At 32.0% G+C, this 288,358-nt stretch overlaps 4 protein-coding genes and 5 long non-coding RNA genes across 14 annotated transcripts in view; 1 reads left to right on the top strand and 8 right to left on the bottom strand.

Moving 5' to 3' along the window:
- Nucleotides 1–7,800, bottom strand: part of LOC143067248 (uncharacterized) — a 7,960-nt gene extending 160 nt beyond the window's left edge. The window contains exons 1-3 of one of the 2 annotated variants that reach the window (XR_012975893.1): nucleotides 7,393–7,800; nucleotides 6,711–6,807; nucleotides 2,315–2,333 (exon numbers count right to left, since the gene is read on the bottom strand). This is a non-coding gene — a long non-coding RNA (uncharacterized LOC143067248). The other variant, XR_012975892.1, reaches the window with a different exon arrangement.
- Nucleotides 7,801–14,709: 6,909 nt separating this feature from the next.
- Nucleotides 14,710–46,053, bottom strand: LOC143067247 (uncharacterized). Its single transcript, XM_076240355.1, has 12 exons — nucleotides 46,020–46,053; nucleotides 43,536–43,554; nucleotides 29,005–29,076; nucleotides 27,708–27,764; nucleotides 26,664–26,720; nucleotides 22,963–23,019; nucleotides 22,220–22,249; nucleotides 21,118–21,208; nucleotides 20,029–20,079; nucleotides 18,238–18,573; nucleotides 16,664–16,972; nucleotides 14,710–15,881 (listed from the first exon to the last, which is right to left on the bottom strand). The coding sequence occupies exons 6-12, from the start codon at nucleotides 22,981–22,983 to the stop codon at nucleotides 15,634–15,636; spliced, it is 1,086 nt and encodes a 361-aa protein (XP_076096470.1). The 5' UTR covers nucleotides 22,984–23,019; nucleotides 26,664–26,720; nucleotides 27,708–27,764; nucleotides 29,005–29,076; nucleotides 43,536–43,554; nucleotides 46,020–46,053; the 3' UTR covers nucleotides 14,710–15,633.
- A 9,060-nt stretch (nucleotides 46,054–55,113) lies between these two features.
- Nucleotides 55,114–117,066, bottom strand: LOC143066215 (uncharacterized). The gene is made up of 9 exons (XM_076239214.1): nucleotides 116,713–117,066; nucleotides 112,829–113,058; nucleotides 100,665–100,831; nucleotides 99,994–100,006; nucleotides 95,311–95,461; nucleotides 61,959–62,057; nucleotides 60,988–61,323; nucleotides 60,265–60,573; nucleotides 55,114–55,352 (listed from the first exon to the last, which is right to left on the bottom strand). The coding sequence occupies exons 1-9, from the start codon at nucleotides 116,924–116,926 to the stop codon at nucleotides 55,114–55,116; spliced, it is 1,758 nt and encodes a 585-aa protein (XP_076095329.1). The 5' UTR covers nucleotides 116,927–117,066.
- Nucleotides 117,067–127,090: 10,024 nt separating this feature from the next.
- LOC143067246 (uncharacterized) lies at nucleotides 127,091–142,110 on the bottom strand. The gene is made up of 2 exons (XR_012975891.1): nucleotides 141,802–142,110; nucleotides 127,091–128,547 (listed from the first exon to the last, which is right to left on the bottom strand). It is a non-coding gene; the product is annotated as an uncharacterized LOC143067246 (long non-coding RNA).
- LOC143067241 (uncharacterized) lies at nucleotides 134,178–136,524 on the top strand. The gene is made up of 3 exons (XR_012975889.1): nucleotides 134,178–134,717; nucleotides 135,469–135,537; nucleotides 136,301–136,524. It is a non-coding gene; the product is annotated as an uncharacterized LOC143067241 (long non-coding RNA).
- Nucleotides 142,111–142,210: 100 nt separating the features above from the next.
- On the bottom strand, nucleotides 142,211–158,672 carry LOC143066214 (uncharacterized). Its single transcript, XM_076239213.1, has 7 exons — nucleotides 158,634–158,672; nucleotides 157,155–157,235; nucleotides 151,697–151,714; nucleotides 145,868–145,958; nucleotides 144,772–144,822; nucleotides 143,787–144,122; nucleotides 142,211–142,323 (listed from the first exon to the last, which is right to left on the bottom strand). The coding sequence occupies exons 1-7, from the start codon at nucleotides 158,670–158,672 to the stop codon at nucleotides 142,211–142,213; spliced, it is 729 nt and encodes a 242-aa protein (XP_076095328.1).
- Nucleotides 158,673–161,367: 2,695 nt separating this feature from the next.
- Nucleotides 161,368–163,449, bottom strand: LOC143066330 (uncharacterized). The gene is made up of 3 exons (XR_012975557.1): nucleotides 163,316–163,449; nucleotides 162,570–162,668; nucleotides 161,368–161,437 (listed from the first exon to the last, which is right to left on the bottom strand). It is a non-coding gene; the product is annotated as an uncharacterized LOC143066330 (long non-coding RNA).
- A 78,542-nt stretch (nucleotides 163,450–241,991) lies between these two features.
- On the bottom strand, nucleotides 241,992–247,685 carry LOC143067245 (uncharacterized). The gene is made up of 3 exons (XR_012975890.1): nucleotides 247,349–247,685; nucleotides 244,534–244,842; nucleotides 241,992–244,020 (listed from the first exon to the last, which is right to left on the bottom strand). It is a non-coding gene; the product is annotated as an uncharacterized LOC143067245 (long non-coding RNA).
- A 6,170-nt stretch (nucleotides 247,686–253,855) lies between these two features.
- Nucleotides 253,856–280,955, bottom strand: LOC143067244 (uncharacterized). 5 transcript variants are annotated; one of them, XM_076240349.1, is made up of 14 exons: nucleotides 280,815–280,943; nucleotides 279,203–279,343; nucleotides 269,200–269,296; nucleotides 266,667–266,685; nucleotides 264,925–265,045; nucleotides 263,534–263,632; nucleotides 262,472–262,540; nucleotides 261,263–261,325; nucleotides 260,609–260,689; nucleotides 259,653–259,718; nucleotides 259,327–259,404; nucleotides 257,001–257,069; nucleotides 255,504–255,521; nucleotides 253,857–254,008 (listed from the first exon to the last, which is right to left on the bottom strand). In XM_076240349.1, exons 3-14 carry the CDS (start codon nucleotides 269,210–269,212, stop codon nucleotides 253,910–253,912), a joined length of 795 nt encoding a protein of 264 aa, XP_076096464.1. In that variant the 5' UTR covers nucleotides 269,213–269,296; nucleotides 279,203–279,343; nucleotides 280,815–280,943; the 3' UTR covers nucleotides 253,857–253,909. The 5 variants fall into 5 exon arrangements, with proteins under 5 accessions (XP_076096467.1, XP_076096468.1, XP_076096466.1 ...); XM_076240350.1 differs by having other exon boundaries at nucleotides 279,203–279,297; nucleotides 280,815–280,921; XM_076240352.1 differs by lacking the exon at nucleotides 279,203–279,343 and having other exon boundaries at nucleotides 253,856–254,008; nucleotides 280,815–280,955.
- Nucleotides 280,956–288,358: the final 7,403 nt, after the last annotated feature.

Below are 288,358 nucleotides of genomic sequence, written 5' to 3'. Positions count from 1 at the left end.
TGCAAAATAAAATGAAAATCATTTAAATATTATATTATATTTGTTCTAGGAAGTCAGAAAAATGTTATAACCAGTAAAATTTGATCTTACTTTTTTTGTTTTTAAATTGCTCTAGTGTATTGATACTTAAAAAATTACCTTGCGGATAATTCAAAAAGGAAAGTCACTAATCAAATAACAAAAATAAAAGATAAAAACACACCAAACGAACAGTACAGGACTGGGTTGCACAAAGGTCTTTTAAATTTAAACGTGGTTTAAAGTTAAACAGTACTTAAAATTAGAATTCTCAATTAGTTAAAGAAGACTTTAAAAACCGTTGCACAAAGCGTATTTAGTCCCACGTTTAACTAAATGTAAATTAAAATGATAATTCGTACTTAAACTATGTTTCATATGTAAAAAATGGTGGATTTAACCTGGTTTTATAGCTAGATACACCTCTCAATTGTATGACAGTAGTATACAATTCCAATATATTGACCATAATGAGTGAACAAAACAAACAAACATAAAAGGTAAAAATGTCAAAAATAAGGATACAGCTGTCAACGTTGTGTTATCATCACATGCAAGAAAAAAATACAAAAGGCACACGGACAAATAAACAAAGGCAAAAACGAAAGACAAGAATACAGAAATATCATAGAAAAATAGCACAATTACGGGATGTATAAGTACAGAGGCAAGTCATATGTAACAAGAAACATAAATAGGTATACAGGAAAATCATATTATCAACAATAAAAGACAAGAATAAAAAAAAAAAAAAACTAAAAAGTAATATTCATAAAGACAAATAAAAGAAAAATATAACACGCTATTTATATGATAAACAACGTCAGTGTACCTATAATCTGAACTTCAAGACCATAATTTATTATTTGTGAAGTTATACGGAATATTTATCAACAAGGTCTTAGTACTTCCGATGAACTTTTTGTTAGAAACTTCAGAGGTTCATCAACTTTCTGCTCAGACACTGGTGACGTTTACCAAAGTTTTATTGTTGCTGCATGCTCTTGAATAGTGAATAAGTTGAAAATTTATATCCCATATGCACGTGAAGTTGATATGTTGCTACTAAGGTGGTAAAATTGATGATTTCAAAATCGTCTCATTTGTCATAAATTTGGGCAATGAGATGAGCCTGTATGTCAAATTCGAGGTGTAAGTCTATTGTTTCTTTAATTTCTAGTTCTGGGGTATATATTGATGAAACTCTATCAGAGAAGTTTGTATTGTTAATTGAAAGAGCATCATCAATCTATATGTAGGACTCAAATCTATAGTGGGTTCCAAATCTATGGCAGATTCCTAATCTATGGCAGATTTTTTTACAATCCTAATCTATGGCACTTTGTGAAATAAACATTTCATAATGGTCAACCAAAATGAAATGTAAGTGATGAATTCATATACCTTGATTGGTTATCAAAGGTACCATGATTATAATTTAATACACAAGACGCGCGCAAGACTCGTCAGTGACGCTCAAATAAAAAAAGTTGTAAAGCCAAACAAATACAAAGTTGAAGAGCATTGAGGACCAAATACGGCTAAGTTAATCTATTCCTGGGATAAGAAAATCCTTAGTTTTTCGAAAAATTAAAATTTTTGTAACAGGAAATTTATTAAAATGACCATATAATTGATATTCATGACAACACCGAAATGCTGACTACTGGGCTGGTGATACCCATGAAACGTCCACCAGAAGTGGTATCGACCCAATGCAGACTTCAAGATTGAAATGATGTGCCCCGAAAACATCTTCCTTATTTATCGACGATTTACAACTTAATACCCGGTTATTACATTTTTCACTTTATAAACTTTGCCAGCAATAGTCATTACAATATTTTCTATAACTCCTTTCTCTAAATTTTTGGTCCTCAATGCTCTTCTTTTTTTGGCTTTTTAAAAAAATAATTTATTCGAGCGTCACTGATGAGTCTTCAAAAGACGAAACGCTCGTCTGGCGTAATATGAAATTTTAATCCTGGTATCTATGATGAGTTTATTTTGATAATACAAACGGCCCTTTGAAAGTCGATTGTAGGTTACTATATTCAACCGGACTTTTTATTGGACGTAGATTTTAGGAACGGAGGTCAATATGAGTTAAACAGTTTAAACAATAATAAAAAAAAATCACAACAGATTAACTTTTGTTACATACCACATCGACGTGATTAATGGTGATATTTTAATTATTTTCCTGAATCGCATGGACATTTCTTAAATATTCATTTCTAATTATACAAATTCTTAATTTCAATTAAACCTTGAAAAGAGATTTAGAATGACTTACGTTTGAGCATGGTTGACATCTGAAATGAATGAAAAATATTATCGTTGTTTTAAAAACACAAATTTATAGAAAATAGTGTTCATTGATTAAATTATAAAACAATATGTAAAGAGAACATCATTATTTGTACATTCAAAGATAATCGTTTCGTCACCAAAGTAGTATTAAAGTATAAATGTAAGAATTAAGTCCATATTCAGGTCAAATCTGTTTCCAGTTCAATGTTGCGTTGTTATGCCGTGTCATATTTGTTTATCTCAAAATTATTAAGCCAAAAAGTCACCGGGGAAAGATCTTTTGCTGTCCAAGACATCAATGCAAGCTATACTTTATTGTAGTGTAACATGGGTAGGCATAATAATCGTTATTAATTTTACCCGCGCGATAAAATGACACGAATATAATGCTTACTCACTTTAAAACTATAATAAAGTATAGCTTACATCAATTATTTAGATTCTGATTAGGACAATTAAGGTAATTTCTATGTCCGATGTTTATAAGTGTAGAGTGTATTTGTATGCTCCTCCATGAACCTTCTTTTTTTGTTTGTAAACAAGCAAACTGCTGGCAATGTTGTTTTTTTTAACGTGAGGAGTTTTGAACATGTCGTATCTAGGTCAAATATATCAATTTCGAATTGCAACACATTACAGTCATAATAAATGAATAAGAAACAATATGTGAAGTCTATAATAGTTTGGAAGTGTTTTAGGTTAAAGAAATATATTAAATGCATACGAATTTGATAAAATTCATAATTCTGCAGTAGTCAATATACGCATATTCAAAGAAATTTTATTGGATTTAGAGCATGGGTTTATTCACAAAGCGAAAGAAGCACGTCATATTAGAAAATGACTTTTGCATTAAAGTTAAATCGATGACGGTGACTGCAATTAACAGCCAATACTTAAAAAATTATGGAAATAGGAGCCTACATATTTCTTGCAATAAAAATAAATTGTGAAACAGAAATGTATACGTTTTATATTTCAGTCAGTAATTAGTCTTAATATCTATGTTTCAAACATTTACATCAAAGAAACAGTTTAGGAGTGAGATTATTCAACAAATAAAATATTCATAATATTTGAATATTGAATCATTACATAGTTTTTCAGAAACGATTTGAGGTTGTTCGTCAAATGAGTTACAAACCATTAAGGCTACATGTTTATATAGATTTAAGTTTTCTTATAATCGGGTCATTAGGTTTTTTGTCAATCCAAATTATTTTCTTGAGTTTTTTTTTGTTTTATATAACTTCAGCATAGTAGAATTAAGATTTGATATATTTAAAGGATCGAATAAACAAGAGGCCACACATTTGAGTGCATGGCAGCATAAAATACGGATGTGAATAAAGGACAAATATTTGAGGCTACACAAAGAGCATGATATGTGCGAGGGTCATAATATAACGATAGACAAATTTGGTGGAAGACACGGATTTGAGACTGAACATCAATTTAACGATGGACATAGAATTTTGGTTTGGTGACATAGATTTGAGACTTTAAAGAAACTTGAATTTTACATATGTATATAATTCCAACCATATGGAGAAAAGCCATCATATGTCCAATCTTGAAGGACCCGTTATCAGATCTCCGAGTACCAATGAACTACAGAGGTATAAGTCTATTGTCGTGCACTAGCAAATTGTATAGTTCTTTTATTAATCAACGGCTCGTCAGTCACCTTGATAATAATGATATTCTTGCCGACGAACAAAATGGGTTTAGAAAAAACAGATCGTGTGAAGACCATATATTTACTTTGAATAGTGTTATAAGAAATAATAAATCAGTATTTGTGGCATTCATCGATCTTAAGAAATGCTTTGATTTTATTGACAGGGATATGATGTTATACAAACTTTTGCTGAACAAAATTGATGGGAAGTTATACAACTCTGTCAAAAGTATATACCAAAGTTCTGAGTCCTGTGTTCGTATAAACGGTAAACTAACATCGTGGTTCTGCTGTAAAACTGGTGTGAAACAGGGAGATAATTTATCACCGACATTGTTCTCCATATTTATAAACGATCTTGTACAAGAGATTAATGACCTTAATCTTGGTGTAGACTTACTTGAAACGAAGTTATCATTATTATTGTATGCGGATGATATAGCGTTAGTTGCAAAGTCGGCTGAGGATCTTCAGTGTATGCTGAATACACTTCACCAATGGTGTAAACGTTGGAGGGTGTTAATCAATACAGATAAATCTAAGTGTATTCATTTCAGAAAACCAAGAACCAAAGAAACTAATTTCGAATTTACAATTGGTAAAAACAAACTGGAGAAGGTTGAAAATTACAAATATTTAGGGATTACATTCAGTCATAACGGAAATTTCAAAACCAATGTCGAAAATTTGTCGAAAGGCGGTGGAAGAGCACTAGGAACAATCATAGCTAAAATTCACAACAATAAAGACTTCGGATTCAATGCCTACGAAAAACTGTATTACTCGTGTGTAGTTCCAATCTTAGATTACGCCTCAAGTGTCTGGGGATACCGAAAATTTCAAACAATAGACAATATTCAAAACCGTACAATACGATATTTTCTTGGTGTTCACCGTTTTGCGCCTACTCTCGCCTTACATGGTGATGTTGGATGGATCCCTAGCCAGTTTCGAAGATGGACAAACATGGTGAGGTATTGGAACAGACTAGTCAAGTTTGAAGATGATCGCATAACGAAGATCGCTTTTAATGCAGACTATAACCGTTGCACCGACAATTGGTGTAGCGAATTGAAGGACATTTTCTGTAAACTTAATCTAGAACATTATTTTGATTCAAAAACAGCTGTTAATTTGAAAACTGTAGAAATGAACATTCAGCAACTTTATTCAAACATATGGAATGACAATATACAACAAGTACCAAAACTTCGTACCTATGTAACTTTCAAATCTGCCTTTAATCAGGAACTGTATATAAAACTAAACTTAACCAAAGTCGAACGCTCGCATTTAGCACAATTCAGGTGTGGAATATTACCTCTGAGGATAGAAACAGGACGATATATAGGTGAAAGACCAGAAGAAAGACTTTGCAAATTTTGCACTGCAGACGTGTCAGAAACTGAAACTCATTTTTTACTAGACTGTACATTCTATTCTGATATACGAGAACATGTTTTTGGTGAACTTTTGTTAACTACTTCCTTTGTTTCTATGAACATTAATGAAAAACTTATTTTTTTTAAATATTAGCCATACTCGAAAACTAGCCAAATACATTGTACAGGCATATTCTAATAGACGAAATTTTGTTTACAAATAGCTTAATATCTATATATTTTTATTTTAAAATTAATTAAAGGTTAACTTTCGTCAACAAAAAGATAATTTCATGAATAATTTGTTATTTTGAAGAACGTGATATATTGTTTTAAAATTACTTAATTTCATTTGAGGTGACTTATAGGTCCATTGGGCCGGGTGTATTAATATTTATCATATATTGTATATTTATAATCTGTACATATTTACACATGTCACTATAATAAATAATTTACTTACTATACAACCACAATTGATCCGATACGTACAATAACCAAAAGAATAATTGACACATTATCGACATGGACATTAATTTACTGATATTGCAATTCTACAATGGCATGGTTTTTTTCTGAAGTTATTAACGTTTTTTTACACTGAATAGATATTCGATTTTAGCTTTTGTATATGTTAGTCTTAAAAACATGATTTATTATACAAATATTGCTTTCGTGAAAAGTCAATATTCAAAATTATTAAATAAGGAAAAGTTATTTTCTTCAAGGTCGATAGGTCTGTCGTTTCTCTTAGATCTGTACTTAGTATTGTTATGCGTTTACTTTTCTACATTGGCTAGAGGTATAGGGGGAGGGTTGAGATCTCACAAACATGTTTAACCCCGCCGCATTTTTGCGCCTGTCCCAAGTCAGGAGCCTCTGGCCTTTGTTAGTCTTGTAATATTTTAGTTTTAGTTTCTTGTGTACAATTTGGAAATTAATATGGCGTTCATTATCACTGAACTAGTATATATTTGTTTAGGGGCCAGTTGAAGGACACCTCCGGGTGCGGGAATTTCTCGCTACATTGAAGACCTGTTGGTGACCTTCTGCTGTTGTTTTTTTCTATGGTCGGGTTGTTGTCTCTTTGGCACATTCCCCATTTCCATTCTCAATTTGATTAGTGTCTTTTGCGTTTTTTGTTAACGTTTCTAGGTGCCCTCTATCGATCTAATGAGTTGAGCACCTTGAAAATGAATTTTTATAGAGCTGTCTCATTGATAACCATACTTCCTCTTTTTATTTTGATATCTTACGTATATCTTTAAACTTTGTACCGATTATGTGTTTTTTTAAGAAGTGAATGGTGAAACTACCTGAAGACGCCATTTTTTCTCTAGATTTCAGTCGGTCTAGTACATAACGGCAGTCGTATCATATGTCTCATAGTGAAACAGAAGCTGACAAAATGACCTTAAACATAGAAAGAAAGATAATATGGTAAAATAAATACACATGAAAAGTCTTTAATATATCTCTTTTTAATTTCTGACATTATTTGTCTGATTTGAGAAACATACATAAATACGAAGCTTTAGACGCAAATTTACACACTACAGTCATTCAATTCACACAATAAAGTACTAATAATATAAAAGAATAATCCATTTATAGCTTGCTGTTCCGTGTAAGCCAAGGCACCGTGTTGAAGACTGTTCTTTAACCTATAATGGTTTTCCTTTTCAAATTGTGACTTCGATGAGGAGCTGTCTCATAGACATTCATACCACAGCTTCTTATATCAATAAATCACGTCAAATTAAATGGTACACCCTATCAAGTTGAAGGCCGTATGGAGACCTATAGTTGCTAATTTCTGTATCATTTGGTCCTTTGTATGAAAATTGTTCAATTGGAAATCACACCACATTTTCTTTTTTACATATAAATTATTCAAAGGGTTTTCTACGTCAAGTATATGTATACTTAATATAATTAAAATCCCGAAGTAATGAATGAACTATTGCAGTTTTTATAACCACTTGTTCAATATTTTACCCGCATACAGATTCTTCAATGTACAATTGAGCATTGAAAAAGGGAAAATGTCTACTAGCAGTTCCTGCCATGCCAGCTCCAGACTACATTTAAACTGATTGAAAACTGTTGTCTTCATCATATGAAAATCAAGCAAAATCTCACATTCATTACTTGAATCTGACATTGGTCTCCGGGAATATATAGATGGTATACAATCTTAGTTTTTGAAAAACTTTAAACTATCTCCCGTTATGACATGCAAGAAAACCTCAGTTTGAAATTGTATTATAGGGAAATCCTGGATTGCAGAAATTTATTTATATTCAATATACTCTATTTTGACTTTTGTAACTTTATTCTTAAAGTTGCATTGACGTCATGGAAATCCCCAACTTTTTCTTTATGTAAATAACAAAAGGAGATATTATTTATTTGTATCGCATTCAACCTAAGTAAATTAAATGCCATTGAATTGCGCATTTTTAAATAGGTAAAAAACGTGGTGGAAATCATTACCGATTCTAAATAAAATATCTTAGTGATTAAAAGCATAATTACAAAAATATATTAAACCTTCGACCAAATCGTACTTTATATTCCGAACTCAAATAAACTTCTTTGAGATAATCTAACACGCAGTACATAGGTTCACCTTTTTTGTTTGTTTGATCTATACTTTTTTTAAAGTATTGTTTTGATTATTATATAACATAACATTTGGCTGAACTTGTGAGTTATTTACAGCATTCACAATGGTATCAAAAATTTCAAACAATGAAATAATGTTTTCATGACCCCAATTTCACATGCAAAGCTATGATACTGTAAATTATTTTGTTTTTGAGATTTCTTGGGTATTGACAATCCCGAATTGGATTACAATGTCCATTTAATAAACAACATATTATCTGATATTTTAACAGAGAAAAAAATCCAACACTTGAAAAGTTATGTGCGTCTAAAGAGATTTTCTTGATATTCCTTGATCAGGAACGGCCTCAATCTTCAACATTCGAAAACACGGAATGTATATATACCAAGACAAGTTAAGAGGTAATGAAAATGATGGCCCGATTCATGTCAGCTAATAATACATGGGTTAAATGTATCCGTTTCTGTAGGCAAACAAATGAAAATATAAACTTTCAAAATAATGACTTGTAGGAAAGGGAAAGAGAAATAGTATTTTCATGATGATGAAAGAAATCTCGTCTGATAGACAAAACCAAATTTAAACAGTAATTACACCTATGTATGTATTTAACGGGTAAAAACTATAATCCTACCTTCATGAAACCTGCTCTAGTACTCTTATTCTAGGAAGTAATTAAAGCTATAATTACTCGGTGCAATTGGTCTTAAACTGTTCTAAGTAAAGTTTTGAAATATCATTTATTGTTTTAAATGAGCTATTATATAATTTTTTAACACATCATTTGTTCTTAGCCAGGTAAATTTATTTAAGAGATTATTATTTTATGCATTTCATATAGCGAACTAAATGTTCATTCCCATACAACTTTAAAATTAATAGAAAGATACCTTGGTTTGTAAAACAGCAATATTATTTCACTATATCAAGACGTTCTTATAATCCGAATATATTTCTATCCATTTTGGCTCACAACAAACAAGATTTGTATATATAATAAAGAGCATAGATTGAAATCTTTCAAAATTCAATAACCATTTTTTTCGAATAAAAATACGCTTTTTTTCTGATAACTATAAAATGAAATGTTATATTCATTTATCATTTACCATATGTTAAATCAAATACCATTGCATGTTTTTCAATGAGCATACTTTTACTTACATACTGTACTAGTGACCTAATACGGTATACATGGGGTCAGTAAATTCCATATGGGGTGAGAGCAAAGCTCGAATCCCCATATGAAATTTACTGACCCTATATATACCGTATTAAGTGACTAGTGCACTATGTAACGAATTTATCTTACCGACTATCTTAACATGTTGCATTAGTCTAGTGACCTACCATAGTGAGCAAGTCTTCAATACCGTTATCATTAAGAAACTATACTTCCATTGATCATTAAAAAACCAATGCCAACAATAACCACTTGTTAGCTTTAAATTTATTTCAATCATTCATTGTCTGTTGAAACTTTCAAGATTATTTTTCTCAGTACCGGTTTGCTTTTATAAAGGGACGTAACACCCCTACTAACCGTGTATTGGCTCATGAATATATTTGTTAATTAACGCAAATATATTTACTCAATGAAATTTGCTATCTAATAAAAAGTAAACTGCAAAAAATCTTATTATCATTCAAACGAATGTGTTTTGTACTATTTTATTTAACGATCAACGTGCAGTGAAAATGAATTTCTTGACCAATCATATCAATGTGTTCCATAATATGCAAATCATATAAGATTTATCACACATTCGACTTAATCGGTACTATATGCTCAGAACTCAATTAATCAAATTTTAAATCTTAACAATTCACAAGTACACTTTTGAATGATTAAGACTTTTGTATTCATTTTTCAGAACCTATAGATTACACACGGCTGTACTTATTTTTATTGCTGAACTTTCATTAGCCTTAACGATTGTATGAAAAGTTTAAAACTATGACACATTGCTGTCAATGTACATATCTCAAGCTATGCAATAGTAATTTTTTGCCGAGAAATAAGTATTCTCAAGTGATAACCAAGCAGTCGAGAAAGATACCAGAATTATCTATCATACTTGATGAGAGCACAGGATACGTGGGTCGATTTCTTTGACGTTCGAAATTAATCAATTAAAGTTACATCGCTGTTGAAGGAATCCTATGTATATACGCCCTATACACTTGATAGAATATTTTGATAAACTACTACGAAAAACAAATAGGAAAGTGAAATATTTTACGAAAGTTTTCTTCGTCATTTACATAGAATTTCATTAGTAATGTATCAATAAATATATAATTGACAGACAAAAGGAAAAGGATGTAAGCTAGAACAGGTCCCATTACAGCTCTCAATAATAATTAAAATTGTATGAATAACAACAACTGAATGACATTACCATTGATGTATGGTGTTATTTCATCTTCCATCATATTGCAATATCTTATAATAAAATTAAAAATGGAAATTGGGAATTTGCCAAAGAGACAATTACCTGAGCAATAGACAGGAAACAGCTAAAGGCCACCAATTGGTCTTCAATACAGCAAGAAAATCCCGCGCCCTTAGACGGGCATCAAATGTGTGATCTTAGCAATGTTTGGGACCAACATGTCACTTCAGACAGAAGCATGGCAAACAGGGACAGGAATATTCACACCATACGCAAAGAACAAGAAAAAATGCTGGAAACGCAACATTACAATCAACAAAGGTGTGTTGTTTTATTATAGACAGCCCAGTAGTCAGCATTTTTGTGTTATAAAATCATTCAGGGAATTTGATAGCTAAAATTTCGGTCTCTATTAAAACATTTTTTAAAATTAGGGGGCGATGTGGGTTTAAACTAGTTTAGTAGAAACCTGAACCGTAATCAAATATCTATCAGTGAATATCAGTTTTGGAAATTAATTCAGTCTAAATCTAATAAAAATCAAACAAGTAAAATTTCAAATTTACCGACTGCAAGTTCCATATCCTTCACTTCATGATATATGAGGATGCTTAAACTTTAATGTAAGTGGATCTACCTCGAAGAAGATTTCACACAGCGTAATTTCCAGAATTTGTTTTTTTGTTTTGCATCATTGTTCTTTGTACTACGATGGAAAGGTTTTCTATTAACATAAGATATTTATAAACATTTTATTGTGCAAGGTGTCAATGTAATAACAATAAGTATTGCCTCAAACTAAAAATAAGCATTATAAAGACAAATTACGAGATGAAATGATAGTAAATTTTTGACATTTTCGAACTATTTTTCACACAGCGTAATTTCCAGAATTTTGTTCTTGTTTTGCATCCTTGTTATTTGGAGATCTTTGTGATATGGTGGAAAGTTGTTTGTTTTTATTTACGTAAGGTATTCCAATACATTTTATCGTGCAAAGTGTCAATGAAATAACAAAGGATTATCTATGATTGCCTCAAACTAAAAATAAGCAAATTGATGTTCATCCCACAAATTACAAGATGAAACGATAGGAAGTTTTTGACATTTTTACCTATTATGTGTATTTGTTTTGTTCACACATCGTTATCAATACAATATAACTTGATGCGACTGTCATACAATGTTTAGCTACCTTTAAACCCAGGTTCAATGCACAAATGACTACATAAGGAAATGCTTGTACAAAGTCAGAAATATGACAGTTGTTATCTATTCGCTTGATGTATTTGAGCCTTTGATTTTACCATTTGATAAGGGACTTTCCTTTTTGAAATTTCCTTGGAGTTCAGTATCTTTGGGATTTTAATTTTTACTGCACTGCAATAAATTTATTAGATACCTTTTAAAGCAATAAGAGAAGATTAAGAAGATAATTCATAAACTTGTAAATTTAATAAATGTATCATTTAAATGTATCATATGACAGTTGTTGTCCATTCCATTTGATTAGGGACTTACCGTTTTCAATTTTCCTCGGAGTTCAGTATTTTTGTAATTTTACTTTTTCATTACTAATAGCACTTTTGTAAGTGTTTACAGGAAATTTGTGTGTATATACATACATTTGTAGTGATTATCAATAAGGGCTGTGTCGATTGTCTTTTTTTAAACTTCGCCATTAATAATAATCCTTTAAAGTAAACAAATCATACATGTGTATGCGTCGCTAGCTAATCTAAATTTCCAACAGTAAACTCACGTGTTACGTAATTCAAGATTCAAACACAGTTATCCCTGAAATGGCCTGTGACCTTTTTGCTGTCTAGATTATGTTGAAATTTTAATTATATTGGTGAATATTTCATTATCTGATTAACATTAAAAACACGTCTGTAGTATGACTTGACATAATGAATTTTCAAAAGATGTTTCGTTAACAATTGTTGCATGGTAAGAGATATCAACGCAACATATGTTGGTAATATTACCAGTGATACAATTAAAAGTATAACGTTTTTTTAGCTTTATTTTTCAGTCGATTTTTTTATTCATTCTAAGAAGTACAAAAATCACATTTAGCAAATAAGTTAATGCCGTCACCATCAGGAAGCGATTGAGTTAATTCTTCAATAAAAATAGTCTCTCAATTTTGATTTTTGACATTGTAAACGTGTTTAAATTCTATACTTTATCAGTTCGTTACAAAATAATGAATCTCGAATCTATCCATTGGTTGAAACTACACCATGCTACTTATTTGTTTAGTAATTAACGTTTTTTAGATAGGTCATCATGTCATAATTGCCGAATTTCTGTAAGATTAACCTTACTTCATTATCTAAATTACTTAGTATTCTATTAACGAAAAGGTTTGGAAACATTGTAACCCATATCCAAAAATCTAACTGAAAAAATTCAATTATTTGAACATGATAATCATTCAAATAAATATTAGCTGTAAAATATATGTTGAAAAAAATCCTTTTCTGTAGGAAATAAAAAAAAAAATTTGCGGCATTAAAAAGACAAAAACTCTTCGTCTGATCTTAGAAAAACAAACTTAAATAATAATTAAACTGAAGTATGTGTTCTTTGTGTAAAAAATAGAATCCTACCTTAATGAAATCCCCAAGTATTCTTATTCCCGGAAGTAATTAAAAGTCATAATCACTCGGTGCAATTGGTCTTTAACTATTCACTGTAGAGTTTTGTAAAAACATTTACTGTTTGAATTATCTATTCTTTAAATTTTTAATATAATTTTTTCTTAGCCAGAGAATTAAATTTTCATTCCAATGCCGCTTTAAATTTAATACCAAAATACTTTGATTTGCATAATGTGATAAAAGTCAAAAATGAAAAATATATTCGATATTAATTTACATATAGAAAAATAGAAATAAGCATTCTTTTTTATGTAAACAGATATAGGAAGATGTGATGTGAGTGCCAATGAGACAACTCTCCATCCAAATAACAATTTATAAAAGTAAACCATTATAGTTCAATGTACGGCCTTCAACACGGAGCCTTGGCTCACACCGAACAACAAGCTATAAAGGGCCCCAAAATTGAAAAACGTATACTTTAAAACTATTACGTTCACCTTAGCACATCAATTATCATATATTGATTTTGTAATTTCTTTCCCGATGGTAAAATTTCTTACACCGAATGCATCATAACGATCCACCAATGACTAGTGGAAACAAACATCGCTTTCTTTAATACTTTTTTATGCATGAATATGCGTGTAACGTCCAATGGCAAATATAACTATCATATCTACATATAACTCGTTGATGTAATGTGAATATGAATACGAGTGCTGTAGATTACACGTCGGAATGAATCTAATAATTAACAGGCAAAATAATAAAGTTTGAAGAAGAACATGTCAACGTATCGTACATGTTTTTTTTTGATAACGCACATTTGTTAAACTGTTTTAAGCAGATTCTTTAAAAAACATAATTATATACACACTTGTAAACAAAACATAGAATATAAAAGACATCCATAGATAGACATAAGGTCGTTCACAATATACGAGCTTCTGTTTAAAAAGCAGGAAAACAAACAATCCTAGTCAAGTAATATTTGTATCAGATTATTCAGAGGGCTATACATCTGAACACTAATGGTGATATAAGACATACGAAGGGCTAAAGGTTTGTTTGACTTGTCCAAAAATTGGTTGTTTCTCATCAGGTTATATGGCTTCCTAAAAAAGTGCCACGATATAACCAAGAGAACAAAAAGTGGCGTAAAGCACACACAATCATTAAACCGATTTTTTACTTCACGATGTATCTGCATTTAGATATTCTTCGATTATATGTTAGCGTCTGTAAAATAAGTAAAATATGTATGCATTTTGAATATTTATATTTTTAAGAGTTGTAGCAATCATTGCATATACTGGGAGACCCTCCGTTATCGTAGCTCCGCAGTGCATACTTCATTTCGGGATGTATTGAAATGTATCACTAACGTAGTTACAAAAGTATTTATAGGGACAATCCTCACCCAACACAAAGGGAGTTCTGTCTGTAACTGTCAATTTAAAAAAAAAAATGCAACAGTAGTATACCGCTGATCGAAACTCATAAATCGATTGGGAAAAAACAAATCTAGGTTATAAACAAAAACTGAAAGAAACGCATCAAATATAAGAGGAGAACAAAGACACAACAGAAACACAACATTAAAATGTACCGTACACAGAAACGAACTATAATATAACAATGGCCATTTTCCTGACTTGGTACAGGACCTTGTTTTGTGGCATGCCAAACCTCCCGCCTTTATGGCAATGTTAAATATAACATTAAAATGTCAACATTACATGACAGTACTTCAATACAAATAATTGCTGTATAGGTTTTAAAAATTTCAATAAAAACAACACATCAAGACCAAATGAGAGAAATGATTTGTACTCATGTATTATAGTCTATATGAATTGGCTAAATTCATTGACATTGTAAATAATTTTCTCTAATTCTTCTTCAATTTATCCCTTTCTGCAACCATTGTATAAAAAATTTTAATCAACGTGTGGTTCGTTTGATCTCAGTACTTCATTGGTTAAAATCCGATTATGACGTCGAATGTTCTTGCTTTCCTCTGAAATTCCTATTGTGACGGCATGAAAAAAAGGCGACCATGCCTGGTGACGTCACATAGAAATAACACATATTTTTGCAGATCATTCGAAAAGAAGGAATACATTTGCCTGCATAGTGTTAGAAAATCATTAGAGAAACAGATTTTACCACCAAATCTCGTGTAATACGATATTTATCAACTCTCGACAGTTATATTTTAAATATTTAAAACGCTCGGACAAGCCTCGCGTTTTAAATTTGAAAATTTAACTGTCTCGAGTGGATAAAAAATATAAAACAACACATTAAATAATTTATTGCGTCCGAAGCACTCGTATTACTCTCGATGCAGTGGTAGAATCTATATATATATAACTGTTGATTAAAAATACATTAAATAACAGTGTATTTTCAAGGCTTTTTAATCTACGTAAATGGTTTCCCAAAGCAATCATTGTTTAACGTCATTGGGGTAAATGAACCAACCCAAGGAAAATTGTTCAGCATTTCAGAACAATACAAAACTTTTAACCATTTCTAAAGTCTAATTGATCCGTATGACTTAAAGAATGGATATAGTTGTTTGTTTTATAGCGAACTACACAAGCGATGCTTTGGTGCATTTTTCGATGGCCAAAAGAGGTTTAAAGAATTTGTAAGTGTCCTTATTACAAATTTCATCATCAAAATGATCACAAGTGCACTTGCTAGGTGACCAGTATGTTGTTGATGCGCAGGTTTGAAAAACCAATTTTCCATTCGAACACTGATAAAACTTAGTACAGTCATTTTTGTCTGGAAAGTATGCTTCACTTTGTGGATCATCCGTGCAATCAGGAACACAATCTATAAAACAGAAAATGTGGATGTAATTGACTCTCTGTCTCTCTTCCTGTATAATACATGTATAGTATTACGTCGAAAATAAATGATCAATAGTTAATGACAATAACAATCAAAACCAAGGAGTAAACAAAGAGTCACAAATCCAAAGGACATTTACATCAACAGTTATAAATAATAATTAAGAAACAACACAAACTCCACTAAAAACCGGGGCTGAAATCAGGTGCTCCGGAAGAGTAAGCATTTCCTGCACCGTATACGGCACCCGTCGTGTTATTTCTTTGTTTAGTTCGGTAATGATGGCAGGTTATTATGACTGCGGAAGAATATCAGATATGATATTTGTCATAATGGCCAATCTTATTGTTGAATTAAACATGAAAAACAAAGACCGACTGTATCCCGAATCATTCATACTTCAAATCCAATGGTTTTGATTTTTTTTTATAGTTATCTTAATATATTACCCTGTGAAACAAATGAATGCATGAATCCGAGAGTTTATCTAAATTTGCATATTCTAATATTTTATCAGCTTAGCAAAGAAAATGCAAGAATGAGATCTAAAGGAGTTGTTTTGCATTTACTCTTAATCTTATTTTTGTCTCTAGAAAACTACATTATTTTTCCCTATATTTATAGTCCTTGGTGTGATCGCAGTCAACAACTGAAATTGAAAACTGATATGTTAAAACGGACCCACTGACATTTTTTTGTGTTAGGCAATTGCGGGTCCATAATTATCAGGTGTTGAAAATGGTCAATGTAATACCAGTACTTACCACCTTCACATACAGGTATACGGGTCGTAGATGTCAAGTTAGCAGCAAGTCCCTGATCCGTCATTAGTGGAACACAAGATATAGTCATATTTCCAGAAAACCAAGATGCAGGAATTATCGCGTCAGCTGAGACAGTGGTGCCACTTTCCTGATGATTGTCGCTACATACATTCATGTTAGGTATCATACGTGATGATCCCCCATCGTTCACAAACAAGGCCAAAGAGCTGGCCACGCAAGTTTTTATCATTTCACAATGAACATGAATACTGTCATTAATTCGTGTAACACTGTGCTGTAGCTGTGGATCTATTATAAAAATAAAGAAAATAAAAAGGCTTGCTTTCAACATTTTCAAGTGCTTATTTAAAGTAATTCATTATATTATTATTGCCCTGGGAACAGGAGGTCGTTGGTTGTATACGATTTTACTTTTTTCTGCGTCTATATATTTATTTTAACACATGGACTTTAGTTTAAGAGTTACAACAGAGTAATCGGCTAGGATTCAGACTAATGTGTCTAAAATTGGTTTTACATCTGCAAATTTACCTTTTTGCGTTTTTTTGTCTTTGCGTAGTCAGTTTGTCTTTGACTTATGAGTTGAAATACCCATTTGGTATCTACCGCCCTATTTTGCCATGTTAACAAGCACGTAAACATCTGACTAGGTATGCCAGGCCAAATCAAAAAGCAAGGTTCATATTCACAACAAATTAATCTGTTATCGCCCAAATGTTCATGAAACTATTGCTGCAGGGCCTTTGACATCATCTTTATCCTTCTCATCATAGGATAATGAAGTATCACAACTTTACTAATCATAATACTCAGCTTACATACTGCAGTAAACTATCACATTTGCGTGTTCTAGCCATACAGTGTGTTGTGATTTTCGAAAGAGAAAATAAAGAGAGAAAATAATAGTATGAAGACATAACTAGAAATAGGACAGAACACTTTGTTTACATTGACAACTTTGTAATATCACATTTTAGGAGAAATTGTACCAGTAAATATCAAAGGTACCAGGATTATAATTTTCAAAGTTGTTTTCCGTTTGTTTGGTGTGTTTGAACTTTACATGTTCTTATTTGACAAATAACTTTCCGTTTTGAAATTTCTTGAGTGCGGTATTTGATGTGTTTGAACTTTAGAAGTTGCCATTTGATAAAGAACTTTCCGTTTGGAAATTTCCTTGAGAAAATGATGAGAAAAAACCCCAATGTGAAGACATAAATAGAAAGAGGACAGAAAACTTTGTAGCATAAAGTAAGAAACGATAACTTTGTTATATTTCAATTGCTGGTGATAACACCTTTTATAATAAATTGTACCATTTCAGAAACTTGAAAGTTGTTTTCCGTTCGTTTAATGTGTTTGAACCATATATGTTTCCATTTGATAAAAAATTTCCGCTTTGAAATTTCCTTGAGGTCGGTTTTATGAAATATTATATATTTTTGCCATGATTCCTGTACGACATCAGGAAAGAAGAAATAGTTCTAAAACCGTGTTATTTATTACAAATTATTTGTGTATCACTTTTCTTTTGTTTCTTCTTATGTGCATACCTTTTAATTTTATTTCAAATTCGCTAGACGAAACGTTTCCGTCATCATATTCTATCGTGATCTCGTAAATCCCAACACTATCACATGTAGCTTTTCCCTTCATGAAACGTAATTGTTGGTCAGTTCTTGAGGAGTTGAAGTTGATTATCCAACCCCCATTTTGTTGCTCAAACTCATCAGATGAAACATTGACTGAAAAACCTTGAAGTACACTCAAATATTGAGACGACAACTGTCTGACATGTATACCTGTCGGACTACTGGTAAATTTCTGTGTATAAGGAATACACATTTGTTCTCCTACCCTTGCAATAGAGATATCGTTTTCACATTTATCTAAAACGACAAAAAAGTTAAGTTTTAACAGGTTGATATAAACATCTTCTTCCCTCTAAACAAGGAAGAGAGAGAGAGAGAGAAAGAGAGAAAGTGAGGCATTCGTACAGCCTAAAACTCACCCATTGATCCTAAAAAGCAGATGCCAACAATAACAACTTGTTGGGTTTAAATGTGTTTTATCAATTTATTTCAATCTTAATAATCAATTTCTTCGTCTATTGAAACCTTTACGATTTTTTTCTCAGTGACGTTTTGTTTTTATAAAGGGACGTTACTCCACTACTAACCGTGTATGAAATAAGCCCCGCCGCCCTACTAACCTAATATGAAATATACAAGGTCTCCGCGAGGACGCTTTTAATTAATCACATTCCTAGAAATGTATAGGAGGTAAGATAAATAATGATACACATATTATTGAATACATGAATCTTGACAGCTACAATATAGATTATGAGACTATTTTCATAGTATTCAATCATATTTGATGAATAAACAGACACAACAAGAAGCGATTTAAAAAAAAAACAACACTTGTTGATACAATTTCTACATTACAAATTAGCATACTTCACTGTATTCGTAACTTCATACTATATTTAGAACAAGAACTTCATCTTAAAAACCTATTACTGTGGATTCGATATTATTCATTGAATACCAATTTTTCGAGGATTTCGTTGGTGCAGGTAAACCACGAAATGAAATGTTTAACGAATTACAATTTTTTTATTGGCTTGTATGAAAACTAAAGATAAACCACGAAAATAAATAAATCCACAGTAAACAGTTATAGGTAAAACCCAGCATTAAATAAAGATGGAACAGTAAAAAATCTCGAAAAAAGAAGAAAAGAATAAATATAGATTTTTTTTATGAATTACAACACTTCTATTTTGGAACCAAACCACAGACTCATTTAAATGACAGTACCAAGTCATGTTAATGACAGTTGTTATCCTTTCGTTTTATGAGTTTGAGTTTCATTGGATTTTTTGTTAATTCTTTTACTTTGAGAAATGCTTAGCTGACTTCTATATACTGTCCTGTAGTGCAAAAGTATTTCAAAGTGCATTTATAGTGTTGCCTAATAAATAAACTGCATCGATGCATTGTTTAACCGAATATCAAATCTATATGACAGAGGCTTTGTTTAATATATACTGTCGAATTTGTGTGAAGTATTTGACTCCAGAAGTTAGCCAAACCTCAACCAAACATTCCCTTACCTTTAATGCTTTAGCGCATACATATTTTGAAAAGGCGTATCGTTTTACATCTAATTTATTCATTTCCTTTATTTAAAAAATTGATAATTCATAAAAATCCTACTATAAATTAATGTTTATGTTTATTTAATAGTAGTTTACCGAAATTTATCTTAAAAAACTCACAATAATTTAATTTGTAAATCATCAAAAGTGTTTTGATGATCTATAAATAGTAACTTACCCGGAAAATCCGGAAGGTCAACTGTAATAACAGTTGGAGTATCTTTCGAACCTGGAATGAGACAGGAATTTGACACAAGTTTTATGGCATTTCTGCATATCTTACAAAAGATACTTTTTTCAATGAAATTAAAAAAGTAATAAAATACAACTAGCATTTTTGTAAGAGCGCGTTATGAATGTCACAAAAAAAGCCTTATACAAATCGTTAATATTGTCTTAACAATTTGAATGCGTAACTAGCACAGTTTCAGTAAAGAATAAGTAAAACACACAGTACACAAACTCTTTATTTAGGACTGTTCTTTGAAATTCTTATCCCAGAATAGTTTTAAAATTGCATGATGTCATTTTAAGGCAAGAAAGTAGAAGTTGTTTTCAAACACTTAAATATTAAAACTTTGCAGACAAATCCGGCAAGTAACTACGATGCAAATTTTGATTATTAGCAATCATTAAAAAACCAGTGTTCTGAATTTCTATCTCTCATATTTAAAAAGAGTTAAGAAATAAAAACAGTCCAAAAAAAACCCAACAAATCCCTGGTAAATCCATACAACGACGTTCACATATCAAAAGACATATCAACGCAGCATGTTTAAACACAAAACATACCTTCAACAAAAACACATGAATAATAGATTGTTGGTTTTGTTGAGGCGCAACAATGCACATCATCTCTTTGGTGTATACTTTTAGAATTTTGTAAATGATCACGGATAAATGTGAAAGGGATTACACAATGATGTGTTCATCTTCAACTCGTATGATTACAACAAAACCTGTAGGTCGTCGTAAAGATTCGATTAATTTGAAATCACATGCATAGCACAGAGTATGACAACATTCCTGACTAAGTTGGAACTATTGTTAGGTACTTTGCACATACATTAACTTGAATTATTTGAAATTCTAAGGATTTCTACCCAAAGAGAATAAATTACCTTACTTTTTCTGATAAAACCTTTCGCAATTTTTTGTACTTAATACTTTTCAACTTCGTGTTGTATTTTGGCTTTTAAATTTTAGAATCGAGCGTCTTTTTATAGACGACAAATACTTACAAAATATGGTTATTTTCTTTACATACCTAAGAAATATTTATTGTAGATGACCCATGCCACACCACCGGATATACAACCGATTACAATAATAAGAATCATTATTCTCAAAGGGCAGTTCTGAAATCAAAACAAAGCAAAAATATTAAAATAAGATTCGTTTGGAACGAGAAGGACAGCGATATACAGAGGTAGACTCGGATTGACAAATAATTTCTACGACGCAGACTAGTTATCATTTTTCTACTGTAAATTTTCATGAATGGTCAAAACATAATCGCAGTTCAAATGAAATTGCGATTTTCCTATAGCATGTTAATTGGCCTTTTTCAAAGCGGAAAATGAAATGAACCAACAATATCTTTTATATTTCCCCGCGATAATTGATTCTTAACTTAATATTAAGGTTAGTATTACCACTGCTTAATGCACTATAAGGCATTCCTGTTGTTTTTTTCTTTCCTTATAATGCTTTATCTTTTTATTTCTACGGTCAAGTATGAACCGGTGGCAAGTCTCATTCCTGAGAGCACATTTTAAGAATAGTCTCTCAACTGGTATGATACTATTATCTCATAAAAAAGGATTTCAAAGTCATATTCTTTTAAAGTTTTAATGAAGAAATAACTACTAAATAATGAAGGAGTTGATTGCAATATGTGATCGGATATTTTGTGTTTAAATGTCATCACATACTTGTGATATTTTGTTCCCTGTTGAACTGTCATCGAGTATAATTATATAATAAGGGTTCGGAAGGAGCGAAAGGGTCTATATGCTAAAATCATTCTAGCATCTCTCTTGTAATTTTAATATCCTATGAAAACACTCACTGCTACAACTACTCCACACTATCAATAACAGTATAACATTAATCAATTAGTGGTAAGATTGACCATTATAGAATAATTTTCTGCGGTCTAGATTTAGAAACTTCTTAATCTTTAATAGTAGATAAAATCTAAATGAAATTCCCAGGAGATCAAATAAATTTGGTTTGACTATGTGAGGAAATGTTCAGTTTTAATACTAAGAGCATATAATCATCTTCACTCACAACTAATAGTTTGCTTCATGATAATTTGAATATATAAATATACATCTACATGTATATTGAAACACAAAACATACCTTGCTACTCTTATGATAATTTTCAAAGTCCTAAAAAATAAAAAGACTTATTAACATTTCACTTTGATTGGCCTCTTAGACAACTATAAATCTGTTGTAGAGTTGTCACTGGTTCAGACGTACTTATATTAACAACTCGTCTAAACATCAGCCCAACAATATTTAGATCTGTAAATTTGCTTTCTCAAATTTTTTGTTCTTCCCTCGCTGGGATTCGAACTCATACCACTGAGATATCGTGACACCAAATCGCCTGCACTGTATCCCGCTAACATGTTTAATCCCTCCACATTCTGTATGTACGCACCTGTCTTAAGTCAGGATCCTGTAAATCAGTGGTTGTCGTTTGTTGCTGTGTTACAAATTTGTTTTCCGTATTTTTTTGTACATTGATCAGGTAGTTAGTTTTCTCGTTTAATTTTGATAAATAATTGATGCAAGCTATATACTTTTTTTTAGTTTTACATATGAAGGCATTATATTCGTGTTAATTTTTTTCCAAGGCGAAAGCGAGGTCTCAAATGCCACGAGTATAATGCCTACCAATGTTAAATTTACAATAAAGTATAAAATCGCTCGGACAAAAAGAAATGATTAAATGTAAGTAGAAATCGCAAATTTATCTGACCCCGGTTTCGGTATCTTCCGATCTCTTTTAGAATATTATTAATTAGAACGTAATGGCTGTCTCTTCCAGTAGACTAAATTTTCGGAAATAACCTATTGTCTGTAATATAACTTACATCCTCACTGTTATTACGCATGTTAATTCCAGTAGGAGGTCCAAAGACAGTTTCAGTCTGTAATGTAAAATGATCATTTTTCAACTGATTGTTATAGTTCGTTCTTATGTTATACCACTGTCCCAGTTTAGGGGGAGGGTTAAAATCCCGCAACATGTTTAGCCCCGCCATATTATCTATGTATGTGTCTGTCCCAAGCCTGTAATTCAGTGGTTGTCGTTTGTTTATGTGTTAAGGCCATTAGTTTTCTTGTTTGAATTGTTTTACATTGTCATTTCGGGTCCTATGACAGCTGACTATGCAGTATGGGCTTTGCCTATTGTTGAAGGCCGTACGGTGACCTATAGTTAATTTCTGTGTCATTTTGGTCTCTTGTGGAGAGTCGTCTCATTGGCAATCATACCACATCTTTTTTTATATTTAATCCATCAACATTTTGATGGGAATGAACATGAGCAGTATTACAATTTACCGCTATCCTAACCATGTTCATACAAAGAGAATCATACCCTGAATCATACCTCTATTCAAAGGTGGAAACAAATCAAACATTGTCAAAGTCTGATCCGAAATCATATTTAGGAATTTCTATTCTATGTAACATTTCAAAACTGTCTGAAAAGGCATTATATACTCGTTTACCACCGCTTCATCACAATTTCCCACGCCATTCACAAGTTGCCTACCAGAAGACATTATCTAGTACACATGCAAGTATTAACATGCAAGAAGTCGTACACCATAATTTGTAGCGTCATAGCAATATTATCGTCACACTTCTGGACAGCATGAAAGCATTTTAAACTCTATGGCACAAAGGACTATTAGTTAAGTTGTATATATATGGAGTTCGGGGAATAACTTGGCTGTTGATCTATGAAATGTACCATAACATGCGAAACTGTGTGCAATTTAAAGGGAAGTGTTCAAAACGGTTTAAACTCAAGAGAGGCGTAAGTTAAGGCGGGGTCCTGTCTGCTGTTTTTTATTTAGTGTTCATTAATGATCTTCTTAGACAGTTAGACACAAATCTTTATGGAAGTATGCTATTCAATCTGCTCGAAAGTTGTACCGTACAAGCGTACGATATTGCCCTTATATCTTATACTTCATAATGAGTGCTTCAGATTTTTATCAGCAAAAAGCGAAGTACAGAAACTGTTTTCTTCAAAATGTCTTACCAACAATCAACCATTGCAACTTTACGGAGCGGACAGTCCAGTCGAAACATCAACCAAACATGTTAGAATTATTTAATGCCGAATTTAAGAGCATACCCAGAACTTTAAATGCATGTCGAATTTTACGTGCAACTGCGTTATCTGTTATGAAATCCAGAATACACCCATCCTTCCTTAACCCCTTAACGTGCTCCAAAATAGTATTTCAGATGTGTTATCCAAGGGCAATGCTCGCTTGTGAGATTTGGTATGGTCTTTAAAATACTGAATTAACAATGTTAGAACGTTCTCATAAATATATATGTAAAACATCCAAGGGCTTCCTGTACGAACACGATCCGAGAAGTGCACAATCCTACTCGGTTGGCTTCCTGTGGAGTGCTATATTGACAAGTGTAAGTTACAATGTTTTGGAAGATTATGTAGGATGGACAATAACTTGCTACCAAAACGTATACTATTACTACGACTTTTAGAATTTAGAAACAAATATGCATAAAGCAAGATTGATTTGTACCAGATTTAATCAGAATAGCCGTGAAATATTGTAACGTTCCGGGGTTTTCTTGTCAGGATATACACCCGTAGTTACTTTTGTGGGCCTCCGGTGACGGAAGGTATAATAAAAATCATAATGGAAGTTCATTAATTGTATTATTTCTATTTAAACAATACATCAAATACAGCGGTTCAAGAATGAAAATACGTTAATAATTATATACAATAAGTAATACGGCAAGGTGCATTACTTGCACTAAGATTAATAAAACAATTCTTCAAGCGCTCGGTGCAAGAAGATTTACTCGGTGTACAGCATTCAAATACTCAGCGTACTCGGTGCAAGAAATCTACTTGGTGCACTGCATAATTAGAATACTTAGCGTACTCTGTGCAGCAAATCTATTTGGTGCACTGCATTACTTGGTGCAGGAAAATCTACTTGGTGCACTGCATTACTTGGTACAGGAAAATCTACTTGGTGCACAGCATTTAAATACTTTCACGTACCAAGCAACTTTACTTGGTGCTGCAAATCTACTTGGTGCACTGCATTATTACCAAGTGTTCCTACTTGGTGCAGCAAATCTACTTGGTGCACTGCATTTATATACTTTTACCAAGCAACTTTACTTGGTGCAGCAAATCTACTTGGTGCACTGCATTATCACCAAGTGCTCTTACTTGGTGCAGCAAATTCTAGAGAGACTGCTAACAGCATAGAGGTTTTTTGGAGAGAAACTCTCCGTAGAAATATGCGTTCCGTATTTTACACTACGTGTGACGTAATACACAAGTTCTTCGTTAACAAGAACACGTAACGTTACATTTGGCGCGTTATACTGAAACCAAGTATAAACAAATACAAAAGGAACAATTAATTACACATATAAATAAAGGCGATATACAGATTTAAAGAAGTCAGTATATAATATAAGGTCAAAATAAGCTATTTCTTCTGTAAAATACAAATCAGAACAAAACAACGGACATCTGCGTGTATCAAGTGTGGAACGGAGATCACAGCAAAAATGTCACCTTTCAAATCACCGGGGCGTAACAATATGATTTGTTTAAAATTTCACGAAAACAGGCAGCTTCCCATGTAAGGCTGTATGGAACAGATGTTTTTTTCACTTCCATATATAGCGAATTTTGAAAACAAGAGATGGCAACAAAGAATATAAGTTGACTTTGCAATTTTCCGTACAATTCACAAACAAAGCTTGCAAAGTAATTGCTAAAACTATTCCTAATTTCATAGAAGGAGCTAAATATAGTGTTCACCTATCTTCCGTCATCAGAACAGAAGAGTCGCCTCTCTTATGTGCTAAATGGGGACAGTTTTTCTGTAGCGTTATTGAACATATCATGTGTATGTGCGATCGTCAATCAGACTTAAGAGCGAAGCTTTGGGAGGAATTAATAATTATTAATCCGATTGTGTTCATTGTGTATCTAGATAATCTACGTAGTTCACATTCACAGCAACACTTTTGTCATGTTATACGAAATATGATCTGGATAACAGTATTAATTTTTCAAAAACTTGTATGACACATGTTCATCGAATGTGCAGCGTTTATTTTATAATAATTAACTTACCTTCAGAAATATTATCATGTACTTTAAAGTGACACCCAACTGATTCAATCACACTAATTAATATGTGACATTTAAATCATGCAACCACTCTTGTCTTGATCAATATGTAAATATAATTATTGTACAAAAATGGTTTAATACGTGCAAAATCTTCGATCAGAAGGAAATAAAGTTAATATATGAGTATAATAATAATGTATATATCCCAGACATAGACTACCTTTGGCACAACTTTTGTGAATTGTGGATCCTCAATGCACTTCAATTTTGAACTTGTTTGGCTTTATAATTTTTGATCTGACCGTCACTGATGAGTCTTTTGTAGAGGAAACGCGCGTCTGGCGTATTAGATTATAAGCCTGGTACCTTTGAAAACTATTTTTAGAAAAATAACCTTTAATCTGCAATATAACTTACATCCTCAATGCTGTCAAGTATGTCAATTCCACTAGGAGGTTCAATGACAGTTTCAGTCTGTAAAGTAAAATAAATATTCAACACAAGTTAGAGAAATGCCGAAGACGTAGGTTTTGTAAGGGCCGATTTTGGCTCCAAATTTCAGATTCTTCTGAGGAAAGATTTATCTATTCATCTAAAAGTTTTTTCAAATATAAGAAAACGCAAAAAAGGATAGAATAATTCCGATGAGGAGTTGCCGAATGATGTCAACCTTGTAACGTATTTGTAGATCACGTATTGCTTATCCTGAAATGTAATGTAAAATAAATATTCAATACAATTTAGAGAAATGACAAAGGAGTAGATCCGGTAAGGGCCGATTTGGCCTCAAATTTTAGGTTTAATTGAGGAAAGATTTTGGAAACTGTTTAAACACTTTAGTGCCTACTTCGCTGTTTCAATTAGGTTTATGTGAAAGATTTGAACGGATTTATTCATTTAAGATGCTCAAATTCAAGCTTAAATATGAAAAATCTATCAAACATGATATAATATGTCACTTTTCAGATAGTTTTTGTCAAAATGAAAGCAGCCGCATCCGTGTTCATTCTCAACTTTTATATATATTATGTATTATCATAAAATACAGCTTACATTTCAATATGAAGAATGAACAAAAATGCTGCCACTTTCATTTGAGACGGAAACCGTCTAAACTTTAACTCAAATGCTAAAATTGTGAAGATTTCGGTAATTTAGCAGAACTAGATAATGCTAGTACTCGATATATGTGCAATGTTTTGTCAAAAACAGCCCATATCTATGTAGCAGAAGTATTCTACTTTCCAATAAATAGCTAAAAAAATACATTTTATCAAATTTGTAAAACTGCTATATTTTGGGGTCAAAAATTGGTCTTACGATAAAAGTTTCAAATCATCGGAGCGTCAATGATGAGACCTATGTACACGAAACACGCGTCTGACGTATTTTAAAAAATTTAAGCCTTGTACCTTTGATAACTATTTTCGAAAATAACCCTTAATCTGAAATATAACTTACATCCTCTATGCTGTCAAGTATGGCAAATCCATTAGGAGGTTCAATGACAGTTTCAGTCTGTAAAGTAAAATAAATATTCAATTCAAGTTAGAGAAAAGCCCAAGGTGTAGGTCTGGTAAAGACCGATTTTGACCAAATTTCAGGTTCTTCTGAGGAAAGATTTATCTATTCATCTATAAAAGAGGGACGAATATACCAAAGGGACAGTCAAACTCATAAATCAAAAACAAACTGACAACGCCATGGCTAAAAATGAAAAAGACAAACAGAAAAACAATAGTACACATGGCACAACATAGAAAACTAAAGAATAAACAACACGAACCCCACCAAAAACTAGGGGTGATCTCAGGTGCTCCGGAATATAATGGTTTTTCAGATATAAGAAAACGCAAAAAGAAAAGGATAGAATTCGTTTTGAAGGAGAATAATTCCAATAAGGAGTTGTCAGATGATTTCAACCTTGTAACGTATTTGTAGATCATTTGTTGCTTATCCTTATTGCTTATTCAATTGTATGTCTATCTATTATAGTCTTTTTTAATATTAGACAAAGCCGGTAAATATGATAAAAACGACATTAGAGATAAAAAAACTCAAATAAGGAGTGAAATGATGATTTGGCTAGTAAACTTATTGGAAGATCTTGTCATGCTGCTCATTTTTGTTTATTGAAGTTAAATCGATGTATTATACATGTAGTTTTTCAGTTTTATGCAAAGAACACAAAAAATGATCTTAAAAGGACAGTAACTCCAATAAGTAGTCATACTACGATTTTTGATCTTTTCATTTTCTTTTCTTCTATAAATGTCTATCTATAATTTTCAAGATAATAGGCAAAAATGAAAATAAAATGAGCATAACTCCATAAGAAGCTAACTGACAATTTTGTCGTTATAAAATGTATGTAGATTTTATTTTGAACATGTCTGAAGATAAAACTACAATTTAACCCCTTTGTTAAATTTTTAGTCATGTCGGTTGCCAAGCAGGATCATTGAACACATTTGTAAAACACAAACTCTTATGATGATGGTTGCCAAGTTTGGTTACATAAGTCTCAGAGAAGAAGATGATCCTTGTTAAAGCTAACGGATGACAGACGACATACGACATATGATTGGAAAACCTCTTATGGCTTTTTCCTGCTAAGTAAAAACACAACCAAGTCTTAATGTATGTATTTTGTTTTATCTGAGCGTCACTGATGAGTCTTATGTAGACGAAACGCTCGTCTGGCGTATCACATTATGCGCCTGGTACATTTGAAAACTATTTGGTATAATTTACTCACCTCGACAACACTTAGACTATGATGAATCGGCGTCCATGGTCCACTATCTCGCCAAGGAATTGTGCATTCAGTCTATGGATGTAGCAAAGTAAAGATATATTTATTACGTTCGTCATTTATTGATATATAAATAAATTTAAATTATGAGTTTTATTTTTAATGTTGTCAATTTTTATGGAGACACGCCCACTCTGACGTTGTGTATTCATACGCCAACATGTGTGTACGTTTTCATTGTTAATATAAATAATATAAAAAGTTCTTTGAGCTTTATTTTTGATAGAAATTTATTTATAATGGATTATTCAATGTGAAGAGTCAAAAATTCATTTTATGGTTCAATAAATTCAAAATAAATAATAGCCATTCATTAAATAAAACATCAGAGATCAAGATATGTGTTAGTTTTATTGTCATGTATTGTAGATTAAAATAGGTCAATGAAAACAAATTACAACTATTTGTAAGCTGTGGTGGGGTTCGTGTTGCTAAGTCTTTAGTTTTAATATGTTGTGTCTTGTGTACTATTTATTTTCTATCTTTGAGTTTGACTGTCCCTCTGGTATCTTTTGCCTTCTTTTTTTAATCTTAACTGTGATTGTACTGCTTCTCGGGGCGACTTAATTGACAAATAAAAATAGTTGTTGTGGTCCTTAGTAAATGTCTGAGAAAAGAAAATATCAAAATCTTTAACTGTTAGAAAGGATGCAATAAGTGCAATGTCAATCATTTGATTAGTTACCTATATTATTGCATAGCAATATAATATTTCCCACAGAAAGTAACCAACAGTTAGCGTGCAATAAATTCTATTTTGCATAGCAATATAATATTTTCTACAGAAAGTAACCAAAAGTTAGCGTGCAATACATTTCAATATTGCACTAGTGCAATAAATCTTCAAAATTCATGACGTCATCAACGATAAAATCTTAGTTTAAACCAATGTTTACTTTCCAATATTATATTGCTATACAATAAAAGGGTTATTGCATGAATATTGGGGAATATTGTCCCTCGTAGAACATTTATTGCACTCGCAAGCTCATGCAATATAAAATTCTACTTGGGACAATATTTCCCAATATTCATGCAATAACCCTATAATATTGCACTAGTGCAATAAATCTTCAAAATTCATGACGTCATCAACGACAAAATCTTAGTTTAAACCGATTTTTACTTTCAAATATTATATTGTTATACAGTAAAAGGGTTATTGCATGAATATTGCGGAATATTGTCCCTCGTAGAACATATATTGCACTCGCAAGCTCGTTCAATATAAAATTCTACTCGGGACAATATTCCCCAATAGGTCCGAGACCACAATTGTCGTCCCATTTTCGTTGTAAACGAATATGGTCCCTAGTGTTGACAGTGGATTACTTGCCATTAATTTTTATACCCCTTCCAAATTTATTTCTCCATGTTTAATGCCTCAAATTGGAAGTAAGGGGGTGAAATTACACTATAAAAAAAATTGAGTCCAGAATTTTAAAGGAAACTAGTGATTTGGTCCAGCTGAAAAAGGTTAAAAATTAGCACTTCGGAAGCTGTCAAAAGATTTCAAGACGCCCTAAACATAAAATTGTCCATATTTTGAGTTAGAAATGATGAAGTTTTCTATAATTTTTCTATAATTTGTCCCAAAAGTAGTACAACACACTGTAAAAGTTTCTTTGAGGAAGCGCAGGTGGGATTTTTTTTATTTTCATTTATGTTCTAAAAGAAATGCACTACGAAATAATTGTGGTCTCGGACCAATATTCATGCAATAACCCTACATTACTACACTGTTTAAATATTCTGAAATTGAACTACAGAAAATCAAATATTTCTTTTATATAATTATTTTAACATGCTCGCGATACACACCTTTCGTGGTTTATACTGTAGTTCACCAATAGGAGTTGTGAATCTAGGTAGATTCTGAAATAATAATGTTTACACTATTCTATGTACAGAGGACAACTAAATATACATACATGGCTGCTTATGAGAATACATGATAAAGGCACATTTCGGTCCTATGTATTTAAAATATGAATAAAATGAAATGTATGTCCATCTTGAAACACACTTTGGATTCCCAGAAATAACGTCTATCAAATATCGATTTTCATAGTTTTTAAATGTTATTTTAAATATTGAAATCAAATGCTGTCTTTCTCTTACTGCGAAACTGCATAAACTGCCACATTTACTTAATCATTATTTAGATAGGAGCAAAGGACTAACACGAAAAGATATCTTTCTTCAAGACGGCTTATTCAAGAATTTGAATGTGGGTGAAATAACTTAATTGGCTTGACTTTTTTTTTTATATTGTAAGGTCTTGACTTATATATAGTTTTGGACAAAATATCTGTAGATGGTAATTTTAATTTAAATATATCCCTTTTTACAGATTTTTGATTGGTGTTAGAGGCTCCTTTCAGCATTTTTGTCTATATCTTGGCGGTCAGTTTGTATTGAGATAATGATGGAGGAAACCGTTGCTCTTGAGAAGAACCGTCGTTCTTCGGCAGGAAAAACATATTAGTGATGATAACATGTTGACATCAAAATTGTCAAAGTATATCAACCTATTTTTGAAACAACAAAACAAATATTACTTTAAAATTATATTCGAATATTATTTTCCAGCCAATAAATGGACAAGATAAAAATTCTCATACCTCTCCTTTAACATGATAGTTGTCATTGTGTTCTATGTATGATCACTTTCAAAACATTAATTTAAACTCATTTTCTGTGTTTCCTAGTATAATTTGACTTCATGAAATCTCATTAATAAAATCTATACTTCAACATAAGAATACGCATTTACTTTTGTATAATATTTTTTTTCCCGAGATGTTTGTAAATTAAAATACTAACATAAGGTAAATGTATAAAATTATTCCAATAGACAAGATAAGAGGAACGTTTAGAATTTAGTACAAACACAACTCATCATAGATACCAGGAATATTTTTTTACGCCTGCCGCACGTTTCTTCTACAAAAGACTCAAACTTAAGACGCGTTTGAAGTGCTTTATAAATCTTTGTTGGCTTAATTCATGTGACAAAATTCGAGGATAGGGTGTATCTTTGTATAAATTTTCCAAAAATATCTGTGAATCCTACAAATACTTCGAAACGGTCTTATGAATTGAATATCTCTTGGTTAACTGTCCCACTATATATAAATTTAACTAACATATTTGTCCTTAGGTACGTGTATATCAGGTCTCATTATATATGTCGTTGATGTTATGTCAGTGTCAGTGAAAATCTAAAAAAAAAAATGAATATGCAATTACACAGAAAGAAAAGTTTCCTTTACAAAATAAACAGGGATTAATTTTCAAATCTCTGTGTGATTGTTATTGTTCAACTCGTTTCGTAAAGTATATATATTTTCCCATTTCTCGCAAAAGCATTTTAATAAGACTTATTCCCTTCATTACACATTATCGTAGCCAAAGGTACCTTCTAGTACCATATTTCATATGCGATATATAGAACAGTATTTGTTTTCAAGTGTATTACCAAGTTTGCGCATTAAAACAACGTTAAAACGAGTTTGAGGATATAGAATTTTTGTGTTTGCAATTTAAAAAAATTATGAAATACCCATTGTTGTTTACTGTTAGAATTTGCAACACATTTGGTGAATTTTGTCAAATTTGAATATTAGTCGTTAAAATTAATTGCCTAGAGAAATCGGATTAGGTAAACAACAGTTTTAATTACCGAGTCAAAACTGTCCTCTGGAATTGCGTCAATCGATCCACTATCTGCACATCCATGATTATCGTGCCCTTTTTTCTCACGATTATTATCTTCAATTTCTCTTTTAGTCTATAAAGCAAAATATATATTATTTTTTTTGAATACTAGTACTTAAGGTCATGGGATAACTTACATGAGAGATAACATGAAATCCAAAAAGCGCCAAAGTTATTTTCATTAGAAAAAAATACGATAGGTACACCACTTGTTTCAGGAACAATTAGTTTTAAAAGTATAACAGTAAAACAATATAATAAGTTTGATAGCTATCTTCGAATAGAGCCTCAACAAAGAACCGAAAACGTTGACATTTGCCTGAAGAATTTTCAACCTCATCTTTGAAGGTAATCCTTAAGTGAAATATAAGACTATTAGCATACACAAATTTTATACTTAAATCACGTTCCCATTAAATCACTGTGATTGACAGTTTACCAGCAGCATCATAAATATAGTGGTTGTTCAAATATGTAACCACACGTGTTTCTCGAACAATTTTCATCAGTTACTCCTCAACCCAAAATGTTTTAAGGACAATAATTATGAAAGCAAGGAAGCATGAAACTCATACTGCCCTAATAAAGCAGTCAAACACGACTAAAGTCAACTTTGTCCGAGAGTGCTGTCGCCTCAGCATAAACATAATGACTTTTATGGTACAAACTTGAGTTCCGTATACAAAATATAGTATATGAGTCATGCCAATACATAAACACTAAGTATTATGCAGATGCCAACCTTGAAAACTAATTGTCCATCATCGGTTGTGCAAGCTCAGTAGTAGTAGTAGCGTATCATAAGCAATTGCCAATTGTTTTTGAATACATTCCAGCAGTTAGACATTACACAATAAAAAGAAAAAAAGTATTAACATTTGCAATCTTAAAATCAAAAGTCCAAAAAATAGTATGCAAAACCATTTAAAGTCTGAACATTTTAACTAAGTGCGACCAAATGCAGGCAATAGAAAGTAGTTTCAGCTTATGCAATTGTAACATATGTGTTAATTTTACTTGCGAAGAATAACATAAGATATCTTCAACAAAATCTACTCCCGTAAATCATATCAAACTTTGTCCATGTATACGCATTGCACATTCCACAAAACTATTATGTATTCAAAGATAATTTGTTTTAATTATTAGTAATACACACATTGACTGATAAGTCATAGCAACTACATGACAGGAGTTTGTCAAATTTTAGTATTTGTCGTAACATTTACTGCAGTTACAAATCGGTTTACAAAAATTTCATTTACCGAGTTTAAACTGTCCTCTTGAATGGATTGAAACGGTCCACTATCTGCAAAGCCTTGATTAACTTGTCCTCTTCCCTCATTATGAGTATTGGTAGGCACAATAGCTCGATTATTGGCTTCTTTTTCTTCTGTAGCCTATACAGAAAATATGTTTTAGTAAAAGCTAATTACACATGCACAGCAATTTTTCGGAATGAACGTGAAAAAGTTAAATTTGTTAGCTTAAAAAATAGATCAATAAAAACAATCTAAATTTAAGACAGCTCGAGCAAAAATTACATGTGAATAAAGTTTTTCAAAGAGGAAAATTGAATGAAAATATTCAATATGTTGATATCAAATATATTATTAAGGAGACTTGAGGGTACAAAAATTTCAGCAACATTTTTTTTCATCACAAATTTTATTTATTACACTAATATTTCTTACTTTATGATATGGTACAAAAACCAACAAAAAAAAAATCGTTTTGGCCCAAGATGACTGTTTATTTCATGGAAAAAAGCTCAAAATAATCTTCCTTTGGTGCAAAAATGGCATGTTTTTGCATCAAATATTGAAATATATTTTTTAACTCATCGGTGACCTATATTATTTTTATATTTTTTTCAATTAGCTGTTCTTAAACTTAAAAAAACTGAAAAAAATACCTTAACAAAAATGCATGGATTTTCAAAGGCAGATTGTGAGCTTAAATGTACTGTGACCTCATTTTTTATTTTATTTTTCTATTAAGTATGTGATATAGTTATCAAAGGTACCAGGATTATAATTTAATACGCCAGACGCGCGTTTCGTCTACATAAGACTCATCAGTGACGCTCATATCAAAACAGTTACAAAGCCAAACAAGTACAAAGTTGAAGAGCATTGAGGACCCAAAAATCAAAAAAGTTGTGCCAAATACGGCTAAGGTAATCTACTCCTGGGAAAAGAAAATCCTTAGTTTTTCGAAAAATTCAAAGTTTTGTAAACATGAAATTTATAAAAATGACGATATATAAAGGCAACAGTAGTATACCGCTGTTCAAAACTCATAAATCCATGGACAAAAAACAAAATCGGGGTAAGAAACCAAAACCGAGCGAAACGCATTAAATATAAGAGGAGAACAACGACACAACATCGAAACGCAACACACACAGAAACAGACCAATCATCAGACAAAACACCACGAGAATAACAAATGTAACATGAAAACCAAATACATGAATTTGGGATAGACAAGTACCGTGCCACGTCTTATCTCAATATCTCAAAAATAAGAGAAAACACAAACGACTCAACGTTAAAATGCAACACAAAGAGAAACGAACAATATATAACAATGACCATCTTCCTGACTTGGTACAGGACACTTTTAAAGGGGAATAAAAGTGGTGGGTTGAACCTGGTTTTAAGGCATGCCAAAACCTCGCACTTTAATGGCAAAGTTAAATATAACATTGAAATGACAACATAATATTACAGGGCTACAATACAAATAAATAGGAGAACATATTAGACACAGAAAAACATGATTAATAGATAACAAAAAGCATCAGGTTTAAAATTCAATACGCCAAAAACGCGCCTTGCCCACACAAGACTCACCAGTGACGCCCAGATATAAAAGATCGAAAGTGAAAAAAGTACAAAGTTGTACAGCACTGAAGATCAAAAGTTGAAAAGGTTTCGCAAAATACGGCATTGTTTTTATGCCCGGGATAAGAACATTCTTATTATATAGAACAATTCATGCTATTGCAAACAGTAAATTTTATCAAATGAATATGAAAGAGATATACACAAAGAAACTAAAGTATTAACTAATTACAGAAAACTAAACCTGAATACATAACGCCTAGATATAAAAGATCGAACGTGAAAAAGGTACAAAGTTGTACAGCACTGAAGATTAAAAGTTGAAAAGGTTTTGACAAATACGGCATTGTTTTTATGCACGGGATAAGAACATCCTTATTATATAGAATACTTAATGCTATTGCAAACAGTAAATGTTAACAAATGAATATGAAAGAGATATACATAATGAAACTGAAATATTAACTAATTACAGAAAACTAAACCCAAGTTTATCACAAAATAGACACACATCCGAATCAGTCCAAGCGTCAACGTAATTAAAAAAATTGTGACGTCACATACGATGGCGAAAAGGCAGAAACGTTATGCCACATTTGAATTTATGAAATTTAGAAACAGCATGACGTCACATATGAAAAACTATCATTCAAAAATGAGATAGAATTAGGATTGATTTAGAACTAAATACTGATAATTCATTTAAACAAAATGCATATTGCAATACTTATTAATAGCAATTAACTGTAATATATATATGTCCAGTTTGTTATGAATCCAACTTCAAACGTAAATAATCGTACAAAATTTAATATAATTAATAAAGAGGAGGTGGTTAATTTTTCTATACGTCATACCTAAATATATAATAAGAAGACGTCAACACATTTGACAAAATCTGATGAGAATTACAAATATAACATTAAACATGTAAATTAAATACATGAATTTGGGATAAATAAGTACAGAAACACGTCTTATAGTAATGCGAATTCACATTCAGCAAAACGGTCACAATCGGGAATAAGTCACGTTTGGTAATTAAAAGATTAGACGACATAATGACAAACCACAATCTACCATGTGGTAAAAATGTCCTTAGCTAGTTTGGTTAAAGAGACATAATTGATATTCATGTCAACACCGAAGTGCTGACTACTGGGCTGGTAATACCCTCGGGGACGAAACGTCCACCAGCAGTGGCATCGACCCAGTGGTGTAAAATATTTATCAAAGGTACCAGGATTACAATTTAATACGCCAGACGCGCGTTTCGTCTACATAAGACTCACCATTGACGCTCATATCAAAACAGTTACAAAGCCAAACAAGTACAAAGTTGAAGAGCATTGAGGACCCAAAATTCCAAAAAGTTGTGCCAAATACGGCTAAGGTAATCTACTCCTGGGAAAAAAAATCCTTAGTTTTTCGAAAAATTCAAATAGTTCATTTATATAAAAAAAATAAGCGAAATCCTGTATTTAAAAAAAATGATTTATAACTGCGTGCTTTCTTAACAAACTTAAACCTTACTTTTGATAAAACAGGATTCTCATATGGTCCACTATGATGACTAGCAGCTAAACGATTAATACGACTTTCTTCCTGCAATCATCGAAATGTCTATTGTAATACAAGTGTATTAGTTTAAAAATATGCTTCAGTGGTTACATCTTATATTTGAGGATGGAAATGATTCAGAAATACTGTCGTACACATATGGAAACCTACTATATCCATACCTTAATCTTAGAAATAAGAAGATGGGGTATGATTGCCAATGAGACAACTCTCCGTCCATGTCATAATGCGTAAGCAGTAAACTATTATAAGTCAAAGTAGGCCTTCAATACTTAGTTCTGGCTTAAACAGAGCAGCATGCTATAAAGGCCCCCACTTGGCATTAATCGAAAGTTGGCTTAGTGACTGTTTGTGTTTATTATAGCGATAAGAAGGTTTTTACCCTCGCAAATACAAATTCTGGATTGAAATGACTCATACTTTTTTCCGTTAATGCGTTTTGTAATGGAGCGCCAAATGTAACATGAGTGCAAGGTTTTCGTAAGGTTAACACTAGGATCGAGATAAAAATACTTTCATAGCCCAACTGATCAGTCCCGATTGTCATGTATCTACATCTCAGAAGAGCAACCCTTCACAATTAAATGACACTAATCTATCTTATAAAATTGCAAAAAGATATATATACTTTAATTTACACAATTTAATTTCAACTTTCTAAAACGTTGCTCTGGCAAAAAACATTTCCTTCACTATAAATAAACCATTGGGAAACAAGTTTTGCAACTTATATTAATCCCTTTTCACTTTGCGGGTGCGAGTGCTGCCTTGTACCGTCATTGGCCTGCTCGAAATCTACAAGAGTGTCTTTAACGTGCAAGAGATATGGCACCCTCTTAACACGGGTCAGCCATTTATCTTCCCCTTCCGACGGACTATCATCGTTTCCTCAAGACCATACTCGCAATAAAATTGGTATGCAGCTTAAAAAGTCTATGACAAGAATATATATATCGATTGAAGGAAGTTTATATACATATCTGATCTTTTTTGTATGCAATGATACATTTTCAAATAGTCCAAGTATAACACATATAAAAAATATATTTCATTTTAAGGAGAACGTTTCTTAATTTTATGTAGGGAAAATAGAAAAATATGCTACTACTATGTAGCTATTTCTTTAACAAATTATGTAACTTGAAGTGACATGTTTTATAAAGAGAAGTGAGAGGTTAAGCTAGTTATAACACCAGGTTTAATCCACAATTTGTTTTACAGAAAAACATGCTTGAACCAAGCCAGGAATATAAAAGTTGTTGTCCATTTGTTAGAGGCGTTTAAGCTTTTGATTTTACCCTTCGATTAGGGACTTCTCTTTTTAAATTTTCCTCGAAGCTCTGTATTTGTGTGATTTTACTTTTTAAGAGCTATAGAAATCATCATTTTGTCGAAAATTTGAAGTTACTCTGCAATTATAAAGTCCAAGCTAAATATGATAAAGTTGGATGCAAAATATATACCCGACCGACCAAGGATGTATTGTTAGCCATTAACGTCGTTTCAGATCTCAGGCTTTGTAATCCTGAGTTCAGTATTTTTGTGAATTTACTTTTTTATTGATTTTCACACTTCTCTTGACGAAAATGTGCATTAAAATGCCGTCATTCGGTTAAACGTGGACCGAATTTGAGGTTTCCATGTTTGGTTCAATTTTTGTTACTTCTCTATTTTTTCATGCAGAACTATTTTGTTATGTCAAATATTAACTTCATATCAGTATACTTCCTCTTTAATCAAAGGAAAGAATTCGTGCCTGATATAACCAGTTTTGTACAAGCATCTTTCGACAAAATCTCTATTAAAGTCTTCTATGCATTATCCGTTCAAATAAGTCACAAAGCAAGAAAAAAGTGTGCTGCACCCTAATATAACAAAGATTTCAATAAACAGGTCACACAAAAAAAGTTTTACTGAAGTTTGATACTGTACGCTCTAATGTTTTGTTAGTATGGGAATGGACCATTTAGTGAACGCACATATCATCATCCTCATTTTACACATTGAGAAATTAAATATTTGCTTAACTGAAACTTATAAAACTTATTTATAGTCTTCACCAGTTCATTGTCACATTATATTTCAATTGTTTTTTTTCTGGGCAGTAAGAGTTATCCTTCGTCCCACATATACAATGTTGGCAACACTGACTCTCCTCATAAAAAAATAAAAATACATTTGTGTCTGTATTTTTATCTGTATTTTATTTTTTCATTTACATGTTGTACTGTTAAATCAATCATCCTTAATCAGAACGATAGTTGTATGTGTGAGTGTATGCGAGTGGGAGAGAAAGGTTTTTATTTTTACTTTCTGTGATTACATGCTTGTTATGAGCCCTATGATTAGGAAATAAAATATCTTTATCTTTATCTTTATCTTATCTAGCTTAATGAATCAGATGTGGATACTTAAAAATTACAAAGATCTTTTAGAGTACATTCAATCTAACTCTCTTTCATCTTGTAATAGTATTAACAAATTTGACCTTTCGACTTTACACAAGTATTTCACATTCCAAACTTGAAAGAGTTGGTATTGCTTTGCTTCATAAAAAAGAATGGCCAACGTAGAAACAAGTGTCTTGTCTTAAGGAGGGATAAATCCTACTTTGTAAATAATCACTCTGATTCAAACAAAAATTCTCTGAAACTGACATTATCAAGATGCTTGATTTCTTGATTGACAACATATTTGTTACGTTCGGAGGACGTGTTTTTCAACAGACTGTCGGCATTCAAATGGAAACAAATTGTGCCCCTCTTCTTGCCGACTGGTTTCTTTATTATTATGAGGCTGACTTTTTTCAGGAACTTCTTAGGAAGAAAGATAAGAAGTTGGCAATATCCTTTACCTACTTTCCGCTATAAAGATGACGTTCCTTCACTAAATAATTCAAAATTTGGTGACTATGTTGAACGCATCTATCCCATCGAACTAGAGATAAAGGATACTACAGATATAGTTAAGTCGGCCTCATATCGTGACTTGAATCTAGAAATTGACAATGAGGGTCGGTTGAAACCAAACTTTACGACAAAAGAGATGATTTCAGCTTTTCAATTGTGAACTTTCCATTTCTAAGTAGCAACATTCCAGCAGCACCTGCATACGGGGTATATATATCCCAATTGATACCATATCCCCGTGCTTGCATTTCCTATCATGATTTTCTTGATAGAGGGTTGCTGCTCACGAGGAAGCTATAAAACCAAGAGTTACAAATGGTGAAGTTGAAATCATCCGTTCGTAAATGGTACGGACGCCATCACGATTTGGTTGACCGTTATGGAATACGGTTTCACAAATGATATCGGATATGTTCCTTACGTCGTAACTACAATTCCCTTCCTTTTCATGAATGTGACCTACCGAATTAGACTATTTACCGGATTTGTTATCACATAATCAACACGAAGGGTGCCACATGTGGAGCAGGATCTGCTTACCATTCCGGAGCACCTGAGATCACCCCTAGTTTTTGGTGGGGTTCAAATGGCTTATTCTTTAGTTATCTATGTTATGTCATGTGTACTTTTGTTTGTCTGTTTGTCTTTTTCATTTTTAGTCATGGCGTTGTCAGTTTATTTTCGATTTATGAGTTTGACTATCCCTCTGGTATCTTTCGTCCCTCTTTTAAGGAAATATAAGATGAAAAATGTACCAATAATTCACATTTGAAATGTATAAATTCTATAATTAATGAAATACTTGCATGACACTGACTGCAGCATTGACTGTCTGTACTTTTTATACTACTGTCATTTGAGCTTGATAACTTATCTTTTACTTTAACAGACTCAAAGCAAGTATACGGATCTGATCCCGTACTATCTTTACTGTCTGTACTATTTGTGCTTCTGTCATATCTTGCAAAACTAAAAGGAAATCAATGCTATATTATATTTTCGTTTCACATAATGCATACACCTATACAATTTGATAATAAAGATACATCTTTAATACATAATCCATTCAAACCACAGTTATGCAAGACAATAACAACTAAAATAACATGTAAAAACATGTTAATCTTCTGGGTATATTTTAAACATGGAATTACAGATTTTCACACATTTCGAAATTATGTTGATTGTCGAAAAACATTTCTAACAGTTTGAAACATTATCAAAATTGAAGTTGTTTATCAGACATTTGTTACAGTAACTATCCTTAAAAAACAATTCTTAGAGGATATAAAAAAAGAAGACAGTGAAATTTAAATTTATACAAAAAATATCTCACAAAAGTTTATCGTTTTAAATTATATATATACATATATATATGTTTCAAACCATATGAGTATTTAGACCGTACGCATACGTTCCGGACCATATGCGTATACTCGTACGGTCTAGTTCGAGCTGGACCATACACATATTTGGACCATATGGATTCTTTTTGAATAAACATTTACCCAAAAACTTTTATTTAGTATTACAAAGTGAATAAGTTAACATTAAATCAATTGAAATTAAATAATTCTGTATTTAATTTTCATTCTAACTCCTATTTTGCCATTAAAGCGGGAGGTTCGGCATTCCACAAAACTAGGTTCAACCCACCATTCTTTTAAAACAAATGTCCTGTACCAAGTCAGAAATATGGCCATTGTTATATTATAGTTTGTTTCTGTGTGTGTTAAATTTTAACGTTGTGTTTCTGTTGTGTCGTTTGTTTCCTCTTATATTTGAGTGTGAATTCACATTACTATAAGACTGTCACGGTACCTTTCTATCCCAAATTCATGTATTTAGTTTTGGTGTTATATTTATTATACTCATCGGATTTTGTCTAATGCTTAGTTTGTTTCTATGTGTGTTACATTTTAATGTTGTGTCGTTGTTTTCCTCTTTTATTTAATGCGTTTCCCTCAGTTTTAGTTTGTAACCCGGATTTGTTTGTTTCTACCGATTTATGAGTTTCGGACGCAAGAAATTATTAAGTATTGAGTTACTGAGCTTCATTCTGGTTTAAGTACTTTGTTCAAAATGAAATCTGATATTTATAAGATCACATAAAACATGTTTTAGTGTAAAAACATGTGAACATATTGCACTCATTATTATCTAAGACTCTTTCATCTTGCAATAGTATTAACACATTTGACTTTTCTACACTTTACAAAAGTATTCCCCATTCCAAACTAAAAGACACATTGAAAGAGTTGATATAACTTTGTTTCATAAAAAAAGAATGGCCAACATAGATACAAGTATCTTGTCTTAGGGAGGGATACATCCTACTTTGTAAAGGATCACTCTGATTCAACTAAAAAATCTCTGAAACTGACAATATCAAGGTTATTGATTTCTTGATTGACAACATATTTGTAACATTTGGAGGACGTGTTTTTCAACAGACTGTCGGCATTCCAATGGGAACCAACTGTATCCCTCTTCTTGTCGACTTGTTGTTTCATTATCGTTATGAGGCTGACCTCATACATGAACTTCTTAGAAAGAAAGATAAGAAATTTGCAATATCCCTAAACTCTACTTTCCGCTATATAGATGATGTTCTCTGACTAAAAAAATCAAACTCTAGTGACTATGTTGAACGCATCTATCCCATCGAACTAGAGATAAAGGATACACCAGATATAGTTAAGTCGGCCTCATATCTTCAATTACATCTAGAAAAATTGACAGTGAGGATCTGTTGAAACAAACTTTTACGACAACAGAGTTGACTTCAGCTTCCCAATTGTGATCTTTCCATTTCTAAATAGCAACATTCCAGCAGCGCCTGGATACGTAGCATATATCTCCCAATTGATACGATTACCTGTGCTTGTATATCCTATCATGATCGAGAGAGTTGCTCAACAAGAAAGCTATTAAACCAAGAGTTCCAAATGGTGAAGTTGAAATACTCCCTTCGTAAATTTTATGGACGCCATCACGATTTGGTTGACCGTTATAGAATAACCGTTTCACAGATTATATAAGATATGTTCCTGACATCGTAACTACCATCCCCTTCCCTTGTAATTAATGTGACCTACCGAATAAGACAATTCACTGGGTTTTTAATAACATGAGCAACACGACGGGTGCCATATGTGGAGCAGGATCTGCGTACCTTTACGGAGCACCTGAGATCACCCCCAGTTTTTGGTGGGATTCGCGTTGCTTAGTCTTCAGTTTTCTATGTTGTGTCATGTGTACTATTATTTTTCTATTTTTTTTAGCCATGGCGTTGTCAGTTTGTTTTGATCTATGCGTTTGACTGCCTTCTTGTATCTTTCGCACCTCTTTTATACTTATATTGTCTGCACATGTAAAAACTGCTTTAAACGGTTAATAATTAAGATTGGCTTACATTTGAGCATGGTTGACATCTGGAATGTATGAAAAACAAATTATCGTTGCAGTAAAAAATAACAATGTACATATTTTTGTTCAGTCATAAAATCACAGAACTATATGCAGGAAGAATATCATTATCTTAACATTCAAAGATGATCTCTCGAATGGTTTCGGTACCAAGGGAGTAGAAGAGTCAAGTCCATATCCAGCTTCAGATCTGTTTCCTGTTTAATGTTGCGTAAAAAACGTCACAAATGTATGTACTATATTTTTCTAAATTGGCTGTCCTTTTCAACAAGTCATGCCCTGCCATTTGTGTTGATCTCAAAGTTATTAAAAAACATCATCGAGGAAAGATTTTTGTTGTCGATGACATCAATAAGACTTTTGTATTCAAATTCAATCGATGACAGTGAATGAAATTGAAAGTCATTGCTTAATGAATTATGTACATAAGAGCTTACATTTTCTTGCAACAAAAGTAAATTGTAAAATAGAAAACATATACGTTTGATATTTCAATCAGTAACTAGCTTGGTTATCTATGTATTAAACATGTTCCCACCAAAGAATAAAATAAGGAGTGCGAGCGGTCAACATATAAAATATTCATTTTATCTGAATAATTAAACATTATATAGTTTTTCATAAACGATTTGGAGTTGTTCGTCTAATAAGTTACAAAACTTAAAGGCTGGACTTTTATATAGATTTTTTTTTATAATCGGTCAATTGTGTCTTTTGTGATCTTTATTCTTTAAATGGGGTTTTTGTTTATCATACTTTTCGGCCTGGTATTATTATGATTTGATATATTTAATTAAACTCATCATATATACCAGGATTAGATTATGTATTTACGCCAGACGCGCGTTTCGTCTACAAAAAGAATTAAAAATGAACAAAAGACCTCATATTCGGGCCAGATAAGAGTGTCATGACAAAACGAGAGACATATTTGATGGAAGACACGGATTTGAGACTGGACATCTCATCAACAATTAGGCATAGACTTAAAGCTTTCTAGATATTGATTAGAGACTTGAAATTTACTTGATTTTACACAATGTATACAACCGTAGTTGACCTAACACAATGCTCAAAAGGATATTTTGCCCACATTATCTTCATGGTATAAGAAGACATTGGTGCTCTGACATTAAAACAAACTGATATAAAATTTAGATACTACTATACGGTTTGATATGTGGTCCGAGACCACAATTATTTCGTAGTGCATTTCTTTTAGACAATAAATGAAAATTAAAAAAATCCCACCTGCGCTTTCTTAATAAAGTTTTTACAGTGTGTTGTACTACTTTTGGGACAAATTATATCAAAATTATAGAAAAATACATCGGCTCTAACTCAAAATATGCACAACTTTATGTTAAGGGGTCTTGAATTCTTTTGACAGCTTCCGAAGTGTTAATTTTTAACCTTTTTCAACTGGACCAAATCACTACTATACTTTAAAATTCATGACCCAAATTTTTTGACAGTGTCATTTCATCCCTTGACTTACTATTGGAGGCATAAAACATGGAGAAATACATTTGAAAGGGGTATAAAAAAATTGGCAAGTAACACACTGTCTACACTAGGGACTACATTTGTGGACAACGAAAATCAAGGGATGTCAATTGTGGTCTCGGACTATGTGACGGTTTTAAAACACACTTTTTCAACCATTTTAAGATGTTTATATATTACATATCGTTTGTTATTGTTGTGTCTAAAGTGACGTTTTGAATTTCAATTAAAAATTATCAAATGTTTTACTTCATTGTAATAAATAAACTGAGGTGTACTTTTAGAAGACTCATTTCATACGGGAAAGCAATTCCTATTTTTTCCAGTGAGGTTGTTTATCGAGGACGTAACTTTAGATACAATTCGGTTAAGCTTGTCGATCCTCTACGTAAACTAATTGTGAAAGATGAGTAATTCAACACCACAATAAGGCTTTTAAATATTGAGTATCGGTATCAATATTGATTTTATTTTAGTTAATCATAACATAACTGAGTATAATTGATAAAAACCTATGTACATTCACGGTTTTACAATCCGTTTGTTCCTATATTTTTGAATTGCAAAATGTCATGTTTTATCTCTGAAGTTATAAACGTCTTTTACACTAAACCAATTAGATGACGAATGTCTTTTGATTGACATGTTAGTCTTTTAAACATGACTTATTATACAATTATGACCTACGTGAAAAGTCTATATCATAAATTATTACATAGAGAAAAGGTTATTTTGCTTGAAGTCTGTAGGTTTGCATTTTCTCTAAGATCTGTACTTTGTGTCTTTGGTTTTGTTAGCATTACATGTGCTCTGTATAGATTTGATGAGTTTAACACCTTGAAACTGAATTTTGATAGAGTTGTTTCATTGTTAACCATACCTCTTCTTTTTATTTAATATCTTACGTATATTTTGAAACTTAATACATGTTATATTATTTTATAAATGGTTTAACAAAAAATACCTGTAGAAGCCATTTATTGCTTTAGTTTTCAGTCGGTCTAGTACACAATGGCAGTCGTATCATATGTATCATAGTGAAATCGAAGCTGACAAAAAGATCTTAAAAAAAGAAATGAAAGAGAAAATGATAAATAAAATACACAGGAATAATCTGTAATATATATTTTTTTAACTACTGACATTATTTGTTTGGTCTGAGAAACATGTAAAAATACGAAGCTTTAGACTTTCATTTACACACTTCAGTCATTCAATTCAAAAAAGAATGTACTTATTATATGTGAGAATAAGCCCTTTATAGGTTTCTGTTCGGTCTGAGCCAAGACTCCGTGTTGAAGACCATACTTTTACTTATAATAGTTTTTCTTTTACAAATTGTGCCATTGATTGAGAGTTGTCTCATTTGCACATAGGAATATCTACTACCCGTCGATAAACTTTATTGCCAAAACGTACATATATATCTAGAAGAAAATTTAAACTTCAATTATATCGTCACATTTCCAGTAAGTGTTTCTAGCAGAATATCCTTTTTCGTTACCGAAATAGGCTTTAAACTAGTTACAGCAAACAAATTTGCAATGAGATTTTTCAAAAGACCATTTTATTAGATATGAAAACTTTTTTCTTGATAAGATTGTGTAGATATAAAGTATAGAGAGTAGAAAAATCATAACTGTCAACAGTATTAAAAAGACCATCAAAAGCATGGTTTTTTTTTATCTTAACCTCTTAAGAATTTTTAACACTCCAGAAAATTTTTTACCATTATTTTCATGAGCTTTATACCAAAAGTTAATAGCAAGTTATTTGATTGAAGTAAGGGAGGTAGTTAGGAGCACTGATATATAAGTAGTAGAACACTTCCTAATTGCCCTTATACTCGTTATAGATAAACACCAAACGTGGTGAATAAACTATTCATAGATATACAGAAAGATGTGCCAATGAGACAACTCTCCGTCCAAGTCACAATTTTGTTAAAGAAAAACCATTGTAAGTCAAAATACAGTCTTCAACACGAAGCATTTGATCACACAAAACAGCAAGCTACTAAGAGCCTAAACAATGACTGATGATAGACCATTCAAACGGGAAAACATAGGTATAATCTATATAATGAACGAGAAAGGAGAAACATTTATAAACCACATCAACAAACGACAACTACTCGGTTTTATAACCACTTGCTAAATATTTTACCCGCATACAGATTTCAATTGATAATGGAAACGGAAAATATGTCAAAGAGACAACAGCCCGACCAAAGAAGAGATAACAGCCGAAAGACACCGATGCAGCGAGAAAATACCGCACCCGGAGTTAGGCCGTAGCTAGCCACTAAATACTAGTAATTTGTTTTACTAGTTTAGTGAAAATGGACGTCATACTTAACTCCAAAACATATTAATGAACTAAAATTAAAAAACCTACAAGATTCACGAAGGTTAGAGGCTCCTGACTTGGGACAGGTGCAACAATGCGGCGTGGTAAACCATATTTTGTGAGATCTCAACACTCCCTTATACCTCTAGCCAATGTTAAAGAAACACACACAGTATACACACAGAAAAACTCAGTTAAAAGAAGTCCGAGTCCGATGTCAGAAAAGGTAACAAAAAAATTTAACAATGACAATGATATATAAATTAACAAAGGACTACTGGCAGTTACAGACATGCCAGCTCCAGACCTCATTTACATTGATTGAAAAAATCTGTCTTCATTTGGAAATCAAGCACAATCCCACATTCATTTTAAGCATGCATTACAAGTGGGTAACTTGACATTGGCCTTCTTATAACTGTTCATTTGTCATTTTTTCTGATAGTAAAAACACCTTTATTCGGTAGTCAATTATATTTTGTATGTAAAGTGCTTGTAAGATGTCCATTTCCGTCTTTGGATGAATTCATCGAACCATGACCTCCTTTTTACAGATAATTAGTTGGGTTGTGTGATACCACTAGGAAGAACTTAATCATAATGGTACTTTCTCCCTAATACAATATGTTAATTTGTAAAGCAAGCACTATATGTTAGGGAATGCAATCTTAGTTTTTTTTAAAAACTAAAATCTATCTCCAATAATGACATGAAACGAAAGACGCAGTTTCATAGAGAATAATAGGGGAATCCTGGATTGAAGAAATTTATTTTTATTTATATTCAATATTATATAATATTAACTTTTGTAACTTTATTCTTAAAGTTTCATTGACGTCATGAAAATCCCCAACTTTTTCTTTATGTAAATAACAATAGGAACTATAATTCATTTGTATCGCATACAACCTAAGTAAATTAAGTACCATTGAATTGCGTAATTTTAAATATGTAAAAAAATGTTCACTACTATATCAAGCATTTAAAATCATAATGACAATCGATTTATATTATGTCTACGAATTGCTTGTGATCTTTTAACATATATCCTACCTATTTTAATTTAACGAGGATGTTGTGGCTATTTTACTCACTGAGTCAATTTCAAAACATGCAAAAACGTAGTTGAAACCATTAACGATTCTTAACACCTTCGACCACATCGTTTTGGTTTTATATTCAGAACAGAAATAAGCGTCTAAGAAATCGAAAACATAGTACAAATGTTCACTTTTGATTCGAGTCTTGTTTGATTTATACTTTAATAAAAAAATCATTTCACGAATAATAAATAAATAATAAATAACATTAGATATGACAAAACTTATGAATTGTTTAAAGCATTTACAATGGTATCAAAAATTTCAATCAATTTCACACGCAAAGCTATGACCCTGTTAATTATTTTGTTTTCGTGAGATTTCTTGGGCATTGTTAATCCCGAATTGTATCACAATGTTCATTTAAGAAACAACATGTTATCTGATATTTTGACCGAGAACAAATCCAACACTTTATTAATAATGTGCGTCCAAAGTGATTTTCTTGATTTTCCTTTACCAGAAAGCGCCTCAAACTTAAAGATTTGAAAACATGGAATGTAAATATATCAGGACAAGTTACGTGGTACTGAAAAAAATGGACGTATATTAATTGCTCGAGTCTTTACAGGTGAACCGTACCTTATTTCTTAATTTATTAACCATTTTTTGTTGAAAAATAATTACTCATATCCACGCTTTGTTTTGCAATTTTAAAACAGTCATCTAAACATGATAATAATTTAAAAAAATACTAGCTGAAAAATATATGGGTAAATGTAGCCTTTTCTGTAGGCAAATAATTGAAAATATGAAACTTATCGAAACTATGTGTCTTCAGGAAATATAAATAGTATTTCAGGATTAAGAAGATGAAAGAAATTTCGTCTGATAAACAAAACCAAACTTCAAAAATTAATTACACTGAGGAAAACATATAATCCTACCTTCATGAAACCTGTTGTAATGTGCCCTGATAATCTTATCCAGGAAGTAATAAAAAGTTCGACATGTTCAATGTGTGATCTTGGTTCTTAATAATTCTTAGTAAGGTTTTGAAATATCATTCACTGTTTAACTAGTCTTTTCAATAGATTTTTAACACATCATTTGTTCTTTAATGGATAAAATTAAAAATAATCAATGCATTTCATTGAGTGAATAACATGCTCATTTCAGTACAAAATTAAAACTGAAAAGAGATACCCTAATGTGTATTATGAATAATGTAAAAAAGCATAAATAATGAAGAAAAAAAAAAGACAACCGATATTGTTTAAGAAACAGAAGTGATACAATGTGTGTTTTACAAACGTATAAATTAAATTATTACGAACACTTTAACACACCTGTTATCATAAAATGTTCTTATCAATTCTTTTTCCGATGGTAAATTGCTTACAAGGAATACAGAAAAATGGAAACAAATATATCATTTTAGACTGTTTATAAATAACAATCTGATGTTCAGTATCTGTCGTTTGTTGAAGTGGTTACTCGTTTCTCTTTTGTTTTTACTATATAGATAAGGCAGCAACCATTTGATTTTCGGGGGGGGGGGGGGGGGGGCTATGGTTTTTTTTTCTGTACAAACAATCTATTTTTTTCGCGACAAGTCGAAAACAATATTTTTCTTTCAATTTTAGCATTACATATAGTGGCAGCTGGGGGTGAAACAAACAATTTTTTTTTTCTCACAGCATCAAAAACAAGTAATTTTTTTCTTCAAAAACTGGAAACAAACTTTTTTTTCCAAAAAAAACCATAGCCCCCCCAGAAAATCAAATGGTTGCTGCCTAAGACCGTTGGTTTTCACGTTTGAATGGTTTTACACTAGTGATTTTTGGGGAACTTTTTAGCTTGCTGTTCGGTTGAGCCAAGGCTCCGTGTTGAATACATACTTTGAACTATAATGGTTTACTTTTATAAATTGTTACTTGGATGGAGAGTTGTCTCATTGGCACTCATACAACATTTTTTTTTATATCTATTAATGTCCAATGGGCAATATAACTTTCATATCTAAACAGATCGTGATGATTTGATGTGGATATGAATACGAGCCCATCGTCTTATGTGACAGACTAGATATAATTCTCAACATGCTAATTCATAAGGTTTGTACAATAATATGTCAAGTTACCGGTCATGCTGTTTTGACCCCGAACATTTTTCTTACTCCTTAAGCTTCCATATCCAATACCAGCTTTAACTGAGCCTGACTCTAGAGTTTATATTCTACAATATAATTGTGATACAGGACGAGTCTCTCAGTTTTACAGATTGAATATTGTTGTTTAACGCCACTTTCAGCACTACTGGCTAATCAATAAATATTGGAGTCAAATATTTAGAGTGCTATACATCTAAACACTGATATTGTAATAAAGCATACGAATGGCTAACGATTTGTTTGACTTTCCCGAAGGACGATGTGTTTCTCTCCATGTACTTCGGCTTCCTAAAACAAAAAATGAGCTTGTCGTCACGATACAGCCAAGAGGACTGAAAGTGGCGTTAAGCACAAACACAATCATCTAATCAATGTTTTTTTACTATAAATATTCTTCGTTTATATGTTAGCGTCTGTAAAATCTGCTAGATGTAAGCTCTTTTTTTATTTATAGAGTTCGTTGCATATCCGCCAAAAACTTTGGTTTTAGTAAACGGCATTCGTACATTTAGGGCATCTCCACAGAGTATATTCGACAAATTTCATTCTTATACTTGATAATCAGCATGACTGTCATTCAAAACGAAAGAATGCTGCTCAAACGAGCGAATTGATTTGTTATCATATGATATGACCGGGTATGTAACTGAATTAACTAAACTCAATTACATAATAAATATATATTACCGTTGATTATGTATACATTAAATAACAGTGAATTGTTACAGCTCTTTGAACTACGTATTATTGTAAGTTTTAAGGTAGATTCATGGTATACCACCATCTTGGATTGTACAATCACAGTACAAAATCGTCTAGTTATTTGCCCAAATCAGCAAATTTGGAAACAGATTTGCAATTTAATGGTTAGACTGTTTATTTATATAAAGAAAACTTGCTAATTTATTGTATTATTCAAAATATTTTAACAAATATCAACCTCTTTGTTTTTAAAATCATTTTTTTTCAAATGAGCCATTTAAGGGGAGATAACTCTTTTAGCACAAAATTTATACTGGGCTAATAGGGAATTTTTTTATTTCTACTTGTGGCAAGAAAACAAGTTCGGTGACACCATGTTTTCTTTTTATTTTCTTAAAACATATTATAAAACCTATCTTCTCACAATTTTTTTCAAAATTCTATCTCATAGAATTTTTTTTATGCACTGTTATGTGTTTTTTCATGAACAAACTAACCAAATTTAGGCAATTTTCAACGACTCATAGCTTGAAAAATAGCACGGTGACCCATACTTTTTATTATATTTTTGAAAACAGCATAGGAAAATCTTCATTTTGTCAAATTATAAGAAAATTCTGTCTCAAAAAAAATTTACTTATGATCTACCTTAAACGACCTCGGTATACCAAAAAAAAAACGTAAGGAAAATTGTTCAGCAGTTCAGAACAAAATAAAACTTTGACACATTCTTTAAGTTTAAATGAACTTGAAATATTGGAGTTAAGTGTTGTATTATGCCCTCTTATGCAGTAATATTTCTAAAGAATGGAATAACGTATATATTTAACCAGGAAGTGTAGTTAGACAATTAAAAAAGATTTAAACCAATCACAATTATTGAAACATAAACTATATGTTGTATTCAAAACAGTAAAAAGGTTCGATTTTAGTAGATTCAATGAATAAAGTTGTCACAGTCCTATGGTGTTTATTTATTATTTGTTATATGTATTTCAATCGATCGTTTTGACATACTTCACAGTTCTGATTTTAATTAAAATCCAACAAGTATTACAAATGACTAATGTGACACAAATTTAGCGATAATTGGTTAGCCATACACATTACCGCGTAATACATGTTATACGTTACCACTGTGTGTATACTACCCCGTTAAAAATGTAGTTACTATATGATAAGTATGTCTAAACAAGTGACAATTCTACGACGGATCCATCTATTGCATCACCAGTGAAGTTGATACAGGGATGAAAACACATGTTTATAATTACTCCCAATATCAGCACAATTATCAAATGGATTGATCTGTCGTAGAGTTTTCACTTGGTAAGACGTTCTCATTTCTGTGACTGCATCTTACGATCCTTTACAATAAATAATTTAGCTAATCTGCAATCAATTCCATCTTGATGCATTACATATCATGAATTGTGTTACAAATCTAGATTCTACTGACGAGAAAAGGCAACAATAGGCCCATGAAGGCTAAATTTGTAATTCAGTCTAGGTGACCTAGTAATCTAGAGCGCTAGACACAATGAGCGTGTAACCCGGATAAGATTTCTCTCAATCAATTTATGACTTTTGAACACCGGTATACTACTGTTGCTCATTATATACAACATAAAGCCTGAATGAGCAAACAAAGTCAGGTGTCAGCGCATGTAAAATTGTCTGAACCCACCACTTTTTGTACCTTTAGATGACGTACATTATCACTGTACTAGTATCCATATTTTTTAGGTGCCAGCTGAAGGACATCTACGGGTGCGGGAATTCTCGCTACATTGAAGACCCATTGGGGGCCTTCGGCTGTTGTCTGCTCTATGGTCGGGTTGTTGTCGCTTTGACACATTCCCCATTTCCTTTCTCAATTTTATTTCTGACCAATGTGTTGTTCGTTGTGGTTTGTCTTTGTTTGAACACTTGTTTTTCCACAGAAAACGAACTCGAGTTTAGGTAAGTTATAATAATATAACCGTATAACTATAAATACAGCATTCATATAACAAGACAAATATTATCTTGCATGGTATGACTATCATACACTATACATATACCAATACAAATAGTATCTTTCACTGTATTACTATACATACAGCATTCATATAAACAATATTATCTTTCACAATGTAAATTTACACACAACATCTATATAACAAAACAATATTACTATACATATAGCATTCATTCAACAAAACAAATAGTTTTTGTCATAGTATAACATAAACAAATACATTAGTTATTCAAATCACAAAATTTTGAAGTAGAAATAATTTAAAAAAATATTTATGTAGTACTCAAATCTATGCCTGGTTCCAAATCTATGGCAGATTCCTAATCTATGGTAAATGTGACGTTACAAACGCCAAACAACTCAAATCTATGGCAGATTTTTGTTTACTCCAAATCTATGGCAGATCTTGTTGGAGAAAGGGTACCGTATAACGTCACAATTGAATATAATGCCATATTACATCTTCACCACCGCTAACGATGGCGGAACCCATAGATTTGAACACCATTCAAGATGAAGATATTTTCCTGACAATAATTTGCGGGTGGTTTAAAGGAAGATGTGACCTATTATCCCGAAGATGGACCAAATGTGCTATACTGGCCGAATCCCGCGATGAATTATGGCGCCGCTATTTTATGTACCGTATAATTTAGAAAAAGGATTTTTTTGGGGCCCTTTATAGCTTGCTGTTCGGTGTGAGCCAAGTCTCCGTGTTGAAGGCCGTACCTTGAACTATACTGATTTACTTTTATAAATTGTTACTTGGATGGAGAGTTGTCTCGTTGGCACATTCCACATCTTCCTATATCTAGTTAGTAGTATTTTACTGTCTACGGCTCGCAAAGTTTATAAAATGATATATAAAATTACCGGATACAAATTTTATTTAAATCGTCATCAAATAAAAAAGATGTATAAACGATATCGCTGAAATAAATATTATTTGAAAATTCAAAATGTTTATTTTTATTTGTTACTTTTTTAATTTATATAAAAAGCGGCCTTCTTGTTTGTTAAAGGTCTTAGTCCTGTTACCCCGATTTTGTTTTTTGTCCATGGATTTATGAGTTTGAACAGCGGTATACTACTGTTGACTTTACTTATTAGTTGTTTTAATGAATTGGTTAAACAGGTATCATACACATATTAAACAATGTTTATTTTTTACAGAGTACATCATTTTAATCTTGAAGTCTGTTTTAAGGCATATGAATTTATTATTAATTTTGTGATTTAGTTTTCTTGGTTGACCATTATGGAATGTATTTTTCACAAATGTTATAGACATGCTTCCGTTTTTCGTATTTTCCCATTTGCTTAAGACAAGTCATTGGTAGAAAATGTACTGCATTATTTTCCATTTGCACAAAATTTGCCATAAATTCGGAAACAACATAAATCCGCCATAGATTAGGACATTACAAAACTTGCAATAGATTTGGAATGGCATGCCGTCACATTTACCATAGATTAGAGTCCTACATATATAATGGTTGTTAGTCTGGATATGTGGTGAATATAATCGTCCTCTCACTGAAGTTAATTTACATATTTTGTAAAATATCTATATTTACTTGAAAACGTGGATTTTTATTTTAAGGTCCCACATACATAGAAAATCGACCCTTGGACTGTGGAGTTAAATATTTTCACTTATCTCCATGTGTCCAATGCAGGGACTCGAACATAATCATTATGGTAACCTAAGAAAATTGGTATTCATGAAAAAATGAAACCATGGTATTTGATACATTCTATTTCTTATAATGAATTACACAAGCGATGCATTGGTGCATTTTTCAATAGATAAAAGAGGACTGTTAGTGTCCTTATTACAAATTTCATCATTAAAATGAACACAAGTGCACTTGCTAGTTGACCAGTATGTTGATAGTGAACAGGATTGAGAAACCAGTTGTCCATTTGAACATTGGTAAAACTGAGTACAGTCATTTTTGTCTGGAAAGTATGCTTCACCTTGTGCATCATCCTTGCAATCAGGAACGCAATCTATAAAACAGAAAATGTGGATGTAATAGACAATTTGTCTTTCTAACTGTCTAAGACATGCATATTAATATATCGAAAATAAAGGATTAATATTGTAGAATTTAGCATGACAAACAAAAACTTACTTTATCCCGAATCATTCATACATCAAGCTAATTTGAATTATTAACTTTAATCTTATATTGCTCTGAGTCCGGCGGCTTTGTGAATAATTGTGCACATCCTGTTACAAGCATGAAATTTGGCATAGACCTTCCTCAACTATTACTCTTTTATTTCAGATAGGGAGGCATTTGAAAAAAATGTCTCACTTCCGGTAAAATCTAAAATGGCGGACGTCATACTTAAATCAGCCAAATATCGAAGGCTAGCGTGTATAAATGTGTTATTATCATGCTACTATTATAATATTTGGTACAGACCTTTGTTTTGTACTACTTTTGGATAAATTAAATAGATTAGATGTCTTCAGAAACCCCACTTCCGGCTAAAATCCAATATGGCGGACATTGTACTTAAATATGCTTATTTTTTAGGGAAGGTAATTGAAATGTGTTTTAACGTATTGATACTATAATTACATTGTGTATGATCCTTTCTTTGGTGTTTCTGATGGATACAATGTATAAGACATATGTCTTAAAACCCTTACTTCCGGAAGTATCCAAAATGGCGGACAGAGAAATATCAATTTTTTATTCAAATTTTCAACTTTTTTCAAAATGTAAAGAAAATGATTTTATTTTGTGCTGGTCATTAAACTTTTGGCTTTAAGTTATCCCCAAAACCACTTATTCTAGCATGTCGTAAATGCTAAGATACAAAGTTGACACTTCCGGTAAAAATATGACGTAAATTTCAAAGATGAGTCCTCAATCTATTTCTTCGATGTAGAGTTTTGGATAGATTGATTTAAACAAAATGAAATCACTATAGTACTAAAAAATATTTAAAATTACTACTATTTGGCCAAGAATACATGCTTATTCAGTCACCACCACATCCAAACAAGGCAGTGAACGGGAGACCCGATTTTATACATTAGAAATAACCGCGGCATCCTTTCTTACATCCATAATAAAATGATGAGGTCTCAGAAAGAGTTATTTTTAAAAGGGACCCTCTTTGTCCCTTCGCAATCCATTAGTGACAAGACTAGGTAGCATAAGAGTCAATCCTAAGCTCGTCTCACTAAACACCTGCATTATTATATTACACGTTTTACATGCTTGAAAAGACTAGAACAAGTCGTGGGAATAGCCTAACTTTAAATGAGTTTTCCCTTTTGTGCAAAAATTGACTTTCTTGCTTCATTAATCATGTTAGATCTGATAAGTTTGTGCGATCTTACAGTACAACCCCGGTGATTTAGGCTGATCAATCATCATTCTTTATGTTAAAGACACATCTTCAAATACCATCAATGTCTCCCACGCAGTCTTTTTTTCCATTTTCAAGCAAAGTGATCACTCATTGCCTAGTGCATTTGAAAGGCCATTGATAGATATTAATCCAAAGATTTTAGCCTCCCCAAATACAATCCATAGTTTGTCTGCCCCTATGTCCCGGAATATAGCGAAATAGTATTGACAGCATCATCAGTGACTGTTAATCATGACTCTTTTAAGTGCGTGTTTCACTGCATCAGACACATGCACCATGATTTACGTGTCAGTCTCTTTATGTGAACATGGTGCTTAAAATACATCACTTGGTTTATAAGATAGAATATCCTGAGCATTTGTTGCTACAACTACCATACTCATCAAAGATTCATCCACTCTTGTTACAGTCTCAAGGTATTCTATTAAGGTAAGGACATAATACCCAATCATCATACTCGTTAGAAAACACCTTGAAACTGTAACAACAGTGAATGTAGTGTTGGATGTGAACATAGACAATAATGGTGGAAGTTTGAAAGCTGCTTAAAGAAGCAAGGGCAACATTTAGGGGAAAGGGAATACACAGACGAACCCAGGATTAAAAACATCCTCAAAATTGGGAAAGTTTTCTGAGGGATGACGACAGAAAGAAAGAACTTTTAAGTTTTCATTCACAGAAGCTTGCTCAATACAATTTTGAGTACAAGGTAGTTGAAGCAACAAATGCTCTGGATGTTCAGTGTTATCCACCACTTGATGATGTTTCAAGTTTAGCACCATGTTTACACAAAGATACTGACACTATAGTCAAGATAGGTGTGTCTGATGCAGTGAAACATAGACTTAACTGAGTCATGACTCAAACAGTCGATACTGATGTCATGGCTGTTTCGCTATTCCGTGACATAGGGGCAGACAAACTTTGGTTTGCATTTTGAAGGGGAAAAGTATAAGATATATATCAATCAATGACCTTTCAAATGAACTAGGCATTAAAAGATAACACGTTTGCTGGAAAAGGAACTACGTTGGTGACATTAATGGAGTTTGAAGATGTGACTATAGCATTTAGAATGATGATTGACCAGCCAACATCACAATATGGATTTGATGTTAATGTCATTGAAAACGACACGTGGTTTTGTTGGAAGATCGACAAAAATAAGAAACAGATTTTATTTTATAGGTTAACAAGGCAAGAAAATATGTGTTTTTGCAGAATTCATGGATGTAAGAAACAATACCACAGTCTTTGTAAATGTTGGAAATCAGCTCTCCGATTGTGAATTACGGCCTACTGAGTATGCTGATTGGGTATTATGTCCTTACCTAAATCAAATACCTTGAAACTGAATTACGAGTGGATGAAGTCTTGGATGCGTATGGTAGTTAAAGCAACAAATGGTCAGGATATTCTATCTTATCCAACACGTAATGTATTTCAAGTTCAGCGTCAAGTTCACATTTAGAGGCAGACACAAATCATGGTGCATGTGTCTGATGCAGTGAAACACGCACTTGAACGAGTCATGATTCGAACAGTCGTTAATGATGATGCTGTCACTAAAAGAGGGACGAAAGATACCAAAGGGACAGTCAAACTCGTAAATCTAAACAAACAGACAACGCCATGGCTAAAAATTAAAAAAAACCAAACAGACAAACAATAGTACACATGACACAACATAGAAAACTAAAGAATAAACAACACGAACCCCACCAAAAACTAGTGGTGATCTCAGGTGCTCCGGAAGGGTAAGCAGATCCGCAGATCCTGCTCCACATGCGGCACTACTGTTTCGCTTTTACGTGACATAGGGGTAGACGAACTATGGATTGTGTTTGGGGGGGGGGGCAAAAGACTTTGGATTACTATCTATCAATGGCCTTCAAATGCACTAGGCAATGAGTGATCTGAGTGATCCGAAACACTTATTGTTATCCATGTCTTTACCTGTTGTGATATGGTTCTCTCTTTGCTTGAAAGGGGAAAAGACTATATGGGAGACATTGATAGCATTTGAAGAGGTGACTTTGACAAGAAGAATTATGATTAAGCAGACTAAATCACCGGGGTTTTACTGTAAGATCGCACAAACTTAACAGATGGGTATAACATGGTTAACGAAGCAAGAAAATAACTATTTGCGCAACAGGGACGGCTTTTTGAGGCTATTCCCTCAACTTGGTTTAGTTTATTCCAGCATGTAAATCATGCAATATACTTAGGTAGATGTTTAGGGAGACGAGCTTGGGATTGGCTCTTATGCTACCCACTCCAGGTGGGGACAAAGAGGATAACTTTTGAAAAACTCTTTTTGAGGCCTCATCATTTTGTCAAAAGCTTATACATTGTGGATGTAAGAAAGGATACCGCGGTCATATTTAATGTGGAAAATCGGGTATCCCGTGCACTGCGATGTGTGCATGTCATGGTGACTGTGATTAAACATGTATTCTTGGCCAAATAGTAATAATTCTAAATAATTTTTAGTACTATAGTGATTTCATTTTGTTTTAATCAATCTATCCAAAACTCTACATCGAAGAAATAGATTGAGGACTCATCTTTGAAATTTACGTCATATTTTTAACCGGAAGTGTCAATTTTATATCTAAATATTTACAACATGCTAGAATAAGTGGTTTTGAGGATAAATAAGCCAAAAGTTTAATGACCAGCACAAAATAAAATCATTTTCTTTAAATTTTGAAAAAAATGAAAATTTGAATAAAAAATTGATATTTCTATGTCCGCCATTTTGGATATTACCAGAAGTAAGGGTTTTAAGACATATGTCTTATGCATTGTATCCATCAGAAACACCAAAGAAGGGTTCATACACAATGTAATTATAGTAGCAATACGTTAAAACACATTTCAATTACCCTCCCTAAAAAATAAGCTTATTTAAGTACAATGTCAGCCATATTGGATTTCAACCGGAAATGGGGTTTCTGAAAACATCTAATCTATTAAATTTATCCAAAAGTAGTAAAAAAACAAAGGTCTGTACCAAATATTATGAGAGTAGCATGATAATAACACATTTTAACACGCTAGCCTTCGATATTGGGCTGATTTAAGTATGACGTCCGCCATTTTGGATTTTACCGGAAGTGAGACATTTTTTTCAAATGCCTCCCTATCTGAAATAAAAGAGTAATAGTTGAGGAAGGTCTATGCCAAATTTCATGCTTGTAACAGGATGTGCACAATTCGTCTGAAATATGCTTGTAGCCGCCGGACTAGAGTAACAAATGAAGCATATTCTGACATTTTGTCAGTTAATCGAGAAAAATGCAGGAATAAGACATAAAGGAATTGTTTTGGCCTTACTCTTCATCTTTTTTTGTCTGAAAAACTACATTATTTACTCCAAATTTAAAGTCCTAAGCGTGATCGATGTCAACAACTGAACTTGAAAACTAATTAGCTAAGAACGACCCTTTTAACATATTGTTGTGCAAGGTAATTGCGGGTACCTCATTTGAAGATGTTGAAAATAATCCAATGTAATACATACCACCTTCACATACAGGTATACCAGAAGTTGATGTCAGGTTTGCAGCAAGTTCCATATTCATCATCAGTGGAACACATGAGATCGTCTGATTTTCCGATAACTGCGATACATGAATGACCTCATCAGCTGAGACTGTGGTTCCACTGTTCTTATCAGTAAAGCTACATACATCTATGTCAGGTATCAAACGAGACGATCCTTTATCGTTTACGAACAAAGCTAAAGAGCTGGCCATGCAGGTTTTTTTCATTTCACAATGAACAAAAACTTTGTCATTCAGTCGAGTTACGCTTTGCTCTAGCTGTGGATCTGTAATGAAACATAAAATATAAAGATAATTCATAATGTCTTGCCTAACAGAATTCCAACACCACTTTTTTTTAAATTTCATATTAAAATCGTCGAGAGTGTTTAAGGTTTTAGGGCCATATTAAGTCCGCCTCCAGGTGTGGGATCTTCTCGCTGTGTTGAAGACCAATTGGTGATTTTGAGCTGTTTTTAACACTATGGTCGCGTTGTTGTCTCAAGATTGATATTCATTGTCAAGTCTTATAACCTTTTATCTGCAACAATTTTTGTATCCACCAATTTTTTTTTTATTAATTTAACAATCCACCAAATAAAAAACGCCAAAATTTTTCGAATACTTTGTTGCCCCTAAATCGGGAAATTTTACACCAACGAAATAACCCGCTATATGTTAATTACTGATTTTATGCATACCTTGGAAACGGATTTCAAATTCGAAGGATGTATCGTTTCCATCATCAGATTCTATAGTAATTTCGTAAATACCAATACTGTCACATGTTGCATTTTCCTTTATGAAACGCAATTGTTGGTCAGGTCTTGAAATGTTGAAGTTAACTATCCAATCTTCATTTTTTTGGGAAACGGTATCGGATGACACATTGATGGAAAAACTTGGAAGTGCACTGAAGTATTGTGATGACACCTGTTTCACCTGTATACCTGACGGGTTGCTAGTAAACTGTTGTGTATAAGGAATACATATTGGTTCCCCAACCGTTGCAGTAGATATATCATTTTCACATTTATCTAAAAAGGACAATGCTTTATTCATTATTCATTTTATTTATTGTTGTGATATAAATCAAGCTGTTTTTTTATACTCTGATCTATATATGACCTTTGACAACTTATGATACGGTATAGGGCTTGCTCATTGTTGAATTTAATGTTTGACGGTGACTTGTAATTGTTCCGATATTGGTCCATTGACCCATGTATAGTTGTATTATTGTCCAGCATGTCACATCTTTGTCATTTTAGATCATGAGACAACCCAAAACATAAGGAAGACTAGATCATAAATATATTGACCACATTCAGTTTTTAATCTGTTAAAGATAACCAAAAACAAAAGACACATTTCTGTAGGATGTTTCATAAAAATTTTCATATTGGGAGCATGACATTAAAATTTGTGCTCCTGGAACAAATCAGCAATTAACTAATGCATTACCTGAAATGTTTTTTAATTTCATGATTTAAATTTTTTTTTATATCCATGTTCCATTTTTCGTATACTTTTTGTGTTGATAATGTATGAGATTCAACAATTGTTTATCTTAACATGAGTTCTCTATTATATACAAAAATCAGAAAACCATCAAACTATTTTAAAGGAGCATAACGTTAGTTTTCTGTAAAACATGATAAACAAAACTTACCCACAAACAGAGATGGAGTAGGTGGATCATCTGGAGTCTCCTTTTTTGAACCTGCGACGTGAACAAATATTAAAAAAAGAGATAACATTTGCGAAATGGCTTTATAGATAAATAACATATGAAGAGAAAAGAAGAATGTATTGAGGACACGAATGCTCAAGCTAAAGCGGAAGGAGACCAATAAAAAAACAGTGGGCATACAAATACAAAAAAGTATTGCATAAGAACGATTGAAGTGATCGCAATGAAATATATCATGAAAATATAAGACGGCTAGACCATTTCAAAATGTATGACGTGATAATAAAATCAGGCGCATACTCAAGAAAACTAATGAAGGTGAACATAAAAGTGTTGTTAAACTGATTACAATAAGAGAAGCGATTTCCTAGGAAATGATGACCTTCAGTGCTTCAGCCAACATTTGAAACTAACAGAAAGCACAAACTCGATCTTTAAGTCATTTTAAAAATTTGCTGTAGATTTGCCTGTGTTTCCAAAAGTGCGAACAAGTACTATTCAATCAAACATTTTAGTCGAAAGGGTGGTCACAACGTTAAAGATTGATCAATCAGGACAAAGTCATTTATGTAACACAAGAAAAAACAATCAGATTTATCTCTGTTAGCATAACAAAAAAGTAATCTTGACTGATGTTCGGCTACACAATACATGTATGAGGGAGGGGTAACATAAACACTATTGAATATCTGTTGATCAGACCCTTACTTAACACTTCAGGTTTGTAAAAAGTTGCAATGTCTAGTTTAGTCTGCCAAATTGCTATTTTAATTCTGTATATAGAATCAATGAACCTTTTGAATACGAAAAGAAGCTATAAAATTTGACCTCTGTCGATTGTTTTGAATTCGGTCATGAAATGTCTACTTTATTTAAAAAGGATAGCGTAGGACATAAACTATAACCTATTGATACTGAATTATTTCTACTTATTACTTTATACTAATTTGTCTAATTTTATATCAAACTTACTAACATATCATTCGCTTTGTATTGACAATAAGACGACTTATTCTAAATGTATACATTTTATACTACATACCATATTCATTTTGGACAATCAATGCTGCTACAACGGATAAGCACGAACAAACAAAAATAATGATAAACCATTTCCTCCAATTGCATTTTTTCTAAAATAAAGAAAAGGAGCTTCGAAAATACCATAACAAAGACATTCATGCGAAATAATATATATAAGTATTTTCTTCGATTCTGAATTCGATGAATGTGTAAATAAAGATTTTGATGAGTACGCTTATCTTTCAAAGTGGAACACGTCATATAACGAACATGTATTCATGATTGGAAGATTATGTCCTTGCATTATAATGATATCGTACTGTGCTCCCATACGACCCAATTTACTACCTTATGAAAAACATTTCTCATATATGGTTTGTGTGAAGATAAAGGTAAACAGTTTTTTCTTTCCTTTGCAAGTATACCGATCATTTAAGGGGACCTTTTAGTTCTATCTCTTTTGAACGTTTAATAATCATGATATATGTGGAACGAAAAAGTAATCTAACAAAAATCAAATAGATTAATTAAACTATCCCAAACGAATACAATCTTTGTTCTACATGGTACTTCCTATTTTCGAATATATATTGTCTTTAGACAGTATAAAATATGACTTAGTAGAGAAATTGTTTTAAAAGATTTCATATCTTCAGGCAATAGACGTGACGTGTTTTTCAACAGACTACCGCCATTTCATTGGGAACCAATTGTGGCCAATTGTGTTCCAGAAGTGTATATATATCCCAATTGATACGATATTCCTGCGCTTGTTTTCCCTATCATGATTTCCTTGATAGAGGGTTGCTCGCAAGGAAGCTATTAAACGTAAAGATCCAAATGGTGAAGTTGAAATTATCCCTTCGAAAATTTTACGGACGCCATCACGAGTTGGTTGACATTATGATATCGGATATGTTTCTTACTTCGTAACTTCAATCCCCTACCCTTTTCATGAATATTACCTACCGATTTATACTATTTACCGGGTTTTGATAATATTAGCATCAAGATGGGTGCCACATGTGGAGCAGGATCTCCTTACCCTTCGGGAGCACCTGAGATCACCCCTAGTTTTTGGTGGGGTTCATGCTGGTCAGTCTTTACTTTTTTATGTTGTTTCTTTTGTACTGTTATTTGTGTGTTTGTCATTATTATAAGCCATGGTGCTGTCAATTTATTGTCGAATCTTTCGCCCCTCTTCAGGCAAGATGACGTTAGATGGCTTTGGGTATTCCTTTTAAGAATTTTTTTGACATATACCTTTTCAGGTATTTGAATTTATCTGCATCTTTTGACACTAAGTAGAATCCACTGTTAAAATATTTGATTGCTGAAGGTTATTTTTGAAGGATTTTACTATTCTTTTGAGTTCTCTTATTGTCGAACAAATCATCAAATGCGTTAAATATAAACACGCCTTTAACGTTTTAAATGTCAATACTCCGGATCAAAAACACCCTGGACGCACAAATTTTGACAGAAGATGGAAACAACTGGTCTTATCTATTTCTGAACTTAATAATACGTTATAGAATTTATCGAATATGCATATAATTTAATGTTTTGATTAGAAGAATGATATTGCATGTATTAAGAAACTGCTTTATCTGCAGCACCAGTGTTAGGTGTAGTTCACATTTCTATATTTGATATTCGGTTTTTACTTTGCAATGGTGTTTTCAGTTTGTTTCGACTTAAATGTTTCATCTGTATCATTGACTTATTTTTTAACTGATTTAATCATTTGAATGTAGGACATGAGTTTATTGAACCAAAAGCTCTCAAATCAAACCATTTAAATCTATGCAATTATAATCTTTAAATAAATTAAAAACCGAAAAACCAAAACAAAACTATGATCTTAAAAGGCAGGTTAGAAAAATTGTGAGGATTAAAATGTGCAGTTACTAGTGAAAAATGTTACCGAGTAAAATGAATCTGGTCTTATATAGTTTGAAGCTGATATAATTCTGATTGGTAATACATTAATTAGTTTGTTTGATTTATACTTATGTATATGACGTTACATGAACTTGTTATACTGACCTTACTTATAAATTTCTTAGAAAAGCAGTTATCTAATGATGACATATCTACTACGACGTTTATTGATTACAGACATTGAGTTACTCTTTACAGTGATACAATGGTATTATCTTCAAAATGGTGTTACTTTTGTTTTTAAAGTTTCGATCATAAAGTTTTATTTAACTTCTTTCGACAACGCATTATGAAAAATATTCCTTAACAATGTGCAACAAAACATACATTAGTAAACATCATATAAATTGTCAACTTCATTCAGAGAAACCAACTCGCGATAGCGTTCTATAAAATTTCAAATCTACATCTACATTGGTTCATACCCGTTAAAAATAACATACCTTTTTGCTTTCTAAATTCTGAAAAATAGATATATCATGTTATAATTGCGTTCGTCCCATTAATTTGTTCATTGAAAGTTTTGCAAATGCTTTTTCTCTCTCATCTTAATCGAATAGCGGTATTGACATATTTATGAAACACGTTTTGCCTATTAGTGAAGCGGCAAATGTTGAAAAAGTTGCTTAGTTAACGATTTAAAATTACCTAAATACCTCATGGAATTTTAAGGTCTTAAAATGTCTATCGATTATTCAGCTTTAGAAAAATGTTTGTCGTAAATATCAAATGTGGTAAAAATGACGTTAAAAATAGCCTTAACTGACGTTTCCCTATTTGCATCGAATACCCCACTACTGATTCGGTAGACAAATTGCATAAATAACCCGTTCTAAAAAATAATTTGTGAACGAAATTGGTAAATACAGTTATTCTTGAACTTCATACAATATAAGGGCATTTCCAAATAATCCTATACATATGTTAAGTACAATGCATCTGAAAATAGTTAAAAATAACACTGAAAAATCACCGTTCTTCACCTAGCATTATTTGCACGTGCAGTATAGGTGTATTTTAAAAGCACAACTGTAAAGCCGCCTTATGTTATTTTAATCGACCCGATTTACTTTTTGAAGTTAATTCGTAATAAGATAGAAAATTGGCTAAATATCTGCTTTTCATCAAGATTTCAAGTCCGAATATTTGTCACAGATTTATCGACATTGTTGTGGTTTCTAGTTATAGTTCCACATTCAGCGATTTAGTGAAGGTCATTGTAGTCATTTTCAAGCATATTTCTTGTTCGTTTTATAATTTCCGAAGCCTTGTGGTTAATTTATGTTGTTTGGTATTGTTGTTTATTCGTTTTTTGTTGAATTGAACTGGGAAGGTGAATATCATTGTTGGGTTTGTTTGGTTTTCCGGTGTGTTTGATTTGTTTTTTTATGCAATCAAATGGACAATTTAACCGTCTCTTTAAAAAAAGGAGAGTGGATGTTGGTGTTGACAAATTTATTATCTTTGATTCTGTTGTTGTAGAAATTTTAATAACACCAAAAGAATCTGGAAGAAAAAGTCTGATAAATGCTGCAGCAAAGAGACGTGATGATTTGTTCAGTTATTTGAATGAATTGTGCAATGAAACAGCAAGTGAAATACCCGTATTTAGGTATCATATGTTATGTTTAAAAGCTACATAAGTAAGCAGAATTTAAAATCAGGATCATGTTCCTTAGCTGAAAAAGAAACACCAGATATAAATTCCGATGTATCTATAATTCTTTGGTGCCTGAAATATTGATCACAATACATCAAAGTGTATTATTTGCAAAAAAAAATGTCTCATAAAAGGGTGAAAACATTACATACAATTTCTTCTGCTGAAAGGTTAGTCAATCTTAAAGATGCTGCTGTTAGAGCATGCGACGCTGAAATGATTAATCGAACAGAGCAATATAATTTGCTCAGTGTATCACGCAGCATGTCTGACCACATACTTGGCATATAAACCGAAACCCACTGATAAATCTGCGTATGATTTGGCATTTGAGAGAGTAGCTGAAATTATAGACAGAGACCTTATTCGTGACAAACAGTTTCTTGTATTGTCATCATTGTTAACAATGTACCAGTCTGTTTTACCTGATAAGTGACACGTTATTCCTCTAAGCTTAAGGCTTAACTTGAAAAGCACTACAGGGATGCCATTGTATTTTTTGCTCAATAAGGACACGATAGATCTAGCATTGTATGTTAGCGATATTTCCATTGGAGACGCTGTTAAAGCAGCGAATAAGATCTAAGCAGACTTTGAAATGCTTGAGATAAAAGCCTACTTAAGTACATGTAGCTCCACAAAAACTAACAAACAAACCGATATGCATGTACGTTATGAAGCAGCCTCAATATTAAGACAAAAAAATGAAAATGTTTCTATATCTTATTATTATCTTGCAAATGACGAAGTTTCGTTGAAAATTTCAGAAGCAATGGTGCCACCCTATTTGATAAGTTTTGTTACTTGGTTTATTGACAAAAAGTCTTTTGAAACATTTTCGTCATGCTCAATGGATAGTTCGTGATCTCGCAGAGTGCCTGGTGTAAAATTATAATAACATAACTACTCCACTTAGTCTGAATCTTGCAGTACAGTTGTATCATGAGTTCGGATCGGAGTCTGTAATTGAATATTTAAATGCACATGGTTTCGGTTTCAAGTATGACGAGGTTCGGAGGTTTTTGAAAAGTATAGCTGTAATAACAAAAATACAAGTTGGTTGTCATGTCCCATTCGGTATAGCTAACTGTGGTTCCTTATTCCAAGAAGGACAATATATAGATTAATACCGAAACGATTGAAGCTAAAAAATACATGTCTCTCGATGGCGCGTGCTATACTCCAAAATTTAGTTCTACATGGAACACTCGGATTTAGTATCAGACAACGGTTTAAACGGAAACAGGACAAATCATTAGCCTATGACGAAAACGTATCCTCGCTGATGCAGTGCCTTCCCTTTACAAAACCAAAAATATTATAAGAGGCGTCCGTCGCGACGCCAACATGCACTTAAACTTTTAAACACTTGCAAATATCCGATCGGCCAGACTCCAGATATGTTGTGGGTAATTCGTAGAATGATATGCAGAGAGGGATATGTCTTGCCAAATGAAGTGTCTAGTAATTGTACCGAACAACTTGTTCCATTTTGACAAATTTAGCCAACCAAAAATAATAATGGCTCCCAATGTGCTTTTGGTTGGAAAACGGTGCAAAATGACAAGTTAGAGCCAGATTTCTTTGAGGGACAAATGGCATCAGACTTTCTACAATTCTAATTCGTTCGTGTAAGGGGGAAAAGCATGCCAGGCAGCATGTGTTTGCAATAACCAGGGTCTTTCATGTTCTGATTTATGTTTTTGTCAAAATTTATGTAGTTGTAGCAATGTTCAGGCAGAATCAGTTGACATAGCTGATGACACAGATGAAATAACATGAAAATGTGGCTTGTTGTATTGTTAGGTAACTTTATTTTAATTTGCTATAATTTTTTCGACGATTCATTTGGTATGAAAATAATCTCATCATAGATACCAAAACGGTCATGTTGCAATGTTTGAATTGGTTCTACAACACGCTTGCACATATTGAGTAATATATCACTCCAATAACTATATTACATGAAAAAGTATATTGTATTGAGATAGTTTTTCGGATACTCTTTGGAAAACTTTTATCATAAAGTATTCAAGAAATGCTATTTGTCGAGGTCAAACATTAAGGTTATTCTATTACTGTTTTTATTACTGAGGCTTTATAATTTGTATACCGTGACTACTTTCAAAAAAGTTAAATAAAACGTTGTTCTGGCGTCATGTGCAAATATGAACAAGATTTTGTATGTACTAACGCATTTCAACATAAAACTATTCATATAATTTATTGAATAGATTATTAATTATGAAAAATATCAATGGTACTGTTTCTCCCGAAGAAAATAGGAATTTTTTAAGTTATGACCTTTGACCTTGGTTTTCGGTATAAATGTACCAGATTTTATATTTTATGACACATATTTTCAAAAACTTCACGATTTCAGCTTTCCAATGACCTATCAAAATCCCATGAGGTATTTAGGTAATTTAAATTTCTGAAATTGTCCTCTCCGCCGCTCCAATATATGGTGATATTGATTATTTCGATTAATGACTGAACTAACATAGCCTTGCTCAATATACCATATGAACTCGGTAGTATGTTTTCTGCCACAGGCGAAAATACAAACATTTTCCAAATTCCCCCTTGCTTTAATAGAAACCTGGACAAAACATATTTCTGTGGAATTATTACTTTATTATTCTGGTTTAACAACTAAAGTCAAATAGAATCATGACAAAATGCCAACGGAGATTGTTAATGTTATCCAATCCCCGTCATTTAAAACCAAATTTTTGAAATTTTGAAAGTCTTTTCGATTTAATCTCTGGAAAATATGATCTTTATATTGAAAATTTGCACACTGCAGTTATTCATAAATCATAAATAATCACAGCGCTTTTAAGATGATTTCTTCCACCTACCTTGGGTAAAAAAAGTTCAGACTAAAGCCGGGAAATAAAATTATTTTGTTTTCGTTATAGTGTCCTGTAGGGATCGTATATTTTTTTTTCGAGTGAATAACTTATTTGGTCTATAGTAATCAGATATATTTTCTAAAGGAACGAGACGAGAACGCTTGAAAATCTAAAGAACATGAACATCTGTGTAATTGCTATTGTATTACATTAACAGTTTTTGCCTCTGCACTTCAGAATAATATTGTTTTGATGGGAGATATACTATTGTACGGGTATTTATATTCTATAGTTTTCTCCATTTTTTTTTATAAAAGAGGACAGAGACACCTTAAAGACGTAATGGACAACTTGTCTATTTACCACATCTACATCAATATTACTTGACGATATAGTTATATAACTTCCTTGAAAAACTTAATTGAAGAATTTTGTCATACTTTTGTTTCAATGGAACAAACCAATATATCGTAATTTTGTGCAAAAACTAATATATAAAAATAAGGTTTTCATAAATGGTAAATTATTACTATAGAATTATAAATTTTGAGGTTCAAGACATAATCAAAAAGCAAAATTACTCACAGAACTGCTTTGAAAGGATACATTATCCGGAAATGGAGGCAAATACATATGGTCTGGAGAGTCAAATTCCTAAATAATAAAGTATCAAATGAAAACTAGCAGCTATCATATATAGAACAGCAAATTCGTACGTGCTATATGTGAATATTTATTTAGAAATAGTGCTACTAGGTACATATTACATTATTATAAACAAGGCGGAGAATACGTTGATGAAATTCGACTAATATGAAAAAAAAGAGATCGACAAGGAGAGACGCACAGTTCGTTTCCATAGGAATGACGACTGTTTGTTGAAAAAGTCTTTCTCTAAATTTGACAAAAGTATTGTTAATAAGAAAGTCCAGCTAACTGATAGCATGGTTGACCTTTTTGTTAACTTTAAAAGATAAGCCGTATGGTATCCCAAAGCAATAAATCTATATCATATGGTACCATTTTTATATTTATATTTACAACACTGTGATTAATTTCTTTTAGATGGAGTTTCTTTTAAACATTTGGAATTATTATACACATAGTTAAAACATCAAAAGTTTGGAAAGCATCAAGTATTCTTTTTTTGTTTTGAATCCACATGTGGCAACTACCACTAATTGTTGAAAATATTCCATACAAATAATAGTTTTTAGAAACTTTCCTTTATTAATAGACTTGTTCTATAAAACGAACCTGTTGCTGTTGAAAGAATTGCATATTACCCATAAGCATTCTGTTATTAAAATTAGGAGTATCCTAAAATAAGAAAAAAATAACCCATCAATCATTTCTAGTTTATAAAGAAAGTAATTCTTAATATAACTTAAAAAAAAACAGAACAGACGATCTCTGATGATATTTTTTTTATTGATTGTTATTTCAGAACGCTGAAACTATTGATGATGACATCAAACAATTAGTAATTCTTCTTTATTTGAAGGCACTGATGATTTCAATTGTACACGCTATTGTTGTTACAAAAAAACGCGATAAACATAATAAAGTAGGTTTTAAAGGAATATTGTACTATATCAACAGTTATATTCTTTTTTTAACCTCCTATACATTACTTGGAATGTCATTTGTTTAAAACAAACACATTGAGACCGCATTTATTTGGTCAGTGGCAGTGTTTTATTATAAGAAAAAGTTAGAAGTGGTGGTGTTACATCTCGTTCTTAAACAACATGACGTTTTAAGAAAAAAATAAAACGTTTCGCCCAGACAACCGATGACATGTTTAATTATAAAAGATTGAAAATGAATCATAAGCTAAAAAGATGCTATATATGGCTATTGGTTTCGTATGAAACAACAGAAACAGATATAAATATTGATGGTCGTTTTGATAGAACAATAGTCGGTAAAATAAATTCGATCAAAACAGATCCGATATGACTGATCTCGTATATTTTGTGTTTTGTCACTTGCGCACTGTGTTTGCTCGCATCCCACATGAACTTTACTGACCTGTACATATCGTTAATCTTATAATAAACTACAATTTGTTTATTATTCGAGACAACTACTTACCCCTAAATTTACGCTGTAACGGGTCATATACGAACGTTTAAAGTTTATTTAATGATATGGCTTAAAAATGGGAAATTAGTATTAACAAATAGATCGGCGAGACAAATAATGTACATTTATTATTGAATAATACAAGAATTCAGAAATAATATGTTTAAGCACTACCTTCTTCAGTCTGGACTCGAAATATTTACTATTTTTACATCGGTCAGAATTTCATATAGACACGGAATATACCATCGTGAAAAGACAATGCAAACCATTCTTAAGCATATGTAGTTTTTATTTCTTCCGTGGTTATTTGAGAATTATTTTTTCTCATTTCTTCAAGTAAATTCAAAATACATTTGACTGGTAATAATACACTCACTTTCATATTGGAAGGAACATGTATACCAGGCTGCAGCATAAACATGTTTGTTGTTGGGTCATCGTAATTCTAGAAGATATTGAACATGTTGAATATACACAAGTTTAATGATTTATTTTCTTATAAGTTATAAGTAACGATTTAAAACATATTCCTCCAGAGTCATATGGAATGGAAAATGTTATGGAATTGTTTACACATCACAAATATATATAGTTCATAATTGGATTAACATATTTATTGAAATGAACGAGTATAGCATAAAAGTTAATTCGGAGATGTTTCACACAGTGTAAGGGAGATAAACCAAGAGGAAATGTTCAACTTGGGTTTTATGTAATTTAATAACTCTCCTCTAGTTATTTTGTCAATCTTTTATACAAAAAATAAATAAAACAAAAATAGATTTGTTTCTTGAACGACGCGCTGTCTTTCAAAAAATGTCTATTTGTTTACATTTGTTCTCTTCGTTTATTCTCAGTATTGTTTGGATATTATTCAAATGGCAGGTTCATTCATGTTTAAAGTCTTCTCGGATTTTTTTTATCCTTGGTTAATATTATTTTGTGTAATTTATAGTTAAATGACTAAATGCTAGTAATGACGATATTCAACTACTTATTGTAGCATATATTAAAAATCTAAAATGAAAACCTGAAATTTCTAAATTTTATGAGTATAACAGACAATGAGTAGCAGAATGTTGCGAAATCTAATCCATTGACCGTCATTATCTGCAAAATTTCACAACATTAGATTTTATAAGTAAATAAACCATGTACATAGTTTTTTTTCCTGTACAACACACCTTCACTATGCATGTTTACTACTGTGTGCTTATTATTTATTTAATGATATTTTTTATTTGCAGTCTGACATCAAGAACTTTGACAACCTGAATATCTTATTAACGAGGGAGCGACATGATGCTTCTATTCGATAACAGTAATGGATATGATTTTTATTAATTACAGAAAATCAACGATTAATAATATACAAATAATATTCACTTTTTCGTGTAATACGTTCATCTTTTGACGGGTACGTGTTGCTAGGTCTTCAGTTTTCTATTTAGTTTTTGTCTTTTCGTTGTGTTTTGCCTTAGTCTTTAAATGAATTTAAAAGTTCACATGGTAATCTTAATTTTATGTTTACACGAATGAGTACTCACCAAGCTATTTTTAAAGACGGATAAATAGTACTGAAGTTGAGTCCTGTGTCTCTTAATTGAATGTATCTGTATTATTCATATCGTTATTGTCGTATTCTATTCAATTCAGTACTCGAAAAACACTCCTTTTTATTAAAAGGCGATTTTAAAGGACCAATATTGCTGGTAAACAATCAGTCTTTAACTAAAAAACCAAACTCATCGTTCTTTAACAATATGTATTTCTGGAACTAATCACAAACATGGTATATATATATATATATATATGCATGTGCTTTTTTTATTATTGAAAATAATAACCAATCGAACTCGTTTACTAATTCCTAAATTAGATTAAAGAAGCAAGTCGAATGTCGTTATCTGCTGTAACATTTGATGGACTATAATCACTATATAAGCTCCCCTAATTTCATTTATAACAGTTATAACTACCGAATTTATGCTGGTCGTCGGGGTATTCATGTCTGCATAAGATCCACTATTTCCCATAAAACCAGAATTTGTATGCACTTGATTTGATTCCTACAATGAAATATATATATTTTTTTATAATATTAACATTTGATCATGGTTATACTTTCCATTGAAGATAGAATTATTACGAACAAGCACATTAAAAAACAAAAAAGCAAATGTAAGAAATCACCCAATAAGCACTTAAGATAATTTCGCGGTGAATTTCATAAATTTTACTTCGCGTGGTACAAAACCTTTCCCACAAGAAGAATCACTACTGAACATTAAGCAAGAAACAATCAACTTATCATTTAAAACAAGAAGTCTTTTGATAATTCAAAATTCACAAACTGTTCCAGATAGATGCAAGATAGTAACTTAGACCGTTTTTTTTGTCGTCACTCTCCTATTAAATAGGAGTCTATTAGAACCAAAAATCCGAAACAATAGGTTAATGGGTGAGTTGACATATTAGTAAGAATTATATTTTTGTATGCTTTCTTTTGAGCAGCAAATATGTATTTAACACAAGTAATAGAACAAACAAGCTCTGAAATCTCGTATAAATAGGCGGTAATTACGTATTCCATACACAAGTAATACTTAATTGTTGGTGCTTAGAAATGTAGAAAGGTCTGTGGTCGCAGATGTAATAAAATAAAGTATCTTGTTCTAAAAACATCACGTGTATTAACTACATTAAGAATTAAATTAATGATACATCAAACACGCACACAAAATTACAAAAGAGTTATTCTACTAAAAATACACATTTAGTATACAATATATCCATATATCAAAGAAACCAAATTTGAAATACATGCACTTTTAACTCACCGAGAAAGATGCATAAGGCTCGCTGCTGGCATTACTAGTGTCACTTGAGCTTAAATTTGGATGGGTTTCTTCTCCCTCATATGCAGCGTTAGAATGTTCACCAATTTTACTTTTGAATAATCTTGCAAAAGAAAAATGAAAATATCAAATCAGATAAGTTTTTCTATTTGATTATGTAAAGCATTTTGCAGTTCCAATGTGAAATGTCTCCCTTTTTAATTAAATTTATCCAGTTTAAAGATAACGTACCTTACCGCCAAGTTCGAGCTTTTCATATTAAACTGCGGAATATCATCTTAAAACTGAGATATGTCAACTTTAAAAAGAGAAATTTTAACAAAATGATTTTGCTACTGGACCTGCGTATTTGAATACATTTAATGGCTATATATGTAATATGATATGGAACTACTTTTCCATAGGTGTTTCACAGTCAGTCAGTTAGAATACTTATCAATAACGAATTCACATACATAGATATAGGAAGATGGAAGGTGTGAGACAACTCTCCATCCAAATAACAATTTATAAAAGTAAACCATTATAAGTCAATGTACGGCCTTCAACACGGAGCCTTGGCTCACAGCGAACAAAAAGCTATAAAGGGTCCCAAAATTACTAGTGTAAAACCATTCAAACGGGAAAACCAACGGTCTTATCTATATAAAAAACGAGAAACGAGAAACACGTATAAATTACATAAACACACGACAACTACTGTACATCTGATTCCTGACTTAGGACAGGTGCAAACATGTCTGTTTCACTGTATAATTTGAAGTTTACAGTAAAGCAACTTATTGCTTGATAATTATATATAAATTTACTTTAAATGGGATTTACCCTGGTTCCTTCTTTTCATATGTTTTTTTTTCTGAATCTATAACATACTTATATTTATTTGACTCTTTAATCTGAATTGTGATTCGTATAAAACTACAATTTCACGAAGGATGTGTGAATAGGCAATACATTCTATTTGGACAAAAATTAAAACAAAACACTTCTAACTTTAGCATGACTCACCCGTCAACAAATTTATGATTCGTATGCATGTGTCCGGCACCATTTTCAGCCTACAAGAAAATAAATATATTTGATTATGGTTATACTTTCTTTTGATGATAAAATGAAACCCGAACAAGCACATTTTAGTTAACTATGAAACTATCTAATTTTCACTTTTAATAATTTCGCGAAGAATATAATCTTCCAAATAAGAACATTTGCCACAAGATATCAAAAAGCAATTAACCAATGATACAATCCAAAAAAGAAGAGCGTTATTCAAAGTTTCATTTTAAATGTGTTGGATGTATTCACATTAGATAAAAAATCCCCAAAAGTGGAAATTTATTTTAGTATGAAATGTACAAAACAGTCCATTTATTAAATTAATTTCTATAACTCGCTTGAATTAAAATCTATTAAAATAGGACTAGTATCATTCATTTGCACAAGACTGTTTTCTTTATGAAACGAAATAGCAATTGATTGGCCTCTAACCTCATGTTTTAAATGATATTTCATATATCTTCGCCCAAATAAGCTTTGTACAAAGTGAAGCGTCAAATAAAAACAAATGAATTTCCCCCAAAAGGATGCGTATGTCCATGTTTATTTGAAGACTTGAATCTCGATTTTATTTACCGGTAAGCGAATTTGTTCAGATTAAAAATGTAATATTTCTCATTTCCTTTTACCCTTTATTTGTAATACTTTATTTCAAACGTAATAAAATTAACGGTCAATTATCACGGATATATATGCATTTAATTGATCAAACCTAAATGAAATTTAAATGTTCAATTAGGATAATATTTAGATCTATTCTTTAAATATGCACACCACACCTTCCTATATCTATTGTTTTATGCTGGACCCCCTGAAAACGAAATATATATTTATTTCTTTACGCGTTATTACTTTTCTTTTAAGTGTTTCATTTAATCAAGGACTACTTCAAAAGTTAGGCTAGATGGTTTCGAATTATAGGTTCTAGTTGCTGAAGATGTGTATCTCTTTTATTGAATTATAATTTCATAGTTATTCTAATGTGTTATTTTGTCGTATGAATTTTGGTGTGACTTGTTATTTATACACCGAGCCATCGGGTTTTAGACTTTTCTATTTTGTTAATCTTTGTATTTATATCCAATTAATATTTTTCTTTGTCAAAAAAAAAATATATACTGTATCTGGTGTATACTATCAACGACAAAATCTAACTATCTACTACACTTTTTTTTTTTTTTTTTTTTTTTTTTTTTTTTTTATCTCTGTTAGATTCATTTGTATATGTGTTTGAATTCTTTAGTCTGCTGTGTTGCCTATCTGTAATGTATCCATATGTTAACAAAGCGTTGGCTAATGTATTCCTAATATCGTCGCATAAACCTCATAGAGTGTTTTTGCTGCTCACCAAACTTTGTCAATATATTGATACTATAAACAACAGTCAATCAAGTCGGGATTGTATTTGCTATAAAACCTACAGCTTTTACCATGTGTCAAGTAAGGAATATTGTAGTTGTTTTAATGCAGTTGTTTTTCACTAGTTTTTTTTTCTATGGATTTCTCCTTTTTGAATAAGCATAGGAGCTTGCTATTTTTGTTATACTTTTGTTTTTATCCTACTCTGAAATCATAAGTCCCCTTAATAACTTCATCTCTTTTTACATTTGATAGCTAGTGAAGATTAATATATTGTTGTCTGGATCCTTGCACTACCTAAACAAAGCTCATCCGTCTATAGAATGGATCGGAAAATTAAATTTGATGGTCGAACTAGAAAATCGATTTTGTTTTTGTATAGATGATGTTGTCCTTTTCTTATCTTTTTTATTTGTTTGTTTGCATTTGTTTTAAATTTTACTTTTCTTGTTTTACTTGTGAATTTAATATTATAAGTTTCTAAAAGGGCCAGACGCTACTTAATTTACCAAAGCACCTGAGATCAGCCAAGTTTTAACAGGGGTTGGTGTTGCTCAGTCTTGTTTTTTTTGTATCTTGTGGTTTGTGTACTGTTGTTTGTCTTTTTTGCAGCTATGGGAATGTCGGTTTATTTTCGACTTGTAAGTTTGATTGTCCCCCCGATTATTTTGTTGAAATAGAAATATTTGTATCGTTTATAGTTTGTAAAACCTTTTATCTTACCTCCTATACATTTCCAGGAATATGATTGGTTAAAAGCGTCCGCGTGCAAACCGTGTATATTTGATATTAGGTTAGTAGGGAGGCGGGGTTTATCTCATACACGGTTAGTAGTGGAGTTACGTCCCTTTATATTTCTTATTAGGTAAGAAGGGGGCGGGGCTTATTTAATACACGGTTAGTAATGGTGTTATGTCCCTTTGTAAAAAACAAAACGGTACTGAGAAAAAATCTTAAAAGTTCCAACAGACGAAGAAATTGATGATTCAGATTGAAACAAATTCATAAAACACATTTAAACCTTACAATCGTTATTGTTGGCATCTGTTTTTGTAGGATTAATGGAAGTATTTTCTTAGCGCTAACAGTATTGAAGACTTGCTCGTTTTGAGAATCACTAGTCTTAATTTCACACGTTAAGATAGTCGGTAAGATAAATTCGTTACATAGTGTGCTAGTGACGTAATACGGTATATATGGGGTCAGTAAATTCCATATGGGGATTCGAGCTTCGCTCTCACCCCATATGGAATTTACTGACCCCATATATACCGTATTAGGTCACTAGCACACTATGTAACTAATATTATCAGATTTTTATGAAGTTAATTTATAGCAGTAAAATGTCTTACACTGTCACTTTAAACAACGATTTTGTATACTTGGCTAGACTTTATTGTCCCTTATCCATCTGATTTTGCCCTTTTTCATCAAGAAAAAAATCATTTAAAATGCAGCTGTGACTTCATCGGCTATTTAATTGGTCAATGATTGTAACCAAATATATCGTGAAATAAATTTTGAACAGCTAATGTGTTTGAAAATTACGTTAATTAAAAAAAAAAAAAAAAAAAATTGCTTTGGAATTCATTAGACCAGTGTGTCGTCCTGATTATCCAACATTTTTGAAACTACAGGTAAAATGTAATGAAATTTTGGTTATTCCGATTGTCCCATTAAAAAAAATCAGAGTTCTGATTGTCCCATATGAAAAGTTCTGATATTTGTTTTTAGGAAGAAGATAATGAGCTGGTTCAAAAACCTTATACTAGTATTTTATCAGTAGAAAACCAAGTTTCCCATTTATACTAATTTTTTTTAAACTGATATTATTTCTTACAACATTAAAATTAATCTTTAAAATTGTTTATAGAAAACTAAGAAGATGGGGTATTATTGCCAATTAGGCAACTCTCCACAAGACAAGAAATAATAAAGACGTTAGAACAGCGTACGAGTTTATTGACCACATTTGTTTTTGATTAGAGATAGTATGAAAACATTCCGGAGTAACGAATAATTTCCGTTTAAAAACATTTCGTAGTAATAGATATTGTGAAATAGATATTATTATGAATTTAAATAAAATACTAAGTGTATAGTGGTAAAAACTGTTTGTAAGTTATTTATTTATTCCGACATTTGTGCTAATGTAATTTATAGTTAATTTTACTGTATATTCAGTGGTACATTTAACAGGGATACTTAATGGAATTCTCTACACCAAGTTTTATTGTTAAGGGGGTATGGGAGTCTAAAATAAAAATGATAGAATTTGTTCATATTTTGCCAAAACGTTGTATCTATTGATACATGTTGAAAAATATAATAAAAATGATAGGTCACCGCGCATTTTCTCAAGCTACAGGACGGGACAAAATGACACATTTTGTATGGACTATACAGGAAAAAACACCATTTTGTGATTAGAAACTAAACAAAATGATAGAATTGTTAAATACTTCAGGAAAAGATAGCTTTCAGACACTGCTTTGAGAATATCAAAAGAAAAGATAGGGTCACCGTACGTTTTTTCCGGCTAAAATACAAAATAGGAAAATTCCATACAGAATCCTTCAGAAAATGCACTTTTTTAGAGTTGCCTCCCCTTAAAATGCCAATTTAAAATAAAAATAAAAACAACCAAAAATAATTAACATTTGGAAAAATATCAATATTTAGAAGTTATATTCTTATAAATTGGTACTTTTAAATGAAAATTTACATTAAACATCTGGATTCCTGCATCAAATTTTGCTAACTTGATGGAAAATCTGGACCTTTGATTCTCTGTTTTTTACAATCCAAGATGGAGGAAGACACCCATACCACCTTAAACAGCAAAAGTTGCAATAAAGAATCAAATTTAAAAAAAAAATCATACCGCAAAGTCAGCTATAAAAGACCCCGAAATGTCTAATGTAAAACAATTCAAATGAGAAAACTAATGGCCTGATAAATGTACAAACTAATGAATGAAAAAACAAATATGATATACAGCAACGACAAACACTGAATTACAGGCTAATTACTTACAGAATGTGGCAAGGGTTAAATTAGTTTAGAGACACTAAGCCACCCCTAACCTAGAACAGTGGTGTATTAGTACAAACAAGAACAAACAATCAATATCAGTTGAAACGGTTAAACCTATTAGATGGATACAAAGCAAAAACACAGAGTGGATGTGGCAGGGTATTTATACATCCCAACAACAAAAAGTCACTCATTACAGATATGAAAGTTACGGACAGTTATTTAATAGCCAATTACAACCAATTAAACCAAACTTGCATCTAAGACATAAATGTCAATCAGTGAACCTCCAACAACCTATAACTTGTCTTAGATATTTGTATTCATAAAGATTGACCCTAGTTCGCATGAACTCAACATTTTAGTTTAAAGTTCAAAGATACAAAATGGAGATTCAAACTCATCAGTCGAAACAAACTCTCAAAAAAACGAAAAACGATGAAAAAGACAAACCACGGTACAAAAACTAAAGATTGAGCAACACGAATACTAGTTAATTAAAATAAAATTGATAATTGAAAAAAAGAATACTAGTATGTTAAAAAGACAAAAACCCGCCAAAAAATCCGTCAACAGCCGAAGGCCACAAATGGGTATTCAGCTGGCCCCTAAATAAAAAAGTGTACTAGTTCAATGAAAATGGAGGTCCCTCTAAACTCCAAACATATGAATAAACTAAAAATTTAAAATCCATACAAGACTAACACAGGCCATAAGGGCAGGTGCAAAAATGCGACGGGGTTAAACATGTTCTGTGATATCTCATTTCCCCCCTTTACCTCTAACTAATGTAGAATAAAGAAATACATAGCAATAGGCACAGTTAAACTCAGTTTAAAAGAAGTCCGAGTCCGATGTCAGAATAGGTAACAAAAGAAACTAAGCAAATGACGATACATAAATAAACAAAGGACTACTAGTAGTTTTTCCGCCTTCTCTGTCACTGTGTATTACAGTGGTAGGGTAAAATAGTATTAACATTTTTTTTAAAAACTCAAATGAGAAATTAAAAAATGGAGGAGTCCACACATCCAAACAAAATGAATAGTTTTACTGAATCAACCTTTGGTAAACTTGATTACAATATTCAAATCCTGTTCTGCATAACCACTTTCAATTATTTTAAAAGAATACTCCTTTTGTGAAGTTTCAACCTAATGCCTTGATTTGCTAACTTTTAAAATTACTTTCTGGTGTATGTTAATTGCTTTTAAGTTTTTTTTTTAGAAAGAAAGATTATTCTCCGCTCAATTTGTAATTGTTTTAAGAATATATTTTACTATAACAGGTATTTGTTACAATATTTTGCTCTCAAGGAATATTACAGATTTTGGTTTTGCTGTTTGATTAGGACTTTCCTATTTGAATATACGTCAAAGTTGTGTATGTTGTTTAATAAATTGACATTTGTCTCTCTCTGTCATTTTACGAATGATACTTTTACATTACTCGATTTTTTTTATAACTGTTTTACCTCTACGAAATATCCATTATAACACATAAAACACAGAGTTTAAATGTGTATGAAAGGTTTAAAAAATGGTTCCGAAATATGAGGAGATAATCGAATTCATACTCATATGCAATTACAAATAATTTAAGATGAGGACTTTTCAAATCATCTCACAATTCTGTTTGCGGATTTAGCAAATGTGGTTGTCGTTTGTTTATGTGTTACATATTTGTTTTTCGTTCATTTTTTTTTATATAAATAAGGCAGTTAGTTTTCTCGTTTGCATTGTTTTACGTTGTCTTATCAGGGCCTTTTATAGCTGACTATGCGGTATGGGCTTTGCTCATTGTTGAAGGCCGTACGGTGACCTATAGTTGTAAATGTCTGTGTCATGTTGGTCTCTTGTGGACAGTTGTCTCATTAGCAATCATACCACATCTTCTTTTTTTTTTTATACTATATTGATAATTTTAAAACTGTTCACAGTACAGTAAGTTTACATTTGTATGTTTTGTCAGATTTGAAAAAAAACCCCACTATTTAATTCATAAATATCCACTAAAGATCTTTCTAATAAGATTTTCAAAAATAATACGTATCTTCAATGTAAACAAATAAATACTCACGAAACGATGAATGATATATAAAAACTTACGTTATTAAGTTTCCTTTTCCTAGTCTTTGACTGTAGAAGAAACAAAAGTTACAATATATTAAAATCATTTTAAATAAGAAATATTTTCTTCATTTACAGTATAACATTTTAGTTTTTCTTCTCTTTTCCTACACTTTAGGATAAATTTAATACAAACGTTATCTGTGTTCAGTTGCAAATTATACCTCAGTGGGAATATGGATAAAACAAACCAGACTCTACTCACATAATCATCTTTAGTTTGGTCTATTAATATTTGTGTGTTTTCCCTCTCATCTTTACTCCGTCACCAGTTAAGTCTATAATCTAAAAATTGAACATACACACAGTATAAGATTAACATTAAAAATATCTGCATGGTCAACGGAAAAGTCTCTAAAATAACCTTCCTTGAAGCCATATGAACTTTGAATTATACAGTGCGGGACAAATTTGCCAATCCAAAACTGGAAAATCTGAATATGTTGTTTTACAAGAAATCAAAAGTGTTTTTGTCAAAGTAATATACAATTGGAAAGAAAATAATGTGTTCATATGTTCCAACATTTCACTGTTGTCACTACAGATATATAAAAGTACATTTTCAAAGGAAAATTTAAAGATCCAGTGTAAAAGTACTTTTCACATTGGAATTTCAAAGATACCACCAATAAACCATGGGAACATTGGTAAATAGTTTGTTTCCATGGGAAATCCTAAATTTCCCAAGGTAATATGATTTCCCAAGTGAATATCTATTGTTCCAATTGAAACATATTTTCCCTAGGGATCATGTGTCCTTCCCATGGGAACCATGTATTTTTCCTTTATCATTTCGAAATTTGTAAAAGAGCTATGAAATATCTTAACAAATTGACGGAATCATTTGACAAAAATTAATAAAATTACACTAAACTAAAGGTATATCTAATATTCTTAAACAATTTTTATCCGAGAGTTCGAACAACCAGATGTCAGTAACTTAACCGCAATATCCAACATAAAGACATCAGGGACCATTGTTTCTCTGGTCAGTAAAAACGGCAGCCAAACAGGAAATGATGAACAGTCTCAATATTGCAACCACAAACACCAGATGGGTTAGAAATTTAATTGATCCTGAACAAGTCATGGTTCAAGAAAAATTTGGAGCATCTTTATCAATTTAGAACAAGTACAGTTCTTATTATAATGCTATATTTTTTTTATGAAAAATAATATTCATAGAGTAAATATTAAGTATTTTTTTCTCGTTTTTTTTTTTTTTTTTTTTAATTTATTTACTTTACATATTATAGTTAATGCAAAAAAAAAACATAACAAAAAACAACAAAAAAAAAAACTCGAAAAATAATAACTATCATAACTTTACTATTTTAATGACAGTTTAGGTTTTAAAACTACGGAGATAAACCAAGAAGACTTTAAACTTAATATTATGAAGCCATTCGAATCAGATGTAGTTATGGCATCTTACACTGCCTAAACCACGACGAGTTTGTCAGCATAGGGATTGGGAAGGGTACCCAGTATATCACATAGTTCAACTTAACTATAGATGGCTGGTTAAACGTACAGATTCTCCAGGTTGGTAAGTATACTAGAGGTAGAGGTAATCAATTAAACATGACCTCTAAAATTGCATATAGCAATTATGCCCTGGAAACGTATGAGTTGGTCAACATAGAGTGGGGAGGGAACCCAGTTTGTCACATAGTTAAATTGACTATTCCGGGCAGGTCAAGCTAAGAGATTCTCCACATGGATAATTGTATCAGAGGTAGAGGAATAATCACTTATACCCTAGATCCGTATTAGTTTGTCAGCATAGAGTTCGGGTACATCTGTATGTCCCAAAGTCAAAAATAAGCATTGCCGGCTGAACAAAACTAAGAGATTCTCCACGTAGGAATCTAAACCTAAGAAAGAGGTAGACATTGCCTCTAAAATGGCATGTACTTATGTTCGAGACCCGCGCCTACCTCTATTTCTTGTATCATAGCCAACATGGATAATCGTATAGTTTGGCATGCCGGCAAAAAATTATTTCTAATTTGTGATTATTCACGGTACTCGTCTACATTTGTTGGGTTCTAGGAAATACGTGTTATTGGTCATATCAATGCCTACCTCTACCTCAGGTATGATGACACACATGGATAATCTCATAGTCTGGCCAGTCGCCATATATTTATTTAGACTTTGTGATATTCAAGTGTACCCCTCCCTTTTTAACAATTTGACGACAACCTCATACGTGTCGAGGTCATATGTGCTATGAACCATTTTTATAGGGTTATCCTAGCCCACGTGGAGAATTTCTTTGTTTGGCTAGCCGGCAATAGTTAATTTTGACATTTTGATATACCACGGAACTCGTCGTTCTCTGCTGAAAAATTCCTTAGGGTCTAGGGCATAAGTGCTATAAACCCGTTTAGAGGCAAGGTCTACCTTTGAATAGTAGTAGCAATAATCTGTGTGTGTTAAGGCTCTGATTGATTTCCATAGAAACGGAAAAATAAAGGTTTTTTTTCTTTCTTTAATTATTAAACGTTTTGTTTGTCTTGTTTTTTTAAAGTAGAAAATAAACGATAGCACTAACGATATGTAAAATTGAGAATGGAAATGGGGAATGTGTCAGAGAGAAAACAACCCGAACATAGAACAGCCGGAGGCCACCAATGGGTCGTTAATGCAGCAAGAATCTCCCGCGCCTGGAGGCGTTCTTCAGCTGGCCCCTGAAAAAATCTGTGTACTAGTTCAGTGATAATGGATGTCACCCTTAAGGTTAAAAGGAAGTAAATATAGATCGCTGGCGCCACCTAGATTTTACATCCAAGATAATAGGTAGAAGTAAATTTATTTTCTGCTGCCTTGGTAATTAGAAATTTAAATTGAAATAGTGAGAAATGAGTGTTGGCCATTGGTGTAGAAATAGCGAGAAATTTAGAGAAAACTCTCTAAGACTAGCAAGATTTTCTGTGCCAAATTAAGCAAGGGGTGTTCTTCATTCATGCTATTTCGAAAATTCCGGAACCGTTGAGTACCCTTAAAAAATGCCATTTTTCTATCAAAAAAGCTGCGGCACCATATGTGTTTGACCATTGCAATTACACCCAAAGGTGTTGATAATTCAGAATTCGAAATTTTTTTTAATGGATCTTTGATAGTGAAAAGGCAGGACCAAATAAGGCTACCATTGTCGCCTATGTAAATAATTACTTCCTTGTAACCTAAAGCAAAATGACGATTTCTGGCGCATCACTGTATTTTTCGAGATATTTTAGAAATTGGATCGGTAAATTAATAAGGTACTAAGTGATTAACTATATCAGAAGAAAATTGCTGATCGCCGTGAAACTATAGTCTATATCAAATTTTTACTGTTTTTTTGTTCTTCTGTCTCAGGGGTAGGGTTCATCGATCTACTGTAAAAACGAGAATTCTGTCAAGGACTCTGTCTTTAATAATTTCTCCTCATCCTCGATAACACTGAATGTATTTATGCATATCTAAAAAAAGGGGGGCTTATTTTTGCTCATATTAGCGATTTTTTTGTATTTTTAATGACTAAAATGTGCCAAAATGACCGTAAAATATTAAAAATTAGGTAAAAAATCAAAGGCTATACATGTTTCTCCTTAGTATCGTCGAATTGAATATTCTGAACACAATTCATATAAAACTCATAACAGCAATGATGAATTCTTAGTTTCAGCATTTTTATAGTCTATTTCATAAAATATCTTGACTCTTATGCAACGGTGTACATATATTCGCGATAAAGACGTATAATTTGGACACAGTTATTAAATCATCAGCCTAAAGTCTTTAATAGACCCCAATCGAACTTCATTAATCAAAAACCGCGTTTTAAATATAACCAAACAGTCAAAATAAGCTGGTCAATGGCCCCAAGTCTGTAAAAAGTAACGTTTTCTGTAAAGGGGGGTACCTGTAAAGAAAGTCATTTTAAATGGTGAATAATTGTCTCTTTAATCCAAAATTTTGAACTTAAGCAGCAGTAGTATATAGTAATCGACTAACGTAGAAGTTGTCCGATTTTATTTCAATATGTGTCAGTTTAACTCCGAATTATACACAAGAAACTTGAATTAAAAATGATACAAGACTAACGAAGAAGTATTTTTGAGATGGGACTACATTTGTAGACAACAAACAGATTATGGAATGTTCAATTTGCAATAATTTACTTTTAATTTTTTTTCAGTTTGCGTGCAATCTATTTTTGTTTAATACATGCATTTAAAAACTTCGAGAAGTTAGGGATATTCATAAGAACTGTTCTGTTTTATTTGTCACAGGGAATGTCCCGTTTTCAAAATGCACAATTTTGCATATTGCACCTTTTTCGTTCAATTTCTTTATAGTTATTTATAGTAACTGTCAAATTTCTATATTTAATCACCCTTTTCATTATTGTCGTTTTAGATTACACTATTTGGCACATAACAGAATTTTAAATTGATCAGGTTTTTGTTCTATATTGATGGAAGAATAATTAGTCATCAAAGGTACCAGGATTAGAGATTAATACGCAAGATGCGCGTTTCGTCTAACTTATTAGACTCATCAGTGACGCTCAGATCAAAGTAGTTAAGCCAGGCAAGTACAAAGTTGAAAAGCACAGAGGACCCAAACGTAGTTCAAAATACGGTTTTACTGTTATCTATTCCTGGGGTAAGATAAACCTTTTTTCTTTAACTACCTAAACACAGAACTTGAAGAAAACCCCATTGACCTGCCTGTGTTACGTGTATATAGAGATAACTTACTTTTGAATGTTACACGTCTTCCAAATGGCTGATAGTTTTTAGTTTATCAGCTAATAGACAGCATTTTGTCATGTGACCGGAACTTCATCAACGCTTTTGTCATGATTTACTACTTGGAAATGGAATTTAGAAATAATTTATAAGGAACAACTGTAATACATTTTCCGTTTATTTAAATATAACCTAAAATGTGTGGAACACTTTAGAATAACCAGTTGCGCTTGTTATTCATTTTGCACCAAAAATTCTAATGTAATTTTTCACTGATAGAAGTATAATACAGTGATTCCTTAGGGAGACGATTTTATAAGGAAGTTCAAAGCGTGGTCAGATGAAGTTTTACAATTCCGTAGGGAATTTAAATCAGGAATATTATATTTTTACTAGTTACATCCATATAAAGCATTACACATGCAAATACACGCAATTTCATTGCATTAGATATTTGGTTTCGAATATGCATAAAATATTTGCCACTAGACATTAAAAAAACTCTATATATTCTTTTCTTATTATAACTTCTGCAGTTGTTCTGCATTTTACCTTATATTATTATTTGAATTTATAATGGCATTAGCAAAGTTATGAAAAAAATGCTTTTATTTTGGTGGGTTAACACATTTATTAAAGTGAAAAAGTGCAAAAATAATAATTCACCTTTTAAAAACTAATTGTCTTTGATTTTGATAATTCCGATGGGAAATATCGATGATGAATTATTCTCATGCAAATGAGTAATTCTACCTTATTGAATCCGTATCCACACAACCTTCACTTTTACCCCATTAAAAGCTGGACATGGGCTATGCATGATTTATGACTATGTTGTGTCGTGTGTACTATTGTTTTTCTGTTTGTCTTTTTCATTTTTAGCCATGGCGTTGTCAGTTTGTTTTAGATTTATGAGTTTGACTGTCCCTTTGGTATCTTTCGTCCCTCTTTTAAGCTATTAAAAAGAAAAGAATGTCAACATTGAATATAAAACAAGGATAAATTCAAAATGCGTAGTTCTCTCTTTGCAAGGTTATAAGTTATATTTCCATACATCTAGTTTTTAATATTCCAAGATAGAAAACTCCATGTAAATGATACCGCAGTGACTCTAAAACAAATATTCTTATTACGAGAGATAGCACCGAACAATTTTAAAGTCCAAGGGAGAAAATTCTCATCAGAGTTATCGCACAACTTCGAAGAAAATTTTTCTATATCAACAGATCTACTAACAATCTCGGAAAATCTTTTGTCGATATACATGACAGTTTTAAAGGAGAAGAATGCACAATAAGTGACAAAAAAATTAAAATATTCACCTTGACCCCGTTTTCTTTTTGGTGGACACAAAATCTCAAATTGAAAGACCATGGCTCTCTATAATTTATGATTTATGAGTTATAATAATATTTCACTTATGTCAAATATATAAAGGGAAACAATTTCATATAGAATCTTCAGATGTTATCGATCAAAATAATTTTCATTAACCTGATTTTATATGAGCAATTTGTTAAAATAATTTTGTCGAATATCTTTTACGGGTGCGAAAAAAGCAGTGTGCACACGATAAACAGTTCTGTGAAAGATAACTCTTACAAAGTGAAGTGTTCCGTTAAACAGAAGTTATTTCTAATGTGTATACACTATTTTTTTTTTGTGTAGTATTGTTGTTTTCAAAAGACATTGATTAGATTTTTGGTATGTGATACTGAAAAAAATCATATTTTAAAAATCTAAGCGACATCTTTTGACACAACAATATCACACCAGAGAAAAAAAATTAGTTCTTTCCAGAAAAAACGATATGTTTTGATTTCAAATTATTAAATCATATCTAACACACACTTATTTGAAAAAAGGGATTTACTTTCTTACTTCTGGTTATAAAAAAGACACATTCAGTATAATATGATTGTTTACATAACATTTGATCCCAAAATTTATGGGTCTATTTAATTATTAATTGAATAAGTACCTAAACAAATCTTCTTCATGCTTACATAAGGAAACTACTGGTTAGCTATTGCATGGTCGTATGGTGGTTATAACTTGTAACCTCTGGTTAAGAAATTGTCAATTTCAATCTTTTACGCTAGCTTTAATTGGCTTAACCCTTTCCCTTTCAGTCATTTTAGACCTTTACTTATCGAAAAGACACTATCAAAGTTTCAATGTATACTGCATTCGCATCAATGATCATACACATGCCATGTTGAGCTCAAATGAAAGATAATTGGAAAATATTTCAAAACGTTAAGTTTGAAGATAATTCGTCCTTTTTTTGTCCACGTGGTATATTTCCAAAGGTCACGTGACTGTGGGAGAAAAAGTGAAAAAAATACGAAATCCTTGGGCAAAAAGGTCGTGCAGAGACATATTGTTGCGCTAACAGGGTCAGGTTTTGGTGGAAACACAATTCCCCGAGTCTGTTGAAGACATATAGGTAATTACATTGGTATAAAAAGACGCATAACGAGCTATAGGCCTTGAAATATCTATGTCCGTAACATTCAAAATGACTGATTTTAGACGCTCTTTTTGTCAAATTTCAAACTTGGACACACGTTATTTGGCTCATTCGTTTTCAATCAATCAGCAAGCTCAATTTTGTTTTTACAAGGGAAAATTCATTGAATTACCAATGCTAGATTGATCAAGGTCACCATATACCGAGCCCGATGGAGGAAATGGGGTAAAAAAAGGGGGAGCAATTTGGCACATACATTCTTTTAAAAACATTTCGTAGGTTTGCTTTTTTGAAATTGAAAGTAAATTTAAGTAAAGTTCGAACACTCAATCTTAGCGCCTTGTGACAGATCAGCATACCTTTGCGCCACTGGCATTGAAAAGAATTAATTGAAATTTGTTCGTTTTCTTTTAAAAATTATGTTTTAAGCTGATAAATTTTTGTTGCCAAATGCCTGATTTTTACGCATACATGTTCCTTTATTCAAATAGAAGTGTTTTCATCTTTATCATAGCACAACACTTACGAAACCATGTTTTGTGACATCTATTTCAACTTTGCCAAAAAAAATTCAGAATATTTTAGTGTTTTTTGTCTTTTTTCCCACAATTTCTTTAAGATTGCATTTCTGTAAATATTGACCATGCAATTTCCAATAGGAACTTCTTTTACGGCTAAATCTGTACCACTTCTACTATTAAGTTTTGAAAAAAATCTTATCCTAGAATTGAAAGATCATATGCACCACAATTTTTTTCAAAGGTCAAAATATAGGGCTGTGCGGCATATTTTCAACGTTTATATGCCCTGAACTTCTCAGAGTTTAAACAAACACTAATTTTCTTAAATGCCCCTACCTCGAATGAAAGGTTACCACAGATTTCAATGTTAACAATATGCACATGTTTATTTACTGGTAACATTCCCAAGTTATGTGTCTGTCAGATGGAACACAGAGAGCATAACTGGGAACCAGTATGTAAACAAAATTTATTTTCTATGAATATTCAAGATCTCCCCAAAAGAGGCGTGTTTTGAGAAACAGCTGTATTTACAAAGTGCAACCTTAAGAAATGACTTCGGATTTTTAGCGCACTTCAAGTTTGTGATTGCGCTGCGACATTAAAAATTACATTTTCAACTAGTGTACAAGTTAGAACTATAAGTTTAATACTATTCCTCAAAAACTCACTGCACAGTTATTGAAAAGAGCAGTTTTCCTTGCACTTATTTTTGAAATTTCCCTTAAAATTCGAAGAAAAATAAATGGTTTTTACAGAAAAATTACACATCAGTAAGGGGCGACTTCACAATAAACTAATAATAATAGAAGTTTGATGCACATTAAATCACATTGCTGGTTATCTGAGGATTAATTTGAGCCTATAACCACATCTGTACGTCAGAAAATGGCGATGGAACAAGTCTAAATGCCCCACAAAAATCTTGAAATTGGCCTTACCGGTAAGCTGTACCGGTGTGAAAGGGAAAGGGTTAATCACAATGATAACAAAAACATATGGTTTCCAGATAAATTTGCTTAAAACAATAGAGATGAACTTCCGGTTTAAAAAAATCACTTCCGGTACCATCTGATAGATTACTTCGCACTGATTCCAAAAATATTGTTTGAGGTCATTTTAAATTAAATCAGTGCAGGAAATGCCTACTTCCTGTTTTGAAAAAGTCACTGCCAACCGACTTTTTCAAGTTCATATATCTACGAACTGAATGGAAAAAAAACCCTAGATTTTTCATAATTAAACACAATATTAATACATAGATCAAAATCTTGGACATCAAATTTACCCCATGACCTTGACCTGAATGTCAAAACCATCAACCACGTACCTCAAATCAAAAGACTCTTGACCTTAACTATATATGGTTGATGATTTATATCATGATACAGCTAATTCTAATAACAAGTTTAAACTGAATTCACGAATAATATGATAATTAAATGTTCGTCTTCATTTTAATACGAGGCAGGCATTACCTGTGAAATGGGGACGAATCAAACATGTAAAAAGAGAAACGGAAATACCGTAACGTTTCCGATTTTGGTTCTGTTGTTAGGGATTTAGTTGTGACGTTATGACGTCATATTCAATGTAAACAAAGAACCGCTGTCATTAGGTAACGTCTTTTTTATAACAAACAATTTTGAAAAATGAATTTTTATTGAGTTCCTTTCTGAGACTGATAAATATACATTTTATTCAAAGTCTCATGCAAACAAGATCGCAAACGGAAGTAGATTTCTGCGCAGATCCGGTAATTCAAAAACGCAACATTCCGGATCCGACATATTTTTGAACGATTTTGAGTTCATTTGTACAATAAAAAAAATCGGGAAATTTTCCCGATTTTTTTTTTATTATTGAATTTTCTACTGTAATAGAAAACTCATTTCAAACGGGATAGCACATCCTCATTTTCACGGAAATGTTGTTAACCGTGGCCCGAAATTTAGAAATGATCCATGTAAACTTGTCGCTCCTTTAAATAAACTTATTCTAAAGGGTTACCTATTCAACACTGTAATAAGATCATTGAATATTGTTTTTATTGGTATAAATATTGATTTTGTTATCAGTAAATTAAAAGCTTACTAAATAAAATTAAAAGCTAACTAAATATTACTAGTATTTTATATGCATATACTTATTCATGGATCTACAATCTGTCGATATCTGTAACTTGGCATTGCACAAGGTCATGTTTTTCTCTGGCTGTTTTTGACGTCTTTACACTAAATTCAGTGGATGTTGGTTGTGTACGGATTGATAGTTTAGTCTTAGATGCATGATTTTTTTTTATTAGTTGTTAGTGGCTTTGAACTAGCTGTCAGATAACTGCGAGTACTCTCAGATCTGTTCATTGTGTCTTTTTGTGTCGGGATGTATAAGTACCGGTCCACGTCCACTTGTATTTTTGTCCATCTGATGAGTTAAGCCTTTTTCAACTGATTTTTATAGTTCGTTCTTATGTTGTACTGTTATACCACTGTCCCAGGTAAGGGGAGGGTTGGGATCCCGCTAACATGTTTAACCCCGCCACATTATTTATGTATGTGCCTGTCCCAAGTCAGAAGCCTGTAATTCAGTGGTTGTCGTTTGTTTATGTGTTACATATTTGTTTTTCGTTCATTTTTTATACATAAATAAGGCCGTTAGTTTTCTCGTTTAAATTGTTTTACATTGTCTTATCGGGGCCTTTTATAGCTGACTATGCGGTATGGGCTTTGCTCATTGTTGAAGGCCGTACGGTGACCTATAGTTGTTAATGTCTGTGTCATTTTGGTCTTTTGTGGATAGTTGTCTCATTGGCAATCATACCACATCTTCTTTGTTATATTTGTCCCTTTGATATTCAGTTTTAACTTTTTCCCAAATATGGTTACTGTATTTTTTTCAAGTGTGCAGCCAGTTAATAGTATGATATCTTCAATAAGTATATAATATGTGAATCATTTTTTTCCAAAATAAAATAGCACTTGAATTATATATCTGGTAATTCACATATCGTATGATAATCTTTTCATTGTTCATATTCTTATATTGCAGGATGCGTAAATCAATGCATATGGTTCGTTTGGTCATAAATTTAGTATTTTTTTCTAAAATCTAAATGCAATTAGATTTCAGAAATACCTTAAATAGCAGCAAAAAGGAATAAACGTTACTTACATCTGCGCCTGATTGACACCTGAAGTATAAATAAAAGAGATTATTTGTTGATTAATAAAAAAACCTGCTATAATGGAAAATGTTGTTCATAGTTGATAGCCGATGATCATCTTGCGAATTGTTATAATAAGCAATACGTATACGATAAACAGACAATATGAACACAAATACCTGTTTGTAAGTTTCGACTTCGGTTTACATTTCTAACTCAGTTGACAGTTTTGACTTTCCCACTCTTTATATGACAATCTTATCAAACCAAATTTTTCCTATCTTATCAAATTTCCGTTTGAAAAATCTTATTACACATTTCTTTGCTGCACTTCATATTAATATAAATATATAAAAGAAGATGTGGTGTAATTGCTAATATGATAACTCTTCACAAGAGATCAAATGACAAATAAACAACTTTAGGTACACGACCGTCAACAATGAGCAAAGCAAGAAAAGGTTTTGACAGATTGTAGATCAATGAATGTGCACATGTATATACCAGTGATATTTAGTTTGCTTTTAATAAATAAACACCAATAACATAATATTCAATAATCCAATTACAGTGTTGAACTTGAAACCGTTTGAATAAGTTTATTTAGAGGATGAGTTTATTTATTAACATCTCCGTAATCAAAATATTGAAGTGCTGAACATTGGATGACCGCAAGTTCTTGTTGCTGGTCAAAAGCATATGTCACAGCAAAACATCACATCTCTATACCTGAAACTGAGGTTAATGCACAGCGATATGTTTTTTTCGTGCGTGGATGATGAATACACGACAGAAAACTCAACATCACCGTCATAACTATTATAGTGTAGTGATACAAATCAATATACAATGGTTTGTTGTTATATTTTGTATGAATATAACAGTTACATGTATATATAATTTTGTATATCATTCTATTCTACTATTCTAACAAAAGTTCAGTGCAAGTGCATGGTGGACACTCTTCTTAAAAAATTTAATTTTTCTAAAAGATTGCATTTGGGTAGGACTTCCCCGCCAAAATAATTACAGAGTTACCGGCCCTTGCCGGGATTGTCACAACACCTTAGGTAGCACTCCACAGTTGGGGTTCGTGTTGTTTATTATTTAATTACAAAAAGGAGATAACTGGCTTCTTCGGGTAAGCAAAATTACACTCCAGGTTCATACGAAAGACAAATGAACACTATTTATGAAAATGTATATAATTTCTATGTATTTATACATGATATTAGTGGAAGCAAAATTTAAAATTTAGCACATGATCATGACTGTAGCTTGACTATCTTATTGACGGTGACAAAGGATCTCATATCAAAAGTCCTTATGTCTGTAGAAGTCTTATCATGTACCATACCATTCACGTCAAACACAAAAAAGAAGAGATATACCCCTAATTATAGGTGGCCTGACCGATTTAGTCCCAGTAAACAACTTATCTGGTGGAAGGCAAAATATGAAAAAAATCAAACGATATATGCAATGCTGTTAAAGGAGAAATGATAACAAGAAACAAAATTAAACACCCTTTCCAAATTAATGGAACAATAACTGGAACAAATATTGTTCCGTTTTAGACCAGTATTTTTATGGGCAAATTAAAACAGCAAATTTTTAATTCTTCTCTGTATAAATCTCTGTTTTGGCTCCGATTGATCGGTGATATTGACATATAGTTGGATTATACTGAAAAGAGAACCCAGTGTGTACATTTTACATGCAAACGACGACCAATCCTAAAAAATATTCAATAATAAAAATTTTCTAACTCTAGCTCTGACATCACATTTCTGGACACTGCTGCCCAATTAAAAGAGAGGGAAAAGATGCCAGCGGGAAATTCAAAGTAAATAAAGGAATCATATTTACAAATTGCACGCCCACAGACAAACTTATTTCACACATGAGAAAAGTAAACAAAAGAGTACCTTTGTCAATTTTAGTTTTTAGTGGGGTTCCTGTTGTTTATTCTTTAGTTTTATATGTTGTGTCATGTGTACTATTGTTTGTCTGTTTGTCCTTATCATTTTTAGCCATGCCGTTGTCAGTTTATTTTCGATTTATGAATTGGACTTTCCTTCTGGTGTCTTTCGTCCCTCTTTTTGTCCCGACTGATCATCCAAAGTTTGACAAATTATCAAACCTTATCCGCGAAAATTGAAAAAAAAATGAATCTCAACCTTAATTGCCAAATTTCTTCTCCGATGCACCCGTACCAACTTTTCATAGGTCCAAAAAATTTAAAGACATGCTGATGAGAGCTGATGATTTATCCACTACATCTGACTGCTAGTCAATCAGCTTTTACAAGGATGATGGGAACGAACAATGGACCTAGTCTTTCTACAGTCAGTCAACTTTACATATATCTATATACATATTTGTAGTCCAATTTATTGAAACTCTATCGTATACTAGTATATGAGTATTTATACCTCCATAGTTTGTTGTGTAGCCGTTCCATTATGTCTTCCAGTTCTCTTATCTCTCTCTCTGCTTTTTTGATTTGGATCGTAATTTCCTGATTTGACTGTTTCTTTATTTGACCACCCAATATGTCTAGAGCCTAAAAATATATGATAGGTTTTGTTTCAATGCATATATTCAAACATAATGAACGATAATAGCCTAAACTATTTATGCATATGTAGTTTTATTTCATAGTCTAACAAAACAGCCTTATTGAAAGAAAAAAACTCTACCTACTAAAGATATTGCCAAAAATGCTAAAAGTTAAAACAAAATCCTAGGTCAATTCCAATGCAGGTTAACGAGGCATTTTTATGAATCTTGTTTGGCTGATCTATTAAGTTTTTACAGATTCTGTCGAAATAGCTCATAATTAAAAAAAACACCTCCAAATTGTTATGTAAAGTCAATGACTCCATAAATAGAAAAAGAACATTTTGTACACAGGTTTTCCTTACCTTTTATAGTTTATAAGCTATACGATTTTATATATTTTATCTCTTAGTTCTATTTTTAGTCACAATGGTTTTTTTCCACAATAAATAAATAAATAAAATAAATAATCTTTATTTCAAGAGGATGATCCCATTAGTTAAAACTAATCTTCCTGAGAGTCCTCAAAATAATAATAACATATTTATAAGTACATAGAGTATTATAAAGTTATATTATACACAATATACAATTGTATTTAAATAATAATGAAAAAGCATATTAATTTGCACAATTGATGAAAAATTTGTAACATTTTGTTTTAAAACGTACAAGTGTATTACTCATTTTTATTTCATTTGGTAAACTGTTCCATATTTGAGAACCTGAATATGTAAATGTTTTCTTTAAAAAATTTGTTTTTGGTTTTGGAAGATTTAATACTTTTTCATCAGCTGAACGTAAGTTATAATTTTGATTATCAGTAAAATGAAAATTTTCTTGTAAATAGTTAGGAACCATACCATTTAATGATTTAAATACAAGTATTGCCTTTTGGTATTGAATGCGTTTTTCCACATTTAACAATCTACAAGAACTAAAAAGACACACGTTATACAAAACACTTCAAGTATTATTCACTTAAAATATTTACGACAATAACGTGTTGGAGGAATTCAGTGGACTACTGTTTCACTTACCGGTCGTTGCGCTCATTTCAATGTTATTTGATTAAAACCCGTGTACTATGGACACATTCCTGTTTAATTTATGTTCGTGTAATTTAATTTTATAAGTTACACGTTGCTGAGGTAATTTTGTTGATCGGCCTTATGGAAAGAAAATAACTCTACCTACTAAAGATATTGCGACAAATGCTAAAAGTTAAAACAAAATCCAAAGTTTATTCCAATGCAATTGACAAAGTTAAGTAAGCATTTTTATGAATCTTGTTTGGCTGATCTATTTAGTTTTTACAGATTCTGTCTAAAATAGCTCATAATTGTTTTAGAAAAAAAGTGTCCAAATTGTTATATAAGGTCAATGAACTATGTATTGGCTTCCGAAGCTACACAAAACACCTTACAAATATAGATTTATTTCGTCTTCAAGCCATTGTTCCACTACTAAATTGTCTTTTCTTCTTACCAGCACACTTGGTACAATTAAAAACCTGATAATAAATTGTTCAAATAAGGCCTTCGAAAATAGTGGAATTAATTACTTTTGGAGTTTCAAGAACTCGTTGGAAGTACTTGATAAATTGCATGCTTATATTGGTGATTTTGAATCTGTTCAGAGTTTTGATTTTTCTACCCAGTATACCACATTGCCTCAAATTCTCATTAAGAAAAAATTCATACACCTAATTAAATGGGCATTTAAAAAGTCAGAATGTGAATATATATGTTCAAACTCTTCTAGGTATTTTTTTAGTAGCAATAAACAAAAAAACTATGTCAATTGGACATGCTTTGATACTATATATGCCCTTGAATTTTTACTAGATAACATTTTTGTTCGCTTTGGGAATTCCATATATCGTCAGATTATCGGAATTCCAATGGGGACTAACTGTGCACCACTTATTGCGGACCTGTTTTTGTATTGCTATGAGTCACACTTTATGACAAAAATAAGCAAAGACCCATCGAAACAACATCTGATAAACAAATTTAATAATACTTTTAGATATTTGGATGATATTTTGGCTCTCAATAATGACGACTTCAGTATGTATATTAAAGAAATTTATCCTGTTGAAATTACTTTAAATAAAGCTAATACTAACAATGACCACTGCCCTTTCCTCGATCTTGATATCTATATCACTAACGGAAAGCTGAATACTAAAATTTATGATAAAAGAGATGATTTTTCATTTCCTATCGTTAATTATCCATTTGTAGATGGTGACGTTCCCTTGTCACCATCTTACGGTGTTTATATATCTCAATTCTTAGGAAGAAAGATGATGTTCTTTCACTAAATAATTCAAAATTTGGTGACTATGTGGAACGCATCTATCCAATCGAGCTAGAGATAAATTATACTACAGATACAGTTAAGTCGGCCTCATATCTTGACTTACATCTAGAAATTGACAATGAGGGTCGGTTGAAAACAAAACTTTACGACAAAAAAGATGATGTCAGCTTTCCAATTGTGAACTTTCCATTTCTAAGTAGCAACACTCCAGCAGCACCTGCATACGGGGTATATATCTCCTAATTGATACGATATTCCCGTGCTTGCATTTCCTATCATGATTTTCTTGATAGAGGGTTGCTGCTCACAAGGAAGCTATTAAACCAAGAGTTCCAAATGGTGAAGTTGAAATCATCCCTTCGTAAATTTTACGGACGCCATCACGAGTTGGTTGACCGTTATGGAATAACCGTATCACAAATGATATCGGATAACGATTCACCTCAAAAACTATCAAAACCTTTGAATAGACCTACTATATATAAAAAAGAAGATGTGATATGATTGCCAATGAAACAACCGTCCACAAGAGACCAAAATGACACAGAAATTACCAGCTATAGGTCACCGTACAGCCGTCAACAATGAGCAAAGCCAAAAACGCATAGTCAGCTATAAAAGGCCCCGAAATGACAATGTAAAACAATTCACACGAGAAAAAACTAACGGCCTTATTTATATAAAAAAAAAATGAACGAAAAACAAATATGTTACACATAGACAAAAAACAACCATTGAATTACACGCTCCTGGTGTTCCTTTGACTTATGGCGTGTTGTTGGATTGGTGTCCCTTTAACACCAATCTCACAGGATTGATCATATGAAAGCAGTTTATTAGAATGCTAAAATATCCAGTAAAGTTTAGTTGCTTACTAGTAGATTATTTTTACATAATTGTTTAGTTTTTCCTATTTCCCTTTTAAAAAAAATCTATTTTGATAAATTTTCTGTTTATACTATTAGGGTCTGCCTGTATGTACCAGAGAATGATGATAAATACACATATATTTTTGGCTGAAAAAAAATAAGCTTAAATAATAAAAATATGAACTAGCATGCAGCTTCTATTGATATAGGAAGATGAGACAACTCTCCATCCAAATAACAATTTATAAAAGTAAACCATTATAGGTCAATATACGGCCTTCAACACGGAGTTTTGGCTCACACCAAACAAAAAGCTATAAAAGGCCCCGAAATAACAAGTGTAAAACCATTCAAACGGTAAAACCAACGGTCTAATCTGTATAAAAGAACGAGAAACGAGAAACACGTATAAATAACACAAACAAACGACAACTACTGTACATCAGATTCCTGACTTAGGACAGGTGCAAACATTTGCAGCTGGATTAAACGTTTTACTGGTACCAAACCATATTCCTTTTTCTGAAATAATAGCATAACATCACAACATAGAAAAACACACGATAAAATATCAATTTGCAGGCTTAACTCAATCAAAAAACGTAAATTACCACACTATGAACGAATAAATTTGATCTGCGATATCTGAATGCAAATGCACAGTTAATAAAATATTAGGGACAAACATTCAAGGCCAAAAAGCAAATAAACAAGTCCAAACAAAGCCATGGCAAGACACCACCGCGAAATATTTAACCCTTCGAAAATAATCACTTTTGAAAAAAAAACGGTTCTAATAATGTATACAGGTTAATGAAAAATAATTATTTGTTTTAGGTATACTACTTATGTGTATAAAATACTTCCAATAATTAGGAATACCAAGAAAGTTCTGTCATATAAATACATAATTTAACACTAGATACAAATTGGGATGAATATCAACAATAAAACTATACAATTAGAGCTAGCTTAAACTTCCCTGTACAGATTAAGAAGAATAATCTTGAAGTTCGTACAAGTATAGTACGAAGAAGTGAAAATTAGTAGATATTCCAAATAATCAAAGCTGGTATAAAGACAAGATACACATTGATATAAAACAACAAAAAGCATTATAAACAGTATCAACAGGTCGAATTAACAAGAAAATACGATTTGAGAGTACTCGCAGTTACTGACAGCTAGATGAAAACCAAAAACAATTATTATTAAAAAATCCTTATGCATATATACTATATGATTGCAACTTCAAACAAAAGCATAATAGAAAAAAAAAAGACAAAAGCAAAAAACAAATTCACAAGAAAAAACAAATCTAAGGCAGCAATATACTTACTGACAAGCAATTCCTACAAAAGATTGAACAATTTAATATGTTAAAGTTGTATGATAAATTTCACAGTCAAAGAAACAACAAAGAAAAGCAAAAGATAGTATCGATCAGCCTGTACTTACAAACTATATCGTCACAGTGATACATGTACATGTGTTTCTAGGACCAGGACTATGCCTCTTACTTTTGTTTTGGTTTGTAATTTCTTATTATAAATGCAATATTTTGCCAGATCATTCTTGTCTCTTTCATAATGACGGGTAAATCATCTACTATTCTGATATTTGCATTTTGCATTATCACTTGTTTGTCTTTGTATAGCAGAAATCTCACAATTATAGCATCTGCTTTAAACTTTTCTATCCCCAAATCCTTCACAAATTATCACATCTTATCCGCGAAAATTTAAAAGGATTGAAACGCAACCTTAATTCCCAAATTTCTTCTCCGATGCACCCGTATAAATTTTTCATAGGTCCAAAAGCTTTAGCGACATGCTGATGAGAGCTGATCTATCCACTACAATCATGATGGGAACGAACGATGTTCGACGTGCAAGCAAATCCATAATACCTAGGATTTCTACAGTCACTCCACTTTATATATATCTATATACATATTTGTAGCCCATTTTTTTATAACTCTATTGTATACTAGTGTATGAGTTTTTATACCTCCGTACTTTGTTGAGCAACCGTTTTATTATGTCTTGTAGTTCTCTTATCTCTCTCTGTGATTGTTTGATCTCGTTCATTAGTTCCTGATTTGACTGATCTAAAATTTTCACTTTTAACTCTTGACATTCGTGTTTCATCCGTTGACCACCCAATCTACCTACAGCCTAAAAATATATGATAGGTTTTGTATTTATGCATATGTAGTTTTATTCCATAGTCTAACAAAACAACCTTATTGAAGGAAAACTAGAGGCTCTAAAGAGCCTGTGTCGCTCACCTTGGTCTATGTGAATATTAAAAAAAGGACATAGATGGATTCATGACAAAATTGTGTTTTGGTGATGGTGATGTGTTTGTAAGTCTTACTTTACTGAACATTCTTGCTGCTTACAATTATCTCTATCTATAATGATTTGCCCAGTATTTTCAGTGGAAAATGTTAGTAAAATTAACAAATTTTATGAAAATTGTTAAAAATTGACTATAAAGGACAATTACTCCTTAGGGGTCAATTGACCATTTCGGTCATGTTGACTTATTTGTAAATCTTACTTTGTTGAACATTATTGCTGTTTAAAGTTTATCTTTATCTATAATAATATTCAAGATAATAACCCAAAACAGCAAAATTTCCTTAAATTACCAATTCAGGGGCAGCAACCCAACAATAGGTTGTCCAATTCATCTGAAAATTTCAGGGCAGATAGATCATGACCTGATAAATAACTTTACACTTGTCAGATTTGCTCTAAATGCTTTGGTTTTTGAGTAACAGCCAAAAACTGCATTTGACCCCTATGTTCTACTTTTAGCCGTGGCGGCCATCTTGATTAGATGGCCAGGTCTCCGGCCACATTTTTTAAAACTAGATACCCCAAAGATGATTGTGACTATGTCTGGATTAATTTGGCCCTGTAGTTTCAGAGGAGAAGATTTTTGAACAGATTACTAAGATTTACGAAAAATGGTTAAAAATTGACAATAAAGGGCAATAACTCCTAAAGGGGTCAACTGACCATTTCAGTTATGTAACTTCTTTGTAAATCTTACTATGGTGAACATTATTGCTGTGGACAGTTTATCTCTATCTATAATAATATTCAAGATAATAACCAAAAACAGTAAAATTTCCTTAAAATTACCAATTTAGGGGCAGCAACCACACAACAGATTGTCTGATTCATCTGAAAATGTCAGGGCAGATAGATCATGACCTGATAAACAATTTTATCTCCTGTCAGATTTGCTCGAAATGCTTTGGTTTTTGAGTTATAAGCCAAAAACTGCATGTTACCCCTATGTTCTATTTTTAGCCGTGGCGGCCATCTTAGTTGGATGGCCAGGTCACCGGATACATTTTTTTAAACTAGATATCCCAAAGATAATTGTGGCCAAGTTTGGATTACTTTTACCAAGTAGTTTCAGAGGAGAAGATTTTTGTAACAGATTACTAAAATTTACGAAAAATGGTTAAAAATTTACTATAAAGGGAAATAACTCCTAAAGGGGTCAACTGACCATTTCGGTCATGTTGACTTATTTGTAAATCTTACTTTGCTGAACATTTTTGCTGTTTACAGTTTATCTCTATCTATAATAACGTTCAAGATAATAACCAAAAACAGTAAAATTTCCTTAAAATTACCAATTTAGGGGCAGCAACCCAACAACGGTTTATCTGATTCATCTGAAAATATCAGGGCAGATAGATCTTGACCTGATAAACAAATTTACCCAGTGTCAGATTTGCTATAATTGCTTTGGTTTTTTAGTTATAAGCCAAAAACTGCATTTTACCCCTATGTTCTATTTTTAGCCGTGGCGGCCATCTTAGTTGGATAGCCGGGTCACCGGACACATTTTTTAAACTAGATACCCCAAAGATGATTGTGACTATGTCTGGATTAATTTGGCCCTGTAGTTTCAGAGGAGAAGATTTTTGAACAGATTACTAAGATTTACGAAAAATGGTTAAAAATTGACAATAAAGGGCAATAACTCCTAAAGGGGTCAACTGACCATTTCAGTTATGTAACTTCTTTGTAAATCTTACTATGGTGAACATTATTGCTGTGGACAGTTTATCTCTATCTATAATAATATTCAAGATAATAACCAAAAACAGTAAAATTTCCTTAAAATTACCAATTTAGGGGCAGCAACCACACAACAGATTGTCTGATTCATCTGAAAATGTCAGGGCAGATAGATCATGACCTGATAAACAATTTTATCTCCTGTCAGATTTGCTCGAAATGCTTTGGTTTTTGAGTTATAAGCCAAAAACTGCATGTTACCCCTATGTTCTATTTTTAGCCGTGGCGGCCATCTTAGTTGGATGGCCAGGTCACCGGATACATTTTTTTAAACTAGATATCCCAAAGATAATTGTGGCCAAGTTTGGATTACTTTTACCAAGTAGTTTCAGAGGAGAAGATTTTTGTAACAGATTACTAAAATTTACGAAAAATGGTTAAAAATTTACTATAAAGGGAAATAACTCCTAAAGGGGTCAACTGACCATTTCGGTCATGTTGACTTATTTGTAAATCTTACTTTGCTGAACATTTTTGCTGTTTACAGTTTATCTCTATCTATAATAACGTTCAAGATAATAACCAAAAACAGTAAAATTTCCTTAAAATTACCAATTTAGGGGCAGCAACCCAACAACGGTTTATCTGATTCATCTGAAAATATCAGGGCAGATAGATCTTGACCTGATAAACAAATTTACCCAGTGTCAGATTTGCTATAATTGCTTTGGTTTTTTAGTTATAAGCCAAAAACTGCATTTTACCCCTATGTTCTATTTTTAGCCGTGGCGGCCATCTTAGTTGGATAGCCGGGTCACCGGACACATTTTTTAAACTAGATACCCCAAAGATGATTGTGACTATGTCTGGATTAATTTGGCCCTGTAGTTTCAGAGGAGAAGATTTTTGAACAGATTACTAAGATTTACGAAAAATGGTTAAAAATTGACAATAAAGGGCAATAACTCCTAAAGGGGTCAACTGACCATTTCAGTTATGTAACTTCTTTGTAAATCTTACTATGGTGAACATTATTGCTGTGGACAGTTTATCTCTATCTATAATAATATTCAAGATAATAACCAAAAACAGTAAAATTTCCTTAAAATTACCAATTTAGGGGCAGCAACCACACAACAGATTGTCTGATTCATCTGAAAATGTCAGGGCAGATAGATCATGACCTGATAAACAATTTTATCTCCTGTCAGATTTGCTCGAAATGCTTTGGTTTTTGAGTTATAAGCCAAAAACTGCATGTTACCCCTATGTTCTATTTTTAGCCGTGGCGGCCATCTTAGTTGGATGGCCAGGTCACCGGATACATTTTTTAAAACTAGATATCCCAAAGATAATTGTGGCCAAGTTTGGATTACTTTTACCAAGTAGTTTCAGAGGAGAAGATTTTTGTAACAGATTACTAAAATTTACGAAAAATGGTTAAAAATTTACTATAAAGGGAAATAACTCCTAAAGGGGTCAACTGACCATTTCGGTCATGTTGACTTATTTGTAAATCTTACTTTGCTGAACATTTTTGCTGTTTACAGTTTATCTCTATCTATAATAACGTTCAAGATAATAACCAAAAACAGTAAAATTTCCTTAAAATTACCAATTTAGGGGCAGCAACCCAACAACGGTTTATCTGATTCATCTGAAAATATCAGGGCAGATAGATCTTGACCTGATAAACAAATTTACCCAGTGTCAGATTTGCTATAATTGCTTTGGTTTTTTAGTTATAAGCCAAAAACTGCATTTTACCCCTATGTTCTATTTTTAGCCGTGGCGGCCATCTTAGTTGGATAGCCGGGTCACCGGACACATTTTTTAAACTAGATACCTCAATGATGATTTTGGCATAGGTTGGTTAAATTTGGCTAATTAGTTTCAGAGGAGAAGATTTTTGTAAAAGTTAACGACGCCGGACGCCGGACGCAAAGTGATTGGAAAAGCTGGTCAATTCCAATGCAAGTTAACTAGGCATTTTTATGAAACTTGTTTGGCTGATCTATTTAGTTTTTACAGATTCTGTCTAAATAACTCATAATTGTTTTAAAAAAACCTCCAAATTATTATGTAAAGTCAATGACTCCATAAAGAGAAAAAGAACATTTTGTACACAGGTGTTCTCTCTACCTTTTATAGTTTACAAGCTATACGATTTTATCTCTTTATTCTATTTTTAGTCACAATGGTTTTTTTTTTGCACAATCTACAAGAACAAAAAAGACACACGTTATACAAAACACTTCAAGGATCATTCACTTAAAATGTTAACGACACTAACGTGTTGGAGGAATTCAGTGAACTACTGTTTATCTTACCGGTCGTTGCGCTCATTTCAATGTTATTTGACTAAAATCCGTGTACTATGGACACATTCCTGTTTAATTTATTTTCGTGTAAGTTAAATTTTAAAGTTACACGTTGCTGAGGTAATTTTGTGGATCATCGCATCGCATAAATATAGTTTTGTCATGCGAATGTGACATCATCAACTATGTTCGTGATTTATTCCTTGGAATGGAATTTAGAAGCAACTTTAAAGGAATCATTCGTGGCTATATTTTTTTTGGTTTAATAACCGTCTATAAGCGTTGTTCAGTTTCCCTTTCATGAATGTGACCTATCGAATTAGACTATTTACCGGATTTGTTATCACATAAGCAACACGACGGGTGCCACATGTTGAGCTGGATCTGCTTACCCTTCCGGAGGACCTGAGATCACCCCTAGGTTTTGGTGGGGTTCGTGTTGTTTATTCTTTAGTTTTCTATGTTGTGTCATGTGTACTATTGTTTGTCTGTTTGTCTTTTTCATTTTTAGTCATGGCGTTGTCAGTTTGTTTTAGATTTATGAGTTTGACTGTCCCTTTGGTATCTTTTGTCCCTCTTTTGCACCACAATTTGTATGTTATTTCTTCATAGAAAAAGTATTACAATCATTCCTTAAATACTTTTATACATATAAACACTGCTGATCCGATGGAAAAAAAACCTGTCGTGGAGTTGTCACTGGTTCAGACACCTTTAATATAATTATTTCTGAGAATGAATCCTACTTTATTTTGTAAGATCCACGTGTAGTAGATATCTCCGGTGATCAGTAAATTCCATCTGCATGCCTTATATAACATGTACTATGTTACCATTCTAAATTAAATCTGACTAGGAAAGGTATAACCCGGCAATTTAAGGTTTTATTTTAGTAGAGCTTAGGTGGTCGAACGATCTAGCGCGTCAGGCATTCGGTACCCGAACATTTTAATTTCTTAATAAAATTTGTTAGAAAATTGCCTGTATCAGAATCTTATTGGATCGAAATAAAGGGAACAGTAGTATACCGCTGTTAAAATTTCCAGAATGACATATATATTATCCTAGAATAATTATTTTTCAAATTTACATATCTTGCCTGGTGAATGCAGTAAAACTTAATTTCAAAGTATTTCATAGAACTTTGTTTACTAATAAAAGTCAATCTGTCAAAAAGAGTACTTTTCTGATAATGACACATGTTCAATGTGTCCAAAATCTAGAGAAGATTCAGAACATATGTTTATTATTGTGTCAATCAGTCTCAATTTAGTAATTTCTGAAGTATTCGGAAAGAAATTATAAGTGTAATGTTGATGATATCTTTATAAATTTTGACCAAACGATGCTTATTGATTTTTTGAAGAGAATAACGGTCTTAATTTTTATGTTGCTAATTTTATCAAAAGAAAACTGGACGTCAAGAATTGACAAGGCGATTTGATGCCACGATATCTCAATAGCATGAGTTTAAATCCCGGCCAGGGAAGAACGAAAAGAATTTAACTAGTTGGGCTGACATTTAGACGTTTTATATATGTTAGCGTCAATAAGTGAAATCAGGCTTTATGATTAAATCCTAGGCAACAAGCTAACGCCTAGGCATTAGGTTAATGCCTAAAATTTTCAGGCATTAAGCTTATTTCCTGAAAGCTGATGATTATTATTCATCATATTGCCGAAGACAATTTAAGGCAATAAGTGAACTCCGGAATTCAGGCATATTCAGTGATTTAAGCTTCATTTAAAGTCGTTTTTATTATATAACTAATAATTACATGTATAAATATACATTCTCACATTTTCTTTGAATTTTGAAACTGATATAACTTGAAAAACAAACAGTATTATTTATTTACTCGCATGAAAAAAACCGGGATGTGGTATTCAGTACGTAGGAGAAACTGGACGATATTTATCTAAATGCACTCAAGAACATCTGTATCGTTTTAAAAGACCCAATAAATTTAAAAGTATCATACCAACACCTTAAGAAGCACAACCATCCTTTGAAATATTTAGCAGTTCAACCTTTAGAAGTAGTAAATAAGCAGCCTGGTGAATCTCATTCAAAGTTTATACGATCACGGAAAATAATTGAATTAATTTGGATTAAAAAATTACAGACAGTCTACCCTTTCGGTCTTTATGATAATATCATGGGAATTGGTAATATATCTAGAACCGATTCCGTTAACATTTTGGATATAGTTTCTAAAACTGTTCTTAAAAACCGTTCTCACGGTCGTAGAACAAATTGCAATCAAAGAAAATTTCGGACCAATCATACCAATATTTCGGACCTAATTTCTATTTTAAAAAACAACGGCAGACATTCATTATCTGTTAACAAAACTCTGTGCATTACCGGTTAATAAGTTCAATAAAATTTTGGAGGATTGCAACACAATTTCATGTAGCAGTCCTAAGTATGAAATTGTTCAAATTATTATGGCATATTGTTATTCTAAACTATTTCCCAAAATTGATACCCCTGAAGATCATAAAAACATTTTATTAAAATAAAGTATGTCAAAAAAGGTTTTGATTTTGTAAATATTGCCGGTATATTTAACGACCATTCTGTTAAAGAACAAATTCCTGGATATTTTGACAATACTGAGCTACCTCTTATTTGTTATATTTACAAGAAATCTACCCGGAAATTTGTGTTTAATTATAGTCAATTGTGTAAAGATGTTAATATCAGTGAAAATACACCTACTTCATGTAATTGTAGTACCTCCGAATATATTTATGGACCCATTTCCCATGTTATAACAGGAGATCTTAAATAAAGGCAACAGTAGTATACCGCTGTTCAAAACTCATAAATCCATGGACAAAAAACAAAATCGGGGTAACAAACTAAACCCGAGGGAAACATTGTTCAAGACCGAGAGTTAAAATCATTACTCAGTAAAGGACCTAAATATCGTCCCCCGTCAATTATTAATTGGAATGAGTGTCGTAATATCATCAACGACTCACTCCATACTTTCTGTATAAAATGGATAAAACGGAAAAAAGCTGACAAAAAAATCTTTGGACTCTTTTTTTAATTCAGTAATGAAGATAGTTGATTGACGTATTCAATATTTTAAAGAACATTTTACTATTAACAATAACCACAATAAACCTATTTCTCGTATCAAACATAAACTAAAAGAACTAGCCAAGAAATTTGTTTTTGTCCCGGCCGATAAAGCTGCTAATAATATTATTATTGTTTGACGTAAATTGCACATTGAGGTTCTGAAAACAGAAATCACCAATTCACCAACATTCCAACTGACTCCATTTTCAGAATACGACATCTGTAACAAACATAAACTTTTAGCTACCGCTTTACAAGCAGAGCCAAATACAATGAAAGTCCCAACTATGTATTGGCTTCCGAAGCTACACAAAACACCTTACAAATATAGATTTATTTCGTCTTCAAGCCATTGTTCCACTACTTAATTGTCTATTCTTCTTACCAGCACACTTGGTACAATTAAAAACCTGACACTAAATTGTTTAAATAAGGCCTTCGAAAATAGTGAAATTATATAATTTTGGAGTGTCAAGAACTCGTTGGAAGTACTTGATAAATTGCATGCTTATATTGGTGATTTTGAATCTGTTCAAAGTTTTTTTTTTTACCCTGTATACCACATTGCCTCACATTCTCATTAAGAAAAAATTCACACACCTAATTAAATGGGCATTTAAAAAGTCAAAATGTGAATATATATGTTCAAACTCTTTTAGGTCATTTTTTAGTAGCAATAAAAAAAACTATGTCAATTGGACATGCTTTGATACTATATATGCCCTTGAATTTTTACTAGATAACATTTTTGTTCGCTTTGGGGATTCCGTATATCGTCAGATTATCGGAATTCCAATGGGGACTAACTGTGCACCACTTATTGCGGACCTGTTTTTTTTTATTGCTATGAGTCACAATTTATGACAAAAATAAGCAAAGACCCATCGAAACAACATCTGATAAATTTATCCTGTTGAACTTACTTTAAAGAAAGCTAATACTAACAATGACCACTGCCCTTTCCCCGATCTTGATATCTATATCACTAACGGAAAGCTGAATGCTAAAATTTATGATAAAAGAGATGATTTTTCATTTCCTATCGTTAATTATCCATTTTTAGATGGTGACGTTTCCTTGTCACCATCTTACGGTGTTTATATATCTCAACTTGTACGATTCGCTCCTGTATGTAACAATGTTTTAGATTTTGACGAGAGAAATGTATGTATTACTGAAAAATTATTACACCAATGTTTTCGATATCACAAACAAGTCAAAACATTTACTAAATTTTGTCATCGGTATAAGGACATCATTCGTAAATATAGCTTAACATGCAGACTTTTTATACGTTCCGGTATTTCACAACCAATTTAATGGAAATATTCTTTTTAAAGCACAAAGGTGTCAGTATTCACCTCAAAAACTAACAAAACTAACAAACAAGTCAGGAGCCTCTGGCCTTTGTTAGTCTTGTATTATTTTAATTTTAGTTTCTTGTGTACAATTTGGAAATTAGTATGGCGTTCATTATCACTGAACTAGTATATATTTGTTTAGGGGCCAGCTGAGGGTTGTTGTCTCTTTGGCACATTCCCCATTTCCATTCTCAATTTTATTCATTTGACAGATCTTAAAATTTAGTAAGTTTATTTAGTTATTTTAGCAGTTAAGAAACAGAATTAGATCTTGCTTTAATCATGTTTTTGTGGTATAACATTATATATAAAAAAAGATTTAAAAAAAGTGATGGTATCCAATTTTATTTCTGGTCTCTTGTAGAGAGTTGTCTCAATTGCAATCATACCACATCTTCTTTTGATATTTAGGATGAAATTGTATTTTTGCAACTCTAATTTCTTCTGCTCATATTCACACGTATGTTATTTGCAGTAATAAAAATTATATTCGTACATAAATGTCTTAAATACACCAATAACAAAACTGAAATCTATTGAATTGATACATTATGTAATTATTCAAAATTAAATCAGAAACATACACTTAATTATAAAATAATGAACCTGTTCAAGGGAGACAATACCCACATTGATTTTTTTCCGAATCGGAACATAAAACAAAGGAATGTCACTCTTGCAAATAAATATAATTCTCTTAATTGTGTATTTGTGCTCCACCTTCAATGAAGATTCTGAATTATTAATATAACCGAAAGTTGTTAATCTATGGGATAGTGAAGACTAATGATAGCTAACCCATTGTAAAACACCTTTCTTTGGAATTGTTTTAAAACTTAATCAGAAAAATGCTCGAGCCACTTGACTTTCAATCATAGCTCAAAATTAAAGTTTTTACACAATATTTTAATAAAGTAGTTAAATACTATTTGCTTCTCAAACTGTTATACGCAATACAAATCGTATGCCTGCATCAACTTACCCAAATAAAGATTTGATTAAGTCCTGAACATTTCGACATTGCTTTGTTTATCTGTATCAATACCGGTTCCCAGTCAGGACTCTACTTCGTCAGAATTATCTCCCCATTACGCCAGTTCATTTTCACAATCGTAGAAATGGAAGCCAATGTAGGGATGACGCGCTACCAATTTTGCTAATTGAAACCGATAAATTTATCCACATTGCACCATTACGATCCTTATATGTCAGTTGTATTTTAAAAGACAAATGTATCAACTAGCTAATGAGCATCAGCTAATGATCTTGTCTGCATTGATTCAACTTAAAACTATTGTCTGATCGGTTGTCAGGTGTTTTTTTTCGAAAATTGATAAACATTTTAAAAAATTCTAATTAAAAATTTCGTTGAAGGGCAGACTAGATTTTTTTAGTGTATAAAGACTATAAACCCTAGTTTTCACACACAAAAAATTATATTTTTTCAAAGATATGCATTTTCATCATCCAACTTGAAAGACTGTCGGCAAGTACTTTCAGTAAAAAAATAGCTATTCGAACACATCTTCTCTGTTTTTGTGACTCATTAGATAAGTATGTCACTTGACCCATATATTTCATCTTTTAGTACTGTAACTTTTTTGTGTTATAAAGTCAATCTGTAGCTTTGATATAAAAAAATAATAGAATCTGAAGCGAGACGATGTATGAAATAATCTTACTTTGTACGATATCAAGACAAAATATTCAACTCAAACACGCCCTAACATAAAAAGGTGCACTCTATTTTCTCTTTTCGATATAATTGTTATCCATTTTTTGGAATTTTTTCTTAAGTCACATAATGGAAGGGCAGACACGAAAATTTTTGAACTAATAGGTTGATATGTTTTCCGTCCGTGTAAATTTTTTCAAAAAAATCGGAGGTTATGCATTTTCTTCATCCAACTTGAAAGATACCCATGTCGTCGACTTGAAATCTAATGGTTCTGCTTAACTATGTACTAGATAAATTGAAAACTTATGCAAATGGTGTTTTTAAAATAAAACACCTCGTAATTGAGAGGAAAATTGTAATTTTGTTTGTTTCTATTAACTTTTTAAAATTTTGTCACTATAGTAAACAATACAGTACACATTTATCGCCTTCTTTAACAAAGAGCTTCGGTTCTTTTGTTCTGTTTTAACCGGGTTTCCGACTGTTCCCACAAATCACACGTACATGTTAAGATCCGACTAAATACCTTTATCCCGATTTCGTGAGGTAAATACGCTAACTCAAGGATTTATACAATTTGTCATTCGTTGAACATTTAATTTCGTGTTTCAACTGTACCCACGAATTCCACGAATGTAGTTTACAACGAATAATAATGCAACTACAATAATAGGGAAAAATGTCAATAATAATGGTACAGTCAATATTGTGTTATAATCTCAATCTTCTCCGGAGCACTTGATATCACCCCCATTTTTTTGTAGGATTCATGTTGCTTAACTATGTTTCTATGTTGTGTCTTGTTTACTATTATTTGTCTCTTTGTCTTTTTCTTTTTAGTAATGCCATTGTCATTTTGTTTTCGATTTATGAGTTTGACTGTGTCTATGGTATCTTTCGCCCTTCTTTAATCACTATAAAAACACACAAAATAGGCATATAAACAAAAAACATTAGCAGATATTAAGGAAAAAATACAAAAAAATTGCCAAGGCATACTAACACAATGACAGGATGTATAAGTACAGAGCCACATCATTTATAACAAGAAACACAAAAAAGCATACAGGCAAAGCACATTAGCTAAACATAAAAAACAAGAATACATTTGTTTAAATATAGAACAATAACACAATGATGGGATGTATAAGTACAAAACACGTCAAATGAATATCAACAAAAGCAGACTAAACAATAAAAGCAATATTGATTAAGACACATAAAAGAATACTATAACATGTTATTAAGATGATGAACAACTAAAGCACCCAGAATCTAAACTGAAGCCCACCCCCGGGTACGGAATAATCAGTAAGATGATCCAGATCTTTGTTTTATAAAGGGGATGGGCACTGGCCATTAGAGGGGGCCCGATAGAGTGATGTTATATGTATAAATATACATAATGGATATAGGAAAGGTAAATTTATCTTGGTAAGTAGGTAAAACTATACGTTTATTAATGTATCAAAAGAATTAATCTCTGGTGTGAAACTTTCAGTAAACTTGCATTTGCAAGCGTTCGAAAGCGTTTTTTTTGGTGATTTACCTTCATTAAAAATGCTCAAAACATTAATATTGTAAAGCTTAGGATATATCAGACTTCAAAAGGGACCGATATCAAATAAGTAATATACTGATTTGTTTTAAAGGTTAAAGTAAACTCACCTCTGTTATCTCTCCCCATGCGGTATTGAAAAAAACAGTGTCTATTGTATCACTATTAAGATGAGCTAATATGTTCCGGTAACATTTTATCCTGGCTAAATCAGATTCCGGGGATGTCTCGGCCTGTGTCGGTAAACTGTCAAATCCAGTTAATGGAGGAGTAACGGGTGTCAAGTTTCTGATCAAACAGATCATCATAGTTACATCAAAATTGCTGGAATTAGTCAAGCCTGAAATATCAAAAGAAAATTATTATCTCAAACTTGAGTAATAAACGCTGAAAGAGAGAAAATTAGTAAACAAAACCCAAATAGGTTTTCTTTTTCTTTTTATATTTCATACTTACATTTATACTGTCCTAAGTTAGTCGTTTGCATGAATACTTTTGTACTAGAGTCAACTGCAAGATTATAACACAATATAAAGTAAAATTATGATATACATTATGTGTTAATTTTTTCACCATTCAAAAACAATTTTTCCAAAATTGTCAACAATTCCCTAACTTTGTATGTTGACTTTCTGTATCGAAACCATTAAAAGGGCTTTATGTTCACCGATTTGACTCAAATTCTCATATTTGATTTATAACAATGTAAAGCATTTATACAAATTATAAAAGTATAAAATAAATAATTTATAGGGCATGGGCTCGATGATATATACGTTAAGTGAGTATTTGAGTCTAGACGCGATCTAATTAACTATCGAGTTGACTTTCGAAGACCTTCGATGATTAAATAAGGGATATAAACATAAATATAGATATAAATATGAGAGCGAAATCGTGCAATTCGATTTTTCTAAGTCTGATTAATTTTAAGTTCGTATTATAGATAAAACTATATATTAATCGTTGTTTTAATTTGCATAAGAATGGTTTTTCTTGAATCGAATCAGTCATTTCTCGTGTTATATTTTTCATACCGTTAAACACAGATAAAAGATATACAGAATTGCTACAAGTGTATTCGCAGTTATTTACAGAGAGGTGGAATGTACCAAAAGAATATTTAAACGGTTAAGTCGATATCCAGTGACAAAAAAACATTGCAAAAAACGAAGATGACGAAAAGCAAACAAGTAAATGATACACTACATCTAAACTTAAGACTGAGAAAAACAAACATAAGGGGAGGTGGCTATGGATTTGTTCCAGACAAGTCAAAAACAATTTTTTTCTTTCAATTCTACCATTACATATAGTGGCAACTAAGGGTGAAACAAACAAATTTTTTTTCTCAGGGTCAAAAACAAATTATTTTTTCTCCAAAAACTGGAAACAAACTTTTTTTTCCAAAAAAAAACATAGCCCCCCCCCCCCCCCCAGAAAATCAAATGGTTGCTGCCTTATGGGATTCGTGTTTTTATGAAATTCTAAATATAACCATTACCTATAACCATAAACTGACAGAGATGTATATAATAACTTCAGTTGTTCAACCTGTTAGTCAAACGCGTTTTGTTAAAATATATTTTTTCACTCTTTTGGTGTTTTGGAAAATGTTATTTGTACTGTATTTAAACCCATCTACTACGAAATTTGTTACATGCACACGCATAGAAATTACGGTTATAATCCAATACAATCATAGGTTTGAAAGTTGTTTTCAATTTAGACTTGATATATATATATAATGACTGAATAAATAGTCAACGATAAATCTTACGGGGCGAGGGATCATATAATTATGATTCAGTACACTACAAAAATAATATATAACAAGTCTAAAAGGGTACAACATCACCCAAAAACACATTAAAACGAACAACATGTTCAAAATATTCCGGATAACAGATATCCTTCATCGGTAATAGCACGATCTCAAATGAATCATGTCGATTCAAATTAAGACTCTATCAAAATCTTGAAATTTATACAATTTAGCGAACGCTGGTACAATTTAAAATTTCCAAACACGGCGCAACGACTACAGAGATATGCCAAAATAGTTTTTTACGATGTGAACTGGCACAACTCTAAATTCCAAAGGTGGTGACAATTGAGATGCTAAACAACTGCGTGGAAATACAGTCCCAATAAACAGTCCTGACTGATCTAAGCTAGTATAGTATTTAAAATATGACAACGGTAGAGCAATTGCAACAGAGACTGCGTATTTAAACATCCCAAATATATAGTAATTAGATGATAAAAAATGAGTTATAAATTTGTACTTAAGTTAAGTAATAGAGTGGTGGCTGCGTATTTACACATCACTGCCAACTGTAATTAAAACTAGTATAATTCAAAAATTCCTGAAAAGTGTAACAGTCCAGTACGGAAGCCGGAGTTACTGGACACAAGTGATGGCAGGAAATTGGTGATGGTAGGGAAAATGAGTGACTCTTCTATGTTTTTTCATTAATGTCCTCTGGGGAAACTGTCCTGAGCTTTCTTATCCAAAAACTTTCCCGAGCAAGTCTGTCGGCCTTTGACCAATCCTCGTTGTGATCTATGATGGTGATGGCAAGTTTATTTTAGATCAGCTTGGGCGTGCCCACGTGATCTTAAATGACGACTTACGTGGAGGTCGGGCTTGCAGGTGTAGTCAGTACGATGACCATTCATGCGTTTGTTGAATGGCTGTTCTGTCTTGCCAACATACTGCATGCCAAATCGACACTGAAGAATGTATACAACATTCTAGGTTTTGCAAGTTACATTACAAAATATTGTGTACACAGACCCATTGGAGTGGCAAGTAAATGTTTGAGTATTCAGTATTTGTTGGCAAGTCAGACATCGTTTGTAACCACATGACTTGCACCATCCTGTAGTTGAACAGCTTTTATTAGAGGAGACAGTTGCTTTCAAAAATAAGTCTTTTAGACTTGCTGGACTTTGAAAAGCTAAGACAGGAGGATCGGGAAAGATTTTGGACAATTTTGGGTGATTGGCAATACTTTGCCAATTGGCACGGATCAAACGTGAAAGCTAAGTAAAGGCGGGATTGTATGTTAAAACAATTGGAACTATTTTGCTGCGCCTCTTCTTTTTGTACTGCAACAGGTCATTGCGACTGTTGTTGTTAGCACGCGCAAACCCCTTATCTATGTCCAATTTCTTATAACCTCGTTTGATTAAAAATCCGCGAAGTTCCTGTAACCGCTGAGTGGCAGCCTCCTCAGAGGAGCAAATTCGCTTTACTCTTAGAGCTTGACTGTACGGGATACTTTTTGTACAGAGTTTTGGTATATACGCCAGTCTTTTCCTCTACAAAAGACTCATCAGTGGTTTTCTAAATTGAACTACGTTCAAACCTATGATTGCGTTGGATGAAAACCGCAATTTTCATACGTGTGCATGTCAAAAACATTCATGGTAGGAGAGTCTAAATACATCATAAACAACATTTTCCAAAAGACCAATGATGTTCTTAAACCCTGCTGACTGCCATTGGCGATTGCCAAATAAATGGATCTTAATATTAATTTAATACTAAACAGAAAACAATAAACATGCGGCAAAGATGTTATACCACTAACATGAGGTGCACAAATGTGTACACCATATCCGGATTTCGACAATAAATGTCTCTTCAGTGATGTTAGGGATCGAAACTATATTTGGAAGGTCATATAATTTACCTCAATTAAGGATCAACTCTTAAATTTTAAAGAGTCAAAATAGGATGAACTGATCATATTAACTGGAGGAAAAATATGATACAAGCCAAAACGAAAAAAATATATACGAGTCTAAATTGAAAACTACATTTAAACCTATGATTGCGTTAGATAAAAACCGCTTGTTTTATACGTACGTGTGCATGTAAATATATATATATACATTTATAGTGTTATACCCTACGTCGTCTCGTATTGTTTGTCTGTTTAAAAACAAAACAAGAAACGTTCTGCAGTTAAAGAATAATACATACCATTTTTTGGAAACAAAAGATTCCATTGATAAGAGTTCAAGGTTTTCTTCAATCTTAAGTCATGTAGAATTGGTTTGTTCTTATTTAATGTTGAATGCAAGTTGGAAGGGTGAAATTCTTTGTCGAAGAAAGTACGTACTGCTCTCGGGGACACTCCAATTAATAATAAGGCTAATCGGATGTAGTTATTTTCTTCGTCAGAAAGGGGTGCCATTTTTGCAAACAGGTTTCTGCTTACAACAGTTAACTACACCAATCAACTTTTTGTCCATATCAGATCCACCCAAGTAAAATAATATTTCATCTTATATCATTCTCTCTTCGTGATCCAAGCCATCCAGTAAAAAATTACATGCCTGAAAAGATTATTTTATTAGATCTTAACAATGTCGAGATAGAGTTTTATGTGCATTTTGTTTTAACATGTAAAGTGTTTCTCGTGAAGTATTTTTCAAATGACAAAACATCATTCTAAAATGTTGAAAAAAAACAACTAATGATACTATGATTTACATACACTTCGTAAGAACTTTGGCGGAGAGTCGTCGCATTGACAATTATATCAAATCTCCTTATTATTTTTTAAGTTAATTTTGTATGCCAACCATACTTTTAAGACTCATCAGTTCCTTGCACAAATCAAAACTGCATTAAAACAAAGAAAAACATGTTGTTTAAAATCATACAACACAATTTTTACTGATGTTTAAACCTTAACAATTCTACAAGAAAAAAACAAAGAGATGATTAAAACCTGAGGTGGTTGTATGAATCAAAAATGGAAACATATCCGGTCATCAACAGTTTAGTAATATACTGTTATTTGTTGATAACTAATTTAAATAGACCAGACACATGTGAATGAATCATAACTTTTGAACAAAATGTTAGCCGTACATCTAGTGGTTTTTAAACAGACCCATGAGCTATTTATTTCCCCCTTTTTCATTGATTTTTAATCCTGGTTACACTCAATTCATTGCCACAAAAACATGTTTGGAACTTACCTTGAAAATTAGATTTAAAAATATGTTCAAAGTAATAGACTTTGTGAATGTATTTGTTTTACAACTTGCTTTTTGTTTTCCTGACCATGTCTTATGAAAGTGATCAGTTGAATTTAAATTTGTTAAAAACATAATTTCTTTTGAAACGACTTTTCCGTTTTAAATTTATTATCGCGTCTAGAAATATGACAATTAACAGTTTATATATTCAGCGTATCGATCTTATCAGGGAGAGGTGAAAGATACAAAAGAGATTTTGAAACACGAAACCAACCTGGGTTTGACAGTAGCTACTACAGAAGGGTAGGCATATCCTGATCCACATGTGGCATGAAAGAATTATTCCGCTTCTGTTATGAAAATGTATGACTTTTGCAATCCAAAGCAGACCTGAGGTCATCTCACTAGTTCTCAAAGTTACTTATAAGTTTTGGATTGCCAATCGACATCGGTTAATTTTCAACGTGGCATAACCCTACCACTAAGTTTTTTTTTTTTAAATAAAACGAAGAACCAGGGTCTGGTCCTAAACAAATTGCTCTCTTTATTTTTCTACCTATTACGGTTACTGTATTTGGAGTTAACATGTTTTATTCAAAAACAAGTACTAAAAAATCTTGACACTGTCATATTCACATTTTCAGGCTTACAAAACATCAACAAAATAAAGTGTTTCTATCATGAAATATAAAGTTTTTTTTTAATTTGATAAAAAAAGAAATGTTGTATGTCTGCTAATAAGACAACACTCCATAAAAGTCACAATATGAAAAAAGCAAATACACGCTCCATGAAGAAGAAACTGTTTTACCCACATTTTTTTTTATCCTTATCGACTTATATATCGACCTTTCTCATAAGCCTACTGATGAGGTGTGTAATATGAAATAAAGTAAGTAAGGAAAATGTCAATTGTTCATAAACAATGAAGAGGTATTTCCTTTTTTTTAAAAATGTAAAACAAATGTTTTCATAAGACTGGAATGCATAGAAAAGGGATAAAAAATGTAAACAGTTGACCTTGAAAATGCCACATGAGTTGATGATCATTTGTGAAGATCCTACTTGGCGACGATGTACCCTTACTAAGTTTAAGTGGCTAACTGAAATCGGTTAAATTTCAAAGGTACATAATCCTACCAATGAATTGTTGAATATTTTCGATCCAAATGCAACGAAGTACCAGGGTCGTGGTCCTGAACAATTTCAATCCTTTGTTTTTTTTTTACTTCCTATTACGGTTACAATGTTTGAATGCTTAAAAGGCTTTTAGATTTCCGTCATATAATTCTGTTTGAAGTAATATTATATTTTTTGTCTAAATATTCCTGATCTATGACTTAAATGTTAAATTACCAATGCTTTTAAATAAAAAATAATAAAAAAATTGTCTTTAAGTTATATTTCCAGATGGTACTAATGCTTCCGGTTGATTTAGACGTTTTGTTGTATTTCATTTTTGAATTTCTAATTTTACATAGAGTTCATTTAGGACATATAATAATTGTGTTTAAATTATTTAGAATATTTCACTGTTCATACCTTACATCGTGTACTTTTCAACAATAATTCCTATGTTTCTATGTTGCCAGTTTTACACAATGCAGTTTCCATTTGATATTTTCTTTTTTCGTATTCTACCTTCAGTATATAAATTATTGAGCATGCCTCCAGTGAACTTCTTTAAATAAATCTTTCAAATGTCATGTGTGAAATTGAAATATTATTATCTTAAAGGTTGCACTTTGTAAATACAACTGTGAAACCACGCGTCCTCATTTTTTATAGATATTTTGTTATGATTACGTACTGGTTCCCAGCTATGATGTCTATGTTTCATCTCATAGAGACATAACTTGGGAGTGTAACCAACCAGTATATATTCACATGATGCGGCGAATTTTTTATTCTGAGATATGCCTAAAGTAAAGGAAGGGGTTGACAGAATTTATGTATACCTTGAAGCGATAAGATGGTGGTCCAATTTCAATCGCCGATACCCTGCGTGATGACGTAGATTTCCCCTAGCAATAGTGAAGCTTTGCCTTTTCGATAATATTAATATTTTAAATATCAACACACTGTGATAACTCCTCAAAATATATGAATTACAAAAAAAAAAAAATTCAGGTAAAATGAATACTCATTCCAAAATCTATTTACTACACATTTACAACATTTACAATAATGATATGAAACACTACCATGTACGAACTTTAAAAATTATTTGTGCATATACAATGTACAAATGTACCAAATAATTTGGTTTGCTATTGTTTCGACAGATAAGCTTTATTGCTTGGTAGAGGTGCCTTTTTAATGATCTAAAACGACTCTCGAGTGTTTGTTTTTATGTCTGTGTCTCGTGAGGAATTCATAGCTTGGTGGTCAGATGATAATGCCGGTCTTCTTGTTTCAATTCTGTTTGTTAGAAGTCTTGTCAACTAAATATATGCCCAGCGGTACTTCAAATCTTTTTTTTAATTTTTTTTTATGTAATTATTTTATATTTGATGATGAAACATGTGAAATTACATACTACAGTATTCGATACAGATTATAAAAAATAAAGTAATACTTGATAGATCAATTTAGTCATAAGGATATGATAAGATATAAATATAGATATTACAAATGATTTGGTTGATTAATCAAATAATTTAAATAAAAGCTGCTTCTAACAAATGCCATTTCTGATCCATTTTACTTTTTGTACAGGGGTTAAGCAATCTAATTAAAACAAAATTTTTCATCGCTCCCGTTTTCCGATATGTGTCGTGGGAGATCCAACGAAACCCGCCAGAGGCTACATGTGAGTGATCTGGAAGTTGTGAATTTATAAGGATATTCAAATGGGTTGACGACCTATTAACAAGCCAATCAAAAAGTATATGAATTATTTGGACTGAAGATTTCTTCTTTATTAAAATGAGTAACATCCCTTTACCTCACGATAAACTTTCAAGATCGTCGAAGACTAGTTTTCATTGGTCGAAAAAGACACACCTACTAGGTCACACACATGTGACCTCAAAGCAGTTTTCGTTAGATCTCCCATGCAACACATCAGAAAACGGGAGCGATGAGAGATTGGTCTCCAACTAGATTGGGGGTTAAGAAACATACAGAGTATTTTTCTATATTAATCCGATATTTTAAATATTCTACCCCACCATATTTTGTGGGGATATGTTCTTACATCTACATTTGTATATATAATATTTGAGTAACAACAAAATAATATTAACTGTTTTAATGTTAACAAAATCCTCAGATACACATAAAATGACTTCTTTTGCACTGAAAGGCAGAAGAATGCCATAATTTTTAAAACAATCCATAACGGATAGCCAGAAGTTTTGTGATACATTACATCCCTAAAAAATGTGAAAAATATTTTCTTTGATCTCTGAACAAAAAGTACAAAGCTCAGTTACTTTTAATTTACATTTCAATAAAAAAAAAAAAAGAATAACATGGTAGAATCCTATGAACAATCTTAAATTGAAAGTTTTGCAAAAAAGAGTTTCTGATTATAATGAAGGGCATGGAATAAATAGCATTCTAATCCTGAATCTGCATATTCAAATCTCTTTCCCATTTTTCATGGGAAGATAAAGATATCACTTTATTATCCTCCAAAAATAATGGATAGAAAAATTTATAAGATTTTGGTTCCTTTTTAACTTTATCTATTAACTTATTTTCAATAATTTCCAGTTTTAACTATCTTCTATTATACTTTTCCCATATCTTTGGAATTGCAATTAAAATACCAAAACATTCTACAAAATTTGTATTGATATGATACTTTTTTTAAAATATTATTATCTCACATCAGATCATTATTGAAGAATATACTATTTTCAATATATTTGAACCTCAAAATCATCTTGCCATACATTTTGATGTTCGGATTCAGCCATATGGACTGGGTCAGAATTTCAGTATTGTTTTCAGCTTTAAGCTTATTTTTTTAACTTTGAAAAATTTACCAGGATTTCCAGCGCTACTCCAAAATCAGCCATCCATCATTCTGCATGTATGACGGATTCATCTTAGGTATGCAGCAAAATCCATGCACTGTCATTCATTGCATTTCGAATCACTACTGCAACTTGTAGTCAAGCTACATTTGATTAGCCACTGCTTCGCAAGTATCCATAGTTTGCGTTTAATTTGACGGTATATAACAGATCAGGATTGAGGGAATTCGACGGAAAAATATTTTCAAAATTAGCTAAGGATATTCCAAAAAGGCTACACTAATTTTGATATTGTATATGGAAATAAATTTTCAATTCTCTTGTGGTAGTTTTTCTCTCTGATAAAGCACCGATAACAACTCAATTACAGACAGAATATTTTGTAATAAAAGTGAGAGGTTTATCTAGCTGTAAAACAAGGTTCCATCTACCATTTTCTACATAAGAAAATGCCTGTACCAAATCAGGAATATGACAGTCGTTATCCATTCGATTGATGAGCTTTTGATTCTGCCATTTGAATAGGAACTTTCCTTTTCGAATTTTCCTAGGAGTTCAGTTTTTTTTATTTTATTTCACTTATCTCAACTTGGTACAGGTCATACAGGTCAATTACAATTGTATACCAGTTTCAACCTTCAGACAATATTAATTGTGTTCTAAAATATGTCAAAGTGTTATTTACAACATACGTTTTTTTGGAGAAACTGAGTGGTTATAAACCAAATAAAACAAATAGACATTTATGCTGAACATGAGTGGTTGATTGAAAAATATGTTAATAATTTTAATTAAAGACGTAAACAAACTATTGATATAGTAACGTCAAAATTACAGTTGAGGTAAATTCAAACATTTTCACAGACATAATTGATTGCATAAATTAATTTATATTCAAATACAACACAAACGTAAAAGTTAAAGCATTTAGTTTCAAGACGTCATAGAAATCCACAACTTTTTGTTCATACAAAAGAACACATTAACATATCAATTCTTATTCAATACACAAAATACAATCAAATACCGTGTCATATTTAAACACTAATAACACACTATATTAAATATATATATATTAGACATTTAAAGTAGTTAAAATTTTATCTGCAAATGACTCAATATCTTTTAGTTGAATCTTAAGAAACAGACATAATCTATTGCACAGAAAAATGGCTCTCATGTGTTATATCAGCATATCATATAAAAAGAAGATGTGGTATGATTACCAAAGACCAAATGTAACAGAAATTAACAACTATAGGTCACCGTACGGACATGAACAATCAGCAAAGCCCTTATCGCTTAGTCAGTTATAAAGGTCTACAAAATGACAACCGAAAACTATTCAAACGAGAGAAAACAGCCTATTTTATGAACAATACACTTAATTATTTTCGTGCGTTCCAAAGTACCTTGTAAATTTACATTTATCAAAACTAAATTTAACATTTGAATGCCAGTGATGTAAAAATACATATACTAGTCCGAATAACCAAAAATGGAACCAAATTGATTTTAAAAACTGCCTTATATATGAATGGACAATTTCGGAACGTTATTATTGATGTACACAAAGGAATGATACCCTTGATTAAAATAAAGCTGAATGATACATTGTAAATCATAGCCTCTGCAGAAAGATAATTGAAATTGTGTCAACATTAGACAAATGATAAAAAAAACTGATATATTGATATAGATATAAACCTACCTTATATAAAATAGTTGTCAAAGGTACCAGGATTATATTTTAATATAAAATACAGGAAGCAATCTTATTCCAGGAAGTATATTGATATCATGATCACTGTGTGCTATTGGTTTTTAATTGTCTATAATAAGTTTTTGCAATATCATTCATTACTTATATGATCTATTTTGGATTCGAACGTCACTGACAAATCTTTTGACGACAAAACGCGCGTCTAGCGCAATACAAAATTTGATGAATTCATCTATCATGTATTACATTTCTTACACATTGTTGTTCTTACCAAAACAATTTTAAATGACTATTTGTTTCCATTACTATCAATGCGTGTTTGTGTGCGTGTTTTTGATGATGTTGAATGTTCAACTCCGAGGAAAATTCAATCGGAAACCTTAATCACATAGCAAAATCTGTCATATTCCTGACTTGGTACAGGAATTTTCAAATGGTGGATTGAACCTGGTTTTATAGCGCTTAACTTCTTACTTTTACAACATTCCTATCAAATTCCGTTATATCCTCATGCCAACCGAAGATTAACATTTAATGCGTTTAAATATTTGATCTTGCATATGTGGATCGCAACTGAATCGAATATTAAGGAAACGATCGATAAGAAAAATGAGCAATTACTAATGAAAGCAAACTTGCTAATTGGAAAATTTGATTTTGAACAGTAGAACATTTTACATGTACACTTGTTCCTTAATTGTTTGACAATTTAGCGATCTTGCTTCCAACATTTGCAACACTATTTCATTTCACTGATTAACAGACTACAAAATGAATTTACTTTCTTTAACAAAGCTAGCTTTATGTAATAGGGAATCAGTTTGATCCTGCTTTTCTAAATCATGTGGCATTTCATCATGGATCGCTTGTTCAAATTAACTATCATTATCCAGATGCACTATACTTTTCAATTATTTTGTGTTATAGGACATATAGGCTAAATATGTAAACATAGGGAGGCGCACGTACATCTATTTACACCCCACCACCTTTTTGCCTGTAGTGAATCAGCCTTTATTTTGTTTTTAATCGCGGTTTGTACGCCTTACTTTTTGCAGGGGAGGAGTTATTGTGTTCTTTGTGGTGTGTTGAACTGTCAAGATTTTTATAGGTGATTCATATAATCCTGTTTATGTTGTATTTTTGATTTATAAACCTGTCTTGTATTACAAAATTTGGTTGGTAAAGTAAAGTGATCACTGTTTTCGAATTTACCAGAATATAAAAGTTGAGACAAAAATGGCAACATATAGCGCTGTGATTTGGTTTTAAACTGCTTTTAAATTGTCGCTTCTTTCTTTTCACATTTTATAAGCCAGGTACCTGTGATAACTCTTAACACCACTGGATCGATGCCACTGTTGTGGATGTTTCGTCCCCGATGATATCACCCGCCAAGTAGTCAGCACGTCGGTGTTGACATGCATATCAATTATATGGTCTTTTTTTTTTTTTTAAATTTACTGTTTGCAAAAGTTTGAATTATTCGAAATACTAAGGATTGTCTTATCCCAAGCATCAATTACCTTAGCCGTATTTGGCACAACTTTTTGAAGTTTTTGGTTCTCAATAATCTTCAATTTTATATTGTTTGGCTTTTTAACTATTTTGATCTGAGCGTCACTGATGAGTCTTATGTAGACGAAATGCGCTTGTAATGTAATAAATTATAAGCCTGGTACCTTTGATAACTATATTACTAGCAATTACGAATGCCTTACAGATTCTAAAATACCCTTATCATCAATTTCACTGTTTTGGTCATTATGACTAATTTGTACGTAACACGGCAATGTTAGTAATGACGTAAAAACAAACGATGTCTGTTTTATTTTTTTTAATACATATTTCCATGTCTCTCTTTAGAAATTTCTATGTTCAACTTGGTCGCACAAAACAAATATAGGAATCTGATGAACAGTAGAACGTCTGTTAATGTAGTTCATACGTGTTTCTCGTTTCTCGTTTTTATATAGATTGGACCGTGGGTTTCCTGTTTCAATGGTTTTACATCAGTAATGTTTTGGGCCCTTTATAGCTTGCTGTTTGGTGTGAACCAAGACTCCGTGTTGAAGGCTGTAACTTGACCTAAAATGGTTTACTTTCATTGATTGTAATTTGGATGGAGAGTTGTCTCATTGGCACTCATACCACATAATTAAATATCTATTTGGTAGGGATGTCAAAAGATCTAAAAATTAATATTCGGGCATGATACTTGCGAGAACTCGGGCATGATACTTGCGAGTACTCAGGCATGATACTCGCGATTACGCGAACGAATCTTTAAGTCTAGTTAAAAGTTTAGTTTTTTAATTGGATTTGGTTATTATCTTTCATAAACTTAATTATAATATGATGGCATCGCTTCACATCTTAACAAAAGACAAACGTATTGTTGCAGAACTCAATCATGTATCATTAAATACCATAATTTAGTTATGTGTATCGCTAGTCCCCTTTTTGTCAATAGAACAATGAATAACAGACCACTGTAAAATTAAGATCACCTTACTTAATAGCATTTATTGTTGTGTGTTCAGAAACCCAATCAGTAACCAAGGATACTAATAATTTAAGCCATCACTATGTTAATAAAGTCCAACTTGGTAGACAATATCTATCATCTGTTCTTGTGGAGTTCTTGTGGAGTTATATTTGGACCAATATCATTAGTTGTCAACAAAATATTGAACTTCAAATACTGATACGAAATGATATTTAATTAGTGTACAGCTTGTGAATAATAAATAAATGAGTGTGTCTCTAATAGTTTGCGGAAGGTTAACCTCAGGGCATTTTGATTTTGTTGAAATTCAGAAATATAATATGACCCACAATTTCAGGTTAAAATATGTTTTTAAATTGTGTTACAACAGGTCTTGAACATGAACAAATCCTCTCGGAAGGAACATGCTGGTACTGCTATAAAACACGTTTTGCGATTTAAGTTAAACCTTAGACTAAGATTTAACACATAGAAGTATTAGTATAAACGTATTTGCGTTGTGAATATACATATTTTTTTATTAGTATAACGAAGGATTTTGCAAAGGGAACTAAAGTGAATGGAAATGCAAAGGTTAAAAATATCATGATTTATAGGAACAAACGAGTTTTCGAGTACTAAAATTGTACTCGAGTACCATGCCTTCTGAACGAGTACTGGAGTACTCATTGTCATTCTTAATTTTAAGGCTTTAAAGCGAGTAACATATTTTTTTGTTTTGTTAAAATATGGCTCTTTGTGAATTAGATGTACAAATAACACAAATCAGATCAAAATAACAATGATAAACAAATTTATAAAATAGAAAATATACATGATATATATGAATAATCAATATTGCAGGGATTGTACCCAAACAATACACAAATTAAATGACTGGACTAATTCAAATATAAAGAAAAAAAGTAAGTTAATATCCCATACATCATTCAGTCAACAGAGTGAGTTGCACTTGAATAGGTTAGTTGGAAAGGGATGTAAAATTCTAAATAAAATGAATGCAATAATCCAAATTATAATATATTAAGTCAGCATTCATATACAACTTAACTTCCATCATTCAGATAAACCCTTGTGTATGTGCTATCTGCCTTAGTTATAGGAAAGGGTTCTAGCATACATAAATACCTAGCATCAAAACAAAAGAGTAAGACAAAGTGCATTGTTTTATGTTATTATAATAAATGATTTGAATGATGAGATTTCAATATGAAACTTCAGTTTGTCATATAAAACATCATGCAATAATGAATATTTATGGACCAGCATCCAATTTAAAAGTAGTATACTTTGAAAGTAAATGGTAGTTAATGTCTTGTGTAATATATCTTTACAACTACAAAGTTATATAAAGCATTAAATTATCATCTTATATCCGAATATGTCATCAAGGGGCAAATACATTAAACAAATGATATCATTCAAAGTATTACTATACATAAACTATTCATAAAACAAAACAAAAAAATTCTTTCTCAGTACTACTATACAGAGACTATTCATATAACAAAAACAGAATGAACAGCAGTCATTCAACAAAACAAATCGTATCATTCATAGTATTACTATACCAACACCATTTATGTAACAAACAAAATACATTAATAAGTTCATTTTAACACATTCTAGAATATAAATACTTTTAAGTATTTTTTGTATAATGGTTGTTAATTCGGAAATGTGGTGAATATAATCGTCTTTTCACGGAATTGTACATGTACAAATTTGGTTAAATATTCATATTTGCTTGAAAAAACTGCATTTAAATTGCAACATGCATAGAAAACCGATGCCCTAGGACTGTAGACTTTAATACTTTTACTTATCTCCACGTGTCCAATGCAGGGACTCGAACATAATCATTATGGTAAATTGATATTCACGAAAAATTAAAACCTATAGTATTGGATATATTTTTTTCTAATTGATTGAGTGATTGTTGGTTGCTTAACGTTCAGTGGTAAATATGTCATGCATATTCAGGGCGAGAACAAGTTAACAATAAAAACAATAGGTAGGTCTAGTCATAATAGAAGCCTTTCGGGATGGTGGTAGGGAAAATTTGGACTGCCACTAGAAAATGAGGGTATTTTGGATAGGGACAGAAATTTTGCCGTGCAACATGCCACCTACGAAAGCCTCAAAGAGTTGCTGCAAGGGTTTTTAACGTGCAAAGGGCGGCACTCATTTTACACGAGACATCGGATTTAACGTCCCCATTCTGACCGGACGTGACTGCGAATTTGATACATCCCGCACAACCAAATGGACGCCCCACTTCGGCAAGCGTTTTACTGTCGGTCGGGAGAAGACCAAGTGACCATATTTGGTTTCCTCAGTCATCCCTTTATCTAATAATTCACTACACAAGCGACGCATTGGTGCATTTTTCGATGGACAAAAGAGGACTTAAGAATCTGTTAGTGTCTCTATTACAAATTTCATCATCAAAATGAAGACACGTGCACTTTCTAGTTGACCAGTATGTTGATGGTGAGCAGGATTGAGTAACCAGTTGTCCATTCGAACATTGGTAAAACTGAGTACAGTCATTTTTGTCTGGAAAGTATGCTTCCCCTTGTGGATCATCCTTGCAATCAGGTACACAATCTATAAAACAGAAAATGTGGAGGTAATTGAAAATTGGTCCCTCTAACTGTCTAAAACTAATATATATATAAATATATATATATAAATGTCTAAGAACTTGAATATAACTTAAACACGCTAATTAATAAATTAAAAGTTCTATGAGATGTTAAATAGAAATACGCAATATTTAGCTTCATCAGACGTTTTCATCTCTCAAGGTGAAATCGGATGCATGACAAAAAAATATTTTTGTAGCTTAATCTATACAAGAGTTGAGAAAAAGTGTAACATATGTATTGATGTTGCATAAAATATGTTTGTAGCTACAACTACATGAAGTTGGAATAAAAGTTTAACACATTTATAGATGTTCGATTGATTGTATGTATTTCCATAAATCAATTTGTATGATTTCAAGATAATTATGGTTTTGATTTGCTTTTAAATTTTTTTTCGTCACTCTCATTGAGTCCATGAGGTTCAAGAGTTCGTAACTGGTGCATTCAAAATCTCTCCCTTTTTTGTCTTCCTTGTGTATCCCAATTTTGATTTTTCTCAATGATTTGAAATGTGACGTTTTGCTAAATCATGTCCTGCTCTTAAAAGGTGTCTTGTAATTGGGCAATTCCTTTCTTTCGTATAATAACAACATCAATCCATATGTTACACTTTTTCTCAACTCTTGTATGGATTAAGCTACAAAAATATTTTTTTGTCATGCATCCGATTTCACCTTGAGAGATTTATTATACCTGTGCATGTAAAACAAATTTCGTTGTAGAAAGGTCTAAAACCAGCACAAACAACATTTTCAAAAAGACCAAAAAAGTGAAAAAGTATATTTAAACAAAACGCATTTGACTAACAGGTCGAACAACTGATGTTCTTTAACCCTGCTGACTACCATTGGCGATTGCCAAATAAAATTGATCACAAGATGTAACAAAATGGATCTTGATGTGATAGTCGTGTTTTACGGGGGTTCCATAAACGACAAGTCTAGGGTTCTTTGACATCACTTTATTAAGTTAACATAGGAATAAATAAATAACCCTGCAATAACAATAGCATATAGTTATTACAATTATCAATATCACAGTCTTATCAAAGTCTTATACTATAAACATATAAATATTATACTGGCGTAATAACAATGTTACAAGATCGCATATAATATGTATAATATTCTATTCCGTATACAATAAACTATACTGAGTATCAAGAATGCGGTGACATTCACAATATGCAATACACTCGCAATTATATCTTTCTAAATACAAATGCGTACTTTTGATAAGTCGTATCAAATAGTATATCATTATAATCAACCAAGCGTATTATAAACAAGTCGAATGTACTGTACTTCATAAACGAGTGTCATTCATAAAACCTTTAACATACAAAGGTTATTATCTGTTCACTATAGTATTGTTTTAATTTCGTATGCACTACTGTAATGTATAATATCTATGTAGGTACAATATAATATAATATGACCCTTACCAATCTGTGGAACCAGGTTATAAATCTAACATCTACAGTACAACCAGTATGTTACAGGGACATCATAATCTATGTGTCCTGAAAATAATACACAATAGTAAATACTAGGATCTAGGAAAATAGTGATCCCTTATATAAAATACAACATATTAAAGACTGATATAATAAAATCAAGCTATTACACAGAATAACCATATATGACAATATGAATGCAATTGTCAATGTGACGTCATAGATCCATAACCGAAAGGTCAAGGTCACTTTCAAAATCATTCGTAAATCTCCCTTTCTACATTCAAACTACAGATTCAAATCATACATTCTCAGATTAATACATCAACTATCTTACTCCTATCATATCTAAGGTCTATGGGCATACTTACCTATAAACGGGCAGAATTGTATAGCATGCACTGCATACGCCTTTCATACACCACAAAGAACATAAAATCTACTTACCAGATATAAAGAATGTAATTTCCAATAACTACAGTTGTTCCAAAGTATGGAAACTTCAGTGAGTAATAACGAGCACTAAATATAATGTCTCTATATAAGTTTCATTACTATATACGGTTTAAGCAAGAAGTATATATTAAATTTGTATGTCTCCAATTTTCAAGAGTTAACCACCATTACTTCTTTTCCAAAATCTGAGGTGTGTCCAGAATGACCAATAAGAACTGACCATAAAGGTAAACAAGGTGTGACAATTAATTTACTAATAAGTTGGACAGGTAGATACTATTACAACTATGCCCAATGAAGTATGACTGACTAGAACTTTCATACATTTTAAAGTGTGAAGAGATAATGAACTATAAATCAAAAGATCAAATAATCAAAGTGAAGTAATCAAGTCTAATATCTGGCATATCATAAAATGTAAAATACTAATAAATGAAATGCGTAAAAATATACTCTGTCACATTGATATAAATTTAATACTAAACAGAAAAAAAATTTAACTTGTGGCCACGATGTTATGCCACAAACATACGATGTCAATATTTTTTAAGTACACCAGATCCGGATTTCGACAATAAATATATATATATATATATATATATATATATATATATATATACAGATGGGTGCGGTCCTAACCTTGACAAAAGTTAACTTAGAGTTAACTTGTTGACTGCTTTCTAAGTTAACTTGAGAATTTTTAAGCAGTCAAGCAAGTTAACTTCGTTGTTGGTGGACCAGACCTACGGTCTGCTTTTTTAGGACTGCTGCAGACCTATCGACAAGTCTGCTCCAGACCAGACCTGTGGACAAGTCTGCTTTTGACCAGTCCTGAGGACAGGTCTGCCCCAGACCAGACCTGTGGACAAGTCTGCTTTTGACCAGTCCTAAGGACAGGTCTGCCTCAGACCAGACCTGTGGACAGGTCTGCTCCTGACCAGACCTGAGGACAGGTCTGCTTTTGACCAGACCTGTGGACACGTCTGCTATTGACCAGACCTGAGGACAGGTCTGCTTATGACAGATTATCGTTATAAGAGTTTTCATATCAGACTTGAGCTTTCATTAAAATATGTAAACAACATTCGCATTGTTTTTCCACAGATATCATTTATTATTTACTCGCTAGACTCTACTAGATATTATACAAATGCTCTCTTTTATTTGATATACATGTATTTTTATATAAATAAAAAATGGCTATACGATCACACAGAGTTTTTTTTTTATTAGAAGGCGGATAGAAAGGTTATCCAACGCATCGGAACAATATTCTTATATCACGGGATATTGGCAACATTGTCTACGTTACTTCGTTCCCCGTTGTTTACCTGTCCCTTCCTAAATTTTACTTTATGCATAAATTTATACTTGTACATTTACGGTCCTACTAAAATGTGAACAGGAGCGCCAGGAGAAGACATTAAGGCCCTCGGTACAATGGTATGCGGGTATATAGATTTGCAAATAAAAGTGCACATATGATCAGTTTTGGTCAAATAGTTTTGTTTTCCAAGTCAGCATGAGGTATTAAAACTACTGAAATTTTGTTACGTATCAATATTTTGAATAAAAGGAGGACACACTGGTATCCTAAATTTATGCGAACAAAAATTTGTTGTTATTAAATTGCAATATTGCTGTCCATTGTCATGATTATATTATACAATGATTCCTGACATAAAAAATATGGCTGATTAATACTATGCGGGTACATCATGGTGTATATAGATTTACAAATTAAAGTGCACATATGGTCAGTTTTGGTAATGCGGTCAAATAATTTTGTTGTACAAGTCAGCTGGAGGTATCAAAACTACTGAAATTTTGTTACGTATCAATATTTTGAATCCTGACATCAAAAATGTGGCTGATTTACTATGCGGGTATATAGATTTACAAATTAAAGTGCACATATGGTCAGTTTTGAACTTTTGGTGGATGCGGTCAAATAATTTTGTTGTACAAGTCAACTGGAGGTATCAAAACTACTGAAATTTTGTTACGTATCAGTATTTTAAGTAAAAAGAGGACATGCTGGTACCCTTAATTTAGGCGAACAAAAATTTGTTGTTATTATATTGCAATATTGCTGTCCATTGTCATGATTGTATTATACATTGAATCCTGACATAAAAAATATGGCTGATTAACTATGCGGGTATATAGATTTACAATTTAAAGTTCACATATGGTCAGTTTTGGTAATGTGGTCAAATAATTTTGTTGTACAAGTCAGCTGGAGGTATCAAAACTACTGAAATTTTGTTACGTATCAATATTTTGAATAAAATGAGGACATGCTGGTATCCTAAATTTATGCGAACCAAAATTTTTTGTTATTATATTGCAATTTTGCTGTCCATTGTCATGATTGTATTATACATTGAATCCTGACATAAAAAATATGGCTGATTAACTATGCGGGTATATAGATTTACAAATTAAAGTGCACATATGGTCAGTTTTGGTGGATGCGGTCAAATAATTTTGTTGTACAAGTCAACTGGAGGTATCAAAACTACTGAAATTTTGTTACGTATCAATATTTTGAATAAAATGAGGACATGCTGGTATCCTAAATTTATGCGAACAAAAATTTGTTGTTATTATATTGCAATATTGCTGTCCATTGTCATGATTGTATTATACATTGAATCCTGACATAAAAAATATGGCTGATTTACTATGCGGGTATATAGATTTACAAATTAAAGTGTATTATACATTGAATCCTGACATAAAAAATATGGCTGATTTACTATGCGGGTATATAGATTTACAAATTAAAGTGTATTATACATTGAATCCTGACATAAAAAATATGGCTGATTTACTATGCGGGTATATAGATTTACAAATTAAAGTGCATATATGGTCAGTTTTGGTGGATGCAGTCAAATAATTTTGTTGTACAAGTCAACTGGAGGCATCAAAACTACTGAAATTTTGTTACGTATCAGTATTTTAAGTAAAAAGAGGACATGCTGGCACCCTTAATTTAGGCGAACAGAAATTTGTTGTTATTATATTGCAATATTGCTGTACATTGTCATGATTGTATTTTACATTGAATCCTGACATTAAAAATAAGGCTGATTTACTATGCTGGTATATAGATTTACAATTTAAAGTTCACATATGGTCAGTTTTGGTAATGTGGTCAAATAATTTTGTTGTACAAGTCAGCTGGAGGTATCAAAACTACTGAAATTTTGTTACGTATCAATATTTTGAATAAAATGAGGACATGCTGGTATCCTAAATTTATGCGAACCAAAATATTTTTGTTATTATATTGCAATTTTGCTGTCCATTGTCATGATTGTATTATACATTGAATCCTGACATAAAAAATATGGCTGATTAACTATGCGGGTATATAGATTTACAAATTAAAGTGCACATATGGTCAGTTTTGGTGGATGCGGTCAAATAATTTTGTTGTACAAGTCAACTGGAGGTATCAAAACTACTGAAATTTTGTTACGTATCAATATTTTGAATAAAATGAGGACATGCTGGTATCCTAAATTTATGCGAACAAAAATTTGTTGTTATTATATTGCAATATTGCTGTCCATTGTCATGATTGTATTATACATTGAATCCTGACATAAAAAATATGGCTGATTTACAATGCGGGTATATAGATTTACAAATTAAAGTGCATATATGGGACAACATCCCTAATGCGCCTTGAAATGAGGAACTCAAAAGTCACGTGTAAAGAAAAAATCTCTGTGTAGTGATATTGGACATGTTTCTATTTTTAACAAATGACTGAACTTAATTATTTGTGGTGATTAAGAAAGTAGAGGAACATAGAATAAATGTGTAAAAACTATGGAGCTATTGAATGTGTTCAAAGTATTAAATTTTCAAAGAACTTATTGTGTTAAAAAGGGGATATTTTACCACAAGGAGCCGCATCACAAAAGGATGTTCGGGGTTTGCTAATTTACGGAAAAAGTAATCTCACTTCGTACCCCGAAAATTTAACCACATATGTGAAAATGTCACAGCTTCGAAACGAGCTATCATACATATCCAAGTTTACGATATGGACTGAGCTACAGGAAAAAACGTTACCATTATCGCCTATGGAAAAACAATTAAAGATATTGAGCCAATTTACAAAAAGATAAATCAGACGTTTCCAGAGTGATCTATGGATGATTTCACCTTGTACACCCGGGAAAATTGTGAAAATGATGGTAAGTATTTTTTTATTTATACCTAGATATCCCAGATGATTTCAGATAACCATTATAGATAAATACCAGCAGATACTCAATGAATTTTTCGCTTTTAGAAAGCATTGCAGGCACGGGGCTGAACACTTTTTTTAGGCACAATTCTAACTTTGTTTACACCCCCGAGAGATCCGAAAGGAATTTGTTTATGAATTGAAAAAGGCATGAACTAACATAATAGTTTTATCTGTAAGTAAACATGACACAATACAGTCTTTGTTATGTAATTATCACTCCGGTTTACAGGAATAACTGATAATCAAGGGAGATAACACACTCCATACGAGTAAAGTGAAATACATCATCATCATGTGCTTTTATCCAATAATTTGACCCATGGTCAGTCAGTAGATATCATATGCAGTTAATAAACAGACAAACATGTACATGTATTAAAGAAATCATGAATTATTATTTGTAATGCACACTAGCAAATCACAAGATATTGTCTTTTCTCAGTGAAAAAGGGGGAGGGTCAACAAACCTTTCGAAAACAATATTGCTGCACCTTTTCAACTATTAAGCTAGTTAGCTACCACTCGTTGCTTCTAATATAAAAGATTTAAATGAAGGTTGATAAGCCACAAGGGAGAAGCATTTTTCTTTCTTTGCGATATAACGTTCAAGAATTTGAGTTTTGCTCTCTCAATAATACTTATGTATTTAAACCAAATAATAACACAGCCTGAGTAATTTTTTTGTCTTATTTCAGTTCCAGACATATCATTACTTTTTAACCTGAGATGACAAACTAGAGGTTTTAAAAGGTCCTGAATAACTGGTAAGCATTTTGTTTTATTTGGCAAGCTCTAAATTGTTTATTTATGGCATTTATGCAATTCAAATTACAGTCGGTATGTTAAAAATATACTGATATGAAAACTGTTGCTATGGTCTTGGCATTAAATGAAAATGCTTGGTTACTGATCTTTTCGACTCCATATTTCAAGTTAAACCTTGCGGCAACTGTTCCTCATGTAACACTGCAAACTATAATTAGCATAATTTTGATATGTCGTTATTTAATGACGCCATATTACGTGTGATGTCACAACGTTTCCTTTAAAACCTCATGCCGATATCTCACTGATAAAAGATTTTCACTGAAATACATGTAAAAAACATTTTTTCTCAAATACAATTATGTGAAAGAACAAGTTTTGAAAATTTGCACTTCATTGCACTCTAATTATATGATTCAAATGACTTTTACAGTAGTTTATAGTGGTTTCTACAGTATAAAATACCAGGTTTCCACTGGCTAGAATAATTAAGTATTTTGGTGTTTTTTTTATGAAATCTTCATTTTTGCATAATTTCTCTGTCAAAATGCACTTTTAGGCACCAGAAAATTTTATTGAATGCTTTAACAGGGTCTGTGTGTTGTAATTTAAGGTTACATTCAGATGTTTTGTCCTTCTTTTGACTAGTGAAGGTATACTGTAAGAAATTAATTATGCATACACTTTGTATTCAAAATAAATAAATATAGCGATAAAAGTGTCATTGCCTTATAGTGCTGAAACAACTTTATTTTTTTTCAGAAATGGACAAAAATACACAGATTTATTCAGAATGTCATACCGATGAAGATAACATAAAAATATTTGGAAAAATCAGAACTATGGATTGCAATATGGGACAACATCCCTAATGCGCCTTGAAATGAGGAACTCAAAAGTCACGTGTAAAGAAAAAATCTCTGTGTAGTGATATTGGACATGTTTCTATTTTTAACAAATGACTGAACTTAATTATTTGTGGTGATTAAGAAAGTAGAGGAACATAGAATAAATGTGTAAAAACTATGGAGCTATTGAATGTGTTCAAAGTATTAAATTTTCAAAGAACTTATTGTGTTAAAAAGGGGATATTTTACCACAAGGAGCTGCATCACAAAAGGATGTTCGGGGTTTGCTAATTTACGGAAAAAGTAATCTCACTTCGTACCCCGAAAATTTAACCACATATGTGAAAATGTCACAGCTTCGAAACGAGCTATCATACATATCCAAGTTTACGATATGGACTGAGCTACAGGAAAAAACGTTACCATTATCGCCTATGGAAAAACAATTAAAGATATTGAGCCATATGGTCAGTTTTGGTGGATGCGGTCAAATAATTTGGTTGTACAAGTCAACTGGAGGCATCAAAACTACTGAAATTTTGTTACGTATCAGTATTTTAAGTAAAAAGAGGACATGCTGGCACCCTTAATTTAGGCGAACAGAAATTTGTTGTTATTATATTGCAATATTGCTGTACATTGTCATGATTGTATTATATATACATTGAATCCTGACATTAAAAATAAGGCTGATTTACTATGCTGGTATATAGATTTACAATTTAAAGTTCACATATGGTCAGTTTTGGTAATGCGGTCAAATAATTTTGTTGTACAAGTCAGCTGGAGGTATCAAAACTACTGAAATTTTGTTACGTAGCAATATTTTGAATAAAATGAGGACATGCTGGTATCCTAAATTTATGCGAACCAAAATTTTTTGTTATTATATTGCAATTTTGCTGTCCATTGTCATGATTGTATTATACATTGAATCCTGACATAAAAAATATTGCTGATTTACTATGCGGGTATATAGATTTACAAATTACCCAAACAGAAAAATAAATGAACAAATTGCTTTCAAATCGTATTCAAATCTCTTTCAAATCGTGATTCTGCAATTTGTTAGTACCATTTGCTTGCGATTCATTAAACAAATCATAGACAAATCAGAATTTTCCAAATTCCCTAAATCTGATTTCTATGTGATTTCTTTCTTTGGTATGATTTGTAAGCCATCTGTTTCTGTTTTTGTGTGATTTCTTTATGATTTGTTTACTTAGAATATCGTATGAAATGATTTGAAAGAGATTTGTTAACTTTGTTAGCTAGAACGGTGTGATTTCGTTATGATTTGTTAACTTTGAATATCATATGAAATGATTTGAAAATGATTTGTTAACTTTCTTATATATATAGCTATCTTGGTGTGATTCATTAATGATTTGCTACAATGAATAAAATGTTAATGCATTCCAGGTTTCTTTGTTTATCTATCTCTCTGACTTCCGGTTGAGGTCAAATTCAAATTTCAAATACTGTTCTATATGAACAAAGAAAGTTGCAAGATGGGGAGTTTTATTCAGTCTATGAAAGATGACGGTGGTAAGGAATCTTTATATTTATAATTTCACATATTTAACTAATACTATTCAAATGTTAACCTTTACAATTCAGAAACTGTGCATTTCAGTATCTCGTTATAATCATGATAGTTTAGTGATGTTAGGATTAATTTAAAAAATAAAAATGTGTAAAAGATGTGTAAACAGATCAAATTATTTTAAGACTAGCTTCCCGCGACATCAGATAAAATTCACTGGAAAGCTTATAATGTTTTAATTGTTGTTTACTGACCAGGTCCCGGGCAAAATGGACAAAGCTATATATATATATTACAATGTAGCAGATTTGAACCAAGACTAAGACCCATCACGTATTCGACATGATTCTACTAAGTACACGTGGTTGCCTATGGTTTTTTTTTCAAATTTCGGGTAAAAAGTAAGAGAAACTTCACAAAGAACAATTTGTCCCTCATCGCAACCAAAGATAGTACTTCTTTTTACAATTAGTGGAGTAGCTATTAAAGGTAAAATGAAGACACTTGCGCTTCAAAGTTTTGGGGTTTCAGGGGCAGAACTTATTTTTGATCTGTATGTTAATGATATAATCTGTGAATTGATGATTGATGCCAATTTATTTACGATTTGCTTGTGATTTGCTTGAGGTAGGAATATGATTTACTTCTGATTTGTTAAATATTTGATAACAATTTCTTAACGATTTGAAAACAATTTGCTTTTGATTTGTAAATGATTTCAAAACAATTTCTTGGCAATTTGTTTATGATTTGTAAGCAATTTGTTCGTGATTTGTTATTGTGATTTGTTAGCTCATTTGCATGTGAAATTTTATCACTTTCAAATCACAAAGAAATCATACGATTTGTTTATCATTTGTTACCCTGATTTGCTTATGATTTGTAAGCAATTTGTTCGTGATTTGTTATTGTGATTTGTTAGCTCATTTGCATGTGAAATTTTATCACTTTCAAATCACAAAGAAATCATACGATTTGTTTATCATTTGTTACCATGATTTGTTCCTCAATTTTTTTTGTTTGGGTAAAGTGCATATATGGTCAGTTTTGGTGGATGCGGTCAAATAATTTTGTTGTACAAGTCAACTGGAGGCATCAAAACTACTGAAATTTTGTTACGTATCAGTATTTTGAGTAAAAAGAAGACATGCTGGCACCCTTAATTTAGGCGAACAAAAATTTGTAGTCATTATTTAAATGAATTAAACTATTGCTGATTGTGGCTGCATAGTTCAAGGATGTATAACTAACAAGGACGTATACACCTAACATCAAATATACTTCTTTTCAAAAATATACATAATATGATTGAATTTGATCTCGGAATATATATATATATATATATATATATTCAGTGCCTGTTATCATTGTAACCGAGATCGTTTTTATAATAGATAGATTGTCAGATCACAGATAAATTTGTGTTACGTTCTGTGCATACTTATTTTCAATTATTTGTGTTTAATCCTGTTCATAAAACGGAAGTATTAATTTTCAAATTACTTTATTTTCGATGTTTATACTACGAAACAAAGATATTAAAAATATTTTTTTTTTAAATCAACGAAGAGCGGTCCTGGTTACAAGTTAACTTAGTGTTGACCAGACCAGTCAAAAGTTAACTTGGGAACAGGTCTGGTTTTGATCGGATTTGTTCAAGCAGAAGTTAACTTTGTGGCAGGACCGGTTTCCAAGTTAACTTATGTTAACTTTATGACAGGACTGGTTCCGAAGTTAACTTATGTTAACTTATGACAGGACTGGTTCGAAGTTAACTTATATCAATATTTATTCCGAATCATTCATACTTCAAATCTAATGGTTTAGATTATTTACTTTAATTGTTTTGCTCTGAATAACAAAAAGTAAAATCACAAAAATACAGAACTCAGAGGAAAATCAAATCTGAAAGTCCATAATCACATGGCAAAATAAAGCGACCAAACACATCAAAAACGAATAGACAACAACCGTCAAATTCCTGACTTGGAACAGGCATTTTTAAATGTACAAAATGGTGGATTGAACCTGGTTATATAGTGCTAAATCTCTCATTTGTACGACAGTTGCATCTCATTTTATAATATTGACAATGATGCGTGAACAATACATACACACAATAGGTAACAATGTAAAATATAATGGTAAAACGTCTAATTCGGTAAGTCACATTCGTGAAAAGGAAACGGGATTGTAGTTACGACATAAGGAATATATCCGATATCATCTATATACCAGATATTCCATAACAATCAACCAACTCGTGAAGGCGTCTGTAAAATTTACGAAGTGATGATTTCAGCTTCCTAATGTTCCACTTGTTTCGCTTGTCTGACATCAGAAAATGTATACGTCACATATTTTTGTCGTTCAATGTTTATACAAACAATTTTAAAATTTCACATGGGCAATGTTAGCATACAGGGTTGTAAAAAATCAAAAGTATGTAAGAATTAATTTCAGAAATAGACCGAGTTTCGAATAGTCAAAAAGTTCAGAATCCACAAATGGTTCATTCCACTACGTGATTAAATAATTTTGACGTTTGTGGTTCCTCATGTTTACTAATTTGTAAAAGAAATATAACATAATTACATATTATAGAACCATAACATACTGACATGATCTTTTTCAGTACAAAGTCACGTTATAAGAACCAACGAAACACAAAAAGTCGCATATATAAAACACACCAGCAAAAATGAAAGATAATACAAACAAATTGACGGGATGTATAAGTACCGAGCCACCTCTAAAGAATATCACAGAAAATAATTCAACAGTATAAGTAATATTGATAATAGAACAGAGACAAATGAACAAACAATATAACACGTTGTTAAACAAATGTCATTTCGCAGAATCTATGCATCTATACATCAAGACCATCATGTATTATTTGTGAAGTTGATACGGTATATTATAAATTGCAAGGTCTTGGTACATTCCGATGAACTTTTTAAGAGAAAGAACGAGACGTTCTTTGACATACCCCTGAATCATCAACTTTCTGCTCAAACACTGATGACGTTTTACAAAGTCTGAGTAGGAGTTGCAAGCTCTTGAATATCGAATAAGTTAAGAAATGTATATCCCATATGCAGGTGAAGTTGGTATATTGCTCTTGAGGTGGGAAAAATTTATAATTTCAAAATTAAAAATGAATGCACGAACTCACGAGCTTATCTATATTTTCATATTCTGACAATTTGTCGGTTTAAGAAGAATAAGACCTAGAGGAATTGTTTTGACCCTACTCTTCATTTTTTTGTGTCTAACAAGATACATTATTTTCGCCAAATGTTATAGTGCGAGGTTTGGCATGCCACTTAACCAGGTTCAACACCATTTTTGCCTTTAAACTTGTCCTGTACCAAGTCAGGAATATGGCCATTGTTATATTATTGTTCGTTTCTGTGTGTTTTACATTTTAACGTTGCGTCGTTTTTCTCTCTCTTATTTTTGAGTGTAAATTCACATTGCGATAAGACGTGTCACGGTACTTGTCTATCCCAAATTCATGTATTTGGTTTTGATGTTATAGTTGTTATTTCCGTGGGATTTTGTCTATGCTTGGTCTGTTTCTGTGTGTGTTACATTTAAGTGTTGTTTCGTTGTTCTCCTCTTATATTTAATGCGTTTCCCTCGGTTTTAGTTTGTTACCCCGATTTGTTTTTTGTCCATGAATTTATGAGTTTTGAACAGCGGTATACTACTGTTGCCTTTATTCATAGACCTGAACGTGATCGATGTCAACCACTGAACTTGAAAACTGATCAGCTACAATCGACCCCGTTTACATATTTTTGTGCGAGGTAATTGTGGGTTCCTTATTAGAAAATGTTGAAAATGATCAATGTAATACATACCACCTTGACATACAGGTATTCCGGAAGTTGATGTCAGGTTTGCAGAAAGTTCCGTATTCGTCATGAGTGGAACACAAGAGATCGTTTGATTTTCCGATAACTGCGTAACATGAATGACCGCATCAGCTGAGACTGTGGTTCCACTGTTCTTACCGGTATAGCTACATACATCTATATCAGGTATCAAACGTGACGATCCCCCATCGTTTACAAACAAAGCTAATGAGCTTGCCATGCAGGTTTTAATCATTTCACAATGAACATGAATGTTGTCATTAATTCGTGTAACACTTTGCTTTAGTTGTGGGTCTATTATAAAAAAAGAAAATGTAAAGATAATTCATAATGTCTTACGTTAACAGAATTCCAATATGTTTTTTAAATTTCATATCCAAATCGACTTCAGTGTTTATGGTAATGGGTTCAATGATCCGCGATCGGTTGTAACAAATCTAAAATTGACATGTGCTGCTTCACCATGCAATATGCACGCAGCATTTAGAAGAACATTCTCTCCATCATCTTCAGAAAAAATGATAATCTGTATCACTATATCACATACCCTTGCCTTACATATTGGAGCAAACTTTATAATACTTAAGATTCACCATATAGAGTATTGAATTTTCCAATAGAGAGAATAAATAGAAAAGATACAAACAAAAAGATTAAAAACAAGGTTGCCAACCTATATTGCTGCAGCAAAAAATCAATAGCAACTCACATAAACCAACACTCAGTCATATCATCTAATTAGTCCAGTCATTCCAGCCAAAATATGACCAAACCTCAAACTAATTGCAACAGAATGTTCTACTAGTTTTCAAAGCTGGTTTAGGTGTACTGTTGAACATAAAAAAAAATCGAGAATATTTGGATGAAGGAATGTGTTAACCCCCTCCATTTAATAACTGAAGGGGGAAAAAGTCTATGTTATTTATTTAAATTTTAGTTCAATTATATGTTTTGGAGTTTAGTGCGACGTCCATTTTCAATGAGGTAGTCCATATATGTTTAGAAGCCAGCTTAAGCCAGCCACAATGTGCAGAATCTTCTCGCTGGTCGCGTTGTTGTCTCTTTGACACATTACTCACTTCCATTCACATTTGAAGATTAACTTCGAAACCAATCAAACTCTGACGTCTAATAAGTTAAAATCAAATTCAATGATAACTTTTTTTTTAGATTCCTGTGAAATATCAATTTAACACGAGGAAACGAACCTTAAAATTCTCTTCTGATTTCCAGACCGAAAACAAATTATCCGTTAAAACAACATTATATTACTGGGGATATGCCAAATGCTTCATAAACGTTTTGTCAGAACATCAAATTTCGACAGCAATTTTTACTGTGTGTTTAATTTTAAAGACAGCATACTGGTACAAAAAGATATAGAAATTAATTGCTCATTCATACTTCTAGCTTTTACGACGTTACTGTCGGTTGACTTATATTTATTTTCAAAAAAAAAAAGAAGAAAAAAGCTGTCATTGCATCTTTTTTAGATCTGATTTGGATTCTTATTTACTTTTAAAAGAAAACGAACTTATATCTTTGTGACATCTCAGTTGTTGCTTATCATTCACCTCGCGATATTAATAAGTACATTGTACATCAATTTCGTTAAAGTTCGTACCTATTCAATCGTAAAAATTAGGAGAATTTTGAATACCTGTTACTTATATCTTAATAAGCGGTATTCTGTTGATTACCTGACGCAGAATCTCATAAAAAAATATGAGGTCATGCCGGTAAACAAATTTAATTAACCATAACATTAGACACTTGTCTGTTAATCTTTCATCCTTTAAACTGCAACAATTTCATTATTCACCTGAATTTTCAATTGGGATTTAAGAATCCACCAACATAAAAACCGTCAAATCGTTTTGAATACTTTGTTACCCATAAATTGCAAAATTTTCCACCCGCAAAAAATAACCCCATTTACGGTAATTACTTTAGTCTAATTTTATGCATACCTCCAAAACTGATTTCAAATTCGAAGGATGTTACATTTCCATCGTCATATTCTATAGTAATTTCGTAAGTTCCAATACTATCACATGTTGCATTTTCCTTCATGAAACGCAATGGTTGGTCAGGTCTTGAAATGTTGTAGTTAATTATCCAATCTTTCCTTTTTTGGGAAACGGTATCGGATGACACATTAATGGAAAAACTTGGAAGTGCACTAAAGTATTGCGATGACACCTGTTTCACCTGTATACTTGACGGGTAACTAGTAAACTGCTGTGTGTAAGGAATACATACTGGTTCTCCAACTGTTTTAGTAGATATATCATTTTCACATTTATCTAAAAAAGACAATGCTTTATTCAATATTCATTTTATTTATTGTTGTGATATAAATAAAGCTGTTGTTTTTATACTTTGAACTATATATGACCTTTGACAACTTATGATACGGTATAGGGCTTGCTCATTGTTGAATTAAATGTTTGATGGTGACTTGTAATTGTTCCGATATTGGGCCATTGATCCATGTATAGTTGTATTATTGACCAGCATGCCACATCTTTGTCATTTTATATTATAAGACAACCCAAAACATAAGGGAGACAAGATCATTTAAGTACATTGAACACATTCAATCTTTAATCTGTTAAAGAAAACCTAAAACAAAAGACACATTTCTATAGGACGTTTCATTAAAATTGTCATATTCGGAGCATGACGTGTACTCTTAAAGTTAAGAAATATTTGCCCCTAAAACAAAACAGTAATTAATCAATGCATTACCTGAAATCCTTTTAATTTCATGATTTAAAAAAAAGTTATATCCATGTTTCATTTTTGTTATAATTTGGTTTTGATAATGTATGAGATTCAACAATTATTTATCTCAATATGAGTTCCCTATTATATACAAAAACAGAAAACAACTGAACTATTTTAAAGGAGCATAACGTTAGTTTTCTGTAAAAAATGATAAACAAAACTTACCCACAATCAGAGATGGAGTAGGTGGATCATCTGGAGTCTCCTTTTTCGAACCTGTGACGTGAACAAATACTAGTATTTAAAAAAAGAGATAACATTTGGGAAATTGCTTAATATATCAATAACATATAATGTGAAAAGAAAAATGTATTGAAGACACGAACACTCAAGCTAAAGCAGAAGGAGACCAATGAAAAAACAGTGGGCATACACATACAAAACAGTATTTCATGAGAACGATTGAAATGAAGCTAGGATAGCGATGAAATATATCATAAAAATACAAGACGGCTAGACCATTTCAAAATGTATGACGTGGTAATAAAATCAGGCGCATACTCAAAAAGACCAATGAAGGTGAAAATAAAAGTGTTGTTAAACTATGAGAAACAATTTCCTAGGAAATGATGACCTTCAGTGTTTCAGTCAACATTTTAAACTACAGAAAGCACAAACTCGATCTTTAAGTCATTTTGAAAATCTGCTTCTGCTTTAGATTTGCTTGTTTTTCCAAAAGTACTATTCAATCAAACATTTTAGACGAATTGATGGTCACACCGTTACACATTGATCAATCAGGACAAAAGCTAAAGTCTGTAAGTAATTTATGTAACACAAGAAAAAAAATCAGATTTATTTCTGTTAGCATAAAAAAAAAATCTTGACTGATGTTCGACTACACAATACGTGTATTAGGGAATAGTAACATAAACACTATTATTGAATACCTGTTGATAAGACCCTTACTAACACTTCAGGTTTGAAAAACATTGCACTGTCTAGTTTAGTCTGCCAAACTGCTATTTTAATTCTGTATATAGTATCAATGATGTGTTTATTAGTAAACCTCTTGAATGCAAAAAGAAGCTATAAAACTTGACTTCTGTCGATTGTTGTGAATTCGGTCATGATATGTCTACTTTATTTAAAAAGGATAGTATATGACATAAACTATGACCTTATGATACTGAATGATTTCTACTTATCATTTTATACTAATTTGTCTAATTCATTTTAAAACAAAATTACTAACATATCATTCGCTTTGTATTGACGATAAGACGACTAATTCTAAATGTATAAACGTTAAACTACATACCATATTCATTTTGGACAATCAATGCTGCTACAACGGATAAGCACGAACAAACAAAAATAATGATAATCCATTTCCTCCAATTGTATTTTTTCTGAAATAAAGAATACGAGCTGCGAAAATACTATAACAAAAACATTCATGCAAACAAAATTATGTAAGTATTTTCTTCTATACTGCATTCGATGAATGTGTAAATAAAGTTTTTGATGAGTACGTTTATCTTTTAAAGTGGAACACATAATATAACGAACATGTATTCATGATTTGAAGATAATGTTTTTGAATTATAATAATAACCACTGGGGTAAAGCTGATGACCGTAACTGCATTTACGGTCATCCCAAGATGTCGGATGAAAAATTAGGTCAGTTTCTGTATTGTCTGTTAGAGTGTTTCTATATCATTTTCTTTACAAATCATACATTGAAACGATGTAAACTTATAATAGAATCACTCGGAAATCACTAATTACTTCTGAGAAATGTGCATGAAACGGGAAATTCGATTTGAAAAAATCGCCAAGATGACCGTAAATCACAATCGAGATGACCGTAACAGAATCAGCGATTCATAACAAGGCTGACCGTAACTGCTTTTAAGATGACCGTAATTTGTAAATGATGACCGTAACTTTTAAAGGATGACCCTCAATTTTAAGAAATATTCGTATTTATATAACTATCTGTTTGTATCAAATGATTAATCGTGTTGGTATACACATATTAATATGAGAGTTTTATCCTATATAGGTAGAAGAAAATAAGACGTGCTTCAAATGCAAAGATTACCATATGTATCTTTTTTAACAGTAGAGGGTTTAATTTTAAAAATGAATTTGCCAAAAGACATGCAAATGAACAGGAAGGGAAAACATGCTACAAAAGCGCGATAAAATGACACCTTACAAGCATAATGAAAAAAATGCGGTGCACAGCCTTCAACTGCTCGACAGAAGATTTTTTTTTGTTTCTGGGATTCCTTTTAATGACATATAATAAATACACATTTTTAAAAATGCCAAAAAAACTGCATGTACACCCATTGATATTATATCGTCTTTCATTTTGTCGTGCAAATAAGATAACAGAAATATTTTGAAAATATCATTCGAATAAACTAGTGAAGGTGAGCTCCAGCAAAGTAGATCCTCAAAATAGTATTGTACGAAAAGCGTATCACAAGGCGGAACGTTGTCAATTTGTATATATACAGAAATGTTATTCATACAGTCAGGATTCTACTTCTTCAAAATTATCTCCCCATTACGCCAGTTCATGCTCACAAACGTAGAAATGGAAGCCATTGTATGGATGACGCTCTGCCAATTTTGCCCTTGAAAACTGATAAATTTATCCACATAGCACCATTACGATCGATCGTTATATGTCAGTTATATTTTAAAAGACAAATGTATCTACTAGCTCATGAGCATTAGTTAATGATCTTGTCTGCATTGATTCAACTTAAAAATATTGTCTGTTCGGATGTCAGATGGAATTTTTGAAAATTCTTAAGCATTTAAAAAAATTCTTATTAAATATTTCGTGGAAGGGCAGACTAAACATTTTCAGTGGTTGAAGATTATAAACCCTACAATGTAGTTATCACACACAAGAAAATCATATTTTTTCCTAATTAAAAGACTGTCGTCAAGTACTTTAAAAAAAACAGCTATTCGAACACACCTACTCTGTTTTTGTGATTCATTAGATAGGTGTCTCACTTGACCCATATATTTCATCTTTTCGTACTGTCATTTTTTTACGTTATAAAGTCAACCTGTAGCTTTGATATATAATAATGATAGAATCTGAAGCGAGATGCTATATAAATACTCTTGCTTTGTACGTTTTAAAGACAAAATATACACCCTAAACATGCCCTAACATAAAAAGGTGCACTCGATTTTTCTCTTTTCGATACAATCGTTACCTGTTTTGGGGAATTTTTTCTTGATTCACATAATGGAAGGGCAGACACGAAAATTTCTGAACTAAAAGATTGATATGTTCTCCGTCCGTGATAAAAAAAAATCGGAGGTTATGCATTTTCTACATCCAACTTATAGATACTATATATAAAAAAGAAGATGTGGTATTATTGCCAATGAGACAACTATCCAGAAAAGACCAAAATGACACAAACATTAACAACTATAGGTAACCTAAGGCCTTCAACAATGAGCAAAGCCCATACCGCATCTAGTCAGCTATAAAAGGCCCCGATAAGAACCATGTCGTCGACTTGATATCTTATTGTTTTGCATTACTATGCAATAGATACATTGAAAACTTATGCAAATGGTGTTTTTAAAATAAGAAAATTGTCGTTTTATTTGTTTCTATTAACTTTTTAAAATTGTGTTACTATATCAAACATTACAGTTAACATTTATCGCTTTCTCGATAAACACAGAGCTTCGATTCTTTTGTTCTATTTCAAAAGTGTTTCCGTGTGCATATATCAAGACAAATTAAGATTTTAATCTGCTTCCTCTGGAACCATACACATGGGCTCGATTACCAAATATTCGTATGTATTATTAATGTTTTTAATGCTCCATTTATTGGCATTATGTTTTTCTGGTCTGTGCGTACGTTCGTCCGTTCGTCTGTTTGTTTGTCCGTTTGTCCACCTTAAAGTTAAATAAAATTGAAATTTAGTACACATTTTCCCTATGGTATGATCTTTTTAATTCTAATGCCAAATTACAGTTTTATCCCATTTTCATAGTCCACTAAACATAGAAAATCATAGTGTAGATGAGGCATCCGTGTACTAGGGACACATTCATGTTTCTTCAAATTTTCGTCGTATCGTTGTCAATTTGTGTTAAAATTTTTACGTCGATATCAATAAATATTTCATTGTTTACGAGAAATATGCAATTTACTATCATTGTTATAAATCCTAAATATGGCCAATTATATTATAGTTTAAAAAAAGAAATTTATGAAACATATTTATATCCGCTAACCGAACCCTATTGAGATCGACAAACTCAACAAAAAACCTTAATACAATACGGATATTTCTTAGAATTGATGGTCATCCTATAAAAGTTACGGTCGTCCTATATAAATTACAGTCAGTCTTTACAAATTACGGTCATCCTTTACAAGTTACGGTCATCTTTTTACCAATCACGGTCATCCTTGTTTTATGTTACGGTCATCTTGAAAATATTTTGATTATGATTTACGGTCATCTTAACGATTTTTTCAAATCGAATTTCCCGTTTCATGCACATTTCTCGGAAGTAATTAGTGATTTTCGAGTGATTCTATTATAAATTTACATCGTTTCAATGTATGATTTGTAAAGAAAATGATATAGAAACACTTTAACAGACAATACAGAAACTGACCTAATTTTTCATCCGACATCTTGGGATGACCGTGAATGCAGTTACGGTCATCAGCTTTACCCCAGTGAATAACGTACTGTGCTCCCATACGCCCCAAATTTGCTTATATTTTTTTGTGAAGACAAAAGTACAGTATTTTTTATTTCCTTTGCAAGTATACCGATAAATAAATGCGACCCTTTAGTTCTATCTCTTTTGATCTTGAAGTGAATAATCATGATATGTGTGGAACGAAAATGTAAGCCATTAATCAAAAATCAAATGAATTCATTACACTATCCCAAACGAATACAATCTTTGTTATACATGGTACTTCCTATTTTCGAATATATATTGTCTTTGGGCATTTAAAATATGACTTAGAAGAGAAATTGTTTTAAAAGATTTCAAATCTCCAGGCAATAAATGTGACGGATTTTTCAACAGACTATCGGCATTCCATTGCGAACCAATTGTGCCCCTCTTCTTGCCGACTTGTTTCTTTATTATCATGAGGCTGACTTCATACAGGAGCTTCTTAGGATGAAACATAAGAAGTTAGCAATATGCTTTAACTTAAGTTTCAACAGTATAGATGATGTTCTCTTAAAAAATATTTTAAAGTGTAGTGACAATCTTGAACGCATCTATCACATTGAACTAGAGATAAAGGATACAACAGATACAATTGAGTCTGCCTCATATCTGGACTTACATCTAGAAGTTGACAATAAGGGTTGATTAAAAACAAAACTTTACGGCAAACAAAAGGATTTAAGCTTTCTAATTGCGAACTTTCCATGTCTATGTAGCCACATTCCAGCAGCGTATATATCTCCTTATCGATACGACATTACCGCGCTTGTATTTCCTATCATGATTTCCTTGATTGGAGGTTGCTCGCAAGAAAGTTATTAAACCAAGAGATCCAAATGGTGAAGTTGAAATCATCCCTTCGAAAATTTTACGGACGCCATTACGAGTTGGTTGACGTTATGATATCGGATATGTTCCTTACGTCGTAACTACAATCCCCTTCCCTTTTCATGAATATGACCTACCGATTTATACTATTTACCGGGTTAATAATGATATAAGCAGCAAGACGGGTGCCATATGTGGAATAGGATCTGCTCACCCTTCCGGAGCACCTGCGATCACACCAAGTTTTTTGTGGGGTTTGTGTTGCTCAGTCTTTAGTTTTTTTATGTTGTTTCTTTTGTACTGTGATTTGTGTGCTTGTCTTCATTTTAAGCCATTGTGCTATCAATTTTTTTTTCGATTTATGAGTTTGGCCAATCCTCTGATATCTTTCGCCCCTTGTCAGGTAGTTGATTGTTTTCTGCTTTAAACACTAAGTTATAATCCACAGTTGATATATTTGATTGCTGAAGGTTTTTTTTTTTTTTTTTTTTTCTACATTTGTAGGCTTTGCCTATTCTTTTGAGTTCTCTTATTGTTAAATAGATCATTAAATGCGTTAAATATGAACAAATCTTTGACGCTTTAAATGTCAATACTCCAGATCAAAAAACTCTCTGGACGCACAAATTTTGAAAGAAGATGTGAACAACGGGTTTTATCTCTTTTTGAACTAAATATTACGTTAAAGAATATGCATGTAATATTATGTTTTGATTAGATGAATGATATTGCATTTATTAAGAAACTGATTTATCTGCAGCACTGGTTTCAGATATAGTTCACATTTCTATGTGTAGGTTTGCTTACTGTTATATGCCTTTTGGGTTTTACTTTGCAATGGCGTGGTTAGTTTGTTTCGACTTAAATGTTGCATCTGTATTATTGACTGACTGAAACATTTGAATGCAGGACATATCTTACTGAATCAAAAGCTCTCAAAACAATCCATTTAAAACAATCGATTATAATCTTTAAATACATTGAAAACCGAAAAACCGGAAAAAGCTATGTTCTAACTAGGCGGTTAAGAAAAATAAAGTGGGATTGAAGAGTGCAGTTACTAGTGTATAATGTCACCGAGTAAAATGAATCTGGTCTCCTATAGTGTGAAGCTGATATAGTTCTAATTGTTAATACATTAATTAATTTCTTCGTTTTATACTTATGTATACGACGTTAAATGAATTCACTTATAAACTTCTTCTAATGATGACATATCTACTACGATGTTTATTGAATACAAACATTTATATGGCAAATTACACAAAGATAATATGATACATACTCATCTTGGCGAATATGATGAGTTACTTTAAACAGTGATGCAATGACATAATCTTTTAAATGGTGTATTTGTTTTATAATGTTTCGATCATATTTATTTTTAACTTCTTCTCGCAAACGCATTATGAAAAAAAACCTTCACAATGTGCAACAAAACATACATTCGTCTGAACATCATATAAATTGTCATCTTTAGAGTAAATAGTTCGCGATAGCGTTCTATAAAATTTCAAATCTACATCTACATAGGTTTATACCCGTAAAATATAACATACCTTTTTGCTTTTAAAATTCTGAAAAATAAATATATCATTCTATAATTGCGTTCGTCCCATCAATCTGTCCATTTAAAGTTTATATGTATATATTTATGTAACACGTTTTGCCTATGGTGATATTGATCGTTTCGATAAATGACCGAATCAACATAGCCTTGATCAATATTACCATAAGGAAATCAGTAGTATATGAGAAAATACTTACATTGTTTCAAATTACTACTTGCCGTAATGGAATGCTGAACAATCAGTTATGTGTGACATCAGTACTGTATCATTATGTTTTAACAACTCAAGTCAAAAAGAATCACGACAAAATTTAAACGGAGCTTATTCAATAATGTTATCTCATTTTGAAAGTCTTGTCGATACAATCTCTACAAAATATGAACCTCTGTTTTACCTCTGTCCTTGGTTAGCGGAGGGTTGGGATCCCGCTTACATACTTAACTACGCCACATTATTTTTATGTACGTGACTGTCCCATGTCAGGAGCCTGTAATTCAGATGTTGTTGTTCGTTTTAGCGTTACATATTTGTTCTTTTAACATAAAAAAAGGTTAGTTTTCTCGTTGGAATTGTTTTACATTGTGATTTTATGCCTTATATAGATGCATATGCGGTATGGGATTTGCTCATTGTTGAAAGCCGTACAGTGCATTATAGTTATTAATTCCTGTATCATATTGGTCTGTTGAGGAGGGTTGTCTTATTGCCAATCATACCACATCTTCTTTTTTCATATTCAAAGCTTATATTGTAAATATACACACTGCAGATATTCATAGATAAAAACTTCAAATTATTGTACATCCAATCATATCGCTCAAAACAAGACTTCCTTCACCTGTCTAGGAGTCAAACTTAAGCTGGCACAATGTCATAATATATTTTCGTTTAAGTGTCCTGCAGGGATCGTATATTTTGTTCAGTGAATTACTTTGGTCTAGAGTGATCAGATATTTTCTTAAAGGAATGAGAACGCTTGGAAGTCTTAAGAACATGGACATTTGCAACTCCTTGGAGGACATTTGTTTATTTGCTATTGTATTAAATGAACAGTTTCAGCTGCTGCACTGCTGCACTTCAGAACAATATTCTTTTGAAGATAAAACATTATCCGCGTATTTATATTTTACAGTTTTCTCCATTTTTAACAAACAAGGTCAGAGAAAACTATAAGACTTAATGGACGACTTGCCTATTAACCACATCTATTCAAATATTATTCGACGATATAATTATACATTTCGTTGAATAACTCTACTGAAGAATTTCAATTTTGTCATACTTTTGTTTCAATGAAACAAAAATATTCATAACCGATATATCGTAATTTTGGGCGAATGTAAACATATAAACATATGGTTTTGATAAATTATCACTAAAGAATATAAAATATGAAGTTCAAGACAAATTAAAAAAGAAATTACTCACATAACTGCTCTGAATGGATACAATTTTCGGAGGTGAAGGCAAATACACACGGTCTCCAAAATCCTAAATAATAAAGTATCAAACAAAAATTAGCAGCTATTATATATTCCCATTAAGGGGGTTCGCGGGTCAAATCATTAATATAGGACGTGTCTATATTTTTCTATAAATGAAATTTATCTTATAGAAAAATAAAATAAAAAAGTGGGGTCATCGTTCATTTGAGCTCACAATCTGCCTTCGAAAGAAGCATACATTTTTGTAAAGGTGTTTTTTCTTCTTCTGTTGAAGTAAAAGGAGAAATAAAGGTAATATCGAAATTAATTTTTTTTTACAATAATTTAGTTTAAGTACAGCTTATAAGGAAATTATATTAGAATATATAGGTCACCTATGAGTCCAAAAAAGATATTTCAATTTTAAAGCCAAAAAATGGCATTTTTCCACCTAAGGGAGATAATTTGGAACCTTTTTTCATGATGTATACAATTTAAAAGTCATCTGGGGTCAACACGAATTGATTGTTTTGAATAATTTTTGTACCATATGATAAAGTAACACCTACAAAAGGTAAGAAATAAAATTAATGAAAAACAAATGTTTAATTTTTTTCTGAAATTTTTATACCCTCGGTCTCCTTAAGTGACAACAGACTCGTACGTGCTATATATAGAGATTTATTCAGAAACCATTACGTCCTTATCGAAAGAAGGCGGAGGATACCAAGGGAGCATTTAAAAATCTCATGAGTCATAGAAAAACAAAACTGACAATGCAATAGATAAGAACCGAAAAACGCAGAAAAGACGAACAAATCCACCAAGACTACATAGAAAAAAATAACGACTTAACAATGTTTATTTTGCATATCTCGCACCAGTTATGTCGCACATGCTAGAACAAATACTGTGACGTGTTATCCGTGATGGTACGATCGAGAAAGAGGACGAAATTGTGAAAACGACAATCGGGTCATCTGTGCTATAAATATTCCATAACGGTCAACTAAATCGTGATGCGTCTGTTAAACTATCAGATTCATTGCCCATTATCAACACTTTAAAGGAGTTCTCGTACGCATTTTATCCCTATATCAATAATACATTATATGAAGCGTTTCAAATATATTGAAATTGTTTTTTTTTCATAGAACCTTGCATTTAAATGTTCGTAAATAATGGAAATCGAAATAAATATTTCATTCTTTTCCATTTATTTTCTTTCAAAATATTGATCCTGGTAACTATGATAGTCTTCAAAACAACTGGTCTTGTAGTCTGTATTCCTGGTACAGACGTTAATTCTTATCTTGATGATTGTTTTTGTTCTATGAAAAAATGTTTATATTCTTTTCTTTCATTTTTGCTGATGTACTTTGTCTTTATGCCTTTTTGTTTTTGTTTTTTTACATATGATAAAGCTCTGTTCTTATATATCCCGTCATTGTGATATCGTGCTTTTATGTCTGTTTGTTTTGTTCACACGTCGTTCTCCATCTAATATTATTGTATGCGACTGTCATTCAAGTGAGGGGTTTAGCTAGTTTTAAAACCAGATTTAGTCTACCATTTTCTTCAAGAAAATGCTTGAACTAAGTCAGAACTATGACAGTTGTTATCCCTTCGTTTGGTGTGTTTGAGCTTTTGTTGTAACCATTTGTGATTACGGACTTTCCGTTTTGATTTTACCGCGTAGTTCGGTATTTTTGTAATTTTACATTTTTTGAATATCATTATGAATTTTTCAAAATACTAAGAATTTAATCTTAAACCTCATATATGATTCAGAACAGACTGACATGCATATCCCGTAGCTAGTGACATTTAAATTTACATCAAATAACTACTCTATACAGACTAGATTTTGTTACGTGTATGCATCCTTACTTTACTCGATACAGTTATCGTTTAAATGTATAAATGCATGATCTTAATAGTTTTATTAATGGAGACAGGAGAAAGTATTACAGAATAATGCGTATTTATATGTCATTTACAATAGTAATACGTTTCTACACATTACAGATCATGATCAGAACTCCATGTTACATGTGATATAAAACAAAACAGGACATATTTTTTTATATAAGGAATAGAGAATGTTAAAAGCGCAAAAAAACACATTGTGTTTTAGACTGCATTGTACAGATCCGTCTTTGGCCTGATGATTGCAATATTTACTTTTTCAACTAAATTTAAGGAATATTGACTACATACAAATATCAAACTATTTAAATAAAACAAAGACTCTTATTTATTATAACAAAGAACTACCTCAATACGGTAACTTGGAAAAAGGACCTTTACAACTGAATAAATAAATCATAAATATGGTTTTACCTGATGTAGATTGCTTCCTTCTTCATTTTCGTCAAGGTGTCCGACAACGTTATCATCCAATACAGTAGTAGAACGTAAAATCTGAAATAGAAATTATAAATGGCTAAAAAGTAGAAGCTGACGGCACATCGAGATATTACAAAAAGCAATGCAATGCGTTGTGTATATCAAATTAAAAAATTCACTTGTAAAGTGAGCCATTTTTTTTTCTTAAATTCCAAGAATAATTTTTAAACGGTAAATGTCAAATTGATACAAAATGATAGTGAGATGAAACGAAAAGCTACACAAATATACTCACGTCGTCAAGCGTTGGGTGAACAAACGGTGGCCAATTTGTACTATCGTTCCTTGAACTATTTCCGGTCTGCAAAAAACAGTAAATTAAAATTTTAAACAATGGTAATTTCAAAACCACAGCAGTAAATTTACTTTTGTGTGACAAAACAAATGACACATATACTCATATCTATGAATTGATAAACGGAAGGCTTTATGAAGCCGGCATATCTCACCTGATCATAAATAGAGGCAACAGTAGTATACCGGTCTTCAAAAGTCATAAATCGATTGAGAGAAAACAAATCCAGGTTACAAACCAGAACCGAGGGAAACACATCAACTATACGAGAAAAACAAAGGAATAACAGGAACACCGAACATAACATTCACATTTATTTTACTAGTATCAGCAACAATGCCAACAAACACAATATGCCCTTTCAAGACACTAACCATCAAGAGAGTAGTTTTTTTTTGTATCACGTTATTTCGTTTAAATCTTGTTCAAGGTTCTATCAGTTTCTCTGTATCTACATAATTAACAAAATAGATAGAGAGAAAATGTGATATGAGTTCAAATGTCCATATTGTGTTACAACTTGACATTAAGAGGCAGTCAGTACTATAAAAATTCGTGCGAAACATATGTTTATGCTTACTTACTAATTGAGTGTCATTGCTGTTGACATGTCTCTATTTTTAGATTTATACATGTCATATTTGCATTTGTGATTTTCGTTAGAAAAAAAAATAAATGAGAAATTCTTGCAGAATATTTTAAAACTGAAAAATTTAAGAAAACAAATAGTGTCTAAGAAGGTTTTAATACAGTTTTTAAATATCAATGATAGCAATAACTACTGTAATTAATTGTGATTTCATTCCTGTTAATTTTTTTAAAATTACTTTTTTACTTGCTCTTTCAATTGTAGACGCCTGTAGTGTAACAATAACGACGAAATAGATAGGCATGCCATTTTTTTCAGCCAATCAAACGATTAACCCTGGTTTCGTTTTTAATGTTGACAATTAGTCTTTTACTAATCGAACACGCCTAGTTTATACGTAAACGATCTCTAACTAAGAATTTTAAGTGAAAGCATGAATACGGATTCAAGGAGGTCGAATGATTCACTTGCAAGTGAACAATCCATCAGCAATGTTTCTCAGCTTATTGAAACAGCATTGAAACAAACTGGCTTCTTAATAATATTTCGCAAATCTTAAAACAAAACTAAGGCCTGCTGTTTGCAATAATACATACTTTAATTCTATTTTAGAAGGAATATTGAATACTCCCAAATTAAAAAAAAAAACATAGTAAAGAGCTACCGCTAGACGGTAACTTGAAAAAAGACTTTAACAACCGAATCAAATATTAAAACCTATCGTTTTACCTGATCAGGACAACTTTCCTTTTCATCTTCGTTATTGAGTTCGCCATCATTACTTTCGAATGCAGAATAAAAACTAATAACCTTTATAAAAAGTATAAAATATAGTTAATGAACATAAACGATATATCATAATGTAAAATTTAATGATCTGGCTTCTATGACCTTCTGGTCCGAGAACACAATTGTCGTCCCTTGATTTTCGTTGTTCACAAATATAATCCCTCGTGTTGACAGTGGGTTACTTGCCATTAATTTAAAAACCCCTTCCAAATTTATTTCTCCATGTTTAATGCCTCAAATTGCAAGTAGTGGGGGGGGGGGGAATTACAGTGTAAAAAAAATGGGTCCAAAATTTTAAAGGAAAGTAGTGATTTGGTCCAGCTAAAAAAAATTTAGAATTAGCACTTCGGTTGCTGTCAAAAGATTTCAAGACGCCCTAAACATAAAATTGTCCATATTTTGAATTAAAGACGATGAAGTTTTCTATAATTTTGATATAATTTGTCCCAAAAGTCGTACAACACATTGTAAAAATTTCTTTGAGAAAGCGGAAGTGGGATTTTTTTTATTTTCATTTATGTTCTAAAAGAAATGCACTACGAAATAATTGTGGTCTCGGACCTTCTTGTTTTCATAACTGCCAGGACTGGGTTGCTCAAAACTATGGCCAAATTTAGCCATTGGTTAGCTTATCCAATTGACAATTATTTTATCCAGTAGTATACTATCCGTTGTCTAGTTTTCAATTGCTCAAAGGAAAAATTGAAATTTTGTTAGTTAGCCACTGTTTAATGTAGCGTAATCGGTGGTTAACAGCTACGTTTTACTCATCCCAAGTAAATAATTCTCAAAGCATTTGCCTAAATGAAAAATAATCTGTATATATTACAGAACCTGTCCTTTCAACTTGACATTGCAACTGCGAGTGTTTCACAATAGTGTTCCTTACTACAGGTACAAGGTGAGATTTTATTCAATATAAACATATAATGAACACCACAATATAAAGTTTGTGTAATTTGGCTATGTAATACACTAAAGAAAAAGCGCACCTTGTACCTTTGATCGTAACCAGTAACATGAACCTCCAGACAAAAAAGGTGCTATAAAGGAATGTCGATAAGTCTACCTTCATATTCCAAAATAGTAACTCTAACTCTGATATCTGTGTAGCATTGTTTACCTTTTTGTTCACTTTAAAATATAAGCCGCATGGTATCCTAAAGCAATGAATTTATAGCGTATGGCACCATTTGATATTAAAATGATTGCGAATAATTTCTTTGAGGAGTTTCAATGACACATGGGAAATAATGGTAAACATGGTTACAGATCATAAGTTTTGATTGCATTTACTTCAGAGAAACCTCGAGATTTAACTATTCTTTAGAATTGTAACGAATCTACATGTGGTAATTTACACAAAACTGTCATTTGTAAAAGCTTTTTTAATTTTCAGACTTGTTATTTTAAACTAACCTGGTGGTGTTGAAGGAATTGCATACTACCAATACGCATTCTCTTATTGAAATTAGGAGTATCCTAAAAAGACAAAGAATAACCCATCAATCATTACTGATTATGACGAAAAATAAGTGTACATGAAATTTAAATTGAGAAAGAACAGATGATATCTGCTGATATTATTGATTGATTGTTGGTTTCATAACACTGCTATTTTTGATAATGACATCAAGTAATCTGCGTTTAAGTAATTCCTCGTGATATAAAGGCGCGTATAACTTCCATTGCAAACGTTTATTGTTGTAACCAAAAACAAACCCGCGATAATTATTGATTATCGTTTATCATCTCAACGAGATTCATTTCTCGCTTGAGCCGGAACTTTGAGATGACCAATGATAATCTGTTAATCGTTAGTTTACATATGACGACAGATCAGATATGACGGATCTCGTATATTTTGTGATTGGTCACTAGCCCAACGTGTTTGCTCTCATCCCATATGTAATTTACTGACCTGTATATATCGTGCAGCGTGTAATTAATTTATAATTTGGTTCGTTATATAAGATTCTAGAAAACTACTAACCTCAAATTTACACAATAATGGTCGTATAAAAACGACGATGCTACCCAAACAAAAACAAAACATAAACGTTTAAACATCTATTCTATAATACTGATAGAAAAATAAGAAAATCGTATTGACAGATAGATCGGCGAAACAAATTATAAGACTTGTAGATGACCTTCTGTTGTTGTCTGTTCTATGGTTGGGTTGTTGTCTCTTTGACAAATTTTCCATTTTCATTCTCAATTTTATAATGTATATTTTTATTAAACAATAAAATGAGAGAAACACAAAGACTTCCAAAATAATCTCATTTTATCATAGTCTCTATTCGAAAGATTAACCACTTCTACATCGATCACAATTGAAAATAGATACGGATTATACCACTGTGGAAAGATAAGAAATTGAGTAATACAAAACATTCTTAGAAATGTCTAGTTTTTATTTCTACAGTAAAATTAAGAAAGGAGGATGGGGAATGTGTCAAAGACAACCCGACCATAGAACCAACAACGGCAGAAGGTCACCAACAGGTCTTCAATGTGGATATTTGGGAATTATTTTAAACTCATCCTAGTTAAAAAAAAAAATACATTAGACTAGTCATGATTAACTTACACTTTTGTTGTAAGGGACATGTCTACCAGGTTGCAGCATAAACTCCTTTGTTGTCGGGTCATCGTAATTCTGGAAATTATTGAATTTACCCAAATTAAATGTTTTATTTTTACTAATATTTTATTATTATTTGAATGCGAGTTAAAACATATTCCTCAAAAGTCATACGGAATGGAAATTGTTATAAAATAGGCTGCAATTTGGTATTGAATTTATAATTGTAGCATACATTTATAAAAAGGGAAAATCGAAAATGAGAACCTACCATTTAGGATGGCAGAATTTTGCGAAACCTAATCTAATTCATTGACTGTCATTATCTTCTTTTGTTAAGTCAAAATTCACAACATATATCATAAGATTTAATCAGTGTATAAACTGGGTAAATAGTTCATTCTGTACAACTCACCTTCACTATACATGTTTGCTACTGTGTGCTTATTATTTACATAATGATATTTTTTATTTGCAGTCTGACATCAAGAACTTCGACAACATGAATATCTCATTTGAAAAGGAGCGACACGATGCGACTTTTCGATTATAGTTATGTATATGATTTTTAAATAATTACAGAACATCAACAATTAATAATATACAATTAATATTCACGATTTTGTCTAAAAAGTTCATCTTTTTATAGGTACTTGTTGCTAGATCTACCATTTTCTTTGAAGTGTTTGTTTTTTCGTCGTCTTTTGCTTTGGTCTTTTCAATTTGATAGTTCACATGCTAATCTTAATTTTATCTTTACACGAATGAGTAATCTTCAACCTATTTTTAAAGACGGACAAATTGTACTGAAGTTATGTCCTTTGTCTCAAAATTGAATGTATTTGTATAATTTATGTCGTTTTGTAGTATTATATTCAATCCAGTATCCGAAAAAAACTCCTTTTAAAAAAAGACGATTTTGAAGGACCAATATTGCTGGTAAATAATTAGTCTTAAACCAAAAAAAACCAATCCCAAACATCATCTTTCTTTAACAATATGCACTTCTGGGAATAACCACAAACATGGCATATATGTCTATGCATGATTTTTTTTTTTTTTATTGAATATGATTTGTTTTATTATTATTTGCATACTATTCAAAGCATATTTCGAACTGGTTTACTCATTTTCAAATTAGATAAAAGAAGAAAGTCGAAAGTCGGTATCTGCTGTAACATTTGACTGACTATGATAACTACATAATCTCCCCTTATTTCATTCATAACAATAATAACTACCGAATGTATGCTGGTCGTCGGGGTATTCACGTCCGCATAAGATCCACTTTCTCCACTATCTCCGATAAAATTAGGATTGATATGCACTTGATTTGGTTCCTACAATGACAAATATTTTTTGGTTATAATATTTACATTTGATTATGGTTAAACTTTCCACTGAAAATAGAATTATTTCGAACAAGCACATTAAAAAAACCTAAATGCAAATGTAAGAAATCCTCCAATTAGCACTTAGATCAACAAAGTTATTGAATTACCCAAATTAAATGATTTGTTTTATTATTATTTGGTCTACATTAGACTAGTCAAGATTAACTCACACTTTTTTTGGAAGGGACATGTATATCAGGCTGCCGCATAACCTCCATTGTGTTCGGGTTATCGTAATTCTGAACGATGTCAAATACACCCAAATTAAATGATTTTATTTAATATAATTTGCATACCATTTAAAAAATATTCCTCAAAAGTTATATGGGATGGAAAATGTTATGGAAATGGTTACAATTTGGTAATCAATTTATAATTGTAGTATATATTTAAAATAGGGAAAATCTAAAATGAAAACCTAAAACTTCTAACTTTTGTGAGTTTTACGGACAATGAGTGCAGAATATGCCGAAATCTAATCTTATCTATACTGTCATTATTTTCTTTTGTTAAGTCAAAATTCTAAAGGTATATCATTAGATTTTTTCAGTTTATAAACTGGGTAAATAGTTCATTCTGTACAACTCAGCTTCACTATTCATGTTTGCTACTGTGTGCTTATTATTTACATAATGATATTTTTTATTTGCAGTCTGACATCAAGAACTTTGACAACATGAATATCTAATTTCAAAAGAGTGACACGATGCAACTTTTCGATTATAGTTATGTATATGATTTTTAAATGGTTACAGAACATCAACGATTAATAATATACAAATGAAATTAACTATTTTGTCTAAAACGTTCATCTTTTGACGGGTACGTGTTGCTAGATCTTCCATTTTCTTTGAAGTGCTTGTCTTTTCGTCTTTTGCTTTAGACCTTTTTTTTTTGAATTTGATAGTTCACATGATAATCTTAATTTTATGTTAACACGAATGGGTACTCGTCTATCCATTTTTAAAGACGGACAAATTGTACTGAAGTTATGTCCTTTGTCTCAAAATTGAATGTTTCTGTATAATTTATGTCGTTATTGTCGTATTCTGTTCAATTCAGTAGCCGAAAAATACTCCTTTTATAAAAAGACGATTTCAAAGGACTAATATTGCTGATAAATAATCAGTCTTAAACAAAAAACCAAACATCATCGTTCTTAACAATAGGTACTTCTGGAACTAATCACAAACATGGTATATATGTAAATGCATGTGCTTTTTTTATTGAATATAATAGCAGTCAAACTCGTTTAATAGTTGCTAAACTAGTAAAAAGAAGCAAGTCGAATGTCATTATCTGTTATAACATTTGATGGACTATAATTAGTATGTAATCTCCCCTTATTTTGTTCATGACAGTTATAACTACCGAATTCATGCTGGTCGTTGGGATATTCATGTCCGCATAAGATTCACTTTCTGCACTGTCTCTGATAAAATTAGGATTTGTATGCACTTGATTTGGTGCCTACAATGAAAAAATATTTTTTGGTTATAATATTTACATTTGATTGTGGTTAAAATTTCTATTGGAGATATAATTATTTCGAGCAAGCGCATTAAAAAAACCTAATGTAAGAAATCATCCAATTAGCACTAAGGATAATTTCGCGGTAAATTTCGTAATTTTGTCTAGTTCTTGTGGTACAAAAGCTTTCACACAAGAGAAATTCCTAGTGAGCGTGAAGCAAGAAACAATCAACTAATCATTTTAAACAAGGAGTTTTTTTAAAAATTCAATATTTGAAAAAAAACTGTTTTAGATAGATGCAAGATAGTAAATAAGAACGTTTTTTTGTCTTCAGTTTCACATTAAATAGGAACCAATTGGGACCCAAAATCCGAAACAAAAGATTATTGTGTGAGTTTACTTTTTAAAAAAATATATGTTTGTATGCTGTCTTTTGAGCAGCAAGTATGTTTGTAACACAAGTAACAGAACAAACAAGGTTTGGAATCTCGTATAAATATGTGGTTTTAAGAATTAAATTACTGATATACCAAACACACATCCAAAATTACAAAAGAGTTAACTTTGTAAAATACACATATGTATACAAAAATAATTCAAGTATCAAAGAAACCAAATTTGAAGTACATGCACTTTTAACTTACTTTGAAAGATGCATAAGACGCACTGCTGGTAGTACTATTGTCACTTGAGCATAAATGTCGATTTGTTTCTTCTCCTCCACATTTTGCGGTCGAGTGTTCACCCCTTTTACTTTTGAATGGTCTTGCAAAACAAAACTAGAAGTTATCAAATCAGATAAAATTTTCTATTTGATTATGTAAAGTTTTTTTGCAGTTCCATTGTGAAATGTCTCCTTACTACAAAGTGCTGTGTGTTCAGCAGAATCTACTCACCGTTCAGGGTGACCTGATATCACCCCCAGTTTTTTGGTGGGATTCGTGTTGCTGTTTGTGACATTTATTATCTATTGTATCTTTTTGATTTGTTCAAAACTTGTTTTCAAAATAGTGGAATGTTGATGCGACTGCCATACAAGTGAGAGTTTTGGCGCATTAAAACCAGGTTCCATTCACCATTATGCCTGTACCATCCTAAGAATATGACAGTTGTTATCCATTCTTGATTGAGCTTTAGAGTTTGCCATTTGATTAAGGACTTTCCGTTTTGAATTTTTTGCGATTTTTTCTTTTAAATACAATGACACAATCTTCCAATAATGAATTCATGTTCGTTATATGATGCGTTCCTCTTTGAAAGATAATCGTACTCGTCGAAAACTGTATTGACACATTTATCGATTATATCGTATAAACTTTAACAACAGGGTTTCGCTAGTGGTCTTGTGTTTTTAATACATTAAATGTTATACGAGCAGCTCATATGATGTGGAGCTTACTTTTCCATAGCTGCTTCACATTCAATCAGTCAGTATACTTATTAGTAACGAATTCAAATACATCTTTTGTTTGACTGTAGGATTTGATGTTTGCAGTAAAGCAACTTATTGCTTTTAAATTATAATATATAAATTTAATTTGAATTTGCTTTAAAAGCAGGTAAGTAAAGAACAAATGATGGCACAATGGTAAGTGAACAATGTTGCAGTCATCGGGATTTACAACTGGTAATTATTTGTCATATTTGCTTTTGAAATCCGGGAATATCGTTTAATACTTATATTCATGTGAAACTTTAGACTGAATTGTGATTCGTATTAAGCTATAAATTCACGATGACTGCGTGTACAGGCATTTCAATCTACGTAGACAATTATTTAAACAACACACTTTCAACTTAAGCATGACTCACCCGTTAAAAAGTTTATGATTGTTATGCATAAATCTGGTTCCATTTTCATTCTACAATAAAGTATTCATTTGATAATGGTTATACTTTCTTTTTTGAAAAAAAGAATGACACCCTAACCAGCACATGTTTAGTTAACTACGAAACCATCCAATTTCAAAAATAAAAAAACCCCAATCAATCAATGATTCAATCAAAGTATGAAGACAGTCATTCAAAATTCATTTTTTAATGTGTTGGATGTATTAACAATTTTTTTTTAATACAAACACTAGGTTAAAATATGATTTTCACTTTAGATAAAATAATTCCCAAAAGTGGATATTTATTTTAGTAAAGAAACATTTATTTCGAAATATATGAAACAAGCCATTGTCAATTTCTATAACTCGCTTGAATTAAATTATTTTATAATATGACAAGTATTATTCATTTGCATAAGACAGTTTCTTTATGAACGAAAAAGTGCTGTTCTATTTCGACAATATTAGTCGTGATAAATTGAATAACATAACATAACAGATTTTTATCACAGTAGACTCTCGATAATCGTAATAAACACGTAGGATCGTTTTGATATGCAACAGATATCATCAAATTTAAGAATAATATTTTAAAAAACCTAACAAGTTGCAGAATGGACACATTAACTGATACAATGATAATGAATTAAATGATAAAAGTGTAGCAAGATTTGGTATATGTCGTTTAATCTTATGGCCTTCAGAAAATGAAATCCTATTTGGTTGACAACATTATAAATTACCGAGGCTAAAGTGAGCCTTGGAGTTGCTTACAAACCATTCACTATCTGCAAATCAAGAACAATGGTATAAAAGATGTGGTTCGATTGCAAATGAGATAACTCTCCACTAGAGACCAAATAACACAGAAATTAACATTACAATAGGTTGCCGTACAATATTCAACAATGAGCACATGGTCATCCATACTGCATAGTCAGCTATAAAAGTACCCGAAATGACAAATGTACAAAAAAATAACGAAAAACAAATATCTAACACAACAACAAACGACAACCACTGGATTACATGCTCCTGACTTGCGATAGGCACATACATACAGAATGGGGCGGAGTTAAACATGATAACAGGATCCCAACCCTCCCCTTACATGAGACAATGATGTAACAGGGCAACATATGAACGAACTATAAAAGTCAGTTGACTAAATCAGTACAAATCCAAAATCCAATGGTTTTTCCTTTAAGTCTTAGATAAGTACAATGAGAAGATAAAGTTTCTTTTTCAGCATATAAAAAAAAATGTTTTGTAAATACCAGATCATAAAAATATGGTATTTATTTCAATATGAAATAAATATAAATATGAAAAAGTCCCCAAATTATTTTTATATATATAAGACCCAAGTCGAAGTTCCAATCTTTTATCGACGTCTGTTCCACAAATCGACGTCCACATATGACGTCACAATGAAATAAAATTTAAAATATGCGTCTTTTAAGTATGTTATGCCTCTTTATTCTACATTTTTTGTCCATTTGCCAATTACCGATTTGATTCTTTTATTACAAACTGTTTAGTTAACGCATCAATGTAAATATAACGGAATTTGATGAGATTCTCATTAAAGTAAGATGATTAGCGCTATAAAACCAGATTCAATTCACCATTTTCTACATTTGAAAATGCCTGTACCAAGTCAGGAATATGACAGTTCTTCTCCATTCGTTTTTAATGCGTTTTGTTATTTGAATTTGCCATGTGGTTATGGACTTTCCAAATTGATTTTCCTCTTAGTTCAGTATTTTTGTGATTTTAATTTTTAATGTTTGAAAACCTTAAAGATTACTAACATTACGCACAGATAGTTTTGCTTTTTCTGCTAGCTCTCCATTGTTAATAAAATTAAAGTCCCTCATAAGGGAGACAACCAAAATAGGGATTTTTAGTTACAGGGTCAACTACGGGAATTGGCAAATAGCCTATTGACGTCCAATATTTGATTTTTCTAAACGATGTCTTTTGACATACGTTCTTATCGCATAGCCATCACAATCTAGTTTAATGATAAAAACTGTCATATTCCTGATTTGAAACAGTCATTTTCCGAATGTAAGAATTTGTTTGAACCTACATCAAATACAGTTGACATCTTAACTCGTGTTCCCATTGGCATACCCTCGGTGTTTTGTTAGTGTAATTCACGCGTAAACTAAACACAATTACGTTTACATTGATAAAACGCAATGTTTACATGTAGTTTAAATAATGTTGTGTATACATGCAGTCTATAGTCTATGGATTTTTTCATTTATATTTAAAGAAAAGGCGTGTTTTTGAATAAAATGGATATTTATAATACTTGTCAAATTCTTTACCGAATATTTTGTCAACTCGATATATTGCTTTGCCATAAAAATAAACCGTGAATAGCTTTACTAACCCCACATTAAGACTGAAAGCATCATCATTGCCAAACAAATCATTCATTTGAAAATGACGACCCGAATCATTTGGGCCTTTCTAGAGATTTTCGTCACTGGGGTGGAGGTGAAAATTTTTCATGCATTGTTTTAAGTTGCAATCTCTATCCTGCATTTTTTCTCACTCTATTCGGTCCTGCCTTTTTATTAGTTTATCCTTACTTTTGTGTTTGTAAAGTCGCTTATCCTGCCTTTTATTTTTACTTAAACAAATCCTGTTGAGCCTTTTTTTCTAAATTTTGAACTGCTACATAAGTTTTAATTCGTTCCCATGTAATGAACATTTAAATGACATATAGTTTACAAATTGTATGAAAATTGTTAAAAATGTTGACTATAAAGGACAATTACTCCTTAGGGGGTCAAGTGACCATTTTGGTCACGTTGACTTATTCGTAAATTTTACTTTGCTGAACATTATTGCTGTTCATCTCTATCTATAATAATATTCAAGATAATAACCAAAAAAAAAACACAGTAAAATTTCCTTCAAATTGCCAATTCCGTGGCAGCAACCCAACAACTGGTCAATTGACCATTTTGGTCATGTTGACTTATTTTTAGGTCTTACTTTGCTGTTTACAGTTTATCTCTATCTATTGTAAAATTTTAGTTTCCTTAAAATTACCAATCCAGGGGCAGTAACCTAACAACGGGTTGTCTGATTCGTCTGAAAATATCAGGCCAGATAGATCTTGACCTGATAAACACTATGACCTATGTCAGATTTGCTCTAAATCCTTTGGTTTTTGAGTTATAAGCCAACAACTGCATTTTAACCCTATGTTCTATTTTTATCCGTGGCGGCCATTTTGGTTAGTATGCTGGGCCACCGGACACAATTTTAAAACTTAATACCCCAATGATGATTGTGGCCAAGTGTGGTTTAATTTGGCCCAGTAGTTTCAGAGGAGAATATTTTTGTAAAAGTTTACGGACGACGAACGACCGACGACGTACGCCAAGTGATGATAAAAGATTAAACCCATAAGATGGATACAAAGCAAAACAACCAGAGTGGATGTGGCAGGGTATTTATACTTCCCAACAAAAAAAGACACTCATTACAGATACGCAAGTACTCGCAGTTACTGACAGTCACGTCCGGTCAGAAGGGGGCCGTTAAATCCGTAGGTGGCCTGTTAGAAGGCAGAATTTTTGTCCCTATCCAATATACCCTCATTTTCCAGTGGCAGTCCAAATTTCCCCGACCATCATCCCAGATGGCCTCTATTGTATCAACCTACCTATTGTATTTAATGTGAACTTGTTCTCGTCCTGAATATGCATGAAATATTTGCCACTGGACGTTAAGCAACCAACAATCAATCAATCAATGCTGTATCCTTGCACTATTAGGTACCTGTCCTTGTAAGAATCATGCAGGTTCCTGTTGATGGGCAATTCATGACCCTTCTTCAAATGTCTTTATATTTTATTTATGGAGAAGGTATGGTATGAAAAAAGGTCACATATATTTTGAACCTTGGTTGCCATGGAAACCATCGTTACAAAATTTTCCCTAAATACGTAAAAAAGTAGCCTTTGAAAATTGAAATATATATAGGGTTTTTAAGAACCATTCAAACTATACAAACCGTTTAAATTTTGAATTTACTAAATATTTTGTTTCCATAGTTACCAAATAGAAATGTGTCAAAATTCAAAAATAAAAAATTTCAAAAACTCCTAAATTTTACATTTTACATACTGTTTATCTCCCAATACCAACAACACCATTACATATTATTGACAAAATTTGAAAGACAACATTCTAAAAAATTCATAGAATAAAAAGAAAGTCGTGTGTTTTTTTTCCTTCTTTTAAATAGAAAATATTAGTAAACAAATTATAAATTTTCACCATGAATCAAATGACCAAAAAGATGACACTTCAAACATTTTGAATTGAAAAAGCTAAAATATTTCATTTATATGTGCAATTCTGACACACATTTGTTAATTTTAAACGAGAATATATTATTAATGAAGATATAGTAGTCAAGTTTTTGGCTCAGTATATATTAGGATAGAAAAATTGGTTCTGTAGTTCTTCATTTTAAATTCTTATACAGTTAAATCGACATAGTGACAAACAGGTGTTTGCATAAAGATTTCGATACATTTCGATTGACATGGGGTTATTAGTAACAGCCTATATGTTTAGATATTACTAGTATGTTATATACATATTCACATTAATTTATGGATCTACAAACTGTCGATACATGTAACTGGCATTGCACAAGGTCATAATTTTCTCTGACTGTTTATACCGTCTTTACACTAAATCCATTGATGTTGGATGTGTACGGACTGATTGTTTGGTCTTAGATGCATGATCTTTTTTATTAGTTGTTAGTGGCTTTGAACTAGCTGTCCGATAACTGCGAGTACTCTCAGATCTGTTACTAGTGTCTTTTTGTTGTCGGGATGTACAAGTACCCGGCCATGTCCACTTGTATGTTTGTCCATCTGATGAGTAAAGCCTTTTTCAACTGATTTTTATAGTTCGTTCATATGTTGTACTGTTGATTTGTTTTTCGATAAACTAAGGATTTTTTTTTTTTTATCTTAGCCGTATTTGGCACAACTTTTTGGAATTTTGGATCCTCAATGCTCTTCAACTTTATATATTTATGTATGTGCCTGTCAAAATTCAGGAGCCTGTCATTCAGTGGTTGTCGTTTGTTTAAGTGTTACATATTTGTTTTTCATTCATATTTTTTGTAAATAAGACCGTTGGTTTTCTCCTTTAAATTCTTTTAAATTGTCATATATTGGTCTTTTATAGCTGACTATGCGGTATGGTCTCTGCTTATTGTTGAAGGTTGTACGGTGACCTATAGTTGTTAATGTCTGTATCATTTTAGTCTCTTGTGGACAGTTGTCTCATTGGCAAGAATAACACATTTTCTTTTTTATATCATTTTGTTAATGATCTGACTCTGCGCTATAGTATATTGGTCTAATTTTTACGAATGTTTCTGGAAGAAAAGGAACTGTGCGTTTTTGACATCACTTGGCGTCTGTCGTCGTCCGTCCGTTAAAACTATTTCAAACATATCCTCCGAAAATACTGAACAAATTCCAGCCAAAATCAAAGTGAATGATTCATTATTATATATGGACTAAATTTGGTGTTTTATTTGTTATTTTTGTCAAAAAACATGGCTGCCATAGCTTAAAGGAATTAAGGAAACCTAGGGTTAATATGCAGTTTGTGGCTTATATCACAAACACTAAATCCTTTAGAGCAATTTGATGCAGGTAAAAATGTTCACTAGGTCAAGTTCTATCAACCTTAACATTTTCAGATGAATCTAACAACCCATTGTTGGGTTGTTGCCACTAAATGTTAAATTATAAGGAAGTTTTGCAGTTTTTGGTTGTTATCTTGAATATTTTTAATGACAAAGATAACCTGTAAATAGCAAATACGTTCAACAAAGTAAGATCTACAAATAAGCTGCATGACCAAAATTGTCAATTGACCCCTAAAGGAGTTATTGCCTTTAACTTTTTTCACAATTGGTTCATCTAGTTTTTTTCTTTTTAAAAAAGTATTCTTCTGAAACTGCTGAATCAATTTCAGACAGACTTGAGAGTATAAATTTTGTTTATTTTTCCCTTGTAATACAAGAAACATATAGCCACTATGGCTAAAATTTAAAATAGGATAAAATTCTTTTTTTCATTTTGAAGAAAATTTGACAGATACAAATAACATTTAAACGGAATTTTTAGGCCACTCATTGATATAATATATTAAAAAACTCAAATAATCATGGATAAAAGATTTAACCAAAAAAATCCAGATGAGCGATTAAGGCTCTTGAGAGCCTCTTGTTTACAGTAAACATTTAAAGACAGACTGAGACTAAGTTGTGTTGACAGATTTAAATGAACTTTGGACAGAGGCTAATGTCCATGACCATGAAAAGATTTTTTTTCAAATTTTAATTTGCACAAAACAATACAATTTAGGGACGCAGCTATCCTTCATTTTTGCTGTTTTCTGTGGTTTGGTTGGGTTTTCTCTTTGACAGATTTCCTATTTCTAAAAATAATCATATTTCTAAAAATATGGAAGAGGTTTCCATTAATGCCTTAACCCTTTGACGAAATGTTATGCTTCAATGCTCAAGATGTCTCTAATTTAGAACCATCTTTTTAATTTTTTGAAAAAAATTTCAATTTTGAATAAAGGGGGTAACATGCCTAAGAAGAATTTGTTTTTAATTTTCTACCAACAATTCTCGTTCAATTATATATTCTCATTTATAATAACCAAAGTTTTGTCAGAAAATGTACATGTTAATGGAATGTTATAGCTTTTTAAAATAAAAATGTCTGAGTATTCATCTGTTTGGTAATCTGAATTTTGGTGAAAATTGACAACTTTTGAGTAAAAACATTTTTTAAAGAAAACAAAAACCCACATAACTTTCTTTTTATTTTCGTGAATATTTAGAATGTTGTCTTTCAAAATTTGGCAATGACATGTCATGGTATTCTTAGTTTTGGAAGATAAACTGTTTTAAATTTAGGAGTTTTTGAAATTGTTCATTTTCGAATTTTAACATATTTTTAAATGGTTGCTATGGAAACAAACAATTTAGTGAATTAAAAATATGAATAGTTTTGGGTTTTGATTATAAACAAAGTAAACCCCTAATTGTTTTCATCTTGATTGACTTAATTTCCATGTGACTTTAAAATTCTCTTATTTTACATTTTCAAAAGGGGATTTCCATGTGACTTAAAATTTTCTTATTTTACATTTTCAAATGAATATATTCAGGCAAAATTTAATGTCGTTTTGACTGTTACCATGCCAACGGGTATTATGCAGAGAAAAAAGAAGAAATTTAATTTATCAATCAAAGTTCTTATGATATAGAGCAAACACAATTACTTCTGTGAAATGTCTTGAATCACCCACTGCATGATTTTTACAAAGATAGATACTTAACGTTCATCAAGCGTCTTAGGAATTGATCGTCATTGTGCAAGATAAACTAGATATAGTGTTTGTTAGGTAGCTACTTTATAACAGTTCCCTTATGACAGTGGTTATTGTTAATTATGAGAATTCTATTTGCCGAATAATTCGTGCGATAGCATCATAGTTTTCCAACTACTCGCTCAACATGGGAACAGTAGTGACGATGCCCCTAAATTCACGAATACTGTTCACTAAAACCAAAGTATTGACGGAAATGCATCGAACTCGAAAGTTCTATTATAACCAATGAATCCAATCGTGCATCTAAGACGTAAATATCAATCAATACACCTCCAACATCCTAATTCATGTCTATAGATGTTTGAATTTATAAGGATTGACACTATTTCGCATGAACTCAACATTTTAGCGGATCAGTGTTTATTCAAATGAAGTATATATTGACTCTGAAAAAATTCAAACAAATGTGGAAGATACCAAAATGGTCATTCAAACTCATAAATCGAAACAAACTCGAAAAGACAACAACAATACAAAAACACAACGTAATAAAACTAGAGATTGAGCAATACGAATACTTGTAAATAAAATAAAATTGAGAATGGAAATGAGGAATATGTGAAGTCAACAGCCGAAGGTCAGTAAAAGGTCTTCACTGAAGCGGGAAAATCTCGCTCCCGGAGGTAGTCATTAGCTGGCCCCTAAATAAAAGTGTGTACTGAGAAGCCAAATAAACTGAAGAGCATTTATGACTAAACATTCCAAAAAGGTTGGGCCAAAAACGGCTAAGGTAATCTATGCCTGGATTAAGAGATTTCTCAGTGATTCGCAAAATGCATACTTTTGTGAACAGGAAATTTATGAAAATGGAAATAATGAAAATAGCAATTCACACAGTAAAACTCAGTGTAAAACAGTCACAATTACTTATAGTTGTTAAATTCTGTGTTATTTAATCTTTTGTGAAAAGTTGTCTCATTGTAATCATACAGTAAAACTCAGTGTAAAACAGTTTAACGAAAGAAACTTATACAATTGACAATGATACATAAGTTAACAAAGAACTACTAGTGGTGTTTCAAATCCTGTTCTGCATTATTGACACTTTCTATTATTAAATACTCCTTTAATATTTGAAATTTCAACCTACATGTAGGAGCATGATTTGCGAACATTTAATATTAATTTCTGTTGTTTGTTAACTGCTTTTATATTATTCTCCGGTCAGTTTGTTCCTTACGTCGTAACTACAATCCCCTTCCCTTTCATGAATTTGACCTACCGAATTAGACTATTTACCGGATTTGTAAGCAACACGACGGGTGCCGCATGTGGAGCAGGATCTGCTTACCCTTCTGGAGCACCTGAGATCACACCTATTTTTTGGTGGGGTTCGTGTTGTTTATTCTTTAGTTTTCTATGTTGTGTCATGTGTACTATTGTTTTTCTGTTTGTCTTTATCATTTTTAGCCATGGCGTTGTTAGTTTATTTTAGATTTATGAGTTTGACTGTTCCTTTGGTATCTTTCGTCCCTCTTTTGTAATTGTTTCAAGAAGATGCTTTACAGTAATAGGTATATTGTTACGATATTTTTCTGTCCAGGAATATGACAGTTGTTATTAAACCATTCGTTTGATGTGTTTAAGATTTGAATTTGCCGTTTGATTACAGACTTTCTTATTTGAATTTGCCTTAAAGTTTTTCTGTTGTTGTTATCTTATTTTTTTTATACCAGATTTTTCGCTATCTGTCATTATACGAATGGTACTTTTACATTGCATGAGTTTCTTTTTAAATGTTTTACCTCGATAAAATATCCACATACAACACTATAAGAAAGAGTTCAAATGTCTAATGAAAGGTTCAAAAACTGGTTCCCGAGTATTAGGAGAAAATTGGAAACATACTCATACGAAATTACAAGAACATGTTTACAGTACAGTAGGTGTATATTTGATTTTGCTCTGTGTATTATATCGGATTTGAAAAAGAATTTCAATTTCATACATAAATATCTAGGAGAGATTTATCCTCTTAGATTTTCACAATTATTGTGTATCTCCAATGTTAACGAGTAAATACTGTTTGAAACGATGAATGAAATATAATAACTTACATGAATTACGATGACATCTGGTTCGTCCCAACGTTTCCTCTTCTTTGTCTTTGATTGTGGAAAAAGAAAAGTTATATTAATAATATTAATCATATCATGAAAGAAATAGTGTCTTCATTTGATGTATAAATGAACAGAAGCATACCATTTTTATGCAACGCCACAGCTGTCTTGTGTGGAACTCTGATATTATTTTATGTTGTTTTATCATAACTTAATGATAGTTTGCCTTTATTTGATATGGTTTTACATTACGCAATGATGTTTTAATATAACTCAATATGGAATAGTCATTACTTAATGATATTTCGATATTACACGATATGGTTTCGTATTGACTTGATATAGTTTTGCCATTACTCAATATGGTTTTGTCATTACTCGATGTGGTTTCACCATTATTTAATATGGTTGTGTCATTAGTCAATGTGGTTTTAACATTACTTGATGTGTATGTCACATACCGTAATGTAGTTGTTTCATTACTTGATGTGATTTTGTTATTTCGTAATGATGATTTGTCTATTCTTTATATGGTTTTAACATTACGTAATGATTTTTAAAAAATTGACCATTTTACACAACTTGATGTGTTTGTTTCATTATTTGATGTGGTCTTTTCACTCTTTGATGTGGTCCTTTCATTCTTTGATGTGGTTATCCCATTACTTGATAAGGTAAAACCACGTGACCAATTCGGAAAAAAATGTTCTATTTTAAGATGGATTTTCATGTTGTATGTGCCTTTAATGCGTTTGGCCATCCATCTAATAAATGTTTAAATAAAAGTTCGAATTACTGCTGGAGTTAAACTTTGAGTCAGCTTTCGAATGAAAGTCATACTTATAATTAAAGTTCTAGTTAGAATTGCTTTTCGAGTTGGTCTTCGAGTATAGTCAGCTACAAAAGGCCACAATGCACTATGTGAAAAAAATGTATTTTTTAATAGGTTTCAATACGTCGTTTGTTTAATGTGCTTGTTATGGGTATCGCCAAAGTTAAAAATTAAGTTAAAGTTCGAGTGGTTGTTCAGAGTTATTTGGTATGAAAAAGGAAAGCGACAGACAATAATAAAATAATAAAATCCTTAAAAGTTTACAGTATTTCGGACATAACTGTGATATCCCCAAACCACTTGGTCCTGTTATTTGATCCGAAGTTTTCACATAGAAGCAGTATAATAATAAATTTGCAAAAAAGTCCACGGAACGCTGTGTTTCGCTTGATATTGCTGCTTTCAGTGTAAAAGCGTAATGTTGATCGGCTGTACATTCATCGGTCAAAAAAATATTAAAAAAAATCTGTAGATGCCTTTTCTTGATATTGAGGAAAAACTCATATACAAGTTTTAAAACACTTCTTGGGGGTAATAAATTTATCATGTCAAAACAGTTTAATTCGGTTTTATTTAACTGAAACGAAACTGTACGGTTTTCAACAATGAGCAAAACCCATACCCCATAGTAAGCTTTAAAAGGTCCCGAGATGATGCCACTTTCGATGACGTTGGTATGTCTCACTGCTGCTACATTTATGTCGCATGCTCGACACAAATCAAAAGACTAATACTTTTTTGTTAAAAAATGAGACATTTCAAATCAACTCGCACTTAATTCACAAGAAAATCGGAGGAGGGGGACGCTGACTAAGCGACAAAGCATCAATACCATAAAATAATAATGCTTTAAAAAAATAATAATGATCATTTGAACATATATACGAATATCATTTTTTTATCATTGAATTATCTGATCTACCTCTCACTTATTGAAATATAAACTTTGGAATATCTCTTTCAATAAAATCAACGGTACCAATTTTGTTGCACCAGATGCGCATTTCGACAATTCATGTCTCTTCAGTGATGCTCGTGGCCAAAATATTTGAAATCCAAAGCATATATAAAAGTTGGAGAGCTATAATCCAAAAGGTCCAAAAAGTATAACCAAATTCGTGAAAGGAATCAGAGCTTTGCATGAGGGAGATACATTCCTTAATTTATAATAATTTCTAATATTTTGTAACAGCAAATTTTAATAACACAAAAAATCCGTATTTTCATGCCAGTACCGAGGTACTGGCTACTGGGCTGGTGATACCCTCGGGGACTAATAGTCCACCAGCAGAGGCATCGACCCAGTGGTAGTAATAAAATCAACGGTACCAATTTTGTTGCACCAGATGCGCATTTCGACAATTCATGTCTCTTCAGTGATGCTCGTGGCCAAAATATTTGAAATCCAAAGCATATATAAAAGTTGGAGAGCTATAATCCAAAAGGTCCAAAAAGTATAACCAAATTCGTGAAAGGAATCAGAGCTTTGCATGAGGGAGATACATTCCTTAATTTATAATAATTTCTAATATTTTGTAACAGCAAATTTTAATAACACAAAAAATCCGTATTTTCATGCCAGTACCGAGGTACTGGCTACTGGGCTGGTGATACCCTCGGGGACTAATAGTCCACCAGCAGAGGCATCGACCCAGTGGTAGTAATAAAATCAACGGTACCAATTTTGTTGCACCAGATGCGCATTTCGACAATTCATGTCTCTTCAGTGATGCTCGTGGCCAAAATATTTGAAATCCAAAGCATATATAAAAGTTGGAGAGCTATAATCCAAAAGGTCCAAAAAGTATAACCAAATTCGTGAAAGGAATCAGAGCTTTGCATGAGGGAGATACATTCCTTAATTTATAATAATTTCTAATATTTTGTAACAGCAAATTTTAATAACACAAAAAATCCGTATTTTCATGCCAGTACCGAGGTACTGGCTACTGGGCTGGTGATACCCTCGGGGACTAATAGTCCACCAGCAGAGGCATCGACCCAGTGGTAGTAATAAAATCAACGGTACCAATTTTGTTGCACCAGATGCGTTTCAAATGTAACGACGAATATGTTCCAGTTGTCGTAACCATAATACCATCTTTTACTCGAATGTGAACTTCTTAATAAGACCAAATCACTCGGGTTTGTATTTTCGCGAATAAAACGACTAGTGCGACACGTTGAACAGAATCTCCTTACCTTTCTGGGGATCCGGAGATCAACCCGATGGATTTAAATTACCCAGTCATACCGATCTATTGAGCCAATTGAAACTGTTTTTTTTTTGCCACCGCATTTTTGCATCAACTGAAAGTTGGGGGCATAGTGTTTAACCTCTGTCCGTCCGTCCGTCTTTCAGTCCCATTATGGGTATATAGTTATCCCGCAACAGTGTGAATCCTAGGAATTTTCTCTTTACTGTCTGTTTGTACATATATTGAAGGTGTGCTGCATGTGGTTAGGGTTTTATTTTTATTAATATCTGCACTTTTGGGAGAAAGTTGAACTTTGTCATTTTGGGGATATTTAATTGCATAAGTAAGATAACTCCTTCTTCAATTTGAATACTAGGAATTCATGACTTTGCTAGCTGTTTGTACATGTATTTATGATGTGCATGTGGTCAGGGTTTTTTGTTTTTATTATTAGACATAACTTGTCTAGTTTTCATTATTTTCTCGTGTTATGCTGTTACACTACTGTTACAGTTCGATGTTCTCTCATATACATATCCACCACGTCCATTTTCTTTATGTACCTGCCCCAAGTCAGGATCACGAAGTTCAATTGTTGTCGTTGTATACATATGTGTCATACTTGTTGTTTTGTAAAATAGACCGTTAGTTATTTTTGTTTGATTTTTTTTTCACATAGTGCATGGTGGCCTTTTGTACCTGACTATACGAAGTGTTGTAGGCTGTACAGTTTCCTATATATGATTTCTTACATCCACTGCACTTAAACTCTGGTGGATAGTTGTCTCATTGGCAATCACACTACATCTAACTTTATTTCAACTCCTATGTTCCATTTTGTATACTTCAACATTGTTTATTTAGAACGCATATCCCGGATCCCTCTTTTCGGAAGCCTGAGCAAAATCCCTTGTTCCGCGATAGAAAAAATTAATTACGAACTCAAAAAGATATATAAAATAGCTCGAATTTCAACTTGAAATCTTAATAAATCTAAATGCGACTTAAATTCGAATCTAACTCAAACTCTACCGCAAAAAGTGACTCAAATTCAAAGTTGTAACTAAAACTCTGCCTTTAAATGTGACTCAAACTCGAAGTCCAACTCGAAAAGCAATTCTAACTAGAACTTTAACTATAAGTATGACTTTCATTCGAAAACTGACTCAAAGTTTAACTAAAACAGTAATCCGAAGTTTAATTTGAACACTAATTAGATGGATGGCCTAACGCATTAAAGGCACACACAACATGAAAATCGATCTAAAAATAGAACATTTTATTACGAATTGGTTTTACCTCATCAAGTAATGGGATAACAACATCAGAGAATGAAAGGACCACACCAAAGAGTGAAAGGACCACATCAAAGAGTGAAAGGACCACATCAAAGAATGAAAAGACCACATCAAATAATGAAACAAACACATCAAGTTGTGTAAAATTGTCAAATTTTTAAACATCATTACGTTATGTTAAAACCATTTATTAACCAACTTACTACAATATATGTGTAAAGAAATGCCCATGCTTTATTAAAGAAAAATTTCGACATCTGGTCATTATGAACGGAGAAATTGCTACAGCCAGTCATTACGAAATCTTAGTCATGCATTACGAAATCACACCCGTGCATTACGAAATCACAGTCATGCATTATAAAAAGATGAAACGGGACATCGATTAAATCAAAATGTCGTTTATTTCTTTAAATAAGTGTGACATTTTTAAACTTAATATCATAAAAGTTTCAACAAGTCTAAACGATGTTCATTGTTTTGTTTCGGCTTGCAACGGAAATATCTCACAGCCTTTTTCGAGTACGACTTTCGGTTAATATCACTGTTTCATTTCCGTTGTTCAATCCTCAGAATGCAGACTAAGCTGGTTCTCGACTGACTACTGCACTTTGTTTATGAACAGCCGGTGATATCCGATGTACTGTTGGTTTAAGTGAAGCGTAATACAAACGGATTCCAGTTTAAATGCAGACTTTAAGAATAGATAAACTGTCTGATTTATTCTTCTCAGTTACTTTATATTTGCTAGATGAAATGAATTTTAGTAGCATAAAATTAAGTACTTGGATAAGAAATCAGAAATTACATTTGACAGTCACAATGTAAACCAAAATTCCATGCGAATTTGAATGCGAAAAGACAAGTTGAAGTTCAGCTATGAAATTCCTGTATCTTCTTCACAGTAAGTTTCTTACTCTTTGTTTAATCGCAGAATTAAAACCATTTAATAAAAGTGTTATAAAACGGCACTTTTCTGTATTGGTCCTATTGTAGTTTGTACATAGCTGTATAATTTTGGATCCGAGACTCGAAGACTGTTCTTGAATGAAGTTGCCTTAGTTGGTTAATAAAAGTATCAATATATGGAATTTTTCATATTGGCCCTGTAACATGCCCTTGATATTAATAATGGCCTCGGACAGTTGCAAGGGCCCTCGGCGTTGCCTCAGGGCCATTACAACCATCCTTGACCATTATTAATACCTTTGGCATGTTACAGGGCCAATATGAAAAAGTCCATACATTAATACTATAATAAAGAATAGACAAATCGTCATTACGAAATAACAAAATCATATTATGTAATGAAACAACTACATTACGTCAAGTCACATACACATCAAGTAATGTTAAAACCACATTGACTAATGACACAACCATATTAAATAATGGTGAAACCACATCGAGTAATGACAAAACCATATTGAGTAATGACAAACCTATATCAAGTCAATACGAAACCATATCGTGTAATATCGAAATATCATTAAGTAATGACTAGTCCATATTGAGTTATATTAAAACATCATTGCGTAATGGCAAAACCATATCAAATAAAGACAAACTATTGTAAAGTAATGATTAAACAACATAAAGTAATATCAGAGTTCCACATAAGACAACTGTGGCGTTCCATTCGTTTTTGTATTTGCTTCTTTTTCTGTACACTATGATAAATCCCGTAAAAACGTATTTATTTTTATTTGCAAATAATGGAAAATAATAAATAACAGGACTCACATCATCATATTCAGTTAGGTCTATAACATTTCTCTGTGTGTCTCCTCTCCCAACGCATTCGTCACCAGTGAGGTCTACAATCTAAAAAACGATCACTAGCACAGTTTGAGATTAACATTACACATATCTTCACGATCATAGGAAAAGTCTTACTCAATTTTTTTTTCTGTAACCCATATGACTATGCGGTATGGGCTTTGCTCATTGTTGAAGGCCGTACGGTGACCTATAGTTGTTCATGTTTGTGTCATTTTGGTCTTTTGTGGATAGTTGTCTCATTGGCAATCATACCAAATCTTCTTTTTTATATTTGGATAAGAAAACGGTTCGGGACATATTTAACTTCTAAATCTGGGAAATCTGAATTTTTGTTACATAAGATATCAAAAATGATTTGTCTTTGTGATAGATTATTGCGAAGAAAATAATTTTTCACATGTTCAAAAATGTCACTGATTTCTCTAAAACTGAATAAAAGTACTCGTCACTTGAAATATTTGAAAATTTTCATGGGAATATTCGAAGTTTCTATAAACATGATAAAACAATTTAAAGATCCAACTAAAAAGTGTTTTCCCATTTGGAATTTTAAAATTCCCATCAAAACTAAAATTTACCATAGGAACATTGATAAATAGTTTGTCCCCATGGGAAATCCTCAATTTCCCATTGTAATAATAGTTCCTTAGTGAATTCCTGTTGTTCCCTTTAGAACATCTGTTTACCTTGGGAACATTTCTTCTTCCATTTGGAACATTTTCTGTATTTTATTTTTTTTAAATTTGTAAAAAAGCTTTGAATAATTCATCATCAATGTTGCTAAGCTTATTTTTGCAAAAATACTAGATGCGAAAGACGAATCATATTTGCTATTTCATTTAAATTAATGATTGAAAAAAAATCATCGTATATAGCAATTTTTATATATCTCGTAGCTTGTGCTAAATTTACATTCGAAAGTCTTTTATTGTTATCAAATGATTGATATAATCACAATGCTTCTTTTGTGTCATCGTCTTTTGGTCACTATTTAACGTCTAGCGGCTGATTTTCAATTTATAATCTTTCACTTTTGCTTCCGTTTAATATAATTCTGCATTTTATGAAATATTGTTCGCTGAACTGCCAACTAAACTAACAACAGTGACATGTTTGGGCAAATGGATTTTTTCATCATTATCTATCACTTGACAAACAATAATTGTGTAATTGTGTAAAACAACAAAGTCAGATTTGCCTAATAATTCTAAAATTACACATTCTCCCGCTTTTGTTTGTATACATTGTAGTATAATCATGTTCTGAAAGTCAAATAAGTTATATAAACATGGCTCAAGTAAAAATAGACATGTATATAATATATTTTTATATTTTACTAACGTTTTCAATTATAAATAAATATTGTACGTACTTTATTATCTTGAGTCAACTTCCTCTGGTTTTTAATCTGTAAAGATATATGTTATTATAATATCCCTGAAGCAACTTATATAAATTACTAGTTTTAGTTTTAGTCTAAGATGCATTAATGTTTTTTTTGTTTGTGTTTTGCTTTGAACAAGCAGCTAGCTGCAAGTACCCGGCCACAATTACTTATAGTTGTTAAATTCTGTGTTATTTAATCTTTTGTGAAAAGCTGTCTCATTGTAATCATACAGTAAAACTCAGTGTAAAACAGTTTAACGAAAGAAACTTATACAAGTGACAATGATACATAAGTTAACAAAGAACTACTAGTGGTGTTTCAAATCCTGTTCTGCATTATTGACACTTTCTATTATTAAATACTCCTTTAATATTTGAAATTTCAACCTACATGTAGGAGCATGATTTGCAAACATTTAATATTAATTTCTGTTGTTTGTTAACTGCTTTTATATTATTTTGCAGTCAGTTTGTAATTGTTTCAAGAAGATGCTTTACAGTAATAGTTATATTGTTACGATATTTTTCTGTCCAGGAATATGACAGTTGTTATCAAACCATTCGTTTGATGTGTTTAAGATTTGATTTTGCCGTTTGAATTCAGACTTTCTTATTTGAATTTGCCTTAAAGTTTTTCTGTTGTTGTTATCTTATTTTTTTATACGAGATTTTTCCCTATCAGTCATTTTACGAATGGTACTTTTACATTGAATGAGTTACTTTTTAAATATTTTACCTCGATAAAATATCCACATAAAACACTATAAAAAAGAGTTCAAATGTCTAATGAAAGGTTCAAAAACTGGTTCCCGAGTATGAGGAGAAAATTTGAAACATACTCATACGAAATTACAAGAACATGTTTACAGTACAGTAGCTGTATATTATATTTTGATTTGTGTATTATATCGGATTTGAAAAAGAATCTCACTTTCATACATTTATCTTCTTAGTTTTTCAAAATTAATACGTATCTCCAATGTTAACGAGTAAATACTGTTTGAAACGATGAATATAATAACTTACATCAATTACGATGACATCTGATTCGTCCCAACGTTTCCTCTTCTTTGTCTTTGACTGTGAAAAAAAAAAGTTACAATATTAATCATATCAAGACAGAAATATTGCCTTCATTTGATTTTTAAATGAACAGAAGCATACCATTTCTGTATGTTCTTCTTTTTCTGTACACTTTGATACATCCAGTAAAAACTTTATTTAGTTTTAGTTGCAAATAATGGCAAAATGAATAAATAACAGGATTCTACTCACATCATCAGATTCAGTTAGGTCTATAACATTTCTCTGTGTGTCTCCTCTCCCAACCCATTCGTCACCAGTGAGGTCTATAATCTAAAAAAACGACCATTAGCACAATTTAAGATAAACATTACACATATGTTCACGATCAAGGGAAAAGTCTTACTCAAATTAAAAAAAACCTTTTTGTAACCCATATGAATTTTGAATAAGAAAACGGTTCGGGACAAATTTACCCTCCAAAACTGGGAAATCTGAATGTGTTGTTAAACAAGATATCAAAAATTATTAGTCTATGTGATAGATAATTGCGCGAAAAAAATAATTTGTTCATACGTTCCAACACTGTTTTCTCTAAAACTGAATAAAATTATTCTTCACTTGAAGTATTTGAAAATTCCCATCGGAATATTTGAAAATTTAAAGATCCAACGAAAAAGTATTTTCCCATTTGGAATTTTAAAGTTATCATCACAACTAAAATTTACCATGGGAACATTGATAAATAGTGTGTCCCCATGGGAAATCCTCAATTTTCCACTGTAATAATAGTTCCAAAGTGAATTCATGTTGATCCCTTTCAAACATCTGTATCCCTTGAGAACATTTCTTCTTCCCATTGGAATATATTCTTTATTTTATTTTTTTAAATTTGTATAAGAGTTTTGAAAATGATTAAATTCATCATCAATATTGCATAGCTTATTTTGGCAAAAATACTGGATGCGAAAAGCGAATTATATTCCGCTATTTCGATTTTATTAATGATTGGTAAAAAAATCTTATTTTATTATTGTTATATATCTCGTAGCTAGTACCCTTTTAACATTCAAAAGTGTTTTATTGCCATTTAATGATTGATATAATCACAATGCTTCTATTGTATAATCGTCTATTGGTAACTTTTTAACGTCTAGCGGCTGATTTTCAATTTATAATCTTTCACTTTGGATTCCGTTTAAGATTATTCTGTATTTTATGTAATATTGTTCGCTGAACTGCGAACTAACCTTACAACAGTGTAATATTTGGGGCAAATGGATTTTGTCATCATTATCAATCACTTGGCAAAACAATAATTGTGTTATCGTGTAAAACAACTAAGTCAGATTTGCCTATTCTGAAATTACACATTTTCCCGCGTTTAAAAAAAAAAAGTATAATCATGTTTTGAAAGCTAAATAAGTTATATAAATATGGCTCAAGCAATAATAAACATGTATATATAATACATTTACATATATAACAAACGTTTTCAATTATGAATAATACTGTACGTACTTTATTATCTGGAATTAACTTCCTCTGGTTTTGAATCTGTAAAGATATATGTTATTATAAGATCCCTGATGCAGCTGCAACTAATATAGATGACTAGTTTTAGTTTTAGTCTAAGATTCATTATTGTTTTATTTGTTGTGTTTTGCTTTGAACAAGCTGTCAGAAGCTGCAAGTACTCGGGCACAATGGCTGATAGTTGTTAAATTTTATGTCATTTAATCTGATCAATTTAAAAAGTTGTCTCATTGTAATCATACTACATCTACGTGATATATTAGCAAGTCCAAATTACAGCATGTCACTATACAATGTAATATAAATATGTAATATTTCCAAAATACACTATACTTTATTATTTGAAATCAAGTCGAAGAAAAAAATGATAACTGAAAAATTAGTAATGATGATGATGTAAATGAACAGCAAATCATCTATTGAGTATTATATGATCAGACTGTTTGATAAATTCGAAGACATGCTTTAATTTATATCTGAACTTTTGTTATCCGAGAAGTTCGAATTACAAGATGTAAATAACTTAACATTCAATATTCGATATAAAGTCACCAGGGACCTATTTCTCTCTGTTCTATATAGAGGAAAGTCTAAAAGAAAACGATTAACAGTCTCAATGTTGCAACCTCAAACCCCAGATGGGTCAGAAATTTGATTGACCATGAACAAGCCATTGATCAAGAAAATTGATAAAAAAGAGCATCTTAACCAATTTAGAACTGTATTTGATTTCCTATATGATTCTTCCTTTTTATTCATGAATACCACTATTCTTACAGTATGCCTTGTTTAATTTTTCTCAGGATTTCTTTCTGTGTAAATCATGATGAATAAAAAACTAATATAAAACGAATGTTAAATAGGTTCAATATTCAACATTCAATATCATTTTATCTTCTTCAATTTTCAACATTAATTTTCAAGAATCAACATTCGTTTTTAACATAAGATTTTCAACATTTAAAATTTGTTTTCAACTTTCGTATTTCAATATTCAACATTCGATTTCAATATTCAATATTGTTTTTCAATATTTTACATTCCTTTTAAAATTTAACAAATAGTTTTAGTTCATATTATCACCTAACAGAAAGAGCAGAAATCGAAGTGATCAAGGACGAAACTCTGAGAATCCAGCAGGAAACACCTATCAAGGGCCACCCAACACGTACCATGACAGAAAGTTAACGGATAGTATTGCATCAGCAGTAGCCAGCGTTTTTCATCAGTATCATGAATTTGGATTTTAGAAAAATAAACACAATGTACAAAATGTAGACTACAACAGAATTTATTATTTGTTTTCCTAATTAAAATATGTATTTTGGTATATATATATATTAAGAATTCATCATTGGTTCTAATTATTATTATTATTGTCATAAGCTTCTGCAGAAGTTATATTTCTCAGTATTTACTATTAGTATGTAGATCAGGGATAAATTTAGCCAAGGATGGCAAAAGACAGTTTTGTAATACTTACACTTTATCATAGTTTTAAAAATACATGTATTTAAAGTAACTTTCCAGCTTGTATGCTAGTAGAGGGCACGCACTTTTATTTAACTTCACATATTATAATCAAAGCTGGATAAAGGCAAATAATTCAAGCAAGTAAGATTTTAGACTTGAAAATAATTAAACAGTGATAGTAATTTTCTATTTTATTTTTCACTTTAATTTCTCTCTCTATCTGTTTTACAGTTCACCGACCCCTGTGCATTTTGAATGGTTAATTCAAATTAAATTTTGATCATGTGTATAATAGTTTCAAAGCAATTATATATCAGCTCTTGGAATGTTCATTGATTATTTAAAAGAATAAATGATAACAGAGTTTGTAAACTAGATGATGCTAATATTTGTCAAATTATGACTGCAGACATTGTTGGTCTTTCAGAAACGCATATCCCCGCCAATGAGATTTTAAACTATGATGGTTAATAATGTTTTGTAAACTGTAGATCATCTGATTCAAATAAAGTTAGAGGTGGTTTAGCTACATTTTTAAGAAGGAAATATTATCAGGTGTAAAGTTGATGGATAAATCAATGGATGATACAATGTGGTTTAAACTAGACAAGACATTTTTCAGTTTTGATAGAAATGTATGTTTATGTTTCTATATATTCCTCCTTCAAACTCATCTTACACATTAAGAACAAATTTTGACAAACACATTTTTGAGAAACTTGAAGCAGATATTGCGAAATATCGTATATCAGGGGATGTAATCCTTATTGGAGATATAAATGCACATATAAACTGTAAAGATTTCATAACAAATGAAGTAGATGTCAGTTTGGACAACTTTCTTCCCACTTATTATGTGGCAGATAGTGTATGCAAAGTTAGAAATACTCAAGTACACAAAAACAAACTAATAACTATGAAAAATTAATACTTGACTTACGCACAGAATCTCAATTAAGAATCCCTAATGCAAGAACTCTCCGTGATTCAAAAGATAAAATCACTTTCTATAATCATAATGGTGTGGCAAGTAATAACTATTGTTTATGTTCATCTGAATTTTTACCAAATATTTTCAATTTAAGTGTAGGACAATGTGAACCAACAATATCTGATAACTGTCCAATTTCGATAACTATACATTCTCAATTAGTAAATAAGTCATGTGATAATGATGTTAAACCAACTCTTAGAAGAGTTAAATGGACTACTAAACGAGAAGAAATTTTTGAGTCCAATATGTTGAAAGTTAACTTTGGAACTAGAAATTCTGATGTAGATAATTTAACCCCAAAAAATAGATGCGAATAATACATGTAATTCCAATGTAACTCAAAGTGTTTTAAAACTGTCAATTGGCTTCTGGTTGCATGTCATAAAATCTGATAACAATTGTTTACTAAAAGATGTATATTGTTCCAACCTGCAATTAACCAATGGATTTGCTAAAAAGATTAAACAGTTACTTACTACATTAAATTTTTCACATGTTTGGAAAAATCATGATACTATTTCAAAAAGGCGTTTATTATATGCAATTCATACCAAACTTAATGATAGATATCTTAATTATTGGAAAGAAAATATATTTTGTGATAATAAATCAGTACATGGTAATACGCTGAGAACATATAGACAGCTTAAAGAAAATTATAAATTGGAAACCTATTTATTGTTAAATATAGACAGAAAAGTAATAGGGCAATACTAGTGTTCTTAGCATTGAACAAGGGCGTCACACAAAAACCCCTGTAGAAGAAAGAATTTGTCCTTTGTGTCTCTTAGAAGTAGAAGATGAATTTCATTTCACTTTAAAATGTAAAAAAATAAATATTATTAGAGACCAACTGTTTTCCAAAATTAGTGAAATAATTCCCTCTTTTTTCAGTATGACTAATGCAGCAAGATTTAAATTTTTATATACGTGTGTTGAGACTAGTATAATTAGAATTATTGTTAAATTCATAAGCGACATGTACATTTCTAGAAATGCTTTATTAAGCACTAAATAACTTTGGGGTACAACCTCCTCATATAATGTTTAAAAATTTGGTATATATATGTTTGTATGTTTGTGTATAACAAATTTGTATTGTCTTGGTATCAATCCTGTAATTTGGATTTTAAACCAATAAAAATTACTTACTTACTTACTTACTTACTTACTTACTTATTTTGTTATACTGAGTATAACTATAGTCGAATAAAGTATTATTGGAAAATTTGCGTTTGTTTACTAAAAATACAGCAAAATTGAATTCATTTATGTTTTAAACAATTTAACTAGGAGATGACTTTTAAATATACAAAAAACTCAACATAATCTAGAATATCTATTGTTTGAAGCTATTCACTATCATTATTATTATTACATAGCTTTTATATAGCGCCTATCTAATAAACATAATACCCTAAGTGCTTAACATATAAAATTAAAGGAATCTATTTATCACAATGCATACAATAATAGAAAGTATATATTATATATATGAACATAAGAATAAAAAAGAAATTAGATAGAATAATGATGTAAATTAAGAGCATTGAAAGGGGAAATATCTATCACAATGAATACTATAAAACATATTAAATATAACAGTCAATCAAAAATTAAATAAAATAATGATGAAAATTATAGTATTTACATTCCCTGCATATACACAAGTAAAATCTATAAAAATTCGCATTTAAGGATTTATTTATTCACTTAGCTAGGAGAAAATATGAGGTAGAGATTTAACCTGTAAACACACAGAGAAAAAATAAATAAAACTGTCTCTTAAATAAAATCGTTAAAAGTAAAAAGTTAAATAAAAATAAAAATAAAAAGGTCCTATCACTTAAACTTTTAGAATAATAAATAAATGTCACAGGTCTTACACATCACAGTACGCCAGTCTAAACATATGTGTCTTCAAACCTTTTTTAAAACGAGGAAGCGATTGTTCTTCCCGTAAATGAATTGGTAGGTCATTCCACAATGTAGCTCCAGCTCGGTCGAATCGTCTTTCATAGTATGTTTTAGTGCGGACATCTCTTGGATTCGTTATGAGCCCTTTATTTTCTGAATTAGTTTCAGCATATTTGATGTCATCCAATCGCTTATCTCTGACAAACACGCTTTCAAACGGTCGGATAGATCGTCCCAATCACCTTCCGGTTTAATCACTTAATAGGCCTGAGTGTCGTCGGCATACGAGTGGTAAAGCATTTTATGTCGCCTATATATTTCACCAACAGGTTTGGAGTACATGCAGTATTACTTTGGTCATAGAACAGAGCCTTGAGGCACACAATATTGTAGACGTAGATAATCAGATTGTTTGGTGCCAATGGCATATCGCTGAGTTCTATCTTTCAAGTAAGACTCGATACACGATAAGGCGCTATCAGAGACTCCGAAAGAATAGTTCAGCCGTTCTAGTAAAATCTTGTGGTCAATAACATCAAATGCGGCCGAAAGATCGAGCATCAGAAGTACAACACAACTGTTTTTGTCCAGTGCAGAAACTATATCGTGGTGAACACGTAGAAGAGCTGTTTCTGTAGAATGACAAGCTCGGTATGCAGAAGGTAGATGTTCGTGCAGATTATTCGATTCTATGTGGTGATTAAGCCGAGATGGAACAACTTTTTCCAAGACCCAAACATGCAACATAGTGCTATAAGTGCTTATCTGTAACAAGAACTGATTAATATGACTCTATTGTTGCCTGCATGTTCTTGACTGTATTAGATGTATGAGACTGAATAGATTCAATTCCTTGTGATTTATTAATTGTTTAAAGCGATCCAAGTATTAAATGAAAGTCAAGTTGTATGATCCAGCTTTTCTGTCCAAGGTAAACAAACTGCTGGAGCTGCATAGGTATGTGATATACTTTAAGATTTTGAATATTCAAATATTTTGGCCTCGAGCATCACTGAAGCGACATTAATTGTTGAAATGCATATCAGAAGGATTTGAATTAGTATTGTGTATGTCGTTAGACATAAACCCACATTGAAAACATATACAGTCACTCAATCGTTGATTGTTGTGCGAACGCTCGATCTCGCTTTCTCATTACCTGATTCCCCCTATAGACTTTAATATAACACAATGTTCCCTACTCGCATTTTTGAAGAAAAATAATCTCTCAGTCGCGAACGTCCGTTATATTTAGATTTCTCTATTGTCTACCCCCCCCCCCCCCCCCCTAAACGTTTTATGTCGTAAATATATATTGATTTTTATTTTCACTGTTGTGTTATACTACTATATTTGTTTACGGAATCATTCGTAGCTGAACTCCTCAAGTATGTCAATGTTATATTATTTTGAATACAAACAACCGATAAGAAATATAAGTCTCGCAGTAATAAAAAAAGCAAATGAAAAATAATAATGCCGCAGTACACTTAAAACTAAAAAAAACCCAACGAAATTGAACAAAAAGACATTTGGTGACTGTTGAACACATCTATCACATCGAACTAGAAATAAAGGATACTACATATATAGTTAAGTTAGCCTCATATCTTGACCTACATATAGAAATTGACAATGAGGGTCGGTTGAAAACAAAACTTTACGACAAAAGAGATGATTATAGCTTTCTAATTGTGAATTTTCCATTTCTAAGTAGCAAAATTCTAGCAGCACCTGCATACGGGGTATATATCTCCCAATTGATAAGATATTTCCGTGCTAGCATATCCGATCATGATTTTTTTTATAGAGGGTTGCTGCTCACAACGAAGCTATTAAACCAAGAGTTTTAAATGGTGAAGTTGAAATCATCCCTTCGTAAATTTTACGGACGCCATCACGAGTTGGTTGACCGTTATGGAATAACCGTTTCACAAATGGCATCGGATATGTTCCTTACGTCGTAACTACAATACCCTTCCCTTTCATAAATGTGACCCACAGAATTAGACTATTTACCGGATCTTTTATCACATAAGCAACACGACGGGTGCCAAATGTGCAGCAGAATCTGCTTGCCCTTCCGGAGCACATGAGATCACCACTAGTTTTTGGTGAGATTCGTGTTTCTTATTCTTTAGTTATCTTTGTTGTGTCATGTGTACTACTGTTTGTCTGTTTGTCTTTTTCATTTTTAGCCATAGCTGTCATTTTATTTTCGATTTACGAGTTTGACTGTCCCTCTGGTATCTTTCGTCCCTCTTTTACACGTATACTGAAAGGAATAAAACGGAATTAATTGTCATATGTGGATTCATGAATCTGGACGGAATCTTCAAATAAAGCCCATCCTCCAAATGATATATTTCACCAATCCGATCGTACATCCTTCAATTTTGAATAAAGCATACATACTAAGAATTTTGCAGTTAATGCCAAAAAAAAGAAAATTAAAACTATCATAAATTTACTATTTCAATGACACATATATATCAGTTTTTAAAACTACGGAGATGAATCAAGAGACTTTAAACTCGACATAATCGATTCATTCGATTCACATGTAGGCCAGGCATCTGACATTGTCTATGGATCGTTAAAGGTACCCAATATGTCACAACGTTTTTTTTAACGATAACAAATATTTTTTTAATCATCTCCTGATATATAAATACCGAAGTAGCCCAGGTCGCATACTTAGAGGCCCTTGTATTTTAACAGCCTTAGTTGACCAGGGAAAATATCAAATGAGTTCATACAGTAGTTTTACTTACATACTAAGTAAATAGATTTAAATAACAAAAACAATCGATTTTCACCTGATAAGCATCACTGTATAAAATCACTACCGTCTATCCAGTTCACTGAACAAACATATGTTGATTTAAACTAGAAATTCAAAAACTTAAAAATTCTATTGCAAAAAAAAGTTTGATGTGATTGACTATTGATGGCTGGCCAAACTAAGAGAGTTTCCATGTTGGTTATTATACCAGAGGGTTGAAATAGGCAGTTAGGGCCTCTAAAATTACATGTTGCAGTTATGCTCCTGGACACGTACGAGTATGTCAAATATTCATAGTTTAACTTCACTATTCCTGGCTGGCTTAACTAAGAGATTATCCACGTAGATAATTATACCAGAATCTGTCAGGATAGGGATGGGGTACCTCTGTATATCATATAGTCAAAAATAAGCATTGCCGACTGGACAAACCAACAGATTCTCAAATTTGGCAAATATACATAAGGTAAAGATAGGAATGGCCTTTAAAATGTCATGTAGGTCTAATGTCATAGACTCGTGCCTTCGTCTACCTTTGGTATCATATCCAATTGGATAATATTATAGTTTGGCATGCTGGCAAACAAAAATTTCGACTTTGTGATGTTTCACAGTACTCCCCTACATTTTGCTGACAAACTTGTAAAGATCTAGGGTCATTTTAGAAGCAATGTCTATCTCTACCCTAGGTATGATGGCACACGTGGAGAAACTCTTAGTTTGGTAAGTCTTCATCAGATGAAGATATCAAACTTTATTCATGCCTTGAAGACATTTACAACATATTAGACTTTATTGAAACATGATATTTTGTGAGGGTCATACAATAGAAACAAGTTTGAATCCACTGATTTCCATATCTGTTCGACAAGCAGTTAAACAGGTTTTTATTTGTGAAGGACCAGATTTTTTTTTAAATGGGGATGTTCTGGAAAGAACCGATGTGAATGAAATAGGTTTTTCGGTCGAAAAGTAGAACAATTGTGTAAGAGTTTATGCATGTCACCAAAACGTATCATGCAAACGTATCATGCAAACGTATCATGCAAAATTCAGTCAATTGATAACGAAATCTTAATATCAGTTCATATTTCTATTAATTAAAATCACTGTACAATAGACCAGTATAATTTATTAAAACAAATCATTTCAAAATCATTTATTTGTTGATATTAGTTTGTATTAAGAAAAACACATTTCTAATATCAAGTTTAAACTTCTAATCACGGATTTTTGAATACCTTTCAAGAATGAAGTAAGGTCATTTAATTTAAAGAGAGACCTTGTTTCTCGAATTATTTGAAAATTAAATGTTCGTGTTCATTTTGATATTCCGTATTTACATTTTTCAAAAATATTGTTACAAGTTACTATACTTTTGCAGTGTTTTAATAGCAGCATGAAATCTACAATAAGTAAATAATGTGTAAATATTTTTGTTTGTTCAATTAAACAACAATTGAATTAAATATCTGGTATTTCCAATTTTGTATTTTAATCCTTTCATTGCTCATATTCTCATATTGCAAGATGCACTTTTTGAATTAATGGTTATGGTTCGTTTGTTCATAAGGTTAGTATTTTACTATGTCATCTTTTAATTTTTTCCCAAAATCTAAATACAACTCGATTTCAGAAAAATACTTAAATGCAAGCGAAAAGAAATAAACCTTACTTACGTCTGAGCGTGATTTACACCAGAAATATGAATGAGGGAGATTACAATTAGATGACAAAAAGCATCGCTATAATCGAAAATGTTGTTCATAGATTTTAATTTCCATATTATTCTTAGAAAAGATCAATATCTTGATAGCCGATGATCAACTCGCGAATTGTTATGAGGAGCAATACGATAAACAGAAAATATGAATACACCGGTGTATACCTCTAAATAAGTAATATGCTCACCACTTAGTAGATAACTGTATTTTCTACATTTCTTTATTTCACCTCTTATAATTATAAATATAAAAAAGAAGAATTGATGTGATTGCTAATGAGACAACTGTTCACAAGAGCCCAAATGACAAAATCAACAACTATAGGTATACTACCTTTAATAATGAGTGAAGCAAATTACTGGTATTGACAGATTGTAAATCAACGAATGTGCACTTGTATTTAACAATAATACTTGTTAACACCAATAAAAAATATTTAAAAATCTCATTACAGTTTTGGACTGGTAACCTTTTAAAATAAGTTTATTCAAAGGAGCGACAATTTTTTTCCGGATCTTTTCTAAATTTCTGCGCTCGTTAATTAGAAATGATTATGTGTTATCGCGTTTGAAATAAGTTTTTTCTACATGTTCAACCAAATTTCAGAACCACATCTATGAAAGAATTTAGTGAACATTTTAAGTAATAAATGGTAACGAAAACACTGATTTAAAGGCCTGAAATGCCGAGTGGGCTTTTGTCATCACTTGGCGTCCGTCGTCGTTTGTTTTTTACAGAAATCTTCTCTTCCGAAATTACCTGACCAACTTAACCAAACTGATTATTTGATTATCAGAATTTAATTTTTGAACTGTCCTTCTGGTATCTTTCGCCGCTTTTTTAAAAGATATATCTGATGACCCAACCTGTCAACCAACATGACCACAATGGATTTACAAAAGAACATAGGGGTAAACTGTATTTTTTTAAGCTTGAAGATCTTTCTGTCATGCCATATTTGGACGAGTCAGACAACCTATTGTTGGATTGCTGTCAATAAATTAGTAATGTGATGGAAATTTTGCAGTTTTTTGTTATCATCTTGAATATTGTTATAAATAGAGATAAACTGTAAACAGCAATAATGTTCAACACAGTAAACTCTACAAAGAAGTCTAAATGACCAAAATTGTCAATAAATTCATAAAGAGTTATTGCCCTTTTAAGTAAATTTCTAACATTATCTAGTTTATTTTATAATTTTTTTTCCAAAATTGATTTCCCCTGAAAAGTTAATCAGCTAAACAAATTTAACCCATTACCGAACGTGGCCACAATTATCATTAGAATATTTCTTTTTAAAAAATGTGTTCGATGACCTCGCCTACCAACCGACTTGGCTATAATTAGCAAATAAGGGTTATTTGCAGTTTCTGACTTTTATTTGTGATACAATAAACTCATTATAGATACAAGGACTTAATTTAGTTTATACTCCAGACGCGCGTTTCATCACAGCATATAAAGCAAATGATGCATGGATAGAATTAATCATCAGCATGATATTATCTGTCCATGAAATTTCATACAAATCATTACTGTGTGTGATACATTTTTACGTTGTGTCGTTTGTTTTCTCTTATTTTTGGGTTAAAATTCTCATTGCGATAAGACGTGTCACGGTACTTGTCTATCCCGAGTTCATGTATTTGGTTTTGATGTTATATTTGTTATTTTCGTGGGATTTTGTCTGATGCTTTGTCCGTTTCTGTGTGTGTTACATTTCAGTGTTGTGTTGTTGTTCTCCTCTTATATTTATATTTATATTTAATACGTTTTCCTCGGTTTTAGTTTGTTATCACGATTTTGTTTATTTTCCATGGATTTATGAGTTTTGAACAGCGGTATACTACTGGTGCCTATATTTTTAAATAATTTTTCGTAATTTTTTTAATCTTTCATAAAAAATCTTCTTTTCTGAAACTACTGAGAAAAATTAAACATAACTTGAACATAACAGAACCATCATTAGGATGGTTAGATATAAATGTGTTTGCCTACCCTGTCTGCGTGACAAAATAGCCGACAAATAGAACAAAGGGGTAAATATATCTCTGAAATTAAAGCAAAAGTATAAAGCCTCGGTCACACCTTACCTGATAGTTCGATCGGACGCCTAACGGATAACTTTTTTCAATCCGTTATGTCCGTTAGACGTCCGTTCTTATTCGTTAGATGTCCATATCCGTTGCATGTCCATTAAGCGTACGTTTTATCCGTCGATTTCCGTTCGGTGCGGTGGAAAATTTTGAGCATGTTCAAAACTTTAAACGGACGTCCAACGGATAAAATGTCCGTTGAACGTCCGTTAGGCGTCCGTTTTGTACGGTACTCGTCCGTTTCGTTTCCGTTTTGTATCCGTAACGTGTTCCTTATACACCCTTTGGAGGTCTGGTAGATAAATTCACCAACGGACTTCTACCGGACGTTTAACGGATAAAACGGATCTTGAACGAATGAGAAACGGACTTCTACCGGACAGATAATGAAAAAAAACGGATGAGCAACGGATCTGTAACGGATAAATGCAAATTGAAAATTTCGCGTCAGAAATGCCAATTATTGATATGCCAGATTTAGGTTGATGAATTCTTATAATTCATAATCGACATTAGAAGCTTATACCTGAAGTCAGGCGATCTCTGTTTCCCAAAATAGAGCTATTTCAGGGATATGATGAGTAAATAGTTGCTTTCAAATACACCTGTTGATACAATTTATCTTTTTTACAAACATAGAAATAGTTCATATACACAATAAAAAAGGCATAGTAAATAAGCAATGTCGATAACAGTATAATCATTGAACCCTATCCCATCTAGAACAATCCTTGTGTGGTTTGATGCTATATAGTTATCAAAGGTACCAGGTTTATAATTTAACTGTAACGTGTAACTGTACTCATGTATCCCGTCATACTTTGAACCACACATTATTTTATTTATTATTATTACTTTTACTGTTAAGTCTGTTTTTTGTTATATCTACTGCATGTATGAATGCCGTCATACTTTGAACGACAAAATTATTTTTATGTCTACCTGTGCGAATTTCAAACGCGCAATTTAACACCAGTAATGAAAACCTTCTATCCTTTACGGGTAGACTTTACATAGATAAATTTAGTCGTATAAAAAAAGAAAACTGAGTATGTTAAATTTGATGTATGCCTTTTTGTGCTTCTTCGCTACATTTGTTGTTTTATAGTGATATTAAGATGATAACACAATATTGAGTGCTGTACCCCTATTTTTTGATATTTTTTACTCTTTGAGTATGTTTGTTTTGTTCATACAGCGTTGACAATGTAATGGAATTTGATGCGACTGTCATACAAGTGAGCGGTTTACCTAGCTTTAAAACCAGGTTCAATCCTCCATTTTCTACATTAGAAAATGCCTGTACCAAGTCAGGAATATGACAGTTGTTATCCATTTGTTTGATGTGTTTGGATTTTTGATTTTGAGTTCAGTATTTTTGTGTTTTTACAATTTTTAAATACGCCAGACGCGCGTTTCGTCTACATAAGACTCATCAGTGACGCTCAGATCAAAATAGTTGTAAATCCCAAAAAGTACAAAGTTGAAGAGCATTGAGGACCCAACATTCCAAAACGTTGTGCCAAATACGGCTAAGGTAATCTATTCCTGGGATAAGAAAATCCTTAGTTTTTCGAACAATTCAAAGTTTTGTAACAGGAAATTTATAAATAAATGACCACATAATTGATATTCATGTCAACACCGAAGTGCTATCTCACTCTATACAAATAAACCCAATACATATTGTATTGAAGCCTGTAGTGAAATATGGAACTCTCGCAGCAACTAACTAAAAGTTTATTATATCTTTACTTCAAGTAAGTGTTATAACTTCGCATTTAACACCGTCTCCAGATTAATGAAACAATAATCGGAACACGTATTGTTCCGTTAATGTCAGTATTTCTATAGGCAAATTAGAACAGAAAATTTGCAATTCTTCTCTGTATCAACCTCTGTCTTGGCTCTGTTTTATCGGCGATATTAACATACAGTGGTATGAAACTGAAATGAGAACTCTGTGTGTACATTCATCAAGCAAACGACGGCCAATCCTCAATAAAATTCACCTATGAAATTTCAAACGCTAACTCTTAGACAACATTTCTCGATAATGCTACGCAAGTAAAAGAGAGGAAAAAGATACCAGAGGGTCATTCAAAGTTAAGGTAGGAATCATATTTACAGATTGCACACCCACAGACAAACATCTGTTACCCATGAGATTTCATTCTAAACATTGTAGCTAGAGAATTTCCTAAAACCAAGTCATTTAAATACAGTGGATTTTGCTCTACCAATGATACTGCAAAACACGATAACAAAAACTGCAGGGTGACCTACACAAAGAGGGCTATAGAAGCAAAGACATTGAAAGAGGTTCCTATCGTTAACAACGTCAGCCGAATGAAAAAAATTATAATATAAAGAAAAAAGTAAGCAACAGGGTATATTTGTACTAACTAATCATCCGAAATTTGACAAATCATAAAACCTTATTCGTGATAATTGGAAAAAATTGAAACGCACCCCAACTGACAAATTTCTTCCAGGAGGCACCCTTACCAACCTTTCATAGGTCCAAAAGCTTTAATGACATACTGATGAGAGCTAATTTATCCACTACATCAGAATGTTCATCAAGAGTGGTAGGAACGAACGATGTCTGACGTGCAAACAGATCCTGAATGCCTAGGCTTTAACAATCACTTCACTATATGTACATATTATCAAACTCTATTGTATACATGAGTTTTTATACATCCGTAGGTTGTTATATGAAGTTTGAAGTTTGTACCTGTTTTAAAACTTCCTTCCAATGTCGGTCCCGATTTTCCATTATGTCTCGCATTTCTCTTATCTCTCTCATTGATTGTTTGATTCCGATCATAATTTCTTGATTTGACTGATCTAAGATTTTAACTTTTAACTCTTGACATTCGTGTTTCATCATTTGACCACCCAATCTACATACAGCCTGCAAAAATATGATATGTTTTGTTTTAATGAATATATTCTAACGCAGAAAACGATAACAGCCTTTCACTATTTATGCATGTTTAGTTTTATAACATAGTCTAACAAAACAATCCTATTTTTAGATAACTCCAATGTTGCCAAAAAAGCTAAAAAGTTAAATAAAATCACCAGTGAAGACCAATGCAATTGACAAAGTTAGGTTGGCATTTTTTAAAATTTGTTTTGGCTGATTTGTTTACAGTTTAATAGATTCTATCAAAAATAGCTAAACAAATATTTAGAAAAAAATGTCCAGATTGTTATGTAAAGTCAAAAGGACGCCATAAAGAGAAAAAAAACCTTTTTGTACCTTGTCAGATTTTCTCTACCTAATATATTTGCAAGCTATTCTGAATTCATTAGTTTCGTTGGGTACCAATTTTTGTGGGTTTCAGTGGTACATATGGGTACAGGTAAAATCACGAAATTAAATATTCAAAGAATAAAAAATGTTCTGTAGGCATACATACAGGTTTCGGCAATACCACGAATTTAAATATCCACGAACAAGCTATTTTTTCTTACTCAACGAAAATTGGGACCTACGAAAATGAAAGAATTCATAAGATTTTATATATTTTAATCACAATGGCTTTTTTTCACAAACTAAAATAAAAAAGGCACATTATTCTAAATACTTCAATGATCACGACGATAAAGTATTGGAGGAATTCATTGAACAACTGGTCTACGTAGTTGAACGACTGTTTCTTTAACCTGTTTGAATAGAATCCCGCACGCGTCAACACGAGAGGGTTATTTCTTTGAGGGCGCATCGTTAAAAGGTTGAAAACTTTGGATATTCGTCGCTTCTAAGGGACCACAATTGTTTTATCATACCGAACTAATAGTGGAATGGGCTTTTGAAATGTTTGAATTATAGAAAAAGCACTAACCTTATCAAATGTTTTAGTAACGAACACAAAATGACGTTCGAAAATACATTTGTGTCACAGTTACAGGCGTGTAAGTTCTTGTATGTACACAAAAGGACAAGGTTGAATCTTTTTTTTTAAGTCGATGGCCCTGAAGAGGACCGTTAATAAGAGTTACGATTTGCAATGATGCATGTAAAAAATATAATTTACTCGTCTTTCGATGGGCTTTATGTAACGTGAACGTGAACATCTGTGATGTCATTTTCATTGGTAATCACTCGTGTACAAATCAAGGAACTGAAAAGGTTATTCGCCGGTGAATAATAGAGTTATTTAATGCTGATGCAAATTTTAAGGGTTATTCGTCCTTGTTTGCAATTGAATGAAAATTAAAAGAATTATTCCATGCCACGTGATAACGTATAGCCCATATAATTGTTTGTAAAATATATAAGGTATAATAATAGCACATGTCTAAGCGGGTGACAACTTCTTAATGTCAATCGCTCATGATGACCAATATAATAATCGTTAATTTAAAGGTCAATAAATTTAATTTACATAAAGATAATGCTCAATGTCTAAGTTTTTAAACGAAAGAAAAAATATCTTGCTTCTCTTCTGTTTTTCTGATAAAAAGAGTAGCGAAAGATACCAAAGGAACAGGCAAACTCATAGATCACCTGTACCGTTATTGGGTATGTGGCGTTAACATTAAGTACTTTCAATAAAACCTTTTACAGAACTAGACACAAACATTCAGTAGATTAGAATAAAGTAGATTGGAACCCCTCGAAAAAGTCATCTTAACCCAGGCTTGGCATCATTTGACAATGCTTTCTCTGGGATCCAATCTGCTTTATCGATCTTTCAGCTATGTTCTATTTATTTTAAAATATCTATTATCCCAGTTAGTTTGTATTAACAACCAAAGAATATCACCCCAAATGAGGCGTGGTTTGTCAATCAGCTGTATTTACAATGTGCAACCTAAAACAGTAATTTCGAATGCAAAAACATATTAATGGCATTTTAAAAATAGATAAGTACGTATTTGTGTATTTAAAAATGAAAGAAATTAACTGTGCGTATTGCTATGGATTTGTTTTTTTAACATTGGCTAGAGGTATATGGAGAGGTTTGAAATTTCACAAAACATGTTTTACTCCCTCGCATTTTTGCGGCTATCCTAAGGAATGAGCCCCTGGCCTTTACTTGTCATCTATGTTTTTTTTCCAATTTCAATTCATTTATATGTTTTGGACTTTAGTATGACGTCCGTTTATATTGAACAGGTGCACATTTTTGTATAGGGGCCAGCGGAAAAAAGGAAAATTACAAAAACTCCGAACTACGAGGAAAGTTCAAAACGGAAAGTCCGTTTTCAAATGGCGAAGCAAAAACGAATGGACAACAAATATTATATTCCTGACTTATGTTCAACATTGTAGTTTTCATCGGGTTTTATCGCTATTTCTCACTTGTATTATAATCGCATAAAATTTCATTAAATTGACAAAACCAACAGATATTCATTTTCTTTCACGGGTATCAATTTTTGTCTTTCACATTTGAAGGTGGTTATGGATATATAATTTCGTGGTTATGCCGATTTTTGCAAGCCTTTATACATTTATAATGAATCCACGGTAATGTGTAAAAATGTTAAAATAAGGGCACAACAGTTACCATTGTGTTATAATCTTAATCTTCTACGGTCATCTGAGATCACCCAAGTTTTTTTGTGGGGTCGTATTGCTTAGTCTTTAGTTTTCTAAGTTGTGTCTTGTGTACTATTTTTTTGTCTGTTTGTCTTTTTCTATTTAGCCATGGTATTGTCAGTTTATTTTTACTGTGCCTCTGGTATCTTTCGCCCTTTTATAAATCAATATAAAACAAACAAGTAATTAACAAAGACACTCAAAAAATACATATAAACAAAAAGCATTTGCAAAAATTAAGGGAAAAATACAGAAAATTGCTAAGACATAGAATGAAATTCAAAACAGTGTGGCTGTGGCCATTGATTGACACATTAAATTCATCCATTGACTAGGACAATTTAGGTGAACGTTTGAATGTAACGACCACTGCTCACTATGCACTTTTAAAAGACTCTTAAACTATGGGGTCACTAAAGGTTCTCAACACCTTAATAAAGTAATTCGAAAAATTAATCAGAAATAACACTATGTTTTGATTTATATCAATAGTATATATCAAAACATAAGGATTATTCCTGATTAATTTTTCGAATTATTTTATAATTAAAGGCGTTTAGAAACCCTTGGTGACCCCACAGTTCAAATGTCTATCGTACGTACGTCGTGAATAGTGGTCGTTACAGACAAACGTTCACGTTAATTGTCCCAGTCAATGGATGAATTTAATCTGTTAATCAATAGCCACAGTCACTCTGTTTTGAATTTCATTCTATTGACACAATGAAGGGGTGTATGAGTACAGAGCCAGGCCATTTATAACTACACAGGCTTAAATATTATAACAAGTTATTTAGATGATAAACAACTTCAGTACCCAGAATCTATACTGAACCCCAACCCCGGGTATGGGATGATCCAGAGTTTTTAAAATAAAAAATGAGTGCAACTGACTTCCATTAGAGTGATGTAACATGTGGAATGTGTAAGTATTATACATACACATAATGGATTTTGAAAATGTAAATGCATCTTGGTAAGAAGGCAGGAACAAAAATCTATAAATGTATCAAAATAATTGATCTCTGGTTTGCAACCTTCCGAGTATAAACTTGCATTTTAAAGCGTTGGATATAGATATAGGAAGATGTGGTGTGAGTGCCAATGAGACAACTCTCCATACAAATAACAATTTAAAAAGTAAACCATTATAGGTTAAAGTACGGCCTTCAACACGGAGCCTTAGCTCACACCGAACAACAAGCTATAAAGGGCCCCAAAATTACTAGTGTAAAACCATTCAAACGGGAAAACCAACGGTCTAATCTATAGATATGCATTTTTTCTTTTATTTGCTATATCCTACTCAAATCATTAAAATTGTATTAGCTAAGGATAAATCATACTTGCAAAGAAACCCATATCAAGTCAGTAATATACATACACTGATTTGTTTTATAGGTAAAGGAAAACTTACCTCTGATATATGTCCCCAGGCGGTATTGAAATAAACAGTGTCTATTGTATCACTTTCTCGATGTGCTAATCTGTTCCGGTACCATTTTATTCTGGCTAAATCAGATCCTGGGGTTGTCTCCATCTGTGTTGGTAAAGCGTCAAATCCAGTTAATGGAGGAGTAACGGTTGTCAAGTTTCTGATCAAACAGATCATCAAAGTTACATCAAAATTGCTTGAATTAGTCAAACCTGAAACATCAAACGATAATTATTATATAAAACTTTAGATCAACAAACAATGAAGGAGAGAAACTGTACATCAGATTTCTGACTTATATAATTAGGACAGGTGCAAACATTTGCAGCGGGATTAAACGTTTTAATGGTACCAAACCTTCTCCCTTTTTCTTAAACAATAGTAAAACATCACAACATAGAAAAACACCCAATAAACTATCAATTGGAAGGCTTAATTCAATCAAATAACGAGAATTAACACACTTTAAACGAATAAATTTGATATGCGATACCTGAATGCAAATGCATAGTTAATAAAATATTAGGGACAAACATAAGAGGTCAAAAAGCAAAAACACAAGTGCAAATAAAGCCATGGCAAGACACCACCGCGACATATTTAACAACCCTTAGAAAATACTCACTTTTGAAAAAAAAACGGGTTTCATAATATATACAGATAAATAAATAATAACTTTGTCGTTTTAGTTATATATGTATATAAAATCTTCAAATAATTAGGAATACCAAGACTGTTCTGTCAAATAAATACCTCATTTAACACTAGATAAATATTGAGGTGAATATCAACAAAACAAATATACAATTAGAGCCAGCTAAAACTTCCCTGTTCAGATTTAAGGAGAATAATCTTGATGTTCATACAAATGTAGTAAAAAGAAGTGAAAATTAGTAGGTATTCAGAATAATCAAAGCTGGTATACAGACAAGATCAATATTAATATAAAATAACAAATAAGTAAGTTTTTTTTCGCCATTCAAAAACCATTTTACCAATAGGCCAACAATTCCCTAACTTTAGATGTACACTTTCTGTATCGAAACCATTAAAGAGGCACCAGCTGTCAAATTTTTCACCGATTTTACACAGAATCTCATATTTGATTAATAATTATGTCAAGCATTCATAAAAATTATAAAAAGTCTAAAATAAACAACGTACAGGGCATGGGCTCGATAAAATGTATGTTGCGTGAGTATTTTCCGGTTGGCATAGAAGGGATTTAAACATAAATATAGATATAAATAAGACTGCGAAATCGTGCAATTTGATTTTTATATGTCTGTTTTATTTCAAAATTCGAGTTATAGATAAAACTATATGTTAATCGTCATTTTTACCTGTATAAGAATGATTTTTTCTTGGATCGAATCAGTCAATTCTAGTGTTGTATCTTGCATACCGTTTAAACAGAGATAAAAATACACAGGATTGCTCCAAGTGTATTCGCAGTTATTTTCAGATAGATGGAAGATGCGAAAGCAAATTTACAGATCTAACATTGGTGGGTTGATGTTTAGACGAGTTGTATATACATTATGTACACAGCCATGTATCACCATCATTGATGGCGATCCGATGGATAAATCTGTTGTAGAGTTGTCACTGACTGAGACGTACTTATGAATATTATTATTTTCTGTGACTGTATCTTACAAGGATTTGTAGGATCCTTAACTATAGATAATTTATCTGATCTGTAACAATAAAATCTCCATGCCTTATATATCATGTACTGTAGTACGCCGCTAGATTAAAACTGACGTGGAAAGGTAACACATGCCCACCGGAAGCTTTACTTTTGTGAAGCCCAGGTGGTCGTGTGGTCTAGCGGAACGGCTGCAGTGCAGGCGATTTGGTGTCACGATATCACAGGAGCATGGGTTCGAATCCCGGCGAGGGAAGAACCAAAAAATTGCGAAAGCAAATTTACAGATCTAACATTGTTGGGTTGATTTTTAGACGAGTTGTATATACATTATGTACACAGCCATGTATCACCATCATTGATGGCGATCCGATGGATAAATCTGTTGTAGAGTTGTCACTGACTCAGACGTACTTATGAATATAATTATTTTCTGTGACTGTATCTTACATGAATTTGTAGGATCCTTTACTAAAAAAAATTTAGCTGATCTGTAACAATAACATCTCCATGCATTATATATCATGTACTGTAGTACGCCGCTAGATTAAAACTGACGTGGAAAGGTAACACATGTCCACCGAAAGCTTTACGTTTGTGAAGCCCAGGTGGTCGTGTGGTCTAGCGGGACGGCTGCAGTGCAGGCGATTTAGTGTCACGATATCACAGTAGCATGGGTTTGAATCCCGGCGAGGGAAAAACCAAAAATTTGCGAAAGCAAATTAACAGATCTTACATTGTTGGGTTGATGTTTAGACTAGTTGTATATACATTATGTACACAGCCATGTATCACCATCATTGATGGCGATCCGATGGGTTAATCTGTTGTAGAGTTGTCACTGACTCAGACGTACTTATGAATATAATTATTTTCTGTGACTGTATCTTACATGAATTTGTAGGATCCTTTACTATAGATAATTTAGCTGATCTGTAACAATAACATCTCCATGCCTTATATATCATGTACTGTAGTACGCCGCTAGATTAAAACTGACGTGGAAAGGTAACACATGCCCACCGGAAGCTTTACTTTTGTGAAGCTCATGTGGTCGTGTGGTCTAGCGGGACGGCTGCAGTGCAGGCGAATTGGTGTCACGATATCACACGAGCATGGGTTCGAATCCCGGCGAGGGAAGAACCAAAAATTTGCGAAAGCAAATTTACAGATCTAACATTGTTGGGTTGATGTTTAGACGAGTTGTATATACATTATGTACACAGCCATGTATCACCATCATTGATGGCGATCCGATGGATAAATCTGTTGTAGAGTTGTCACTGACTCAGACGTACTTATGAATATAATTATTTTCTGTGACTGTATCTTACATGAATTTGTAGGATCCTTTACTATAGATAATTTATCTGATCTGTAACAATAACATCTCCATGCCTTATATATCATGTACGTTAGTACGCCGCTAGATTAAAACTGACGTGGAAAGGTGACACATGCCCACCGAAAGCTTTACTTTTGTGAAGCCCAGGTGGTCTTGTGGTCTAGCGGGAAGCTGCAGTGCAGGCGATTTGGTGTCACGATATCACAGTAGCATGGGTTCGAATCCCGGCGAGGAAAGAACCAAAAATTTGCGAAAGCAAATTTACAGATCTAACATTGTTGGGTTGATGTTTAGACGAGTTGTATAAATATATATATATACATATATAATGTTATATCCTATGTCTTCTCATATTGTTAGTCTGAAAACAAAACAAGAAACGTTCTGTAGTAAAAGAATAATACATACCATATTTTGGAAACAAAAGATTCCACTGATTTTTGTTCAAGATTTTCTGTGATTTCAAGTCACGCAGAATTTTGGAGTTCTTACTGAATGTTGAATGCAAGTTGGAAGGTTGAAATTCTTTGTCGAAGAAAGTACGTACTGCTCTCGGGGACACTCCTTTTAACAATAAGGCTAATCGTATGTAGTTATTTTCTTCGTCAGAAAGGGGTGCCATTTTTGCAAACAAGTTTCTGCTAACTACAGTTAACTACATCAATTAACTTTTGGTCCATACCAAATTCACCCGAGTAAAACAATATTTCATCTTATATCATTGTTTCTTTGTGATCAAAGCCATCCTGTAAAAAATCACAAGCCTGAACAGATTTATGTATTATATCTTAGCATTGTCTAGATAGCGTTTTATGTGCATTTTGTTTTAACATGTTAAGCATTTTCTTGTGTAGCATTTATCAAATTACAATGACAAAGCATAACTCGAGAATGTGAAAAAAAACAACGAATGATACTATGCTTTACATACACATCGTAAAAAATTTAGAGGAGAGAGTCGTCGCATTGACAATGAAAACAAATCTCCTTATTTTTCGTAAAATTAAATTTTGTAGGCCAACCATGCTTATCAGTTGCCAAAATGAAAACCGAACCGGACATCGATAGTGTAGTAATATACTGTTATTTGTTGAAAACTAATTTAAAAATAAAGCAGACACATGTGAATGAATACTTTACATCATCCATATCTTTTGAACATAGTGTTAGTCGTACATCCAGTAATTTTTTAACAGACCCATGAGCTATTTTTTTTTCCCTTTATCATTGATTTTTGATCTGGGTTACACTCAATTCATTACCACAAAATACGTTTTGAACCTACCGAAAATTATTGTAGATTTAAATAAAAAGTTCAAAGTCATAGACTTTGTGAATGCATCTGTTTTACAACTTGCATTTTGTTTTCCTGACCACTTTATGAAAGTGTACAGTTAAATTTAAATTGGTTAAAAAAGAATTTCTTCTGAAATGACTTCGCCGTTTTTAATTTATAATCGCGTCTGGAAATATGAAAAATTACCAGTTGATATATTCATCGTATCGATCTTACCAGAGAGAGGTGAAAGATACAAAAGAGATTTTGAAACACGAAACCAACCTGGGGATGACAGTAGCTCCTACAGAAGGGTAAACATATTATCCTGATCCACATGTGGCATGAACGAATTATTCCGATTCTTTTATGAAAATGTACGACTTTTGTAATCCAAAGCGGACCTAGATGAGGTCATCTCACTAGTTCTCAAAGTTACTCATAAAGGTCAAGGTGTTATATTTTTAAACATGCAAATAGTGATTTTTTATTGTTCATTGCGAAAATCTTTATATTTCTGTGTTAGATTTTAGTTCGTTTATGTGTCCGTTACATTTTAATGTTGTTTTTCTGTTGTGTCGTAGTTTTCCTCTTACATTTTATATGTTTCCATCAGTTTAAGTTTGCAGCCCGGATTTTTTTCTAAATCAATTGATGAATTTTGAACAACGGTATACTTCTGTTGCCTTTATTTACATTGTTAGTTTTCTAGAACATTGTTTTACCTGAACAATCCCTTTTGGAGGATATTTATATATATTACGTGTATACAGAAGATTTTCCCAACGCTCAAATTTCAACGTAAAATTTTGACCTTTTCCAGGTCAGATGAATTGCTAAGCACTGGCGAAGATCCTAGAAGACTGCAACGAAAGGTTTTTGAGTTTTGGATTGACAATCGACATCGGTTGATTTTTAACGTGGCATAACCCTACCACTAACCTTTTTTTATATAAATAAAACGAAGAACCAGGGTCTGGTCCTACACAAATCACACTCTTTAAATATTCTACCTATTACGATTACTGTGTTGGGAGTTCGTTCAAAAACAAGTACTAAAACATCCTAACACTATCACATTAACATTTTCAGGCTTCCAAAACATCAACAAAATAAAGTGTTTCTAGCATAAAATATAAAGTATTTTTTGAGTTGATAAAAATAACAAATGTTGTATGTCTGCCAACAAGACAACACTCCATCAAAGTCACAATATGAAAAAAGCAAATACACGCTCCACGAAGAAGAAACTGTTTTACCCACATTTTCTTTTATCCTTATTGACATTTCTCATTAGCCTACTGATGAGGTGTGTAATATGAAATATAGTAAGTAAGGAAAATGCCAATTGTTCATAAATAATGAAGAAGTATTTCCAAACCTTTTTATGTAAAACAAATGTTTTGATAAGACTGGAATGTATAGAAAAGGTATAAAAGAATTTTAACATTTTACCTTGAAAATGCCACATGAGTTGATGATCATGTGTGAAGATCCTAGTTCGCGACGATATCCCCTTACTGAGTTTAAGTGGCTAACCGACATCGGTCAAATTTCAGGGACATAATTCTACAAATGAATTGTTGAATATTTTCGATCCAAATTACGGTTACGATGTTTGAATGCCTACAAGGCTTTTAGATTTCCGTCATATAATTCTGTTTGAAGTAATATTTATTTATTCCTAAATTTTCCTGATCTATGACTTAAATGTTAACATACCAATGATGTCAATTTGATTTTTAATAAAAAATAAGAAAAAAATGTCTTTAAGTTATATTGCCAGATGGTACTAATGCTTCCTGTTGATTAAGACGTTTTGTTGTATTTCATTTTGAATTCCTAATTAAACATAGAGTTCATTCAGGACATATAATAATTGTGTTTAAATTATTTTGAATATTTCTCTGCTCATACCTTACATCTTGTACTTTTTTCCAATAATATTATTTGTTCCTATGGTTCATTGTATAAGTATGACTTTTAGCTTATTAAGAATTAGCAATGATATACTTCTAAAAAGTAAGTGTTTGAGGGTTTCTATGTTGCCAGTTTGACATAATGCAGTTTCCATTTGATATTTTCTTTTTCCGTATTCTACCTTCAGTATATAAAATATTGAGCATGCCTCCAATGAACTTCTTTAAATAAATCTTTCAAATGTCATGTGAAATTGAAATATTATTATCTTGAAGGTTGCACTTTGTAAATTCAACTATTTAACAAACCACGCCTGCCCATAGGGAGATATATAATGTTTGCAGATATTTTGTTATGATTACGTACTGGTTCCCTGCTATGATTTCTAAGTTTCATCTCATAGATACATAACTTCGGAGTGTAACAAACCAGTATATATTCAAATGATGCTGTTATTTTTTTTATTCTGAGATATACCTAAAGTAAAGGAAGAGGTTGCTAGAATTTATGCATAAGATTAAAATCATAGGAGGTCGGGCATAAACATGGTGAAAATATGCCACACATCCCTAAGTGCTGACCTTTGATTTATAGTGCATATCAACATTCTGTTTTAAAAATATTTCCTTCATGTCATGCTCTATGCTTATTTTAACAATGGTAGGCATTATATTTGTCGATATTTTACACTGAGCGTTAGCGAGGTGTAAAATGTGGTCAAATATAATGCCTACCGATGTTAAAATGAGCATAGAGCATGACATAAAGGAATTATTTTGATTCTAATAGGACAAACTCATAATTTTTTTAGGTCGAAGAGTACGAAAATTTTGTAAAAATATTTGTCTTTCCCCGTTTCCTTCCTGAGGAGTATGTGCATTGTATTTCATATTTGATAAGTTTTAATGCTACGAGCAGGGTGAATATATTATGTTGTTTTATAAAAATATATGATAAAAGTTTATTTTAGCTGTTAAATGTATATATTTAAAAGGATAACGATGATAATAACGTTAATATACACAGTAAGTTCATGCGCATGTGTCAAACATATTTTGTGCTCATTAGAACTCGGCTTTGTTTACAAAGCGTAACAAAGACGTCATATTAGAATCTAGGATATAATATAATCACCAAACGTCATAGTAAAAGTGGCATAGTAAAGCCGTAAAGGGAATACCTTTGGGGAATTGCAATGTCTTCATTTACAGAAAGGCAACCTATACGAGATATTATTGCTATAAATAAGTGAGTTCCCATGGGTATATTTAGAGCAGAAATATCACAGTATCAATTGATTATTAAATTTTTATCTATTTTACTGCCCCTATATTTATCGGTTGGCATTTTGCCTCCTTTTAAAATCTTAGGTAGCGTAAGAAATGACGAATGCACGAAGAAAGGTAGTCAAAGTACTACAAGTCTATCTTACCATCTATGTATCATTGCTTTAAAGCTTACACGTGGATACTTTGTATACTTGGCATCACTGAAGAGACATGTATTGTCGAAATGCGCATCTGATGCAGAAAAATTCGTACCGTTAATGTTATTATAAATAGAACCAATCAACTGAAGAATAAACCCGTACCAATTAAAAATCGGGTTAAAAAAACGCGTCGGTTCAAACATTATGACGTCGCTGATAAATCCTGGTCAAGTTGTTAAGGCCAACGTTATTGCCGTCACAGAGCCGTGATACGCAATTCTATTAAAAGCTGAACAGATTGATATAGACAGTGGCTATAATTTTGGCTATACTTTATAAAAATGAAAGAGTGTTTCTTCACATGTCAACGTACATGGGTATATTTGCTTACATCTTATAAATCAAGTCCCCGATCTAAATGCAACTAAAAAAATGTATACTCATTAGGTATGATTAATATTTACTAGAATTTAAGCAAGTCAAATTATAAAAAAGACAATAACTAATTTATTCCTTGGATAAAAGGTTTTGAATATTTGAACTAAGGGACGACATCAAAAGTTCAATGAAGGATACAAAACTTAATTCACATAGTTTTTTCACTGAACCCCCTTTCTCAACTTAATTTGGGAAACATTGACTTACCTTTATGAATATATGTAAAATCGATTTTGGATTAACAAAACTTGCAGCAATGTTGAACCCCAACCCCCAAACTATTTGATTAAAGTTTTTTTTTATCCTACATCGATCTTTTGATGTCGTCCCTAAGTTGATTTGTAATAGAAAACAAAAAGGTTTATACATTTTTTTGAGGTATATCTTTGTTGATGAAATAAGACACTTTTTGATGGCAAAACATCAATGAAATCATATCCTTCTTCACTTAATTATCAAACTTAAATCCTAAATATGTAAAAGAAAACTTTCCGTTTCTCGTCAGGAGGTCATAGGTTAACGGTCAAATAATAGCAGTTTAAACGATTAAACAATTACTATTGAAAAATATCTTAATAGATAACAGTCAGTCTTCTGGTTTAATTTCAGTTTGTTAGAAACGTCTTGTCGACTCAGAAATGTACCACAGTCACCAAAAACCAGGCCGCTATAATTTCGCATGTATGACACATACATCTCAGCTATGAAGCAATTCGTTGCATTTCGAATCACCGGTCAAGGAATGACTGTAACATTTTTTTGGTCTATGAAGAAATAACATAAAATATCTTGTACCCACTGAATAACGCACGTAGCGTGTTATTTAAAGTGTGCACCACATTTATTTTTATGTTATTTCGAATATACAGAAAAAATATTACAATCGTTTCTTATAATTTAATTATTAATTCCATTTTGAACCGAATTAAGTAATGAAAAAAATGATGACGTCCAGGTCACATGACGAAATAATGTCTATGGGCTGATAAATAAAACGACGTCAGCCAATCAGAATGCGTTACATCCAAAAATAATTATTTGGAAATACATTGTAGGTTTCTTCTGTTTTTGTCAATTTTTCTCGGTGAAATCATTTCAGTCAGACACTTTGTCTGTGTTAAAGAACCACTAGCCCCCAAATTACAGACACATTTTTTAGTCATACAAGTGACAGGTTTAGCAAGCTTAAAAACCAGGTTCAACCCACCTTTTCTTAATAAGAACATGTCTGTACCAAGTCAGGTATATGACAGTTGTTATTCAATCGTTTGATGTGTTTGAGCTTTTGATTTTGCCATTTGATTAAGAATTTTCCTATTAAAATTTTCCTCTGAGTTCATTATTTTTGTGATTTTACTTATCTTAACTTGGTACAGGTCATATAGGTCAATTACAATTGTAAACCAATTGAAACCTTCAAACAATAATTATTATGTTCTAAAATATGTCAAAGTGTAATTTAAGATATGCCTTTTTGGAGAAACTAAGTTGTTACAAAAGAAAAAAACCGAAATAAATGGTGCACATAATTGGATTGATTGAAAGATACATGTATATATTTTTAAGTTTAATTACAGACGTAAAAAAATTCAAACTACTGATATTATAACGTCAAAAATACAGGTGAGGAGAAGGTTAAACATTTTAACAGACATAATGGATTGCATAATAGAATTTATATTCAAATAATACAATAAAAATTTAAACGTTTTAAAAGAATTTAGTTCAAGAAGTTATACAATTACCAACTTTAGTTCATACAAAGGATCACATTACAATATATGTTGTTATCCCATACACAATTTACAATTAAATACCGTTGAAAATGTTTACACTAAATAGCACAGTATATATATGAGACATTTAATGTAGTTAAAATTTTGTCTGCAAATGACTCGACATCTTATATCCATAATCTACACATCCTTGCATATGTGATTCAGTCTATTTAAAAAAAAAAGTGAATGAGGTGTAGTATAGGTAATAAACGAGACTTGATGATTAATATTTTTCATTTACATTTTTTTCAAAAGTATTGAACTATAAAATATAAGAATAAGATACTTATGAACTTGTGAAGTCTCCTACTTAAAAACTCCTATTCATCATAATAAAATGCTGGGTCACGTTAACAAATATACCATTGAGGAATATGTAAACATGCAAAAAGTCACGGAAAACTGAAACTGTTTGGTGTGACAGTGGTATCACATGAACGACAAACAAATAAATAACTCACTCAATGCACGAAGAATATGGACAAAGTAACATTTTATCAAACGTCATACAATGTAACATGCGAAATTTTTTAAAAACATTTTTCAACACCACTATTTAGACATCAAACAGTATTTAATATTTAGACATACGCAATAAGACAAAATGTGTTGAAAACATTAGTTCACCAAATTTCACATCTATCATAACGAAAAAAAGACAAAACCGATTATAATATTATACACACAAACCGAAAACCCAAGTAAAATACCCATATAAGAAACATAATCATTAATTTTCAGTCTATGGAAAAAAAACCTGAATTTAAACACTTAATTGAATCTTCTTGAGAAAAATGGCTATCAAAGGTTAAATCAGCATGTCATATAAAAAAGAAGATGTACTATGGTTGCCAAAGACCAAATGTCACAGAAATTTACAATAGGTCATCGTACGGCTATCAGCAATCAGCAAGGCCCTTACTGCACAGTCAGCTATTAAAGTCAACTTGGCCTAAAAGAGTGTTAACAAAAACTTTCTTCTTTATGAATGGACAATTTAGGAACTTTATTGTTCGTGAACACAAAGAAATGAGAACCTTGATTAACAAAAGCTGAAAATACATAATAAATCAAAGCCTCTGAAGAAAGATAATTGGAAATATTTCAACATTAGAAAAATGATAATAAAACTAAATATATAATGTATTGATATAGATATAAACATACCTTAAATGCAATTACATAAATAATCTTATTCAAGGAAGTATATTGATATCACGATCACTATGTGCTATTGGTCTTTACTGTCTATAATAAGTTTTTGCAATATCATTCATTGCTTTTATAATCTACTATGTATTACATTTGTAACACATGGTTGACTTTACCAAAACAAAGTCCATAATTTAAATACAGCAGTTCTTTATGCATTAGAGAGCTATTATATTCAATATTTGTGAAAGGTATAGAAAAAAAAATTGCATGGCTGACCCATGTTTCTTTGTTGGTGAATCGGGCTATAATCGTGTTATGCCATTGAATCTTGTTATCTTATAATACTACACAGACTAGGTGATTTATAGCAATGTCAGTCTATTTGTCCTCCTTCATAAGTTTTATTTTTTATATACATTTTTTAGACTGTTTTATTTTATATAAATAATTTGCATTGCTTAATTATATGCCCATTACATCGATAAAACGAAAATCCTCGATAAATTTAAGCATTTCAAAGTATTATTTGTTTTAGAAAATGAAAAAAAAAAAAAGAAATTATTACTACGGAAATAAAAAAGACAATGGGCAACAAAACACCGAAAAAGGCGATATTTTAACTAACCTTTACCTCATTATTATGCATCACTGGACAATGTTTATTTTATAAAATTGAGGATGAAAATGTGGAATGTGGCAAAGAGACAACAACCCGACCATAGAAAAAACAACAGCAGAAGGTCACCAACAGGTCTTCAATGTAGCGAGAAATTCCCGCACCCGGAGGCGTCCTTCAGCTTGCCCCTAAACAAATATATACTAGTTCAGTGATAATGAACGCCATACTATTTTGTTTTATGTTGTTTTGTCTTTTGCTTACATACATGTATGGTATAGAGCCACTGTATTTGGTGTATGTTGTACATGTCTGTCTGAGTGTTTCAAATATGAAGATGACTTCATTTTCATGGTTCATTGGTCTTTGTTAAGTTTACATGGTTTTGTCAGTTTATCTGCTACTTAAAGCAATAGTTCAATTGTATTTGATATATGAATGATAGTAAGATGTCTTTGTCTGGCTGTCGGTCATGGCTCATAAACTTTGAATTGATGTTCCAAAATTATTTAAGCTTTGTCAGTTTGTAAGGTTCTGTTATCATCAGAACTACTGAATTTGGTGTACGGGCTGTATACATGTATATCGGTCTGTATGATGATTCATCTGTCCGTCACTATTATTTTTTATGAATCATTGATAACCTTTAGAGTATTTGACATTTCTACTAAAACCTTATAATATTACAGACTTTCAACATATATACTATCATAGTCCGGCGGCTTTGTGAATAATTGTGCACATCCTGTTACAAGCATGAAATTTGGCATAGACCTTCCTCAACTATTACTCTTTTATTTCAGATAGGGAGGCATTTGAAAAAAATGTCTCACTTCCGGTAAAATCTAAAATGGCGGACGTCATACTTAAATTAGCCAAATATCGAAGGCTAGCGTGTATAAATGTGTTATTATCATGCTACTATTATAATATTTGGTACAGACCTTTGTTTTGTACTACTTTTGGATAAATTAAATAGATTAGATGTCTTCAGAAACCCCACTTCCGGCTAAAATCCAATATGGCGGACATTGTACTTAAATATGCTTATTTTTTAGGGAGGGTAATTGAAATGTGTTTTAACGTATTGCTACTATAATTACATTGTGTATGAACCTTTCTTTGGTGTTTCTGATGGATACAATGTATAAGACATATGTCTTAAAACCCTTACTTCCGGAAGTATCCAAAATGGCGGACAGAGAAATATCAATTTTTTATTCAAATTTTCAACTTTTTTCAAAATGTAAAGAAAATGATTTTATTTTGTGCTGGTCATTAAACTTTTGGCTTTAAGTTATCCCCAAAACCACTTATTCTAGCATGTTGTAAATGCTAAGATACAAAGTTCACAGTTCCGGTAAAAATATGACGTAAATTTCAAAGATGAGTCCTCAATCTATTTCTTCGATGTAGAGTTTTGGATAGATTGATTTAAACAAAATGAAATCACTATAGTACTAAAAAATATTTAAAATTACTACTATTTGGCCAAGAATACATGCTTATTCAGTCACCACCACATCCAAACAAGGCAGTGAACGGGAGACCCGATTTTATACATTAGAAATAACCGCGGCATCCTTTCTTACATCCATAATAAAATGATGAGGTCTCAGAAAGAGTTATTTTTAAAAGGGACCCTCTTTGTCCCTTCGCAATCCGTTAGTGACAAGACTAGGTAGCATAAGAGTCAATCCTAAGCTCGTCTCACTAAACACCTGCATTATTATATTACACGTTTTACATGCTTGAAAAGACTAGAACAAGTCGTGGGAATAGCCTAACTTTAAATGAGTTTTCCCTTTTGTGCAAAAATTGACTTTCTTGCTTCATTAATCATGTTAGATCTGATAAGTTTGTGCGATCTTACAGTACAACCCCGGTGATTTAGGCTGATCAATCATCATTCTTTATGTTAAAGACACATCTTCAAATACCATCAATGTCTCCCACGCAGTCTTTTTTTCCCTTTTCAAGCAAAGAGAGAACAGTATCACAACCCGTCATAAGGTATGGGTCAGAAATAAAAGTGTGTGATCACTCATTGCCTAGTGCATTTGAAAGGCCATTGATAGATATTAATCCAAAGATTTTAGCCTCCCCAAATACAATCCATAGTTTGTCTGCCCCTATGTCACGGAATATAGCGAAATAGTATTGACAGCATCATCAGTGACTGTTAATCATGACTCTTTTAAGTGCGTGTTTCACTGCATCAGACACATGCACCATGATTTACGTGTCAGTCTCTTTATGTGAACATGGTGCTCAAAATACATCACGTGGTTTATAAGATAGAATATCCTGAGCATTTGTTGCTACAACTACCATACTCATCAAAGATTCATCCACTCTTGTTACAGTCTCAAGGTATTCTATTAAGGTAAGGACATAATACCCAATCATCATACTCGTTAGGAAACACCTTGAAACTGTAACAACAGTGAATGTAGTGTTGGATGTGAACATAGACAATAATGGTGGAAGTTTGAAAGCTGCTTAAAGAAGCAAGGGCAACATTTAGGGGAAAGGGAATACACAGACGAACCCAGGATTAAAAACATCCTCAAAATTGGGAAAGTTTTCTGAGGGATGACGACAGTAAGAAAGAACTTTTAAGTTTTCATTCACAGAAGCTTGCTCAATACAATTTTGAGTACAAGGTAGTTGAAGCAACAAATGCTCTGGATGTTCAGTGTTATCCACCACTTGATGATGTTTCAAGTTTAGCACCATGTTTACACAAAGATACTGACACTATAGTCAAGATAGATGTGTCTGATGCAGTGAAACATAGACTTAACTGAGTCATGACTCAAACAGTCGATACTGATGTCATTGCTGTTTCGCTATTCCGTGACATAGGGGCAGACAAACTTTGGTTTGCATTTTGAAGGGGAAAAGTATAAGATATATATCAATCAATGACCTTTCAAATGAACTAGGCATTAAAAGATAACACGTTTGCTGGAAAAGGAACTACGTTGGTGACATTAATGGAGTTTGAAGATGTGACTATAGCATTTAGAATGATGATTGACCAGCCAACATCACAATATGGATTTGATGTTAATGTCATCGAAAACGACACGTGGTTTTGTTGGAAGATCGAAAAAAATAAGAAACAGATTTTATTTTATAGGTTAACAAGGCAAGAAAATATGTGTTTTTGCAGAATTCATGGATGTAAGAAACAATACCACAGTCTTTGTAAATGTTGGAAATCAGCTCTCCGATTTTGAATTACGGCCTACTGAGTATGCTGATTGGGTATTATGTCCTTACCTAAATCAAATACCTTGAAACTGAATTACGAGTGGATGAAGTCTTGGATGCGTATGGTAGTTAAAGCAACAAATGGTCAGGATATTCTATCTTATCCAACACGTAATGTATTTCAAGTTCAGCGTCAAGTTCACATTTAGAGGCAGACACTAAAATCATGGTGCATGTGTCTGATGCAGTGAAACACGCACTTGAACGAGTCATGATTCGAACAGTCGTTAATGATGATGCTGTCACTAAAAGAGGGACGAAAGATACCAAAGGGACAGTCAAACTCGTAAATCTAAACAAACAGTCAACGCCATGGCTAAAAATTAAAAAAACCAAACAGACAAACAATAGTACACATGACACAACATAGAAAACTAAAGAATAAACAACACGAACCCCACCAAAAACTAGTGGTGATCTCAGGTGCTCCGGAAGGGTAAGCAGATCCGCAGATCCTGCTCCACATGCGGCACTACTGTTTCGCTCTTACGTGACATAGCGGTAGACGAACTATGGATTGTGTTTGGGGGGGGGGGGGGCAAAAGACTTTGGATTACTATCTATCAATGGCCTTTCAAATGCACTAGGCAATGAGTGATCTGAGTGATCTGAAACACTTATTGTTATCCATGTCTTTACCTGTTGTGATATGGTTCTCTCTTTGCTTGAAAGGGGAAAAGACTATATGGGAGACATTGATAGCATTTGAAGAGGTGACTTTGACAAGAAGAATTATGATTAAGCAGACTAAATCACCGGGGTTTTACTGTAAGATCGCACAAACTTAACAGATGGGTATAACATGGTTAACGAAGCAAGAAAATAACTATTTGCGCAACAGGGACGGCTTTTTGAGGCTATTCCCTCAACTTGGTTTAGTTTATTCCAGCATGTAAATCATGCAATATACTTAGGTAGATGTTTAGGGAGACGAGCTTGGGATTGGCTCTTATGCTACCCACTCCAGGTGGGGACAAAGAGGATAACTTTTGAAAAACTCTTTTTGAGGCCTCATCATTTTGTCAAAAGCTTATACATTGTGGATGTAAGAAAGGATACCGCGGTCATATTTAATGTGGAAAATCGGGTATCCCGTGCACTGCGATATGTGCATGTCATGGTGACTGTGACTAAACATGTATTCTTGGCCAAATAGTAATAATTCTAAATAATGTTTAGTACTATAGTGATTTCATTTTGTTTTAATCAATCTATCCAAAACTCTACATCGAAGAAATAGATTGAGGACTCATCTTTGAAATTTACGTCATATTTTTAACCGGAAGTGTCAATTTTATATCTAAATATTTACAACATGCTAGAATAAGTGGTTTTGAGGATAAATAAGCCAAAAGTTTAATGACCAGCACAAAATAAAATCATTTTCTTTAAATTTTGAAAAAAATGAAAATTTGAATAAAAAATTGATATTTCTATGTCCGCCATTTTGGATATTACCAGAAGTAAGGGTTTTAAGACATATGTCTGATGCATTGTATCCATCAGAAACACCAAAGAAAGGTTCATACACAATGTAATTATAGTAGCAATACGTTAAAACACATTTCAATTACCCTCCCTAAAAAATAAGCTTATTTAAGTACAATGTCAGCCATATTGGATTTCAACCGGAAATGGGGTTTCTGAAAACATCTAATCTATTTAATTTATCCAAAAGTAGTAAAAAAACAAAGGTCTGTACCAAATATTATGAGAGTAGCATGATAATAACACATTTTAACACGCTAGCCTTCGATATTGGGATGATTTAAGTATGACGTCCGCCATTTTGGATTTTACCGGAAGTGAGACATTTTTTTCAAATGCCTCCCTATCTGAAATAAAAGAGTAATAGTTGAGGAAGGTCTATGCCAAATTTCATGCTTGTAACAGGATGTGCACAATTCGTCTGAAATATGCTTGTAGCCGCCGGACTATCATAAGTAAAAACAGATGAGACATTTCAGCATTTCTGTTCTGGTATTTTGTAGTCTGTAGTATACAGGTAATTCATTGACAATCATTCCAACTCTGCTATGATAAAATTGATGATGTATATATGTTCCAGACCGTATGAGTATTTGGACCGTACGGGTACGGTCTGGACCGTATGCGTACTTTTACAAAATACTCATACGGTCGGACCGTACGCGTACGGTCTGACTAATATTAAAAGGTTGGTCAAGTTGATTAGATACAAATACATATAGCAGATCAACATAGCTTTACTATCAAATCAATATAAAAAAAAATCAATTGTAATTGAAACAAAAACTTTATATTTTATTTTTTTTTAAATTCACGCTTATTAAATCTGTTAATCTCTTGTATTAAGCATGTCGATACACGGTGGGTATGGTTGTCCTGCGAGAGAATGTACTGTGCTGGTGATTCGGTCCTGACGGGTGCTGGTGGGTCCTGATTCTGTGCTGGTGGGTTTGTTTACATTGTATCAGAACGGCAATAAAACGACTGTTTTGTTGCTTAATTTTTCTCTGATGCGTCATAAGTACCATGAAAGTATATTACAACAATATTATATTGCAAAAGTCGTGCAAGTTCGTTAAACGGAATTGTCCTGACGCGGTGCTGGTGATAAGAAAAACGGTCCTGGTTCTGTGCTCCTATGTCCTGGTTCTGTGCTTTATATTTTAGTTAAAAGTGGCATATATTCAAGATCATTGATGCTGTACTGTAATGACTAATTAACTGTTGTCTGCTTTCTTGAAATTGACATTGTTGGGAATCCGTTTACTGTTATTATGCAAGAAAAAATATCCCTATTTTTTTTTTTTTTTTTTTTAAATTAACTGTAATCTTATTCATCGGCCTGTTAATGGAACCCTTCTTGCTCATTTTAAGATAAAGAAAATATGTTAACAATTTCCGGAATTACGATTATTTTGCAAGATCACCAAAATACGTTGTAATTTATACAATACTTATATAAAGTAGATGATGTGGTATGTTTGTTGTCAATGGACAAATTTCCATAAGAAACCAAAGGAAGTATGTGTTAATAACCATACGTCTTCGTAATACCTTCAACAATATCTCATTACATAAAAATGTAAAAGGTTTTGCATAAAAATGGAGAGCAAAAATATAGAACAAAGGACTTTCTGAGCGTTTGAATCATATGTCTTTAGTAGCTTAAAACACATTTTTTGTGAATAATTGAGTGCGGACTATAAGAATGACAATAGTATTGCGGGTTTGTTTGTTTGTTTTTTTTTTGGGGGGGGGGGGGGGATGGGGATAAGAAAGAGCGAGGTTACAGTGAATGTTTTAAGCTTGGAATGGTTTCCCGTAAGATTAAAAAGTTGTATTTTAAAAGAAAAATGAATTTTATAGCTATTAAGAATCACTTGCTGTATCTGTAAGATTTTTTCAACATAACTTTTTTGTCTGAACGGTTATCAGTTTTTTTTTTCGAAATGTCGATAGAACACTAAAACAATAGCTATTTAATGAAAGGGCAGACTAGAACATGTCAGAGAATGAAGAAGAGATAACATAGAGAACACTAACAAAACTAAGATTTCTTAGCTTTTTCATTTCAAAGTTCCAAAATAAATGAAGAATTACGGGGGAGGAAGTGTGTCCTAATTTACTATATTTAAATATTTTTATGAATAAAAATCAAATGTGCCTTAATTATAATTGAAAATGAGTAAATAAAAAAAAAATCCTAACTGAAATACACTTTTATTTTAATATTGGTAATATCACTAAGCTTTTAAGTTTTGTGTGTCAAACACACCATCTCTGTAGTAATGACTCCTTACTAAGATATTTCACTTCATCCATTTTTTTCTGCATTTTGTTATATTGTGAATTCTTAGTATTATCATATTAAAATGCAGCCTTAATTTATATTTAAAAAAACTGAATCTTAAGCCAAACATATCAAGCATTTTTGTTTTCATCTATCCGTTTTCAGGACAGTAAAAATCAACGTAAACACGCCTGGAAAGTAAAATGCTCACTCTCCTGTCTGTAATCGACCATTTTTAGACACCCTCCTAAAAAACAAACCGGGGTGGGGGTTCAGAGATGCAAATTAAGTACTTAGATCAATATTTTATCTTTTCGTGTATGGTTTATGACCCCTCCTGTGGCCTGTCAATTACGAAATGTGCAAACTGCAAAAGTATCAAAACAGCAGACAATGAATAATAGAGACATAATTTTGTAAATATACCAAGGGGAAACTTCTTGCAAAGCATTATTATTTATAGTTCATTATTGTATTTAGTAGAAAAGGAGAATTTGGTGAAAATAAAATTACTATTTTTGTGGAAAATTCACAAACCTTTGTACAGAGATTTTTTGTTATGTTTAGCATGGGATCAACGCAAGGGTACATTATCCTTAAAAATCTATTTAAAAGTATTTGAAACTAACGTTTGCTTTGTTAATTGTGCATTTCAAAATTCCCCAAGGGTTTCTGGGAAATAGAAATATAGTCACTTGGTCTTCTCCCGACCGGCAGTAAAACGCTTGCCGAAGTGGGGCGTCCGTTTGGCTGTGCAGGATGTATCAAGTTCGCAGTCGCGTCCGGTCAGAATGTTAAGAACCCTTGCAGCAACTCTTTGAGGGGTTCGTAGGTGGGCTGCTGCAAGGCAAAATTTCTGTTTCTATCCAATACATCCTCATTTTCCAGTGAAAGTCCAAAATTCCACGACCATTGGCCTCTTTTATGACAAGAACTACCTATTGTATTTATTGTGAACTTGTTTTCGTCCTGAATATGCATGAAATATTTGCCACTGGACGTAAAGCAACCAACAATCAATCAATCAATAGCTTCATACTACCAATTGAGTTTAAAACAAGTATATAAGTTTAAAAAAGAATTCTTAGATTAAACACCTACATTTAACTTTAAAAGGTCATAACAGTTTAAAACAATACAAATCTACACACACACACACACTGGCTTAATTTCAAATGGTTATCAACCTGAATCGCTATAAGATCCTATAAGCTCACCTGTGTCGAGGGGTCGTGTGGGGTTCATGTATTGTTTTGGTGTCCGCAATTACAAAACGATCTTTTCTGAAATAACTTGACCAAATGTTACCACATGATTTTTCAAGAGTGAATCTAGGAAAAACAATATTCATCAACAAACATGACCACTGTCTGTTAAAATGTATTCGAGTTTTTAGTTACAGCCGATTCCATTGAGTATGTAGGCAAACATAATATCTTTGGTTAGCTTGCTTGTGAGCTAAACCGTACCCTCCTTTCGAAGTAGCCTGGTCCTACAGACAGAAAGACGTGTCATTTGTCGGACTAGTATACTCTTAAAGTAGTGTATTTTACAAAACCTAACAATGACTTTTCTGTTCATCAAGCAATATAACCAAAGATACCCCCTTTGTCTTCACACTTATTGCAACCGGCTTTAATATGGCAAAAGTTCAAGCAATAAGGGCAAAACTTTCCGAGTAAAAAAATCAAAATGTCTATCTACCTTGCACATTTCAGAACATTCAGATCAGATAACGAAACTGGGTCCAGCAACATTTATAAGTAATTTAAGATTTTGACCCTCACAGTTTCCATTCACCTTTCATTCATGATCATTAAATTGAACTGTAAAACATTTCTTGGTACCTTCTTAATTCCTTTATAAGTCTTATGTAAACATAATTATGACAATAACTGTTGTGAGCACAAGATTCACTGCACACTTTTAAAATTCTGCTTCATCAAACATTAATATGTGAACTTAAGTTTTGAGACTTTTGTAATCGACGCGATTGAGATTTTTGTATATGAAAACATGGTTTATCTATTAGTTGAAAATGCGGCTTTGAAATAGCTTTCAGTACCTGCGAGCATTCGTTGTTCAATAAAATGTGTCTTTGTGTTATTATTTAATGTGATAAATTGTTGTGTTGGTACAGCACTGTAACAATGAAGGAGGAAATGAGGAGGGTTGGTTGGGTGGAAGTGGGGAGGGGTATGCGGAGCGCTGACAAACATGTCTATGCGGCATGGGCTTTGATCATTATTGAAGCATCAATGTAAGGGGCATTTAATATCTTAATAAACTATTCTTATTTTAGATACTATATACTGTTCTCTGATATTGGACGAAAGATGTTGCCCTTTTATGTAATTATGTTATACAAGTTACGATCATTTGAAAACACATATTAAACAGCCAAATGGATGCACAAGAGCTAAAATAGGAGTAATAGAACAACAATTATCTGCCCAATTTTATTGATTTTGTAACATTTGTTTCAAATATGACCAACTTCTTATCCAAAAATCACCAGCACCGTATCAGGATCCACCAGCACAATGACAGGACCCACCAGCACAGTATCAGGACATGAGTAAATTGAAAAAATGCTAAATTTTAATAAATTGCAATGTTTTTTTCACAAAATAGTTTTGTCGTGTGGATTGCGGTATAGAAAGTGGACTCTATGAGCATTTTTGTTTTATTTTTTCAGTTCGAGATTTTCTAAAAATGAGCATTTTTGTGTTACGCTTACTGAAACAGTTTAGAGGATCAACTTTTCAATGGTTTACATATGAACCCATAAGAAACAAAATTGAAAAATCTCAACTGTTTTCTTCCATTTTTTATGAGTGAAAACGTCAAAAATCATCATTTTCGTCTTTGCTTACATTTTTTCAATGATCACCAGCACCCGTCAGGACCAAATCACCAGCACAGTACGTTCTCTCGCAGGACAACCATACCCACCGTGCGATACATTAATTGAATTATGATCACTGAAAGTGAAAATATTGGAAGTAAACATAATGTGGGAGGTCAATTGTTTTAGAATATTTAGCAACTTTACCAAAAAATTGCAATGAACTGCATACATGAAAATGTAATAAATATTACGTTACTTGAATTGTGTAACATAATTGCTCGGGTACCAAAATAGGATTCAGATATATACAATTAAACAAATACTTAATTTCAATTGTTCTTTGCTCATTTCATTTATCTAATAGTAATAAATCATCAATAACAATTTGTAAAACTAAAAATAAAGATTGTGATAAATGCTTGTTTCAATTTAAACCATATGATCAAATAACAGGTATTGTCAGCTCGTACTGGACCGTACGTGTATACTCATACGGTCCGACCGTACGCGTATGGTCGGACCGTACGAGTATACGTATTCGGTCCGGACCGTACGCGTACGGTCCAAATACTCATATGGTCTGGAACATAAACAGATACATATAACGTAAGAAAGTACTGTTACACGAAATATTGGTTATCGTTTAATCTAAAATTGATAATTCAAGGTACTGTTTTCGTTATTAGATATGGTGGATGAGTAATCTTTCGAGTTAAGCGTTGCATTCCCATATTATTGCCTAAATAGTGGCAGTAATTAAATATGTATGTCTGAATTGTACTAGACCGATTCTCAGAGCTGAATTTTTTGTTCGCATGCGAACTGAAAAAGGTTTGATATCGCTAGACATGCAAATGCAGATTCAGTAAAAGTTGCAGCGATTTAAAAAAAACTTCATCGGTTAAATGACAGTTTAAGCTGGGCATTCCGGTCAAAGTACGTTGAATGTTTAGTTGAGTACAATGACGTATAGCTATTGAGAAAAGACTAAACAAACAATTAATTAAAAATAATTCACCCCCGTACCTTTTTAGTGTGTGTGTGTCAGCGCAGCCACGAAATAACAATAACTTTGACTAACTATCAAATGTATGTATGCACGAACAAATCTCGACATCACTGAAAGTAACAACCCTTACAAAAACAAATGCGTATACATGCATATATTTCAATGGTGGATGCACTAAGAATAAGATACATATATACTTTTACCTTTCGACAATGTACACTCCGGGAGGTCTGGCTATTTCGGGAACTAGTATAAACACGTCTTTAGTTATTTGTTTTTAATCTGTTCACTCATTTTCTAATCTTTCACGATCAAGTTTGATAAAATAATCAAAAAAAACCCCATCGTTTTCATAAACAAATCAATGGTGTCATGAGAATATTATTTTTTATTAATGTATTATTGGACACAACAAAGATTAAGTTTCAATTAAATTATGATATATCGGAGTATGACCATTATAGATACAAAACACGTGTTTTTTTCAATGAATCTCATTTTGCGCATTTGTGTTTTCTCATAAAGTACTGCATATTTTCTTTACATTAGGGCACAGAAATATTAAGAAAGTTAAAAGATTTATACAGAGATATTTTTTGTTGCGACTTGTTCTAGGTTTTGAAAATTCAGCGATTTTTTCACAGATTTTGAGGTGGAATTTACATTTAATTACATTCACGATCCGATACAAGATCTTAAACAATCCAATTGCAATGCTTGACAAACGTTATGTATTCTTTCGAGATCATTTCTCTCAAAAAAACGAATGACACCGGTGTAATGTGTCAATTTCTTTCCAATGTTACATAATTTAAGGTATTTCCAAACTTGAGGCAAAGTACATTATCCCAGATGCAATATAAAACCCCTCAACATCTTGTCAGTGTTTGATCACAGCCTTTAATATTATTTAATTTATATTTTATATTTTTAAAGTAATCAATATAAATGTATGTATGTTCCGCAGATCTTTTGCATGTTAACTGTCACTTGTTTATCTGCCAAAAATGAGCATAAACATTTTTTTTATATATCAATCTTCTGTATTTATGCGCTTAATGAATACAATTAGGAATTAGGGCTTCTGACAACGTAGTTAAGGATGGTTGCTCGATGGATTGCATAAAGCCATTTTCGGGTATATGGAATGCAAGCGCTCATTCTGAATGTTATTTATTCAATATTCTGTCTACTATAAATTAAAACTAGATGAAATTCAGTTTAGGAACTATATTTAACAAAAATAATTTTTCATTGTTATACTTTAACATTAGTTAGATATCCAAAATGAATTTGATATATCATTTAAATGACATTTTATAATAAACACAATATTATCATTAACACCATATTTATCAACACTATACCATGTAGATCACCTCTAGAATAAAAATAAGAACAAAATGATCAAATAAGGTGTTTTGTGGTCGGATTAAAAAATCATGAAATAATTAAGTTATCGATTAAATCGATTTTGAATTATTTTCATTCGTACTTGACGATGTTTTCATTGCAGAAAATTTTGATAGAATAAACATATTCAAAAGAAAAAAGGTGTATTAAAAGGTCTTTTAAATGAATTGATGATTTTTTTTTACAGAATAATTTTTTTTGGTGTTTTACAGAATTTTGTTATGTGGGCATGTTTAAAAGATTTTCTTTTTAAATTGATATAAGAGAACAGTAAAATTACTTATTTGGTCAAGTATGGTTCAGACTGTTCGAATATTATGCAGACTTTGGTCGCGTTTGGTTTTGACCTATTGTCATGTTTTGTTCGGACTTAGTTGTAGTTATAGAAGGGGCATTGTATCTATCAAAAAAAATAAATATCTAACGGTGATATTTATGTGAAGAAAAGTAGAATGTCCTTCACACAGTTTACAATTGGATCAACTGACATCTAATTTAGGAAAACGAACCAGACTACATTATCAATAAAAATAACTTGTTTAGAATAACAAAATGTAATACAATGTGTTCAAATGAAAATATGTAAATTCGTTTTGCACACAAAAATCAACAAAATTTACAAAGAGACAAAAGGCAGAAAGAACTTTCAGATATACTACAAACAAGTTCAATTTCCATTTCAATAATTAAATAGGTCATGTTTTGTTAAGACTCAACACCAAACAGTCCCTCTCCATAATTTAGTGCAAACGACTGGAAAAAGTAAAAAAAAAATTGGGCAATGCTAATTTATGAGTCTCGAGAGTGTGAATAAAAAAGAAGATGTGGTAAAATTGCCAATAAGACAACTCTGCAGAAGAGATTAAATGGCTCAGAAATTTTCAACTTTAGGTTTACATTCGGCATTCAACAATGAGCAATTCCAATACCTAGTCAATTTGGTTATCACTTTGTGTACTTGTTTACCAAACAAAATGAAGGACATACAGGCTAATTGGACATATGCCTGTTTCCGTATCTGCAGTTAAAGTTGATGTCAGATGTAATAAAAACAAGTGATTGATGTTATAGTTAAGTAATTGTTTTAGATATGCTTGATTGTAACCACCATACACATAAAGATGGAACATTCCGTTTGTGTTAAATTTTCATAAAGGTAAAGATTATTTTTTTTTCAAACATATATGTATTACTGAAGTTTGGATATACATTTATTGAAGTGTAAAGGAGCCGCTCATTCCAACCGAAGATTAGTGGTTTGTACGCCTTACTTTTCGAAGGAGACGAGTTTTTGTGTTCTATGTGGTGTGGTGAACGGTCAAGATTTGTATTAGTGACTGACATATTCCTTTTGATGTTGTATTTGTGATTTGTAACCCTGTCTTGTATTACAGCATTTGGTTAGTAACGTAAAGTGATCACTGTTTTGAATTAACCAAAATAACAAAACGGCAACATATAGCGCTGTGATTTGCTTTTATATTAAAAATAAGACATGTTTACAACTCTCCACAAGAGACCAAAATGACACAAAAATTAACAACTATAGGTCACCGTACGGCCTACAACAATGAGCAAAGCCCATATCACTACTCAGCTATAAAAGGCACGAAATGCCAATTTAAAACAATGCAAACGAGAAATCTAACGGCCTTATTTTTTTTCTATTTTCAAATTGTCGCTCTTTTCTTTTTGCATATTCTAGACCCTGTACTTATAATAACAATTAACACAACTGGATCGATGCCACTGCTAGTGGACGTGTCGTTCCTAGGGTATCACCAGTCCAGTAGTCAGTAATTCGGTGAAGGCATGAATATCAATTATATGGTTAGTTTTATCAATTTAATGTTTGTAAATGTTTGAATAACTCGAAATACTAAGGATTTTTATCCCAGTCATAAATTACCTTAGTCGTATTTGGCACAATTTTTTAGTGTTTTGGGTCCACAATGCTCTTCAACTTTATAATTGTTTGACTTTTAACTAGTTTGATCCGAGCGTCACTGATGAGTCTTATATAGACGAAATGTGCGTCTAACGTAATAAATTATAATCCTGGTACCTTTGATAACTATTTTACTAGCAATTACGAACGCCTTACAGATGCTTAAATACCTTTATCATCAATTTCAATGTTTTTGGTCAATATGACTGATAATAGTTATCAAAGGTACCATGATTATAATTTAGTACGCCAGACGCGCGTTTCGTCTTCATAAGACTCACCAGTGACGCTCATATCAAAATATTTTTAAAGCCAAGCAAGTACAAGGTTGAAGAACATTGAGGATCCAAAATTCCAAAAAGTTGTGACAAATACGGCTTAAGTAATCTATGCCTGGGATAAGAAATTCCTTAGTTTTTGGAAAAATTCAAAGTTTTGTTAACAGGAAATTTATAAAAATGACCACATTATTGATATTCATGTCAACAACGAAGTGTTGACTACTTGGCTGGTGAAACCCTCGGGGACGAAACGTCCACCAGCAGTGGCATCGACCCAGTAGTGTAAATACGTATTTAAACTCATCATATATACCAGGAATAAATTTTGTAAATACGCCAAACACGTACACAAAAGACTCATCAGTGACATGTGAATCGTAATAGGAGCTTCAAGCTCTTGGATACCTAATAAGTTGGGAAATGTATATTCCATATATATGCAGGTAAAGTTGGTATATTACTACTAAGGTGGAGGAAATTGATAATTTCAAAATTAAAATCGTCTTGTTTGTCATAGATTCAGGTACTGAGATGACGGTGTATATCAAATTCGAGGTAAAATTCTAAAAATGAGGCGGAGGAAGCCGTGTCTGTGGTCTCTTTTAATTTCAATTTCTGGTGGGTATATTGATGGAACACAATCAGAAAAGTTCAGATTGTTAATGGAAAGAACATCATCAATGTATCTGAAAGTGAAATTGAATAACCTGGCTTCTTTGATCTTCTTGTTTTTGACAAGTGTCTGAAGGAACTCCAATTCATATGAAAATAAGAAGAGGTCGACAAGGAGAGGCGCACAGTTCGTACCCATAGGAATGCCGACAATTTTTGAAAAAGTTTATCTCCAAATTCAACAAATATAAGTAAGTGTATGCATACCGCTTAAGAATTTTACTTAACTAAGGAAATTCTTAGTGAAATCTAAGTTTAAGGAATACTTAAGTTAAGATGTTTAATGCATACGGCCCCTGCTTCCCAGCTATGATTTCTATGTTTCATCTCATAGAGACCAGTATAAATTCACATGATGCGTCGATTTTTTTTATTCTGAGATATACCTAAAGTAAAGGAAGGGGTTGCCCGAGTTTGTGTATAAGTTTAAAATGATAGAAGGTCGGGGATATAAATGGTGAAAATATGTCGCACAGCCCCAAGTGCTGACCTTTGATTATCCACTATAAAACTTGTAATTAATTATACGGAAAAGACTATCTATCAAAATTCATGTAGAAAAAAATCCAGTGTATATGCTGGGATTCGAAACCAGAACCTTTAGTATATCAAGCCACGACACATACCACTACACCAGGACGACTGGATACAAATATAGTTATTTGACATACTCAAAGGAAGCAAAATCTTTTTATAAGTGGGGCGAGTTGTCAGACCTTTATTCAGTGGGGTGTAAACCTTTTTTCGTTGATAAGTGAGTTTTTAGACTGATTGTTCAATTCGATTTTACACTTTTTCAAACGTGGGCCGAGTCAGAAAACAAGAGTGGGACGATTTTTTTGTAAAGTGGCGATATAGTGTGGGCCGATTGGCTAGTGGGGCGAGTTGACATCGTTTATCTACTCATTATATTTGGGGGTCATAAAGGGTATGCATCATAAAAAGCTTTGAGTAGATCTACAATTAACAAAACATTTATATCCTTCAAGGTATAATACATCATTAGAAAAAGAATGAGTTTCTGATAGAAATTTAATATCTGACCTTATTTTTTTTTTAAATTTTGATCATTTACTTTGCTCATTTTATAACCATTAATATTTCTATACAGTCGATGTACATTCCATGAACTTACAGACACACTTTTGGGTATTTTAATTGTCATAATATTTGATTTTCTTTTAAAATTATCTATGGGATCCTTAATCAAACAAATGAAAAAAATATAAACGTGTAATAATCTACATATAAAATTAAGAAATAATTCATTGGGGCTTGAATATATCGTTATTTTACCACGGGTTGGCCCTTTATGACAAATATTTTACCCTGAGCGATAGCGAGGGGTAAAATATCGGCATAAAGGGACAACCCGTTGTAAAATCTAGATATATTCGAGCCCCCATGAATTATTTCGATTATAATAGGAAAAATACGGCATTTTATTTTGATCGAAGCGCTCTAGGTGGCGGCCATTATTTGCCGTTCCCATAAATTAACGCACTTTAAGATTGGCGTAAAAGAACGGAGCAAAAAGAATAAGTGACATGCTCAAACTATTCACAAAACTTATTTAAATAGATTTGGATAAATTGTAATGATAACTTACTCATATAGGTCTTCTATGTATATAAAAATGGGCTTATACCACATTTTAGCATCGCTTGTTTACGTTTCCTTGTTGTGATGATTGTCAGTATCAAACGCCAATGCAATATATTCATATTTTACCACGGGTGTGTACTCAAAGCGTTTGAAGGACGTCATGTTAGAATAGCTAATATAAACCTTTTAGTTCATATAGAAATATATGAAGTATATTGTAAAGGTTGTGTGGCGTTCTTAATTAGATTTTATGAATTGTAAATGTTTTTTTTGTCTAATCTAAAACAGCTGGGATGTATCCGACCATCGGGGTGATCTTACACTGACACACCGCGTCCTTGTGGGATAGCTATTACAGATTGATTGAAAGACATATTTATAAGTTTAATTACAGACGTAAAGAGTTTCATACTACTGAAATTATAACGTCAATACTACAGGGTAGGAGAAGATTAAACATTGTAACAGACATAATGGATTGCATAATCGAATTTCTATTCAAATAATACAACACAAATTTAAAAGCATTTATATATATATAATTAGGTTCAAGACGTCATAAAATTCCCAACTTTTGTTCATACAGAGGAACACAATACTATATCTTTTCTTATCCAATACACAATTAAATACCGTTGAAAATGTAAACACTAATAGCAAACTATATTAACTATATATATTAGACATTTAAAGTAGTTAAAACTTTGTCTTCAAATGACTCGACATCTTATTCCCATAATCTACACATCCTTGCATATGTGATGCAGTCTATTCTAACAAAATGGATAAGGTGTAGCATAGGTAATCAACGATACTTGATTATTAACACTTTTCATTACAATATTTCAAGCTCTTTCAAAAGTTTTGAACTATAAAAAAAAAGTAAAATTATTCTTATGTACCTGTGAAGTCTCCTACTTAAAAACTATTCATCTTAATAAAATCTAGGGTCACGTTAAAGAATATATCATTATGAATATATAAACCTGCAGTCAGTCACAAGGAACACTGAAACTGTTTGGTGTGACAGCTTCGGACAGTGGTATACCATCAACGACGAACAAATAAATAAATCACTCAATGCACGAAGTATATGGATATAGTAACATTTTATAAGATGGCATAAAATGTAGCATGCTAATTTTTTCCACAACATTAATTTTTCAACACCTTTTTTTATACATCAAACAGTATTTAAGCTTAAAATATTCGCAATTAGCCAAAATGTGTTGAAAACATCGGTCCATCAACTTCACATATTTACCATAACAAAAAAAAATCCTACGTGATTCAAATATCACAAACACAAACCGGAACCAAGTTAAACACCAATAAGAACTATAACCATTAATTTTCGAGCTATGAAAAAAACTGAATTAGAACAAGTAATTCCATCTTGAGAACAAGACAATACATTGCACAGCTAAATGGCTCTCAAATGTAATATTATCATATTATATATAAAAGAAGATGTGATCTGATTGATAATAAGTCAACAAAGACCAAATGGCATATAAATTTTTTAGTTTAAACAATATTTTATTTTTATTCAAATAAATTGAATTGGATTGGGCAACAGGCATAGCCTATGTAAGCCCTCTCCGCATATAAATTAACACTTATAGGACCTTCAATAATGAGCAAAACCCAAAACAAATAGTCAGCTATAAAAGTCTCCAAAATGGCAAATGTAAAACAATTTAAACGAGAAAACAAACATCATTATTTAGGAACAAAACACGTTATAATTCCCGTGCGTTACAAGAGCCTTTGTAAATTTACATTTATCAAAACACACGTTTAGATTAGAATGCCAGAGATGTAAAAATACGTATACGCGCCAGAATCTAAATGACAAAAGTGGAACAAAAAGAAGTTGCCAAATTAATTTAAGGTATTCCTGTCCTAAAGGAATTTTAGCCTTAAATAAAAAAAAAACGGCTTTATTTATGAATGGACATTTTCGGACCTTTATTGTTCATGTACCCTTGTTTTAAAAAAAAATGAACATATAAATAAGAAGAGGTGGTATGATTGCAAATGAGACAACTACAAATGTATCCACAAAACGATAAAAATGACACCACATCGTCCGTTGGATGTACGTCCGATATCTGTTCTGTCCGGTACGTTTTCGTTTTTCGTACGTTGCATATACGGTGGGGGTCCGTTATGCATTCGTTACGCGTCCGTTTTTTTCGGTCAGCACATAAACGGACTCGCAACGGATTTTTTTTCATTATTCAAATGACTTTACTACTTTCTTTAAATAGGGGCATTCCATTTAATGTATTAAATGTTTTTCCAAGTTATTTTGTGTAATCATAATCAGGAAAAAAGAGAAATATGTAAACAAAATTGATACTTCGGATCATGTGCAATTTTTGACGAACGTGAAAACGATCATGAAAGATGTGATGTAACGAAGACGTTTAAATTGATTTTCAATTAAAGGATAATTTATATTTGTGATGGGTATCACGGTAGGTATATTGTCCGGCCATGGATCGTGTTTTTTTTCGAGTGATTTGGTCCGTTGTTCTCAAGTGTAGATCGGGCTTTTTCGAGTGATAAAACATGCGATAAGTTCAATAAACGGATATTTCGTAATTATAACAGTTTTTAACATTACTACCCATCTTATATTGAATACTATATATGTTTTGATCAACAAAGAGGCTTGATTTCCTTGTTGTTAATCCAAAAGAATCAGTGTTTGTTATTGTCCGGGTTTATTCGAGAGCAACTGTGAGATCGTCCAGGTTTGTAGACAAATGGTTCGGGATTTTTACAGAAAATTTGAATAAGAAATGGGAATCTAGACTTTATAAAATGACACTTTTTTAGTTGACAGCTGTAATCAAGTGAAGGACAATATCATATATTCCCAATAAGTCATCAAAAAATATATCAAAATGAATCTTTTTTAATTGTTTGGCTTCTTAAATATTTTAATATGAGCGTCACTGATGGGTCTTATGTAGACGAAACGCGCTTCTGGCTCACTAAATTATAATCGTGGTACCTTTGATAACTTAAAAAACAAAAATTAATGCAAATATTCCGTTTGGAGAGCGTTATACAACTACTTTCCAGTGTTAATTTAGAAATTACTTGATCTTTAATAAAACGGTGTCTATAAAGTTATGCAGGGAACTTATATTCATTTTGACTACATTTCATGCTACTTTTGATTTTACAGTTTATTATATTTCTTGTGGTAAACTCCGAAGATTAATAAAAGAAACCTATCAATAAAAAATCTTAAAAAAACACACATACTTAATCCACCCCATTTTAATTGCCATTGAACACAAAATTTAAATAAAATGTCAGATAAAATGAACAATGAAATGAATAGTTCATTAGCCTAAATAGGATCCTTTAGCAATGATAGAAAAAAAACAAAATGTGTATATTATATGCTATCATCAGTTAAATTTTCAAGTGCTTCAAACGACACCAGGAACAACATTGTAATGTCTTGATTAATATTCATATTTTTCACTATTTAGATACTTTTCTTTTATTGAAAGGAAGTTATCATGATGTTTAGTTGCTGTATGGCCAATTAATATATTTGCATACTCAGACTCCTCCTCAAAGTTGTAGCATTTAGTCGTTTTCGGTTTTCATTTCTTAAAAAATAAATTAAATAGTACAAGAGCAGGACAAATAGTTAATGAAATATCTAAGATGTATCCTCTTTTAAGAACAAACATACATCTCATCTTATACTATATATGTATGTAAGTCTCAATTCGAATTGTATATCCTTATGTTCCGGATCATATAATTATTTGGACCATACACGTATGGTCACGACCATATGCGTATACTCATATGGTCAAACTGTACGGCAATGGTAGGACCATATGATAGATATGGAAAGCTGTGGTATGAGTGCCAATGAGACAACTCTCCATCCAAATAACAATTTATAAAAGTAAACTATGATAGATCAAGATACGGCCTGCAACACTGGGCCTTGACTCACACCGAACAACAAAATAACTCGTTCAAAATTATTCAAACGGAAAAAAACCTAACGGTTTAGTGGTGGGTAAGGTTGTAGAAAAAAAAGGAAATTTTAAACTGAAAGATATATTTATGTTACTTGACGAAAAAAGTAATAAGGTGGCGAACAATATATTGCTTTGGCGAAAGAGGTGGCAAAAAAAAATTTCCAAGGACAACCCTATTTGGGACCGTATAGGTATACATTAGAAACTTATCTATACCAATGTATATCTAAGGATATATAGATTCCATGTATGCATTTCCGTCGACATTTGCATTGGTATGTGTAAGAAAATGGATTTAAATGGTACTTTGGAATAAAAGCATGTTAAGGCTAAGCTAAAGATTTTAAGCGAAAAGCAATGTCAGAATGATACTATCTTTATGTATCAAATACTAACATATCATGTTTAACCTTGTATATAAAACTCAAGCTTCTATATCACGTTTTGTTAGAAAAGAAGTCTGTTTGTTTACGTTTTTTATCATATTTATTCGAAAAAAGTTGTCACACTCGAAAAACCCGATAAAATCACTCGAAAAAACTACCGTGGGTATAGATTTTTTTTTAAAAGATTTGCATGACTGAACCATGTCTCTTTTGTTGGTGAATAGGGCTATCTTGTAATGCCATATGATCAAATTATGATATAATACTCAACAGACTATGTGAATTATAGCAATGCCAGTATACTTGTCCTCATTCATAAGTTTTATTTTCTTATATACAAATTTAAGATTGTTTTTATTCATATTTTATAGTTTTCATTGCTTCTTGTTATACCCATTATATTGATGAAACGAAGATCCTCAATTTATTTTTGGCATTTCATAGTAATAATAATATTTGTCCACTTTTGTTTTATACATCATTATAATATGATTTCATCTGATTTACTATATTATTTTACAACAGCTTTTTCGCAAATTCCTATGCTAGAAAATCTGAATGTGACTAGAATTATACTTTTATCAGGAATTTCGAAAACATACTTATTACTTGCACTATTAACATGATGTGTGAGTTTTTTTTCCCTTTAAAACATTCTCCATTCCCATATCAATTTTAATAGAAATGAGTTCGAATATATCTTATTTTGTAAAAATGGTATGACAATCTTTAAAGACAGATGTGTTGTATTATGTTTTATTTGTATTTTTAACAGTACAATTATGATATTTTATTTATTGTAATGAATAGTTTTATACGAGTTTTAAGAATAGGCGAAAATTTTTAAGACCATAAACACAATAGTGATTTCTAGAAGATTGACCTTTTCCATACTAGTAATATTGTTATTTTAAATATCAACACACTGTGATAACTCCCAAAAATATATGAACTACAAAATGTTTTTATCATGTAAAATGAATAAAAATCTATTGACTACACATTTACAACATTTACAATAATGATATGAAACACTACCATGTACGAATTTACAACTTTATTTATGTATATACAATGTACAAATGTACAAAATAATTTGGTTTGCTTTTGTTTCGACAGATAAGCTTTATTGCTTGGTAGAGGTGTCTTCTTTTAATGATCTAAAACGACTCTCGAGTGTTTGTTTTTGTGTATGTGTCTAGTCAGGAATTCATACATTTAGCTTGACGGTGAGATGATAATGCCGGTCTTTTTTTTTCAATTCAGCTTCTTAGATGAGCTTTTGATTTTGCCATTTGATTAGAATCTTTCTTTTTTGAATTTTGCTAGAAGTTCAGTATTTTATTTCATTTCACTTATCTTAACTTAGTACAGGTCATAAAGGTCAATTTCAATTGTATACCAGTTTGAACATTCAGACAATAATCATTATGTTCTAAAATATGTCAAAGTGTAAATTACTACATACTTTTCATGGAGAAACTGGGTGGTTTTAAAACAAATAAAACAAATAGACACGTATGCAGCAAATGAGTGGATTGATTGAAAAATATGTTGATAAGATTAATTAAAGACGTGAAAAAACTTTTGATATTGTGACGTCAAAATTGCAGTTGAGGTATTCAAACATTTTCACAGACATAACTGATTGCATAAATGACTTTATATTCAAATACAACACAAATGTAAAAGTTAAAGCATTTAGTTTCAAGACGTCATAGAAATCCCCAACTTTTTTTCATACAAAAGAACACATAACCATATTAGTTTTTATGCAATACGCACAATACAATTAAATGCCGTGTCATATTTTAACACTTATAACACACTATTTCAAATATATATATATATTAAAGCTAAAAGAAGTTAAAATTAATTGAATCTCAAGAAACATGCATACTCTATTGCACAGAAAAATGGCTCTCACATGTTATATCAGCATATCATATTAAAAGAAGATAAGGCATGATTACCAGAGACCAAATGCCGCAGAAATTAACACCTACAGGTCACAGTACAGTAATCAAAAATCAGCAAAACCCTTATCGTGAAGTCAGTTATAAAGGTCTACAAATTGACAAATGAAAACGAGAAAAAACAGCCTTTTTTATGAACAATACACTTTATAATTTTCGTGCGTTCCAAAGGACTTTGTAAATTTACATTTATCAAAACTTGCTTTAACATTTGAATGCCAGTAATGTAAAATACGTATACTAGTTCAAATAACCAAAAATGGAACAAAATTGATCTTCACAAGAATGTATCCAAAGTACACGGATGCCTAACTTGCACTATCCTTTTCCATGTTCCATGGACCATGAAATTGGGAAATAATCTAATTTGGCATTACAATAAGAAAGATCATACTATAGGGTACATATGTACTAAGTTTCAAGTTGATTGGACTTCAGCTTCATCAAAAACTACCTTGACTAAAAACTTTAACCTGCAACTCCCACGTTCATTTTCTATGTTCAGTGAACCATGAAATTGGAGTCAAAAGTCTAATTTGGCTTTAAAATTAGAAAGACCATATCATAAGCAACAAGTGTACTAAGTTTCAAGTTGATTGGACTTCAGCTTCATCAAAAACTACCTTGACCAAAAACTTTAACCTGAACGGACGAACGGACGAACAGACGAAGGGACGCACAGAATGACACACAGACGGACGAACGAACGAACGAACGGAGCCACAGACCAGAAAACATTATGCCTCTCTACTATCGTAGATGAGGCATCAAAACTGCCTTATTTATGAATGGACAATTTTGGAACGTTTTTATTGATGAATACAAAGAAATGATACCCTTGATTAAACAAAAATAAAGCTGAATAATTCATTGTTAAGCATAGCCTCTGTAGAAAGATAATTGAAATTGTGTCAACATTAGACAAATGAACTGATATATTAATATAGATATACACCTACTTTATATAAAATAGTTATTAAAGGTACCAGGATTATATTTTAATATAAAACACAGGAAGCAATCTTATTCCAGGAAGTTTATTAATATCATGATAACTATGTGCTATTGGTTTTTAATTGTCTATAATAAGTTTTTGCAATATCACTCATTACTTATATAATCTATTTTGGATTCGAACGTCGCTGACGAATCTTTGGAAGACATAACGCGCGTCTAGCGTAAATATAAAATGTGATGAGTAAATTCTAACATGTATTAAATTTGTAACAAATAGTCGTTTTTACCAAAACAATTAAGGAATGACTGTAATATGTTTTCTGTCTATGAAGAAATAACATAAATACACTGAATAACGCGCGTAGCAGGTTATTTAACAGTGAGCAACACATTTTTATGTTATTTTGAATAGACAGAAAAAATATTACAGTCATTTCTTATAATTTAATTCTAAATTTCATTTTAAACCGTAGAAAACTATGAAAAAATATTGATGACGTCAAGGTCACATGACTTAATTATGTCTATGGGCTGATAACAAAATAACTATTTGTTTCCAGTACTATTAATGCGTATATGTGTGTTTGTTTTTGATGATGTATTGAATTTTCAACTCCGAGAAAAATTCAATCGGAAACCTTAATGACATGGCAAAATACCGTATAGCGGGTTATTTTCGCGGGGTGTAAATTTTTGCTTATTTTCGCGGATAGAACAAAATCGCCAAAATGAATTCTGCCCATTTAAAAGTGTACATGCAAAGGTAATGTTCAAATGTTGAATCCGCCAAAATAATAACCGCCAAAATTTTTCGTTTACCTTATTCAATGAAAATCGCGAAATTTTACACCCGCGAAAATAACCCGCTATACAGTATGTCATATTCCTTACTTGTTTCAGACATTTTCAAGGGGTGGATTCAACCTGGTGTTATAGCGCTTAACCTCTCACTTTACAACAGTCTTATCAAATTCCGTTATATCCTCATGCCAACCGAAGATGCAAATTTAATGCGTTTAAATATTTGATCTTGCATATGTGGATCGCAACTGAATCGAATATTAAGGAAACGATTGATAAGAAAAATGATCAGTTACTCATGAAAGCAAACTTGGTAATTGGATTTTTTTTTTAAATTCTAACCTGTTAAGTTTTACTTAGTACGGTGTTTGAACAGTAGCACATTTACACTTGTTTCTTAATTGTTTGCCAATGTAGCGATCTTGCTTCCAACATTTGCAACACTATTTCATTTCACCGATTAACAGACTACAAAATGAATTTACTTTCTTAAACAAAGCTAGCTTTATGTAATAGGGAATCAGTTTGATCCTGCTTTTCTAAATGATGTGGCATTTCATCACGGATCGCTTGTTTAAATTAACTATCATTATCCATATGCACTATGCTTTTCAATTATAATGTATTATAGGACATAAAGGCTTAATATGTAAACATGGGGAGGCGTCCGCGCACGTACATCTATTTACACCCCACTACAGTTTTGCCTGTATTGAACCAGCCTATTTTTGTTCTTAATTAAGGTTTGTACGACTTACTTTTTGCAGGGGACGAGTTTTTTTTGTGTTCTTTGTGTCTTTGAACTGTCAAGATTTTTATTGGTGATTCATATAATCCTGTTTACGTTGTATTTTTGATTTATAAACCTGGTTTGTATTACAAAATTTGGTTGGTAAAGTAGAGTGATCACTGTTTTCGAATTATCCAAAATATGAAAATTGAGACAAAAAGGCAACGCTGTGATTTGGTTTTAAAATACTTTTAAATTGTCGCTCCTTTCTTTTCACATTTTATAAGCGAGGTACCTTTGATAACTTTTATCATTACTGGATCGATGCTACTGTTGGTGGACGTTTCGTTCAGGATGGTATCACCCACCTAGTAGTCAGCACGTCGGTGTTGACATGCATTGTATTGTCTTTTTTTTTAATCTACTGTTTGCAAAAGTTTGAATTATTCGAAATACTAAGGATTGTCTTATCCCAAGCATGAATTACCTTAGCCGTATTTGGCACAACTTTTTGGAGTTTTTGGTCATCAATGATCTTCAATTGTATAAAAAGTAAAATCACAAAAATACTGAACTCAGAGGAAAATCAATTCGGAAAGTCCATAATCACATGGCAAAATCAAATAACAAAACGCATCACAAACGAATGAACAAGAACTGTCATATTCCTGACTTGGTACAGACATTTTCAAATGTAGAAAATGGTGGATTAAACCTGAATTGTTTGGCGTTTTAACTATTTTGATATGAGCGTCACTGATGAGTCTAATGTAGACGAAATGCTCATGTAAGGTTATAATTATAAGCCTGGTACCTTTGATAACTATATTACTAGCAATTACGAATGCCTTAAGAGATTCTAAAATACCCTTATCATCAATTTCACTGTTTTGGTCATTTTGACTGATTTGTACGTAAACGTGTCCATGGAAATCGTTGACAGTCAATGCTAGGCGCAATTATCAGATAACTTAATATATTTCTAAATCATTCTACATAACAGCACGGAAATGTTATTAATGACGTAAAACAAACGATGACTGTTGTTTTTTTTAAAAATATATTTCCATGTCTCCCTTTAAAAATATTTTGTTCAAAAGAGGGACGAAAGATACCAAAGGGACAGTCAAACTCGTAAATCTAAAACCAACTGACAACGCCATGGCTAAAAATGAAAAAGACAAACATAAAATCAATAGTACATATGACACAACATAGAAAACTAAAGAATAAACAACACGAACCCCACCAAAAACTAGGGGTGATCTCTGTTCAACTTGGTCGCACAAAACATATATAGGAATCTGATGAACAGTAGTTGTCGTCTGTTTAAGCAGTTCATACGTGTTTCTCGTTTCTCGTTTTTATATGGATTAGACCGTGGGTTTGCTTGTTTCAATGGTTTTACATCAGTAATAGTTTGGACCCTTTATAGCTTGCTGTTCGGTGTGAACCAAGGCTCCGTGTTGAAGGCTGTAACTTGACCTAACTAACACTTACTTTCATTAATTGTAACTTGGATGGAGAGTTGTCTCATTGGCACTCATACCAAATCGTTAAAGATCTATTTGGCAGGGATGTCAAAAGATGTCAAAAGATCTTTAAAGTCTAGTTAAAATTTTGTTAATTGGATTTTGTTTTTATCTTTTATAAACTTAATTATAATATGATGGCATCACTTTAAATCTTAACGAAAGACAAACGTATTGTTGCAGAACTCAATCATGTATCATTGCAGACCATAATTTAGTGATGTATATCGCTAGTCCTTTTTGTCAATAGAACAATGAATAACAGACCACTGTTAAATTAAGATCACCTTACTTAATAGCATTTATTTTTGTGTATTCAGAAACCGAATCAGTAATCAAGGATATTAATTAAGCCATCACTATGTTAATATAGTCCAACTTGATAGACAATATATATCATCTGTTCTTGTGGAGTTCTTGTGGAGTTATATTTGGACCAATATCATTATTTGTCAACAAAATATTGAACTTCAAATACTGATACGAAATGATATTTAATTAGTGTACAGCTTGTGAATAATAAATTAATGAGAGTGTCTCTAATAGTTTGTGGAAGGTTCGCCTCAGGGCATTTTGATTTTGTTCTTATTCAGAAATATAATATGACCCACAACTTCAGGTTAAAATATGTTTTGAATTGTGTTACAATAGGTCTAGAACATGAACAAGTCCTCTCGGAAGGAACATGCTGGTACTGCTATAAAACACGTTTTTCTATTTAAAATAAACCTTAGATTAAGATTCAACACATAGAAGTATTAGAATAAACGTCTTTGCGTTGTGAATATACATATTTTTTTATTAGTTTAACAAAGAATTTTGCAAAGGGAACTAAAGTGAGTGGAAATGGGAAGGTGAAAAATATCATGATTTATAGGAACAGACGAGTTTTCGAGTACTCAAATTGTACTCAAGTGCCTGGCCTTCTGAACGAGTACTGGAGTACTCATTGTCATTCTTAATTTTAAGGCTTTAAAGCGAGTAACATATTTTTTAGTTTTGTCTTGTTAAAATATGGCTCTTTGTGATTAAGATGTACAAATAACACAAATCAGATCAAAATAACAGTGATAAACAAATTTATAAAAAAGAAAATATACATGAACTATATGAGGTATGTTTTTAAATCCCAAACTTACATAATCAATATTGCAGGGATTGTACCCAAACAATACACACATTAAATGACTGGACTAAGTGAAACATAAGGAAAAAAAGTAAGTTAATATCCCATACATCATTCAGTCAACAGAGTGAGTTCCACCTAAATAGGTTTGTTGGAAAGGGATGTAAAATTCTAAATAAAATGAATGCCATAATCCAAATAGAATATATGAAGTCAGCGTTCATATACAACTTAACTTCCATCATTCAGATAAACCCTTATTTATGTGCTATCTGCCTTAGTTATAGGAAATGGTTCTAGCAGACATAAATGCCTAGCATCAAAACATAAAAGTAAGACAAAGTGCATTGTTTTATGTTATTACAATAAATGATTTGAATGATGAGATTTCAATCTGAAACTTCAGTTTGTCATATAAAAAGTAAAATCACAAAAATACTGAACTCAGAGGAAAATCAATAAGGAAAGTCCATAATAAATGGCAAAATCAAATAACAAAACGCATAAAAAACGAATGGACAAGAACTGTCATATTCCTGACTTGGAACAGGCATTTTCAAATGTAGAAAATAATGCAATAATGAATATTTATGGACCGGCATCCAATTTGAAAGTAGTATACTTTAAAAGTAAATGGTAGTTTATGTCTTGTGTAATATATCTTTACAACTACAAAGTTATATAAAGCATCAAATTATCATCTTATATACGGATATGTCATCAAGGGGCTAATACATTAATCCAATTATATCATTCAAAGTATCACTATACATAAACTATTCATAAGACAAAACAGAAAGTTTCATTCCCATTACTACTAAACAGACATCATTCATATAACAAAAACATAATTACTATACATTCAGCAGTCACTCATCAAAACAAATCGTTTCTTTCACAGTATTACTATACAGATACCATTTATTTAATTAATCAAATACATTAATAAGTTCATTTATCACATTCTAGAATATATTTACTTTTAAGTATTTTTGTATAATACTTGTAAATTCGGAAATGTAGTGAATATAATCGTCTTCTCTCGGAATTGTACATGTACACATTTTGGTAAATATTCATATTTGTTTGAAAAAAGTGCATTTAAATTTTAAGGTGCAACATGCATAGAAACCCGATGCCCTAGTACCGTGGACTTAAATACTTTCATTTATCTCGCCGTGTCAAATGCAGGGACTCGAACATAATCATTATGGTAACTTAAGAAAATTGATATTAACGAAGAAATGAACCTATATTATTTGATATATTTGTTTCTAATTGCTTGAGTGATTGTTAGTTGTTTAACGTCCAGTGGCAAATATTTTATGCATATTAAGGACGAGAACAAGTTAAAAATAAATACAATAGGTAGGTCTTGTCATAATAGAAGCATTTCGAGATGATGTTCGGGAAAAATTTGGACTGCCACTGGAAAATGAGGTTATATTGGATAGGGTCAGAAATTTTGCCGTGCAATATGCCACCTACAAACCCCTCATAGAGTTGCTGCAAGGGTCTTAATGTGCAAAGGGCGGCACTCATTTAACACGAGATATCGGATTAAACATCCCCATTCTGACCGGACGTGACTGCGAACTTGATATATCCTGCAAACTAAGTGCACACCCCACTTCGGCAAGCGTTTTACTGCCGGTCGGAAGAAGACCCAGTGACCATATTTCGTTTCCCTAGTCACCCTTTATTCCCTAAAAATTCACTACACAAGCGATGCATTGGTGCATTTTTCGATGGACAAAAGTGGACTTAAGAATCTTTTAGTGTCTCTATTACAAATGTCATCATCAAAATGAAGACACGTGCATTTTCTAGTTGACCAGTATGTTGATGGTGAGCAGGATTGAGACACAAGTTGTCCGTTCGAACATTGGTGAAACTTAGAACAGTCATTTTTGTCTGGAAAGTATGCTTCACCTTGTGGATCATCCTTGCAATCAGGTACACAATCTATAAAACAGAAAATATGGATGTAATTGACTCTCTGTCTCTCTAACTGTCGAACACTAAAACATGTTTACAAACTAGTACATGTGTATTACTACATCGGAAATAAAGGATTACATTTATATTGTTAAATTCAACTAGACGAACAAAAAATTACTTTTTCCCGAATCATTCATACTTCAAACCAAAATGGTTTTGATTATTTTCTTTAATCTTAGATTGCTCGGAGTAACAAATGAATACATGAATCCACAAATTTTTTTTGACTTGTATTTTCTGACATTTTGTCAGTTTAGCGAAAAAAATGCAAGAATAAGACTGAAAGAGACTGGTTCGTCCCTACTCTTCATTTATGTCTGAAAAACTACATTTTTTTCGCCAAATTTATAGTCCTGAGCGTGATCGATGTCAACAACCAAACTTGAAAACTAATTAGCTAGCATCTACATATATTTGTGCAAGGTAATTGCAGGTCCCAAATAAGAAGATGTTGAAAATGATTAATGTAATACATACCACCTTCACATACAGGTATACCGGAAGTTGATGTCAGGTTTGCAGAAAGTTCCATATTCGTCATTAGTGGAACACAGGATATCGTATGATTTTCCGATAACTGCGAAATATGAAGGATCGCGTCAGCTGAGACTGTGGTACCACTGTTCTTATCAGTAAAGCTACATACATCTATATCAGGTATCAAACGTGACGATCCCCCATCGTTTACAAACAATGCTAAAGAACTGGCCATGCACGTTTTTTTCATTTCACAATGGACATAAACTTTGTCATTAAGTCGGGTTACGCTTTGCTCTAGCTGTGGATCTATAATAAAAAAGAAAATATAAAGATAATTCATAATGTATTGCGTTAACAGAATAACAATACTAGTTTTGTTTTATTTCATATTTAAAGCCCCGGCCACAACAGTTCGTACGACTTTTTTTCGTGGAAGATCTATACAATAGTTGTCGTGGCACTGTCGTGCAACATGTCAAAATAATATTTCGAATGGTCACATCAACTTCGACATATCCACGATGGGTACAAAACAGAGCAAAAATAGTTGTAATTTTACTGTCGTAGGTCAGTCGCAAGTCTGTCGTGCGGCAGTCGTACGACACTCGTGAGTTGTTTGGGGCTATTTTTCACGTTTTCATGATATTGAATGCGGGTGTTACCGTCGTGGCACTGTCGTACGACTGTCGTGCCACTGTCTTGAAACAAACTTGGCTCCATCCTCATGAATCCAACGATATTACCGGCATATTTTCGCTTCATCTCTTGCATTAGTGTATACTATTCTGTCCAAGTATCAGGCGTCTTTCGATCCATGGCCTTACCAACCAACGTAGGGTGTTTCGTTGGCTCCTATATTGTTCACGGGATCGAATTAACGCTAACAGTCCGAAAAGGCGCTAATTTAGCAGGGATAAGCGTTATCGTTCTGGTGGAATAGTTATCCTATTTTAAAAACAGATGGTTTGTTTTTCCAAACATTCATTATCACCAAATTGTATTCTTCTAAAATATGTTGTACGAGGAATGTATCACTATCGTACGACGGACAGTTAATGTTGTGCAAGCATCGTACGAAATTTGGTATTCGTGAGACAATCGTGCGACTGTATCACGAGCGTCTTGCAACAGTCGTAGGAATGTCATACGACAGTCGTGCAACAGTTGTACGATTGTTCTTTATTAAAATGGTTTATGTTGGTTCCCAAGACAATGTGTTTATTGCACGACAGTCGCACGACAGTGGTAAGACACTATCACGAAAGCCACAAGACAGTAACACGATAAAAAAAAAAATTTGTAGAGCAAAAAAAAGGTAAATGTCCAATTTTCGTCCTACGACACACGACAGGGCAACGATGCTCAAAATATCGTGAGACTGTTGTACGATGATCACAAACGACCACGATTTGACAAATTTTCATGTCGTGAGGCTGCATAGATGTTTCGTGGGTTCGTTGTGACCAGGTCTTAAATCGCCTAGATGTTTTAGGTTTTATGACCGGATTAAGCCCGTCTCTATGTGTGGGATCTTCTCGCTGTGTCGAAGACCAATTGGTGATTTTGTGCTGTTATCTTCTCTTTATTCGCAATGTTGTCTCTTTGAAACATTCCCCATTTCCATTTTCATTCGAGGATAACTTCGAAACCCATGAAACTATAACGATTGGTAAATGGAAATCAAATTCAATGATAACCCTTTTTTGGAATTGAATCTTCAAGTTCTCTTCTGATATTCAAACAGAAAAAAAAATATCCGTTAGAACAACATTTTATTTACTGGATATGCCAATGGCTTCTTCAACTGTTTTTCAGAACACAAATTTCGACAACAATTAACACTCTGTGTTTAGATCTTAAAGAAAGCACATAAGTACAAAAGAATAGTTAGAACTGATAGAAATTGATTCCTAATTCATACTTCCAGCTTTTCCTACGTTACTGTAGGTTTCTTCATATGTGTTACCAAAACATGTAGGTGCTCAAAACAAAAACAAAAATAGCGGTCATTGCATCTTCTTCAGATGGGACATGGATCTAATTTACAGTTAGAAGCAAACAAACTGATTTTTGTTGTTTTCTTTTCTCAATCAATATGATTTATCATGATTCGTGTTATGACCTCATTACCACTGAGAAGATGTTTTTTAAAACGTGTTATTTTTAGTACAGCAATGTCCGGTAAATTTCGTGACTAATTAATCGTAAAATTTACAAGACGTTTGAATACCTGTAACTGATATCTAATTAGCGGAATCTTATGATTCACTGTAGCAGAATCTAATAAAAAAAATATGAGGTTATTCCGAAAAATCAATCTAATCAGCCATAACTTTAGTCACTTGTTTGTCAAAAAAGAGGGACGAAAGATACCAAAGGGACAGTCAAACTCATAAATCTAAAACAAACTGACAACGCCATGGCTAAAAATGAAAAAGACAAACAGAAAAACACATGACACAACATAGAAAACTAAGGAATAAACAACACGATCCACCAAAAACTAGGGGTGATCTCAGGTGCTCCGGAAGGGTAAGTAGATCCTGCTCCACTTGTGGCACCCGTCGTGTTGCTTATGTGATTACAAATCCGGTAAATAGTCTAATTCGGTAGGTCACATTCATGAAAGAGAAGGGGATTGTCAAGTTTCACAACCTTTTTACTACAACAATGTCATTATCCACCAAAATATTCAATTGTGATTTAATAGAATCCACCAAAAAAAAAAAAATTCGCCAAACTTTTAGAATACTTTTTTGTCCCTTAATCGGGAAATAATCCGCTATATGGTCATTACTAATTTTATGCATACCTCCAAAACTGATTTCAAATTTGAAGGATGTTACATTTCCATCGTCATATTCTATAGTAATTTCGTAAATACCAATACTATCACATGTTGCATTTTCCTTCATGAAACGCAATGGTTGGTCAGGTCTTGAAATGTTGTAGTTAATTATCCAATCTTCTTTTTTTTGGGAAACCGTATCGGCTGACACATTGATGTAAAAACTTGGAAGTGCACTGAAGTATTGCGATGACACTTGTTTCACCTGTATACCTGACGGGTTGCTAGTAAACTGTTGTGTGTAAGGAATACATATTTGTTCTCCAACCGTTGCAGTAGATATATCATTTTCACATTTATCTAAAAAAGACAGTACTTTATTCAATATTCACTTTATTTTTTGCGTGATATACATCAAGCTGTTTGTCATACTTTGAACTATATATGACCTTTGACAACTTATGGTACGGTATAGGGCTTGTTCATTGTTGAATTAAATGTTTGACGGTGACTTATAATTGTTCTGATATTGGTCCATTGACCTATGTATATTTGTATTATTGTCCAGCATGCCACATATTTGTCATTTTATATCATGAGACAAGCCAAAACATAAGAAAAACTAGATCATAAATATATTGACCACATTCAATTTTTAATCTGTTAAAGAAAACCAAAACCAAAAGACACCTTTCTGTAGGATGTTTCATAAAAATGTTTAAATTGTGAGCATGACATGAAATTTGTGCTCCTGGAATAAATTAGCAATTAATTAATGCATTACCTGAAATGCTTTTAATTTCATTATTTAAAAAAAAAGTTATATCCATGTTCCATTTTTCGTATACTTTTTGTTTTGATAATGTATCAGATTCAACAATTGTTTATCTAAATATGAGTTCCCTATATATACAAAAATCAGAAAACCATCAAACTATTTGAAAGGAGCATAACGTTAGTTTTCTGTAAAAAATGATAAACAAAACTTACCCACAATCAGTGATGGAGTAGGTTGATCATCTGGAGTTTCCTTTTTCAAACCTGTGACGTGAACAAATATTTTAAAAGAGATAACATTTGGGAAATTGCTTTATAGATCAATAACATATGAATAGTCCGGCGGCTTTGTGAATAATTGTGCACATCCTGTTACAAGCATGAAATTTGGCATAGACCTTCCTCAACTATTACTCTTTTATTTCAGATAGGGAGGCATTTGAAAAAAATGTCTCACTTCCGGTAAAATCTAAAATGGCGGACGTCATACTTAAATCAGCCAAATATCGAAGGCTAGCGTGTATAAATGTGTTATTATCATGCTACTATTATAATATTTGGTACAGACCTTTGTTTTGTACTACTTTTGGATAAATTAAATAGATTAGATGTCTTCAGAAACCCCACTTCCGGCTAAAATCCAATATGGCGGACATTGTACTTAAATATGCTTATTTTTTAGGGAGGGTAATTGAAATGTGTTTTAACGTATTGCTACTATAATTACATTGTGTATGAACCTTTCTTTGGTGTTTCTGATGGATACAATGTATAAGACATATGTCTTAAAACCCTTACTTCCGGAAGTATCCAAAATGGCGGACAGAGAAATATCAATTTTTTATTCAAATTTTCAACTTTTTTCAAAATGTAAAGAAAATGATTTTATTTTGTGCTGGTCATTAAACTTTTGGCTTTAAGTTATCCCCAAAACCACTTATTCTAGCATGTTGTAAATGCTAAGATACAAAGTTCACAGTTCCGGTAAAAATATGACGTAAATTTCAAAGATGAGTCCTCAATCTATTTCTTCGATGTAGAGTTTTGGATAGATTGATTTAAACAAAATGAAATCACTATAGTACTAAAAAATATTTAAAATTACTACTATTTGGCCAAGAATACATGCTTATTCAGTCACCACCACATCCAAACAAGGCAGTGAACGGGAGACCCGATTTTATACATTAGAAATAACCGCGGCATCCTTTCTTACATCCATAATAAAATGATGAGGTCTCAGAAAGAGTTATTTTTAAAAGGGACCCTCTTTGTCCCTTCGCAATCCATTAGTGACAAGACTAGGTAGCATAAGAGTCAATCCTAAGCTCGTCTCACTAAACACCTGCATTATTATATTACACGTTTTACATGCTTGAAAAGACTAGAACAAGTCGTGGGAATAGCCTAACTTTAAATGAGTTTTCCCTTTTGTGCAAAAATTGACTTTCTTGCTTCATTAATCATGTTAGATCTGATAAGTTTGTGCGATCTTACAGTACAACCCCGGTGATTTAGGCTGATCAATCATCATTCTTTATGTTAAAGACACATCTTCAAATACCATCAATGTCTCCCACGCAGTCTTTTTTTCCCTTTTCAAGCAAAGAGAGAACAGTATCACAACCCGTCATAAGGTATGGGTCAGAAATAAAAGTGTGTGATCACTCATTGCCTAGTGCATTTGAAAGGCCATTGATAGATATTAATCCAAAGATTTTAGCCTCCCCAAATACAATCCATAGTTTGTCTGCCCTATGTCACGGAATATAGCGAAATAGTATTGACAGCATCATCAGTGACTGTTAATCATGACTCTTTTAAGTGCGTGTTTCACTGCATCAGACACATGCACCATGATTTACGTGTCAGTCTCTTTATGTGAACATGGTGCTTAAAATACATCACTTGGTTTATAAGATAGAATATCCTGAGCATTTGTTGCTACAACTACCATACTCATCAAAGATTCATCCACTCTTGTTACAGTCTCAAGATATTCTATTAAGGTAAGGACATAATACCCAATCATCATACTCGTTAGGAAACACCTTGAAACTGTAACAACAGTGAATGTAGTGTTGGATGTGAACATAGACAATAATGGTGGAAGTTTGAAAGCTGCTTAAAGAAGCAAGGGCAACATTTAGGGGAAAGGGAATACACAGACGAACCCAGGATTAAAAACATCCTCACAATTGGGAAAGTTTTCTGAGGGATGACGACAGTAAGAAAGAACTTTTAAGTTTTCATTCACAGAAGCTTGCTCAATACAATTTTGAGTACAAGGTAGTTGAAGCAACAAATGCTCTGGATGTTCAGTGTTATCCACCACTTGATGATGTTTCAAGTTTAGCACCATGTTTACACAAAGATACTGACACTATAGTCAAGATAGATGTGTCTGATGCAGTGAAACATAGACTTAACTGAGTCATGACTCAAACAGTCGATACTGATGTCATTGCTGTTTCGCTATTCCGTGACATAGGGGCAGACAAACTTTGGTTTGCATTTTGAAGGGGAAAAGTATAAGATATATATCAATCAATGACCTTTCAAATGAACTAGGCATTAAAAGATAACGCGTTTGCTGGAAAAGGAACTACGTTGGTGACATTAATGGAGTTTGAAGATGTGACTATAGCATTTAGAATGATGATTGACCAGCCAACATCACAATATGGATTTGATGTTAATGTCATTGAAAACGACACGTGGTTTTGTTGGAAGATCGAAAAAAATAAGAAACAGATTTTATTTTATAGGTTAACAAGGCAAGAAAATATGTGTTTTTGCAGAATTCATGGATGTAAGAAACAATACCACAGTCTTTGTAAATGTTGGAAATCAGCTCTCCGATTTTGAATTACGGCCTACTGAGTATGCTGATTGGGTATTATGTCCTTACCTAAATCAAATACCTTGAAACTGAATTACGAGTGGATGAAGTCTTGGATGCGTATGGTAGTTAAAGCAACAAATGGTCAGGATATTCTATCTTATCCAACACGTAATGTATTTCAAGTTCAGCGTCAAGTTCACATTTAGAGGCAGACACTAAAATCATGGTGCATGTGTCTGATGCAGTGAAACACGCACTTGAACGAGTCATGATTCGAACAGTCGTTAATGATGATGCTGTCACTAAAAGAGGGACGAAAGATACCAAAGGGACAGTCAAACTCGTAAATCTAAACAAACAGTCAACGCCATGGCTAAAAATTAAAAAAACAAAACAGACAAACAATAGTACACATGACACAACATAGAAAACTAAAGAATAAACAACACGAACCCCACCAAAAACTAGTGGTGATCTCAGGTGCTCCGGAAGGGTAAGCAGATCCGCAGATCCTGCTCCACATGCGGCACTACTGTTTCGCTCTTACGTGACATAGCGGTAGACGAACTATGGATTGTGTTTGGGGGGGGGGGGGGCAAAAGACTTTGGATTACTATCTATCAATGGCCTTTCAAATGCACTAGGCAATGAGTGATCTGAGTGATCTGAAACACTTATTGTTATCCATGTCTTTACCTGTTGTGATATGGTTCTCTCTTTGCTTGAAAGGGGAAAAGACTATATGGGAGACATTGATAGCATTTGAAGAGGTGACTTTGACAAGAAGAATTATGATCAAGCAGACTAAATCACCGGGGTTTTACTGTAAGATCGCACAAACTTAACAGATGGGTATAACATGGTTAACGAAGCAAGAAAATAACTATTTGCGCAACAGGGACGGCTTTTTGAGGCTATTCCCTCAACTTGGTTTAGTTTATTCCAGCATGTAAATCATGCAATATACTTAGGTAGATGTTTAGGGAGACGAGCTTGGGATTGGCTCTTATGCTACCCACTCCAGGTGGGGACAAAGAGGATAACTTTTGAAAAACTCTTTTTGAGGCCTCATCATTTTGTCAAAAGCTTATACATTGTGGATGTAAGAAAGGATACCGCGGTCATATTTAATGTGGAAAATCGGGTATCCCGTGCACTGCGATATGTGCATGTCATGGTGACTGTGATTAAACATGTATTCTTGGCCAAATAGTAATAATTCTAAATAATGTTTAGTACTATAGTGATTTCATTTTGTTTTAATCAATCTATCCAAAACTCTACATCGAAGAAATAGATTGAGGACTCATCTTTGAAATTTACGTCATATTTTTAACCGGAAGTGTCAATTTTATATCTAAATATTTACAACATGCTAGAATAAGTGGTTTTGAGGATAAATAAGCCAAAAGTTTAATGACCAGCACAAAATAAAATCATTTTCTTTAAATTTTGAAAAAAATGAAAATTTGAATAAAAAATTGATATTTCTATGTCCGCCATTTTGGATATTACCAGAAGTAAGGGTTTTAAGACATATGTCTTATGCATTGTATCCATCAGAAACACCAAAGAAAGGTTCATACACAATGTAATTATAGTAGCAATACGTTAAAACACATTTCAATTACCCTCCTTAAAAAATAAGCTTATTTAAGTACAATGTCAGCCATATTGGATTTCAACCGGAAATGGGGTCTCTGAAAACATCTAATCTATTTAATTTATCCAAAAGTAGTAAAAAAACAAAGGTCTGTACCAAATATTATGAGAGTAGCATGATAATAACACATTTTAACACGCTAGCCTTCGATATTGGGATGATTTAAGTATGACGTCCGCCATTTTGGATTTTACCGGAAGTGAGACATTTTTTTCAAATGCCTCCCTATCTGAAATAAAAGAGTAATAGTTGAGGAAGGTCTATGCCAAATTTCATGCTTGTAACAGGATGTGCACAATTCGTCTGAAATATGCTTGTAGCCGCCGGACTAAAGTGAAAAAAAGAATATACTGAGGACACGAATATTCAAGCTAAGGCGGGAGGAGACCAATGAAAAAATTAAAGCAGTGAGCATACACATACAAAACAGTCATGATTGAAGTGATGCTAGGATGGTAATGAAATATATCATGAAAATATAAGACGATTAGACAATTTCGAAATTTATGACGTGGTCATAAAATCAGGTGCATACTCAAGAAGACCAATATAGGTGAAAATAAAAGTGTTATCAAACTGATTACACTAAGAGAAACAATTTCCTAGGAAATGATGACCTTCAGTGTTTCAGCCAACATGTTTAACTAACAGAAAGCACAAAATCGATCTTTAAGTCATTTTAAAAATCTCCTGTAGATTTGTATGTTTTTTCCAAAAGTGCAAACAAGTACTTTTCAATCAAACATTTTAGTCGAAAGGGTGGTCACACCGTTAAAGATTGATCAATCAGGACAAAAGCTCCTGTAAAAAAAGTATGTAAGTCATTTATGTAACACAAGAAAAAAATCAGATTTAATTCTGTTAGCATAACAAAAATGTAATCTTGACTGATGTTCGGCTACACAATACATGTACAAGGGAGTGGTAACATAAACACTATTGGAATATATGTTGATCAGACCCTTACTTAGCACTTCAGGTTTGAAAAAAACGTTGCAATTTATAGTTTAGTCTGCCAAAATTGCTATTTGAATTCTGTATATAGTATCAATGAACCTTTTGAATACGAAAAGAAGCTATACAATTTGACCTCTGTCGATTGTTTTGAATTCGGTCATGATATGTCTTCTTTATTTAAAAAGGATAACGTAGGACATAAACTATGACCTTATGATACTGAAGGATTTCTACCTATCAGTTTATACTAATTTGTCTAATTAATTTTAAAACAAAATTGAAAACAGATCATTCGCTTTGTATTGACGATAAGATGACTTATTCTAAATGAATACATTTTATACTACATACCATATTCATTTTGGACAATCAATGCTGCTACAACGGATAAGCACGAACAAACAAAAATAATAATAATCCATTTCCTCCAATTGTATTTTTTCTAAAAAAAAGAATATAAGCTCCGAAAATACTAAAACAAATTCATTCATGCGAAATAATATATATAAGTATTTTCCTCTATTCTGAATTCGATGAATGTGTATATAAAGATTTTGATGAGTATGGTTATCTTTCAAAGTGGAACACGTCATATAACGAACATGTATTCATAATTGTAAGATTATGTCATTGAATTATAAGGATATCTTACTGTGCTCCCATACGACCCATTTAAATAACTTATGAAAAACATTTCTCATATATTTTTTTTGTGTAGACAGCTTTTTATTTCCTTTGCAAGTATACCGATCATTTAAGGGGACCTTTTAGGTTTATCTCTTTTGAACTTTTTAATAATGATATGTGTGGAACGAAAAAGTAAGCTATTAATCTAACAAAATTCAAATTGATTCATTAAACTGTCCCAAACGAATACAATCTTTGTTCTACATGGTACTTCCTATTTTCGAATATACATTGAATTTGGACAGTTTAAAATATGACTTAGTAGAGAAATTGTTTTTGTTTTGTTTTTTACTTTGCAATGGTGTCGTCAGTTTGTGTCGACCTAAATGTTCCATCTGTTCACAACAGTTCATTGAACCAAACGCTCTCAAATTAAACCAAGTAAATCAATCCAATTGTAACCTTTAAATACATTGAAAATAAAAAAAAAATCAAGTGCCGAATTAGACTATTTACCGGATTTGTTATCATATAAGCAACACGACGGGTGCCACATATGGAGCAGGATCTGCTTCCCCTTTCGGAGCACCTGAGATCACATCTAGTTTTTGGAAAGGTAAGTGTTGTTTATCCTTTAGTTTTCTATGTTGTTGCATGTGTACTATTGTTTCTCTGTTTGTCTTTTACATTTTTAGCCATGGTGTTGTCAGTTTATTTTCGATTTATGAGTTTGACTGTCACTTTGGTATCTTTCGCCCCTCTTTAAGAGGATTGAAATGTGCAGTTACTAGTAAAAAAAGTTACCGAGTAAAATGAATCTGGTCTTATATAGTTTGAAGCTGAAATAATTCTCATTGTTAATACATTTTAAATTAATTAATAGGTCATGTATATGACGTTAAATGAACTTGTTATACTGACCTTACTTATAAACTTCTTAGAAAAGCATTTATCTTATGATGATATTTCTACGACGTTTATTGTTTACAGACATTGATATGGCAAATTACACAAAAATGGCTTGGTACATACTCATATTGGCGAATATGATGAGTTACTCTTAACAGTGATAATATGACATTATCTTTAAAATGGTGTAACTTTAAAAAAAAATGATCATTAAGTTTTTTTAACTTCTTTCGACAACGCATTATAAAAAATATCCCTTAATAATGTGCAACAAAACATACATAAGTGAACATGATATAAATTGTCATCTCAAATTCAGGGCAAACAGTTCGCGATAGCGTTCTATAAAATTTCAAATCAACATCTATATATATAGGTTCATACTCGTAAATATAACATACCTTTTGGCTTTTAAAATACTGAAAAATAAATATATCATTCTATAAATGCGTTAGTCCAATTAGTCTGTTCATTTTATGTTTTGCAAATGTTTTTTCTGTCATCTAAATTGAATAGCGGTGATGAAATATTTATAAAACACGTTTTGCTTTTGGTGATATTGATCATTTCGATTTATATAAAGACCGAATTAACATAGCATTGATCAATATACAATAAGGAACACAGCACACAGTCGAAAACACTTACATTTTCGAAATTACATCTCTATTTATAAAAACAAGGACAACAGTTATGTGTGGCATTATTATTATATTATTGTTTTAATAAGTGAAGTAAAAAAGAACTATGAAAACATTCCAACGGAGCTTGTTAATGTTATCCAAGCCCCGGAATTCAACACCAAATTTCTCAAATTTTGAAAGTCTTTTCGATTAAATCTCTAGAAAATATGAACTTTAAAATTTACATTGTAAATATGCGCCCTGCAGTTTTTCATAGATAAGGACTCCAAAATATTGTACCCCTAATCACAGCGCTCCTTAAATGACTTTCTTAACCTAGAGTGACCTGTCGGGATCGCATATATTTTTTGAGGGAATTACTTAAATTATTTTCTTAAAGTAATGAGAACGCTTGAGAGTCCATAGAACATGGACAATTGTAAATTCAACTTTGTATTTATTTGGCTTTTTAAATATTTTGATTTGAGCGTCACTGATGAGTCTTATGTAGACGAAACGCGCGTCTGGTGTATAAAATTATAATCCTGTTACTTTTGATAACTATTTACACCACTGGGTCGATGCCACTGCTGGTGGACGTTTCGTCCCCGAGGGTATCACCAGCCCAGTAGTCAGCACTTCGGTGTTGGCATGAATATCAATTATATGGTCATTTCTATAAATTTTCTGTTTACAAAACTTTGATTTTTTCGAAAAACTAAGGATTTTCATACCCCAGGAGCAGATTACCTAAGCCGTATTTCACACAACTTTTTGGAATTTTGGATCCTCTATGCTCTTCAACTTTGTATTTATTTGGCTTTTTAAATATTTTGATCTGAGCGTCACTGACGAGTCTTATGTAGACGAAACGCGCGTCTGGCGTATAAAATTATAATCCTGGTACTTTTGATAACTAGTAACTCCATGACAGAAATGTGTTTATTTGCTATTGTATTAGATAAACAATAACTGCTGCTGTCCTTCAGAACAATATTGTTTTGAAGGGATATAAAAAATTGTACGAGGATTTATATTTTATAGTTTTCTTCTCCATTTTTATGAGAAAAACAGAGAAAACTATACGATTTAATAGACGACTTGCCTATTTACCACATCTATTTAAATATTACCTGACTATATAGTTATAACCGAAATATCGTAATTTGGGCTAAAAGTGAACAAATAAAAATACTGTTTTCTTAATGGTAAATAATCACTATCGAGTTATAAAATTTGAAGTAAAAGATATATGCAAAAAGCAAAATTACTCACAGAACTGCCCTGAATGGATACGTCATCTGGGACTGATGGCAAATACACATGGACTCGAGGGTCCAATTCCTAAAGAAAAATCAAATGAAAATTACATATTCCCATTTAAATGACAGCAAACTCGTACGTGATACATGTGGATATTCATTCAGAAAATAAGCGACTAGGTACATATTACATTAGTATAAACAACGCGGCTGATAAGAAGCATTAAAAACTCACGAATCAATGAAAAACAAACTTGACAATGCAATGGAAAAAAAACGAAAAACGCAGAAAAGACGAACAAATCTACAAAGACTACATAGAAAGAAATAACGAGAAACATGAACACCATAGGGTTTACACAGGGAATTGGCTTAACAGGTATTTTTTTGTATATGTGGCACCAATAATGTTGCACATTCTAGTACAAAACTGTGATGTGTTATCCGTAATGTCACGATCGAGAAAAAAAACGAAATTGTGAAAACGACAATTTGGTCATCTGCGATACAGATATTCAAGTTCGGTCAAACAAATCGTGATGCGTTTATTAAACTTTCAGAGTTATAATTCAACATCACCACTAAATATATTTGTTTCAAAGGCATCCTCGTACGCATTAAACCTATACCAAAAACCCATTAAATGAAGCGTTTCAAATCTATAGAATATATTTTTGATAGAACAATGCATTAAAATGATGAGATTATTCAAAAGTACAGGTTCGATGCCACTGCTGCCGGAGCCTTCTCCTCGTCAGTACCACCAGCCAATTTGTTAACACTTACTTGTTGACCAAAAAAATCATTTGTATGGTCATTATCTTAAATTAAATCGTCCTTTCTCTAAAAAGATTTATCAGAAGGTATAAACAACTTGCTTTTCCATATTCCTTATTTACTTCACAAATAATACATGATGGTCTTGTAGTATATATTCTGGGTACCGACATTGTTTATTATCTTTATTACGCATGTGATTGTTTTATGGAAAAATGTTTATATTCTTGTTTTTTATTTTCGCTGATGTACTTCATATTCATGCCTTTTTCTTTTTCTTTGTTACATATAATGTAGCTCTGTATTGATACATCCTGTCATTGTGATATATTGTGCTATGATTGATTGTTGTATTCTTGTCTGTAATTTTTGCTAATGTGCTTTATCTGTATGCCTTTTTGTGATTCTGTGTTACATGTTTGTTTGTTTTAAAGTGTTTAAGATTTTAACACTATGTTTACTGCTGTACCCCTATTTTTGATTTTTTTTACCTATTATGTCTGTTTGTTTTATTCACTCATCGTTGTAAATGTAGTGTAATTTTATGCAACTGTCATACAAGTGAGAGGTTTATCTAGTTTTAAAACCAGGTTTATTCCACCATTTTCAACAAGAAATTGCTGGAACCAAGTCAGGACAGTTGTTATCCATTCGTTTGATTTGTTTGAGCTTTTGAATTATTCATTTGGTTACGGAGTTTTCGTTTTGATTTTACCGCGGAGGTTTTATGATTTGACAATTTTGGGAAACCATTTTGAATTTTTCAAAATACTAAGAATTCATTCTAAAACCTCATTTATGATTCTAACAGGCATATCCCGTATATTGCGTAGCTAATGACATTATAATGTACATGAGATTACCACTCTATACATTGTAGCAGTCCCTGATTTTGTCAAGTAAATGCCTCTGGGTGAGGGAATTTCTCGCTACATTGAAGACCTGTTGGTGACCTTCTGTTGTTGTTTTTTCTATGGTCGGGTTGTTGTCTTTTTGACACATTCCCCATTTCCATTTTCAATTTTATTCTTACTTTATACGATGCAGGATGATCTAACAAACTACCAGCTATCTTTTAAATTTATAAATGAATGATATTAATATTTTTATTCATGGAGACAGGAAAAAGAAGCACAGAATAATGCATATTTATCGGTAATCCTTTTACCAGTGAAAACGTTTTCCGAAATTACAGAAAATGATCACCATGTCATTAGTGACTTTCTGATTGAGTTCAATATTTTTGAGATTTTACTTTTTACATGTCACATAGGGTATAAAACAAAACAGATCATTTTTTTTTATAAAATGGAAAGAGAATTTTAGAAGTGTATAAAAACCACCTTGTGTTTTAGACTGCATTGTACAGATCCGTCTTCGAGGCCTGTTTGCAATATTGCAATATTGAATTCGTTAAATCTATTTTATAGGAATGTTGTACACATATCGAACTATTAAATTAAACAACAACTCATATTTATCACAACAAAGAACTACCTTTAGACGGATACTTTGAAAAAAGACTTAAAACAACTGAATCAGATTATTAGATATGGTTTTACCTGATGAGGATTGCATCCCGCTACATTGTTGTCATTGAGTTTGACATCGTTATTATCCAATGTTATAGAATTTAAAACCTTAAAAAGAAAATAAATACGGCTAAAAGTTGTAATAGCTAACATGTTTCAAAATTAAAACGAATCGCACATTACAAACAAATACAAAGGGCATTGCCTTGGGTAGTTCGTATCAAATTAATAAATTCACTTGTAAATTAAGCCATTTTTTCTCTCAAATTCAAAGTAAAACTCTTTAAAAATGGTAAATGTCATTATGACGTAAATTGATAGTGAGATAAAATAAAAAGCTACACAAATATACATACTTCGTCAACGGTGGGGCGAACAATCTCTGGCCACGTTATTCTATCGTGCCTTGAGCTGTTGCTGGTCTGCAAAAACAGTATTAAATACATTTACTTTTGTGTGACAAAAAAAATGACACATATACTCATATCTATAAATTGATAAATGAAAGGCGCAATGAGCCTAAGTATCTCACCTGATCATAAATAAAGGTAACAATAGCATACACATGTTCAAAAGGAACAACAGGAAAATCGAAAAATAACATAAACATCAGTATAACTAGCAACAGTGGCAAAAAACACAATATACCCTTTCAAGTATAATAACCACAAGAGAGTAGTTTTTACGAGTATTATCGCGATATTTCGTTTCAGTTTCGCTATCTAGATAATTAACAAAATAGATATAAGAAGATATGTGGTATGAGTGCAAAAGTCTATATTTTGTAACAAATTGACATTTAGAGGCAGTCAGTGCTTTACTAATTTGTGCAAAACATATGTTAATGCTTTTGATAAATGTAACTAATTGATTGTCATTGCTGTTGAAATGTCTCCATACCCGTCATTTTTTTAATTTTCATTCGATTTTTTTTTATAAACGAAAAGTTAGTGATTATTATTAATTTTCCCTAGGTCATGATTTGCTGTTTACTCTCGTCAAAAGACGTCTTTTGTTTAACAAAACAACAAAATGGACACACATGTCAAGATTATTTTCAGTCAATTAAATGGTTTACTCTGGTTAATTATTATTATTTATATGTTTCTCAGCTTATTGAGACAGCATTGAAACAAACTTGCTGCTGAAAAAATCGCCAATCATCAACCAAAACTTTGGCCTGCTGTTTGCAATAAAAAATATTTTAATTCTATAAGATATAAAAAAGATTAAATATAAGAATTATCGCTAGACGATAACTTGAAAGTAAGACTTTCACAGCTGAATTATATATCAAATCATACGATTTTACCTGATCAGGTTCACTTTCCTCATCATTTTCGTCATTGAGTTTGAACTCGTTATTATCGAATGTAGAATAAGAACTAGTAACCTTTATAAAAAGAATAACATATATTGGTATTTAATTAACATCAACAATATATCTGAATGTAAAATTAAATGATCTGGCTTCTTGTCAATGGCTCAAAAGCAAATTTGATGTATGGTTAGAAGGTAACAGGTTTATGTAGCCGGTGGTTATCAGCTACTTTCTACAAGCAAATATCTCCCAAATTATTTGCACATATGAAAAACTGTAAATGTTACATTTCTGGTCCTTGTAACTATATAGAATTCAATTGCAATTGCTTCCTAATAGTGATTCTAACCATTGATACAAAATAAAATCATAAAAACATTAGTTTATTATAACTATATATTTTACTAATATGAAAAATTAGAGATCGACAAGGAAAGGCGCACAATTCGGTCCCATAGGAATGACACATGGGGGATTATGGTATTCATGGTTACAAAATCAAAAGTTTTGATAGCAATAATTTTAGAGAAACAACGGGATTTAATTATTATTTAGAATTGTTTGAATAATACCACCACGTGTTAAAAACAAATCCACAAAAAACTCTTTTTGTAGAAGCTTAGAGACTTGTTCTATAAAACTAACCTTGTGTTGGTGAAGGAATTGCATATTACCCATACGCATTATGTTATTGAAATTAGGAGTGTCCTAAATTAAGAAGAAGAAAAAAAACATTATTTCTAATTAATCAAGAAAATAATTGTAAATATATGATGTTTGCTCTATGGTCGGGTTTCTTTGACACACTCCCTTTTCCATTTCCAATTTTATAAAATTTAAATTTAGAAAGAATAGATGATATATGCTGATATTATTGATTGATTGTTGGTTTCACAACGCTGATATTATTGAAAATGACATCAATTTAGTCTGTGTTTTATTTATTCTTCGTGATATGAAGGCATATATAATTTCCATTGCAAACGTTTATTGTTGTAACAAAACAAAACCCGTGATAAACATAATTATGTAAGTAATAAAGGAGAATAACGAATCTTGTATTATACCAAAGCTGTGTCCGTTTTTTTACCTCCTGTTCATTCATAGGAATATCATTTGTTTAACACAAACACGTTGAGACCGCATTTATTTGGTAAGTGGTAGTGTTTTATTAGAAGACAACGTTTTCTTGTGGTGGTGTTACATCCCGTAATTAAACCAACATAAGAAAAGCCCTAAGCGTTTCGCCAAGACAACCGATGACGAAAACACTTGAAAATAAATCATAGGCTAACAAACTAATATTGTTGGCTATTGGTTTCGAATAGGACAACGTAAACAGATCTATGTATTAAAGACTTTGATAGGACAATAGTCGGTAAAATAAATTCGAAATAATTCCGATATGACTGGTGTTGTATATTTTTTGATTGGTCACTAGCGCACTGTGTTTGCTCTTATCCAACACGTTGTTTACTAACCTGTATATATCGTGCATCGTGTAATTAAGTAATAATTTGTTTGTTCAAAATTATAGAAAACTACTCACCACAATTTTACGTAATAAAGGGTCGTATAAAAACGGCCATGCTACCCACACAAAAACAAATCATAAACGTTTTAAGATAATTTCTTTTTGCACAACCTGCCTTTGCCTCGTCTCGAAAGATTCTCTACTTCTACATCGATCAGAATTGTATATAGATACAGAATAAACCATCGGGGGAAGACAAGAAATTGAGCAATGCATACCATTATTTGATATATACAGCTTTTATTTCTACCGTGGCTATTTGAGAACTATTTTATTCGTATCCAAGTAACCAAACATTGAACTGGTCATTATTAACTTACCTTCATATTGGAAGGGACATGTATACCAGGTTGCAACATAAACTCTGTTGTTGTCGGGTCATCGTAATCCTGGAAGAAATTGAAGTTATCCAAGTTTAATGATTTGTTTTATTATACATGTAATTGGCCTACGATTTAAATACAATTGAAAATGGAAATGGAGAATGTGTCAAAGAGGCAACAACCCAACAATATAGAACACAACAGCAGAAGGTCTTCAACCTGTCTTCAATGTAAAATATAATCAACAAGAGCCATATGGAAAGGAAAATGTTATGGAATTGTTTACCCATTACAAATATATATAATTCATAATTGGATTACATATTCATTGAAATGAACGAGTATATCGTAAAAGATAATCCGGAGATGTATCACACAGTGTTAGGGAGATAGACCAAGAGGAAATGTTCAAGTTGGGTGTTATATACGTTGATAACTCTCCTCTCCTCTAGTTCTTTTGTGAATCTTTTCTGCAAAAAGAAATAAAAAAAAATAGATTTGTTTCTTGAACGATGCGCTTTCTTTTAAAACATGTCTATTTGTGTACATTTGCTCTCTTCGTTTTTTCTCAGTATTGTTTGGCATATAATTCAAATGGAAGGTTCAATTACGTTTTTGAGTCTTATCGGATTTTTTTTATCCTTAGTTAATATTATTTTGTGTAATTAAAAGATAAATGACTAAATGCTAGCAATGACTATATTCAATTACTTATTGTAGCAAATTGTACTGAAATTGAGTCGTGTGTCTCTAAATTGAACGATTTGTATATTTTATGTCTTTATTGCCTTATTCAATCAGTAGCCGAAAAGCACTCCTTTTATTCAGAAGCGAATTTGAAGGATTAATATTGCGGGTAAAAACAGTCTTAAACCACAAACCAAACATCATCGTTCTTTAAAAATATGTATTTCTGGAACTGATCACACATATGGTATATATATATATACATATACTAAAAAAAGACAGAAAGACAAATGTCGGTATCTGCTTTAACATTTGGTGGACTATAATAACTAAATAATTTCCCCTTATTTCATTAGTAACAGTAACAACTACCGAATTAATGCTGGTCGTCGGGGAATTCACGTCCGCATAAGATCTTCTTTCTCCATTGTCTCCGACAAAATTTGGATTTGTATGCACTTGGTTTGGTGCCTACAATGAAAACTATTTTTTGGTTATAATATTTACATTTGATTATTGTTAAACTTTCTATTGGAGATAGAATTATTTCGAACAAGCACATTAATGAAAACTAAAGGCAAATGTGAGAAATCATCCAATTACATGTAGCACTTAGGTCATCGAAATTCTGGAAATTATTGAATTTAACCAAAATTAAATGATTTGTTTTATTATTATTTGCTTACGATTTTAAACATATTCCTCAAAAGTCATACGGAATGGAAAATGCTAGGAATTGGTTGCAATTTGGTATTCAATCTTTAATTGTAGCATACATTTAAAAAAGGGAAAATCTAAAATGAAAACCTCGAACAAGCACACTAAAAAAACCTAAATGCAAATGTAGAAGAGGGACAACAGATACCAAAGAGACAGTCAAACTCATAAATCTTAAAAAAACTGGGAACGCCATGGCTAAAAATGAAAAAGACAAACAGACAAACAATAGTACACATGACACAACATAGATAACTAAAGAATGGAAAATGCTAGGAATTGGTTGCAATTTGGTATTCAATCTTTCATTGTAGCATACATTTAAAAAGGGAAAATCTAAAATGAAAACCTCAAACAAGCACATTAAAAAAAACCTAAATGCAAATGTAAAAGAGGGACACAAAATACCAAAGAGACAGTCAAACTCATAAATCTTAAATAAACTGGGAACGCCATGGCTAAAATGAAAAAGACAAACACATAGTACACATGACACAACATAGATTACTAAAGAATAAACAAATAAGAAATCATTCAATTAGCACTTAGGATAATTTCGCGGTGAATTTCATAAGTGTTTTCTAGTTCGTGTAGTACAAAACCTTTCACACAAGAAGACTTACTACTGAACGTTGAGCAAGAAACAATCAACTAATCATTCTAAACAAGGAGTCTTTTGATAATTCGATATTAAAAAAAGACTGTTTCAGATAGATGCAAAATAGTAAATAAGAATGTTTGTTTTGTCGTCACTTTCACATTAAATAGGAACCAATTAGGACCCAAAATCCGAAACAATAGATTATTTTGTGAGTTGACTTTCTTTAAGAACTATATTTTTGTATTCTTTCTTTTGAGCAGTAAGTATGTTTGTAATACAAGTAATAGAACAAACAAGCTCTGGAATCTCGTATAAATATGTGGTTATAAGAATTAAATTAATGATATACATACAAAATTACAAAACTTTGTAAAATACACATTTGTTTAAAAAATATTCATGTATCACAGAAACCAAATTTGAAATACATGCACTTTTAACTTACTTTGAAAGATGCATAAGACGCACTGCTGGCAGTACTATTGTCACTTGAACATAAATGTCCATTTGTTTTTACTCCTTCACATTTTGCGGTCAAGTGTTCATCCCTTTTACTTTTGAATGGTCTAGCAAAACAAAAATAGAAGTTATCAAATTAGATGCTATTTTCTATTTGATTATGTAAATGTTTTAGCAGTTACAATGTGAAATGTCTCCTTACTACAAAGTGCCGCGTGTCCAGCAGGATCTGCCCAACCCTCGGAGTGACCTGATATTACCCCGAGTTTTTTTGCTTGGGTTCGTGTTGCTGTTGTATACCTATTTGTGACTTATTATCTATTGTGTCGTTTCGATTTGTTTAAAATTTGTTGTCAATACAAAGGAAATTTTGATGCGACTGCCATACAAGTGAGAGTTTTAGCGTTTTAAAACCAGGTTTAATCCACTATTATAACTGTACCATCCCAGAAATATGACAGTTGTTATCCATTCGTTATTGAGCTTTTTAGTTTGCCATTTGATTAAGGACTTTCCGTTTTGAATTTTCAGTTCAGTTTTTTTTTGCGATTTTACTTTTTGATACAATGACACAATCTTCCAATACGGAATTCGTTATATAATGTGTTCCACGTTGAAAGGTAATCGTATTCATTAAATTATTTCATTAAAATCTGTATGGACACATTTATCGATTATATCGTATAAACTGTAACAACAGAATTTTGCTAGTGGTCTTGCGTTTTTAAATTGATGTGGAGCTTACTCTTCCATAGCTGCTTTCATTCAATCAGTCAGTATACTTATTAATAACGAATTCAAATACATGTTTTGTTTGACTGCACAATTTGATATTTGCAGTATAGCAACTAATTGCTTAATTATTATATAAAAGTTTCATTTGAATGGAATCCAACTTTACTTTAAAACTTTAAAAGTAGGTAAGTAAAGAACAACTGATGGGACAATGTTAAGTGAACAATGTTATATTTATTTTCATTTATCCCTGGTACTTTCTTGTCATACTATGTTTTGTATTTAATCTCGACCTGTTTCTGTAATTAATTGTAACATAACTTTTGATTTTATTACCCTGGAAACCAACATTCTCCATGTAAAATTATGATTGTTTTGAACAACCATTGAACAACAAAACTTCTTTTTGTGACGTTTGCATTTTCTGACGCCAAACACGCGAAACTACAGTAGTAATGTGTTTTTAAATTTGATAGACGCTTTTTTTCTTTTTTTGTGCTTTTTGCAGATGTTTATTCGTTTTGAGATTGTAACACAGTGATGACTATTGTAACCATATTTTGACTATTTTACCGATTAATTCTGATTTGTTCACGCATCGTCGTAAAACAGAATTTGATGCGACTGTCATAAAAGTGGGAGGTTTAGCGCTATAAAACCAGGTTCAATCCACCATTTTCTACATTAGAACATGCCAGTACCAAGTCAGGAATATGACAGTTGTTATCCATTCGTTTGATGTCTTTTATCCTTTGATTTAGCCATTTGATTAGGGACTTTCCGTTTTGAGTTTTCCTCGGAGTTCAGTATTTTTTGTGATTTTATCTTTTGTAATGCACCCGAGAATCTGTTATATTCTGTTATTCATTTGACTGTTTAGACTGAATCATGGTTCGAATAAAACTATAAAATTACAAAGAGTGTGGGTACAGGCAATACAATCTACTTGGAAAATAATTCAAACAAAAAACTTTTATTTTTAGCATGACTCACCCGCCACAAGGTTTATCAACTGAAATATAGAATGAAGGTTAAAAATTATGCACAATAATATATTTTTCTACTCTAAGAACTATATTATTTAATAGATATAGTCATTTCTACCGTAGAAGTGTCTCACATGGAGAAGAGTGTACTTACCCTTCTCGAGCACCTGCATATATCAAGGTTTTCGATGGGTTTCATGTTACTCAGTCTTTATTGAAGTTGTATTTTGTGTACCATTGTTTGTCTATTGGTCTTTTTTTGGCATTTCGGTTTCAGTTTTTCTCCGACTAATTAATGTAAATGTCTCTTTGGTATCTTTCTTAACTTCTCAAGAAAGTCAAGAAAAAGAATCTGTAGTTTTGACAGTTTTATTCACCTAATTTGATTTAATTAATTAGCTGATTAATTAATTCACTTAAATATTTATTTGTCATATCTTTTTATTTATCTATTTATTTTCTTTTTTCCTTTTTTATTCAAACTATTTGATTGTTCTAATTTAATTCCCATCTTTTGTGTTTATAATTTAGTAGATTGCTGTTTTATTCTGTATTTTTTGTTTTAAGATTATTTATATTTATCATTTTATATGTTTCTTAAATTAAAAACAAATTAATATTTCTTTCTTTTTGATGTTGTCAGAGTATACAAAAATAAACGCAATATAGCTAAGCCAACATCTGTATAAATTAATATAAGAAGGTGTAGCATGAGTGCCACCCAAGTCACAATTTGTAAAAGTAAACCATTACAGGTTATATTACAAATGTAAAGTATTCAACACGATGCTTTGGCTCACACCGAAAAGCAAGCTATATTGGGCTAAAACAATGACTTATGTAAAACCGTTCAAACGGGACAATCAACGGTCTCATCTAAATATAAAAGAAAAACTTTTAATCCACATCAACAAACGACAACTAACTAACATCAGATTCCTAAGTCGATACATTTAATTTATAATATTGAATCCAGTAAACCCAAGTTTAACAATGAACAAATCTGTTTGAACTCAAATAACATATTTAAATATCATGTATTAGCTTTTTCCCCAATAAAGTCATATCTGACCCTATGACATCACCAAATTCGTAAATTATTTTGGTGTTAGTGTCCGACGCGTGAACCTGTCAGTGTGTTCAATTTTGCAATAAACCCGGTTTTCCATGACAAATGATAGACCGATAAAAAAAAACCCCAACTTTGATAAATCATTAAGCACAACGAACAACACTCAAAAGTATAACAAGCCCTTTCAAACAGAAATAGTGATAATCTTTTGTGCTTTTGAAACGTCAGCAGATCCTGCTCCACATGTGGCATCCTTCTTATTGCTCATGTAAAGACAAAACGGCGGTAAATTTAGTTTAAAAAATAGTTTATCGTTGGTCAAAAGTCACAAATCGATTGAGTAAAGACAAATCCGAGTTTTAAGATAAAACAGAGGGAAACAAATAAACTATAAGAAGAAAGTAACGAAATAACAGAACACATAAGTACAATAAAAACAATCAAGTTGTGAGTCGAATTCTGTAGGTCGCATTCGAGGAAGAAAGGATGTTATTGTGGTTTTTACCTAGCGAAATATATCCATCCTAAAATCTAAAAGAGATATTCCATAACGGAAAATGAACTTGATAAAGGGTCAGAAAAATAAAATAAAAAATAACGTCCTTAGTTTTTTTCGGCAATTTTTTTTGGTTGGATGTACCTTCATCAGCTGATGAGTTGAAAACTGCGGTACTTTTGTACAAATAGTTTTATAAATTAGCAGCGTCCCTCCATGGAGAAAGTTACTACGGAAAATGCCAGCTCTAGAATATCGTATCAACAGGGTGATATATACTCCATAAGCATGCGATGCTAGAATGTTACTACGTAGAAATGGAAAGTTCACAATTGGAAAGCTGAAATCTTTAATATTTAAAGCGCGAAGCTTGCCGATTGTTTTTTTAAAATTAAACATTTTACTGTTTTGAAATATCGTAAAACACGAGTTACAGGGGTTTAATCTGTTTCTCTTATGATTTTTATCCATTTGCCGAGAACAGATTTTTTACTTGTGAGGAGAAATATTTTTCTCACACCGGTCAGGAAATATGAAAATAGCCCAAAAATTAGAAAAATAATTATAATAAATTTCTTTTAGCAATTTGATTCGTTCACAGAAATAACATCTGACTTTGGAAACTACTATACTGCTTTAAGTAGTTATTAGTAATGTGGTATAATTTCCGTCTACAAACTGTTCATTTCTGAAAATTCTGCACTAGAATAGAATTAGACAGTTAAAACTTTAAAACCGAATCTGACAAATGTTCTGCATGATGTGTTTATGCACTTTTAACCGGAAATTGTTTTTATATAGTACAAATCTAACCAAAAACATTTCTAGAACAGTTAAGAAGAAATCTATGGCAGATAATTTTGAAAGAGATATTATAACTGATCAAAATATACACAATAAAAAAACATTGGTGTCAAACGTTTGTTTTAGTATGTCATGATGCTTGTTTTAGTTAATAATATAAGGCATTACCTGGATAACTCATTGTATTTATTCTTTAAGTACAACGATACACTAAAATTTGCATTATATGTTTCTTTTTGTTATTCAAAGCGAGGCTCGTCAGAATCTGAAAAATACAAAATGAAAGACAAAAAAAGCATTATGTATTTTTTAACAGAATATAATTGTAACAAGACCCTCCATATTTTGTTTTATGTTAAAATACATAGTTTAAAGCGAAATCAAATGAAAAGTATATGTATATTGGCTTTAAATTACTGTTTAGTAATAACACATAAAAGCGAATAAATAGAATTGCATGTAATATTCCAAGATCAAATTAATCACTTGTACCGAATTATCTAAAATAAAACTACCAGACTTACATATGTAACAAACGAATAAGAATCAGTAATCGGTTATACGGAGATAAACATTTTTTCAATACTTTATTTGTTCTGTTAATAGTTGTATTACGTAACTATTCTATGTCGTAAGTAATTCTATATTAAAAACAACAATCACAATTAGAAAAGAAGGCGTGACATTTCAGCATATGCATTCTTCTGTATATCTCCTAACACTCAAATATTTAAGAGTGACATGCAATTAGAATATCAGTTGTGCATAATTGGTTTACACATTTTTTGAAAAACATTTGTGTCATACAATACAAGCCCTTTATGAATTTAAATATTAGGGTTCAAAGACATTGAAAATTCCCAACTCGAAGTCTATTTTTAACAAATGGGAAATTTATATATTTTCCACCCGAAATGTAATACATCTGTTTGTTTTGAATAAGCATAATATATTTGGTGTATACTAGCCAACAAAATAAACGATACACGACTTAAGAATAAAGTTCATCAAAAAGTATTAAAACTAAAGCAAAATGAGATACACTATTTTAAAAAGCTTTCATTTTCATTGCATGCACATTAGAAAATGAAAATCTAACACTGTCGGAAAGTAACTAAATTTCATGTAAACAATCATGGGGTGCAAACTATTTTTGCGGAAAGTTGGAAACAAATCGACACATAATGTTCGAAGTACGAAATGAATTTTCAAATTTGTTTAAAAATATTAAATAATATCAAGTAATGCTCAAAATGTCACTAATGGGATAAAACATTTTTTTTTTAAATGTTTAGTTTTAAATCTCAAAAGTGCAAAAAAAAAAAATAAACTGTTGTCGTCTCAAATCAATGTTTAAGATATGGAAACAACACACTGTCAATTTGAAACGGAAATTCCGTTCGAATAATTCCAAGTCACAATATATGTCTAAAAACAGCAAAACACAATTAAAATAACATCTGATTCAAAAGTTAAATAACATTACTAGACATGTTACTTTGATATAATAATGACGATTTCATATTGAACATATTCAAAGGAAGCTAATAGTAAAAATGAACACTACCTTTTCAAGAAGTTTATCACTACACTTTTTCTATAGAATAGATAATTTTGCATTTCCTTTGTTTGTGTAATTATATATTTTATGATCGTGAAGTTCCGTAAACTCCATTGCATGTTGTTTATAAACCTCTATAAATTTGATTTGTTCATGTATTGAACAACGTGTCTGATTTTAACGAAGGCAATCTTTGTATTATTCAAAAATTATAACACCAGGCACAAAATATTTTCTGATTTTATTTTCATCTGAACAAGGACATTATTTGTTTGTATAAATCACAGTGAAGACAACGCATATACGTATACGTTCAGATATTTCAAATACCATCTGTTTTATGATAATATTCTATACACAGGACACACATGTCGTCATCCACCCCAAAAAGTTACCAAAACATTTAAGCATACATATTTTTCTCTATATCTCTTTTAATATGTTGGGAAGGTTTTATTCAGCTGACATAAGTTTGATTTGATATTGATTCACTCACATTTGTTCGCGTCGGAAATCAACACATTTGTTCAAAAATCATTTGCACGAAAAGGTTTATGTTCAACGATATGGTATATCTGTAAGACTCAAATATATGGTGGGTTCATAATCAATGGCAGATACCTAGTCTATGGTAAATCTGACGTCTTGCCATCCCAAATCAAGGCAGATTGTTTTACAATCCTAATCTATGGCAAGATTAGTAATTTCCTAATCTATGGCGGGTTTTTGTTGTTTCCAGATCAGTCTATGGCTAATGTTGAACCTATAGAAAACAATGCAGTACACCGACGAGCAATGACTTGTCTTAATCAAGTGGACATGTATAACGGGATCATGTCTATATATATTTGTGAAATAAACATTTCATAATAGTCCGGCGGCTTTGTGAATAATTGTGCACATCCTGTTACAAGCATGAAATTTGGCATAGACCTTCCTCAACTATTACTCTTTTATTTCAGATAGGGAGGCATTTGAAAAAAATGTCTCACTTCCGGTAAAATCTAAAATGGCGGACGTCATACTTAAATTAGCCAAATATCGAAGGCTAGCGTGTATAAATGTGTTATTATCATGCTACTATTATAATATTTGGTACAGACCTTTGTTTTGTACTACTTTTGGATAAATTAAATAGATTAGATGTCTTCAGAAACCCCACTTCCGGCTAAAATCCAATATGGCGGACATTGTACTTAAATATGCTTATTTTTTAGGGAGGGTAATTGAAATGTGTTTTAACGTATTGCTACTATAATTACATTGTGTATGAACCTTTCTTTGGTGTTTCTGATGGATACAATGTATAAGACATATGTCTTAAAACCCTTACTTCCGGAAGTATCCAAAATGGCGGACAGAGAAATATCAATTTTTTATTCAAATTTTCAACTTTTTTCAAAATGTAAAGAAAATGATTTTATTTTGTGCTGGTCATTAAACTTTTGGCTTTAAGTTATCCCCAAAACCACTTATTCTAGCATGTTGTAAATGCTAAGATACAAAGTTCACAGTTCCGGTAAAAATATGACGTAAATTTCAAAGATGAGTCCTCAATCTATTTCTTCGATGTAGAGTTTTGGATAGATTGATTTAAACAAAATGAAATCACTATAGTACTAAAAAATATTTAAAATTACTACTATTTGGCCAAGAATACATGCTTATTCAGTCACCACCACATCCAAACAAGGCAGTGAACGGGAGACCCGATTTTATACATTAGAAATAACCGCGGCATCCTTTCTTACATCCATAATAAAATGATGAGGTCTCAGAAAGAGTTATTTTTAAAAGGGACCCTCTTTGTCCCTTCGCAATCCGTTAGTGACAAGACTAGGTAGCATAAGAGTCAATCCTAAGCTCGTCTCACTAAACACCTGCATTATTATATTACACGTTTTACATGCTTGAAAAGACTAGAACAAGTCGTGGGAATAGCCTAACTTTAAATGAGTTTTCCCTTTTGTGCAAAAATTGACTTTCTTGCTTCATTAATCATGTTAGATCTGATAAGTTTGTGCGATCTTACAGTACAACCCCGGTGATTTAGGCTGATCAATCATCATTCTTTATGTTAAAGACACATCTTCAAATACCATCAATGTCTCCCACGCAGTCTTTTTTTCCCTTTTCAAGCAAAGAGAGAACAGTATCACAACCCGTCATAAGGTATGGGTCAGAAATAAAAGTGTGTGATCACTCATTGCCTAGTGCATTTGAAAGGCCATTGATAGATATTAATCCAAAGATTTTAGCCTCCCCAAATACAATCCATAGTTTGTCTGCCCCTATGTCACGGAATATAGCGAAATAGTATTGACAGCATCATCAGTGACTGTTAATCATGACTCTTTTAAGTGCGTGTTTCACTGCATCAGACACATGCACCATGATTTACGTGTCAGTCTCTTTATGTGAACATGGTGCTCAAAATACATCACGTGGTTTATAAGATAGAATATCCTGAGCATTTGTTGCTACAACTACCATACTCATCAAAGATTCATCCACTCTTGTTACAGTCTCAAGGTATTCTATTAAGGTAAGGACATAATACCCAATCATCATACTCGTTAGGAAACACCTTGAAACTGTAACAACAGTGAATGTAGTGTTGGATGTGAACATAGACAATAATGGTGGAAGTTTGAAAGCTGCTTAAAGAAGCAAGGGCAACATTTAGGGGAAAGGGAATACACAGACGAACCCAGGATTAAAAACATCCTCAAAATTGGGAAAGTTTTCTGAGGGATGACGACAGTAAGAAAGAACTTTTAAGTTTTCATTCACAGAAGCTTGCTCAATACAATTTTGAGTACAAGGTAGTTGAAGCAACAAATGCTCTGGATGTTCAGTGTTATCCACCACTTGATGATGTTTCAAGTTTAGCACCATGTTTACACAAAGATACTGACACTATAGTCAAGATAGATGTGTCTGATGCAGTGAAACATAGACTTAACTGAGTCATGACTCAAACAGTCGATACTGATGTCATTGCTGTTTCGCTATTCCGTGACATAGGGGCAGACAAACTTTGGTTTGCATTTTGAAGGGGAAAAGTATAAGATATATATCAATCAATGACCTTTCAAATGAACTAGGCATTAAAAGATAACACGTTTGCTGGAAAAGGAACTACGTTGGTGACATTAATGGAGTTTGAAGATGTGACTATAGCATTTAGAATGATGATTGACCAGCCAACATCACAATATGGATTTGATGTTAATGTCATCGAAAACGACACGTGGTTTTGTTGGAAGATCGAAAAAAATAAGAAACAGATTTTATTTTATAGGTTAACAAGGCAAGAAAATATGTGTTTTTGCAGAATTCATGGATGTAAGAAACAATACCACAGTCTTTGTAAATGTTGGAAATCAGCTCTCCGATTTTGAATTACGGCCTACTGAGTATGCTGATTGGGTATTATGTCCTTACCTAAATCAAATACCTTGAAACTGAATTACGAGTGGATGAAGTCTTGGATGCGTATGGTAGTTAAAGCAACAAATGGTCAGGATATTCTATCTTATCCAACACGTAATGTATTTCAAGTTCAGCGTCAAGTTCACATTTAGAGGCAGACACTAAAATCATGGTGCATGTGTCTGATGCAGTGAAACACGCACTTGAACGAGTCATGATTCGAACAGTCGTTAATGATGATGCTGTCACTAAAAGAGGGACGAAAGATACCAAAGGGACAGTCAAACTCGTAAATCTAAACAAACAGTCAACGCCATGGCTAAAAATTAAAAAAACCAAACAGACAAACAATAGTACACATGACACAACATAGAAAACTAAAGAATAAACAACACGAACCCCACCAAAAACTAGTGGTGATCTCAGGTGCTCCGGAAGGGTAAGCAGATCCGCAGATCCTGCTCCACATGCGGCACTACTGTTTCGCTCTTACGTGACATAGCGGTAGACGAACTATGGATTGTGTTTGGGGGGGGGGGGGGCAAAAGACTTTGGATTACTATCTATCAATGGCCTTTCAAATGCACTAGGCAATGAGTGATCTGAGTGATCTGAAACACTTATTGTTATCCATGTCTTTACCTGTTGTGATATGGTTCTCTCTTTGCTTGAAAGGGGAAAAGACTATATGGGAGACATTGATAGCATTTGAAGAGGTGACTTTGACAAGAAGAATTATGATTAAGCAGACTAAATCACCGGGGTTTTACTGTAAGATCGCACAAACTTAACAGATGGGTATAACATGGTTAACGAAGCAAGAAAATAACTATTTGCGCAACAGGGACGGCTTTTTGAGGCTATTCCCTCAACTTGGTTTAGTTTATTCCAGCATGTAAATCATGCAATATACTTAGGTAGATGTTTAGGGAGACGAGCTTGGGATTGGCTCTTATGCTACCCACTCCAGGTGGGGACAAAGAGGATAACTTTTGAAAAACTCTTTTTGAGGCCTCATCATTTTGTCAAAAGCTTATACATTGTGGATGTAAGAAAGGATACCGCGGTCATATTTAATGTGGAAAATCGGGTATCCCGTGCACTGCGATATGTGCATGTCATGGTGACTGTGACTAAACATGTATTCTTGGCCAAATAGTAATAATTCTAAATAATGTTTAGTACTATAGTGATTTCATTTTGTTTTAATCAATCTATCCAAAACTCTACATCGAAGAAATAGATTGAGGACTCATCTTTGAAATTTACGTCATATTTTTAACCGGAAGTGTCAATTTTATATCTAAATATTTACAACATGCTAGAATAAGTGGTTTTGAGGATAAATAAGCCAAAAGTTTAATGACCAGCACAAAATAAAATCATTTTCTTTAAATTTTGAAAAAAATGAAAATTTGAATAAAAAATTGATATTTCTATGTCCGCCATTTTGGATATTACCAGAAGTAAGGGTTTTAAGACATATGTCTGATGCATTGTATCCATCAGAAACACCAAAGAAAGGTTCATACACAATGTAATTATAGTAGCAATACGTTAAAACACATTTCAATTACCCTCCCTAAAAAATAAGCTTATTTAAGTACAATGTCAGCCATATTGGATTTCAACCGGAAATGGGGTTTCTGAAAACATCTAATCTATTTAATTTATCCAAAAGTAGTAAAAAAACAAAGGTCTGTACCAAATATTATGAGAGTAGCATGATAATAACACATTTTAACACGCTAGCCTTCGATATTGGGATGATTTAAGTATGACGTCCGCCATTTTGGATTTTACCGGAAGTGAGACATTTTTTTCAAATGCCTCCCTATCTGAAATAAAAGAGTAATAGTTGAGGAAGGTCTATGCCAAATTTCATGCTTGTAACAGGATGTGCACAATTCGTCTGAAATATGCTTGTAGCCGCCGGACTATAATGGTCAACCAAATCGTGTTGGGAACCAAACAAATTCGTAAATGATGAATTAATATATCTCAATACAGACTTGATTGAAATGATGTACACCGTAAAAATAAATGTTTGCGGCGGCGACGATGAAATAATGCGCTTTTCTATTGTGACGTAATTTAAAGATCTGGCATAGATTTGGAGACAATTAAAATCTGCCATAGATTTGGAGAAAACTAAAATCTGCCTTAGATTTAATTTATTTGACATTTCTTACGTCATATTTGCCATAGATTTGGAATCTGCCATAGATTTGGAACCCGCCATAGATTTGGAACCCGCCATAGATTTTGAACCCACCATAGATTTGAGTCCTACATATTTAATGTCGAATCTAACCCCTTACGAATTTAAAGATCTGTCATATACAGGGATAATGCTTAACTTTATATGACGAAAATGTAAACTTTCAGATCAATTCAATTGATTAATTAGAATTTTGGAGAAGCCGTGTGAGCTGCGAGGAGCCATTATTTAATGTTTGTTGACCATGGTAATTTTATTTCGTTTCTTCTGCTACCTAGTTCAAATTTGACTCGGACTTTTTATTATCTTAGTAACCAGGGTATATTCCTTGTTTTTATTTATTAAACAATGGCTTAAGGTATGGGAGGAAAGTTGAGATCTCACAAAACGTGTTTAACCTGTAGCATTGTTGCGCCTGTCCGAAGTCAATAAACTCAGAAGTAAAAAAAAATCTAATAGCAAGCAACTATCCTAAAATTTAACAAATAACAACCCTCAGGATGGTCGAATCGACAAATACTTAAAATAAGTTGCAAGGTTTAAATAGATTTTGATCTGACTGAACATAACATTTTTGTCGAAGGTGTATTATAAAGAATAGTCATAATGAATAAGATCTGCAACGCATTAAATGTTTTGTTTGTCATACCAGGAAGTGTTCTATTGACAATTTATAACAATACAAAACTCTTCACAGTTATTGAAGCATTGAATAATAGTTGTAATTTAAAACAATTAAAAGGTTCTGTTTCAGAAATTTAAATAGCTGAATATGTCCGACGGTGAATCTTTGTAACATATATCTTATTGTTCTTTTCACATATAATGCAGTATTTATTTAAAGACAACCAAACAATTTATTTATATAAATTGTGCGATAAATGATAAATGATAAATCGAATTTTCCCTTTTCTTATTGTACCAATATGTACTGAAACACACTAATAAAGAATTGAAAATGTAATCTTCTTGCCACAGAAAAAGATATATTAAAATATGTTTTCGTATTAATTCTGTTTATTAACTTTTTTCATGAAATACAATTTCTATTTTCATTTTCATATTGTGAGAATTCGGCTCCAATAACTTGCTAATCAAAAGTAACTATTAATTAAGGGAAAGAAAGAATATTATGAAAAGACTTGACAACCTTTTTTTTCATTTTGTATTAAGTGTCTCTGTAAAAATTCGAGTATAAAATATCTTTATATCCGGATAAAATATGCTTTCTTTTCATGATAAAACACCAGTTACGACCAACTTAAATTAATGAAAAATGTATGCCCTTACTCATTGTGCTATATAACTGTGCAATCTAAATCTTTCGAACTTATTCAGTAGAGAAACACTACAAGGTGCAAAAATGAATATTTCACTTAAAACCAATCATTTTAAAACTATCAAATGTAAAGCTATGTGGTATAAAGTCTAATACGATTATTCAAAATATTTAAACAAATATCATTTTTGTTGTGTTTAGCATCATTTCTCCCCCTAAAGAGCAATTTAAGAGGAAATATCACTTTAAGTAAAGAAAATAAACTGGAATCATAGGGAAATTATTAATTTTAACTTATAGAGAGAAAAAAAGTTCAGTGACACCATTTTTACTTTTCTTTTCTTTAAGTATTTAAAAAAACCTAACTTCTCATAATTTGTTTCAATATTCTATCTCATGGATTTTTTTATGGGCACGAATTTGTTTTTTTCTATGAACAAAGTTACAAAATTTAGGCAATCTTCAACGACTTATAACTTGAAAATAGCACGGTGACCCATTTTTTTTATTACCTTTTGAAAAAAAGCATAGTAAAATTTTCTTTTTAGAAACGTATAAGAACTTTTTCTGTCTCAACAAATATATACTTAAAACAGAACAAAGACCAAATTTTTCAAAATTCAATAAACCAGATTTATCAATAAGAATACGCATTTTTTCTGCAAACGGAAATGTTATACATTTCTTTATTAATTCACAATATGTTAAATTGAATCAACACTTAATGAATAACAACAAATGCATAACATGCCTTTGTTGTATGGAGTTATTTCATCTTAAATCATATTGCAATATCTTATAATCAAATTCAAAATGGAAATTGGGAATGTGTCAAAGACACAACTATATGCCCTAAGGACAGGAACAGCCGAATTCCACCAATGGGACTGCAACACAGCAAGACATATATTAGCATTTTTTAGAATCAACATGTCACTACAGACACAGGCATGGCAAACAGGGACAGGAATGTTCATAATATACGTACAGAACAAGGACAATCACAGGAGAAGCAAGAATAAAATCAACAACGGTGACAAAAATCGACTTATATCAATTTAGACTATAGGTACACCAACTATGATATTGAACTCTCGATATTGAGAAATAAATAAAAGTCCATGGAAAACATTTTATTTACAAAAAAAACGAACTTAAAGATATTTTAAATAAGAGAAGAAGTCTTTAAAGCCGGGCAAATCAAACGGTCGGCTGTATTAACCAACGAAACGGCTGGCAAACAACTTACTGAAATAAAATACACGTAAGGTAAACACATTAAGGTTACCCAATTAATTTCAAAGTAAGTGAAAGCGTATGTAGCTTGTGATGATATTTCACAAAATATAACATTATACGACACTACAGTTTCTAAAGATACAAATATTTCAAAGAACACAACACCACTCCCATCCTCAATATCGTTCATAGAATTTAACAACTAGAATTAGAAATATTTCGGTCTCTATTAAAACACATCTTCAAATAAGGGGATGATGTGGGTTTAAACTTCTTTAGTGAAAAAATTAACCTTTATCATATATCCATCAATGAATAGCAATATTTGGAAATTAATTCAGTCTAATTCTATGAGTATGACTACCCCTCTGATATTTCAATATCAATTACTTCATAATATATGAGTATGCTTGCACTTTAATGTAAGTGGATTTACCTCGGAATAGATTCACACAGCGTAATTTCCAGAATTTAGTTTTCTGTTTTGCATCTTTGTTCTATGGAGATCTTTGAACTATGGTGGACTGTTTGCTATTTAAATGAAGTATTCCGATACATTGTATTGTGCAAAGTGTCACTGCAAGAACAAAGGATTATCTAAGTATTGCTCATAACTAAAAATAAGCGAATTGATCATCCCACAAATTCCAAGATGAAATGATAGGACAGTATTACGATAGTCTTTATTAGATACGTCTTTAAAGCAAAAAGAGAAAAATGAGAAGATAATTTATGAACTTGTTGACCTATTAAACGTATCATTTAAATGTATTATGTCACATGTTTTGTTCATTCGTTTAATGTGTTTGAGATTTCGATTTTGCAATTTGATTAAGGACTTTTCGTTTTGAATTTTCCGTGTTGTTCAGTATTTTTGTGATTCTACTTTTTAAAAACTAATCGCACTTTTGTGTTTCGAAACAAATCGGAAGTTTCTTCAGAAAATATTCGTGTGTATCCATACAGTTGCAGTGATAAAAATAAAGGGCTGTGTCGTTTCGTCTATAGATACTTAGCCTTCATTCAGAAAATTTTAAAGTAAAAACATTACATAAATGTGTTTGGGTCGCTAGCTAAACTTTATTTGCGACACATTAACTTGCAAAAAGACATCTTTAGTATAAATTGACATAATGATTTACAAAAGATTTTCGTTGACACTTATTGCTTGATATGTGATATCAATGCATCTTATGCTGGTAATATTACCAAATACAACATTAAAAATATTATGTGTATTTAGCATTATTTTTCGGTGGATTTTGTAATTCCTTCTAAGAAAGACAAAAAAATCACATTTAGCAGCAAATAAGATTATTTCGTTCGTCATTATCATGAAGTGATTAATTTAATTCTTCAATATAAATAGTCTCTTAATCTTACTTAGTAAATATTGTAAACTTGTTTAAATTTACCTGATCAGTTCGTTACTAAATTATGACTCTCGATTCTATCAATTGGTTGAAAAAAGTTATCAAAGGCTTTAAATTTTATACTCCAAACGCGAGTTTCGATTTCGTAAGACTTATCAATGAGGCTCAGATGAAAATAGTTTGAAAGCAAAAAACAAATACAAATTAAAGTTGAAGAGCATTGAGGAACTAAAATTCCAAAAAACGTTGTGCCAAATACGTCTTACGTAATCTATGCCTTGGACAATAATATCCTATAGTATTTTGAACAATTCAAACTTTCGTAACCAGAAAATGCACCATGCTACATATTTGTTTAGTAGTTTACGTTTTTTAAATAGGTGAGTATGTCATTATTGACGAATTCCTGTAATATTGACCTTACTTTGTTTTATAAATAACGTTTTAATATATTAACGAAATGTTTTTAAACGTTAAACTCATATTCACAAATGTATTTGAATAAATATTAGCTGTAAAAATACATGTCGAAAAAGACTTTTCTATAGGAAATAAAAATAATATTTGCAGGATAAAAAAGACAAAAAACACTTCTTTTGGTCTTAAAAAACAAAGTTTAATAATTATACTTTAAGTGATGTACGCATTCTTGGTGTAGACAAAATATAATCCTACCTTACTGAATCCCAGCTCTTAAAATTACCAAGTATTCTTATTCCAGGAAGTAATTAAAAATCATAATCATTCGGTGCAATTGGTCTTAAAATATTCTTAGTAAAGTTTTGAAATATCATTTACTGTTTTAAATAATCTATTTTTTAAATTTGAAACACATCATTTGTTCTTGGCTAGGTAAAACTATTCAAGGGATCCCTACTTTATGCAGTTCAGAGAATTAAATGGTTCATTACAATGCAATTTTGAAATCAATAGCAAAATACTTTGATTTGTATAATAAATAATTTTATAAAGTAAAAAAGGAAAAAGATATTCGAAATTAATAAACAGATGGAAATGATAGAAACAAGCATTATTTTATGTAAACGTATAATTTAAAATTATTTAGTTCCCCTTAGCACATCAATTGTTATATATTTTTCATACCACATCTATATAATTGGTATAAAAAAAATACCATCGGAAAAGAAACTTATTTTACCCTGAATATAAAAAAAAAAGATGTGCTATGATTGTCAATTAGAACACTGACGTCACTGTCTACAAGTGACCAAAATGACACTAAAATGAACAACTATAGGTCACCGTACGGCCTTCAACAATGAGCCAAGCCAATACCGCATAGTCAGCTATAAAAGGCCCCAAAATGACAATGTTAAACAATTGAAACAAGGAAACAAACAGCCTCATGAAATTGAGAATCGAAATGGGGAATATGTCAAACAACAACAACCCGACCAAAGTGCAGAAAAAAGGTCTTCGGCCACTAATGGATATTTGACAGAGCATGAAATTACACAATAAGTGGGGCAGCTGGTCCCTTACAAAATGTGCACTAGATCAGTGTAAACAGACATCACACTAAACTTCAACACATATACATAAGCCCGAGTGTAGACTTCATATTCTACATCAGCTGTGTGATTGATAGATCATTTGTGTTTTATTCCAATTTCAACACTGTTGGCTATAGTATGGCGTCCAGTTTTATCGGCGTAGGAAGCGAAAGTATCCAGAGAACCACTGACCTACGTCAGAAAACAGGAAAGCCTAGTCAGGTTATATTGTACCAAATATTCAGAGTGCTATACATCTAAACACCAATGGTGATATAGGACAAACGAAGGGCTATTGTTTGTTTGACTTTGCAAAAGATCGGTCATTTCTCTTATCCGGCTTCCTGAAAAAAGTGACACGATATAGCTAAGAGAACTAAAAGTGGCGTAAAGCACACAAAATAATCAAACCAATGTTTTACTTCACGATGTAGGTGCATTTAGGTATTCTTCGATTATATGTTAGCTTCTGTAAAATCTGTTATATGTTTAGACTTTGAATATTTATATGTATAAGAATTGTAGCAATCATTGGAGGAAGTGGTAGATTCCTCCGTTATCGTAGCACCTCAGTGTATACTCCCTATCGGAATAAATGGAAATATGTCACTAACGAAGTTACAACACTTTTCACAAGGACAATCCCTAATCAACTCCAAGGGAGTTCTTGGACATAGGGAATTCTGTTATTCTCAACTTTTAACACATTCACTGCATTATTAGGTATTTATGTACATAAAAGAATCCTGTTGAATATTGATGTAAGCTCATCAACACTTTTATGTCTCAATATGATATGGGCACATTCAAATGTTTAGGTTCTGATATAAGTTACTATTATTTTCTTTTTTTGTTGACTTTGGTTTCTTATATTCAAAAAAATGCCTTGCTACTTGAAATACAAAAAAGATCAATTAAATACAAAAGAAATGCTCTTACGTTTTTACAAGTTTCAATAAAAGCAACCCATCAAAACCAAACGAGCGAAATTATTTGTTCTAATTTTACAGTCTATATGAATTAACTAAGTTCGTTGACATTATAAATACATGTACATATAAATGTTGATTGATATACATTAAATAACAGTAATTTGTGTGAGGCTTTTTGATCTACGTAGTTACGTGAAGCAATTGATGTGAAAAGATCTAAGTGTAATTGAACCAACCCAAGGAAAATTGTTCAGCAGTTCAGAACAATACAAAACTTTAAACCAATTTCTGAAGTTTAAATGACCTTGAAATATTGTTGTAATGTGTATTATTATGCTTCGTAATGCAAAAAACGTTTTCTAAAGAATCTGATGACGTATCACTTGGATCAGGAAGTGTAGTGAAACAATTAATAAACATTTTAAACCAATCACACGAATCGAAATATAAATATCTGGCGTATTCAAAACAATTAAAAGATTCGGTTCTATTAAAGTCAACGGATACAATTGTCCTATTGTGTTTTCAAAAAATTGTTTCACGTATTTCAATTGATCGTTTACATATTTGACAGTAATAAAGTTAAAGTCTAACAAGTATTTAAATGTCGAATCTTTTCGAAATACTAAGGATTTAGTTATCCCAGGCAAGTATAACCTTAGCCGTATATGGCACAACTTTTTGGAATTGTTGGTCATCAATGCTCTTCAATTTTGTACTTGTTTGGCTTTATAACTATCTGAGCGTCACTGATGTGTCTTATGTAGACGAAACGCGAGTCTTGCTTATTAAATTATAAGCCTGGTATAATGTACCTTTGATAACTATTGGATGTGTTTGAGATTTTTATTTTGCATTTTTATTTTGCATTTTTATTTTTATTTCTGTTATTCTCAACTTTTAACACATTCACTGCATTATTAGGTGTTTATTTACCTAAAAGAATCATGGAATATGCAGATACAGGTTGCATATTGATGTAAGCTCATCAACACTTTATGTCTTGATATGATATAGGCACATTTGAACGTTGAGGTTCTTATATAAGTTACTAGTATTTTCTTTATTTATTGACTTTGATTTCTTATATCCAAAAAATGTCTTGCTTCTTGATATACAGAAAAGATCAGTTGAATACAAAAGAAATGCTCTTAAGTTTTTAAAAGTTTCAATAAAAAACAACCCATCAAAACAAAACGAGCGAAACTATTTGTACTAATTTTACAGTCTATATGAATTAACTAAATTCGTTGACATTATAAATACATGTATATATAATTGTTGATTGATATACATTAAATAACAGTAATTTGTGTAAGGCTTTTTGATCTACGTAGTTACGTGAAGCAATTATGGTGAAACGATCTAGGTGTAAATGAACAAACTCAAGGAAAATTGTTCAGCAGTTCAGAACAATAAAAAACTTTATACCAATTTCTAAATGACCTTGACATATTGTTGTAATGTGTATTATTATGCTTCGTAATGCAAAAACGTTTTCTAAAGAGTCGGATGACGTACTCCATAGACCAGGAAGTGTAGTTAGACACTTAAATAAAATTTTGAACCAATCACACGAATCGAAAAATAAAATATCTGTTGTATACAAAACAATAAAAAGGTTCAGTTTCAGTAAAGTCAATGGATACACTTGTCCTATTGTGTTCTCAATAATTTGTTTCACGTATTTCAATTGATCGTTTTACATACTTGACAGTTATAAAGTTAAAGTCTAACAAGTATTTTAAATGACGAATCTTTTCGAAATACTAAGGATGTTCGTATGCCAGACATATACGACCTTAGCCGTATTTGGCCTAAAGTTTTGAAATTTTAGGTCACCAATGCTCCTCAACGTTGTACTTGTTTGGCTTTATAACGATCTGAACGTCACTGATTAGTCTTGTGTAGACGAAACTCGCGTCTTGCGTATTAAATTATAAGTCTCGTACAATGTACCTTTGATCACTATTGGATGTGTTTGAGATTTTTATTTTGCCCTTTTATTTTGTCATTTGATTTCGAGTATTTCGTCTAGCATTTTCTAGGAGTTCGGTATTTTTGGTATTTTGCTTTTTATCTATATAAGGGCTTTTTCAATTATCACTGTATATAAACTACCCCGGGAATTAGGATCCGTGTATATTTGCGTCCATTTGTTTTTCATTTTGAAACATAAAAAAACAAAAAACAAAAACGAGAGTGTTTTCATTTTTCGTTTTTAGATTTCTTGAAAACTAAAATGAAAAACCAGAGTGTTTTACTTTTTCCTTTTTTGATTTCTCGAAAACTATAATGAAAAACAAAAATGTTTTCGTTTTTCGTTTTTGATTTCTCTAAAACAAAAACGGAAAACGAAAGTGTTTTCATTTTTTGTTTTTGATTTCTCTAAAACCAAAATGAAAATCAAAAGTGTTTCCGTTTTTCGTTTTTGATTTTACTAAAGAAGAGTTTGGTATTTAATTTTAATTATGTCTCGATTTATAATGTAAAATTAGACAACGAGTTTAGATTTCCCAAATGGCAAAAGTCGTAGGATTATTGTTTGTCGTCAATACGTAGTCAACTACGTCAGGAGTTTTAAAACAAGTCCCACTGTTCATGCTGTTGGCGGCAATTTTAAATTATAAGACGAAATTTTTGTATCTTTTTAATTTGGAGGCAGGGGTTCAAATTAGCGGTTGTCCGAGGTCTGCGACCTTCCACTTTTGCAGTCTGACTTTCGGCTTGGTTACTAGCTACGCTCTACATGCCCGACTTGAGAGAAAATAAAAAAATAACTTTGCAAACCTTTTTACAAAAGTCTCCTAATAAACGATATCAAAACTTATTTTCAGCATTATTATTCATGACAGCGATGTTTATTTAGTTCAACCGCTAGCTTTATACAGAAAATCGCCGACAAATAATGTGTAAATTCGAGTAAAATCGTATCTGACAAAAACAACATTGAAAACAAAATGGCTGACGTGAGATGAAAATTACAATATCGGATCCGATTCAGGAAGCGGATAAGAGTAATTCCGGGTTTAAGCGATCAACTGAAAAAAAATCCAGACGGATGACAAAATGCATCTATGCATGGTAAATAAATATAAACACTAGAATTGAACCAAAAGATATATGTAAAAGAATGAAAAAAACAGAAAATATTTTGTACAAAACTCAAAATTACTTTTTGACAAATTTTAATGTCAAAATCCAATACAATGTGACAGCTGGGAAAAGTCTATCTAACAATATATGTGGTCCTGGTGACAGTATAGATTTTCTTTATCAGTGATAAATGTTTTTAAAGCAAGTTAGATGCTTTTAAAGTGTGAACATATTACAGCAATTTCAATGTTTTTTTTCTTAATTTTGATGGGTTAGTTAAAATAGCTGGAAGTTTGTTATTTTACACAAATAGTGCAACTAGATTATATGATACCTGAATGTAAGCAAATCATATATGTATGTGGAGTCCTTTAGGGCACTATACCCCACCTCTCAGCCATATACATTCATGTATGGGACTTTATAACTAATCAAATAAAATATAGGTGAAGTCCCTAGGGTCACCCCACCACCTCTTGCTTTAGAACTTGGAATCAGTCTAGATCCCCACCCCTAAACCATATTTATTCATGTATGGGACAATATAACCAATCACATGAAATACAGGGGGAGTCCCTGGGGTCACCCCACCCCTCCTGTTTGGGAACTTGGCAACAGTCGAGATCCCCACCCTTAACCATATATATTCATGTATGGGACAATATAATAAACCAAATGAAATATAGGGGGAGTCACTGTGGGTCACCCCCTTTCCTGTTTGAGAACTTGGAAACGGTCGAGATCCCCACCCCTACACCATATATATTCATGTATGGGACAATATAACAAATCATATGAAATATAGGTGGAGTTCGTGGGGCCACTCTACTCCTTCCTGTTTGAGAATTTGAAAACGGTTGAGATCCCCACCCTTAAACGATATATATCAATGTATGGGACAATATAATAAATCAAATGATTTATAGGGGGAGTCCCTAGGGTCACTGCACCCTCCTGTTTGAGAATTTGGAAACAGTCGAGATTCTTACCCCGTAACCTTTATATACTCATCTATGGGACTAAATAACAAATCAAATGATATATAGGAGGAGTCCCTGAGGTCACTCCACCCCTCATGTTTGAGAACTTGGGAGCAGTCGAGATCCCAACCTTTAAATTAAACCATATATTTTCATGTATGGAACGAACGAACTAATCAAATGAAATATACGGAGAGTCCTAAGGGTCACCATATCCAATCTTGCTTGATAACTTGGAAACAGATGAGATCCCAACCCCTCAACCATATATATTCATATATTGGACAATATAACAAATCAAATGAAATATAGGGGAAGTCACTGGGGTCCCCCAACCCTCCTAATTGAAAACTTGAAAACGGTCGAGATCCCCACCCCTAAACCATATATATTCATGTATGGGACAATATAAAAAATCAAATGAAAAATGGGGGTAGTCCCTAGGGTCAGCCCACACCCTCTTGTGTGTGTTTTGATAACTTGTAAAAGATTGAGATACCAACTCCTAAACCATATTCATTCCTGTTTGTCATTCCAAAAAGATTGAATGACATACAAGGTCAATCTCATAGGCGTCACATATGCACATCACTTTGCTAGGCCTAAAGCCCGTCATTTTATTCCAAACATAGACATCATAGACTTGGGGTGAAGGTGGGAGTCATTTATATATATAAGTTTATAGTTAGTTTAGTTTAATTTTAGTTAGAAACAAAATATTTTATGTTGACTCAAGGAACAGATAAACCGTTAATTATATCGATGATTATTTCACGCTAATTGATAGTTGTTTATTGACGCATATGTAATGTTTATATTAATTGCTACATGTAATTTTGATACTTTCATTTCATGTAATTCTATTTTATATTATTGCTATTGTGTCTTTGTAGGACTTTTCTTATTTACGACTCGAATAAATGATGTCAGCATAAACGGAGTTGTATAACTGCCATGATAAAACCCACATTCACACTATAAATGAAATACTTTCTAAACCACCAATGTCCATTACCAACGGAGACATGGATTTAATCAAGAAAAGACTATCCGATATTGAAAGAATAGAAAGTCAAAATTACAAAAACAAGCAACAAAAAGAAATTTACCAGAGATGGTCTTAAACAGCAATTTTCAAATTTTGATATAAATAATATTTTAAAAGAGAGTGATTTAGAACAACCAAGAAAAAGACGTTTTAAAAAACGGACACACCCCACGGATAATAATTTAGTTGTTAATTTGTCGTCAACAGAATTAACCAATTCAGAAGAAAAATTATTAAGTAGAGGTCTAAACTTCTGTCCTATACCAGCAAACATTAACAACCTACAATTGGAGACAGATGTAGATCAATTTGCAAGACATCTTCGCCTAAAAGAACACTTTAATAGGCAACACAAAAAAACCTTACAAGAAGCCGGAATGAATGATTTGGAATATGAGAGTGATAAAGAGGACAAGTGCATCCCAAGATTTAAAAAGAAAAGCGAATGGAATCCACCAAGGAGTAAGAACGACAATTTAGAATCCTTTATATCATCTATTAAAACTGAAGTAAAATCATCAGTCAGTGGCAAACGTTTACGGAATCTCTCTGAACAAGAAAGTCAAGCCATTAATAATTTAAAAAGCCGTGATGACATTGTTATTAAACAAGCAGACAAAGGAAGTGCAGTTGTAGTGATCAACAAAAC

The sequence above is a fragment of the Mytilus galloprovincialis genome, chromosome 3, assembly GCF_965363235.1.
Source record: "Mytilus galloprovincialis chromosome 3, xbMytGall1.hap1.1, whole genome shotgun sequence".
NCBI lineage: Eukaryota > Metazoa > Mollusca > Bivalvia > Mytilida > Mytilidae > Mytilus > Mytilus galloprovincialis.
The sequence above is the reverse complement of the archived record's forward strand: the minus strand, read 5'-3'. Positions and strand labels throughout refer to the sequence as shown.

Coding starts and splice junctions, on each gene's coding strand:
- LOC143066214 (XM_076239213.1), bottom strand. CDS start 158,672: ATGCGTATTGGTAGTATGCAATTCCTTCAACACCACCAG. Junction 144,123..144,771: donor TACTCCATCTCTGATTGTGG/GTAAGTTTTGTT, acceptor TGTCTTTTTTAG/ATAAATGTGAAAATGATATA. Junction 142,324..143,786: donor ATTTGAAATCAGTTTTGGAG/GTATGCATAAAA, acceptor TTTTTTCTGAAG/ATGATGGAGAGAATGTTCTT.
- LOC143066215 (XM_076239214.1), bottom strand. CDS start 116,926: ATGGCACCCCTTTCTGACGAAGAAAATAACTACATCCGATTAGCCTTA. Junction 100,832..112,828: donor CATGGGGAGAGATAACAGAG/GTGAGTTTACTT, acceptor ATATATTTTTAG/GCTGTAGGTAGATTGGGTGG. Junction 62,058..95,310: donor GTATAAATACTCATATACTA/GTATACGATAGA, acceptor TTATCTATAAAG/CCATTTCGCAAATGTTATCT.
- LOC143067247 (XM_076240355.1), bottom strand. CDS start 22,983: ATGCGTAATAACAGTGAGGAT. Junction 21,209..22,219: donor ATTATCATAAGAGTAGCAAG/GTATGTTTTGTG, acceptor TTTTGATTTCAG/AACTGCCCTTTGAGAATAAT. Junction 15,882..16,663: donor TATACCTGTATGTGAAGGTG/GTAAGTACTGGT, acceptor TCTGTTTTATAG/ATTGTGTTCCTGATTGCACG.
- LOC143067244 (XM_076240352.1), bottom strand. Junction 260,690..261,262: donor AATTCCTTCACCAACACAAG/GTTAGTTTTATA, acceptor CTTTTTATAAAG/GTTACTAGTTCTTATTCTAC. Junction 257,070..259,326: donor CGGGATGCAATCCTCATCAG/GTAAAACCATAT, acceptor ATTTTTCTTTAG/GAATTGGACCCTCGAGTCCA.